General features: G+C 44.5%; 31 protein-coding genes, 2 long non-coding RNA genes and 3 other non-coding genes across 56 annotated transcripts; 13 read left to right on the top strand and 23 right to left on the bottom strand.

The window, feature by feature from the left end:
• The first annotated feature begins 5,620 nt into the window (after window positions 1-5,620).
• On the top strand, window positions 5,621-8,492 carry LOC9268836 (transcription factor WRKY19-like). Its single transcript, XM_026022102.2, has 3 exons — window positions 5,621-6,088; window positions 6,269-6,355; window positions 7,254-8,492. The coding sequence occupies exons 1-3, from the start codon at window positions 5,709-5,711 to the stop codon at window positions 7,861-7,863; spliced, it is 1,077 nt and encodes a 358-aa protein (XP_025877887.1). The 5' UTR covers window positions 5,621-5,708; the 3' UTR covers window positions 7,864-8,492.
• A 5,876-nt stretch (window positions 8,493-14,368) lies between these two features.
• Window positions 14,369-15,346, top strand: LOC107278019 (glutathione S-transferase T3). Its single transcript, XM_015784142.1, has 2 exons — window positions 14,369-14,506; window positions 14,585-15,346. Exons 1-2 carry the CDS (start codon window positions 14,369-14,371, stop codon window positions 15,344-15,346), a joined length of 900 nt encoding a protein of 299 aa, XP_015639628.1.
• Window positions 15,347-15,811: 465 nt separating this feature from the next.
• On the top strand, window positions 15,812-17,458 carry LOC136354972 (uncharacterized). The gene has a single exon (XM_066306888.1). The coding sequence runs from the start codon at window positions 15,849-15,851 to the stop codon at window positions 16,641-16,643; it is 795 nt and encodes a 264-aa protein (XP_066162985.1). The 5' UTR covers window positions 15,812-15,848; the 3' UTR covers window positions 16,644-17,458.
• Window positions 17,459-29,573: 12,115 nt separating this feature from the next.
• LOC112938270 (transcription factor WRKY45-1-like) lies at window positions 29,574-32,083 on the bottom strand. The gene is made up of 3 exons (XM_026024004.2): window positions 31,794-32,083; window positions 31,560-31,697; window positions 29,574-30,550 (listed from the first exon to the last, which is right to left on the bottom strand). The coding sequence occupies exons 1-3, from the start codon at window positions 32,081-32,083 to the stop codon at window positions 29,851-29,853; spliced, it is 1,128 nt and encodes a 375-aa protein (XP_025879789.2). The 3' UTR covers window positions 29,574-29,850.
• Window positions 32,084-35,333: 3,250 nt separating this feature from the next.
• On the top strand, window positions 35,334-37,120 carry LOC136356070 (uncharacterized). The gene is made up of 2 exons (XR_010740715.1): window positions 35,334-36,238; window positions 36,730-37,120. It is a non-coding gene; the product is annotated as an uncharacterized lncRNA (long non-coding RNA).
• Window positions 37,121-37,672: 552 nt separating this feature from the next.
• Window positions 37,673-44,294, bottom strand: LOC107276287 (transcription factor WRKY19-like). Its single transcript, XM_015788626.3, has 3 exons — window positions 43,993-44,294; window positions 39,052-39,156; window positions 37,673-38,304 (listed from the first exon to the last, which is right to left on the bottom strand). Exons 1-3 carry the CDS (start codon window positions 44,154-44,156, stop codon window positions 37,722-37,724), a joined length of 852 nt encoding a protein of 283 aa, XP_015644112.1. The 5' UTR covers window positions 44,157-44,294; the 3' UTR covers window positions 37,673-37,721.
• An 11,035-nt stretch (window positions 44,295-55,329) lies between these two features.
• Window positions 55,330-59,863, bottom strand: LOC107276640 (probable WRKY transcription factor 64). Of its 2 annotated transcripts, XM_066306207.1 has the most exons (4): window positions 59,779-59,863; window positions 59,372-59,604; window positions 58,988-59,095; window positions 55,330-56,081 (listed from the first exon to the last, which is right to left on the bottom strand). In XM_066306207.1, the coding sequence occupies exons 2-4, from the start codon at window positions 59,476-59,478 to the stop codon at window positions 55,499-55,501; spliced, it is 798 nt and encodes a 265-aa protein (XP_066162304.1). In that variant the 5' UTR covers window positions 59,479-59,604; window positions 59,779-59,863; the 3' UTR covers window positions 55,330-55,498. The 2 variants fall into 2 exon arrangements, with proteins under 2 accessions (XP_066162304.1, XP_015642042.1); XM_015786556.3 differs by lacking the exon at window positions 59,779-59,863 and having other exon boundaries at window positions 59,372-59,668.
• Window positions 59,864-64,929: 5,066 nt separating this feature from the next.
• LOC112937431 (uncharacterized) lies at window positions 64,930-70,145 on the bottom strand. Its single transcript, XM_026022095.2, has 2 exons — window positions 69,564-70,145; window positions 64,930-65,379 (listed from the first exon to the last, which is right to left on the bottom strand). Exons 1-2 carry the CDS (start codon window positions 69,862-69,864, stop codon window positions 65,201-65,203), a joined length of 480 nt encoding a protein of 159 aa, XP_025877880.1. The 5' UTR covers window positions 69,865-70,145; the 3' UTR covers window positions 64,930-65,200.
• Window positions 70,146-77,201: 7,056 nt separating this feature from the next.
• Window positions 77,202-78,994, top strand: LOC9270590 (trans-cinnamate 4-monooxygenase-like). The gene is given in 5 exon segments (XM_015779908.3): window positions 77,202-77,796; window positions 77,799-78,063; window positions 78,160-78,293; window positions 78,370-78,416; window positions 78,419-78,994. Coding segments are annotated over 5 exon segments (1,491 nt in total). The 5' UTR covers window positions 77,202-77,303; the 3' UTR covers window positions 78,971-78,994.
• Window positions 78,995-81,629: 2,635 nt separating this feature from the next.
• LOC4327606 (uncharacterized) lies at window positions 81,630-91,833 on the top strand. The gene is made up of 21 exons (XM_015764898.2): window positions 81,630-81,947; window positions 83,078-83,176; window positions 83,716-83,867; window positions 84,161-84,233; window positions 84,788-84,910; window positions 85,159-85,267; window positions 85,902-85,981; window positions 86,162-86,243; window positions 86,417-86,556; window positions 86,638-86,748; window positions 86,851-86,967; window positions 87,049-87,138; window positions 87,401-87,454; window positions 87,559-87,633; window positions 88,085-88,160; window positions 88,258-88,357; window positions 88,899-88,968; window positions 89,434-89,507; window positions 90,580-90,689; window positions 90,875-91,123; window positions 91,230-91,833. The coding sequence occupies exons 1-21, from the start codon at window positions 81,822-81,824 to the stop codon at window positions 91,595-91,597; spliced, it is 2,478 nt and encodes an 825-aa protein (XP_015620384.1). The 5' UTR covers window positions 81,630-81,821; the 3' UTR covers window positions 91,598-91,833.
• A 40-nt stretch (window positions 91,834-91,873) lies between these two features.
• LOC4327605 (putative pentatricopeptide repeat-containing protein At3g11460, mitochondrial) lies at window positions 91,874-94,342 on the bottom strand. Its single transcript, XM_015764911.3, has one exon. The coding sequence runs from the start codon at window positions 94,319-94,321 to the stop codon at window positions 92,381-92,383; it is 1,941 nt and encodes a 646-aa protein (XP_015620397.1). The 5' UTR covers window positions 94,322-94,342; the 3' UTR covers window positions 91,874-92,380.
• Window positions 94,343-94,713: 371 nt separating this feature from the next.
• Window positions 94,714-97,116, bottom strand: LOC4327604 (uncharacterized). The gene is made up of 3 exons (XM_015770991.3): window positions 96,827-97,116; window positions 96,350-96,540; window positions 94,714-96,246 (listed from the first exon to the last, which is right to left on the bottom strand). Exons 2-3 carry the CDS (start codon window positions 96,465-96,467, stop codon window positions 94,961-94,963), a joined length of 1,404 nt encoding a protein of 467 aa, XP_015626477.1. The 5' UTR covers window positions 96,468-96,540; window positions 96,827-97,116; the 3' UTR covers window positions 94,714-94,960.
• A 1,227-nt stretch (window positions 97,117-98,343) lies between these two features.
• TRNAI-AAU (transfer RNA isoleucine (anticodon AAU)) lies at window positions 98,344-98,417 on the bottom strand. Its single transcript has one exon. It is a non-coding gene; the product is annotated as a tRNA-Ile (tRNA).
• A 724-nt stretch (window positions 98,418-99,141) lies between these two features.
• Window positions 99,142-103,189, bottom strand: LOC4327451 (ubiquitin-conjugating enzyme E2-17 kDa). Of its 2 annotated transcripts, none has more exons than XM_015765749.3 (5): window positions 102,999-103,189; window positions 101,848-101,926; window positions 101,165-101,292; window positions 100,584-100,688; window positions 99,142-99,497 (listed from the first exon to the last, which is right to left on the bottom strand). In XM_015765749.3, the coding sequence occupies exons 2-5, from the start codon at window positions 101,915-101,917 to the stop codon at window positions 99,354-99,356; spliced, it is 447 nt and encodes a 148-aa protein (XP_015621235.1). In that variant the 5' UTR covers window positions 101,918-101,926; window positions 102,999-103,189; the 3' UTR covers window positions 99,142-99,353. The 2 variants fall into 2 exon arrangements, with proteins under 2 accessions (XP_015621235.1, XP_015621236.3); XM_015765750.3 differs by having other exon boundaries at window positions 103,127-103,189.
• A 4,734-nt stretch (window positions 103,190-107,923) lies between these two features.
• On the bottom strand, window positions 107,924-107,997 carry TRNAI-AAU (transfer RNA isoleucine (anticodon AAU)). Its single transcript has one exon. It is a non-coding gene; the product is annotated as a tRNA-Ile (tRNA).
• Window positions 107,998-109,396: 1,399 nt separating this feature from the next.
• LOC4327450 (ubiquitin-conjugating enzyme E2-17 kDa) lies at window positions 109,397-112,551 on the bottom strand. 4 transcript variants are annotated; one of them, XM_015778589.3, is made up of 5 exons: window positions 112,440-112,551; window positions 111,289-111,367; window positions 110,561-110,688; window positions 110,170-110,274; window positions 109,397-109,774 (listed from the first exon to the last, which is right to left on the bottom strand). In XM_015778589.3, exons 2-5 carry the CDS (start codon window positions 111,356-111,358, stop codon window positions 109,631-109,633), a joined length of 447 nt encoding a protein of 148 aa, XP_015634075.1. In that variant the 5' UTR covers window positions 111,359-111,367; window positions 112,440-112,551; the 3' UTR covers window positions 109,397-109,630. The 4 variants fall into 4 exon arrangements, with proteins under 4 accessions (XP_015634075.1, XP_015634083.1, XP_015634066.1 ...); XM_015778597.3 differs by lacking the exon at window positions 112,440-112,551 and adding an exon at window positions 112,320-112,393; XM_015778580.2 differs by lacking the exon at window positions 112,440-112,551 and adding an exon at window positions 112,239-112,261.
• Window positions 112,552-112,887: 336 nt separating this feature from the next.
• Window positions 112,888-114,959, bottom strand: LOC136356060 (uncharacterized). Its single transcript, XM_066309480.1, has 3 exons — window positions 114,670-114,959; window positions 114,193-114,383; window positions 112,888-114,089 (listed from the first exon to the last, which is right to left on the bottom strand). The coding sequence occupies exons 2-3, from the start codon at window positions 114,308-114,310 to the stop codon at window positions 113,059-113,061; spliced, it is 1,149 nt and encodes a 382-aa protein (XP_066165577.1). The 5' UTR covers window positions 114,311-114,383; window positions 114,670-114,959; the 3' UTR covers window positions 112,888-113,058.
• A 1,229-nt stretch (window positions 114,960-116,188) lies between these two features.
• TRNAI-AAU (transfer RNA isoleucine (anticodon AAU)) lies at window positions 116,189-116,262 on the bottom strand. Its single transcript has one exon. It is a non-coding gene; the product is annotated as a tRNA-Ile (tRNA).
• A 724-nt stretch (window positions 116,263-116,986) lies between these two features.
• On the bottom strand, window positions 116,987-121,033 carry LOC136356056 (ubiquitin-conjugating enzyme E2-17 kDa-like). Of its 2 annotated transcripts, none has more exons than XM_066309479.1 (5): window positions 120,843-121,033; window positions 119,693-119,771; window positions 119,010-119,137; window positions 118,429-118,533; window positions 116,987-117,342 (listed from the first exon to the last, which is right to left on the bottom strand). In XM_066309479.1, the coding sequence occupies exons 2-5, from the start codon at window positions 119,760-119,762 to the stop codon at window positions 117,199-117,201; spliced, it is 447 nt and encodes a 148-aa protein (XP_066165576.1). In that variant the 5' UTR covers window positions 119,763-119,771; window positions 120,843-121,033; the 3' UTR covers window positions 116,987-117,198. The 2 variants fall into 2 exon arrangements, with proteins under 2 accessions (XP_066165576.1, XP_066165572.1); XM_066309475.1 differs by having other exon boundaries at window positions 120,971-121,033.
• Window positions 121,034-139,151: 18,118 nt separating this feature from the next.
• Window positions 139,152-142,284, bottom strand: LOC136356049 (ubiquitin-conjugating enzyme E2-17 kDa-like). Of its 4 annotated transcripts, none has more exons than XM_066309467.1 (5): window positions 142,184-142,284; window positions 141,039-141,117; window positions 140,311-140,438; window positions 139,920-140,024; window positions 139,152-139,524 (listed from the first exon to the last, which is right to left on the bottom strand). In XM_066309467.1, the coding sequence occupies exons 2-5, from the start codon at window positions 141,106-141,108 to the stop codon at window positions 139,381-139,383; spliced, it is 447 nt and encodes a 148-aa protein (XP_066165564.1). In that variant the 5' UTR covers window positions 141,109-141,117; window positions 142,184-142,284; the 3' UTR covers window positions 139,152-139,380. The 4 variants fall into 4 exon arrangements, with proteins under 4 accessions (XP_066165564.1, XP_066165565.1, XP_066165569.1 ...); XM_066309468.1 differs by lacking the exon at window positions 142,184-142,284 and adding an exon at window positions 142,067-142,163; XM_066309472.1 differs by lacking the exon at window positions 142,184-142,284 and adding an exon at window positions 141,987-142,130.
• Window positions 142,285-145,016: 2,732 nt separating this feature from the next.
• On the top strand, window positions 145,017-150,970 carry LOC9268561 (synaptotagmin-2). 2 transcript variants are annotated; one of them, XM_015768055.3, is made up of 12 exons: window positions 145,017-145,313; window positions 146,808-146,906; window positions 147,023-147,073; window positions 147,174-147,297; window positions 147,929-148,047; window positions 148,149-148,250; window positions 148,334-148,408; window positions 149,265-149,341; window positions 149,430-149,676; window positions 149,759-150,109; window positions 150,211-150,342; window positions 150,583-150,970. In XM_015768055.3, exons 3-12 carry the CDS (start codon window positions 147,050-147,052, stop codon window positions 150,709-150,711), a joined length of 1,380 nt encoding a protein of 459 aa, XP_015623541.1. In that variant the 5' UTR covers window positions 145,017-145,313; window positions 146,808-146,906; window positions 147,023-147,049; the 3' UTR covers window positions 150,712-150,970. The 2 variants fall into 2 exon arrangements, with proteins under 2 accessions (XP_015623541.1, XP_025877857.1); XM_026022072.2 differs by lacking the exon at window positions 145,017-145,313 and adding an exon at window positions 145,982-146,298.
• Window positions 150,971-151,202: 232 nt separating this feature from the next.
• On the top strand, window positions 151,203-156,832 carry LOC4327448 (synaptotagmin-2). Of its 2 annotated transcripts, none has more exons than XM_026022077.2 (13): window positions 151,203-151,315; window positions 151,823-151,945; window positions 152,361-152,459; window positions 152,572-152,622; window positions 152,686-152,809; window positions 154,069-154,187; window positions 154,271-154,372; window positions 154,456-154,530; window positions 154,689-154,765; window positions 154,833-155,079; window positions 155,168-155,470; window positions 155,585-155,710; window positions 156,359-156,832. In XM_026022077.2, exons 2-13 carry the CDS (start codon window positions 151,835-151,837, stop codon window positions 156,485-156,487), a joined length of 1,563 nt encoding a protein of 520 aa, XP_025877862.1. In that variant the 5' UTR covers window positions 151,203-151,315; window positions 151,823-151,834; the 3' UTR covers window positions 156,488-156,832. The 2 variants fall into 2 exon arrangements, with proteins under 2 accessions (XP_025877862.1, XP_025877860.1); XM_026022075.2 differs by having other exon boundaries at window positions 151,204-151,315; window positions 151,795-151,945.
• Window positions 156,833-157,074: 242 nt separating this feature from the next.
• LOC4327447 (probable inactive receptor kinase At5g58300) lies at window positions 157,075-162,039 on the bottom strand. 3 transcript variants are annotated; one of them, XM_015770480.3, is made up of 3 exons: window positions 161,687-162,039; window positions 158,347-159,704; window positions 157,075-157,998 (listed from the first exon to the last, which is right to left on the bottom strand). In XM_015770480.3, the coding sequence occupies exons 2-3, from the start codon at window positions 159,632-159,634 to the stop codon at window positions 157,373-157,375; spliced, it is 1,914 nt and encodes a 637-aa protein (XP_015625966.1). In that variant the 5' UTR covers window positions 159,635-159,704; window positions 161,687-162,039; the 3' UTR covers window positions 157,075-157,372. The 3 variants fall into 3 exon arrangements, with proteins under 3 accessions (XP_015625966.1, XP_066165544.1, XP_066165546.1); XM_066309447.1 differs by lacking the exon at window positions 161,687-162,039 and adding an exon at window positions 160,825-161,072; XM_066309449.1 differs by lacking the exon at window positions 161,687-162,039 and adding an exon at window positions 160,463-160,672.
• A 3,987-nt stretch (window positions 162,040-166,026) lies between these two features.
• Window positions 166,027-170,300, bottom strand: LOC4327446 (uncharacterized serine-rich protein C215.13). 2 transcript variants are annotated; one of them, XM_015766721.3, is made up of 5 exons: window positions 170,207-170,300; window positions 170,016-170,125; window positions 168,997-169,117; window positions 166,916-168,070; window positions 166,027-166,798 (listed from the first exon to the last, which is right to left on the bottom strand). In XM_015766721.3, the coding sequence occupies exons 2-5, from the start codon at window positions 170,060-170,062 to the stop codon at window positions 166,382-166,384; spliced, it is 1,740 nt and encodes a 579-aa protein (XP_015622207.1). In that variant the 5' UTR covers window positions 170,063-170,125; window positions 170,207-170,300; the 3' UTR covers window positions 166,027-166,381. The 2 variants fall into 2 exon arrangements, with proteins under 2 accessions (XP_015622207.1, XP_015622205.1); XM_015766719.3 differs by having other exon boundaries at window positions 170,216-170,300.
• LOC136356048 (uncharacterized) lies at window positions 170,104-173,407 on the top strand. Its single transcript, XM_066309465.1, has 2 exons — window positions 170,104-170,297; window positions 173,165-173,407. Exons 1-2 carry the CDS (start codon window positions 170,144-170,146, stop codon window positions 173,272-173,274), a joined length of 264 nt encoding a protein of 87 aa, XP_066165562.1. The 5' UTR covers window positions 170,104-170,143; the 3' UTR covers window positions 173,275-173,407.
• A 948-nt stretch (window positions 173,408-174,355) lies between these two features.
• LOC4327444 (uncharacterized) lies at window positions 174,356-175,975 on the top strand. The gene is made up of 3 exons (XR_010738864.1): window positions 174,356-174,847; window positions 175,348-175,507; window positions 175,603-175,975. It is a non-coding gene; the product is annotated as an uncharacterized lncRNA (long non-coding RNA).
• Window positions 175,976-178,147: 2,172 nt separating this feature from the next.
• Window positions 178,148-190,342, top strand: LOC9267172 (probable LRR receptor-like serine/threonine-protein kinase At1g06840). Its single transcript, XM_015765439.3, has 21 exons — window positions 178,148-178,540; window positions 179,337-179,438; window positions 180,217-180,364; window positions 180,895-180,966; window positions 181,240-181,311; window positions 182,240-182,383; window positions 182,477-182,548; window positions 182,635-182,706; window positions 184,487-184,561; window positions 184,973-185,041; window positions 185,243-185,311; window positions 185,393-185,464; window positions 185,640-185,726; window positions 185,806-185,874; window positions 186,158-186,654; window positions 187,865-188,017; window positions 188,353-188,639; window positions 188,804-188,855; window positions 189,055-189,305; window positions 189,419-189,553; window positions 189,677-190,342. Exons 1-21 carry the CDS (start codon window positions 178,303-178,305, stop codon window positions 190,040-190,042), a joined length of 3,102 nt encoding a protein of 1,033 aa, XP_015620925.1. The 5' UTR covers window positions 178,148-178,302; the 3' UTR covers window positions 190,043-190,342.
• Window positions 190,343-192,708: 2,366 nt separating this feature from the next.
• On the bottom strand, window positions 192,709-196,290 carry LOC4327441 (WUSCHEL-related homeobox 8-like). The gene is given in 3 exon segments (NM_001406341.1): window positions 192,709-193,593; window positions 193,677-194,195; window positions 195,349-196,290. Coding segments are annotated over 3 exon segments (804 nt in total). The 5' UTR covers window positions 195,551-196,290; the 3' UTR covers window positions 192,709-193,510.
• A 6,710-nt stretch (window positions 196,291-203,000) lies between these two features.
• LOC4327440 (KH domain-containing protein SPIN1-like) lies at window positions 203,001-206,282 on the bottom strand. Its single transcript, XM_015769726.3, has 7 exons — window positions 206,115-206,282; window positions 205,848-205,936; window positions 205,360-205,511; window positions 204,463-204,573; window positions 204,228-204,344; window positions 203,890-204,033; window positions 203,001-203,483 (listed from the first exon to the last, which is right to left on the bottom strand). Exons 1-7 carry the CDS (start codon window positions 206,210-206,212, stop codon window positions 203,343-203,345), a joined length of 852 nt encoding a protein of 283 aa, XP_015625212.1. The 5' UTR covers window positions 206,213-206,282; the 3' UTR covers window positions 203,001-203,342.
• Window positions 206,283-213,167: 6,885 nt separating this feature from the next.
• On the top strand, window positions 213,168-217,245 carry LOC9266068 (pentatricopeptide repeat-containing protein At3g14730). 2 transcript variants are annotated; one of them, XM_066309437.1, is made up of 3 exons: window positions 213,168-215,712; window positions 216,198-216,395; window positions 216,501-217,245. In XM_066309437.1, the coding sequence occupies exon 1, from the start codon at window positions 213,275-213,277 to the stop codon at window positions 215,111-215,113; it is 1,839 nt and encodes a 612-aa protein (XP_066165534.1). In that variant the 5' UTR covers window positions 213,168-213,274; the 3' UTR covers window positions 215,114-215,712; window positions 216,198-216,395; window positions 216,501-217,245. The 2 variants fall into 2 exon arrangements, with proteins under 2 accessions (XP_066165534.1, XP_015621085.1); XM_015765599.3 differs by having other exon boundaries at window positions 216,198-217,245.
• Window positions 215,073-216,616, bottom strand: LOC107275876 (uncharacterized). The gene is made up of 2 exons (XM_015765603.3): window positions 216,163-216,616; window positions 215,073-215,669 (listed from the first exon to the last, which is right to left on the bottom strand). The coding sequence occupies exons 1-2, from the start codon at window positions 216,614-216,616 to the stop codon at window positions 215,191-215,193; spliced, it is 933 nt and encodes a 310-aa protein (XP_015621089.1). The 3' UTR covers window positions 215,073-215,190.
• A 1,691-nt stretch (window positions 217,246-218,936) lies between the features above and the next one.
• LOC4327495 (protein PIN-LIKES 6) lies at window positions 218,937-224,236 on the bottom strand. Of its 3 annotated transcripts, none has more exons than XR_003239989.2 (13): window positions 224,119-224,236; window positions 223,192-223,467; window positions 222,930-223,009; window positions 222,353-222,477; window positions 222,144-222,265; window positions 221,772-222,002; window positions 221,607-221,681; window positions 221,413-221,513; window positions 221,242-221,294; window positions 220,930-221,124; window positions 220,604-220,740; window positions 220,387-220,497; window positions 218,937-219,590 (listed from the first exon to the last, which is right to left on the bottom strand). XR_003239989.2 is itself a non-coding variant. In XM_015765602.2 (12 exons), exons 2-11 carry the CDS (start codon window positions 223,384-223,386, stop codon window positions 220,619-220,621), a joined length of 1,299 nt encoding a protein of 432 aa, XP_015621088.1. In that variant the 5' UTR covers window positions 223,387-223,467; window positions 224,119-224,236; the 3' UTR covers window positions 220,075-220,497; window positions 220,604-220,618. The 3 variants fall into 3 exon arrangements, 1 of the variants encoding a protein (XP_015621088.1); XR_010740692.1 differs by having other exon boundaries at window positions 218,937-219,342; XM_015765602.2 differs by lacking the exon at window positions 218,937-219,590 and having other exon boundaries at window positions 220,075-220,497.
• Window positions 224,237-246,626: 22,390 nt separating this feature from the next.
• On the top strand, window positions 246,627-250,556 carry LOC4327494 (uncharacterized). The gene is made up of 8 exons (XM_015757516.3): window positions 246,627-246,985; window positions 247,583-247,727; window positions 247,804-247,954; window positions 248,034-248,159; window positions 248,239-248,319; window positions 248,920-249,112; window positions 249,217-249,487; window positions 250,118-250,556. Exons 1-8 carry the CDS (start codon window positions 246,794-246,796, stop codon window positions 250,321-250,323), a joined length of 1,365 nt encoding a protein of 454 aa, XP_015613002.1. The 5' UTR covers window positions 246,627-246,793; the 3' UTR covers window positions 250,324-250,556.
• A 243-nt stretch (window positions 250,557-250,799) lies between these two features.
• Window positions 250,800-254,504, bottom strand: LOC4327493 (2,3-bisphosphoglycerate-independent phosphoglycerate mutase). Of its 4 annotated transcripts, none has more exons than XM_066309429.1 (10): window positions 254,328-254,504; window positions 253,937-254,117; window positions 253,493-253,620; window positions 253,251-253,401; window positions 252,950-253,153; window positions 252,371-252,799; window positions 251,790-251,978; window positions 251,615-251,710; window positions 251,370-251,525; window positions 250,800-251,216 (listed from the first exon to the last, which is right to left on the bottom strand). In XM_066309429.1, the coding sequence occupies exons 2-10, from the start codon at window positions 254,096-254,098 to the stop codon at window positions 251,052-251,054; spliced, it is 1,680 nt and encodes a 559-aa protein (XP_066165526.1). In that variant the 5' UTR covers window positions 254,099-254,117; window positions 254,328-254,504; the 3' UTR covers window positions 250,800-251,051. The 4 variants fall into 4 exon arrangements, with proteins under 4 accessions (XP_066165526.1, XP_066165529.1, XP_066165524.1 ...); XM_066309432.1 differs by having other exon boundaries at window positions 251,790-251,982; window positions 252,375-252,799; XM_066309427.1 differs by having other exon boundaries at window positions 254,433-254,504.
• A 2,046-nt stretch (window positions 254,505-256,550) lies between these two features.
• LOC9270853 (protein LURP-one-related 8) lies at window positions 256,551-257,770 on the bottom strand. The gene has a single exon (XM_015778371.3). It carries the CDS (start codon window positions 257,506-257,508, stop codon window positions 256,867-256,869), a length of 642 nt encoding a protein of 213 aa, XP_015633857.1. The 5' UTR covers window positions 257,509-257,770; the 3' UTR covers window positions 256,551-256,866.
• Window positions 257,771-267,214: 9,444 nt separating this feature from the next.
• LOC4327491 (cation/H(+) antiporter 15) lies at window positions 267,215-270,458 on the bottom strand. Its single transcript, XM_015785125.3, has 4 exons — window positions 270,001-270,458; window positions 268,906-269,904; window positions 268,409-268,820; window positions 267,215-268,345 (listed from the first exon to the last, which is right to left on the bottom strand). The coding sequence occupies exons 1-4, from the start codon at window positions 270,271-270,273 to the stop codon at window positions 267,402-267,404; spliced, it is 2,628 nt and encodes an 875-aa protein (XP_015640611.2). The 5' UTR covers window positions 270,274-270,458; the 3' UTR covers window positions 267,215-267,401.
• Window positions 270,459-277,123: the final 6,665 nt, after the last annotated feature.

Genomic DNA, 277,123 nt, shown 5'->3' with positions numbered 1-277,123 from the left:
GGAAGAAGAAAGGAAAAACTATTTAAGATTGGCGGGGGCCTGGGGGCTCACTTCGAGGCTCCCGGGTCGCCGGCCTCGTCGTCGCTGTCGTCCACACCACCGTCGCCGCCCTCCACGTCGGAGTCGAGGGCGAACGCGAGCCGAGGGGCCGTACCCTCGAAGCTGTGGACGATGTGATCGGCGGCGTCCCGGACCTGCGCGCGCGCGTCGTCCTCGGTTCCGGGAGGGAACTCGTCCAGCGCCGCCCACGGGGAGAAGTCCGGGTCCCTGGCCTGGTAGCTTGCCAGTACAAGCTCCACTGCCCCCCGGGCGAGGTCTCTCGAGGATGACTTGATCGTCTCCTCGAGCTCCTCGAGGAGCCGCTGGAGAGTCCCGGCCATCTCTGAGAGGCGCTGGGCGAGGACCCCATGGTTGGCGGCATATTTCGCGATCCGCCCGCCCCAGAGGCCCGCCTGCCGCCCAGCGCGGTCTAGACGGGAGACGGCGTCCCGAAGCATGCCGGGCCCTACCTCGCCTGCCAAGCGGAGGGCCTCGACCTCCCCGGCGGACGAGTCCAGCGCGCCCTGCAGCTCGGCGATGGTGTGTTCGGCAGCTGCGAGGCGGGCGGCTAGATCGCCGTCGCCCGTGGCCGCCCCGCCGCTACGCGCCCTCGCATCCAGCTCCCTTGCCCGTGCCTCGAGCTCAGCGGCCCGCTGATCCAGTGCGGCCCTCTCGGCGCGGGCACCTTCCAGATTGCGACACGTTTGTTTCTCCAGCGCTGCCTCACGAAGGGACAGGCTGTCCGCCAGCCTTTGCGCCGCGGCCTCGGCCTCCTCGAGAGCTCGCTCCCGCTCGGTGAGCGCATCCTCGCGGAGGCGGAGTGCGGACTCCTCTTCAGCACAGGCGGCTTCGTGCGCCGCCAGTGTAGCCTCCCGGATGGCAACGGCGGCCTCGCGGTCCGCCAGGTCCCTCTCCTTCACACAGGCGCGCTCTTCCAGCGCCGTGGCACGGGCCTCAAGGGCTTCTTCGCGCCACCGGGACGCCGCCTCGGTCTCCGCCGCCCGCCGTTTCCGGGCAGCAGCGGCTTCAAGGACCCCCCGGGCGGCGTCGAGCTTCTTTCCTAGCTCCGCCGCCCAGCTCCCGTATTGAAGGCGGAGGTCGTCCTGCGCCTCGTTCATCACTGCGGTGGCGATGAGGGCAGCCTCCCGCTCCTCCTCCACCTCCCTGGCGATCTCCGCCAGCTCCTTCCGACGGGCCTCGAGCTCCGAGGTGTGCCGGCGGTGTGCCTTGCGGCCCGCCTCCACCATGGCCTCCACCGAGCGTCGCCCCTCTTCGACACGTGCCCATGCAGCGTCGAGCTCCGCCCGCTCTGCCTGCAGGACCTCCATCTGGGCACTTAACCCGTCCAACACTGTCGTGTTCGCGGCGGCCAAGGCCTGCAGAAGGGCCTCTGCGCTCAGTGGGGCAGCGGAAGGCATGGGGGAGAGCCGCCTCGGTGAGGATGCCGCACGGCTCGGCCCGCCGATCGACGTACCGGACTCAGGGACGACCCCCGGACCTGGCTTGTCCTGAGCGTCGCCCGAGGGGTCGGGCCCGAGCGGTGCGCCCGCGGCCTCGTCGTGGGTGGCCTCGGAAGTCGTCGTCGCCTCGGGCGGAGTCGGGTCGGGGGCTTGGCAGGCCGCCTGGCGTGCGCGCGCCGCCTCCGCCTCCCGGGCGGACTCCTCGGCCCGGCGGAGTCTGGCCTCCTCCCGAGCGGCTTCCTCAGCCCGGCGAGCCCGGACGGCCTCCTGGGCAGCCTCCTCGGCTTCCCGAAGGCGATCCGCGGCTTCTCGCCGGTCAGTTTCCCGTCTCCGGGCCTCCGCGGTCGCCGTATCCTCGGCCTCAGACCGGCCGGACTTGGAATGGCGGGAGGGGCGCGACGGGATCTCGCTGAAGCAGAAGAAAAACCAGAAGACAAACAAAACGGGTGAGTGAAAACTTGCATTGGGAGAATGAATACAGCCACAGTGGGCGCAGGACGAACCTGCGAGGAGGTCGGTTGAACGACCACCTTGGGGGGGAGATAAGGTTTCCCCGGTATGATTCGGTCCCCCCCATCTTGCAGAGCCGTTTCTTCTTCCGCTCCCCCTCGGGCTGCGGCGTCGGCGCGGCCCCCTCCGGGCGCCTGCTGCTGACACGCGCCGCCCCGCCCCCTCGGGGAGGAGATGGGGAGGGGGTACCCTCTTGCTTCCTCTTCCCTCGGGCGTCGGCAGGGCGGCTGCCCCCCGGGCCCCTGTCACGGGGCCCAGAAGCACGACCCCCTCCTGGGGTAGATTGTTCTCCCCTGCGGCTCCCGCCCGCGCCATCGTGGCCTCGAGGAGCCCGCTCCTCCGACGCCCCGACCGCCATCATGATGGTCAGGATGTTGGCACGATCTGGATCGCTGCAGAGGGGGAGGACTCCTTGGGGGATGAGGGACGCCTCCACGGAGCTGAGATTCAGCACCCGTTGGACCACTATCTTGAAGTCCTCAGGGGCCTAGTCCCATCTGACCCCTTGGTGGGTCCTCATGTAGTCTTCGGACCCGGTGTACTCCCAGGCGCCCCGGGCGCGCCGCTGGAGCGGCGCAATCCGGCGACGAAGGTAGTCGCCGTACAGCATGGCCCCCGTGAGCCCCTGGGATCGCAGACCCGCCAGACGGTCAAGAACGGCGTCGTAGCCATCTCCCAGATCTAGCGGCGCCCGCCAACTGGAGGCCTGCGCTGGGGGCTGGCTCCGAAGTTGGAGGCGCGCTTCGTCGGCGAGGGGGGTGTAGAACCAGTCACTCTTCCAGTCGTCCCACTTCTTGCGGAGGACGCAGGGAATGTAGCGGCTCAGCGCCGGCCCCCGCGGCTGGAAGTAGCAGCCACCAACTACCGACGGCGGCGACACTGGCTGTACGGTGAAGAACCACCGAAACTGCCGAAGAGATGGGCGCACCCCGATAAACATCTCGCACAGGTGCGCGAAGATGGCCAACGTCATTATCGCGTTGGGGGTAAGGTGCGCCATCTGGAGGTCATAAAACTCCAGAACATCCATGAAGAAAGAAGAGAATGGCGGGACCAGCCCTGCCATTGCGAAAGGGAGGAAGAAGACGGACCGCCCCGGGTAGTGTGGTACCGGGCGTCCCTCGCCTAGCTCGACCACCTCCCGGCCGGTGGCAGATGCCGGCATGAATCGGCGCGGCAGCCCGGCCTGCCTCTCGCTCACGATGCGGGAAGACGGCAGCACGCTACCGTCGAGTGGTGCGGAGCCCCGTGCCATGACGCCGGCGGAGGAGGAGCTTGAAAACGAGTGAGTGCGGCGAGGGTAGGGCACAGGAAACAAGGAGTTAGGGCGCAAGCGGCGAAGGCAAGGGGAATAATGACGAGAGGAAGGAAGCGAATCTCTTCCTCGGCGTCTTTATACCCTTGCCAACGCTATGCCCGGCTCCTCGCTTCCCGCGCCCACTATCTCGCCCCCTCGTTTCTCGCGCCCACGTCTCCACTAATTCCGCTCGCCCGTTTGCGGCGCACGAGGCGGATGTGCGGCTGTGGCAGTTGAGATGGGACATATCGTGCGCGCGTTAACTACGCTCGCCGACCGAAGCGCCATCATCATATCTCCAGGCAAAACGAACCGGCTCGTCCCGATTCGCGTGCTACTCGAGTAATGTAGCGGTCTTGAAGAGACCGCTCATTATAGACAGTCGGTTTTCCGTTGCTGATGTGCGCGATTTGCGACCGCTGGGTTTCTGCCCGCCTGTAGAGACCGGCCCCACCTGTCACCAGGCCTAAGGAGTGGCGTCACGCCCGAGCGCTTCCTTCGAGGGGGGCGATCGCCCTGGCATAACGCCGGGGGCTACTGTCGGTGACATGGGACCGGGAGTATCATGACTAGAGGCTTGGGCAGCCGCGATCACCCACGTGGCCTGACCCCTCGGGGGGGGGGGGTCGGGCCCGAGGGTGATGTGGCCGCCCCTCCCTTTGTCTCCCCGAGGGGTCGGACTGCTCCCGTTTCGACCCCGAGGGCCGGGGCGCCCCGACCCCCTGTGGGTTTGGCGCCACGTATATGGGTTAGGTGAGCACAGCGGGGCTCACCTAACCGCATTTATTGCGGGTTGGACGAGCGCGTCACGCCGCATGTAATGCAGCGCAGCGCGCTCGCTTATCCGGTCCGTGACCGGGCGCAGCGTGTGACCGGTCACAGACCGGTCAGATCGCGGGTTAGGTGGTGGCAGGTGGCCTGTTACACGCCTCGCCCCGTCCCGTCGGATTGATGAGAGCCTCCAGGCACTTGTCCCTAGCCGGAGACGGCGTGCCAGCTCCTGAAGATGGCACGTCGGTCCCGGTCAGATATATGCCAGGCTTCATCCCAACCATTGCAAGGAAGTCATTGTATGAAGAAGGGCAGACATGCAGCTTGCTAAACTGACGCGTGGTGGACGAGAGTGACCGGTCTGTGACTGGTCTGACGCCTGTCATGTCATCGGCAAACAACCGTGCTTCCACGTTGCACCTGCTTCCGACGGAGTGGAGGTTGGTATGACCCATCCCATCGGAGGGTCATTCAAACAGCAGCCATTGCAAATCTCCGCCCATTAATGAGGGAGGACAGGGCTATCCCGGTGTCAGATAAAAGTACGAGCCAAATCTTGCTCAAAGTAGGATGGGTCCCCACCCAAAAGAAGGGTAGGTAGAAATGGTATATGTGGTATCCCCTTGAGATATAAAAGGAGGACCATGCCTACCAAGAAAAAGAGAGAAAAAAAAGAAGGAGAGAGGGGAGCTCGTAGAAAGGACGAGGGGAAAAAGAGTAGGGAGAGGGTCTCTAGAGTTCAAAGGCTCTTGCTCTTCAGCTCTTTGTAATTCCTTCAGAGACAGATCCGCCAGAACACAGGAGTAGGGTATTACGCTTCTCAGCGGCCCGAACCTGTCTACATCGCCCGTGTCTTGTGCGTTTGCTCTCTCGCGAACCATTCCACAGATCAAGGGCTTAGAACCTCACTTAGCGCCCCCGGCCGAACCGGCAAAGGGGGGCCCGCGCGGTCTCCCGGTGAGGAGCCCCACGCTCCGTCATATTTAATAAAACTTTTAAATTCTATTAATATAATCTTTTAAAGTAACTTCGTTTAGAATACTTTTACAAAAATTACCATTCAGCAGTTTAAAAAGCGTGCGCGTGGAAAATCAGAAAATAGAAGTTTGGAAGAGAACAAATCCTAAGTTACATTTGTAAATTTTTGGATGAGTTTTCTATGGAAGTTGTATATCTAGTCCTTATTTTCTAAGCCCAGTAATTATTGCAGCAGACATGAAATAATGCAATTGCCCCTGAAAAACAAACATTCTCTGGAAACTCAAGCTGAAGGCACATACTTGCGATTATGTTGGAGTCCAAAGTGCTTGGATGCAAAATTCCCTTTGTCTCTACTCGCTCACGTAGCGCTTGCTAGCATTAAGAAAGGACTCGCTGTACGGTCGTAGATAAGTCCACCATTCCGCGTTAAAGCGTTTTCCCGCACGGGCTGAGCTGGTGCACCTCCCACGAGCCTTCTCATCCCCTCCGGCCCATCCACCTCGCTTCGCTAGCTAGCTGCTCTCCCCACCTATATAACAGCGAGCCCGCCCAACACCCGCTCGCCCTCCTCTACTTCTGCCGCGCCACCAACCATCCATCGCTGACGCTTCCAACCCAACTGAATTCAAACGAAGCGAACAACACGAACCATGCAGGCGCAATCCCGCCTCGCTGCTGCCGCGAGCGGCGGCAGCGGCAGTGGAATTAGCGGGAGCGGTGGCATTAGCAGGTTGGGTGGTGGAGCGGGGGAGGAGCACGAGGCGGTGGTGAGGGAGCTGACGCGCGGGCACGAGCTGACGGCGCGGCTGCGGGCGGAGGCGCTGCGGGCGCTGCGCGGGCAGGGGCAGGCCGAGGCCACCGCTACATTCATCCTCGGGGAGGTCTCCCGCGCCTTCACCGTCTGCCTCTCCATCATGGCCAGCGCCTCCCCGTCCGCCTCGCCGCCACAACCGGACGAGACGCCGCCGGCCGACTCAGCCGTCTCGCCACCACCACCGCGCGCGGCGAGAGAGGACAACGTCCCGCGAAAGTGAGTTATTCTGCACGTGCTATACAGTTATACTGGAAGCATAAATAAATGCCTAGCTAGCTAGCTTCCAGCCGCAGAACTAGTAGCTAGCTAATCAATTAGTACAAGATCAGCTGGGTTAAATATGCTATAGGAATTGAGTACGAGTTTATCTGATTCATCCCGTGCATTGATCCACAGGAGATTATTGACAGCCTCTCCTTACGACGATGGGTACCAGTGGAGGAAGTACGGTCAAAAGAAGATCAACAACACCAACTTCCCAAGGTTTAAATTAATTTCTCAACCCCGTGCCTGCAGGCTAGATATATCATATACCTTAACCCATGGATTAATTAATCGACAACCCTGCTCATGTCAAAATGCTCAGATAATTAACCATCGCGACTACTCGTTTTGTTTTTAAATGTAACGAGATTATGGTTACGAATTTAGATACGCATGCATCTTCTCTTGTCCAGATTCATAGCCATAATTTTTATATTTAGAAACGGAAAAAGTATATATTTAGCAAAAATGGGTAATTTACCATGTCGTTGTAAATAAAAAACCAAGGTGAGTACTTTTGGACCATGACGGTTCTAGCTAGCTAGAGACAGCGTATAGGAGAAAAGGTATTATTCGTGATGTATTGATTGGACTTTGTTGGATAGCGAAGGCGTGGCACCGGGGACGGAAGAGACAAACGGAAAATGTCGCTTGACACGCACCCTACAACTTTATAGATTCTTTTGAGCAGCCAGGCGAATTAATTGATCGCCACATGTTTGAAACCATCCATAAAGTTAAGCCTTATCAGTTGGAGAAACCAAAGTTAAGCTGATTTTTTTTCTGTCATGTGGAAATTAAGCTGTTCTGTTTTCTTCACATGATCATTTTGTCCCTGGTGTCACGTTGTGTAGCGCGAGCAAATAACTGTGGTTTATCTGCGTGTATCACTGTGAGCTCTCTGCTAGTTTAAAGCTGGAGTTTGGGTTATATTATATCGGAAGCATCTTGTGACGTCATCACCTAATAATTATTTCTTGTGATGTGACCTCATCAGGCCAGCTTGCTAGCTAGCCGCCATGTTCTTGGATTAGGTTACCTAATTATGTATACAGTACACGAATCTTAATTAAATCTTAATCGTTTGTTATACTGATGATTCTTCCTAAACACGCAGGAGCTACTACAGGTGCAGTTACCACCGGGAGCGCAGATGCCCCGCGCAGAAGCACGTGCAGCAGCGCGACGGCGACGACGTCCCGGCGCTGCACGTCGTCGTCTACACCCACGAGCACACGTGCCTGCAGGGGGCGCCCGCCGAGCTTCCCGACGCGGCGACGAACGGTGGCGCCGCCGCCGCCGCGTCGCCGGACTACTTCCCCGCCGGCGGCGAGACGCCGTCGTCGCTGCGGCGGCTCCGGGGCGTCGGCGGCGGCGGCCTGCAGCCTCAGTTCGTGGACCACCGCGCCGCCATGGAGGAGCGCGAGCGCCAGGTGCTCGTCTCGTCCCTCGCCCGCGTGCTGCAGGGGCGGCAGTGCTACGACGACGACGACGACGACGACACCGACGTCGCCTCCCTCGGCGCCGTGCACGCGCGCGCGCCTGCGGCGGCGGCGCCGGTCGCCGCGTCGTCGTCGTCGTCCGGGCCCGTCGACGCTGCCGGCGAGGAGCTGGACGTCATGGACTACGACATGACGGACGCGCTGTTCTGGGGGCCTTTCGGCACGGACAGCAACTCGTACGACGGAAACCTGACGTCGACACGCTGTTTTGATCTAATTAATTAATCAGGCGCGCATCGATCCTACATGTGGTTCGGTCGATACATATGACGAGTCGCGGTGCGCATGTCCACGGCTATCGGTAGGCCGTTGGATTCGGATATACTACTACTACTACTACTACTACATTTTGCATGAATCGTATACTACGTACAAGCGTACTACTACTAATTTGCATTACGTATGTACCTTGTGTGTTGTAAAATTAAATCAACCCTGTGTTGTGCAACTATTATGATTGCACTAGGTTATATGGGTTGCGTAGTTGATTAAGTTTGGTCCGGTCGGTTGGAGTGGTTTTTGTATGCACACGTACCAATATGCTGTACGTCTCACTGTCTCGGTGATTCTCACACCAAATAGGCAAAGTGCAAAATTAGCAAAGGCTGTGTTTAGATTTAAAGTTTAGATCCAAACTTTAGTCCTTTTCCATCACATCAATCTATCATACACACACAACTTTTCAGTCACATCATCTCCAATTTCAACCAAAATCCAAACTTTGTACTGAGCTATACACAACCAAAATACACAATAGTGTTGTATGACGTGTGGCTTTCCCTATTTGTCAAGCAAATAGCAAATCTGATATACAGTATTGACTACTTGTACCACTACTGGTATAAAAGCGTTCTCTTTTCTCTAAAGAAAAAGTGATTTGGATCCAGACCTGTTTTTCATCAAAGTAGACATGTGTCTAATCAAAAGTACTACTCTGTATATGAATATAAGGCCCCCTTTGAATCAAAGGAAAAACCATAGGAATTCTAGAGGATTTTATCCTATGGGAAATAATCCTACAGAGTCCTTTAAAACAAAGGATTGTTTCCTATCAATTCCTTTGAAATTCCTATGGAATGAACCTTACTAGAGCAATTTTGGAGGAAAATAAGCATGAGATCTCACCTCATGTTTTCCTCTTCATGTGTCTAAGGTTCCTGCGTTTTTCCTGTATGCTAACCAAACGACAGTTTGAAGACTTTCCTGTGTTTCAAAATCCCATAGGAATCCAATAAGCGTGGTATTCAATTCCTACGTTTTTCCTATTAATATGTTTTCTCAATCTTGCGATTCAAAGAGGCCCTAAGAGATTATGAGCTTTTTTTTTTGTTAAATGATGATGGATGAGAGAATAAAATAGTATAAATTATGATGGGTGAGGAGGGTAATAAACCAATAAACCTTTCCTCCTAGAAAAAATCAATTTCGATTATGAGCTTCTTTTTAGAAGTTAACGAAGTAGTAAAAAAACAAAGCATGGTACAAATAATGATGGTTGAGAGAATAAAATACAAAATATGATGGGCGAGGGTAATACACCTACTCCCAGAAAAAATGATTTTCTTTTTTTCATAAATGCGTAAAAGAATTGTACGTCAATATATTAGAAGAAAGCAAGAGTTTTTATTACACAACACAATCAGCCAGACATGACTATGCCTGTGGAGGGAAAAAGAAAAAGAAAAAAAGGCTGCTGGGCAAAAGAAAAGAACTACTATTCAAACGCTACTCCAATAATGCGGGAAGTTGGTGGTAGAGCCACACTACACTGACAATAAACCCTCCAAAAGCAGCAGCTCCTGCAGAAGACCACAGACGACTTTCCAGATGGATTGACCCCATAACCACTAAGATCGAGGAGAGCGAAAGATCAAACACCCTAGAGTTCTGCTTCTTCTATAACTGCCAAGAGATCAAGAAGACTAGGAGCCGGAGCCTGCACGAAGATGCTCGAATAGGCATATCCTAGAAGACAGCCATCAGATCTAAAGCTAAAAAAATACTCTTTTTGAAAAAAAATGATAAATGAGAAGTAGTAAAAAAGATAATAGGTGAGGAGTAAAGCACGGGGTGAGTATGGAGTATGGAGTAGCAGTAAGCCAGTAACACAAGTACCCATCAAACCAGAGGCGTCGCCAAGATAGGTCAACGGGTCGGATTCTAACTACAGATTAGTGCATCATGACATGATAGCCTGAAGACAGAATTTCCTTTCTCTGATGATCGCGACGATTGCCACAGTGACCCTATCGGTTTGACCACCGCAAGGAATTTCGCTGCGCGGCACGCCTGCAGCAAAAGATGGTGGATGGCCGAAACGGGGACGAAAGGCGACACGGACAGGTGAGATCAATGTGCGTGTGAACCCACGCCTCAATCACACGCCCGGATGCCCGGAATCCCGTGGTAATTAAGCTCGATTAATTAATAACAATACTAACAGTAGACTACTACTCGTAGTACTTGGGGTAAGTACTATGGGCATCCAAGCACAAACCCCAAAATGCCACATAGGACTAAATAGTGAGGTGGAGGAGAGAATAAGGAAGAGAGAGAAATAGTCAACTCTCATGCAAGAGGCAACCTCTATACAAACTTCAATAAACATATGAGAGTGTTAGAGATATTGGGGATTGTGTGGTAGAGATAACCTATTATACGTATCACCTCTTAATTTAATTATCTATGTCATGCATGAAATTGGATGTGGTAGTCATCTCTACTATAAAACTTGCCCTTATTACGTTCTCCCTCCGTAAAAAAAAGACAAACCCTGAATTTTCGTGTCCAACGTTTGACTGTCCGTCTTATATAAAATTTTTTATAATTAGTATTTTCATTGTTGTTAGATGATAAAACATAATTAATATTTTATACGTGACTTATCTTTTTAATTTTTTTATAATTTTTTTAAATAAGACGGACGATCAACGAACGTTGGATACATAAACCTAATATTTGTTTTTTTTTTATGGAGGGAGTAACGGCTATCAGCCTATCAGCAAAAGAAACTACTGGAAGGCAATATATACACGGCAGATGCACGGATCTGATTAGCCGGCCGGGTAGTACGTGATTTGACCGTATTTCTGGCCTCTTCGGCCCCACCCCGCTCTCGCGCTAGCAGCCTGCCGCCTGCCGGCTGCGTGGCTGGCTGGGCTGGCTCGACGGTGACATCACGACGCGGGCGTCACGCTGCGCCGCTGTGGGCAACGTCACCCGTGTGGGCGTCGCCCCGAGTTCCCCACTTGCCGCCGTGCTTCGTCAGGCAGCGCTATAGCTGCCGATGGCGAAGTCCGCGGATCGTACCGCGCCCAAGTGAGCAGAGGAGGCGAGGCTTCGCGGGCCACGTGAAGTTGACGGATGAGAAGGCGATGTACGTTCCTCCGCTTCCGATTCCGCGCGCGCGCGCGCGCTCGTGCAAAGCATTGGGCATACTGGGCGGCCCGGTGCTTGACTGAAATCGACGTACTGTACGTCTTTTTTGGTACTGTACGTGCGGTGCTTGGCTGGCTGCAAGGCGATGTGTGCGGTGCGGCCTTGGCCGGGCGTCCTTTCTCTTTACGGTAAAGACGGGGAGACGTTGGCTGTGTTTAGTTTCTAAAAAAAAGTTGAAAGTTTAAAAAAAAGTTAATTTTTTTTAAAAAGTTTAAAGTTTATGTGTGTAGAAAAATTTTAGATGTGATGGAAAGTTGAAAGTTTAGGGTAGTTGGGGGTGAACTAAACACGGCCGCTATTGCTACAACCACCTCCATCAGCTCGAGGATGTGAAAACACACCTGAATAATTGCATATGAGCGATGATGGTAAATGCGTATGCTACTACATGGTGGATGCATGGATGTCAAAAAACGGGGGCGTTTTTTGTTCTATGTGTTTTTGGAAGGCCGAAAGGGTAGATATGAATGCTCTGCGGAAAAATGTACGGGAAGCAATATGATCCGTCGCCGCGGCGGCCAGCCGGCCGGCAAGTCATCCATCGGCTCATCGTCAGACAGTGATGAGTGATGGACTGCGAGGACGGATGGCACATCGCCGTCGAACAACTCTACATCCTGCGCCGTGGCGTTTCTTCCATTTGTGCTTGGGCTTTGATCTTGAACGGCGCGGTTCATACTTCATACCATACCATGCCGCAATGGTCGCCACGACACCGAGAAAACTGGGCCGGCGCGGAGCCGTCATATGTGTGCATGTGTGGACGTCATTCGGACTTTCTGAGTTTGTCCTTTGGCTTATCAGTCAGCCATCAATTGCTACCTCCTTACTTATATATTTTTATATCAAACGTTTGATCGTTTGTTTTATTTAAAAAATATTTTTTTAAAAAAAATAGTCACACATAAATTTTTATTTATGTTTTATTTTTATGTTTTATTATCGAATAACAATAAAAATACTAATAATAATTTTTTTCAAATAAAACGAACGATCAAATGCTGAATATAAGTAGTACAAAATTAGTATAGTTATTTAGCTTACCCGAGCCAAGTCAACCAACTGACCCAACCAAGCCAATTCATTGTTGTCAATGATAGAGCGTACACATCCTTAGGGTACCCACAATGGTTATCTATAGGCTCTCTATAAGAGATCCATGTCAGCATATTTTCCTACTTGGAAGAGATTAAATGAAGAGAGAGAGAGAGAGAGTAAAGCTATCTACTAACCTGGAGATAGTCTATAGAGAAAAAACGAGACAATGTATTAGAGAGCTATAGATACCCATATAGACATACTATTGAGATGGTTTACTATTAATTTAGTCTATTGTTGAGATGTACATGTTTTATAGATAGCACCTTACTTTACCATTGCGGGTGCTCTTATTTCTGAAGGCAATGGAAACAAGCTAGAAACCCCAAGGGAAACAACTAAATAAATTTTAGGATAACTTAACTAGTTAGATTTCTTATGGTGCAATCTAATCTACTTAAATTTAAGTTTTAGACTTAATACATATGCTCATATTTAGAATAATTATTCTTTCAGCAGTAGACGACATACCTGTTGAGAGTAGGACGTATCTTGATTTCGTTAGTCTCAAAATATGCATGTCCAGTTTTCGAAGGTACTCATCGTGATAGGGTGAAAGTGAGAGCACGCACATATATAAACACCTGATGTCTGTAGTGACTTCGCTATCTCAAAATATATATGCTGGCCTACTTTATTGAGGTGCATATAGGGATTAGGTGTGAGCGTGTATGCATTAATAACAGTGGCAGAGTGCGCGCGTGTAAATGAGGACTTGTGTTTTTACGGTATTGAAAAAAAAACCTCTTGTTAGGGTTGTGTAACTAAGGAACAGAAGGTGATTTTCTCAATGCCAACCTCTATATATACAGAGGTGAACTCTAGAAAGGGAAGAGACTCTCTCTCTTTTTTTTTTCCCACGTTGGTTGGTTCAACCATTTTCCCTTAGCTTAAGGGTACACGTACCTACTTGTTATTTATGCAACAACAATTGGCACCGTCTGTGGGAAAGATGTCAAGAAATGTTAGGTATAGATCAGCGAAGCTCAAAGGTTGTTATGTTGGACGAATGCCGAAATGTTCGACGAAGCTTAAAATATGACAAAAACCGATCGATATGATCGACAAAGCCGAAAATTTCCGACAAAGACCGGTATAAGATCGATGAAGACCACATATGGCCTCGAAAACCTATTCTCTAAGGCTTCCTCCAATGGTGCCATGTAAGCTATCTCATAACATGTCCACGTCATCATGTATCCTATGTGGAGGAAAGAGAAGGCAAAAAATCAATCCATCTATCTCCTATTCCCACGCCTATCTCGCTCAGTTACCGATGCCGTATGAGCCTGCGCAAGAGACAACAGTCGACTCTTCCACGCCAAAATCAGATCCCGTGCTCCCTTCCCCCAAATTGCCCCGCCGCACCTCCCGCCCACCCCCGCACGCTGCACCCCGTTCAAGCCCAATCCCGCGCGCTGCAATTCGCTCCCCCACCCCCTGGCGCGCCAATTTGCTCTCCTCCGCGCAAATCCTCCAGCCACCCGCGCGCCAATCTTTCCCTTGCACCCTCCCTCTTTTCTTCTCCAGTGTGTGAAATCTTCCTCGTCGGCGTCGACGTATCCGTTTCCACGAGCCCAACGACGAATCCACTCCTCTTGCCAACGACGACGAGCTGTAGAGCAGGATGAGCTGCCGGTCCAAACGACAAGTAGCTCCGCGGCCGCCGCCGTCGTCGTCGCCGCCGCCGCCGCCGTCGGGATCTGCGACTGCCTCTAGGTGCTTCGATGCTGCCTCGTCTGCCTTCTTTCAGGCCAGTACTGCAATGGCTCCTCCTCTAGGAGGCCAACCACGTACTGTACCGTACACTCAAACCTGATGGGGATTGTAGTGGCTCTGCCTTGCTTGCTTCCTGGATGTTGGAGTAGAACAATAAGCTGATGATGCTCTCAACTCCTTTGACCCTGCATCCTCAGATTGGTAAGAAACCAATTTGCTTGTGTGTTGTTTCTGCAAGAAACAAGCAAATTCCTTTTTGTTGAGACTATTTAGATTGTAGAATTAATAATGTTTTAGCACAGATAGGAAATGTGTTGTTTCTTCCTCGCTCATAGTCATGATTTTTGGCTCCTGATATTTCAGTGGTATGGATATACATCCACCTGGTGGTTTCCTAAGCATGTTACAAACTGGCCAACAGCCATTAGTCCCACCTCATGTTTTGTTCCCAGCAACATGGCCACCTATGCCACCTATGGCACCAGCAACTAATTCAGGCACTACGCATGCTAGATCAAGGTCAAAAGCCAAACCTGTCATCAACTTAGATGATGGTGACAATGTTAGGACTGCTAAGCGTCTTACATGGGCATCAGATGAGGACTTGCGGTTGGTGAGTAAAATTTTAGACAACTTGCAGGGATTTGTACCATCATTCTAAAACTTTACTAATACATAATGCTAAATGTAGGTGAGTGCATGGCTGTACCACTCTAATGATCCGATCAATGGAAATGGCAAGAAGAATGAGAGCTACCGGGGAGATGTAGTTGAATTATACAACAACACTACACCTATTAACCGGAAAAGGGAAGTAAAGCATCTCAAAGATCAATGGCAAAGGATTAAGAGATGGGTGGGATTTTTCTGCGCCTCCTGGAAGAAGGCTGCATTAGTTTATACTAGTGGATATTCAGATGATCAGTTGAGAGACTTTGCTAATCAGTTTTATGTGAATGACTATCCTAACGAAGGTCCATTCACAGTTTTGCACTATTGGAAGGTTCTTCATGATGAACCCAAGTGGCATGCTGTTTTGGAGGAGCTTGAAAAGCCACACAAGCGGAGCTTGGATGATGGAAGTGACACACTATCACAAAAAGATATCGGAGAAAAGGAGCGTCCAATGGGGAGGAATGAAGCTAAGAAACAACGCAATGGCAAAGGCAAAGGTAAAGGCAAGGATGATGATGACAGTTTACATGAAGATATGAAGAAGTACATGGATGTTCAAGCTGCAGCTAGCAAACGACATGAAGAGTTTTTAGGGACTCAGCACCGTATTTCAGATGCAAAAGTTGAAGTAGCAAGGCTTAGGAGAGAGGCTGTCTTGACGGAATCATATCAAAAATTGATGAGCATGGACACTAGTCAAATGACTAATGAGATGAAAGCTGAGCACGTGATGGGTCTCAAGATGTTGAGGGAGAAACTTCTTGGCGATATAATATAAGGTATTTTCTGTCAATCACCATGCACTTTATTTTTAGTCAATGTTCAACAAATGACCATGTATTGTAATATGTATTCTTAGTCAATGTACCACAAATAACCATGCATTGTAATCTGTATTATTAGTCAATGTACCACAAATAACCATGCATTGTAATATGTATTCTTAATCAATGTACCACAAATAACCATACATTGTAATCTGTATTCTTAGTTAATGCACCACAAATAACCATAAATTATAATTTGTATTCTTAGTCAATATACCACAAATTAATCTGTACCATGTGACTATATATTGCTCTGTTATATTCAGCCTAGCAAAACAATCCAGCACTGTCCTCCTCTGTTCCTTCTATCCAGTACTATTCTTCCTATTCTATTCTGCCTCATTTGTTCCTTCCATCTAGTCCAACACTGCCTCATCTGTTCCTTCCATCCAGTAAAACATGTCGGATGAGTTTGACAATTCCATAGACCCAGCCGAGATTTACACTACAGATATGTTCATGGCAGAGCATAGTGTCCTTAACTCTTTTGCCGGGCGGATCGACAAAAGGATTAAGGCCAGATTGGAAGGAGGTACATCTAGGCGTACAAGTGGTCCAAGGAAGTACATCAATAGGAACCATGAAGGAGCCCATGATCAACTATTTGCTGATTATTTTGCTGAAGATCCTCTCTACTCTGCTGCAACATTTCGTAGAAGGTTCCGGATGAGAAGGCATGTGTTCCTACACATTGTGGATGAACTAGGCAAGTGGTCTTCCTATTTTACACATAGAGTAGATTGTACTGGACGCCTTGGGCACTCACCATTGCAGAAGTGCACTGCAGCGATCCGTATGCTTGCATATGGGACTGCTGCTGACGCTCTTGATGAGTACTTGAAGGTTCCCCAGAGTACTGCTCTAGAGTGCTTAGAAAATTTTGTGGAAGGTGTCGTCGAGGTATTTAGTAGTAGGTACCTGCGTCGCCCCACGGCTGAGGATCTCGAGCGTTTGCTCCAAGTTGGAGAGTCTCGTGGATTCCCTGGGATGTTGGGAAGCATTGACTGCATGCACTGGCGATGGAAAAATTGCCCAAACGCATGGAAGGGACAATATACCCGAGGTGACCAAAAGTATCCAACTATTATCCTTGAGGCTATAGCTTCATATGACCTTCATATTTGGCATGCATTCTTTGGTATTCCTGGGTCCAACAATGACATTAATGTGCTCAATCAGTCCCCTCTGTTTATTGAAGCAATAAAAGGTGAAGCTCCCCAAATCCAATTTGCTGTCAATGGGACATAATACAACACGGGATATTATCTTGCTGATGGAATTTATCCGGAATGGGCAACCTTTGTAAAGTCTATAAGATCTCCTCAACTAGAGAAGCACAAGCTGTTTGCAAGGGAACAAGAAGGGAAACAGAAAGATATTGAGTGTGCTTTTGGGGTGTTGCAAGCTCGCTTCAACATCGTGCATCGTCCAGCACGATCATGGAGCCAAAAAGTTCTTCGAAAAATCATGCAAGCTTGTGTAATTCTCCACAACATGATAGTGGAAGACGAGGGAGAAATGGCAGAAGATCCTATTGACTTGAATGCTGCCCCAGGAACATCAATTGTTCTTCCACCAGAAGTTCATGCAGGGAGTAATGATCACCCAAGCTTCAGCGATGTGCGGCGAAGAAATGCTTATATCCGAGCCAAACCAATCCATAGTCAGCTTAAAAATGACTTAATTGAGTATATTTGGCAACGGTTTCAAACTAGGCAAAATAATTAGTCACTGTTATTTCAGTATAATGTAAGCTCTAGTGTACAATTTCATTGTAATTTTATCTTAGACTGACTGTATTTATCACTTTCACTTACTGTACATGTTTTTCTCTCTACCGGGGCGAACAGATTCGATGTCTTTTACTTGTTTTTGTGGCTGCGGTCCAGCTTTTGGTGATCTTGTTCAAGGAATGGGATAAGCACTTATGGTTGCTGTCCAGCTTTTGGTGTTTGTCGAACTCTTCTATCACTTCTGTGACGTGATGCAGTCTTTTTTTTCCCTTCAGTTTGCTCTTTTCCGCATTGTACTAAAGTGCCATGATATGGCTATGATGTTATCTGGTTGCTGTAGTGGACCGTGAGTTGGAAGAATTGCACTTCATTGTTATATACTCTAAGTCGATGTTGTGCTATTTATCTATATTCACACTATGCTGAGATGTTCATTTTTAATCGACAGATCTTTTGAATAGCATCACATGAAGGACCATAGAGATATTGTGTAGTTTATCACCATGTCATTTACTACCCATGCTGCCATAAAAGCAAGAAGAGATAACCTTAGAGACAGTTGTCACGCCCAGAAATTTAGCCCAAATTTCCAGACTATTTTGTGTATTAAATCCCTGTCCAGGACCAGCCAGGGTACACAAAACGACAAGTAATATACAGTTCCAAACGTAAATAAAGCGTAAAATACTTACAGAAGAGGCACTTAGTCCTCACACCGAAACAAAAGCAGCAGCAGCGGAAAAAGGCGATCCTAGCGGGCTTCAGCTCCACTCCACAGGCAAAACTCAACTGAGGTCTGAGCCTTGGTCTTCCAACTTCGTCTTCAGCTCAGAAGCACTACACTTCTGAAAAGGGGGAATAATAGCAAGGCTGAGTACAACCACCGTACTCAGCAAGCCACACCAATGATGCAGACGTGCAAAGGGATACAAGGACGGTTTGTGGCTATTTGCATAAAGGCGGTTGTAAAACATTTTATTGAGCAAAACAGTAAAACTGTTGAGTAATTAAAGTAACATTAAATCTCCACTGATCAACGCTACACCACGTTGAACAGGCCCAACCAACCCACCTAAACTACAGTGTATTGGGTCGATTTATTAAGTGTGAGACTAATCACGGTGAATCTGGTCGATCGCCCATAACCGCGGGCACGGCTATTCGAATAGTTTTACTCTGGCCAGAGGTGCACAACTGTACCCACAAGACACAACCCACCGACATGTCACCGCGTCATCATGTGCCCATGATGCACACGTCACCGTGTCGAGTGATTGTGACGAGACCCTTCGCATAACCCTCCCCTAACCATCCACACCACGCTAAGGTTTCACCCCCACCCCTCAAAAGGCAGTGGGCGGTCCCCTCTTGCGCCGCGGTGAATCCGGCAGCTGGACAACCGGACACCCCGGCCGACCCAACTCCATCACGCCCACCCTCGCCACCGGTGCCTAGGAAAGGGGCGAGCTATACTTCAGATCAAGCAGTTACCCACTCCCGCTTGTGGCAAGCGCTGTAAGTCTTCCAGGGTTTCCCGTGAACCGGTCCTTAATTGCCATGGGTGCGACTCACAAAACCACGCACCCACAGCCCACCATTCAGTCGCATTTTAGTTGGATAATTACGACCATAAAACATGGCCAGATGTCTCGAGCACGCGGCTCAACAAGATACTAGAATGTCTAATACTGCAATTATCCCATCGACTGAGCTAGTGGTAATTAAGCATGGCTAAGCATATAGTTCTAGCTAGGTCACATAAGTAACACAAGCTAGTCGATTTATTACCCAGGGTTGACAAAGGATAGATACCAAGTAAACATGGCACAAGCGAGCAGATAGGTAAACCCTGATCCCATGTAATTAGCAAAACATGCATATTTATTTGTAAACGGTAAAACATTTATAAATTGGGATCAACATGCTCAAGGGGAATGTGTGACTTGCCTTGCTTCTTCACTTGGATTTTCTGAACTCTTTTCCTCGCGACCGCGGACTTCCAAAACGACGGATTCTACACGCTGGCACGCAAAACGAGGAAAAACTCTAATAAAAACCAAGGAAACAGTACATAAAAAGTAAACAAACATGTAGAGCTCAATTTTAGATGAATTTTGCAAGTTGAACGGCTCAATTCGGAGTTCGAATGAATTAGATATGAATTTTAGAAGTTTTGAGCCATTTAAATGAATTTCTAGAATTAAACTCGATTTATTGCGCAATTATCATTTATTTTTACAAAGGAAATGGACCTCGCTGACGTCATCAAGGGGGAGGGGCGGCGCCGGCAAGCGGGCCCCACCGGTCAGCGGCACATGGGCGCCGGTCCACCGTGGACCGGGACCACCGAGGCTGTCCACCGCCGGTCCACGGGAACCGACGGCTCGGATCGGCACAAAGCCGATCGGACGGTCACGAGGCGGCGCGGCTGGGGCACGGGCACGGCATGAGACCGGCTCGGCCGAGCCAAGGCGCGGCGGCGGCATGCGGCCACCGGCGGCAGCAGCCGGCGACGAGGAACGGCGGTGGGCGGCCGGAGGACAGCGGCGCGCATGGGGACGGCGACGCACCCCAAGAGGCGGAGGTCGGCAAGAAAGGGGAACGGGAAAAAAAGGAAGGGAGGAGAGGTCCTCACCGAAAGCGGCGGCCGGCGCGGAGGAAGATGATGGCGACGACGATTGCCCGATGGCGGCTTGCGAGGACGGAGGGCGGACGGGGTCGCCCTTGACCTTCAGAAAGAGATGAGGGAGTTAGGGAGGGGAGGACCGATGCGGGGTGACCGGTAACGACGGCCGACCGCGACGATGTGAGAAGGATCTAACCGACGACCGAGGAAGGAGGAGCTCCGGCGGATTTTCGGCGAAGAGGGGCGGCGGCCGAGGTTCTCCTCGTCCTTGCGAAGCTGAGGGAGGCAATGGCGCGGGTCGGCGTCGACCGAAGCGGCGGCGCGACGCGGCTGGAGTCGGCAGCAAGCGGCGGAGAGAGGTTACACGGTGGGGAGGTGGTTCCGATGGCGGTTGAAGGAAACCGAGTGGCGACCGGCGTGCGGCGCGGGATGGCGAAGCTGGCGGTGGCGGCGGCTCGGCGCGGCAACGGCTGTGGCGGCGGGAAACGGCGACTGGAGTTCGCCGGAGTGTGGCAGCGCGTGGGTGCGGCGTGGGGAGAGCGAGGGAGAGTATGCCGGGCTCGGGAAAAATGGGGAAACGGACGAGGGGAGCACGGGGATGCTTTTTATGGGCTCGGGAAGGCGGGATCGAGGCCGGACGTGGCGGAATCGGCCGGCGAAGTGGGGCGCCGACGTGGGGTGGTGGAGGGGTTAACCGGCGCCGATTTTCGCGGGGAGAGTGGGGGAAATGGTGGAGGACGTGGAGGGGATCGTGCCCACGTCGTTGGATGCGAGCTCGGGTGCGGGAGGGCGCCGGATTTTGCGGCGACGTGAACGGCAATGGCGGTTGGGGTCGGCCGGCGAGAGGTAGGAGGAGGAGCTGACGGGTGGGACCGCCGGTCCCACCTGTCGGCGAAGGGAGAGAAGGAGGGACGCAAAACAGACTTTTGCGAGCGGGCCAAGTGAGAGGGGAGCCGGCCCGAGAGAGGGAGAAGGCGCGCGGGCCGCGGGAGAGGAAGGAAGACTTGGGCCGAAAGAGGCCCAAAGAGAGGAGAGAGGATTTTAATTGTTTTCTTTTTATTTTAATTGATTAAATGAACTTTGTGACTTTAAAACTATTTCTCGAGCTCCGAAAATTCGCGGAAAATTCCGGAGAGTATTTTAGGGCACAAAGAATATTGCAAAGTATTCCCGGCCAATGATTTTTAAGGGAAAATTTTAATTCTCCCATTATTTCACTTGATTAAATTGATTTAACTTTTATTTAATTTCTAGAAAATGTATTATTAATTGATTTTTAAACCCGAACGAAAATCGGGGCGTTACAAATCTACCCCCCTTACAGGAATCTCGTCCCGAGATTCTGGGATGGCTAGAAAGAAAGCTGGTGCTGGTCGGCGGTCTGACTGATCTGCACATTGAACTGCCACATCCTGCTTCGAACTGATTGATTGACTGGTTGATCAAACCTGCACGATTGAACTGGCTGGATTCGACCTTTCTGTTCCTTTGCTTTGCCAAAACTGGACCGACTGGTTCTGCTTGAACTGACCCAGACTAGGACTGCGGATGCTCCTGAAACTTACTTATCTTGGACTGAACTGTTGAGGTTGGCAATTTTGGTAACCTGAGAATTCACCACGCTGGCTATAAGAGGATGAAAATTGAATCTGGCATTTGTAAATCATTTACCCTATGTCCGCTTCGACTGGTCCCAACTCAAATGACAAGTAATTCCAGGAAACCTGCTTGACCTGTCTTTTGTCTGAACTGCAACCGTCCCTGATGCTGCTTCTCAAAGCTGAACTATTGACCTGGCCTCACCGGTGTACCTCAGAATTCAATCAGATAACTTGAGATCGGTGTAACTCTGCTGACACCTTGCAACTGGCTTCTTCAAGTACTACCCGGATTGTTGCACTGGGTTGAACCTTCAACTAAAACAGCGATGAGGTGAGCCAAAACTCATCTCCGAGACCTATCCACCTTACAGGGAGTAGTCTTACTTTCGCCTGACTGGGAACAATTAGACTATTGTCCTTGAAAAATAACCAACACTTCTCTTGCTTACAAGGACCCTCACTTTGAAAACTGAAACTTCACCGATTCATCAAAATAGAGCAATGACGACGCACTTTCATCCCAGCAAGATTTGGAACTTAATCCTCAGTTGCTGATGGGAGATTCCACATAAAGAAATTCTCGTTTAGCTCCTGATTGGTACAACTTTCTTGCTTCTGACTTGATTTTTGGTGTCATAAGCCTAAACAGATTGCATAGTTAACATTCCTTGAAACAAGCACTGATCACCCAACAGATCCAACTCAAGAGGTCCTTTCCATGGCATGACATTTCACTTCTTTGACCATCCTTTGCTAACTCTTCCTGGGTTAACAGACTATAGATCCTGTAATAGCTTTTCGAAAAATACTGCAATCTGATCAACTATCGGAAACTGACTTTGATGCTGCCGAGAGTTTCTGCACTTTGATCATAACAACTTCGCTTTCATATGTTCGGTAAAGATGGTTTGTTGAAAAGAGATTCTATGCCATATACCTTGTTGACTACACATTTCTATTTCTGGACCAAACTCTCGTATCTTCCTGACTCATGTATGGAACAATTTCTTTTTCAACTTCTGGGAAACATTGAGAGTTTTTTTTTTCTGGAACTTATAGCGGTTGCCTTGAACTATGGAAACCATTCTTGTTTCATAATCACACCACTAGGGTGTAATTGCCGCTTACCATTCTCTAACAGTTTCCAAGGATAGAGATTCCTTGTATGATGTTACTTCCGAATATATATTTTTTTTTCCGTTACTCCTTACACTTGAATACCCTTGGTACTGCCTTTGGAGAGATTTCATAGTGTCGAGCACCATGGATCCAACCATTGTCACTTTCAAATATTCCATCACTCTTTTCATTTGAGTACCACTGATGCTGCCTTTAGAAAGACCTCATCATGTCGAGGTGTTGAGGGTCTAACCATTTTCACTCCGTTGGTTAACCATTCCTCTATTGGCTCGCAAACAGGTTTTGGAGCTCAACAGAATTGCGATGAGTTAGAAGAGAAACTCTTGGTTTCTTGAGACACCGACAGATACACATTTTGATTTACTTTTGCATGCTGAAGATGAATCTTAAAAGGAGAGGAACTGGCTGACTCATATTTTATTCAATATTTCCTTTTCATTACATGGCTGCCATAAACATATACGTACAATGAGAAGTACTACAAAATCAAACAATTGTAGACTGCTGCTGATTAGAACTGCCCTTTTCACGACTGAACTTGAAAAATAGAAGTCTTGTCTAGAATTGCTATTGCTTCCATTATTCAAACCTGACTGACTTGTTCCTTTAGTTCCTACTACCAGAAGTCTCACCGGGAACGTTGCTCTGCTTGTTGATCTTCGATGGTGGAGGGGCAACTGTCTTGTCAGCTGTAACGGGTAGGATCTTCTTGCCCGTGGGGTTACCGAGCGGTGATTTGTCGATGGGCCTCCAGATTGGAGCAATACCAGGTGCATTGCTAGAACTGACAACAGTTGGACGACCTGGTGCTGACAACACTTGCCGCGGGTGCTGACGAAGGAGCGTACCACCTCTTTGTAGCTGTAGCGAGCTGTTGTTCTCCTGGCATTGCTTACCCTGCTGGCGTTGGTGCTGTAGGCTTGAAACGGTTGCCGGTGGAACAATGCGACCTTTGACGGTGCCCTTGACGATAATCCGTTGAGGCGGAGGTTGCACATTCAGGTGTCGATTGGTGTCATGGGCAATGCTGGTAACTTGTGAATCACGACGAACTGCCTTTGCTGCTCTTGGAAGAGGACAATCACTGAAACGATGTCCTGGCTTACGACAGTTACGGCAGAATCGACTTGCTTGGTCCCGAGGTGCAGGCTTCTGATTATGCACTTTGGCAGCTGAAACGGGAACAAGCAGAGACTTATGAACATCCTTGGTGACGTTGCTTCTTCCATGGTTGGCTTCCACTGGAGCTGGAGTTGGAGGAAGAGCAGAAGGATTGTGACCGCTGTTGTCGATTGTCATTGGTTGACGAATGGGTTGCACGGTTGTCCCTTGTTCTTTCTTGGTCTTAGCTATGACCGCGTTCAACTGACAGTCCTTAGGCACATGATCTGTTCCTTCACACAAGAAACATGTTACCTTCCTTAAAGGGCATGCATCTGAGTAATGGGTATATTCACCACAGCGGCAGGTGGGGAGGCATAAACTAGCAGTGTGTCCGACTATCCCACATCTAGCACATGCTTTGAACTCCAATCCTCTTTCCATGAAACTGTTAAGGGTCGTATCATCATCGTCATCAGTATCATCATCATCGTCATCAGCAGCAAACCGCTCTCCTGATTCATCATCTTCGGGTCTGGGCGGACCGTACTTTATGAGATGTCGGGTTAGCTGGCGTGCTCCACGGAAGGTATTTCTTCCTCTCTGACGCTTGGGTATCCTTGCTGCGTCTTCAGGAGTAAATTCTGAACTGGTGATGATCATGGTCCTGCCATTATCCATCTTCCATATCACCTTCCTGTTCGCTCCAAAGTTGTGCTGCAGAGTACCATCTTTCTTGTTAGTAGACTGACTTGGAGCTTGGTTACTTCCTGGGCACTGCTTCTCGTCCTTTTCAGGTGACCTGGCGAACACCTTCCATGGACAGTTCCTTATATAATGACCTTGCTCACCACAATCATAACAGGTAGCACTTACTTTCCTTTGGTCTGACATTGACTTGGCTGTCGTTATCTTCGGGGATCTGGACCGCATTTTGACAGGGGTCTTCGGTGCCGATATTGGGAACTCCTGACTCTGACTCGGATTCGGGTCCCGGGCTGGCATCTGATCTCGCACCTGTGGTGGGTGACATTGACGTGACTCCTGACATTGTCGTTGCATCTGTTGCATCTGGTATATTTGGTATCGACGTCGCATCTGTTGTAACAACTCTTCCACTGTCTGAGTTTGATTAGCCATGACTTGGGGTTGAGGCTGATCTTCAAGAGGCTGACGTGGAATATTATTAGAATTGCACTGAGTTGCCCCATGAAACTGACGGGGTCTTGATCCGGCGAAATTGTCCCTCTTGCAGACCATCTGCTGCAGGCACCAGAGAGAGGGGGAAACGGGAGGGGTTACTAGAGATGAGGTACTAAACCACTTGCCTATTGATCTGTTGTGAATGGATTTTATGATTCAAGTTGTTTAAGCAAACAACCTAGTATGGTCGCATCCCCACCAATGACGCAAACCATACCCCTACACACAAGCAAACAACACACGATCTAGAAGCTAACGAAACTACTCTTCTGGGACAGATTGGGTTTAGGTCAACTTCGGGAAAACTCTTCATGATCTTCGCGGAACGACGACTCTGAACTGATCTTCTCGCTCCTTGCACGAAGCTTGAGGCTCGACTTGGCTTGACTTCCGAACAGACATGAAGCTGACGGCTGGTCATCTAGGTGTGACAACTAAAAGAATTGGAGAGACTGGGAGGAGAATTTTGAAAAACCGTTTCGCAAAGAAAAGCCGAAGGGCGAGGGGAGACATTTTGCAAATAGGGTTTTCAGAAAGCTTGTCCTTAGGGTTTGCCCATTTGGCTCAACCTACAGTCGAGTTGGCTCTGATACCACTTTGTCACGCCCAGAAATTTAGCCCAAATTTCCAGACTATTTTGTGTATTAAATCCCTGTCCAGGACCAGCCAGGGTACACAAAACGACAAGTAATATACAGTTCCAAACGTAAATAAAGCGTAAAATACTTACAGAAGAGGCACTTAGTCCTCACACCGAAACAAAAGCAGCAGCAGCGGAAAAAGGCGATCCTAGCGGGCTTCAGCTCCACTCCACAGGCAAAACTCAACTGAGGTCTGAGCCTTGGTCTTCCAACTTCGTCTTCAGCTCAGAAGCACTACACTTCTGAAAAGGGGGAATAATAGCAAGGCTGAGTACAACCACCGTACTCAGCAAGCCACACCAATGATGCAGACGTGCAAAGGGATACAAGGACGGTTTGTGGCTATTTGCATAAAGGCGGTTGTAAAACATTTTATTGAGCAAAACAGTAAAACTGTTGAGTAATTAAAGTAACATTAAATCTCCACTGATCAACGCTACACCACGTTGAACAGGCCCAACCAACCCACCTAAACTACAGTGTATTGGGTCGATTTATTAAGTGTGAGACTAATCACGGTGAATCTGGTCGATCGCCCATAACCGCGGGCACGGCTATTCGAATAGTTTTACTCTGGCCAGAGGTGCACAACTGTACCCACAAGACACAACCCACCGACATGTCACCGCGTCATCATGTGCCCATGATGCACACGTCACCGTGTCGAGTGATTGTGACGAGACCCTTCGCATAACCCTCCCCTAACCATCCACACCACGCTAAGGTTTCACCCCCACCCCTCAAAAGGCAGTGGGCGGTCCCCTCTTGCGCCGCGGTGAATCCGGCAGCTGGACAACCGGACACCCCGGCCGACCCAACTCCATCACGCCCACCCTCGCCACCGGTGCCTAGGAAAGGGGCGAGCTATACTTCAGATCAAGCAGTTACCCACTCCCGCTTGTGGCAAGCGCTGTAAGTCTTCCAGGGTTTCCCGTGAACCGGTCCTTAATTGCCATGGGTGCGACTCACAAAACCACGCACCCACAGCCCACCATTCAGTCGCATTTTAGTTGGATAATTACGACCATAAAACATGGCCAGATGTCTCGAGCACGCGGCTCAACAAGATACTAGAATGTCTAATACTGCAATTATCCCATCGACTGAGCTAGTGGTAATTAAGCATGGCTAAGCATATAGTTCTAGCTAGGTCACATAAGTAACACAAGCTAGTCGATTTATTACCCAGGGTTGACAAAGGATAGATACCAAGTAAACATGGCACAAGCGAGCAGATAGGTAAACCCTGATCCCATGTAATTAGCAAAACATGCATATTTATTTGTAAACGGTAAAACATTTATAAATTGGGATCAACATGCTCAAGGGGAATGTGTGACTTGCCTTGCTTCTTCACTTGGATTTTCTGAACTCTTTTCCTCGCGACCGCGGACTTCCAAAACGACGGATTCTACACGCTGGCACGCAAAACGAGGAAAAACTCTAATAAAAACCAAGGAAACAGTACATAAAAAGTAAACAAACATGTAGAGCTCAATTTTAGATGAATTTTGCAAGTTGAACGGCTCAATTCGGAGTTCGAATGAATTAGATATGAATTTTAGAAGTTTTGAGCCATTTAAATGAATTTCTAGAATTAAACTCGATTTATTGCGCAATTATCATTTATTTTTACAAAGGAAATGGACCTCGCTGACGTCATCAAGGGGGAGGGGCGGCGCCGGCAAGCGGGCCCCACCAGTCAGCGGCACATGGGCGCCGGTCCACCGTGGACCGGGACCACCGAGGCTGTCCACCGCCGGTCCACGGGAACCGACGGCTCGGATCGGCACAAAGCCGATCGGACGGTCACGAGGCGGCGCGGCTGGGGCACGGGCACGGCATGAGACCGGCTCGGCCGAGCCAAGGCGCGGCGGCGGCATGCGGCCACCGGCGGCAGCAGCCGGCGACGAGGAACGGCGGCGGGCGGCGGGCGGCCGGAGGACAGCGGCGCGCACGGGGACGGCGACGCACCCCAAGAGGCGGAGGTCGGCAAGAAAGGGGAACGGGAAAAAAAGGAAGGGAGGAGAGGTCCTCACCGAAAGCGGCGGCCGGCGCGGAGGAAGATGACGGCGACGACGATTGCCCGATGGCGGCTTGCGAGGACGGAGGGCGGACGGGGTCGCCCTTGACCTTCAGAAAGAGAAGAGGGAGTTAGGGAGGGGAGGACCGATGCGGGGTGACCGGTAACGACGGCCGACCGCGACGATGTGAGAAGGATCTCACCGATGACCGAGGAAGGAGGAGCTCCGGCGGATTTTCGGCGAAGAGGGGCGGCGGCCGAGGTTCTCCTCGTCCTTGCGAAGCTGAGGGAGGCAATGGCGCGGGTCGGCGTCGACCGAAGCGGCGGCGCGACGCGGCTGGAGTCGGCAGCAAGCGGCGGAGAGAGGTTACACGGTGGGGAGGTGGTTCCGATGGCGGTTGAAGGAAACCGAGTGGCGACCGGCGTGCGGCGCGGGATGGCGAAGCTGGCGGTGGCGGCGGCTCGGCGCGGCAACGGCTGTGGCGGCGGGAAACGGCGACTGGAGTTCGCCGGAGTGTGGCAGCGCGTGGGTGCGGCGTGGGGAGAGCGAGGGAGAGTATGCCGGGCTCGGGAAAAATGGGGAAACGGACGAGGGGAGCACGGGGATGCTTTTTATGGGCTCGGGAAGGCGGGATCGAGGCCGGACGTGGCGGAATCGGCCGGCGAAGTGGGGCGCCGACGTGGGGTGGTGGAGGGGTTAACCGGCGCCGATTTTCGCGGGGAGAGTGGGGGAAATGGTGGAGGACGTGGAGGGGATCGTGCCCACGTCGTTGGATGCGAGCTCGGGTGCGGGAGGGCGCCGGATTTTGCGGCGACGTGAACGGCAATGGCGGTTGGGGTCGGCCGGCGAGAGGTAGGAGGAGGAGCTGACGGGTGGGACCGCCGGTTCCACCTGTCGGCGAAGGGAGAGAAGGAGGGACGCAAAACAGACTTTTGCGAGCGGGCCAAGTGAGAGGGGAGCCGGCCCGAGAGAGGGAGAAGGCGCGCGGGCCGCGGGAGAGGAAGGAAGACTTGGGCCGAAAGAGGCCCAAAGAGAGGAGAGAGGATTTTAATTGTTTTCTTTTTATTTTAATTGATTAAATGAACTTTGTGACTTTAAAACTATTTCTCGAGCTCCGAAAATTCGCGGAAAATTCCGGAGAGTATTTTAGGGCACAAAGAATATTGCAAAATATTCCCGGCCAATGATTTTTAAGGGAAAATTTTAATTCTCCCATTATTTCACTTGATTAAATTGATTTAACTTTTATTTAATTTCTAGAAAATGTATTATTAATTGATTTTTAAACCCGAACGAAAATCGGAGCGTTACAACAATTCATTAGAGAAACTATCTCTTGTTCTATCTCTTAGATGATGTGTACGATTTATGAGCTAGCAGTTGTCTTCAAAGGACCTTTGAAGGAGGCCTAACATGGGGAAGACTAGGGAGTAGTCTTGTCTAGTCAGTGACAATCCGATAATATCAAATGCGTAACAACAGCATGCCGCATGCGTGGCTGTCTACATCCCCGGGCCGCCGGCCGCACCACAGCGTTTCATCTGTGCGGTGTTTGGGCTTCGATCTTGAATACTAGCGGCATACCATGCCTCAATGGAACGAATCACGCTGCCTATATGTCCCATCCAATTAAAAGTTGCTATATTTTAATATGGAGGGAGTAGAATGGAGGAAGTGTCAAGTGTCAACCAGCTTTTCAAACTAATCGGGGTAGTCGTTTTCGTTGAGGACTAGCACAAACAACTAGAGTGGAAAATAACGGCGCATGAGACAAGCTATTACTGGGCCGTTTTCGAGAAAGGCTGCTGATACTTGTGCTCAAATCGGCCCATCAGGAATAGTGCGTTTGGCCGATGATGATTCGACAGTTCTTAAAAATAAGGAAGATGATGTGAGACTTTTTTTTTAACCAATAAAGATGATGTGAGTGAGACAGTTGCCAGTTGCCACGGATGAAGCTTGGGATTGGGAGTTTCCGAATTTGGTATCAATACCGAGCTCACATACGTACGTGGCGAGGGACCACAGTGTTGATACATACGTGCAGTCATTGCTAGTGCTAACACAACTCGCGATCCACGAGTCAACACACCCATACATGCACGAACTCAACCACAATCCCATACATGCACGAACTCAACCACAATGATTAAATTTCCTAGCTAATTAAGCCAGACAGCTACTGTGACGACCGGCTGCCTGCTCGTCCTGGTACGTACGTTCACGTCCAACCGGTCGGCCTGATGTCACAGTCCAGTACAGATGTCGGCCTGATGGAACGTCCTCTCGTACAATGCAACACAATTGCAAATGTACAGTGTTGCATTGCACGAGAGTTCGTTCCATGCACTGGTAATTCTTAAATTTGTACCATATATGCGTACGATCAATCGATCGATCCTCTCATCGACGACGTCCCAGCAGTCTCCCATGCACTCGTGTCGCGCGTGTACCGCGGCCACACCGTGTCCGCGATCCGCGCCGCGACGATGCGCTGCACGTCGCCGTCGTCACCGATCAACACACGGTGATCCGCTGCTGCTGCCGCCCCGAACGTTGACTGATCGTACTGGCCGAAACAGTAGTCCATGTCGGCCATCTGCGCCGCCGCCGCCTCGTCCGCCACGCTCTCGTCCGCGGCGCTCGGCGAGTGTCCCGCCGCGGACGCCACGAACGCCGCCTCTGGGGCCGATGTCGGCCAGATCAACGGCGGCGGAGCGGCTGCGGCGCCTCCTCCGCTGATGACCGCCGCGAGGCACGTGACGATGGCGGCCTCCTCTTCGGCGGCGCTGCCGCCGCCGCCGACGGCGTGGGGTAAAAGAAGACGGCTAAAGAGGCCGGCGCCGTTCATCGTCAGGTCCAACATTTCCGCCGGCGGGGAGGAGGACGACTGTCGTTGCCGGCTCGTCGTCGTCGGCGAGCTACCTGCAGTGTTGGGCGTGCCGGGAACAGCTTGCGGCTGCTGGCACGTGTGCTCGTTGAGGTAGGTGACAAGGAACATGGGCGGCTCGCCGGCGTCCCGCTGCTGCACTTGCTTCTTCGCCGCGCAACTCCGCTCGCGGCTGAACGTGCACTTGAAGTACAACCTGCATGCGTTAGGTGACACGACGGGATGAGAGTCCTCTATCATAAATGTTATTATCAGGATGTGGATTTTCATCTCTCGAGGAATATTACCTCGTTGTCTGCATGTCATCTAAATAGTTATCAAATTTTTTTAAAAAAAATAGTAAATATATTAATACGAAATATATCACTCCACAAACATATAAAATCAAATTTAACCTATACATGTTGCAACAAAAATAACAAGTTAGACTAAAAATAGTTATTGCACATTCGCAACTATATTTTTTTTATCTTTGTTACAACTTATAACAGTTGAATTTAAACTTGCATGTTTGTGAAGTGATATATTTTATATTAATCTATGCTGCTATTTTTTTATATTTTTTATGACCATTTAGGTGACATGCACTAAATGAGGGGTTATCCCTTCAAGGGATGAAATCACTTTTTCTTATTATTTTACACACATGTGTAATATCATTGTTACAGAGGACGTGAACCGGCACGACGAAGCATAGGTCAAGTTAAAGAATTAATTCAAGTGATTTGTTTTGGCAAGTGTATGGCTAAAACATGCCGCCTAAGTTTTTGTCTAGACTTTGAATTATTTGATCGAGGAGTACGTGTGTATGTACGTGTATGACGATTGACGACGAAGGTTAAGGTTGACCATGTTGACGGCAAAGTCAAGTCACTGGACTGGACATTGATATGCTGCATGCATGGATGCATTTCTGTAATATTGAACTTCCAGAAAGCATGTTCTGATCTGATGCTAGCTATCAACTGACTCAGTCTGTAGTCCAATGGACTAAAACAGCTAGGTTAATTACTCTGAAATTGACTTGGACATTGTGTGTGTTGCAGTGTATATTGGTTAATGCTTACCAAATCTGGAGGTTGACATAACAGTTCTTGGTAGTACTTTAGGAATCATGTGGTTTAAGTTGTGGTTAGTTAAAATTGGTAAAGTACCATGCATATTCTAGCGAAACAAGTAGAAAGTAGAAACTACACTCTACCCACCTTAGATAATTGCTGTCCTGAATGTTCTTTTGCCCGTATTTTCTCCACTGGTAGCCATCCTTGTACGGGGAAGGTGTAATAATCTCCGTCCTCGTAACCACCTCTTCTCTGCCATTTCTGACAAGAACCTCTTCACTCCTACAGTAGTATTCCATATATATCAATTTGTCATCAACAAAAGCAATTATCGATTCAGAACATATTGTAAACATCGATAAGAACTCTTCTGTTTACCTAACGCGTTTAACCCTCGCCGGAGTGTGCAAGCAAATGCTATCGTCAGTCCTCGTCTCCGGCGCCGTCCTGGTCACTCCTTCCGGTCGTCTGCTGCTGTTGCTGCAAGGCTTCAGCATGTAGAGAGACACCATGAACACTCGCCCGAGCTCTCTGCTAACATCGACGGCCTCCTTCTGGCCGCGGCTATCGAGGGGGCCTTCGAGCAGCGCCTGGAGCTTGGCGCTGAGGCGGCGGCCGCCGGCGAGCTCCCGGTACAGCTGCTCTATGGTATCTTGACCAAATGCCATCTTAATTTGAGCTGAAACTTGAGGCACCCTAGCTAGAGCTTTTGACAAAGTGAGAAACTGAGAATCCTTTCAATTTGCAACGCAGAGGAGTTGAGCTTGAGTAGCTGCAGTAGGCAGCTTTGAAGCTAGCTGCTACTCCAGTATTTATAGACAGGCCGACAGTCTGCATGCAGTGGTCATCAGCCTTGCAATTGTCAGTTTTCTTCAGGGATGCTCCACCAGTTTCAGCATATATAATTTGGGTCTGACTAGCTCAAACCCTGTTCATTAATTAATGTTGATCATTGATGTCAACGGCTGGGCGATTGATTTATTCTGGTCTTCTGACCGATGGATCAATCGATAGATTATCTTAGATGGGTTGACTGGTTAGGCTAAGCTTGTGCTCTCTCTCACGGTACATACATATTGAACTGGAAATTTCGGTCTCTTCATCTGGACGTCAGTTAAGTATAGTTGACATATGAAATGGTAGTAGTAATATAAACTACAATCCTGTTTATTTTATTAGTCTACTTTGAGCTTGCAATAAAGTATGTGGCGAGCGATGCAATTTTTTTCAAACGCTCGTGTCAGTTGATTTTCCAACTTCACTCCCAGAAGAGACGTCGGACAGTGACTCCCCTGTGCCATAAAAACTGGACAGCAACATTGCGATGTCGAATGCATAGTAGAATTCATAGAAAAACAAGGAGTAGGTCCAAAGGAGACCGGCCTTAATTATGTGCCTCAAAATCTACAGAAACATGGTACATGTCAAGTGATGTCCATGTGCCTATGAGGATGTGTTTAGTTCACGTCAAAATTGAAAGTTTGATTGAAATTGGAACGATGTGATGGAAAAGTTAAAAGTTTGTATATGTAGAAAAGTTTTGATGTGATGTAAAAGTTGAAAGTTCAAAGAAAAAGTTGGACACTAAACCATACCTGAATTCTGAACATACAGAAGGTCAAGTGATGCTCAGAAGGAGTTAATTTTTCACCAACTTGCCGATCGATCGTCTGATGGTCAAGGAGAGTGATCTGTGCCCTTGAATTGTAGACCTGGAGTCAACTACAGTGCCTCAATTTAGAAATAGTAGAGATAATTTAATTCAATCTCCACTCGCAATTAGAAACTTCTAACGACTCGATCTCAACTGATCTAAGCTCAAAGGTTAAATCTGACTGATCTAGCTTCTAAAGTTATATATGTGAGATGCTCCTAATCGTACCTACCAGAGTCAATGTCCAGTTATTTTCTTTAGCACAAGTCAATGCCCCAATCATAAGACAGAACTGTGTCCTAGTTTGCTACTATGATTACGATTCCTTGTTTTAAGTATGTACGATCCGTGTACATACTCCCTCCGTCCTAAAAAAAAAAGATAAACCCTGATTTTCATGTCCAACATTTGACTGTCAGTCTTATTTAAAAAAATTATGAAAAAAATTAAAAAGACAAGTCACGCATAAAATATTTATCATGTTTTATCATCTAACAACAATAAAAATACGAATTATAAAAAAAATTTATATAAGACGAACAGTCAAAATTGGACACGGAAACCCAGGGTTTGCCTTTTTTTTTTGGACGGAGGGAGTACAATACATTATTGATTTTGGCTGCAGTAGCTCAAGATTCAAGAGTCAAGATCATATGGTGTAGTGACCTCTAATAAGATAGCCTTTTTTTTTCTTTACGAGACCCACACCAATCAAAGGACTGGTCCTACCCTAACATATTTGGGTGTATTCCGGAGAGAACGTTAAGAACTTCTCCCCTCACACATAAAACTAGGTGACTTACATGATTAACTAAGTATTAGCTTAAATACTTGAAAATGGAATGATATGAATTTTTAAAGCAACTTTTCAATAGTTTTTATTTTTGCAAAACCATATCGTTTAGCACTCCGGAAAGCGTGAGAACATGTAGTATAACACACCCTTAAAATATCAAATTTGTTCATCCGCTTTCGGAGTGACTTGCTAAGGGCATGTACAAGGTGAGAGAGCATAGCACTAGTTTCTTTTTAACTCGTCGCCGCATAAGGGGGTGCTAAGTGTCTACAGTGGTGGGGACCGACTGAAAGTGAAGTGTGGCCTGTAATAAGTGCCAAGTAAATATACAATGATAAGAAATCAGAAAACAATTTTCTCTGAATGCCAAATATATATTTTTAAACGAACTATACCAAACAATGAGAGTTTTATATTAATATAATAGGAAAAAAGAATACAACACTACTATAGCACTAGAATAATCAGGAAAACAAAAACAAAAACCACCACTATACTATACGCTGACAGCACCTACACATCCTGAAGACCTAGCACATACCGCACCAACTGCCGCTAAGTAGGATCGAGCACCGCGGAACCAAGACAAGGAACCACCACTTAACTACCGACCAACACACCTCCAACCAGTTAAAACAACTAGACCATCTGGACAAAGCGATAAGGACTACAGAAGGAAAGCGCAATAGAGAAGAAAGACTCACTCGTCCCTCGTACACACCCGTCGCCGTCCAAAATGTTGGTAGGGTCCTGCCATCGTCAACCTCCACAAGCCACGGTCCCTCGTAAGGGCCTTCATCCCTCCACCAAACAGCTGAACTCCTCCTGGGGGAGCGAGCAATAACCACAAAAGCTGCCACACTTGGTGACTGATGTAGCCATATTCCTTCATGTCCCTATAGCACTAGTAGAACCCTAAGATGCGCCACCACCCTCCAGCCAGTGATCTCCTTCTACCACGCACACGTCGTGGTCATCGCTGCATTGCACTGGTATATTGCACGATGTGCTCCCCGGTCTTGTGCACGTTGTCTTGTGCTGCTAATGTGCACAAGACATTTAAATGGGTGTTGTTGCTTTCCAACTTCAGCAGCAACCCCTGAGATGGGACCCCAAGTGCACATCAGCGGCATAAGAGGGGAAACAATTTTGGAGCTTAGGAAATGGGCATAGCCCCATTTAGCTTCCGGTCTTAAAATGGGGACTATTTATTGAAGATGCTATAAAGGAGACAAAAAAAATAAATCATGAGCACTTCATTTCCTTTTTCAGCACGGGGAGCGTAAGCACCTTTTGTCATTTTGGATCTAAACACTAGGGTGGAAAAATGGCAACTTTGTATTTGGCATTTGGCAGTCTGGACTAGCAAATTTCGCCAAAAAGTGCATAGGGACACGGACCACCCCTCACGGACGCGCAATACCCCCACTCGCTCTCTCTCTCTTCCGTCGCACCCTCTCTCTCTCTCGCCCCCAAAAAAATCCCCATCCGCTTGCTCCGCCTCCTCCGCCGATCTCCCCCGCGGCTCCGCCTCTTTCTCCCTTGCTCCGCCTCCTCCTTCGCCGATCTCCCCCGCCGCAGGCGCTCACGCCCGCTCCGCCTCAGCCGTCGCTCACGCTCGCTTCCGACTCCCTTGCTCCGCCGTTGATTTCGCCCGCCGCACCAGGTCACGGCAGCCTCGACCTCTGCCGATCTCCCCCGCCGCACCAGTCCGGGGTGGAGATGGACGGCGACGGATACGGCGATGGCTCCGGCACAAGGGACTTCATGTCGCAGTCCGATTCACACGCCGACCACGACGAGCTCGACCCCTACACCGACTCCCTGTACTACACTGGATCCCGCAGCGGCAGTGCCTCCAGGATAGGCATGGCCGCCCTCGACCTCAACTCCGGCGGGGATGGGTGGCCGGATTTGGGGAGCTACGAGGGTCTTCTTTGATCCGGCTCGCAAGGAGGCGTCATCAGCGGAGGAGGGGGCCACCTTTGGGGCGGCGCACATGGACGCGGCGTCGGCGGATCTGGGAGCCACCATCGCTCCGCCTCGCAAGGAGGCGGCTCTGCTGATCTCCCTCCCGTGCGTGCTGTGAGTCGGACACTGGGCTTACGCTCGGCCCGCCCTGCTCCATGTGGCCGAGGCGCCACGGCAGCTCGCGCCAATTCCTCACCGTATGGAGGTGGCCGTTCGGCGCCCGCGGCCGGAGCCAGGGGCCGTGGTGGTGGTCGAGGCACGCAGGCGACCGGAGCCAGGGGCCGTGGTGGTCGTCGATCCACATCCACGGCTGCCACCGTCTCTGAAGTCAACTTGGACGTCGACTCCGACAACGTCGAAGATGCCGCCGAGCTCCAAGAAATTTTCCAAAATCATGGGAAGGTATGCCGACCAACCATTTCATCTTCGTGGCTGTGCTGCTGTGATGTCCTGTGATTCCCTTTGCTTCAATTTTACCATTTCCATTTCATAAACCTGTGCTGTGCTGTGGTGTAGTACGATGTAGTTGTGTGCTGTTGTGTGGTGCCCTTTGCTTCATCTGTGACCATATCATAAAGATGTGCTGTGGTGTGATTAGGTGTGATTAGTTTGGAGATTTTAGGAGTTATGTTGCCTTGTGATTTATATAACCGAGCAAAAAATTTGTGATTCAAAAGTTTATATAGGTGTGATATGTTTATGTCTTGCACTCTGATTCCTGTGATCCAGAAGCTATGTTGCATTGTGGTTTATGTCTCCTGGACTGTGATATGTTTAGGTTTAATATACTTGTGCTTTGTGATTTGCTCTATTAAGTTGTCATAACTGAAGATGTATTTGTTTCCCTTAAATCGTGTTAAATATTTTTTGCTTACCGTTATGGGTGGGTTTAGGTTAAACCTGACAGGGCCAATTGGACAGAGGACAATACCAGCTTGCTGTGTGAAATTTGGGTTGACCAGATCAATAAGGGAAACTGCGTGAATGGACTCATGCAGAAGACTGGGATGAGGGAGATTATCGCTGCTTATCATGCAGCAACCAACCTGCGGCATGGTAGATCCCAAATTACTAATAGGATTAGGCAACTGAAGGGATTGTGGCAATTCATTCAAACCCTACGCACAAACACTGGATTCAATAGAATATGACTACTGTAGTGTTGTAATATTTGTGTTGTATGGACTTTTAAAATTGTGCACTGGGACTTTTAATATGTATGTGGACATTTTAATGTTTCTATGCTATGGACTTTTAATAATTATTTGGACATTTTTTTGTTGATATGCTACGTACAATTTTGCGAGCTATTGATACATTTGAACTATCTGGAAATGGTCATTTGGGAACTGTTGATACATCTGTGCACTGTCAAATTGTGGCTTGTACCAGTAAGAGATGAATCTCTTGTTTTCAACTTAGCAGCAGCAGCATCATCATTTGCACTACCCTCACGGCCGCAGCGCGCATCAGCAATAGCGGCAGCAACGACAAGCAGCAGCAGCGGCAAGCAACAAGCAGTACAAGCATGAGAGAGAGAGAGAGCTACATGTTTTGTGGGGGGGGGGGGGGGGGAAGCAATTAATATGGGCAAATATGTCTTTATGGAAGAATGGTAAAACTTTTGTATGCCTCTAAACACCAACTTGCAAAAATGCAATGCCAAAACTTTTGCTACCAAAACTTTGCCATTTGCCATTTGCTATTCCAAATGCCTCTAAACATGGCCTTAATTATTCCCTGCTCAATTAGTGAGCAAGTAACCATTACGTCTCCCGCAAAGAATTAATATGTATTCCCCGTACTACTCAATTCCTGATCAAATAATGGTCACGGTTAATTTTAAGGTCGTGACCGTACGTGAATTTGCACTCGGTCCGTTACATCAGTAATTATCATCACCACCATTACAGTCATCAGGGAGATAAACATGGTTACCAAGGTGCCCGTGGTCATAGTCCAAACCATACCTGAGCGCGTCCCACGTCGAGAACAGGTCGCCTCCGTCGTTCATCGTCGTCGTGAGCGGCGGCGCCGCCAACGCCTCGGCTGCCGTGAACGACGACGGCGACGCGGCCGCGGCCGTGGCCGGCAGCTGGCCGTCGGGAGGGAACGCGTGCGGCTGCTCGTGCAGCTGATGGCTGCTACTAGAATCGAAGCTCAGCATCATGAATGGCCTTCTTCTCGCTGTATTTTGCTGCTGTCGTTCTCGCTCGGTCTGCTGCTGATGAGCGCCGCCGCCGCCGCCGCCAGCGGAGGAGCCGAACCTGAGGAGGTACGCGTCGCCGGCGGCGCCCGGCGGCGGCTGCTCGGCCACGACGTCGGGGGTCGGGACGGGCGTGGTGTTGCAGGTGTGCTCGTACGTGTAGGTGACCCTGTACAGTGGCGGGTCGTCGTCGTTCTCCTGCTGCACCAGCTTGGAGGCAAGGCACTGTCTGTCCTCACGGTAAGAGCATCTGTAATATAACCTGCGATTCCATTTACAGTACAGATGCATAAGATTTAAATGCATCTTAAGATTAGGATCTCGCCGCGCGGTTTTACCACAAATTAGGTTGATTTTGAACTCTGAACTTTTTTAAGTACTAGTACAGTTACTATTGTTAATAGTTTGTTGTAGCCAAGTAGCCTACTGCTGACCATGCATAATATTTCAATGGAAATCCCAATATGCAAGAAATAAATTGACTAAAAGCTACTTTTAGATGGGATTGCTACATTCACAACACACATATTTTTTTCCCAAAAACTTTTGTATGAGAACTTTTAGAAAAACGTCTACCAGGAAAACATTCATCCAGAAAGCTTTTATTTTGAAACTTTCATCAAGAAAACTTTCATATGAAAACTATCATCTGAAAATGTGTGTGCTAAATTAACCATAACTTTGCTAGATAGTAATTTCGAGTTTTTGTTGTTTGACTCCTGGTAGCTTAATATTCCCATCTGTCAATTTTACTCTTCACTTTTTTATAGTAATTCACAGCAAATGAAACATTCTAAAATATTATAACAATTTATTTCTATAATATATTCTCATAGTAAACAATAAAAGAACAACCTAGATGATTGAAACCAACAAGAGCACATATTATATCATTTCTTAATATGTCATTTCTCAATATGAACAGAATGCATGACTTAAAACTTTTTACAGCTGATAGTCAACAGATAAATAATTTAGGTTCTATTTAGATAATGACTAATTTAATTACCTAGGGAAAGCAGAGTCCTTGATGTTCTTCTGGCCATACTTCCTCCACAAATGACCATCAAAATGAGGTGTGAACGTATGTTTCACCAATGATGGTCTATCCTTCCTGCAGCAATACTCCGTGTATACAGTTCAAATAGAAAAAGTTAGCAAGTAATTTTACAATGTTATGAAAATAATAAAACCTGCTATATTAATTAGGATACATCAAAAGTGACAATATATACTTCCTCGGATCATAAATATTTATTTCATGCAATTGATTTGCCCATAAAATTTAACCATTCATCTTATTCAGAATTTTAGTACAAATATATAAAAATATATGTTACGTTTAAAGTAACTTTAATAATAAAACAAGTCACAAGAAAATAAAATATAATATATATTTTTTAAATAAGACAAATGATTAATGTCAAATGTGTCAAATATTTATGATCGGAGGAGGTAATATAGAAAAAAATGTTCCAATATACATGAATAATATGCAAAGAATCGCACATGACTGATAATATACAAGAAAAAGATACCTCGAGTACAGAAATAGTTCTACAGGACTAAATTAATAATGAACGATCGATGTTTACATGAAGTTAAAAACAAGCACCATTACATATATAATTGCTGGCCTAATTAATTATGTGGCCAGATATTGCAACATGCACGCTTATATATATTTGAAAAACATAACCTTGTCAGTTAGTTGTTGTACAACACTAATGACTACTTGCAAACAAAGTCGCATTATAAGTACAACATATAACAAATTAATTATGTGTACTATATATGTATATATATGTATGTAGTATCCAGGGTGTATTTACCACGTACTATATCTGAACTTAGCGAGATTGAAGTACTGTGTTAGTTGTTTCGTGTTAGCATGGCCTCTATATCAAAATCGACTCAGTGCAATCTTATGACGCAACGGTAGTACTACCACCGTTTCACAATGTAAGTCATTCTAGCATTTCCCGCATTCATATTGATGTTAATGAATTTAGATAGATATATATGTCTAGATTCATTAACATTAATATGAATGCATTTCCCGTATTCATATTGATGTTAATGAATCTAGATAGATATATATGTCTAGATTCATTAACATTAATATGAATGTTGGAAATGCTAAAATGACTTACGTTGTGAAACGAATGGAGTAAGTTCGAAGCTTAGTCTTTTAGTTTTTTTTTCTCTTGTTTCTTAGTTATGAGATTTAAAATTTAAGTATTCTTTATCCTTTAAGTACTGTGTATATCCCCGATTTTTTATCCATTGTTAAAAAGAAGCATGCATATGGGTGAGTTGGATGGCCTCCATCAGAGTAGGACATGTACACGAGACATGCATGTTGAAGGGGGCCTAGCTAGTAGTAGTTGCTTGATCTCCGTTATTTGCATGCATGCTTATGTCAATGTCTGGGTCATTAGCTTATTTAAAGGGAAATGGATCTGAATCTGTTGATAAGTTGGTAAATTAAATACGTACCCCTTCTAAATGGGTTACCACCTCCCCCGAACGCATGCCATATGAGACATGAAGAATCTAGAATAATTAAAGATTCTTTTTTCATCAGACAGATTCAGAAATGCTTCTCTAGCTTTTCATGTGATCCATAGTACTGTGGATCTATGGAAACTAGCTGGAATGTGAGTATATATATTAGTGGTGCCCACTTTTTATTGACATGTTGAGAATAGTGGATGAGCCAGGACCACAAAAATAATCTAATAAGAAGGGGCGCAAAGCAGTGCTAATTAACACTGTTCTTAACATTCCTAACAGTACACAAATTTATATGATTTTAAGATAGAATAATTTCAGCCAAATTCATGACTTGTATAATAATGGAGCCTAGACACGACCGAGGAACAATGAAATACATGCTCTCCCAACCTTTTTATCAACAGTTAAGTTGATATTCGAACTTGAATTTGTTTGGACAATAGGTTAATTAGCTAGATCAGCTGAAAATACACTTATATATGCATGGTAGTTTTACTGACGCTCTCGATTCTTTTATAAGGATGAAAGGCAACGGTTTCAAGTGTACTGTCAAAACGTTCAAATAATGGGGTATAACTTGTGAAAAATAGCGACTAATCTTTTGATGTTGTCCTTTAGAAATTTTTGGTCGGTTTTACTATGCAATGGCATGGCTATATATATCACCCTTTCTTTCTTTATTTTAATCTCAACAAATTCATCACATTGATCTTGATATTGCATGTTGCAAGCATCATTTTTTTTGTGGGAGTTGCTACAATAAGCTGGGCGGTTTGTTGTTTGAATAGAAATTTTGTGATCCTTAATATGGAAGCAAATTAATTAATTCATTATTTCTTACTTACATATGATTTTCAAGGCAACATATATATACTAGGCAAAATATAGGTTGCAACTGCTTAGAAATTAAAAGAGAGGGGCCGAGAGCTGAGGAACTGCTTAGAAGGTAATCATGCTTTTCCCCTACATATTCATGTGTTGGCGAAAGGTGGTCATGGTGTAGCCATGTAGTGATCTTGGAATTGCAGCTATGGAGTTGTTTGCAGGTTCGTCGGATGGAATTTTAGAAAAAAGAATTGTAGCTTGGTGTTAAGTTTGGTGTTTGAGAATCTGAACTTTTGTTAATTATGTTTAATGCTTCCTCGTGTGAGGGCTAGAGTCTAGAACTCGTTTTTATTTTGTTGCCGATGTACATCCTTCTTTGAAGGATGTAGAGACCGGGTTGATATATTCATTAATTATCTGAAAATATAAGAGTATGGTTCCTGTGTGTGTGTGTGTGTATGCTCTGATCTTCTGACAAATGTCACTGATATCTTGCTGTACTAATATCTAGATTTCAATCTATATATCAAGATCAAAATTTAATTGTTGGTGTGAATATATAGTGGCTAAACACTATTCATGAATCTTTGTGAAATAATGTGTGTGCAACGTACGCACTTCAGATTGTCACATGCAAAAATATTATGATCAATGAAGCAATGCCGTCAGAAATGCCCTTTTCTCATTCTTAAAATGAAAAATGGCCAGAATTGAATAAGCTCTAGTGTTCACTTACAAATAGGTGTAGTTCGAGACAGGATTAATCTGAGTGGATAGAGAAAGAGTTAAACGTCTCCCGTAAATAATAAATGGCTTAGTGTTCCACATAACTGATCAATATGTCCTTATCTAATACTATGAGTTAATTTGATCAAGTCTACGCACTAGTTCATACGTATGCGCTTGGTCTCTGACCGTGTACACTCCCCCCTGGAAGACTTGTAGTCAACTCACACTATGAAGGGTCCTAATTCCCGATTAATAATGTTCATGTCCAAAAAAGAAAGAAGTTTACCAGCATAGGAATATATATATAAATGAAGGATCAAAACATTTTGTTTAGAACTAAGGAGTTTCAATTTGCCATTGCATTAATTGAGGTTGAGGCTTGAGGACAACAGAAGAAAAACTGTATCAAGGATACATAGGTCAATAGTAAGAATAAGTCAAAACACTAACACACAATACTACACAAGTTGATCAGGATAACACTGTATAGTTAGGGGGATGGGAGTGTATGAGAATGAGAATCACAAGTATGAATAAGTTCATGGATATATCTTAAACTTAACTAGGAAGGAGAAATGGTTAGTGGAACTTTATGGATGCTGCATGCATGAAGTGATGAAGATGGACTGCCGACATGCATGTGCTTGTTACTTTCTTGTTTCCTTTAATTTTTACCTCTTTTAGAAGAAAAGTATATGCTTGTGAGTCATAAAATACTACTAATTGTGGACTATTACTGCTAAGGAAAGAAACAAAGGTTGGTTCGATCAGTTGGTAATTCGATATATATATATAACAAAGAAGATTCGAGACTTCTCTATGTGCATTCTTTGTTTTCTTGTTATAAGCTAGCATGCTTAAAATGTGCAGGAAGAGCTCCAATCTAGAACTAGTAGTAAGGTAGGGTTCTCAAGCAATTAATGGAGCCCTCCACTATGGCAAAGATGCATGGACATATGTTAAGAAAATGGAACAACATATGATCACTTCGGGTTCCTAAGTGTCAAAAAGAAATGGTCTTCATTCAAAGGAGGAGAATATGCATCTTCTTGGTGAATTATGAAGAATGCTGAAAATGGCTATTAGCATATATGTGATGTTTGATGATTTTAATTTATTAATGGCATGTCCTTTTACTGTAGTGCAGAATCTCAATCCAAACTTGAGCAAAACATTATGCCCCCCCCCCAAAAAAAAAAAGCGTATTAATTTTCCGCTTTCACCTCAGCTCATGAAATATAGCTAGCTCACTCAAAAGTAGGACAACTCAAAGGAAGAAATTAAGATCGATGGAGGAAAGAAAAACCTTGATAGTTGGGGTAGTATGCATCCATTTAATTGGTTTAATTTTTCAATCTGTTTGTTTTAATAGTGCAGACGAGCTAGCGTTATCACCCTCAATCGTACAAGGTTTCGTCATTCTTTTTAGTAGTAATTAAACCATTAAATTCAAGTTGCAATATAGTACATACTATCTACCAACCCCACATATAGATCCTAACATTGCCTGTTTATGACCATGTTAATGTTTCTTCCTCCTCCTTAATTTCCCCAAAAATTTCCCCATATTGGCATACCACACAGAAGCCAGAAACTATAATTCCCATTCTCCTTAATTTTGGCAGACTCAAGAAACGAAGAAAAAGAAAGGGCAAACAGGTACACACAACTCAAATCAGCAAAGCGCAGTTAGGATCAGCGGCTCCAGAAATTAATCCATTCAAGACAGCAAGAGAGGTAAACAAGAAGTGGTTGGAGAGAGGCAAAATATATGAACGAATCGACGAAATTAAACACGAAGCAATCAAGGAGATACAGGTACTAATTAACAAATTAACATCTGTGTGTGCTAGCTTAGCTAGCTCGTGTAGTATAGTACCTTCTCTTCCGGCCGTCGCGCGGCGAGGACTCCGGCGGCGAGATGCCAAAGACGCCGCCGCCCCCGGGAGGGCTGTACGACGCCGACGCGGATCCCACGGCTTCCTGCGCGCTCGCCTCCTCGAAGTCGAACGACTGCTCCCTCTTCAGCCGCGGCGACGCCATTGATTCTTCAGGCCAGCTCTCTCTCTCTCTCTCTCTCTCTCTCTCTCTCTCGTCAGCTAGAACAAGAGCTAATGCCTTGCAAGCTAGCTAGAAGCTGCAGGCAAGGGGAGTGGGAAATGGAGGAGGCAGCTGCGTCGCTTTCGAGCTGCTCGCCGGAGACTTTAACTTTGGGAGGGGAGCAGGGCTATGCCTACGCTTAATTAGCCACGGCGTGCGGTACAAGCACGGTCAATAGTTTATGGTTTGGTTTTGTTGTCAAGTCAAGAGGCGTTGCTGGGTCTTTTGATATGTTTAATGTTTACAGATATACATTAGATTCGAGAGGATGAATCTGCTGCCCCCTCAAACAATTAATCATGTGCCCTATTATATGGGCCTCAAGCATTGGCCCCCTCTTGATGACTTCTTTTTCCCCTTAAATTAACTTAATTTCTTGGTCAGTATGCAATTAGGTTGTGTGTATGTATGTATACATATATGTACATATATATGTATATGTATATGTATATGTATATATATGTATATATACATATATATATGTATGTATATGTATGTACATATATGTATATGTGTATATATATGTATATGTGTATATATATATGTATATGTATATGTATATATATGTATATGTATATGTATATATATGTATATGTATATATATATATGTATATATATATATATATGTATATATATATATATAGCAGATGCTAGCTAGCTTGCTCTCAATGCATGCACAATTTCTCATATCGTTTTTTTTTTAGTTTTGAGGATAGTTTCTCTAGTACTACTATGAGTGTATTATATATGTTTTGCCTCTTGTTTATTGCGACCTTGGTGAGGCTCTTGAACTGACGTAAGCGTCCGGGTGCGATGCGGGCATGCTTTTTTACTGGCAAATTGCAGCAACGGACACAAACAATGGGTGGCAGTGGATTAGATGTATTTGCAAGTTGGGATTACAATACTGGGGAACGCCATCGTTAGCCAGGATGGTGGAGGCTACCAATCCCGAGCCACTCTCACGTTTCGGTGCAGCCTGCATGCAGCTAAGCATTTTGCTGCAAGGTGCTGAAAGAAGGCTATTTTATCAGGAGAATTTGTGAGGAAGACGATTGTATATGATACATTTATATCTTGAGGGTTTGCTGATCTTGTTTAACACGGTTTAGTTGCATTGCCAGCGGAAGTCACTACCACAGAACACCTAATAGGTGCCGGTTGGGAATCCCACAAAGGTGCCGGATTTCCCAACCGGCACCACGAAGGCGGCACTGATGTGAAGAGAAACAGGTGCCGGTTCCTAAACCGGCACCTTTGTGGTTCCACGAGTAAAAAAAAGCCGGCTCGATGCATCGAGCATGCACCTTCTCCATCCATAGCAAGAAAAAATCATCATCCATCCATTCCATATCCATCCACAGCAAGAACAAATCGTTATTCAATTCAATCCACAACACAAATTACACGAACTATTTGCATGCATCAGAGGTAAAGCAAAAGAAAAAAAAAAACAAATCAAGCACAGCGCCTCGCCTGATCCGACCACCCCCGAGCACCGGTGGGAGTGGCGGCGCCGGATCCAGCCACCCTCGAGCGCCGGTGGCCGGTGGGAAGCACCGAATCTGGAGGAGGGCGGCCTGCCCCACGTCGTCATCGCCCCCCAGCTTGGATGTTTCGGTGACCGCCGCCGCTAGGTAGCACGCGTCGGCCTCCCCTTCCCTCGGATCTGATGGAGGGGAGGGTGCTGCCGCCGTGAGGAGGTGCTGCCGAGGGGAGGTGAGGGCGTGCCCACAGGAGAAGACTCCGCCGCCGCCGCCAACTCAGGAAAGGAGGAGGAGGAGGAGGAAGGGAGGAGAGGAGGATGGCGGAGAGGGGAGGAGGAGGGGGACGATGGAAAGTGGAGGAGAGGGAGTCGACGGAGAGGGTGCGAGAGAGAGAGAGAGAGGTATGGGAGAGAAGAGAGACGAGTGGAGGAGAGGATAAGGGTCACGCACTCGCGCACAATCTTATCCGAGAGGTCGGCTTGCCAGCTCGGCTCCGTTTGATATAGGTGTTAATTTTTAAATAAACCGACACCTATAATATTTTATAGTCGGTTTTTAATTAACCGATACCTATAGTGTATTAAAGGTTCTTATTTTTTTGAAAAACCGACACCTATAGTATATATAGGTGGCGGTTTTATTGTAGAACCAACACATATATTTTGGTAAAGGTGTTGGTTTTTTTATTTTCAGTCTATGGGTGGTGGAAAAAACACTATAGGTGCCGGTTTTAGCTGTTCCGGCACCTATAGTGCCGACTTGTATGTGACTTTTTGTATTAGTGATAGTCTTTTCTAACGAAATACAAGTGTGAGATCTCATATTGATATACCAGGAAAAAAACAAGACCATAGTATTAGCTAGAAGGCTATGATCGGGAAAGGAAACAAAAATAACAGTCACACCACACACCTGCGACAAAATTAATTCTTTGAGAAACAAACGTGAGCACAACGCCCCAACTACACCAGACTGTCTCCGTCCATGCCTTTGGGTTTGAGAGGGAGAGAACGAGAGACAAGATGGATCCATTCTCCCCCACGCAGACCCGCCAACATAGGCATCTTGTGGCAGTCAGAAGCACCACTGCAAGATAAACAAAAGTCTGAAGAAGAGATTGGCTTGGGAATGGTCCTTCGAAAACGAGCCTCTAGGAAGGTCGCGACATCAAGAACGTTCCCGTCGCCCACTCCGGTAAACCAGGATGTGGTTTTCACCTGAAGGAAAACACCATGCGAGAGCAAGGAGCCACAACAATGCCCCCAAGAGGTTTACGGTGCCCAAAAGCGTCGCCGCTGTCGACCTCGATTTAGGCCAGTATTTCGCCTATAAACATCCTTTCCTTGCATGTCGTTTTATCCTTGTTGATTCTGTCAACTGCCACCAAATGAACACCTTCAGCGCATGGTTATCGTATTGGCGCCCCACCGCGAGCCAACCCTTGGGAGGATCTATGACCCACCCGTTGTCTAACTCTGGCGAGTCTTTGACAAGTCGGCCACCAGGACCTCACCCGCACATCATCGGAGCAAAAGACCCATGAGCTCTACTGCTGCCAACCCACACCACTGCCCCGTGCCATCCCACCGTCTCCACGTCACCACCATCTCACGCCAGTCGTCGTTGTGAGGCTGGATCCACCGGGTACAGTCTCCTCGTCAACCTTCATCGCACGCGCCTCGCTCCAACTGTCTTCGTCGCCTCCACTGTTGCCTTCCCTCTTCCCTATTGTCAGGCCGCCACCCTCCCTTGCTGGCATGTGCCCGCCGTCGTCGCCTCGCCGGATCCGAGCAGTGGCGGTCTGGATCTAGGTGGCACAGAGCCACCACCACTTGAGACGCCCTGGTGTCCCACTCACGCCAGCCAGCGTCTTCGGGTTTCTGATCGACGGCCGCTGGAGGCTGGACGCTAGAGGCCGCCGGACCGAGCGGGCGCACCACGGTAGATCTGATCGACGGCTAGTTAATTACTGGTGTGGCGTGCGTGCACGCTCCATTCGGTAGTGATCAGCGGAGAAACCGAGTGAGAGAGTTGCGCGCGCGCGGTGGAAATCAATCAACGTCGTACGCCACCGGTGCGCCGTGCAGATGTAGTAGTAGCTAGCCCAGCGTACGTACTATATACCAGCCACATACGTCGCACGACACGGCAGGAAGCGCGCCCGTGGGCCAGGTGCGGTGCCTGGGGAATTTAGGGGGTTAATTGGAGGAGCCTACGCGTCGGGCGCCCGATTGGAGAGGGGAAAAATCGGGCGCTAACATCAGCATGACATATGCGTGCAAAACCACTTTAAACTATTTTTTCTCTTAAATTATTTATCCAAATCATGATCCGATTGCATCATTAAATTCATTGCAATTAATCTTTAAAACAAGACCACACATGGATATATTCCGATGAATTTTTTTTAGCTTATTCTTGAATTATTTTTAAATGTTGCACAATGTTTTAACAAGTATACCGGAATTGTTTCACTAAGTAGATCGAAAATGTTTCAATCGTTTAAATCGGGTGTTATTTCGCCTTATATCAAAACAATGTTTCAGCAAATAGCGAAATGATATTTCGGTTCACTGCAACATTTGATCCATACATAGTGAAACATTATAAGTACACTAGGTGAAACATTTTTGGTGGAACAAAAAATAAAACGAATTCCCTTAATAGAGGGTTTCCAAAATATGTGGATGATTTGTTGCAAAAAAATGTTTCAATTCATTGCAACATTAGATCTATACATAGTGAAACATTGTGAGTACACTAGGTAAAATATTTTTGATGGAACAAATAATGAAACGGATTTTCTTTATAGAGGGTTTCTAAAATATGTGGATGATTTGTTGCATAAGAATGTTTCAATTCACTGCAACATTAGATCTATACATAGTGAAACATTATGAGTACACTAGATGAAACATTTTTTGTAGAACAAGGGGAGGGATATGTGGGTGGGCCCGGGGGTGCACGCGTGGGAGGGAGGGGAAGCGACCGATTTTCTCCCTCCCCCCAGTTGACCGATTCTAAGCATTATCGGGGTTAATTAGTTAGGGATGATCGATGCGGGCATGGCGCAGCCGGGGTTGGCCGTGTACATACCACGGCCGATGCATCACAGGCGTACGGACTTTTTTGAGGATTTAATTGGTCTCTCTGGCAGAGTTGCATGGTGGTGCGCGGCTATGGTATCGATCGATCAATGATCAATCTATATCCCCGATTGACAGGACACGATCACACGATTGGTCGGAACGTACGTGGCTAGCTGTTTTAGTTTAGTGTCCTACCAAATTACCAATAATATACTACCTTTGTATTTTAATATATAACGTTGTCGACGTTCGATGTCGCGATTCCGGTATTTGCATAGTATGGGGATCGTTGGTACTAGAATATACGCGAGACTGAGGTAAAAGAGATGAGACAGTGATTTTTATACAGGTTCGGACCCCTGAATTGTCAGGTAATAACCCTACATCCTGTTGGCTGAAGCCGGTATTGCTCTTATTCACCATAATCACACCAGTACAATATTTGGGGTAGCCTATCTAACTGTTGTCGATATGGCGGTCTGAAGTTCTGACTCGTAGTCGACAACAGGGTAGTCTTCCTCCTCGAGTTCGTGCCCGGCGAGATCAAAGATAACGCTTTCGTCTCTCCTGACAGTATCCGGAGACACCGTAGGGGACTAGCCGTGCTTATCCCTAAAGTCGATATCCAGCGTCTTGTCTTGGCGTATGTTGGCTTGTATTGGCTTGTGGCGTCTATGTTGTCTGTGTCCCCTCTCCTCCTAGGGGGCCTTATATTTATACCCATAGGTGTCCCCTTATCTAAGTAGAACTAGGAAAACCAATATGGATACAATCCGAGTAGTACTTGTCGTTTCTATGTAGAACTCTGGTTGTCTTTCCTTATCCGGAACTCCTCCTATATCCGCAGGTTGTTTTCGTATAGGACATGGTATGTGGTGGGTCCTGCCGAGATTTAGTCAACTACTATTAGGTATGTGGTATCCATAACCCTGACAAACGTCGTTGAATTTTTAATAAATGTGTTTGACCATTCGTCTTATTTAATTTTATTTTGTAAATGTAAAAAAAATTAAGTCATGCTTAAGGAATATTTGATAATAAATCAAATCACACTAAAATAAATGGTAATTACATTTTTTTAATAAGATGAATGGTCAAACGTATTTTAAAAAATTAACCGCGTCATATATTAAACAACGGCGAGAATACGTCTTTGATAAATTTTAACACTACCAATACTCTTAATCGTGTACGAGCAAATGTTTTGGTTTTGGTAAATACTATTGTCAATCCAAACATCTAGGGTATATGGTATTTTTTAAGTTGTTAAATATTTATTTAGTAGGTTTATTAGGACATGTTTTGACATAAAAAACAGATTAAGACTTAAGTTGATTTTTTTTAAGGAATCGTCTCCTAAGTAGTACGAGTATCTTCCTATAACCAAGCGAGGACCGAACGACCCGGCCATATATACATTGATCAGTTTGTAATAATAAAAGTGTATAGTCATCGATTGATGCACTTGACCCTTATATAAAACATAGGCAAAACGTATCTGCAGTTCTGTATACAAGCGTACAATTATATATTCAAGGAAATTAATCCAACTTATTGTCAAAGGTGTGCGCATGCCCGCGAAAGGACCCAGGCGTTTAGTTCACACCAAACTTCCCCTAAACTCTTAACTTTCCATCGTATCACATCACATCTAAAATTTTTCTACTCACATAAACTCTTAACTTTTTTTTCAAACTACCAACTTTCCCCAAACTTCTTCCCAATTTCAAAAACTAAACACAGCCCTAATTAATTAAGATTAAATCTGAAGAGTGGACCTAGATTAAAATAGTACGGCTGCTGCAGATTTTAATATATTGGCACGCGGTTGCACGATCGATGTACTTACTTATGTACGTTGGCTGTTAGCCAGCTGCTTAGCTGTCCTGCTAGAAAATCATTTTCCGAAGATAATTTTGCTTATACGGAACACATCCTAGGTGAGAGGCAAGAAATACTAACATAACATGTGGATTCATTGAATATAGAGTACTCTTGAATATATAATGAATGCTCATTTTTCAGTTGACAAATGCAAACCTGCGACCTGCCGTATTAGGAGAGTTGGGTTAACATAAGCACCTTGTCAGGGCAATCACTCGTCTTATGCTCACGTCATGCTGATGTGTAAGACCCAGCTCGCGATCACCTGGCCACTTGATTAACACACTGCCTGATGGAATCAATCAGGTGGCCATAACCCATGAGCTAGCAGAGTATCATTTGGAGAACATGTACAGTTCCTAAGGAATGTCAAATCTATTGCGACCATCGATTGTTCAATTGTTTTACCGTATATATTTCAAAATATAAACAAACTTTTGTACGTGAATCTAAACGTAGTACATGTCTAAATTTATGTAAACGAATCTATGAATATACAAAAGTTAAGATAAAGCGAATACTTAGACCACATCGAATATGCTTTGGATTAAGATTAACTACGAGTATACAAAATGAGAAACCTATTAGTTTATGATTAATTGAACTTTAATTATTTTAAACTTAAAAAAGGTTTTATATGATATTTTAGAGCAACTTCTATATAAAAAGTTTTCGCACAAAATATATATATTTAGAAATTTAAAAAATGTGCTAACGAAAACCGAGGTGAAATATGTATCTCAGCGAAGAAAGAACGGGACCTTATTTATTTACCATTCGCTTTTGATTGTTTTTTTATTTTATTTTCTAACCGATGGCCGGATAGGAGCTCCAAAACTAATTATAAGTCGGCATACCGGATTTACATAACTCATCTGCTTACATACCGGATCATACTCCAACCTCTCAGCCATAAAAAATTTAGAACTTTTTTAGATAATGAACTTAAATAAAACCCCGGCATCTACATTCCAAGAGATTCAGAACTAATAAGACATACTGTTGTTAGGCCCTCGCGTCACCCTCCCCCTCGGGCGACACGGGAGGTGACTAGGCCGCCGTCGCCGGCCTCTCCCTCCCTCCTCCGCCTCGCTGCCGCCCGAGCGGCCGCAAGGACGGCGGTAGCGGGGCTTCGCTCTCACCACGCAAGGGCAGGGGGGCTACTCGGCGTTTGGGACGGCGGAACCGTCCAGATCCGTGCCGTCCGGCCGGATCTAGCGGGGAGGATGTCGGCGGCATCGGCGTGGTAGTGCGGTGTGGCGGCGACGTTTGGCAAAGGTGGCACCGGCGCTTGGAAGTGATGACAGTGGTAGAAGTGACCACCAGATCCGCGCCTGGATCTGGCAGGTAAGTGGCCGGTGGCGGGGTCTTCTGCTGGCGACGGACGGTGGCGCCCGGTGGCGCGGTGGCGGGTGAGGTCCGACTCTGCGACGGCTGGATCTGGCCGGACGACGAGCATCCAGCCGTCGCTATTGGCGACGGAGGCAGTGGCTGGCGGCGACGGTGCGACGGCGCGGAGGCTGGTGAAGGCACGTGCGATGGTGCGGAGGCCCCGGAAACCGTGACGGTGGCGGAGGGGCAAGAGGCCGCGCTCGCAGAGGAGGTGGCAACATGCGCGGGCGACGGCGTGCGGAGGCGCAGCAACTGGTGGTTGCGGTTGGCCGGTGAGGTCGGCTCGGCCGGCAGCCCGCGACGGCGGAGGTGGTGTCGGCTCGCTGAAGGAGTTGCGGCCGGCAACTGTCCAACGCGTGTAGGCTTGGCCGGCGACGTCGAGGACGGCCGGTGCGTGATGGCTGCGCAGCGAGAGGTGATGTCGGTGGAGGCAGAGCCCGGTGAGGTGGCTGCATGCGGAGACTGGCCGGCGGGGGCGCCGGTGCAGTGTACCCACACACCGGCAGAGGTTTTGATGGCGGTGGAGCAATGGAGCTGTGGTAGATTGGTAGGTGGTGGACGGTGGGTGAAAACCCAACCCGACCCCGGCCGGACCGACAACCGATGACCGATGATGCTCAAGTGTCATTCCCCTCCTGAGGGTGTTGTCGTGCCGTCTTACCCCTTAAGGGTGGTTGCTGGGCGAAAGCTTAGTCTCGGCTCTCTTGAGACCTTGGCGGACGGCGACGGTGGTGTTTCCGTCGTTCTCTCCTTGGAGACGTTGTCTAGACATCCCCTTATCAAAACCACCTGAACTTTTGGCGCAAACGTGCTCTAGATTTCTTCCTCTTGTGGCGGCATCCTAGTTTCTACAAGTTGGCCATGGCAGATGGCCTAGGGGGGAGAGGTGTTCCATCTTCTCTCTCACCCTCTCTCTCTCTCTCTAAATCCTGAAGACGTGGATAGAGTTGAGCTTTGTGTTGTTTGTAAGGGTAAGGTTTTGAGCGATCTCGGTTGTTTCCGTTGTTGGCTTAGCGGCAGTCGGTCTCACTTAGCGGCGGCCGGTCTGGTGCTAGTCTTCTCCAATACTTGTGGTTGAACGCTATCGATATGTGAGTGGTGGTATATTTATTTTTCCTGGTGTGTAATCTTGTTTTTTTTCCTGTTCTATTAATAGAATTTCGCACCGAGTCGTTCAAAAAATAAGACAGACTGGCAACACTTGCCGGGGAGCAATGCTGAGAGCTTGGCTGCTGGGATGGGGCCAAGAGGTTGGAGACACATCTAGTGACGACTGACGAGTACAAGCATCTACTAGTACTTTATTTGATCCAAGTTGCTAAGCTAATCTGATTGCTAACTTAGCTTATCGACTGGGGGCTGCAGAAAAAGAGCAAATATGATTAAAGCTCAAGTGGCAAGGTGTCGATGCCGACGAGGATTAGTTAATGGTCAGTGTGACAGCGCATTGGCAGGTGCTACTTTAAATCTAATTAAGGGAAAACCGCACGTGATTTTGGGAGCAGGGACAGGTTCCCCTGGAGAAAACGCCAGTGGCAAGTGGCAGCACGCATAAACAAAATTTGTTGCCCTTTCTCCAAATCCTGCCAAGGATAGTTCAGGCGCGGATCTAGCGGCCATTGCATCACTGGCCTTTGTGACCAGGACAAAGTCATGGCGGCTCAAAAACCAAGACAGCTAACAAAAAAGAAATATAGTAATGCTCACTTCTTCCCTTTAAAAAAATATTATACAAAATATATAATCTAATATGAAATGTGATACATTCTAACATTATAAATCTGAACAGATTCTAGGACTATGAATCTAGGTAGACCTCTTATCAAATTCGTAATAATAGGATGTCACATCCCGTATTATATTTATTTTTTATGAGACGAAGGGAGTTCTTGATATTCCTTTGTCTTCAAATATAACATTGTTACTCCCTCTGTTTTACGGATGAAAATGGAGCGGATACGGACGGATAATGCTCGTATCATATTCGTTTTCATATTTTTTGTCGGATACGGAAAAGAATACGGATAGCTCGAATACGGAAACAAATATGGACTATCTCGAATACGAATAAGAATCGAATATGATCGGACACGAATACGGAAACAAATTTTTCTCGGAACACGAAAACCAGTTCAACTTCTAATAGAAACAAATATCAACATATATAATTAGCTCATTTTATATAAAATATAGTATAATTTATAAATATTTTTAAAATTTTAAATAATATTAATAATGTGGACTAGTGTTAAGAGATGAACTACTATTAAAATCTAAAAAGGTACATTGAAGGTCATAGAGTTATAAAGAAATAGGGTATGTCTTGTGGCTTCTGTGCATATCCGAATAGCACTGTTCACCGGATATCTGAATTATTATCCGTATCCGACGGAAACCCTGATACCATATTCGTATTCATATCCGAGAGAAAATATCCGTATTCGTATCCATACTATCCGAGAATTATCCGATCCGAAAGGTATCCGTATTTGTTTTTATCCGAAGCGGACGGAAACTATCCGCTCCGTTTTCATCCCTACTCTATTTCAATATAAACAAATCCATACAAGATTTGTTTATTTTAAATCGGAGTGAGTAGATATTATGTTTAATTATTTATTTTATTTTAAAACTTAATATAAATATATGTAAAAATACAAGTCAGGTTTAAAATACCTTAAGTAATAAAATAACAAGAAATGATACTTAGTTTGTTTAGTAAGACGAATACTCGAATGCCATACATACGATACTTAGTTTGTTTAGTATTCACTCCATTTATATCCATTTTATATTATAAGTCGTTTTGATTTTTTTTTAATCAAACTTTTTTTAAGTTTGATCAAGCTCATAGAAATATTTGCCAACATTTATAACTCTATTAGTTTTATTAAAACTAATAGTTAATATATTTTAATAATATATATTTCTATTTTTTTCTATAAACTTAGTAAAACTAAAAAAAAAGTTGACTAGAAAAAATCAAAATCAAGGTGATTTATAGTATGATGAAACGGAGGGAGTAAGACGAATGCTCAAATTTCATATCTAGAAGTTAACCGCATCATATATTACTTTACAATACTGCTCATAATAAATGCTGATTGTGGCACCATAATTTTTTTTACTGAAGATTAACAAGTATGGTAATCAGGAATCTTAAATCAAAGAGCGATTTTAGGAGTATAAGAGAAAACTAAATCAAAACGTTGCTGCATATATGCAGCTATGCTTAAAGCTTACTGCACATACCCTCCTTTATCATTCATATGGTATATATAGTATATTAAATTTAGCTAAAAAAAGAGCTGTGCATATATACACTAGATCGACATGTATATTTTCTGCAAAAGTGGATATAATATACTTTCTTTTATGAAAAGCTAGACCAAAAGCAAAGACCCTTTTTAGTATGCCAATGAATTAATTCCACTCAACCAGTGTGCGTGGATTCTTTGAGCCAAGCCAAATCCAGAGGCTCGACCCAGTGGGGATCCAGTACTGAATCCAGCATGAAGTCCAGTGTCAGGTCGTCGGACGCCGGCAACAATTCAGGCGAAATCGCATAGCTGCAGCTGTAATGGTCGCTTCTGGCCACCGCCGGCGGCGGCCTGTTTACCGGCAAAGCAGCGGCGCTATTATTACCAGCTGATTCTGCAATGTGACAGCCTCTGATGACGGTGAGCAGCGAGGAGACGATCACATCCTTCTCTTCTTTCATCGCCATGTTGTAGCCGCCGCTGCAGCGAGGAGGAGGAGAATGCATCAGGCGAGGTGTTTCCACCTCTGCCTTTCTCAGTCTTTCCGCCGCCTGTGCCTTTCTCAAGGAGGCGTCGGCAATCTGCTGGATTTGCATGGAGGAAGCCATGTAATCGGAGGCAGAATTGCTGGTGCCGCATGTGTGCTCGTTGGTGTAGATCACCCGGAACAAAGGCGGGTCCTCCGAGTTGTGCTGCTCCACGTGCTTGCTCGCTGGACAGCCATGGTCCTGATGGTACGTGCACCTGTAGTAGCACCTGCATTTGCAAGCAATAATATATGATGCTTAATTAGTATTACAGTTGTTTAGTGCTCACTTTTGCATTCCTTGAAGGAAGAATGCTAAGAAAAGAGGGCCGTCGACATGCATGTGGTAGCCAGAAACTTTGACACATGACAATATTTGGCATTGTACAACACTTATCTCGTAATTGTTTAACCATGCCGACATGCATTATTAGCCCCAAAGGAGTATTCCCATGCAAGCATGCTTTGGGATAGCACAATGTGGGGGATGGTATCCCCAGGTATGGGATCGATACATACACCACATGCCCCCAACACCAAGGGGTCTAGTATATATCCTCATCAAATTGTATATATAGTAGTTCCAGTTAATTAATGATGGACTATTTACGTCTTAGTACATCATATTATGAATCAAAACGTTTAGCCTCAATTAGTGTATACAATATACCGTGGTCTACATTACATAATCGGCAGGGAGCCTGAGACATGCAAATCTAGTTTAGTTATCTTGTCAGACGGGAAACTGTTTTAACAGTTCGAGTGGACGTCCACCCGTTTACTGTATGTCATCTAAATGGCTATGAAAAAATTGAAAAAATATGAATAAGATAGATCAATATGTAATATATCAATTCACAAACATGCAAGTTAAAATTCAACTTCTACAAATTGTAACAAAAATAACAAACAAAACTCAAATTACTATATGTATATTTACAATTAAATTTGTTATTTTTGTTACAACTTGTAGAAGTTAAATTTGAACTTGCATGTTTGTGGAGTGATATATTACATATTGATCTATCTTGTCAATTTTTTTGAAAATTTTTCGTAACCATCTATTTGACATGCAATAAACGGGTAGATGTCCACTCGACCTACTAGAATCCATCTCCCAAACCGTGCAGTTTGCCCTTCATTGCACACCGTGTAGAGCATACAATGCTCTAGAAATAAAAAAAACTAAAAAAGAATGAGATTTGGAAGGAGAGATGTCCCTCCAAATATTTTTTTTAAGAATAAATTGTGAGCATGTTAGAGATTGAACACGAGGCTTTAGAGTTGAATCAACACACCCCTTGCCACTACACTATCAAGTGTATCTCTAAAATAAAAAAAAACTAATAAAGGAACAATTATTGTCTGATGGTAAGTGCATAGCGCGCCTGTGAATTGATATTTGCGTTGGGAGCATTCCTTCATTTCTCTCAGTTCAAGAGGTTTCAGTTAAAATTATATTGAATAATATCCCCAAATCAAAATGTGATTTGAAATATCATGCAAAAAGCTGAATTAATCCCATGATAAAACCCAAGTCTTCCCCAAAAAAAGATGAATTAATCCCATGCAAAAAGTGACCCCTATCAGAAATTGCGGCAGGGTGTAAACAAATTAAGCTGCTTCCCATAAATGAGTAATAGGCATCTATTATAAAGGAAAAGAAATTTAAACTAATATTCAGACAACATGGTCTACGGGGTAGGCACCGTTATCCAGTAACAACTTGAGGATTATTCGGAGCAAGAAATTATATATAAATTTGATTGTGTCGGGTTTAAATTAAAATCATAATATGATTTTCGCCAAGATTGAATTACTTAGGTTCTGATCGTTTGTGCTAACTACGGAAGCACAGCCGTAGTTCATTTTTTTTTAGTGTGGATATATACTGTTGCTGCAGCTGTAACGCAGCCACAAGTAGAACAAACATGTTCCTTATACAACATTGCAGGTACAATGAAACCTTCAACTATCCCTGAAAATTCCCATGGCATATATTGCTAGTACATGGATGTTGCACCAATTCCTTGTTCGATTCATAAGTATGGTACGTTAGAAAATCTATCATAGCAAACAAAACAAATCAAAAGCTTGGTGTAATCAAAGGCAAGTTGAGTTGGATCATTTAAATATCTAATCCTCAGTTCGTGCATGTTAATTATTAGGAAACTAATAGGCATCTTTTGGACTACTAAACAACCCCCAGTGGAGCACAGGAGAGCATGTACCATGACAATTCTGTCGACGTATTATAGTTCTTGGTTCTATTTTTCCCTATTTGGATTATTGTGCTTCTTAGAAGTTGCTCCCATTCAAGCATGTGATTTTTGGATACACGACAGCCTAAAGGCAAACAATACAATGTGATGCGAGGGTAGCTACTGGGAAGATGGACGGCACAATTTAATAAACTGCACATGAACAAGATATCTTTTTGCTTGAAACACACTTCCCATTAAACTATATATATGAATGCAACCAGAAAGCCAGCTTTCCGGATAGACACAATTATTAAGTTCCTTAAGCCTTCAAACGGGATTAATCACATGCACTTAACTAATATGGAAACCTTGCAATGAGATCAATCCAATGAACTTAACTGATAAGGGAAGCACCCTATTTACATACAGTGTGTGTTTCAATATTATTTTGTATTGGTATACATGTGGGTATGAGTTCGATCAGTTAAGAGTTAAACAACAACCTTTATAATAATTAAACACCCTCATCATGCTTATAATTAAGGAGCTTATATTATGTGAAATCCTGAACCAGAGTGTAAATTAAGGAGCTTATATATTATGTGAAATCCTGAACCAGAGTGTAGCCCAGCTGGGTCATCTACATGGATTAGTTCTACTGAGCCTACAAATATCTTTTTACTACATTTCACCTTTCATTCTTGCAATATAGAGAGTTCAGTACAAGCTGGTTTTCCAACCCATTTGAATTCCTTGCAAGTGCATAAGCTTACAATTCGTCTTTGCCATCAAGTCTGACACTGTATAAATTACACTAGTGGCATCTACTACCCCATTATCCAACATTTTGATTGTTCAAAATTTGGCCAATTATTCCCCATAACAGACAAATGTTGATTAAAGAACTACAGGTAATTGAGTAGTGCATGTACCTTGGGAAGGAGTTGCCCCGGATCATCTTTTGCCCGTATTTTCTCCACTGGTACCCATCATGATATGGTGCATATGTGTACTCAGTTCTTGTTCCGATGCAAACCTTTCTATTTGAGGAAATTAACGCTAATTACTTAAACATTTAAATAAATGCACCAAAAGATCGAAGAGGAATATTACATGCAATAGGAACTAACTACAAACATCGTTTGCAGCAAGCACCAACGACCAGACGAATTCATTAGCTCCATCAATCGCAACTCAATTACAATTTCATCGAAATACGCAACAATTAAGAATTAACTCAGTTTAAGCGCGTGCAAAACCAGTGAAATGAATGGCTAGCTATTGTTATACATATATATATGCATGGATTAACTTACTTCATAGCGTTCTCCTGGTCATAGCTCCTACTGTCCTGCAGAAGCCTTTTATGGGCTCCTCTAGAACATTCACTGGAGCTGTCCATGTTGTCGCTCCTCTTAACCATGGTGGTCTCTTGCAACCTTCTGAAACAGGTCGACGTGATATGCAAGTTGGTGCTTGCAAGATACCTTGAAGTTGCTGAACGTCGATCAGTCGGATTCCCACAGTAAGTGCTGAACTCCTCGCCGGCCTGAAATTAATGGGGATGATGAGTTTATTCTCCTTGTCTAGTGCTGCGGAGAAGTGTGCGACTGTGCGCTCATATAAATCCTCTGCACAACCTGGAGTAGGTGCGTGCTTTGCTTCCAGAATTTTAAATTTTAACTCACACAACGCGGTATCTGCACTTGCAAACTTCACTGACCTATGCAACGTGATACGCATGGACAATGTTCAAGTCTCCTGAGGTGACAAATCCAGTCAAAGAAACGATAGCCCTACCTGTCAGTGATACCAGTATCAAGGTTTAGCCATGTTCCGGAGATTCTGATATATATCGGTTTATATGTGCACACATATAGGGGGAAAGAACACTATATGTGTTTATATATTGGATTGATGGATTTGATATCCAAACAGTAACCTGTCAGTCTGCTGCAAACTTATATATGAAAATGCCTCCAGATTGGTTTGATTCAAAATTTCAATTTCAGGTTTGAGAACAAACAGGACCTGAAAGGTTGAGATGCAATTAGATTAGAGACATGAACAGGATCTAATTCTAACTTTATATCCAAAATTTATATGTAGGAGTACTACAAAATCTAAGTTTAACCTTCTCGGTTTCTTGGTTCTCATCATTGTTTCGGGAATATGGTTCTCATCATTGTGGGGACAACTTATTCTTCCTTTTTGCTTTTGAATAGTTAGGTGTTTGTTTGTCTAAAAAAAATAGTTAGGTGTTTGCTTTCCTTGTAGGTACACAAATAATTAACACCTATGTATATGTGTGCATATGACCACGTGAACACAGGGCCCCAAATACTGGGAATGTTTAGTTACAAAAGTAGTTCATTAATACGGAGGGAGCAAAGCTTCAGGCTTAAGGAAAACAATTGGTGATCTACACAACTTCAGTGGACTAGTAGTATTATGTCTCCTACAAATCAAGGCCGAATGGTTATTATTATAAGTTAATAGTCCAATTTATTCTAAAATATAACAACTTCACCACCAACATTCTCTTCCCAACTAATCATAATCCTCTACCATTCAATTTCCCCGCACACCTCCATTTCTCATCGGATCATAACTCTCCCTCATTTAATTCTACCTACTTTCTTAATAATTGTGTACACCCCTAAAAATCCTTATATTGGGACAGAGGTAGTATATATATATTATCTAGGCAAAAGTAATTTACTAATGCAAATGGAGCTAGCTTCAGGTGAAAAAGAATGGTACTGTGTACATACAACTACGATGAAGTAGTAGTCCTGTCCTGTCTCCTACCAATAAATCAAGGCTGAATGGCTATTATTATCAGTTATCAGTTTATTGCATAAAAACCCGTTTTAGCTAGCATGATTCAATCTAAATAAGTAGAAGGATAATACAATATTGTTGTCGATAGCATTGATCATATAGTTAATACTCCAATAAATAAAACGAATCATATTTTAGACACGACAGCTATCACAATACTAGATTTCAATTTTATAATGGAACTACACTGTCTGAACTCTTAGATCTTCCTTCTCATACGTTAGGTTTCATCACCCAAAATGACATTACAATATTTAGTATTAACGGTAGTAAGTACTTCCTCCGTTTCATATTATAAGACTTTCTAGCATTGTTCACATTCATATAGATGCTAATGAATCTAGACATATATGTGTATAGATTCATTAACATCTATATGAATGTGGGCAATGCTAGAAAGTCTTATAATATGAAATCGAGGGAGTATTTAACATCACATGGGAAAAATGTTACCAACACCCAAAGGTGAAATTTGCAACAGTGAAAAGTAAAGTGGCAAATTATTTATTTTGATATTTATCTACATAAGTGCACTGATGAGCATGAGCTGATTATCAATTAAAAACAGTGAGCCCACCCATATTGTTCGTTAACTAAAAATGTATATATTAAGTGAAATGTGATTCATATTGTATGGCTGGTGTGTGGAAATTTCTTGATGTGGGATCTATGACCTTTTGAAAACAGTATGCAAAGGTACCACTAATGAAACATATCCTGGGTAGCTGTCTTCTTCAATGTACCAGTCATAGTCAACTATACTCTATTTGACCATCTTTTGATCAATCAACAGTTAGTGTGAAGCTCAAGTAAAGGATTACTCATTTGTATTGTCAGCCTTTCGCTTAAATCAATCATAATAACACGGTTCACACTATTTCAATTATGTTTGAATCCCGAGTCAAAAATGCAAAGTAGTTAAAAATTGTCCTTTCAGGGATCAGGTGTTCATTGTATACAATAAATAGGTCCATTCGGATCTCAATTGATATTACAATCAGAATTTTTAATTTTTAAAAATGCAAAAGCAGAACAGAGGGTGACAGCATCCTTACATGTTTCAGGTGATGTGAGCACGGTGATGAAGCTAATACGAGAGTCCATTTCGAATAAGTCAAAAGTTGTACATCCTGATCATGCTTTCAGATAGCTTTTCTGAAAAGAGAGCCCCAGGAAGTGGGATTGCTGAATTTTGCCGTACAACTTTCATTGATGACCAACACGGTATCTCCAAAGTCCAGATTGCTACTCCACAATCAAAATACGAGAAACTTCCCAGCAAGCAGTACGGAGTAATCCTCTAGCACAAGTGACAAACCGACAGTTAGAAACTTTCATGGCACAGGGCAATCACACGATTTGAAATACAGTCAAGTGACACATCATTCCACGAGCTCATTGGTAAATCGTCATTGTTTATACCATGACAGTATTTGAGATGATAGCGATTCCATATATGATTTTCTTAATTTGAGAAGAAAGTGATTCTATGATTTTCTAAAGAAAAGAGGTACAGAAGACGCACCATTCCTAAAATAAGCTCCACAGTGCAACGCAGACCATGACTAACTAGATCAGCTCCAGGGTGCAGCATCTTGCGGGCTAATCTACATCTGTTTGGACATTGAAGGCATACTTCATCAAGAAGTTTTTGACAAAGCGACAATATTCTGAGTTCTGAGCATCGTAAAGTAGTACAACTGTAAACTGTTTGCAGTACAACTGTTTGGACATCATGAATTTGTATGACTAGTAAAGATTTCCATTAAAAATGCAGAAATTTCACAAGAAATTTCAGAGAAACAGTTGAATTCCCACGGAGAGATGAACATTTTCGCACCTCCAAAAACCCCTCACCACGGACGAAGCAGTAATAAAACACATAGTTCGTTATCCTCGATCTCCTGTTTCCTGGTGGCATAAGCATGACATGGAAATTCCATCTAGGTTTTCAGCATCAACCATCGATGCTGGCTAACAACAATCTCTGGGCTAAAATTTTGGGAATCGAAGTTGCTAAAGCGGGGCAAGCTTTGGGCCAGAACCGGCAAGGTCAGTGCTGGGCTAGGCTAAACAGAACTGGAACCGAGACGGAGGAGTAAGAACCTGCAACAAGGAACCCCCCCCCCCCCTCCTGCGGCGGCTGCATTGGCCGGTGCGCCGCGCCTGAACGATCCCCCTCGTCGCCGGCGCCGCATGGATTCCCCTCCTCCAGCCGCGTCCTCGCCATCGCCTTCCTCCCGACGACCCCGTCGGCGCCCCGCCGCCTCGCCGTCTTGCCCGCGTAGCGTATGTGGGAAGGATTCGATGGTTGGAGATCTCGTGGGCTCTCCTTGCGCTTTATTTTGGCCCACCCCGACGTGTGCCACGCCACGTCGCTTATGATCCAGATGGGCTGAATCTACTTAACCGGTTGGACCGTGAGCCCATATTTAGTTGGCATGGGCTATATGTTTCTTCTTGGTCATCGGGCAGTAACGTGTGCCACGTCATAAAAACGCCATGTTTTTTTTTAAAAAAAAGGAGTAGATTTGTAAAGGACGTAACTATACAGCTAGTGTTAGCTAAACCAGCTACCACTCCATCTAAGAGGCACCATCCACCTATACTTCAAATACAATTTTCTCTTAAACTACTCATCCGATCTACGATCGATTACACCGTTGTGTTCGTAACAATTAAATCTTTACAACAAGATCTCACATGATTATATTTTGATGAAAAATCACAAATTACTTTTATGATATGTCTAAATTACTTTTAGATTTCACTAAGTTACTTTTTAGATATATAAAAGTAAATTCAGTAAAACCTAAAAGTAATTTACATATATTATAGAAGTAACTTAGAACAAAACGAAGGTAACTTTAACATGTCATTTGAAGTAAATCCGTTGTAGAGATAAAAACATGACTCTATCTATAAATTAAAATAATCAACACAAATTATGGAATTAACTAAAATAATAATAAAAGTAATCACCTCAGAGCATTATGAATGTATAGGAAGTATTTGAAAAAGTAACTCATATATATATATGATAATTTGTTCAATGAAAAAAGACATTAATTAAAGTTACTTTCTTTTGTTATAAGTTACTGCTATAATATATGTAATTACTTTTAGGCTTTACTGAATTTACTTTTATATGTCTAAGAAGTAACTTAGTGAAATCTAAAAGTAATTTAGACATATCATAAAAGTAATTTGTGATTTTTCATCAAAATATAATCATGTGAGATCTTGTTGTAAAGATTTAATTATTACGAACACAACGGTGTAATCGGATTGTAAATCGGATGAGTAATTTAAGAGAAAACTTTATTTGAAGCATAGATGATAGGAATATTTCCCCTACTTGCTCAATCGATTAATAGCAACCAAAACTCCTAAAGTACTAGCACGTGGGTGTCTCTGGTTAAGACTAATTGGAGAGGCCTCTCCAATTAGATTTACCGATTTGGAAAACTTTGAAACCATATTTTTTTAAAAAAAATATTCTAATAAATAAAATTAAAAAAAATCCCATAATCTGCCGAATCGCAGGCGACCTTCGCTACGGAAAAAAATTATGTGCAGACCGGCTGCAAAACCCGCACCGTGTATACCCGACTTAGATGGGCGACGCGTGGACGGGCGAGCAATCCGACGGCGCCCTTGCGCGGCTCCATCCGCTCTAGGAGAAGGCTCAACTCGGCTCGCTCGTGTCGACTCCCACAACCAAAAGCGCATCGAGCCGAGCATGAGGAATGGACGGGCTCATCAGCGCCTCACTCCTGTCCTTTTCTTCCACTTTTCTTTCCCCCGCCGCCGCCGCCGCTGCGATTTCCTTCCCTATCTCGCCTCCATCTATCGGGATCGCCTCTTCTCGGTGCCGTCAGCTAGCCGATAATCCCCTCCGTTCAACAACCGATGACCTCTCTGTTAGGTTCTCTCGAATTCACTCAAAATAGCACAGGATTATGGCAATTATATTGGTTGTATTGCTCCATTTCAACAAAATTGAGCCTCCACCGCCTTCGCCTCCAAATTGCCAAAGCCGTTGTTCTTCGTATTCGTTTCAGTATTTAACGATACAAGCCAACTCCCACACGCAACTCTCTCTCACGGGTACAACTCACGCACGCCAGTTGTCACGCCACCCACTCTGCGCCATGGTACTTTGGGTTGGGCTTCTTGGGCCTTGCTAGACGTGTCTTCTGTGCGTCATCTTCCTTAGTCTGAGTATCCTCCTCGCGTGCCACCAGCTCGCCCTCTTCAGTTATCTGCTCTTCTTCTCCATCATCTTCAGTAAGCTTTTCCTACTCTTCTTCAGCCAGCTTCTCTTCTTCTTCTTCAGCGACATCATCGTCAGGTGGAACAGGTGGACACCTGACAATCCCCTCTCCTTGAGAAATGGCTTGTCCCCAAGCCATTGCTTTAGGGAACCTTGCCTTCAGCTCCTCCAGATCTTCCCAGGTGGCTTGTTCAGATGCAGTACCTGATCATTGAATTAGCACTTGCATAATGGTTGAATTATTCTTCCTGGTCAACCTGTGATCCAGGACATGTAAAGGATATTGAGGAGTAGAGGAGACATAAGATAAGTGAGTTTGCACTGGCTTGTCAAATCCCTTGGCTGGCTTTAGCAATGAGACATGAAAAACTGGGTGAACACTGCTTCCAACAGGGAGAAGAAGCTTGTAAGCAACTGTGCCAATTTTTGAGATGATCTGATATGGTCCATAGTACTTGAAAGCTAGTTTGTGATTAGAACGAGGGGCTACTGAGCTTTGCACATAAGGCTGTAGCTTGAGGTAAACCCAGTCACCCACTGCAAACTCCCTGAAACTTCTCTTTTTGTCAGCAAAGTATTTCATTTGTTGTTGTGCTCTATTGAGATGTTGCTGGGCCAGTTGTTGTATTGTGGCTCTGTCTTTGAGCCAAACAACCAAATCAGGAATGGCACAATCTCTGAACCCAATGTTAAAATGGCTTGGGGGGTAACCATAGAGGATCTCAAAAGGTGTCTTGTTCAGAGAAGAATGATAAGAGCAATTATACCAGAATTCAGTCAAATGTAGCCATGTGGACCATTTAGTGGGGGCAGAATGAGTGAAACATCTGAGATAAATTTCCAAATATTGATTGACTCTCTCAATTTGCCCATCTGACTGAGGATGATATGCAGAAGTAAAGTGTAGTTTTGTATCAGACCTGAGAAAAAGTTGTTCCCACAGAAGACTGGTGAAAATTTTGTCTCTGTCAGAGACAATAGTAGTAGGAAGACCATGCAACTTGAAGATATTAGTCATGAATGCTTTAGCTACCATAATAGCAGTAAAAGGATGGTGGAGTGGAATGAAATGGGCATATTTGGAATATCTATCCACTACCACCAGAATGCTGTTGTAAGAATATGATCTTGGTAGACCTTCAATAAAGTCCATGGAAATAACTTACCAGGCGCCTGAGGGTACAGGAAGTGGTTGCAACAAGCCAGGATACTTGGCCCTGTCCGGTTTTTCTTGCAAGCAGATTTGACACTTCTGCAATTCTTGTTTAATCATTTTCTTCATGCCTTGCCAAGCAAACAGCTGCTTAATCCTCCTGTAAGTAACTGGGAAACCAGAGTGGCCTCCCACTGGGCTGGAGTGCAATTCAGATATAATTTTAAGCTGCAAGGGATAGTTAGAACCAATCCAAATTCTGTTCTTGTATTTCAGGAGTCCATTCTGCAGAGAATAGTGTTGTTTGGCTGCAGGGTTAAGAGTTAGAGCAGCAATCAACTGAGAAGTAAAACTGTCTTGAGTATACCCTTGTTCTACCTCTTGCTGCCAACTGGGTACACAAGTTGATACAGCATTAATTTCTTCTTCAGTGTCCTGAAACTTCCTGGACAGGGCATTAGCTGCATTGTTGGAACTACCCTTTCTGTAGCAAATCTTGTAACTGAGGCCAAGCAATTTGGTCAATGCCCTGTGTTGCCATGGGGTGTGCAGTCTTTGATCTGATAAATGCATCAGGCTATGATGATCAATGAGAATGACAAACTCCCCATGCTGCAAATAGGATCTCCAGTGATCTACTGCTAAGAGTATAGCCATGCACTCCTTCTCATAAGTCGATAGCCCTCTAGTTCTTGGACCTAATGCCTTGCTTAGATAAGCTATGGGATGCCCATTTTGAGTCAGCACTGCACCAATACCAGAATCACTGGCGTCAGTCTCCACAGTGAAGGGTAATTGAAAATTTGGTAGGGCTAAAACAGGTGCAGAGGAGAGTGCCTTCTTGAGGTCTTGAAAAGCTTGTTCTGTCTCAGATGTCCACTTAAAAGAAACATGCTTCCTGAGTAGCTGAGTAAGGGGTTTAGAAATTAAACCAAAATTCTTCACAAATTTGCGGTAATATCCAGTGAGTCCAAGAAAACCTCTCAATTTCTTAGGAGTTGTAGGAACTGCCCAGTCTAGTATATCCTGAATTTTAGAGGGATCTGTAGAGACTCTTGTTTCTCCAATTATGTGGCCCAGATAGGAGAGCTGTTTCTGTGCAAAAGAGCACTTGCTCAACTTGACTTTCCATTGATGGTCATGTAAAAGCTGTAAAACTTGTCTTAAATGTTCCAGATGAGAGTTGAAATCAGGGCTGTAAATGAGAATATCATCAAAGAATACAAGAGCACATTTCCTGATAACTGTCTTGAGGGTATCATTCATAGCTTTCAGGAAGGTGGCTGGTGCTCTTGTGAGACCAAATGACATAACCCTATACTCAAAGTGACCATGGTGAGTTTGGAAAAGCTGTTTTATACTCATCCCCTTCTACCATTCTGATTTGGTGATATCCTGCCCTGAGATCAAGTTTACTGAACCACTTGGCACCAGTCAATTCATCTAGAAGCTCCTCAATAACTGGTACTGGGTAATTAGTTTTGGCAATGATGTCATTCAACTGCCTATAATCAATAACCATTCTCCAGGTTCCATCCTTCTTTCTTACTAGAATAGCAGGTGATGAAAATGGGCTGTGGCTAGGTTGGATTACACCAGATTTCAGCATGTCTGCCACCTATTTCTCTATCTCATCTTTTAATGCAGGGTTGTACCTATAAGGTCTGAGACTGACTGACTGACTGCAACAGTGTGATGTTATGATCACAGACTCTCCTGGGAGGAAGTTCAGTTGGTTCTTCAAAAAGATGCTTGAACTGTGTAATTACCTCTCTCACTGGATCTGGGATATTGGTCTTAGAACTAGATTCAATATTGTCCAGATGAACCATGTACAGCAGTGATCCCTGCCTAATCATGCCATTGAATTGTTCAGGAGTGATACTGGAACAGCTGGGATTCTATGGTAGCAGACCTTGCAACCTGACAGTTGTACCCTGATAGGGAAACTCCAACCATTTGTGTACCCAATCAATGTGCATGGGACTGTATGATTCTAGCCAGTCCATTCCCAGAATAATATCATAACCCCCCAAATACAGCAATCTGAAATTACTGCTGAAATTGTATCCTTGCATCCACCAGTTACAGTTAGGAATTTCCTGTGTACATTGCATAGTCCCTCCATCAGCAATCTTAACAGCAACAGGATTATCAAGTTGCTTGAGCCCAGATAACTTCTGTCCTATGCTAGCATCCACAAAGGAATGAGTGCTGCCAGAATCAATTAACATCAATAATTCAAAACCCTGAATCCACCCCCTTAATTTGATTGATTTACTGGATTCTATCCCCCACATAGCTTGCTGAGATATAGCCATAAGTGTCTCCTTGGTGTCATTTTCATCATCAGTTTCAAACACAGCTTCTACTGACACAGCTTCCAGAAGTTCTTCTACTACATGCAACTGAATGGTGGTGGCACATTTATGTTCTTTTCCCCATCTTTCACCACAAGTAAAACACAACCCCTTAGATCTCCTATATGCTTTAAGAGCTGCCAACTTGTCATCTCTTGCCCTAGCTGCATCAGTTCCTCTCCTATCTTCAGAATTGGTGATACTGAGTGTTCTATTGTTAGAAGAAGAGATTGGTCGTTGGGGTCTGGTTCCCACAATTAGGTCAGATTTCTTGTATGACAGAGACTTACAACCCTCTAATGCCTCCTCCAGAAGTAAGGCCACAGAACAGGCTGCATCTAAATCAGGGGGTTTCTGTACCATCACTACAGTTCTGATATCATCTCTTAACCCTTCAATAAATTTGGTCACAAAATAGTCTGGTATGTCAGAGTTGCCATAGGCCATCAGCTGGTGCATAAGATTATCAAATTTTTCCACATATTCACTAACAGTCCCAGTTTGATTCAAATGAATCCACTGCCTGATCAGTTCTCTTTTTCTGTCTCTAGCAAAGCGATTACACACTATCTCACATAGGTCCGGCCAGGAAATTCCCCCAAGTTGTGTTCTGACAGATTGTAACCAAAAAGCAGCGTTGCCCACAAAATTGAGAGTAGCAATTTTTACCCAATTGGCAGGCAAAATCCCATACAGATCAAAGTATTGCTCACAGTTAGCTCGCCACATTTGAGGACTATCACCACTAAATTGAGGGCACAACATTGGCGGCACAGCACCACTGAACCCCACAGCTCCAAGATCAACATCCAATTGCTTATGGCCAAGATCAAGGGAATAGTGGGCATGGGGAAAGAGATTGGAATCGGGCGTACCGGAGAACTTTGGAGATGATGGCCCCGAAGCGGTCCCAATCTTCCCATTGCCACCCGATGTCTTCTCAGTCTTGATTTGCCGCTGAAGAGTGCTCTCGATCAGATCCACTTTGGTATTCATCGCCTGGAAAGCTTCTCCGATATCCTCGACCTTCCTCTCCACGGCTGGAATTCTAGATTCCACCATCTTCTTGAGCTCCAGATACTCCGCCCTAGTGCGCTCATCCGCCACCACGCGCTTCTTCTCGTTCTCCTCCACCATTTTCAGCAGCAGATCCAGCTTGCTGCTATCCTGCGCCATCTCCGAGTCTCGGTGTTAGGGCTAGACCAAATTCCGCTAACCTAGGGGAGGCAAGTTGCCTTTTCGCGGGATTAATCCGAAGAAAAATCCCAATCCTCCCTCAGGATTTTGCAGCAGAATTCGGTAGAACTAGCACAACGGGGATGAGGCTCTGATACCAGATTGTTAGGTTCTCTCGAATTCACTCAAATAGCACAGGATTATGGCAATTATATTGGTTGTATTGCTCCAATTCAACAGAATTGAGCCTCCGCCGCCTTCGCCTCCAAATTGCCAAAGCCGTTGTTCTTCATGTTCGTTTCAGTATTTAACGATACAAGCCAACTCCCACACGCAACTCTCTCTCACGGGTACAACTCACGCACGCCAGTTGTCACGCCACCCACTTTGCGCCATGGTACTTTGGGTTGGGCTTCTTGGGCCTTGCTGGACGTGTCTTCTGTGTGTCATCTTCCTTAGTCTGAGTATCCTCCTCGCGTGCCACCAGCTCGCCCTCTTCAGTTATCTGCTCTTCTTCTCCATCATCTTCAGTAAGCTTTTCCTCCTCTTCTTCAGCCAGCTTCTCTTCTTCTTCTTCAGCGACATCATCGTCAGGTGGAACAGGTGGACACCTGACACTCTCTCGCCTGCTACCGTCGTCGCCGCCTCCCCTGTGTTCCCCTCCGCACGCCTCCCTCCTGACTACGGGCACTGTTGGTGACGGCGGTGGCGGCTGGGTCAGGTAAGGTGAGCACGAGGCGTGTGCCCTCTGCCTCCCTCCTGGCCACGGGCACCGGGCGTCTTCGGTGAAGGCCACAGCGGCTGGGTTGGCGAGGACGAGCAGAAGGCTCTGGAAGAACCGGCATCTGGACTGCAATGCAACGCGTCGCCGGAAATCGGGTCAATGCAAGTGGAGCACCATTCAAGCAACTAAGAAAAGTAGTAGTTGCTATGTCTGATCATTTGCCCGTGTCTTTCTGTCTTTCATCAAAATGTTGGGGTGTTGGTTTCTGCAATTCTGCTATTGTTTAACCAAATTAGTTCCTCGGACCTCAGTCTTGCTAAAAGTGATGGGGTGTATGATGTATCGCTCACACAGTCACACTGGGTAGACTGTTTGCAGCAATGACAAAGGCTTATGAATTAGTATACGGCATCTTTGGTGTTCTGAAATCTAGAATGTGATGAATTGATGTGTAAAAAAGATTGTGATTGTTTGTCTGAGGTTCATTTCTGCAAGATATATTGGGTACAGGGGTAGCAGCAATCCTGAAAGAACACAGCATTACCACAAGTGCAGTTGTGAGCAGCGATCATAGCAGACCATCTCTTTTATTTGGCTTTGTTCAATATCATCGTTTCTGGACGTTCACATTTATCATATTTCCATGTTCTAGAGAAAAAGACAAGCGTGCATGGAGTTTCTATGAAAAAAAAGGTAAAAAGACCGAATGAACGTACAGATCTTCAGAAATGTTCAGAAACGTGCAGTGCAAATGTTCAGAAATCAACACATTGTTTGCAGGTCTTGTTGAATTTGCACGCCAAGGCTTTGAATTATGTATGCGCTAGTGCGATCCATGGCCAAAAAGAAAGTCTAGCGGAATGTGTTTTTCGCCGGCAACAGGCTGTGAATTGCAATCAGCCAATCACTTCTATCTCTAGATAACCAAGCTCCTCTGGTCGCCGGCGTCTCCGGCAGAGATCTTCCCAGCCTTGATCGACGCCGACGAGGGGGCAGCTACAAGGGGAACGATGTGGATGAGGACGAGAGAGCTTAATTAGAAAGGCGGCGCCGCGGCGGCGACGGCAAATGCGGAAGGACCGCTGCTCTGCGGAGCCGATAGAGGCGTGCGAGCCGAACCGAGTTAGCCGACGTCTGTGTCCAAGTCACGCCGCCTGGAGCCCCGCGGGGAGCGCCGTCCGATCCAAATGTAATCCACGTGGCATTCATCCGGGCCAGGGCTCCACAGCCACCGGTTTGCATCCGGTCTCCACCAAAATTTTTTTCCTGCTACCCGCTGTGTCCCGGTTTCACGGCAGCATATCAAACTTATCCAGGCCACTGGTTTTCGGATCCAACGGTGGGTGTATCTCTAGTACACGTTACCGTGCATCGCAGTTGCAGGCTTGAAGTGCAAGCAGACAGGCAGAGCAATTCCCACATGGAGCAAAGGAACAGGAAAAATCATGGTGTACCGGCCGCCGCGGCCGGCTCTACTCCCTACGTATAAAAAACTACGGACCTATTTAGATTGTAGCCAAAATAAATCCTATCAAAATTTAGCAATTTAATAATATTGTTAAGTTTTGACAAAATTTCTTATGTATTTTTCAAAGTTTGATAAAAAAACTAAATGGATATATATATTTGACAACTTTATCAAAATTTGGTAAGGTTCAGTGGTGGATCTAGAACTTTTTTTTTTAGCCGAGGCAAACCTAACAATAGAAAACAAATTAACACGTAAACACAAATACATGTAGCATTTTATCATGGATAGAAGTAAAATTGAGCGATTAGTTAATGACTGAGTATGATAATTAGTGCTAATCTAATGGTGCAAGTACAGCTAGGCTAATGGCTAAGCACCATAGTTAGTTCTAATGCTTGAATGCATGCGGCGGAGCCCGGGCGTCTGCCTGTGCTGGCCGGACCTTGGCTCCGCCGCTGGTAAGGTTTATTTCGTATACAATCTAAACCGGCCCTACATCAACCTGATCGATGCATGCCGTGTGCCCATGTGCATCAGCGAGTTTGCGCGAGAAACCTCTAAAATGATTTTTTAGGGATAGGTAGGGAGCTCCTGCAATTTCAGTATAGAAGAAGAGAGTTGATCCAGTTTATAAGGAAAATCGAAAAAAAAAACTTAAACTCCATAATGTTTTCGTTTGCGTAACCCAATCGTACGTCTCACGTCCGTCAAGGTCAGGAGGAAACCGGCACGATCTTACGTGAAACAGCCAAACAGGCGGCTGTACGTGCTCGGCTTGTTCGTTCGGTTCGATGCAGCCAGCAGCCAGACCTGTGCGCGCAAGGTTCTCACGAAATCCTTTCGCGATGCTGCAGGAAGACAAGCAGTGCACTAGTGACCGTACGTGTGGCTGTTTCGCGTCGCCACTTGCTTGCTTTCCTAGCTACAACGTGAAGTTTTGTACGCTACCTATCTCCTGTTGGGAGACATACTTGCATACATGAGTTACACGCTCATACTAACGACACTATTGATATTTATAAACGAAAAATAATTTATAAATAAAATTTTTATATTTGTGTTCTTAGCGGTATAAAAGTAAATGCTGAAAAATAAACTTTGATAAAAAAACCCCCAAAATCAGCTCCAAATTTAAGGTTGAAAATTCAAGAATTGGCTGATAACCATAAGCATAAATGAAAAGATGACACGCTTGCTCTTCCACTTGCCATCAAAATTGTTCGACATATCCCCAACGAGCGATCGAGAAGACAAACTCCACCAAATACTTTCTTTGTTTTATATTATAAGTCATTTGACTATTTTTTAAGTCAAACTTAGCAAAGTTTGACTAAGGCCCAGTTCTTTTTCTCAACTCCTCGTTTTCCGTTAACATGCTTTTTAAATTATTAAATGGTGCTTTTTGACAAAATGTTTCTACGTAGAAGTTGTCTAAGGAATTCAAATAAACCCATTTTTCAATTTTATAATAATTAATACTTAATTAATCATATGCTAATGAGCTTTCTCGTTTTGCGTGCGCTGAAAATCTGTCTCTCAACTCAGAGATCGAAGGGGCTTAAGTTTATAGAAAAGTTTAGCAACATCTAAAATATCGATTTAGTTTCACTAAATCTAACATTAAATATGTGGGACTAGCTATTCAGCTGTCGACAGTTTTTAATAGTGAAAACTTTCGAATTTTTTGCACCTCACAATCTGCAATCAATGGGCCACACGAAACGGGTCTGAACCAACTGAAAGCACGAAACCAATCCGTTTAGAGCGTGCAGACCTGTTAAGAAACCCTGAACTAACTTGTCAGGGTTATGAATACCACATACCTAATAGTAGTTGACTAAATCTCGGCAGGACCCACCACATACCATGTCCTATACAGAAACAACTTGCGGATATAGGAGGAGCTCCGGATAAGAAAAGACAACCAGAGTTCTACGTGGAAACGACAAGGACTACTTGGATTGTATCCATATTGGTTTCCCTAGTTCTACTTGGACAAGGGGACACCTATGGGTATAAATACAAGACCCCCTAGGAGGAGAGGGGACACGGACAACATAGACGCCACAAAGCCACAAGCCAACATACGCCAAGACAAGCCGTCGGATATCGACATCAGAGATATGCCTGGATCGACCCTATCTGGTACCTACAGAGGCCGGCCGTAGGGATCTAGCGTTGTCTATGATCTCGCTGGGCACAAACTCGAGGAGGAAGGCTACCCTGTTGTCGACTACGAGTCAGACCTTCAGACCGCCATATCGACAACAGTTAGATAGGCTACCCCAAATATTGTACTGGTGTGATTATGGTGAATAAGAGCAATATTGGCTTCGGCCAACATGATATAGGGTTATTACCTGACAATTTAAGGGCCCGAACCTGTATAAAAACCCTCGTCCCCATCTCTTTTACTTCAGTCTTGCATATACCTTAATACCAACGATGTCCATACTATGCAAATACCAGAATCGCGACATCAAACGTCGACATAACCCATTTTAAATTAGCACACTGTAACTAGTCTATAAGTTCTATGTAACTGTAATATAATTAAACTTATTTTGCATAGCGCAATAAAAAATTAATGCTCTATGTGTAGATGATAATTGACGGTGACTGTGCAACCAAACAAATATATCACATATAAGCAACAGTGCAACCAAACAAATCTCTCACGAATCATGGCGCCAGATCGAACGGCCAGAAAATCGAATGTTTCCGGCATTCAAAACTGTTAACAGCTAGCTAGCAAAACCATGAATATATTTTGATAATATATTTGTTTTGTTGAAAATATTACTATATTTTTCTATAAACTTTGTTAAACTCTAAAAAGCTTAACTAAAATGTTAAACAATTTATAATATAAAACGGAAAAATTACTATCTTGGTCATAAAATGGTACTGATCGATAGAATATTTTTTAGCATAACAAATTCGGACAGTGAGTAATATTTTAGGACGAAGAAAATACTGACACAAGTCAAAATCCAACTCCCATCCCACCTACCCAGCCACCAACAAACCCTTTTTTTGCTTTTTTACCATGGTAGTATCACCTAAGAGCAGGTACAATAGTAGGCTATAAGCCAGCTATAAACATATTTTAAAAAGATAAAAAAAGAGAGAGAAAAGCAGCGGGCTACAGATCTGCAGCTGGCTGCAGTACGGACTCCAAGACATAATGTGTGTATGACAGATGGGACCAGGTACTAATAGTATAGTAAGCAATTATTGTATAAATTAGCTATTACATTGACTATAGATATTTTGGAGCTCATAGTGAGCTATACGAGCTCACTATGAGCTCTAAGGCTTCGTTCGTTCTTGGGCGATCTGGGGGATTGAGAGAGAAAAGCATCTCGTTTTCCGCGCGCACGCTTCCCAAACTACTAAACAGTGTGTTTTTTTTTAAAAAAAATTATATAGGAAAATTGCTTTAAAAAATCATATTAATCCATTTTTGAAGTTTAAAATAGTTAATACTCAATTAATCATATGCTAATGGCTCACCTCGTTTCGCGTATCTTCCCAATCTCCCCAATCCCTTTCTCCTCAAACACACCCTAAGAGCACCCACGATGGTTATCTATAGGCTCTCTACAAGATATCTATATCAGCATATTTTCCTACTTGAAAGAGATTAAATGAAGAAAGAGAGCAAAGCTATCTACTAACTTAGAGATAGTCTATAGAGAAAAACGAGGCAATGCATTAGAGAGCTATAGATACCCATATAGACATACTATTGAGGTGGTTTACTATTAATCTAATCTATTGCTGAGATGTACATGTTTTATAAAAAGCACATTCCTTTACCATTGCGAGTGCTCTAGAGGACCAACAACTCTAGCCAGAAATATGAAGAGGACTGGACAATGAAGCCTTGCAGGCCACAGGATTTCCACGCACTCGCACACCGTCCACCGTGCGTGTACTGCCGCGCGCTTGCACGCTGCAGCACCACCACCATGGCTCACTCACCTAACGCCGTCACAGTTCACGTCGTTTCTCAAGATCACCAAATGTTATTAGATCATTCATAATGCGCGGACGTGTCGTTGAGCGCTAGGAACGGAATATCCGACGTCACGTCCTCTGTCAGCGTTGCCCCGTAAAGAACACGGAGCCAAAACTGATCACCCATTCTTCGGCCTGACCGAGGGGAAAGGGGCACAGCTCCACGTTGTGGAGGTCGGAGCCTCGCCACTCGTGGCTTTGCGTAGGCGTCCACGCACCTTTTCCCCTCCCGTGCTTTCCTTTCTCTCGTGCAAGAGCGGTGGAAAGGAGAACGAGAACGGCAGGCTGGCAACACAAGATGGCAGTGGAAGCGAGAACAAGCATCGGGAGAGAAGAGGAGCCTACTAGGGTCTGTCTGCCGTCGCCCACCCGCCCGCCGCCGAGGCCACTCAACCACGTTGCCGGCAAGCCGCCAAACCGGTGTCGATTTCTCCGCCAAATCCGCCGCCAAGGCCACTCAACCACGAAAGTTGGCCAGGAGAGGAGGGCCGCCGGTTGGGGAGATGATGAGGAGCGCTGGCCGTGGGAGGAGACGGGGTTGCCGGGTGCACCGCCCCTTCGATCCGTGTCGGTCAAGCTCGCCGACCACGCCACCCGGAGCTCGCTAGCCGCCTGCCTCTCGCCGACCACGCTTGGACTGGTGTCGACATTGGTGGAGAGAGGAGGGGAGGGGGAGAGGGGCGCCGCCGGCGAGATAGCCGAAGCCGGACTGCCGGTGTAGGGAGAGGAAAAGGGAGAGAGGGGGGAGGTGAGGGGGGATTTTATATATTTGTTTTTTTAGATTTTTGGGGTGTTCAGTGTGAATTTTGGACCTCTACACAAATTACGAAAAATATTAGAACTAAAACAAAAAATTTAGGGACTGAAGTATAAAAATTAAAGTCACTTCTAAAGCCACTTACACTGTGACACTGTGAAGGATTAAGATTTTAGACCAGTGATCTTAATTTATGTGGCACTCTGAGCTCCTCAAATGAGAGGGACGCATGAATGGCCTTAGCAACCAACCAATCCTCCGCCACCAAACTCCCCTACCTACCCACAGCCGTCAACTCTTCAACGGCGACTCCCCTATATAACACGCACAGTCGCGTCGCGTCGCGTCGCTCCTCCAGCAACAACGAACCAACGGCTGAGAGTAGAGTACGTGAAGTTAAGTGAAGTGAAGAGACGCTTTGCATTGCAGTTGCCACCGCTTCCCACGCGGCCGTCGTCGTCGCCATGGACCTCCTCTTCGTGGAGAGGCTCCTCGTCGGCCTCCTCGCAGCCGCCGTGGTCGCGATCGCCGTGTCCAAGCTCCGCGGCCGGAAGCTCCGCCTGCCACCCGGCCCCACCCCGGTGCCCGTCTTCGGCAACTGGCTGCAGGTCGGCGACGACCTCAACCACCGCAACCTGGCGGCGCTGGCGCGGAGGTTCGGCGACATCTTCCTCCTCCGGATGGGGCAGCGCAACCTGGTGGTGGTCTCCTCGCCGCCGCTGGCGCGGGAGGTGCTCCACACGCAGGGGGTGGAGTTCGGGTCGCGCACCCGCAACGTGGTGTTCGACATCTTCACCGGCAAGGGGCAGGACATGGTGTTCACCGTGTACGGCGACCACTGGCGAAAGATGCGGCGGATCATGACGGTGCCGTTCTTCACCGGCAAGGTGGTGCAGCGGCACCGCGCCGGGTGGGAGGCCGAGGCCGCGGCCGTGGTGGACGGCCTCCGCGCCGACCCCGCCGCCGCCGCCTGCAGCTCATGATGTACAGCAACGTGTACCGCATCATGTTCGACCGCCGGTTCGAGAGCGCGGACGACCCGCTGTTCCTCCGCCTCAAGGCGCTCAACGGCGAGCGCAGCCGCCTCGCGCAGAGCTTCGAGTACAACTACGGCGACTTCATCCCCATCCTCCGCCCCTTCCTCCGCGGCTACCTCAGGATCTGCGAGGAGGTCAAGGAGACCCGCCTCAAGCTCTTCAAGGACTTCTTCCTCGAGGAGAGGAAGTGAGTACTCCTCCATGAGCGAGACTCCATCAATTAGCCACCAGAAATCCTCTGCTCACGTCGCATGGTGGGTGTTTCTTTCTTGTGTGTGTGCAGGAAGCTAGCGAGCACCAAGGCCATGGACAACAATGGGCTCAAATGCGCCATTGATCACATCCTGGAGGCGCAGCAGAAGGGGGAGATCAACGAGGACAACGTGCTCTACATTGTCGAGAACATCAATGTTGCCGGTACGCGTGCCTCGGTTCAGTTAACAGTTTCTTCTTCTTCTTTTTAATTTATTTTCGTTAACCATGTTGCTTGCAGCGATCGAGACGACGCTGTGGTCGATGGAGTGGGCGATCGCGGAGCTAGGGTGAACCACGGGGAGATCCAGGAGAAGCTGCGCCGGGAGCTGGACACGGTGCTCGGCCCGGGGCGTCAGATCACGGAGCCGGACACGCACAGGCTCCCCTACCTGCAGGCCGTGGTCAAGGAGACGCTCCGGCTGCGCATGGCCATCCCGCTGCTGGTGCCGCACATGAACCTCCGCGACGCCGAGCTCGCCGGGTACGGCATCCCCGCCGAGAGCAAGGTGCTCGTCAACGCGTGGTACCTCGCCAACGACCCCGGGCGGTGGCGGCGGCCGGAGGAGTTCCGGCCGGAGAGGTTCCTCGAGGAGGAGAGGAACGTCGAGGCCAACGGCAACGACTTCAGGTACCTGCCGTCCGGCGCCGGGCGGCGGAGCTGCCCCGGCATCGTCCTCGCGCTGCCCATCCTCGGCGTCACCATCGGCCGCCTCGTCCAGAACTTCGAGCTGCTGCCGCCGCCCGGGAAGGACAGGGTCGACACCACCGAGAAGGGTGGGCAGTTCAGCCTCCACATCCTGAAGCACTCCACCATTGTCGCCAAGCCGAGAGCGTTCTAGAGTGCACACTAACTAGACAGTGAACTGCATCGTCTTCTCTGTTCCTCTAGAAGTATCAACCCCATTGTTTGGTTTACTCGTCGAATAAGCCAAACGATATATATATTTGTAAACTAGAACTAATTTGTGAATAAAATTTTTATATATATGTTATTGGTGATCTAAAAGCAAAGGCTGAAAAATAAACTTCGATAAAAAAAACCCTAAAATCGACTTCAAATTTAAGGTTGAAAATTTAATTTTTGAGTGATAAACATAAACATAAACATAAGTGAAAAGATTATTGCATCGCTAGTTCTCTACAGAAGTTCCATTATCATGTTTCATGTATAAATCTTACCACCATCATCGTCATGTGCTTAATGCCGGGCTAAATTCTTGAAATGATCGTCAGTCAGAAACTTTGAAATGGCCAAACTGAAAAATGGTACTCGTAGAATTTCTTCCGCATAAAACACCTAACTCACTACTGTAATATTTTGTTTCAATTAGTACATTCCCCAACGTTGTAATGGGGGATAAAACGTTGGATCCGCTGGTTACGTACGTACGCTACGTGTGTGGACGCGCGATGGGTGAAAGTGACTGAAGGAGGATGACCCCGTTTTTAAATTACTAGAATTTCCTTCTGTCTTGGAATTCAAATTTCCACGGTCCGCAACACTGGTTTTTTTTTCAGATTCTAGCAAAGCAACTGTGGTTGTGGGCAGTCTGCTTTGGTTGTGATGTTTCAGTTTCTGCTAAACCACTTCTTCTCTTCTGGTTACCCTGACTTCTAAAATGCTTGTGATATGTACTAGTTGCTACATAGAATTTTCATCGATGCCTGACCACATCTGTTAATCATCACATTTCACTGGCCAAATACCCGTGCTTTGCTACATATTAAAACAAATTAATACTGAGGTTTTTGGGATAATTTTGTACCTATGGATGTTATACTGTACATCTGAAATATGATAGAATATATATTTACACGGATTATTTTATAACATTAAAGTACATATGTAATTGGTACTTTCTCCGTCTCTAAATATAAGAGATTTTGGGTAGATGTGACATATCCTAATACTACGAATCTGCACATGTATTCAAAATCCCTTATATTTAGGGACAAAGGGAGTAGATAACATGATGGAGCATGTGGTAAATAAAAAAAAAGTAAATTTCAGAAAACTGCAACTTTAGTGATAAAACTATCAATTTGTTGCAACATTAGCGACATGTTTCAGTTTGCTACAACAATAGCGTGTGAAATTATCACAAACTGTAACTTTTATGTTATATGATGCTACAGTACAAATAGGTGACAACTGAAGCATCATATAGATATTATAATGTACAAATATTGAATATGTAAATACCTGTGCACTTCTGATGTATTTTTAAACCACTTATTCTAAGTTATTTTCAGTTTATTTTTCAAAATATTTAATTATCACTGTAATGAACGCAGTTAATCCGATCATAAATCAATCTCTAGCATGGTCCGATCAAAAGTTTAGACCTTACTAAATTTTTAGATAACAAACCAAACATAATCTAAACATTATAACCATACCACAATATGATAACTCTCGGGAAAAAATATTTATTAAAAAGTTTACCAAAATGTAGTAAGGTCTCAATAAAAATGTATATCAACCTTCCCTAGTCCTTTAGTATTATCAAATTTTAGCAAGTTTTATTTGCCATAAACTAAACATGCCCAATAATTTATCAAGACAAATTGAGTTTTCTAGTAAAATTGTACTTTTACCAAGCTCAAGAGGGGGAGAAGGTTACATTGCAAATTGCAGTACACACAAACACATACTTGAATGTTTGACGTTTAGGATAAGATTCAATCAAAATTTTAAATTTTGATAATTTCTTGAATGTTCAAATGTTCAGGAAAAAAAGAAATAATATATGTGGATTTGCTTCAAACTGTACCATATCATAATATCATAAATCTGTATGTTAGAAATTTAAAGGTTTAATCACATGTTTTTTTTCTAGACATTAAATATTTCTGACAAAAAATACTCCACGATAAGTAATCGAGAGTGGCAGGGACCTAAGAGCAAAGGAAATAGTGGACTAAAAGTCAATTATAAAATTATTATATGAAGGAGAGAGATAAAGGAAAATATTGAGTGTGGGCTCTCAATGCAAGATATGCTGTAAAATAAAATGCATTAAATTCATGGTGAGAGAAAAGAAAAAGGAGAAAAATGAAACTAACCTTATAAATAACTTATTATACATGTTAGCTCTAATGTGAAGTTATAGTTAGTGTTAGCTCTAGTATTAAACTTGCTCTAAACAAGGTTTTCCCTAACTCTTGCACTACCTTTGGTATGCAGTAGCACTGGGATAGAAAAGTTTCCAATTTAATAAGGGCCTCAGACTCAGAGACCTTCATATGCACCCTGCACAGCAAGTTTCTTTGATCAATTTTTTACATCAGGGTGCCTCTATATGTGATACACACGTGCATGGTAAAGTGCAAACTTTGCAATTTGACATGTCAAAACACCCACACATAATCACTTCTTTGCATGCATGAGCTGCCAGCCTGTCCGTCCAATAATCATCAGAGGTAAAATAAAATCATCAGCCAACAAAGGGCAAAAACGCAAATTATTTTTCTCCCCCCGTCTTCCTCGCCTTTCCTGCAGGTAGGCCCCCGCCACCGAGCCCTCTGTTACCTCCCCCCTTCTCCTCCGCTTCACCCGACGCCTCCTCCTGCCCGCCCGGATCTACCTCGGCGCCGCGTCGGCGGGCGGAACCCACCGGCGGCCGCGCGGGGAGGAGGCGATCGAAAAAACCCGAGGGGGGAATCGCGCCGGGATAATCCTAGGGCAGAATGTTCAAGTTCCTCAAGGAGGTGGTCGCGGGATCCGGATCGGGCCTCAAGGACTTCCCCTACACCATCGGCGAGCCCTACGCCTCCGCGTGGGGCTCGTGGACGCACCACCGCGGCACCTCCAAGGTACGCTCTCCTCCCTTCCCCTCACCGCTCGATCGGGGGCGCGGATCGATTTGATAGATCCCCATGAGATGGGGCGGCGGAGATATGCGAGAGCGTGCCGCTGATTCGGTTCGGTGGTGGTAAGCTAGTGAGTGATCCGGGTCAAGCTAAGTTTGAGTTGGAGCTGATCGTGCGCTGATTCTAACGGCGAGTCTGAGTGGGTGCTCCCTGGGTACGGTTTGGAGCTCGTGTTAGGTCGATATTAGCTTGAGTAATACCTCAGGAAGTAGAATTGGTGGGCTCAGTGCTGAGTTTATTTGAGGCTGATCTGGTTTAAGGGAGCCTGTGATTTCTGCCAGATTACTGGGAGTTCGTCATTGCTCACTGCACAGTTGCATGCCATCTGGTAATAGTGAGGACCTTACTGATGTCAGCACTTAGTCATTAGATTTTTTTTTTTGGCTGTGGAATTAGATTATTCGTGAGGTTTCCTTCATGGTTAGTGATGTTATTGATTTCAGTTGGTGGTAATTGAGCATCCAAATAAAAGTTATTTTTGATGTTGTTGCATTGGGATGCTGGAGATTGTGTCAGGTTTTATCTTTTGTTGACTAGTGGGGGCATGCCTTGTGCATGCGTGTTCTGCAAATGGTGCTGTAGATTAGCACACTCTGATGATATATGTGACATTGGAGGCCTCATACTGATGCTTATGTCGATTGGAGATCATGGCTCATTCAACTAGGGATGATCAGATGTCTAATTATGCCTAATGTACCTGTGTTTGGGTGGCTGTTAATGGACTAAAAGACCAATAATCCATTTCTTTTTGGCAGTTATGGATGACCTTTCAGGGTGCAATGATCTAAGTCAAGATGGATTGTATGTAACTTATAGTGGCCTTTGTGTAGTTCAATATAGAGATGTGTAGAACATTCATGCGTCAATTTTACCACCCAGATGGTTGTGATGTGATGTTGATCAAAATTAGGAGGTCTGTTAAGTGTGTTATCTGGTTCCATTTCTTTTTCGCAAGCTTTGATTTATTTGCGCAGCATACTCTTTTCCCCCAAATGATTACATATTGCATTAATTTTACAACATATGTATATGATGCTATCAACATAATTGTTGCCTTGTCTTTTCTGCAGGATGATGGGTCGCCCGTGTCAATCTTTTCTCTGTCAGGGAGCAATCCTCAGGACAGGCACTTGGTTGCTGGTCGGAATGGTGTTAAGAGATTACGAACAGTAAGTTACTAATGTTGATCTTAAATATTTGTAATGTCTACTTGTACTGCAAGTGTCTTATTTTAACAGATGAGAATGGAGTCTATGGTGATATACTATTGAGTTCTAGAAGGGTACAACAAAAACAAGGAAAAAAATCTGCACAGAGAAGATTCAATAATGGTGGCATTATATCATGCCATATTGGCATTTTTTTAAAACCAAAGGCCCTTTGACCCAGCTTTATAAGAAAGCCAAAAGGTTCTTGCAACAATAGATTTTGGTTTTTGCTGGGATTTCCAGCTTACATTAAAGAGTAGGCAGGAAATTCCATCTGGGCATTAGCCATTAGGTACGAGGTTATGCATGCCGGTCCACTTTTTTGGCATCTCGCATTAAATTTTCTCAGTGACTTGCTTCTAGTGGACATCTTTACTTAAATATCACTTTGTAGTGCAATTGAGTTTTGCTTTTGTCATCGGTTTCATTGGACTTCTTTACTCTCAATATGACACCTGCTAAGTTAGTTCAGTGTTATTGACCTGCTGCACTTATTGCAGGTGCGTCATCCAAACATTTTATCCTTTCTTCACAGTACTGAAGCAGAAGTTCCTGATGGACCTGCCATGAAGCATACAATTTATATTGTAACAGAGCCTGTTACGCCACTTTCAGAAAAGCTTAAGGAACTGAACCTGGGAGGCACACAGAGGTATTATGAGCTTCCCCTATCCTTTGGTGTTTAACATTATGACATATATATTTGTGCAGATATGGAGTACGGTTGCTGCTTAATTTAGTGTGAGCAATATGTTTTTTTTGCTTAATAGTCTAGAACTATTGGGGCTAATCAATTCTAGTGCACTAGTCTTGTCAGAGTTGGCAGTTTGCATGTTTACTGCACCATATTGCCAGTAGCTATTTCTCGAGAGCAAAATTTCATATTGCTCAGTTTTTGTTTACAATCATATTTATTCTCACTATTGCTGATAAATTATGGGCCAGAGATGAGTACTTTGCTTGGGGTCTTCACCAGATATCAAAAGCTGTGAGCTTTCTCAACAACGACTGCAAGCTTGTAAGCCCTCCCCCCCCCTCTCTCTCTCTCTCACACACACACACACTCTCTCTCTCTCTCTCTCTCTCTCTCTCAAACGGAGTACAATCGCATAATGCAAGCTGTTGATGTGGCTACTACTTATCTCACAGAACTTTTCAATTTCCATCACAACAAAATTATTTCTGGTGGGCATAATTTGCTCATTTTTAAAATTTTAAAAATATCAATTTATATTTAGTATAAGTTACCCTTGGAATTAGATTGCACAACCAAATTATCGTCAGGATCTTCTTGTTTACATGCCAAATTCTTTTTTATCCAGATGAGAAAAGTATCACAATCAGCCAGCTTATACTGTGTCATTTCTTCTTGACCATTTGATTTCAGAATTTGTACTTGTATAACTTTGTTGATATGATGTTTTACTCTTATTTTGTTAATGGCGGATAATGAACAATAGTCAATATAAATGCATGTTCTTATTTGTGCAAAGTCATGTAATGACACACGAAAACAATGTATGTTGGAAGTTCTTTGGTCATAAAATTTGAAATTGTCATCATCAATTTCAGGTTCACGGGAATGTATGCGTGACGAGCGTAGTTGTTACTCAAACTCTAGATTGGAAGCTTCATGCTTTTGATGTTCTTTCTGAATTTGATGCTAACAACGAAGCCTCTAATAGCCCCATGTTGGTATGGTCTCTTAATCACAGTCCCGCACCTTTATATATAGATATAGAACTATTACAACTCTCTTTTGGACATGTTTGGTGAATGTACTGAAACAAATGCTTTTACACCGTGCTTGTCATGTTATCGTATGTCGAGTTTCCATTGTTTCTAGAAAGTAAGAATTGGTACTCTTTAATATCAGGGAAATTCAACATGATAGAGGGAGATATATACCATACTTCTTTTTACATACTTATGTTCCTTTGCAGCAATTTGAATGGTTAGTTGGAACACAATATAAGCCAATGGAGCTAACAAAGTCAGATTGGGTGTCAATTAGGAAATCACCTCCATGGGCAATTGATTCCTGGGGACTGGGTAAGCAGAGCTAACTCCTTTTCCTTCATTACATTCTTGTTTGATTGTTCTGTTTCCATAATTTTACAATTCGGAAACTGTTCAACAGTTCCTTGTCGGATGTGCACTCGGCATTATTGTACTTTAATTGCAAAAGTTGTTTATTTTCTTTAAATGGATATCTCTCTATGGGCCTGTATCGTAGTTTCAAATCTTTTATGGTAAATACTATAAAGTTTTGCACTATAGACCAGGTCAAGATCGACCAAGAAAAGACATGTCTAGAGTCAAATTAATAAACTATGGTTACCTGAATTCCTTTGTTATTTGCATTTTGCTTTTGTTTGCTTTGCTGCATATAGACTCTCTTTAATATTATTTCCAGAATGATGAAATATTGATAATAAATGGCACCCAGCGGAGGATATATTTTTCGAATTAGAGAATCCATTGTTTGTAATCAACAAGAAAAAAAATGGGAAAGTAAGACAATCTAAAGGCAAAACACACAGAGAATAGTCATATGTTACTAAGCTGAATCTCTTTCACATAATCACATTCAAGGAGCACCTGAAAGTTTCTTATAGCAGTATTTAACAGTAAAAATGGTTTTTAGACTCATCTCCAAAAATATTGATCTCTGGACTCATTGCAGGGTGTTTAATTTATGAGCTCTTTTCTGGTGCAAAGCTAACCAGGACAGAGGACCTTCGGAACACTGCTTCAATCCCAAAGGTTAGTTTGCACGATCATGGTCCTGAATCTGTCTCTATTTAGCTATTGATTTTTTTTGTTGGTAATTTTTGTATTGCTTCTCCACTGTTTGAAGTCTGTAATGTAGAGCATTATGCTGACTAATCTATACATTGTTCATGCGTATCATAAAGTTGTTGGTTTCCTTCTATTTTGCTGCAGTCTTTACTTCCAGATTACCAGAGGCTCTTGAGTTCTGCCCCTTCTCGTAGAATGAACCCTTCTAAACTTATTGACAACAGTGGTAAGTTCAACATATTTTTCTCTCATCATTTCAGGAATTACTTTTTGTATTTCGACACTTATTACATCGACGCCCATAACCTTCTACTTTTGCTCTTAATGCTGTAATTCTATGTCAATTATTTGGATTACTTTAAATAAGCTGCAGTGACAATTGTGGTTCTTCATTTTCAGAGTTTTTCCAGAACAAGTTAGTAGAGACCATACAGTTCATGGAAGTTCTTAACTTAAAGGACAGTGTTGAGAAAGATAGCTTTTTCCGTAAACTACCGAACATAGCTGAGCAGCTTCCTCGTGAGATAGTCCTGAAAAAGGTAATGTTCAAGTCATGAATAGAACCCATTATTCCCCCGGTTCTTGTTTATATGCTTATCGGTTGGTTACTCTGTCAATAGTTGCTCCCTGTGCTGGCATCTGCTCTTGAGTTTGGTTCAGCTGCTGCACCAGCCTTGGTTGTATTGTTGAAGATGGGTTCCTGGCTTCCAGCTGACCAATTTAGTGCAAAGGTTTGACTTCATTTCTTTCGTTTTCACCCAATATTCGTTAGTCATTCCAGTAAATGTGTGTTACGATGTTATAACACAAGTTAAAACCACTGGCATTTTCAGGTTTTGCCTACAATTGTGAAGCTTTTTGCCTCTAATGACCGAGCTATCCGAGTTAGCCTTTTGCAGCACATAGATCAGTTTGGGGAGTCATTGACAGCTCAAACTGTTGATGAGCAAGTATGCTATCATTTCCTGTATGGACATCTGCATGTGTTTCTGGAATGTTGATGCTTGACAGGATAAATATCTCTAATGCAGGTTTTCCCCCATGTTGCCACTGGGTTCTCTGATACTTCTGCTTTTCTTCGTGAACTGACCTTGAAGTCTATGCTTGTATTGGCACCCAAAGTAAGACCCTCCCAACCCTCTGCATGATCAACATTTGCACCCCGAACAAAATCCTTGTGGATGTCTTTCATTTTTACTGATTGTGCTGTGTTAACAGTTTTCTTTTTAAAAAGTGTTCTAAATTTATCTATCGCTCTCTCTGGTTGTGTGCACAGCGGGCTTTTAAAGAAAAAAAAATCCTGGGATTGCAAATTTCTGTGGTATTATTTTTTCAGGAAGATTATTGCTTCTTTATGACTAATTCACCAATCTGTTACTGTAGTTATCTCAGCGTACGATTTCAGGATCTCTCTTGAAGTATCTATCTAAGCTCCAGGTGATGTTCTGTTCTAACTGAAATGCCTCAGATGGACTCAGTTTGACATGTGAAGGTATACAATTTAGTTAAAAGTAAAAAAAATCATTGTTATCTGTGTTCAGGTTGATGAAGAACCTGCGATCAGGACAAACACTACAATTCTTCTTGGAAATATTGCAAACTACATGAATGATGGGGTATGTCCTTTTTATTGCTTTTTTACTAATTTTCCTTGAAATTTCACTGTAGCAAGCTGACTTTAAGATAGGTAGCCAGTATATCTGGATTTCTGACCAGCAAGTTTCTCAATTATTTAAAATCCACATGTTTTTTGTACCATTTATCTCCATGGTCTGTGATAAACTTTGTTAAAAACTGGCTGGTTACTGGAGATTACTGATCATAGTGATCCTGGCTAGTATAAGGCCAAGGAAATGCATAAATGCATGATAGTAAAGAAAGAAAGACAAGAGGAAATAATAATCACCTGAAAATTACTAGAAAATATGTTTTTGAGTTTTGACCCAAAGAAAGCAACACAAATATATCCTGGAGTTCTCCATTCCCTTGCCTAGATATCGAGTTCATTTTCTGTTTGTACTAAATAAGTAAATAGTCATTCCTAACAATGTTTGGCTATTTTGACAGACTAGGAAAAGGGTATTGATCAACGCATTTACTGTCCGTGCATTACGTGATACCTTCCCCCCTGCTCGAGCAGCTGGTACATTGCCCTGTAGAGTTGTTCTGTTTTACTACTTACAATGCTATATCGTACTAATTATTGACAAGTAAGTATTGCTTTACCATTTGTCTGGCAGGCATCATGGCGCTAAGTGTCACTAGTTCATACTATGAAATGACAGAGATTGCAACTCGTATTCTGCCTAACGTTGTTGTCCTCACATTTGATCCAGATAGGTATAACATACAGCATTTAGCTCTCAGTCTCTACTTTCTCATTGTTGCTTGTTGTAACAAGCAATTAAAGGCTCAGAGATCTGTTAGTTTGATAGAATAGATTATTGTCTCACTAACCACTAGTAGTTATATCCAAGTAAAATTCAAATGGTTGGTACCCTTTCCAACATGAATCATAGCACCATTGCTCAATGTTTTGCATATGCTAGTAGCTATCAGTCTGATTTGACTTTTTTTCTTAGAAGCAAGCTTTGCTTATTAACTTTCTGGCCTAACTGTCATTGCACGATTCATTAGCATATGGTTTCCAGAACTAAGACATCTTTGTGCATTAGATGTACCCATGCACAATTGATCGAAAAAATGTCCTGTATGGATATATTATAAAAGTTGATATGGATTGAAATATGAAGTTTAACAGACAAGACAGTTAAAACTAACATGGGAGATTTTTGCATTGACAATACTACTTTCTTTAAGTTATAACTGTACGATGCATCTTATTTTGGTCTTTCAACTAAGGCATCCAATGGTTTTGTAGTGATGTGAGGACCAAGGCTTTCCAGGCTACTGATCAATTCTTGCAAATAGCAAAACAACATCATGAAAAGGTATGCACATTTAGTCATACAGTTTATTTGCTTATAATATATCCACTATTCTGGACCGTTTGTTACACTACTGGTTTGCTCTAGATGGCATGCTAACACAATGCATGTGTGTTATGACCATAATATGTTGGTAGATAACTTACTGTCACTGTAAAATATCTTTTGTTTTTCATTTTCTTTTGCTACTAATTGTATCATAGGTTTTAGATATGCCATTACTTTTATCCGGTTGTCATTTCTCCACTAGTTTAGAAATGCCAGACGACTTCCAATGGTTTTGGCTGTTAGAACAATGTCAAAAGTCTGAAAAAATACCTCCTCTGGCACATAGAGCTATACCCCACATCCTTTTTGCAACACTAGTCTAAATACTCCAATCTGTGTTCATATATTTTTCATGGCTTTGGCACTGTACACTTGTTGCTTCAATTTATTGACATAGCTTCATACTTACACTTATTGTAGCTTACTATGGGAGACAACAGCGCAGCCGAAGCTACTGGTATCCAGTTAAAGCCTGGAAATGCTGGTTTACTTGGGTATGTTGCCTATGTTCCAATCACTATATGCTTGTTTCATTTCTTGATATTGGAGCCTCATAGATTTATAGGCTATCCTCTATCTTACATGTCAATAGAAATAAATATTTCTTTAAGTTGATTGTCTTGATTTGATCCAGTCGTTTTTCTAATTACTATTTGAATACTGGGACAATTATAGTGAAGTTTCTCATCCTATCACTAATACATTTGGCTGCCTCGTATAGGATGTGCATATGGCCAGCCTTATATAATAAATGGCTTGGTAACCTCTCTAATACTCCCTCCGTACTCGTAAAGGAAGTCGTTTTGGACAGCGACACGGTCTCCAAAACACAACTTTGACCTCTTGTTTCTATAAAAATATTTATTGAAAAGTGATATATGTATACTTCTATGAAAGTATTTTTCAAGACAAATCTATTCATATAATTTTTACATTTTCAAACTCAACAACTTGAGAGTTATTCATGATTTATATTCCCAAGGTTTGACTTAAACATTGTCCTAAACGACTTCCTTTACAAGTACGGAGGGAGCATTTGATAATAATAAATAGGAAGCTCCTTCTCTAAGAATATCCCTTCCTGCGTCATAGATTTGTATCTTTAGGTCACAGTACAACATTTTTTTATGCTTCTCTCTTACACATGCTGATGCTTTATAGACATTTATGCTACCTTCCTTTTTTATGACTATTTTTCATAATGTCTTGTCCTAAGTTCTGATGCTTCGTTTACAAGCAAATAGAATCTGTTATGTATGATCCTGAGGTCCATGGTTGTCACCGGCCATTGTTCTTGTTGAACACCAAGTTTTGGAGGGGCCAATTTGTCAAATATTCTGTGCTGTGCTGTGGGATCCCATTTCATGGGCCCTGTAATGTAGGTTTTTCTCTAGTCAGTATATACAAAAGAAGAAAAGAAAATTGTAGGTAAATTCGTTTCTAGTTAGCCATCAGCCAAAGGAATTCATAATTTGTTTACGTGTGTGGAAGTCATCTTATGCTTTTGCAGTTTATTATGATCCTGTATGCAATTGAATTACTTATTAGAAACATATCCATGTACAGGTGGGCTATGAGTTCTCTTACTCAGAAGGGAAAAGGTTCTGACCATGGTCCGGTTTCTAGTGCAAATGCTAGCAACTCTCAAATTTCAGCAACCTCCAGTGTCACATCAGGTATTAGACTTTTTTTCAAATTGCTCTAATCATGAGTATTAAGCTCAGTTTTCATCACTAGATAGGGATCACGGGCTATAAATGAAAGAGGAAAAATGTAAATATCTTAAAAGAGGATTAACAAAGTATATGACGTGTTACAGTTGAATGTGAGCTCTTATCATTTGTCAATTCTACTGTCACAGATAATAGATCTTCCACCGTAGCATATGCACCATCCACTTCTAGCTCTCTTGATCAAACTGCACCAGCATCAGCAAGGTCCTCGGTGGATGGGTGGGGTGAAATTGAAAACGATAATACTCAGGAAGAGAATGGTAGTGATAAAGAAGGATGGGATGATGTAGATCCGTTTGACGAGAAGCCTCCACCATCTCTTCTCTCTAACATACAGGCTGCTCAGAAACGTCCTGTGGCGCAACCAAAACAACCAGGTAGGCTTTGTTTTTGTTACTGTATCTGTTATATACACATATTTGCTAAAAGAGCTGAAAATAATGCCATTACTTTCTTTTATTTATTCAAATTTGTCAACTGTAGTATCAAATTCGTCAAGATTAAATCAACCAAAGGTGCCCAAACCAGAAGAGGATCCTCTATGGGGTTCTATAGCTGCTCCAGCACCCAAAAATGCATCGAAGTCTTCAGACATCAAACCTTCAACGTCGCACAATGATGACGATGACCTCTGGGGTTCGATAGCTGCACCTCCACCGAAATCAGCTGGGAAGCCCTTGAAGCCACCAGCAGCAGCAAACAGTGACGATTTATGGGGTGCCATCGCTGCACCCCCACCATCAACCAAAGCTAGACCTCTAGCTTCATCAGGTAGGGGTCGAGGAACAAAGCCAGCTCAGCCAAAGCTTGGCGCACAAAGAATAGGCAGGACGTCTTCAACTGGGATGTGAAGCGCCATCGTCATACAAGTGTTGTACAAGGATGAATTTTTCTTTTCTTTTTTTTTCTTTCGCTTTCTGTCGAGAATATTCCCATTTTGTAAACTAGCCCAATCATTTATATGGACATGATTATGCCCAATGTATTATTTCACAATTGTGTATTACGATAGCTTCAGGATATATGTACATCACAGGAGTGACCTTCAATTGTTTTCATCAATATATTGGTTTTGCCTTTTGTTCTATCTCCAGTTCGCTATCCCAGTTGTGTTGGGGCCTTGGGGGTGGAACAGATAAAGCAGTTTCTACAGTTCTCTCTGCTATTAAATTATCGAGCTTAAAGTCATTCTTTATCAAATGTTTATGCTATCGGCAGCCATGTGCCCATGTCCATCCTGCACAAAGAACCTGACAACACTTAGCTAACGGCACACGACTGCACGAGATCATTGTTAGATCAGGGGGCGTGTAAAAAATGCAAAATTTCAGGCCTTTGTTTTGATTTTTTTTTTTGTCTCCTCTACCGATCGGAATTGTTCCATCGGCTTGCGCTTCCAGCCTAAACTCCGGTTCTGAGTGACAGTTCGCCGAACGTCTTCCTGCTCACTCTCGAGATCGGACGGCACTGGTTCGACGGCTTCTCTGTCTTGCTGTTCAACGGTTTGCCGGTAGCCAACATCACGTTCCGCGGCAGATCTCAACCAGCTTGTATTCCCATTTGTCTTTCCTTCACCAGGCACACCAAAGTTTGAGTTCCCATTTGTGTTTCCTTCACCAGGCACACCAAATTCTTCACCAGTAGTCTCTGCAGGAGCAGGCCCCATTCTCGAAGCGATGGAACCGGCTCGCGTCCCTGACGAGAAACGCTCTATTTGTCAACTCCGAGATCGTCTTCAGAAACGAGTGGCAGTCCCCGCACACCCGCAGGTTCTTGATCACCACGATCTCACTTCCCGCCTCCGTGTTCAGCAACCCGAACGCCACCGCCAGCTTCTCGCTGTGGAACCCCACCAATGGCACGGCCGCCGCCTCCGCTACCGCCTTCTCAGCGCGCTCCTCAACCACATCGCCACCCGTCTTCTCCTTCACCATCCGCTCCAGCTCGACCACGAGCTCGTAGATCCTCCTCGCCTGCGGGTGCGAGTGGTCGTCGGCCATGAACAGGTGGACCTTCCCCTTGTGCTCGACGTAGCTACACCCGGGCTCCTTCCTGAGCCCGCGCCGCCTCATCGCCGCCCGCACCTTCGCCACGCCGTCGAGCTGCCCGGCGTCGGCGTAGATGTTCGCCATGAGCACGTAGTACCCCACGTTGGCCGGCTCGAGGCTGACGACGCGCTCGAAGGCCTCTTCTCCCATCTCCACGTTCTTGTGTATCTTGCAGGCTCCGAGCAGCGCGCCCCAGACCGCGCCGTCGGCCGCCATCGGCATCGACGCGATGAGCTCCCGTGCTTCGTCGAGACGGCCGGCTCGTCCGAGGAGGTCCACCATGCAGGTGTAGTGCTCCAGTTTGGGCCGGAGGCAGTAATCGCGCTCCATTGTTGAGAAGTACTTGCGCCCTTCGTCGTACATGCCGGCGTGGCTGCACGCCGACAGAAGGCCGACCATGGCCACGCTGTCCGGCGCGGTTGCTTCCGACACCATCGTCTCGAAGAGGTCGACGGCGATGTCGCCCTGTCCGTGCATGCCGTACCCGATGATCAGCGTCGTCCACGAGACGACGCTCCTCTCGGGCATTTCGTCGAACAGCTCCTGCGCCTGGGCCAAGCTGCCGCAGCGCGCGTGGAAGTTGATGAGCGCGTTGCAGAGCGGCAGGTTGTCGCGGAAGCCCGGGATTGTATCCCGCACGTACCGCTCGACGTCAAGGCCCACGCGGCGCGCGCCGGTGTGCGCGCAGGAGGAGAGGACGCCGACGAGCGTCACGGCGTCCGGTTCCACCCCGCCGCCTTCCGGGCCACGCATGCGCCGGTACAGCTCGACGGCCTCCACGGCGAGGCCGTTCTGCGCGTGGGCGGAGATCACCGCGTTCCACGACACGAGGTCGCGGGAGGCCCGCGGCATCTCCTCGAAAACCTGGCGGGCAAGGGAGGCGCCGCCGCCGCCGCCGCGCGCGTAGACAGACACGAGGCAGTTGGCCACGGAAGTGTTCGCGGCGAGCCCCGATCGCGCCGCGAGGGCGTGGAGCTGCGGCACGATGCCCAGGGGAGCAACGGGGACGAGCGCCAGCAGCGTGACGGCGTCGAAGCGGACGCCGGCGGCCACGCGCATGCGGCGGAAGAGGGAGAAGCAGCCGGCCGGGACCCCGTGGAGCGCGCACCCGGAGATGAGGGAGTTGAACGCGGTGCGCGCCGTGGCGGGCGGCGTGGACGCGAGGGGCAATTCGTCGAGGAGCTGGCGGGCGAGCGGGAGGAGGCGGAGGCGGGAGTAGGAGGAGAGCAGCGCGGAGAGGAGGTAGGCGTCGGAGGACGGGAGGAGGCCGCGCTTGGCCGCGAGCGCGTGTATCTGGGCGACGCCCGAGGCGAGATGCAGCTTGGCGCAGGAGATCACCGCCGCCGGGAGCGCCAGGGCGTGCGGCGGCGGCGAGGGGTCGCCGTGGCGGAGGAGGGCAAGGGCCTCCCTGTGCCGGCCGAGGCGCGTCAGGGTGCGCACCCGCGCGCTCCATGGCTCGAGGGAGTCGTCGCCGCCGGCGACGGCGGCGGGGGAGGCTGGTGCGGAGGTGGAAGGCTCGGTGGCCATTGCCGCCCAAGAGAGCGAGACGCAGACGCCACGGGTCCGCGACCTTGGAGAAGCAGGCGCGCTTGCGCGGGCCCAACGAATCACATTTCGGCCCAATTAAAATTACCGCAACCCCGTGCCTCACTTTCGTCAAATTCCTGGCCCATTTGGCAGAGAATGACACAACAACAACCCGATCCTTGATTGTTCTGAATAGATATGGTAGATTATCTGATTATTATGTGTGACATTGAAGTATAAGCAAATTAATTAAATACTATTACAAAGTAAAAAGCCTGTTTCAAAATGTTTTCTAAGAACTTATATATACACACGAACGTACTTTAGGTGATTTAGGAACTTGGGAAGCATATGCTCCTGATGATCTATAATAGTATGTACATGGTGAAATGTGATAGGGTTAACTGGATCTGCGCCAAATGTGATAGAGAGTACAGCTGTACATTTTGAACCAACACAAAAAATCGCCATGTTAACACCATACAATTGTATGAATCAAACAAACACACTGAAACACACACAAAAAGAATGAAGAATCGTTTACAATTTTTACAATGCAATTGTGTATCAAAATTGCAATGCCATCTGATAAAAAGGACAGGGAATTAAAAAAAAAATCAAATCAAAAGAATGCTCAGCTCAGTGTTGCTCTCCGTACCGCCGGCTCCGGAAAACCGAGCTCACCGTGCTGTACCCGAGCATGCGGTGGAGCGGCCCTTCGGCCGGCGACGCCGGCCATCGCTGGTCGCCGCTCAGGTTGCTCCTCGCGGACGCGTGCTCCTCCCCCGCGTCGTCGTCATCCAGCCGGCGAACGGCGGGCTGCGGCGCGGAGAATATCTTCTTGGGCCGGTCCGTCGAGCCGCTCGCCGCCGCCGCCGCCGCCGCCGGCAGCTTGATGGACAGCGTCTCCCCGCATCCGCCGCACTCCAGCCTGGCCGCCCTGTTCGCCGACACGGCGGCCGGCAGCTGCAGTATCTCCGAGCACTTGTCGCAGACGACGAACGGCGTGCCGCCCAGCACAGCGCGGCAGTGGTGCTTCCGCCCCGCCGCCCTGGCCCGGTCGCCGCCCGGGCGGCTGCTCGACGCCGACGAGGAGGAGGAGGTGCTCCTGTCCCGGCGCAGGCCGTCCCTGGGCAGCGCCTGCACGAGCTGCGACTCGAGGCGGCGCATGAGGCGGGAGTTGCGCCGCGTGACTGCTGCTGCGTACGCGCCGCCGCCGCCGCCGCTGCCGCCGGTGGCGGCGTCGTTGCAGGACGCGCTCTTCGGGGGCATTCCGGCTTGTTGCAGGTGCGCGTCGACGCCGTACGGCTGCTCGACGGCGGCGATGACCCTCCGGAGGTTGTCCAGCGCCTGCAGCAGGTCCCTCTGGAACGCCGGGTCCGTCAGCGGCGACCTCGCCGCGCCGGACGGTTCGTACACCGACGACGACCCCATCGACGACGACGACACGCCGGACGGTTGGTATCCCGACGACCCCATCGACGACGACGACGCCTCCAGTTCCTGGGAGGTCAGCGGCGACGCCCGGCGGCGGTAGCTCGCGGCGGCAGACGTCGGGACGTCGTTGTCCGAACCATAGCTCGATCCATCGTCCCTGAACGCACCCATGTCGCCGCTCATCGGCCGCCTGGTTCTCCGCGACGTCGGCCGGAGTTCGCTGACGCGGCTGTGCATCGGCGAGCCACCTCTCTCTTCCCCCGATTGCTCGCCGCTTCTTGAACCAGCCCTAACGCTGCCCCGATCAAATGCTGCGTAGGGAGCCGAGCTGGTCCGCACCGGAGGCTGCTCGCCGCCGCCGTATGCGACGGAGGACGTGCGGCTCAGCGTGTCCGGGTCGTCGGAGAACACGGAGGCGGTGTCGGCGGAGAGGATCTCGAGCTGGGAGAGCGCGTACTCGGCGTCGTCCGTCGGCTCCGGGTTCTTGCCTGCTCAAGCCAACGATCGAACACCTCGTCAGGTACTCAGGAACACACCCGCGCCGGCAATGGCCGACGGCGCCGGGAAGAATCGTGCGGCGTGCGTGCGTACCTCGGATGGGCGTGCGGCACTTGCTGCAGTAGTAGATGATGGCGTTGGGGTCCTGGTAGATCATGGCGCGGCAGTAGGGGCACCGCCCGAACCGCCTCTTCACCTGCTCGCTCTCCATGCTCGCCGGCGACCGGCGACGTCGCCGATGCTACGACGCCGTCGACGCGCCCGCGCCCACGCCCACGTTTGCCCTGCAAAGAGACGATAGCTTCAAGATTTGTCATCCATGAACTTAATCCCCATGCTTCTTCTGCGTTCTACAGTTTTGCAGCGCTATGTGTCCATGTTCGATTGGTGAATCTACTGAACTTATCAAACTCATTTGCATCTAGAATTCAAGATGGTTATCCCCTAATCTCCTCCCTAACCTACATTCCTACCTGGCTAATTCAAGAACATGAGCAAGAACTCCTAGGCAGAAATTGCAAAGAACCGAGTCATACAAGACCACAGAAACGAACAGATTAACTAACTTACCTAGATCAGATGCCAAAACTCTCAAAGCTCTTCCCGAATTCTTCACCTACTCATCAACACGATCACACGAATTCCCCCAAACCCAAGCTCTTCCGAAACGTGAAGCAACAGGCGAAAGCGAGCGAGGCGATCGATCCGTGGAAGAAGAACAAGAGCAGAAAAGGTCTCTTCCTTTCTGGAGACAGCAACGAGCCAAGCAAGCAAAAAGAATAGGATTTTAGTATGCGGAAGACGTGTGCCGAGCCGAGCGCTCAGCGCCTCAGCTGAGCACACATACACACCGCTTTTTCAGAGGAAGCGTTTGGTGATTATACTACGTAATAGAAATCCTTGGAATCAAAACGAGTCGGGAGCGTGTGGGTGTGCTCGGATTGCTGCTTCCAAACCGCCGTTGACTCGAGAGAAAACTGAAATGATGGAGAGTAGCGGCGGTTGGCTGCACGAGCATTGAAGGCCAAAGAGGAGACCCGGTCCTGCTTCCCCCTGTGCAGAGTTGCTTTTCTATTAATTTTCGTGTGTTTTTTCTCTGGCTGTCACTTCGCCTGAGACGCTGTCACGGTTAGCAAATTCGCCCACTCTGCTTACGACGTGAATTCTACGCGTTTGGGCTCAGGCTGTTCTAGAAGCTTCCAATCTTCACCTGTCGCTGGCCTTGTTATAAAGTCTGCACAGTAATTTTCTGCTGGGTGAACAATGCAGTGGCATGTGGTGAGATACGTGTGCCACTGGCAAAAACGAAAAAAAAAAGTTCAGGAATCAGCAGCTGAGCCGTCTCGATCTGAGCAAGAGCAAGGCGTTGACGTTGAGGGGGAGGAGGACCAGGCGATGCAGGTCGCCGTCGGGGTTTAACCAGCCCGAGCAGCCTGAGACCGCGTCGCTCGCGTCCCTGCTGCCATACGCGGTGCCATTGGTTTGGACGTTTTCTCTGCTCTTTTCTTGTAGGAGAGGAGAAACGCATGGGGAAGCGTTCAAACATCGTCGAAATTCGAAATTCGAGAGAAGAGGGTGTTGAGGATTTGGTACGTGAGAATGCACGTGTCTGGGGAGAATTTACTATTTGCCACCCTCTCAAAATGCCAGTGCCCAAATGCCACTCTCCCAAAATTTCATTCCCAAATACCACCCGGGCCCACATGTCAGCCTCACTCATCATTGGGTCCCGCATCACTTTTGTTTGAATATCATTGGGTCCCGCATCACTTTTGTTTGAATGGAGAGTGAGGCTGACATGTGGGCCCGGGTGGTATTTGGGAATGAAATTTTGGAAGAGTGGCATTTGGGCACTGGCATTTTGAGAGGGTGGCAAATAGTAAATTCTCCCTCCACTGTACGTACGGGGGGGGGGGGGGGGGATGGTCTCTGCTCGTGTAATCGTGTCAACTGCCTCGAGGTCAACTCGTGATCGAGCTCGACTGTTGCTTTTTGTATTGTCTAGTAGTTGGCTCGTCCTTTTGGCTGTTTGTGTTTCTGCTCATGATTAATGGCGCTGCTGAGTGAGTGAGTACAAAAGAAAAAGGTGGCCCATGCAGGTCTCGAACCTGCGACCTTCGCGTTATTAGCACGACGCTCTAACCAGCTGAGCTAATAGGCCACCAGGTTAAGATAACCTATTATTATATATTTGAACCTACAAGAGCAGCGGAGTACAACTTTCCAACGAAGGTTAGGGGCCCTTGAATCAAAGCAATTATGGAGAAATTTCATAGGATTAAAATCCTACAGGAAATTTTTCTATGTAGCTCTTTGATTTTAAGGATTGAAGTTTTCCAAATCCTACAAAATTCCTATAGAATGGCTTGTTGCATATAGGTTTTGGAGGAAACTTAACAAAAGGTCTGTAGTCCAATCAAACGATTATTCCTGTGTATTGCAATCATCTGTTTTATACTTACATTCCTGTCAGAATTATATGTTTTTCTTATTCCTTAATTTTTTTATTCCTACGATTCAAAAAGGCCCTAAATGGCTGACAAGGGCAGCAGCGCGGAGATACTGATGCTCACGTCGTCGCGACTAGCTTGGAACCAGAATCGACGGTCCGCAACGCGTCCCGGTCAGGACCGAGCACACGCTTGGTGAAACCGTGGACGTCAAAACGTGGATCAGAAGAGGCAACAACGAAATTACCTTTGATAAAGTCACACTGTTTTCTCTGTAATCGTTTGCATCAACGAGAACCCGTGCAGATACCTTCCTCACGAGTAACATTACATCATCCATCGGAGTACGAGGAATCCCAGTCCCCAGCTACGAGAAAGGCACAGCTAGGCGCTATTGTGGCACATGAGAGAAATAGCATCACCACCATACCATAATAATCACGGCAAGCATATGTTATCTCATTATCGACGGGCAATGATCATATGTTGATGTTGGGGCTACGAGACACGATGCTACATGGATCTGACACACACGACTGGCAGCAACAAATCGGAGGAAATAATGGCCCATAAACAGTTTCTTGGGACAATTACCACGACTGTCTGCATTTAAGCAGCAGGTTTGAATTCAGGGCTTGTGGGTTTCATCATCCCATGGCATACTTCTGGGTCCAGCTGCGGGCTGTCGTCTCATACTTTGGACGATCCGTCTTGTACATGTGGGCAATCTCAGGGACAAGAGGGTCGTCCGGGTTGGGGTCAGTGAGCAGCGAGCAGATCGAAAGCAACACCTGGTAAATGCAATCAAAATGTAAGATAGCCACATATGCAGTTACCGAATAAGCATTAAAATGTAATGAGTAAACTGCGCTCACGGTACATCAACTTGGGGCGGTGGGTGCAAATAGGTAAATTGCTCGTTTCGGTACAATAATTTGAGTAGTCCGTGCGAACCCAGGCAAAAACAATCCACACAAGCAAAATTGATTAAACGTGGTGCACCCTGATGACACCTTTGCAAGCTAGCAGTTGTTTTGTTTTGAAAAATAAAATGCTTGTTTTGAAAAATCAAATCGGTATTCCAGTAGTGCAAGCAGCCTACAAGAGGTTGCAACATAGTAATTATTATTGCTGACTGCTATATTCTGCAAATACGAAATTGAGCTAGTGTGTGCAGGCCTGCACAACTACAAGCAACTGCTAGCATGCATAGGTGCCGTCCTGGTACTACACATCAGATCAATTTTGCATGTGTGGATTGTTTTGGACTAGGTTAACACAGGCCGGGCAAGTTATTGTACCGGAATGAGCATTGTTGTGGTATCTATTTGCACCCACCTCACAAGTTCATGCACCATGAGTGTAATTTACTCAAATGTAATGTTCACACTTCAAAATGAAGGTGTCCACCTACCTTACTCTGTGATAGAAATGAATAATGCGCTAAACAGAACCTCGCTATTTCTTGACATATTTTACGGTTTCTAGAGAAATTTCAAAGAGTTTTGGACCGAACAGAGGCTTCACTTAACATTCTGCCAATTCCCCACTTCCACAATGAAATAAACAAGACCATTTGAATGCTATTATTGTCCTCCGGTATCATACTATGCATACAGAACACTAATAATTTAGAACCCTATAAAACTAATATTATTACATGAGGCGTAATTTAATACCAAGTAGAAAAAAAATAACAGCTCCAACTTTTGGAAAACAAAGATCAAAGAGTAGCAGTTGAGACTGTATGAGATGAACCAATGAAATAATAAGAGCCATACTTCATGAAGAAGATAAATGTGTTACCAGGCGTTTATGTTATTCATTACTATGTTATACATAATAAAAGAAAACTAGTGAAGTTTTCATATAAGCACCTTAGAAATTGTCAAAGCAGGGCTCCATTGCTCCTTAAGAATGTCAAGGCATATGCTTCCATTGCTATTGATGTTTGGATGGAAGACCTTTGTCTTGAAAGATACCTGAAAAAAAAGGACACAACTTAATGCGTAACAGCAGAGATAAAGAAAAATATACACAAAAGAATCCATCACAAGGCAGAATCAAAAGTGAACAAGTTTATTTTTCCTTTTTTTTGGAGGGAAATCAGGTAATTTTCATTACATGGCTTAGAAAGAAAGTCCAAAACAGGAACATACTCTAGTACACTAAAGGAAAAGAACTACAATGATTCTACTTGGAGTAAACATAAGGAAAACAAAGGTGCAGCTGGGGATTCCAGTTTATAGAGCTAAAAATTCACAAACATCGAAGATCATTTATGATATTGAGTGATGTAATCAGTAACAGGACAGTGAATTTAAGACAATTGCCCCTTAAGATCAATATACATTAAAAGAAGTAGTAGTGAGAATCCATGAGACGGAGAGAGGGTTCATCTTCAATAAAAGTAGCAAATATAGGAAAAGTTTGCCCCAGAATAAGACTAACTGCTAACCTTTGGAGGCTTGAAGGGGTAGTCCGGGGGGAAATGAATATTCACTAAGAAAACTCCACCAGCATAGGGACTATCTGGAGGACCCATAATGGTCGCCTGCCAATGGAACATATCCTCACCAGCAGGACCTAAATTTATAAGATCTCATCAATGCCAGAGCTTGTACAAGCCAAAGGGCAAAAAGGTAAGCAAGACCAAACTGACCAAAATAGTTCATTGATTACATAAGAACAGATGATCAATTGCAGTGGTTCATTGTTGTCGATAATTCATTAAGGTTTTCAGTTTAAAATGTAAGCACTTCACTCATTGGAAATTACAAACATAACAACTGCCTAACCAACAACACAAAGGCATCAAGACTGCAACTGACAAGATTGTGCATTCTCTTGTAAGAGTACTAGATAAACCCTATACATTCAGAACACTGATAGTTCAATTTCGGCATGAATCAAACATGGAATACAATACAATAAATTAAAGATTAATGTATGGACAACCACACCATTGGATGAGTTCGCAATATTCCAATAATAAGGAAACCCATTATAAACAACCTGTACAATTCCATCAGACATGAAAACATGGATTACTACCAACAGAGTCATTATCATATCAACGTTCAAGTTCACACTGTCTACCAGCCAATCAGCCATGGTTCCACTGATAAATCTTTCTCATACCTGCACTGCATGATGTTGGAGGATCTTTCTGCAGGTCCTTTAGTTCCTTGAGGATCCGCTTCGATGCCATGATATGCCCCTGCTTAAATTGCATTGTCATACTTGTGAGAATGAATTCTATATTATTAGTTCTACAGTTCTAAACATGCATTGGTACATACTTACATAAAATTGAATCGAATATAAGTAGATGAAAAGCAAAGCAGGGGGCTTCTTTTTAACAGGTCAAAAGAATTAAGCTCAGCACACCCAGAGTAACCTTGCTATCAACACATCCAAAGTAATTTATCCTAAATTTACAAATCTATGGACCCACTAATATCCATCCAAATTTGACCTCTCTCTTGTAAACCAGAAAGATAAACAAATGTTATTTGAGCCCATGGTCCTGACATCTACAGCAAAAATAAATGCTAAGGGCAAATTTAAGATAATTTAAGATAAAGTAGTAAATTCCCACGCATATCTACTCCACTAGACCAACACATGCAACTATTTCATAAGGTCACAAAATAACGCATACCACTATACCAGCAAACAAGTCGTTGATCACATATTAACACGGTTATCAAATTCTTCAAAAATTTGCATTACCCCCAAACGCGTGACATGATATACTAGGAATCAGATAAGGTGCAACTACGGCTAAACCACATCAACAAAACTACGGTTATCAAATTCTTCATAAATTTGCATTACCCCCAAACGCGTGACATGATCTGCCAGGAATCAGATAAGGTGCTACTACGGCTAAACCACATCAACAAAACTGAGGCATATCCGAGATCAATCAATCAATCACAACGTCTCAACGAATCCATTGTTCAACGCATACAAAATAAGTGAAACAAATAGCATACCCCAACTACATCCGAATACGAACAGCTCCAACTAGGTCGCGCAACAATCCGGTAAAAGTTCACACCACGTGACAGATCGACACTGCCGAACAAATGGATCGAACAAACAGGCACCAAAAATTCGACCAAAAACAAAACAAAAGGCAAAAAATCCGCCGCAGTGAGAACCGTCGGATCTACCCCAACCAAAACACGGGCCACGGAGAGGGATTCGATTCTGGGGGAAAACCACGCAGAGGTCGGGGGGGGGGGGGGGCGGCGGATCCAGATCGGGATGGAGCGGGGACTTACTCGCGCCGATCTGGTCGAATCGCGAGGGGGCGGATTGGTGCGGCGGAGAAGAGCAGAGAGGTGAGGGGGGAAAGGGGAAGGAGGCGAGGGGGATCGGGGGAGGAGGTGAGGTGAGGTGTGTGCTCAACCTTTTCTTCGCAGCGGACACGAGAGGTCGGGGGTGGGAGACTGGACGGAGAGAGCCCTCGCTCGGTTTCCGCTCCGGGTCCGGCTTGTTTTTGTGCGCAAGCGGGGGCGTCAAAACGGGTCGAATACATGTGATCCGTTTAGGAATGGAAAATTTTGCTACAAGATTTTTTTTTCAAACGCGCAAAAGGATTACACGTCAATATATTAGCAGTAAAACTACATGGCATTGTTATTATGTGGTTTTAGCTCTAAGGCACCGCAAAAACAAACTTTTTGAGGAAAACAATCTATAATCGTGGTATTTTGCCAGTGGACACCATACCGACTAAAATATCAATTTCCGGTTGAAGAGGAGAGAGAAATCAAATATCAAAAATGCTCTTGGGCCTACATGTCAGCTCTCCTATCTTATATATGTAGGGTCCATATGGCAGCAGCACGAAAGGTAAATGAAAAGAAAGAAGAAACCGAAGAAAAGAAAACGAAATAAAAATGAAAAAGGGAAGGGGAGTGGATGGCGATATTTTCAGCGTCGTTGCCGCTCGCCGCAAGCCAACCACGCCTGCGACCGCACGCCGGCACCGGCCGGCCGCCTCGCCGCGGATCTGGCCGGCTGCAGCGTTGCCAATCCGCTCGCGGGGCAACGTCGTCACACTGTGCCAAGCCGCTGCTTCGCCCAGCCTCCGGAAGGGCCACCTCCTCCTCCATGTCGTGCCACCACAGGCTGCTCCTCTGTAGGGTCGCGCCACCGTAGGCATTGGCCGCATCTTGTCCGCCGTGGCCGCCCGACCTCACCGCTCGACCACTGGCCGCCGCCGCTCGCCCGAGTCACAGCCATGTAGACCCCACATATACAAGATAGGAGAGCGAAAGAGCCTATAGCCTCAGTAGCACCTTAGGTCCTAAGTTCAACTTCCCATAGGAGCGAATTTTCTATGATTTAACGGCATTGTGCTTTCAGTGGTAGGCGACATACCCGTCGACAGCGATGCGCCTGTGACGACTTCTTCAATCTCCATGATTTGCCCGGCCTAGTTTTCGAAGATGCTCATAGGGGTAGTTTTTGCGTGCGTGCGTTCATAGGGGATTTGCCCGACCCAGTCTTCGAATATGCTCATAGGGATAGTGTTTGCGTGAGAGCGTTCATAGGGGATTTGCCCGACCCAGTCTTCAAATATGCTCATAGGGATAGTGTTTGCGTGCGTGCGTTCATAGGGGATCTGCCTGGCCCAGTCTTTGAAGATGCTCATAGGGGTGAGTGTGCGTGTGTTGTGAGTGTCTGCTTGTTTGCGTGCGTGCTTTCATAGGGGTGAGTGTGCGTGTGTTGTGAGTGTCTGCGTTGTACTATGTAATTCTAAAAAAAAAGATAGGAGAGCTGGTATGTGGGCCCAAGGGTATTTTTTGACATTTCACGCGATTTCTCTCTCCTCTTTAACCGGAAATTATTATTTTAGTCGGTGTGGTGTCTACTGGCAAAATACCACGATTATAAAATGTTTTCCTCAGCGGTGTCCTAAGGCTAAAAACACACAATAGCAGTATCTTATAGCAAAATTTCCCTTTAGGATATGGTAGTGGAAAATGTTAAAGCAGGTGTAGAAGATACTTCTATCGCTCCGCTTGTACTTATTCGTACGATTTATTAAAAGAAATAATAAGTATTGGTGAAACTTTTATACGCATATTTTGACGATTCAAAAGCAAATAATATAAATGAAGTATGATGAAAAAAACACCACAAAATAAACTCCAAAATCACATTGTCTTACAACTGGGGTTGTAATAAGTTTAACTTTGGACCATCATCTCGCCAATATTTTTTTACTTTGGGTTAGGTAATAACATAAACACATGTAATTTAGACCAATCATATTTTTCCTATTTGTCTCTAGCAACTCACCACAGTATTCTCGTTAGGTAGTACATACGTGAGCTCAAGCTCCTCTTTTCCCTCCAAAAAGCTTTTGCTTTTCCGATCTTCACCCACACCATCATGCTCACCATTAGCGCTCAAGCTTTATCTCCGTCGACACTATGCTCGTGTTAGAGCAAGGTTAATAGTATAGCCAACTAATAGCTCCAATTTATCTATAGTCAATCAATTCATACAATAGTTGTTTACTATACTATTAGTATATGGTCACACTGTCATACACACATTGCATCTTGGAGTCTGTGCTGCAGCTGGCTACAGATCTGTAGACTGCTGCTCTTCTCTATCATCTTTTATCTCATTAAAATATGTTTGTAGCTAGCTAATAGTCTACTATTGTAACTGCTCTTAGGGCTCTACCTCGGTAGATGTCATGTTTGCGCTCGAGTTTGAGCTTAGGTCCACGCTATCTAGCGAGTCTGAGCTTAAGTTTAATTATCCTCTTCGATGCATCTTCTAGCTCGAGCTCCACATGTTGGCCCCACTTAGAGTCATGCTGGCCACTTGGCTCCTTTAGCTATAACACCCACTGGTGGAGAAGTGCTTTTTAGTCCCGGTTCGTAACCCCCTTGTAGTCCCGGTTTTCTAACCGGGACTACGAATCCGGGACTAAAGATCGCTATCTTTAGTCCCGATTCAAATAACCGGGACTAAAAATCGATCTTTAGTCTCGGTTGGTAACAACAACAGGGACTAAAGATCTTCCTCTTATTAACCTTTTTCCTCCCGGTTTTTAATGGAACCGGAACTATTGTGGATTTGGGTCGACCGAAAAAGATGGTTTCTCTACCAGTGACCGTACCAATCCTTCGTATCATATAGTACACGTATTTCGAGTTCATTCATGCGTTATCGTGAATTCGTGATACATCGGTGATTATTCCTTAGGGACAATGACAATGGACTATAGGTGCTGTGCACCTGGGCCAAGCCATCGACAATGACGTGTCGCGCGGTGTCTACTGACTATTGGTCTAGAGAGTTGTCCATGGCTCAATGCTCGTCAGGAATAGCCACCATACATGTGATAGAGAAGGTGTCCCACTGTATAGCTAAGAATATCAAGTCCAAAGTAAAAAAATTAGCTATAATCTAGTTGAAAGTAAAACATTGGTAATATACATGGTCAAATATGTAACCTACTCCAAATGAAATTAGGACGATTTATTATTCATCATTAAAAAAATATATCATTGCTATTTTATGATAATACCATAAAAAAATAAATGAATAATAGCATAGCTCAAAAATAAAAATAAATAAAAATGGATAACAAATATCATATCTAAAAGGAATAATAACATATCTAAAAAGAGATAGGGGAACAAAACAAAGGAACAATAGCATAGCTAATAAATAAATAAATAAATAAATAACAAATAAAATAGCTCAAGAGAGAGAGAATGGAAATGAATAATAGCATAGCTGAAAATAAAAGCAGTGATAATAAATAGCATATCCAAAACAAAGAATATAACATAGCTAAAAAGTGAGTGAAAAAAGATAAAGGAATAGCTGAAAATAAAAAAGGATAATAAATAGCATATCTAAAACGCAGAATATAACATAGCTAAAAAGAGAGGGAAAAAAAGATCAAGGAATATGCTAGGAGTAGCTATATTTATGGCACCATATTTTTCATCGAAAAGTAGTCGGCATATATTTATACTGTAAATCCCTAAAAATTACATAGTGTATTTACAATATAAGTCTCAAAATTACATATATAAATCCTAAAATTACATATGCAAGACCCAAAATTACATAATTATATGTAAGTGGTGTGTAAATGGAGTGTAACTACTATTAATTTGTACTACTAATTACATTTGACATATTTTTACCTAAAAATTTGTCACCATATTTTTTAGCTGCTAACGTCTTGCATCATTGTTTGGTTTATATCCTGTAATTTGCCACAACACGAATCTAAGAGGAGATAAAATGATATAGAAATATGTCGACGGTGGATACTCGTAGACCGGATATAGAGGTTATTGGGGTCCGTTGGTACGAGGATCTACGTAGTACGACATCAAGCAAATAAAAGATAAGGATTATACTAGTTCAGGCCCCTTGGTAGGTAATAGCCCTAATCCAGTTGATATGAGATTATATGATGGAAACCATAGATTACACAGGGAATAACAGAACTCGTTGATACCGAGGAGACCGTAGTCGAGTTGGTCCGACTAGATCTCACAGCAACCTGGCTCCTACACGCTCAGACTCCGTAGGCTGTGGTGGTTGTGTTGGCAGTGATATTCGATGTCTTAGGTCCTGCCCAGGGGGTCCCTTATATACCGCGGGTCAGTTGATCTCCAAGTTGGACTCGGAGATATCGGACCCCTCACGATATGGTAAAGACCCAGTCTTTGTCCGAGTAGAACTCCTTCCATCCGTAGACACCATCCCTATCACGTGATAGATTTCCTTAATGTATACGGAAACTATCCGTATATGCGCGGGTATACCGCATTAGTATACTACGTACATTTAAGAATAGAGGGTATACCTTATCCGTAACCCTGACAAAATCGACTGTAAGCAAGCCAAAAATGTGGCGACAGTATTTTAGCAAAACCGTAGCAAAAAAAAAAGCACCAAAAAATATTTGCCACAGCATGAATCTAAGTGAAGATAAAATGATATAGAAATCGACTATAAGCAAGCCAAAAATGTGGCGACAGTATTTTAGCAAAACCGTAGAAAAAAAAGCACTGAAAAATAAAAAAATTTGCACAGCATGAATCTAAAAGGAGATAAAATGATATAGAAATCGAATGTAAGCAAGCAAAAAAATGTGGCGACAGTATTTTAACAAAACCGTAGCCAAAAAAAAAAAGCACCGAAAAATAAAAGGTGGCCCATGCAGGTCTCGAACCTGCGACCTTCGCGTTATTAGCACGACGCTCTAACCAGCTGAGCTAATAGGCCAGCTGGTTTGTAAAAACTATTTAAAATTTATATCGTTACTTATCTCCCCTGCGTACATGTACCTTAATGACCAGAGTCATCAGAAAGCTGCAACTTTCGCCAACGGTGAATTGGCCTCAAGGGCAGCAGCGCGGTCCAAGTCAGGACTGAGCACGCTTTCCGGAAAGATCGTGTACTACCGGCTGTTTGGTTGGTGGTCTCAGTTTGCCATGTGCAATAATTTTTTAGGCTAGTGTTTGGTTGTGTGCCGCAGTTGAGTCAAGTCACACTTTATTAGCATGTTGGCCCACGCGTCATACTCTTATTTGCTAGCCAAAATTTGCTATAGTTGTAGCCAACAAATTGTTGGCCACACTTTGTGTGGCTTACCATAGTTATGGCAAAGTTAGCCTCAATCCAAATAGCCCATTCGTGACAACATCGAGCGGAGGCTGCGACACCGAAATTACCTTTGATCAAGTCACACCCGTTTCTCTCATAAGGCTATTCACAATGCGCCACCAAATTTTACCATTCCTCACATGCTACGTAGACAATAAACCCTCATAAGCTTCACATTGAACAGTGCAAGTACCAATACAAGTATCAATAGTGGGTCTCATCGGTACATCTTTTTACTTTTTTTTAATCTCCCAATCTCTCTCATCTGTTTAGTAGTACTACTCTGTCTCTCAACAAGTAGTACTAGTGAGCTCTCTGAGCGGCGGTGGCGGGGTCGAGCGGCGGTGGCTGGCGGCGGAGCACAGCCGGCCAGGCGGAGAGGCGGCCGGCGCGCCGACGCTCGGATCCGGCCTCCGCGCCGTGAGCGGTGGCGGCGGGCGGGGGGGGGGGGGTCGAGCGGTGGCGGCGGCCGGCGGGGCAGCCCGGGCGGTGAGGCAGATCCCGCGGCGACTTCGCCGGCGGCACGAGGGGCCACGACGCCGGGCGGAGAGGCAGGGGGCGGTCGAGCGGCGGGACGGAGAGGCAGCCTTCCACCACGGCGTGGCACCCGGCGGAGAGGCGGCCGGGCGGATCTCGGCGCCGACGAGCGGACGACTTGGAGCGGCGCCGGCGTCGGGCGGCGGCGGCTCTCTCTCTCCTGTGATTTTTATTCCCAACACGCTCTCTCTCTCTCATCTCTCCTCTGCATTTGACAGGCTTTTCAGCCAAGAATGGGTGACCAACTTTGGTCACTCGGTCCTCGCTTGGCTACACACATAGATGACATGGCACTGAAAATGGCATTGCTTCCTTTGAGGCTGAACGCCACCTAGGAGCATTGTAAATGCCCTAACGTTACATCAACAAGCTCCTCCGTGCAGGCAGCTTCCTCGCATGAGCTACTCAACCTCCACTCCACCATTGGAATACGAGGAACCCCAGGTAAGAAAAAGGCACTAGGCGCCATATTGTGTGCGCATGACAGAAATAACATCACCACCACCATATCATAATTATCACGGGCAAGCATATGTTATCTCATTATCGACGGACGATGATCATATGTTGATGTCGGGGCTACGAGACACGATCCTAGATGGATCTGACACAACACGACTGGCAAGGAATCGGAGAAAATAATGGCCCATAAACAGTTTCTTGGGACAAATTTGTCTGCATTTAAGCAGTGGATTCGAATTCAGGACTTGGGGTTTCATCCCATGGCATACTTCTGGGTCCAGCTGCGGGCTGTCGTCTCATACTTTGGACGGTCCGTCTTGTACATGTGGGCAATCTCAGGGACAAGAGGGTCGTCCGGGTTGGGGTCAGTGAGCAGCGAGCAGATCGAAAGCAAGACCTAAAACAAACAAACCCAAATGTTAGCGCCACATATGCAGACACTTTGAACAGACAGCGCACTCTCTTGTTATCTAGATTGTGTATGAGATGAATCAATGCAATTCGCCAAAGTTCATAAAAAAGGAAAATATGCATTCATTTAGGGCGAGTTTGAGGAGAAGGGGATTGAGGAGATTGGGAAGATACGCAAAACGAGGTAAGTCATTAGCGTATGATTAATTGAGTATTAACTATTTTAAATTTCAAAAATGGATTAATATGATTTTTTAAAGCAACTTTCCTATAGAAAATTTTTGCAAAAAATACACCATTTAGTATTTTGGGAAGCGTGCATGCGGAATTCAATGTGCTTTCCTATAGGTAGTGAAGTTTAGTGAAGTTTCATCAAAGCACCTTAGATATTGTCAAAGCAGGGCTCCACTGTTCCTTAAGAATGTCGAGGCATATGCTTCCATTGCTATTGATGTTTGGATGGAAGACCTTTGTCTTAAAAGACACCTGAAAAAAAGGAGCTAACTTAATGCATAGCAGAAGGAATCCACCACTAGGTAGAAAGTAGACTTAGTGAACCAATCTATTGAGCTAAAGATTCACTAATATTGTAGATCATTTATGAATTATGATACTGAGTGAAGACAGTAAATGATTGTGAAATAAAGATCCATTAAAAGTAGTAGCAATTCATCCATGAGATAGGGAGAGGGAACAATAGCCACGTGATTCATCTTCAATAGAAGTGGCAAATATTGGAAAATTTTGCCCCAGAACAAGGCTCGCTGCTAACCTTTGGAGGTTTGAAGGGGTAGTCCGGGGGGAAATGAATATTCACCAAGAAAACACCACCAGCATAGGGACTATCTGGAGGGCCCATAATGGTTGCCTGCCAATGGAACATATCCTCACCAGCAGGACCTAAATTTATAAAAATCTATAGTTCATCAACACCAGAGCTTGTACAAGCAAAGGGCAAAAAGGTACGCAAGACCAAACTGACCAAAACAATTCATTGTTTACATGAGAATAGATGATCAATTGCACTGGTTAATAATTGTCCATATTTCATCAAGATTTTCAGTATAAAATGTAAATACATTAGGATGCTCTGTCTTATAAGCGTTTCTTCAAAATTATAAACATCACAGCTGTCTAGATGAAAACACAAGGGCATCATCATGACAACAACTGACAGAATTATGCATTTTCTTGTAGCAAGAATACTGGGTGAAATTGTTTACATGTAGGACACTGATAGTCCAATTTCAATGTGGACCAATTGAACAACATGGAATACAATCTGATAAACAACTCACCACCCAAAATATATTCATCAAAATTAATTTACGGATAACCACACCATTGGATGATTTCACTACTAAAGGATATAAACAGTTCGTACAATTCCATCCGACAAAAACATGAGGACTACCACCCACAGAGTACAATTATCATATCAACGCTCAAGTTTACACTGTGTCTAACAGCTATAGTTCGGCTGATAAATGTGGGTCATACCTGCACTGCATGATGTTGGAGGATCTTTCTGCAGGTCCTTTAGTTCCTTGAGGATCCGCTTCGACGCCATGATAAGCTCCTGCTTAAATTGCATTAACATACTTAAGAGAATGAAATATATATTATTAGTTCTACAGTTTTAAACATGTTTCGATCCATCCTTACATAACATGGAATCGGATATAAGTAGATATAAAGCAACGCAGTGGGACTTGTTTTTAACAAAAGTCAAAAGCATTAAGCTCACCACATAAGCAACTTCGCTATCAACACATTCAAAGTAAATTATCCTAAAATTACAAACCTATGGACCCACTAATATCCATACAAACTTGACCTTTCTCTTGTAAACCGGAAAGATAAACAAAGGTTATATGGGTCCATGGTCCTAACATCCATAGTCAAAATAAATGCCGTAAGCTAATGTAAGACAAAGTAGTAAATTCTCACGTATCTACTCCGCTATACCAACACATGCAACTATAATTTCACAAGTTCATAAAATAGTACTGCATACCAGCATACAAGCCGTTGATTACATACTAACGCGGTTATCAAATTCTTGATAAATTCGCATTGCTCCCAAATACGTAAAATGATCTGTTAGGAATCAAAGGACAACTACTGTGCCTAAACCACATCAACAATGGAGGCAAACATATCCGACATCAATCACAACGATTAACGAATCTATCGGTCAGCACAGACAAAACAAGTGAAACATGAGCATCTCCCATCGACATCCGAATAACTCGAACTAAGACACACACCGACCAGGGGGAAAAAATCACATCACACGACAGATCGACACCGCACAACAAATGGATCGAACAAACAGGCATCAAAATTCGGCCAGAAACCAAGCCGAATTCCCCCCCGCCGTCGCGCACCAGAATTTACCCAAACAATACAACCCCCCCCCCGCCCCACCACGCGTCGGATCTACGTACCCGACCAAAACACCGCCACGGAGAGGGAAATCACGCGGAGGTCGGGGGGTGGATCCAGATCGGGATGTAGCGGGGACTTACTCGCGCCGATCTGGTCGAATCGAGGGGCGGATTGCTGCGGCGGAGAGGAGCAAAGAGAGGGGGGGGGGAAAGGGGGGAGGCGAGGGGGATCGGGGAGAGGAGGGGGGGTGGTGTTCTAACCTTTTTTTCGCAGCGGACACAAAGAGTCGGGGTGGAGACTGGAGAGCCCCGCTCGCTCGCTCGTTTTCCGCTTCGGGTCCCGGTGTTTTGTGCGTTGTTTGCGATTAAAAAATCAGCTAATTCATATTTTCATGATGTTATTAATCCCTTCTTACTATAAAGTTGTGACTCACTAACAGTCATTCATTGTTATAAAGCTCAAATTCTATGAGGCCACACCATCAAGATTACCTTGCCTGTTAGATAATTATTTGTCTATGCAAGTCCACCGTTATATCAATTTCGCTCTCGTATTTTAGGCATGTACTCGCTCCTTCCCACATTGATCATCATATAAGTTTAGAAACTAAGACCAAATATAATTTAAATCACATCAATCAAGACATCATGCACACATTCTCCCACAATGCATGCATCGATTAAAACCCATGCCAATTACACCCTATCATGCACACATTCTCCCATACTGTATTAATTGTATTCTGATGAAATCTGTGTCCATGCAATTATATGACGATAATTTGAGAAATTTTAGATTCTATTACATGATGATCGATTTAGGAAAGACGGAGTAATAATAGAGTGCAAAGGCATGGCCCAGCCCAACCCAACCCAGCTCTCAAGCGCCCAGGACAACGCCCCCGCCGCACTCCAGCCTGGCCGCCCTGTTCGCCGACACGGCGGCCGGCAGCTGCAGTATCTCCGAGCACTTGTCGCAGACGACGAACGGCGTGCCGCCCAGCACAGCGCGGCAGTGGTGCTTCCGCCCCGCCGCCCTGGCCCGGTCGCCGCCCGGGCGGCTGCTCGACGCCGACGAGGAGGAGGAGGTGCTCCTGTCCCGGCGCAGGCCGTCCCTGGGCAGCGCCTGCACGAGCTGCGACTCGAGGCGGCGCATGAGGCGGGAGTTGCGCCGCGTGACTGCTGCTGCGTACGCGCCGCCGCCGCCGCCGCTGCCGCCGGTGGCGGCGTCGTTGCAGGACGCGCTCTTCGGGGGCATTCCGGCTTGTTGCAGGTGCGCGTCGACGCCGTACGGCTGCTCGACGGCGGCGATGACCCTCCGGAGGTTGTCCAGCGCCTGCAGCAGGTCCCTCTGGAACGCCGGGTCCGTCAGCGGCGACCTCGCCGCGCCGGACGGTTCGTACACCGACGACGACCCCATCGACGACGACGACACGCCGGACGGTTGGTATCCCGACGACCCCATCGACGACGACGACGCCTCCAGTTCCTGGGAGGTCAGCGGCGACGCCCGGCGGCGGTAGCTCGCGGCGGCAGACGTCGGGACGTCGTTGTCCGAACCATAGCTCGATCCATCGTCCCTGAACGCACCCATGTCGCCGCTCATCGGCCGCCTGGTTCTCCGCGACGTCGGCCGGAGTTCGCTGACGCGGCTGTGCATCGGCGAGCCACCTCTCTCTTCCCCCGATTGCTCGCCGCTTCTTGAACCAGCCCTAACGCTGCCCCGATCAAATGCTGCGTAGGGAGCCGAGCTGGTCCGCACCGGAGGCTGCTCGCCGCCGCCGTATGCGACGGAGGACGTGCGGCTCAGCGTGTCCGGGTCGTCGGAGAACACGGAGGCGGTGTCGGCGGAGAGGATCTCGAGCTGGGAGAGCGCGTACTCGGCGTCGTCCGTCGGCTCCGGGTTCTTGCCTGCTCAAGCCAACGATCGAACACCTCGTCAGGTACTCAGGAACACACCCGCGCCGGCAATGGCCGACGGCGCCGGGAAGAATCGTGCGGCGTGCGTGCGTACCTCGGATGGGCGTGCGGCACTTGCTGCAGTAGTAGATGATGGCGTTGGGGTCCTGGTAGATCATGGCGCGGCAGTAGGGGCACCGCCCGAACCGCCTCTTCACCTGCTCGCTCTCCATGCTCGCCGGCGACCGGCGACGTCGCCGATGCTACGACGCCGTCGACGCGCCCGCGCCCACGCCCACGTTTGCCCTGCAAAGAGACGATAGCTTCAAGATTTGTCATCCATGAACTTAATCCCCATGCTTCTTCTGCGTTCTACAGTTTTGCAGCGCTATGTGTCCATGTTCGATTGGTGAATCTACTGAACTTATCAAACTCATTTGCATCTAGAATTCAAGATGGTTATCCCCTAATCTCCTCCCTAACCTACATTCCTACCTGGCTAATTCAAGAACATGAGCAAGAACTCCTAGGCAGAAATTGCAAAGAACCGAGTCATACAAGACCACAGAAACGAACAGATTAACTAACTTACCTAGATCAGATGCCAAAACTCTCAAAGCTCTTCCCGAATTCTTCACCTACTCATCAACACGATCACACGAATTCCCCCAAACCCAAGCTCTTCCGAAACGTGAAGCAACAGGCGAAAGCGAGCGAGGCGATCGATCCGTGGAAGAAGAACAAGAGCAGAAAAGGTCTCTTCCTTTCTGGAGACAGCAACGAGCCAAGCAAGCAAAAAGAATAGGATTTTAGTATGCGGAAGACGTGTGCCGAGCCGAGCGCTCAGCGCCTCAGCTGAGCACACATACACACCGCTTTTTCAGAGGAAGCGTTTGGTGATTATACTACGTAATAGAAATCCTTGGAATCAAAACGAGTCGGGAGCGTGTGGGTGTGCTCGGATTGCTGCTTCCAAACCGCCGTTGACTCGAGAGAAAACTGAAATGATGGAGAGTAGCGGCGGTTGGCTGCACGAGCATTGAAGGCCAAAGAGGAGACCCGGTCCTGCTTCCCCCTGTGCAGAGTTGCTTTTCTATTAATTTTCGTGTGTTTTTTCTCTGGCTGTCACTTCGCCTGAGACGCTGTCACGGTTAGCAAATTCGCCCACTCTGCTTACGACGTGAATTCTACGCGTTTGGGCTCAGGCTGTTCTAGAAGCTTCCAATCTTCACCTGTCGCTGGCCTTGTTATAAAGTCTGCACAGTAATTTTCTGCTGGGTGAACAATGCAGTGGCATGTGGTGAGATACGTGTGCCACTGGCAAAAACGAAAAAAAAAAGTTCAGGAATCAGCAGCTGAGCCGTCTCGATCTGAGCAAGAGCAAGGCGTTGACGTTGAGGGGGAGGAGGACCAGGCGATGCAGGTCGCCGTCGGGGTTTAACCAGCCCGAGCAGCCTGAGACCGCGTCGCTCGCGTCCCTGCTGCCATACGCGGTGCCATTGGTTTGGACGTTTTCTCTGCTCTTTTCTTGTAGGAGAGGAGAAACGCATGGGGAAGCGTTCAAACATCGTCGAAATTCGAAATTCGAGAGAAGAGGGTGTTGAGGATTTGGTACGTGAGAATGCACGTGTCTGGGGAGAATTTACTATTTGCCACCCTCTCAAAATGCCAGTGCCCAAATGCCACTCTCCCAAAATTTCATTCCCAAATACCACCCGGGCCCACATGTCAGCCTCACTCATCATTGGGTCCCGCATCACTTTTGTTTGAATATCATTGGGTCCCGCATCACTTTTGTTTGAATGGAGAGTGAGGCTGACATGTGGGCCCGGGTGGTATTTGGGAATGAAATTTTGGAAGAGTGGCATTTGGGCACTGGCATTTTGAGAGGGTGGCAAATAGTAAATTCTCCCTCCACTGTACGTACGGGGGGGGGGGGGGGGGGGATGGTCTCTGCTCGTGTAATCGTGTCAACTGCCTCGAGGTCAACTCGTGATCGAGCTCGACTGTTGCTTTTTGTATTGTCTAGTAGTTGGCTCGTCCTTTTGGCTGTTTGTGTTTCTGCTCATGATTAATGGCGCTGCTGAGTGAGTGAGTACAAAAGAAAAAGGTGGCCCATGCAGGTCTCGAACCTGCGACCTTCGCGTTATTAGCACGACGCTCTAACCAGCTGAGCTAATAGGCCACCAGGTTAAGATAACCTATTATTATATATTTGAACCTACAAGAGCAGCGGAGTACAACTTTCCAACGAAGGTTAGGGGCCCTTGAATCAAAGCAATTATGGAGAAATTTCATAGGATTAAAATCCTACAGGAAATTTTTCTATGTAGCTCTTTGATTTTAAGGATTGAAGTTTTCCAAATCCTACAAAATTCCTATAGAATGGCTTGTTGCATATAGGTTTTGGAGGAAACTTAACAAAAGGTCTGTAGTCCAATCAAACGATTATTCCTGTGTATTGCAATCATCTGTTTTATACTTACATTCCTGTCAGAATTATATGTTTTTCTTATTCCTTAATTTTTTTATTCCTACGATTCAAAAAGGCCCTAAATGGCTGACAAGGGCAGCAGCGCGGAGATACTGATGCTCACGTCGTCGCGACTAGCTTGGAACCAGAATCGACGGTCCGCAACGCGTCCCGGTCAGGACCGAGCACACGCTTGGTGAAACCGTGGACGTCAAAACGTGGATCAGAAGAGGCAACAACGAAATTACCTTTGATAAAGTCACACTGTTTTCTCTGTAATCGTTTGCATCAACGAGAACCCGTGCAGATACCTTCCTCACGAGTAACATTACATCATCCATCGGAGTACGAGGAATCCCAGTCCCCAGCTACGAGAAAGGCACAGCTAGGCGCTATTGTGGCACATGAGAGAAATAGCATCACCACCATACCATAATAATCACGGCAAGCATATGTTATCTCATTATCGACGGGCAATGATCATATGTTGATGTTGGGGCTACGAGACACGATGCTACATGGATCTGACACACACGACTGGCAGCAACAAATCGGAGGAAATAATGGCCCATAAACAGTTTCTTGGGACAATTACCACGACTGTCTGCATTTAAGCAGCAGGTTTGAATTCAGGGCTTGTGGGTTTCATCATCCCATGGCATACTTCTGGGTCCAGCTGCGGGCTGTCGTCTCATACTTTGGACGATCCGTCTTGTACATGTGGGCAATCTCAGGGACAAGAGGGTCGTCCGGGTTGGGGTCAGTGAGCAGCGAGCAGATCGAAAGCAACACCTGGTAAATGCAATCAAAATGTAAGATAGCCACATATGCAGTTACCGAATAAGCATTAAAATGTAATGAGTAAACTGCGCTCACGGTACATCAACTTGGGGCGGTGGGTGCAAATAGGTAAATTGCTCGTTTCGGTACAATAATTTGAGTAGTCCGTGCGAACCCAGGCAAAAACAATCCACACAAGCAAAATTGATTAAACGTGGTGCACCCTGATGACACCTTTGCAAGCTAGCAGTTGTTTTGTTTTGAAAAATAAAATGCTTGTTTTGAAAAATCAAATCGGTATTCCAGTAGTGCAAGCAGCCTACAAGAGGTTGCAACATAGTAATTATTATTGCTGACTGCTATATTCTGCAAATACGAAATTGAGCTAGTGTGTGCAGGCCTGCACAACTACAAGCAACTGCTAGCATGCATAGGTGCCGTCCTGGTACTACACATCAGATCAATTTTGCATGTGTGGATTGTTTTGGACTAGGTTAACACAGGCCGGGCAAGTTATTGTACCGGAATGAGCATTGTTGTGGTATCTATTTGCACCCACCTCACAAGTTCATGCACCATGAGTGTAATTTACTCAAATGTAATGTTCACACTTCAAAATGAAGGTGTCCACCTACCTTACTCTGTGATAGAAATGAATAATGCGCTAAACAGAACCTCGCTATTTCTTGACATATTTTACGGTTTCTAGAGAAATTTCAAAGAGTTTTGGACCGAACAGAGGCTTCACTTAACATTCTGCCAATTCCCCACTTCCACAATGAAATAAACAAGACCATTTGAATGCTATTATTGTCCTCCGGTATCATACTATGCATACAGAACACTAATAATTTAGAACCCTATAAAACTAATATTATTACATGAGGCGTAATTTAATACCAAGTAGAAAAAAAATAACAGCTCCAACTTTTGGAAAACAAAGATCAAAGAGTAGCAGTTGAGACTGTATGAGATGAACCAATGAAATAATAAGAGCCATACTTCATGAAGAAGATAAATGTGTTACCAGGCGTTTATGTTATTCATTACTATGTTATACATAATAAAAGAAAACTAGTGAAGTTTTCATATAAGCACCTTAGAAATTGTCAAAGCAGGGCTCCATTGCTCCTTAAGAATGTCAAGGCATATGCTTCCATTGCTATTGATGTTTGGATGGAAGACCTTTGTCTTGAAAGATACCTGAAAAAAAAGGACACAACTTAATGCGTAACAGCAGAGATAAAGAAAAATATACACAAAAGAATCCATCACAAGGCAGAATCAAAAGTGAACAAGTTTATTTTTCCTTTTTTTTGGAGGGAAATCAGGTAATTTTCATTACATGGCTTAGAAAGAAAGTCCAAAACAGGAACATACTCTAGTACACTAAAGGAAAAGAACTACAATGATTCTACTTGGAGTAAACATAAGGAAAACAAAGGTGCAGCTGGGGATTCCAGTTTATAGAGCTAAAAATTCACAAACATCGAAGATCATTTATGATATTGAGTGATGTAATCAGTAACAGGACAGTGAATTTAAGACAATTGCCCCTTAAGATCAATATACATTAAAAGAAGTAGTAGTGAGAATCCATGAGACGGAGAGAGGGTTCATCTTCAATAAAAGTAGCAAATATAGGAAAAGTTTGCCCCAGAATAAGACTAACTGCTAACCTTTGGAGGCTTGAAGGGGTAGTCCGGGGGGAAATGAATATTCACTAAGAAAACTCCACCAGCATAGGGACTATCTGGAGGACCCATAATGGTCGCCTGCCAATGGAACATATCCTCACCAGCAGGACCTAAATTTATAAGATCTCATCAATGCCAGAGCTTGTACAAGCCAAAGGGCAAAAAGGTAAGCAAGACCAAACTGACCAAAATAGTTCATTGATTACATAAGAACAGATGATCAATTGCAGTGGTTCATTGTTGTCGATAATTCATTAAGGTTTTCAGTTTAAAATGTAAGCACTTCACTCATTGGAAATTACAAACATAACAACTGCCTAACCAACAACACAAAGGCATCAAGACTGCAACTGACAAGATTGTGCATTCTCTTGTAAGAGTACTAGATAAACCCTATACATTCAGAACACTGATAGTTCAATTTCGGCATGAATCAAACATGGAATACAATACAATAAATTAAAGATTAATGTATGGACAACCACACCATTGGATGAGTTCGCAATATTCCAATAATAAGGAAACCCATTATAAACAACCTGTACAATTCCATCAGACATGAAAACATGGATTACTACCAACAGAGTCATTATCATATCAACGTTCAAGTTCACACTGTCTACCAGCCAATCAGCCATGGTTCCACTGATAAATCTTTCTCATACCTGCACTGCATGATGTTGGAGGATCTTTCTGCAGGTCCTTTAGTTCCTTGAGGATCCGCTTCGATGCCATGATATGCCCCTGCTTAAATTGCATTGTCATACTTGTGAGAATGAATTCTATATTATTAGTTCTACAGTTCTAAACATGCATTGGTACATACTTACATAAAATTGAATCGAATATAAGTAGATGAAAAGCAAAGCAGGGGGCTTCTTTTTAACAGGTCAAAAGAATTAAGCTCAGCACACCCAGAGTAACCTTGCTATCAACACATCCAAAGTAATTTATCCTAAATTTACAAATCTATGGACCCACTAATATCCATCCAAATTTGACCTCTCTCTTGTAAACCAGAAAGATAAACAAATGTTATTTGAGCCCATGGTCCTGACATCTACAGCAAAAATAAATGCTAAGGGCAAATTTAAGATAATTTAAGATAAAGTAGTAAATTCCCACGCATATCTACTCCACTAGACCAACACATGCAACTATTTCATAAGGTCACAAAATAACGCATACCACTATACCAGCAAACAAGTCGTTGATCACATATTAACACGGTTATCAAATTCTTCAAAAATTTGCATTACCCCCAAACGCGTGACATGATATACTAGGAATCAGATAAGGTGCAACTACGGCTAAACCACATCAACAAAACTACGGTTATCAAATTCTTCATAAATTTGCATTACCCCCAAACGCGTGACATGATCTGCCAGGAATCAGATAAGGTGCTACTACGGCTAAACCACATCAACAAAACTGAGGCATATCCGAGATCAATCAATCAATCACAACGTCTCAACGAATCCATTGTTCAACGCATACAAAATAAGTGAAACAAATAGCATACCCCAACTACATCCGAATACGAACAGCTCCAACTAGGTCGCGCAACAATCCGGTAAAAGTTCACACCACGTGACAGATCGACACTGCCGAACAAATGGATCGAACAAACAGGCACCAAAAATTCGACCAAAAACAAAACAAAAGGCAAAAAATCCGCCGCAGTGAGAACCGTCGGATCTACCCCAACCAAAACACGGGCCACGGAGAGGGATTCGATTCTGGGGGAAAACCACGCAGAGGTCGGGGGGGGGGGGGGCGGCGGATCCAGATCGGGATGGAGCGGGGACTTACTCGCGCCGATCTGGTCGAATCGCGAGGGGGCGGATTGGTGCGGCGGAGAAGAGCAGAGAGGTGAGGGGGGAAAGGGGAAGGAGGCGAGGGGGATCGGGGGAGGAGGTGAGGTGAGGTGTGTGCTCAACCTTTTCTTCGCAGCGGACACGAGAGGTCGGGGGTGGGAGACTGGACGGAGAGAGCCCTCGCTCGGTTTCCGCTCCGGGTCCGGCTTGTTTTTGTGCGCAAGCGGGGGCGTCAAAACGGGTCGAATACATGTGATCCGTTTAGGAATGGAAAATTTTGCTACAAGATTTTTTTTTCAAACGCGCAAAAGGATTACACGTCAATATATTAGCAGTAAAACTACATGGCATTGTTATTATGTGGTTTTAGCTCTAAGGCACCGCAAAAACAAACTTTTTGAGGAAAACAATCTATAATCGTGGTATTTTGCCAGTGGACACCATACCGACTAAAATATCAATTTCCGGTTGAAGAGGAGAGAGAAATCAAATATCAAAAATGCTCTTGGGCCTACATGTCAGCTCTCCTATCTTATATATGTAGGGTCCATATGGCAGCAGCACGAAAGGTAAATGAAAAGAAAGAAGAAACCGAAGAAAAGAAAACGAAATAAAAATGAAAAAGGGAAGGGGAGTGGATGGCGATATTTTCAGCGTCGTTGCCGCTCGCCGCAAGCCAACCACGCCTGCGACCGCACGCCGGCACCGGCCGGCCGCCTCGCCGCGGATCTGGCCGGCTGCAGCGTTGCCAATCCGCTCGCGGGGCAACGTCGTCACACTGTGCCAAGCCGCTGCTTCGCCCAGCCTCCGGAAGGGCCACCTCCTCCTCCATGTCGTGCCACCACAGGCTGCTCCTCTGTAGGGTCGCGCCACCGTAGGCATTGGCCGCATCTTGTCCGCCGTGGCCGCCCGACCTCACCGCTCGACCACTGGCCGCCGCCGCTCGCCCGAGTCACAGCCATGTAGACCCCACATATACAAGATAGGAGAGCGAAAGAGCCTATAGCCTCAGTAGCACCTTAGGTCCTAAGTTCAACTTCCCATAGGAGCGAATTTTCTATGATTTAACGGCATTGTGCTTTCAGTGGTAGGCGACATACCCGTCGACAGCGATGCGCCTGTGACGACTTCTTCAATCTCCATGATTTGCCCGGCCTAGTTTTCGAAGATGCTCATAGGGGTAGTTTTTGCGTGCGTGCGTTCATAGGGGATTTGCCCGACCCAGTCTTCGAATATGCTCATAGGGATAGTGTTTGCGTGAGAGCGTTCATAGGGGATTTGCCCGACCCAGTCTTCAAATATGCTCATAGGGATAGTGTTTGCGTGCGTGCGTTCATAGGGGATCTGCCTGGCCCAGTCTTTGAAGATGCTCATAGGGGTGAGTGTGCGTGTGTTGTGAGTGTCTGCTTGTTTGCGTGCGTGCTTTCATAGGGGTGAGTGTGCGTGTGTTGTGAGTGTCTGCGTTGTACTATGTAATTCTAAAAAAAAAGATAGGAGAGCTGGTATGTGGGCCCAAGGGTATTTTTTGACATTTCACGCGATTTCTCTCTCCTCTTTAACCGGAAATTATTATTTTAGTCGGTGTGGTGTCTACTGGCAAAATACCACGATTATAAAATGTTTTCCTCAGCGGTGTCCTAAGGCTAAAAACACACAATAGCAGTATCTTATAGCAAAATTTCCCTTTAGGATATGGTAGTGGAAAATGTTAAAGCAGGTGTAGAAGATACTTCTATCGCTCCGCTTGTACTTATTCGTACGATTTATTAAAAGAAATAATAAGTATTGGTGAAACTTTTATACGCATATTTTGACGATTCAAAAGCAAATAATATAAATGAAGTATGATGAAAAAAACACCACAAAATAAACTCCAAAATCACATTGTCTTACAACTGGGGTTGTAATAAGTTTAACTTTGGACCATCATCTCGCCAATATTTTTTTACTTTGGGTTAGGTAATAACATAAACACATGTAATTTAGACCAATCATATTTTTCCTATTTGTCTCTAGCAACTCACCACAGTATTCTCGTTAGGTAGTACATACGTGAGCTCAAGCTCCTCTTTTCCCTCCAAAAAGCTTTTGCTTTTCCGATCTTCACCCACACCATCATGCTCACCATTAGCGCTCAAGCTTTATCTCCGTCGACACTATGCTCGTGTTAGAGCAAGGTTAATAGTATAGCCAACTAATAGCTCCAATTTATCTATAGTCAATCAATTCATACAATAGTTGTTTACTATACTATTAGTATATGGTCACACTGTCATACACACATTGCATCTTGGAGTCTGTGCTGCAGCTGGCTACAGATCTGTAGACTGCTGCTCTTCTCTATCATCTTTTATCTCATTAAAATATGTTTGTAGCTAGCTAATAGTCTACTATTGTAACTGCTCTTAGGGCTCTACCTCGGTAGATGTCATGTTTGCGCTCGAGTTTGAGCTTAGGTCCACGCTATCTAGCGAGTCTGAGCTTAAGTTTAATTATCCTCTTCGATGCATCTTCTAGCTCGAGCTCCACATGTTGGCCCCACTTAGAGTCATGCTGGCCACTTGGCTCCTTTAGCTATAACACCCACTGGTGGAGAAGTGCTTTTTAGTCCCGGTTCGTAACCCCCTTGTAGTCCCGGTTTTCTAACCGGGACTACGAATCCGGGACTAAAGATCGCTATCTTTAGTCCCGATTCAAATAACCGGGACTAAAAATCGATCTTTAGTCTCGGTTGGTAACAACAACAGGGACTAAAGATCTTCCTCTTATTAACCTTTTTCCTCCCGGTTTTTAATGGAACCGGAACTATTGTGGATTTGGGTCGACCGAAAAAGATGGTTTCTCTACCAGTGACCGTACCAATCCTTCGTATCATATAGTACACGTATTTCGAGTTCATTCATGCGTTATCGTGAATTCGTGATACATCGGTGATTATTCCTTAGGGACAATGACAATGGACTATAGGTGCTGTGCACCTGGGCCAAGCCATCGACAATGACGTGTCGCGCGGTGTCTACTGACTATTGGTCTAGAGAGTTGTCCATGGCTCAATGCTCGTCAGGAATAGCCACCATACATGTGATAGAGAAGGTGTCCCACTGTACATGCTATAATCTAGTTGAAAGTAAAACATTGGTAATATACATGGTCAAATATGTAACCTACTCCAAATGAAATTAGGACGATTTATTATTCATCATTAAAAAAATATATCATTGCTATTTTATGATAATACCATAAAAAAATAAATGAATAATAGCATAGCTCAAAAATAAAAATAAATAAAAATGGATAACAAATATCATATCTAAAAGGAATAATAACATATCTAAAAAGAGATAGGGGAACAAAACAAAGGAACAATAGCATAGCTAATAAATAAATAAATAAATAAATAAATAACAAATAAAATAGCTCAAGAGAGAGAGAATGGAAATGAATAATAGCATAGCTGAAAATAAAAGCAGTGATAATAAATAGCATATCCAAAACAAAGAATATAACATAACGAGCAAGATGATTGAACTCGTGCAGATACTCCGTAACAGAGCGAGATCCCTGAGTAAGCGACCTGAACTCCTTCTTCTTGAGAGACACTACTCCTGATGGTATATGCGTCTTTCGGAAAGCAGCGGCGAATTCAAGCCAAGTGATAGGTTCAGCAGTAATCCTATTCAGGCGGAAGTGATCCCACCATTCAGAGGCAGGGCCATGCAACTGATGCGATGCAAATGAAACCTTCTCCTGATCAGTGCACTGAAGTAAATCCAACTTCTTCTCTATGGCATGCAGCCAATCACCAGCTTCAACAGGATTAGTGGTACTAGAGAAAACAGGCGGCCTCACACGAAGAAATTCTGCTAACTTATTCTGAGGAGGTACATGGTTATTTCCTTGGTTCTGCTGATTCTGAAGTTGTTGCATCATCATGTTCATAAGCTGAGTCTGTTGAGCAAGAACTTGAGCAAGAGTGGGGTTCTCTCCATTGTTATTATTGGGATTGTTGGGACCATTCCCGTTGCTGCGAGTATTCACCATCTGGCATGGACAGGGCACAAGAAGAGAAACCAGGGGAAACTACTTAGGACAGAGAATTACTTTAACTTTTATTGATCTTAACTGAGTTTTATTATTACAAACTGAAGACTCTCACACCACTAAACTCTCCAACTTCCTAACACTCAAAAGCAAACAAACGCATGCACTTACATCCCACCACTGATGTAAATCACACGCGAGACACACACAAGCAAACTTAAAACAAGCAAACTAACACAACGATCTAAGACTACGACTTAACAAGTCACTCTAGTTCTTCCGAGCATCGGAGGTCGATTGAAGGCTCATTCGGCTCGTCTTCATCATCTTGAGTTGCTACCCACTCAATCTTGGAACGGGTGCGCTTGGATCCTTCTTCTTCATCATCACTTATGATGATGACCGGAGGATCTGCTAGGGTTGGGGCAACTTCTTTTTCCACCACACGAACCTTTGGCGCCAATTGATAGCGAGGGACAAATAGAGCTCTCTTCCTTGCGGTGAGACGAACCCTGGCCTTCTGCGGCGGTGCTTCTCCCTTCAACGCAGCTAATTCCTTCTCCAAACGATCCACCTTGTCTTCTAACTTGCAAATCTTACCACGATTCCGGTCTTCACGATCTTGAGCCGCTAACACAGTCTCCGCACGACTTTCATCCATAGCCCACAGCATCTCAACCAAATGCCTTGTGGTAGCATCATTCTCAATTCCTTCAGTCTCAAGGTAGCTGCCACGGTCACTTCCCTGAGGTTGACGAGGATGGTAGCGATACTCAGTGTCGGCCAACTGATCACTGTAGCGATCACGGAGCTCTCCTATGGCGATCCTTGCCACCTCCTGACATGCATGGATGTAATTTCTTCCTCCAGCTTCGAACATCACTGAGGGGACCTCTTCACTATTGCTGTTCAAGGTGACTTTGACTCGGCACTTCTCTTCATGACGATAATGAGGAATCTGGGTATAAAAAGGGGCATTCCCAAATCCAATGACAAAGGACATCGTACGCAACTCCTGGACAAAACCCTCAACACCAAACAAGTACTCAGGCTTGTAGCGCGGCATCTAAAGACAAGTGAAAGGAGGGAGTTAAGACATCTATCCAATTAACAGCACAAGTTTTTGGATTAATTTGAATAAAGTTAGAAAATCAAGATAAAAAGTAAGTAAATAAAGTAAACCAAGCTTGCAAGATGAGTTGAAATAGTTGAAAACAAGGTCACAAGTTTTGTACTTTTGAATAACAGGTTCCAAAAGAAATAAAATCAAGTTATAAAATCGTCATGCTAAATTTATTTTATTGCAACAAGATTAAATAAAACAACATTGTAAAACTTTTGCTGATAAATAAGCCATTAGTACAGTAATAGATGTACAGTACTAATAACACTGGAATAAATTTTGAATGAGAACCATTAAAAGAGATTTATGAAGTGCATGTGCCATTAGTTTGGTTTAATTAAAAGAGAAAGGGAGGAGAACAGTTCTACTTTTCCAATATTTTTAGAAGGCTTCTATGGGTAACCATTTGGCATAACCTAGGGTCAAGGGAGCTCTGATACCAACTTGTCACGCCCGGAATTTCTATCCAAAATTCCAAACGCTTACATGTGTGTGAACCCTCGTCCAGGAATCAGCCGAGGCACACAATAACAAATTGATAATAGAGTACAATTATTACTCTAATTAATAAGCGTATAAAATGTCATTACAGAGGTAGATAGTTCCTCTCAAACAATAAAAATCTAAGCAGCGGAAAATAAGATAAACGGCGCAGACGGCTCCACTCCACAGGCAGCTTGACCAAGGCTACACCTAATCCTCCACACCATCAGCCTCATTGTAGAACTCTTCCTCTGATGAATGATTGCAAGGTGAGTATATGACATACTCAGCAAGCCACGCAGCAAATATGCAAGTGCACAGGATAACAAAGGATGGCATAATAGGGTTTCATTTGCAAAAGCAGCATTTAGCAAACATTTGAGAATTTAGTAAAACAGTTAAGTATTAAACAATATTAATCCAACGCTATACAACATACCCTGTTGTATAGGCCCAACCATTCTGAACAACCACCCCGGCTGCACAGTTCTATCTCCAAACCAGGAATATACCATTCCAAACCAGGAGCTAATCACATTATTACCAGTTATAGCATCATTTATTATGGTGAGAAGGGTGAGACTAATCACGAAAGACATTGTTAGACCCGCCCATAACCGCGGGCACGGCTATTCGAATAGTTTTACTCTGATCAGAGGTGTACCACTGTACCCACAAGACACAACCCCACATCATGTCACCATGTGCCTCAATACCACCACGGTACCTCGGAAAGGAGTTGTGACAGTATCCCTCATACAACATAATCCACTGCAGCACACCTTCCTGGATCATAATCACCCCCTTATAAACAAGGCATGGACTCCCCAGCGACCCCCGTGGGCTTATCTCCGCCACTTCTCAGTCTGGTGCCCCGCAATGAACTATGCTATACAAAAGATAAAGCCGTTGCCCATGCTGGCTTGTGGTTGGCACGATTAATGTTTCACAACCGAAACTCGTGAACCGGTCCTTAATTGTCATGAGCACGACCATCAAAATCATGTGCTCATAACCCACCATTATCAGGTTTTAGTTGGCACATTAATTAATTAACTAATCACGATTGACCATCGTGAACTATCAATAAGCCATCATGAAATAATAGTGAGTCATTAGTTATCCCATAAGTGTGCTAATGTTTCTAAGCAGGGCTAAGCAATTATTTCTAATATCTAGTTGAACCAATATAAATAAAGCTCAACTAGTCAAATTATAATAACCCAAGGTATCAAGGAATAAGGTAAACAAGAACAAAAGGGCTATAACAAACAATAGGTTAATTCCACCCAATGACATTCGAAAATAAATGCAATAGTTGAAAAGAAACAATAGCTTTAAATAGGATCAACATGCTCAAAGGGTTGTTTGGGATCTGTGTGACTTGCCTTGCTGGCCTTGGAACTCTTCAAACTCTTCTCCGGCGAAAACGGACTCTCCGGAAACGACGGAATCTAAACAAAAAGAAGCAAAATCACCAAAACAGCACATAAACAAGCATGAACAGTACATGTGGATATTTTTAATGTGTAGATCTCAATTTTAGAAAAATTTAGAGACTTGAACCAACTAAATCGGAGCTAAGATGAATTAGTTATGAATTTTTGAAGATTAAATCGGATTAAAACACTTAAATCGGTTTAAATTGAATTATGACGCAATAATGAATTATTTTTGAAAAGGAAAAGGAGGATTATTGCGTCAGCGGGCTAGGGTTTCGGTGGACCGGGTGCACGGGCGACGGTTCACGCGAACGGACGGCCGAGATCAACCCATCCAAATCGGACGGCCAAGATCGATCGGTCCACGACCGGCTCACAGCGAACGGCCCCGATGACGTCAGCGATGACGTCACCACTGGCGGCGGCGGCTCGGCGGCTCGGGCTTGCATGCTCGCCGGCGAACGACGGCACGGCGGCGCGAACGGAAGGCACCAACGGGTAGCGGACGGCACGGCGAACTCACCGGCGACCAAAGCGACGGCGGAGGAACAACGAACGACGACGGCGACGAGAAGGAAACGGCGGAAACCTTCGGGTTGTCGACGGCGACGAAGCTCCGGCGATCTCCGACGGCAGCGAAGAGGCGGACGAGGACGGCGGCGACTTGGCGACCACGACGGCGGTCTTCCCGAGCGACGGCGACGGCTGGAGCGACGGCGGCGCACGGCTGGAGCGACGGCGGCGACGGCGAAGCTAGGGCACACGGCGCTAGGGCTCTTCCGACGACGAGAGGCGAACGCGAAGGTGGCGACGGGTAGAGGAGACACCGGGGAGCCTTTTAAAGGGGCTCGGAGGCGGCGGCAAAGGCCCACGGCTGTGGCAACGGCAAAGGAAAGCTCAGGCTTGGAGAGAGGAAAGCCGATCCGATTCGAACTCGAATCAAACTCATTCCAAACCGATTTAGCCGAAGTTTCCAAAGGAGAAAAGGTAGAGGAGATCCCGAGGATCATTTCCCCTCTTTTGATTCGGCCGGAGAAGGAAAGGAGCGGCCGGATTGGAAAGCGGCGGCGGCGGCGACGAAACTAGGGTTTCGGCCGGAGGAGGACGACGATCCCGACAGGTGGGACCCACCTGTCAGCGACCGAACGCGCGCGCGCGCGGCTGCGGACTGGGCCGGCTGGGCCGAGGAGAGAGAGAAAGGTTTTGGGCCGACTTTCGGCCCAAAGCCAAAAGAAGACTTTTTAAAACCTTTTTCAATTTAAATTATTTCTTAAATGCAATTCCATTTATTAAAAATACTTTCTTAGCTCAAATAAATCCCAGAAAAATCTAGGAATTATAGAATTAAGCAAAGTATTTAATGAAATTTTATCTGGCCCCATTTTATATTGGAATTTATTAATTAAACTTAGATCTTCTCTTCAAGACTTTTAAAATAAATTCTAGAAATTCCAATTAAACAACAATTTATATATTTTGAATTTTCAGGGTGTGACAAACCTACCCCCTTAAACAGAATCTCGTCCTCGAGATTCGGAAGAACTGGCGAACAGATGCGGATGAGCTGACTTCAATTCATCTTCTCGTTCCCAAGTTGACTCTTCTTCCGAGTGATTACTCCACTGGACTTTGCAAAAACGGAAAACTCGATTCCTGGTTCTTCTCTCATTTGTTTCCAAGATACGGATTGGTTTTTCAACATAGGTCAGATCCTCTTGGACTTCTATCTGTTCAAGATTAGCTTCTTCGGTAGGTACCCTTAAACACTTCTTCAATTGCGACACATGGAACACATTATGGACTCCTGCCAAAGATTGAGGTAACTCCAACTGATAAGCAACCTCTCCTCTTCTACTGACAATCTTATAAGGTCCCACAAAACGCGGTGCCAATTTTCCTTTGGTGTGGAAACGATGAACACCTCGAAAAGGCGTGACACGAAGATACACGTAATCTCCTTCTTCAAAACTCAAATCTCTACGGCGATTATCGGCATAACTCTTATGACGAGATTGAGCCACTCGCAATCTTTCTTGAATGATCTTTACCTTTTCTTCTGCTTCCCTTAGGATATCCGTCCCGAAAATCTGACGTTCTCCCGTTTGATCCCACAAAAGCGGAGTGCGGCACTTCCGACCATACAGTGCTTCGTAAGGAGCCATCTGAAGACTAGCTTGATAACTGTTATTGTACGAAAATTCTGCATAGGGTAAATTCTTATCCCAACTTCCACCGAAGTCTAAAGCACAAGCTCTCAACATGTCTTCCAAAATCTGATTCACCCTTTCGGTTTGTCCGTCTATCTGCGGATGATAAGCAGTACTAAAATTCAGCTTAGAACCCATCTCTTCCTGAAGTTTCTTCCAAAAATTTGAAGTAAACTAACTGCCTCGATCAGACACTATCTTCTTAGGAACGCCATGCAAACACACAATCCTTGCCATATACAATTCCGCCAAGCGACTTCCAGAATAGGTTGTTTTTACCGGAATAAAATGAGCCACTTTGGTAAGTCTGTCGACTATCACCCAAATAGAATCATGGCCTGATGATGTTCTGGGTAAACCAGTGATAAAATCCATACCAATTTCTTCCCATTTCCATTCAGGAATCTTCAAAGGCTGCAACAAACCGGCAGGTTTCTGATGTTCTGCCTTGACTCGCTGACAAACATCACATACTGCTACGTATTCTGCGATTTCACGCTTCATACTTGCCCACCAAAATCTTTCCTTGAGATCCTGGTACATCTTAGTACTACCAGGGTGAATGGAGTATAAAGTATCATGAGCTTCTTTCAGAATTGCATCTTTTAAATCTTTGTTGTCGGGGACACAAATTCTCTCACCCAACCATACAGTTCCTTGCTCATCTTCCAAGAAACCGATAGCTTTTCCTCTTCTCATATTCTTCTTGATCTATTGAATATCAGGATCATTAATTTGGGCTTCTCTAACTTGATCAATTAGAGTGGGCTTCGCTTCTAAGGCTGCAACGAAACCTCTACTGACAATTCCCAAATTTAATCTTTCAAATTCCTTGCATAATTCCAATGGCAACTGTCGTCCGTCTGTAGCATTGCAATAGCCTTTTCTGCTAAGAGCGTCTGCTACAACATTAGCCTTTCCTGGGTGATAATGAATTCCCATGTCATAATCCTTAATTAATTCCAACCATCTCCGTTGTCTCATGTTCAGATCCGGCTGAGTAAAGATATACTTTAAACTCTTGTGATCGGTGTACACCTCTGTACGAGTACCGAAAAGATAATGACGCCAAATTTTCAACGCATGAACTACTGCAGCTAACTCAAGATCATGAGTAGGGTAGTTCTTCTCATGCGGACGTAACTGACGAGATGCATAGGCAACCACCTTCCCATCTTGCATCAGAACACAACCTAACCCAAGTTTGGATGCATCGCAATACACCTGGAAACCCTTCTTTGGATCAGGTAAAATCAAAATAGGAGCTGATATTAAGCGACTCTTCAACTCTTGAAAACTCTGCTCACATTCTTCCGACCACTTGTACTTCACATCTTTCTGAAGCAATCGTGTCATGGGCTTAGCAATCTTAGAGAAATTCTCTATAAACCTTCGATAATATCCTGCGAGGCCTAGGAAACTGCGAATCTCTGAAACTGTCTTTGGTTGCTTCCAATTAGTTACGGATTCCACATTACTAGGATCGACGGCAACTCCTCCTGCTGAGATGACGTGACCAAGGAATTTCACTTCAGACAACCAAAATTCACACTTGCTAAACTTAGCATACAGTTGATGTTCTCGTAGCTTCTCCAATGCAAGGCGAAGATGTTCTTCATGCTCTTCTTTGGTTCGAGAGTAGATAAGAATATCATCAATAAAGACCACCACAAACTTGTCTAGGTATTCCATAAACACCTTATTCATCAAATTCATGAAGAAAGCAGGGGCATTGGTAAGTCCAAAAGACATAACAGTACATTCGAACAACCCATACCTAGTGGTAAAAGCTGTCTTAGATATATCTTCCTCTTTGATTCTCAACTGGTGATACCCTGATCGAAGATCTATCTTGGAGAAAACAGTGGCACCTTTAAGCTGATCAAACAAATCATCAATTCTGGGTAGCGGATACTTATTCTTGATAGTCACATCATTTAATGCACGATAATCCACACACATTCTCTGGGTATGGTCTTTCTTTTCCACAAAAATAACTGGAGCTCCCCATGGTGACGAACTTGGTCTGATGTATCCTTTCTGTAGCAAATCATCTACTTGCCTCTTGACTTCTGCCAACTCATTGGCTGCCATTCTATAAGGTCTCTTATGGATCGGAGTTGTTCCAGGTACCAAATCTATTCTGAACTCTATATCCCTTTTAGGCGGCATACCAGGTAAATCATCTGGGAACACATCAGGATACTCCCGGACTATAGGAATCTCTTCCAAAGTTATCTGGTTCAGTCTTGACCTTAAAGACTCAGATGACAATGCATGAACAGTTACAACTCGACCATCATTGCTGGTGAGAGTTACTTTTCTGTTGGCACAGTCTATCACACCTTTATGTCTGGCTAACCAGTCCATCCCTAGGATGACATCAAGGTCTTTGGATTCTAACAGGATAAGATTGGCCAGAAATGGTACTCCCTTAATTTCTATTCTGACAGAGGGGCTACGTTGCAAAGAGAGTGCTTGATTACTTGGGGTACTAACCATCAAAGGACGTCTAAGATCTTCTACTTCCATCCCATGATTTCCCGCAAAACTCATAGATAAGAATGAATGTGTAGCACCAGAATCGAAAAGTACTGTTGCAGGAACTGAGTTAACAGGGAACGTACCCAAAATCACATCTGGAGCATCTTGAGCTTCTGCAGCAGCGACATGATTGACACGAGCCTTTGATGCTGGTACAGTAGAGTTGTTCTGGGCAGGGACAACCTTCACACGTCGAGGCTTCGGACACTTGTCAGCATAATGTCCTGGGTCTCCACAGTTGAAACACACCACAAGCTTGCTGCCTTGCTCCCTCTTGGCAGGCTGTTGCTGTGTTGAAGCTGCAACAGGGCGTGGAGCTTGATTGCGGATGTTGTTGCCAGCATTGTTGTTGAAGAACTGACGTTGCGGATGAACAACAGACGAAGAACCTCCCTGTGGCATAGGCTGGGGTCCTAAAGTAAGACGCGGCTTCTGATTACTCCCCTGTTGTGCCTTGAAGTGAGCAATCCGGCGTTTCTTCTGCTCCATGCGATTGTACTTGTCCTCCTGACGAATAGCCTTATCCACTAACTTCTGGAAATCAGGATAATCTCCAGTCATGAGTGGGTAAGAAAGCTCATCATTAAGTCCTTCCAAGAACTTCTCCTGGCGCTCTTCATCATTGCGCACATCTTCCGGAGCATAACGAGCAAGACGATTGAACTCGTGCAGATACTCCGTAACAGAGCGAGATCCCTGAGTAAGCGACCTGAACTCCTTCTTCTTGAGAGACACTACTCCTGATGGTATATGCGTCTTTCGGAAAGCAGCGGCGAATTCAAGCCAAGTGATAGGTTCAGCAGTAATCCTATTCAGGCGGAAGTGATCCCACCATTCAGAGGCAGGGCCATGCAACTGATGCGATGCAAATGAAACCTTCTCCTGATCAGTGCACTGAAGTAAATCCAACTTCTTCTCTATGGCATGCAGCCAATCACCAGCTTCAACAGGATTAGTGGTACTAGAGAAAACAGGCGGCCTCACACGAAGAAATTCTGCTAACTTATTCTGAGGAGGTACATGGTTATTTCCTTGGTTCTGCTGATTCTGAAGTTGTTGCATCATCATGTTCATAAGCTGAGTCTGTTGAGCAAGAACTTGAGCAAGAGTGGGGTTCTCTCCATTGTTATTATTGGGATTGTTGGGACCATTCCCGTTGCTGCGAGTATTCACCATCTGGCATGGACAGGGCACAAGAAGAGAAACCAGGGGAAACTACTTAGGACAGAGAATTACTTTAACTTTTATTGATCTTAACTGAGTTTTATTATTACAAACTGAAGACTCTCACACCACTAAACTCTCCAACTTCCTAACACTCAAAAGCAAACAAACGCATGCACTTACATCCCACCACTGATGTAAATCACACGCGAGACACACACAAGCAAACTTAAAACAAGCAAACTAACACAACGATCTAAGACTACGACTTAACAAGTCACTCTAGTTCTTCCGAGCATCGGAGGTCGATTGAAGGCTCATTCGGCTCGTCTTCATCATCTTGAGTTGCTACCCACTCAATCTTGGAACGGGTGCGCTTGGATCCTTCTTCTTCATCATCACTTATGATGATGACCGGAGGATCTGCTAGGGTTGGGGCAACTTCTTTTTCCACCACACGAACCTTTGGCGCCAATTGATAGCGAGGGACAAATAGAGCTCTCTTCCTTGCGGTGAGACGAACCCTGGCCTTCTGCGGCGGTGCTTCTCCCTTCAACGCAGCTAATTCCTTCTCCAAACGATCCACCTTGTCTTCTAACTTGCAAATCTTACCACGATTCCGGTCTTCACGATCTTGAGCCGCTAACACAGTCTCCGCACGACTTTCATCCATAGCCCACAGCATCTCAACCAAATGCCTTGTGGTAGCATCATTCTCAATTCCTTCAGTCTCAAGGTAGCTGCCACGGTCACTTCCCTGAGGTTGACGAGGATGGTAGCGATACTCAGTGTCGGCCAACTGATCACTGTAGCGATCACGGAGCTCTCCTATGGCGATCCTTGCCACCTCCTGACATGCATGGATGTAATTTCTTCCTCCAGCTTCGAACATCACTGAGGGGACCTCTTCACTATTGCTGTTCAAGGTGACTTTGACTCGGCACTTCTCTTCATGACGATAATGAGGAATCTGGGTATAAAAAGGGGCATTCCCAAATCCAATGACAAAGGACATCGTACGCAACTCCTGGACAAAACCCTCAACACCAAACAAGTACTCAGGCTTGTAGCGCGGCATCTAAAGACAAGTGAAAGGAGGGAGTTAAGACATCTATCCAATTAACAGCACAAGTTTTTGGATTAATTTGAATAAAGTTAGAAAATCAAGATAAAAAGTAAGTAAATAAAGTAAACCAAGCTTGCAAGATGAGTTGAAATAGTTGAAAACAAGGTCACAAGTTTTGTACTTTTGAATAACAGGTTCCAAAAGAAATAAAATCAAGTTATAAAATCGTCATGCTAAATTTATTTTATTGCAACAAGATTAAATAAAACAACATTGTAAAACTTTTGCTGATAAATAAGCCATTAGTACAGTAATAGATGTACAGTACTAATAACACTGGAATAAATTTTGAATGAGAACCATTAAAAGAGATTTATGAAGTGCATGTGCCATTAGTTTGGTTTAATTAAAAGAGAAAGGGAGGAGAACAGTTCTACTTTTCCAATATTTTTAGAAGGCTTCTATGGGTAACCATTTGGCATAACCTAGGGTCAAGGGAGCTCTGATACCAACTTGTCACGCCCGGAATTTCTATCCAAAATTCCAAACGCTTACATGTGTGTGAACCCTCGTCCAGGAATCAGCCGAGGCACACAATAACAAATTGATAATAGAGTACAATTATTACTCTAATTAATAAGCGTATAAAATGTCATTACAGAGGTAGATAGTTCCTCTCAAACAATAAAAATCTAAGCAGCGGAAAATAAGATAAACGGCGCAGACGGCTCCACTCCACAGGCAGCTTGACCAAGGCTACACCTAATCCTCCACACCATCAGCCTCATTGTAGAACTCTTCCTCTGATGAATGATTGCAAGGTGAGTATATGACATACTCAGCAAGCCACGCAGCAAATATGCAAGTGCACAGGATAACAAAGGATGGCATAATAGGGTTTCATTTGCAAAAGCAGCATTTAGCAAACATTTGAGAATTTAGTAAAACAGTTAAGTATTAAACAATATTAATCCAACGCTATACAACATACCCTGTTGTATAGGCCCAACCATTCTGAACAACCACCCCGGCTGCACAGTTCTATCTCCAAACCAGGAATATACCATTCCAAACCAGGAGCTAATCACATTATTACCAGTTATAGCATCATTTATTATGGTGAGAAGGGTGAGACTAATCACGAAAGACATTGTTAGACCCGCCCATAACCGCGGGCACGGCTATTCGAATAGTTTTACTCTGATCAGAGGTGTACCACTGTACCCACAAGACACAACCCCACATCATGTCACCATGTGCCTCAATACCACCACGGTACCTCGGAAAGGAGTTGTGACAGTATCCCTCATACAACATAATCCACTGCAGCACACCTTCCTGGATCATAATCACCCCCTTATAAACAAGGCATGGACTCCCCAGCGACCCCCGTGGGCTTATCTCCGCCACTTCTCAGTCTGGTGCCCCGCAATGAACTATGCTATACAAAAGATAAAGCCGTTGCCCATGCTGGCTTGTGGTTGGCACGATTAATGTTTCACAACCGAAACTCGTGAACCGGTCCTTAATTGTCATGAGCACGACCATCAAAATCATGTGCTCATAACCCACCATTATCAGGTTTTAGTTGGCACATTAATTAATTAACTAATCACGATTGACCATCGTGAACTATCAATAAGCCATCATGAAATAATAGTGAGTCATTAGTTATCCCATAAGTGTGCTAATGTTTCTAAGCAGGGCTAAGCAATTATTTCTAATATCTAGTTGAACCAATATAAATAAAGCTCAACTAGTCAAATTATAATAACCCAAGGTATCAAGGAATAAGGTAAACAAGAACAAAAGGGCTATAACAAACAATAGGTTAATTCCACCCAATGACATTCGAAAATAAATGCAATAGTTGAAAAGAAACAATAGCTTTAAATAGGATCAACATGCTCAAAGGGTTGTTTGGGATCTGTGTGACTTGCCTTGCTGGCCTTGGAACTCTTCAAACTCTTCTCCGGCGAAAACGGACTCTCCGGAAACGACGGAATCTAAACAAAAAGAAGCAAAATCACCAAAACAGCACATAAACAAGCATGAACAGTACATGTGGATATTTTTAATGTGTAGATCTCAATTTTAGAAAAATTTAGAGACTTGAACCAACTAAATCGGAGCTAAGATGAATTAGTTATGAATTTTTGAAGATTAAATCGGATTAAAACACTTAAATCGGTTTAAATTGAATTATGACGCAATAATGAATTATTTTTGAAAAGGAAAAGGAGGATTATTGCGTCAGCGGGCTAGGGTTTCGGTGGACCGGGTGCACGGGCGACGGTTCACGCGAACGGACGGCCGAGATCAACCCATCCAAATCGGACGGCCAAGATCGATCGGTCCACGACCGGCTCACAGCGAACGGCCCCGATGACGTCAGCGATGACGTCACCACTGGCGGCGGCGGCTCGGCGGCTCGGGCTTGCATGCTCGCCGGCGAACGACGGCACGGCGGCGCGAATGGAAGGCACCAACGGGTAGCGGACGGCACGGCGAACTCACCGGCGACCAAAGCGACGGCGGAGGAACAACGAACGACGACGGCGACGAGGAGGAAACGGCGGAAACCTTCGGGTTGTCGACGGCGATGAAGCTCCGGCGATCTCCGACGGCAGCGAAGAGGCGGACGAGGACGGCGGCGACTTGGCGACCACGACGGCGGTCTTCCCGAGCGACGGCGACGGCTGGAGCGACGGCGGCGCACGGCTGGAGCGACGGCGGCGACGGCGAAGCTAGGGCACACAGCGCTAGGGCTCTTCCGACGACGAGAGGCGAAGGCGAAGGTGGCGACGGGTAGAGGAGACACCGGGGAGCCTTTTAAAGGGGCTCGGAGGCGGCGGCAAAGGCCCACGGCTGCGGCAACGGCAAAGGAAAGCTCGGGCTTGGAGAGAGGAAAGCCGATCCGATTCGAACTCGAATCAAACTCATTCCAAACCGATTTAGCCGAAGTTTCCAAAGGAGAAAAGGTAGAGGAGATCCCGAGGATCATTTCCCCTCTTTTGATTCGGCCGGAGAAGGAAAGGAGCGGCCGGATTGGAAAGCGGCGGCGGCGGCGACGAAACTAGGGTTTCGGCCGGAGGAGGACGACGATCCCGACAGGTGGGACCCACCTGTCAGCGACCGAACGCGCGCGCGCGCGGCTGCGGACTGGGCCGGCTGGGCCGAGGAGAGAGAGAAGGGTTTTGGGCCGACTTTCGGCCCAAAGCCAAAAGAAGACTTTTTAAAACCTTTTTCAATTTAAATTATTTCTTAAATGCAATTCCATTTATTAAAAATACTTTCTTAGCTCAAATAAATCCCAGAAAAATCTAGGAATTATAGAATTAAGCAAAGTATTTAATGAAATTTTATCTGGCCCCATTTTATATTGGAATTTATTAATTAAACTTAGATCTTCTCTTCAAGACTTTTAAAATAAATTCTAGAAATTCCAATTAAACAACAATTTATATATTTTGAATTTTCAGGGTGTGACAACTACTCTGTCTCTCAACAAGTGGTACTAGTGAGCTCTCTGAGCGGCGATGGCGGGGTCGAGCGGCGGTGGCTGGCGGCGGAGCACAGCCGGCCAGGCGGAGAGGCGGCCGGCGCGCCGACGCTCGGATCCGGCCTCCGCGTCGTGAGCGGTGGCGGCGGGCGGGGTGGTCGAGCAGTGGCGGCGGCCGGCGGGGCAGCCCGGGCGGTGAGGCAGATCCCGCGGCGACTTCGCCGGCGGCACGAGGGGCCACGACGCCGGGCGGAGAGGCAGGGGGCGGTCGAGCGGCGGGACGGAGAGGCAGCCTTCCACCACGGCGTGGCACCCGGCGGAGAGGCGGCCGGGCGGATCTCGGCGCCGACGAGCGGACGACTTGGAGCGGCGCCGGCGTCGGGCGGCGGCGGCTCTCTCTCTCCTGTGATTTTTATTCCCAACACGCTCTCTCTCTCTCCTCTCCTCTCCTCTGCATTTGACAGGCTTTTCAGCCAAGAACGGGTGACCAACTTTGGTCACTCGGTCCTCGCTTGGCTACACACATAGATGACATGGCACTGAAAATGGCATTGCTTCCTTTGAGGCTGAACGCCACCTAGGAGCATTGTAAATGCCCTAACGTTACATCAACAAGCTCCTCCGTGCAGGCAGCTTCCTCGCATGAGCTACTCAACCTCCACTCCACCATTGGAATACGAGGAACCCCAGGTAAGAAAAAGGCACTAGGCGCCATATTGTGTGCGCATGACAGAAATAACATCACCACCACCATATCATAATTATCACGGGCAAGCATATGTTATCTCATTATCGACGGACGATGATCATATGTTGATGTCGGGGCTACGAGACACGATCCTAGATGGATCTGACACAACACGACTGGCAAGGAATCGGAGAAAATAATGGCCCATAAACAGTTTCTTGGGACAAATTTGTCTGCATTTAAGCAGTGGATTCGAATTCAGGACTTGGGGTTTCATCCCATGGCATACTTCTGGGTCCAGCTGCGGGCTGTCGTCTCATACTTTGGACGGTCCGTCTTGTACATGTGGGCAATCTCAGGGACAAGAGGGTCGTCCGGGTTGGGGTCAGTGAGCAGCGAGCAGATCGAAAGCAAGACCTAAAACAAACAAACCCAAATGTTAGCGCCACATATGCAGTCACTTTGAACAGACAGCGCACTCTCTTGTTATCTAGATTGTGTATGAGATGAATCAATGCAATTCGCCAAAGTTCATAAAGAAGGAAAATATGCATTCATTTAGGGCGAGTTTGAGGAGAAGGGGATTGAGGAGATTGGGAAGATACGCAAAACGAGATAAGTCATTAGCGTATGATTAATTGAGTATTAACTATTTTAAATTTCAAAAATGGATTAATATGATTTTTTAAAGCAACTTTCCTATAGAAAATTTTTGCAAAAAATACACCATTTAGTATTTTGGGAAGCGTGCATGCGGAATTCAATGTGCTTTCCTATAGGTAGTGAAGTTTAGTGAAGTTTCATCAAAGCACCTTAGATATTGTCAAAGCAGGGCTCCACTGTTCCTTAAGAATGTCGAGGCATATGCTTCCATTGCTATTGATGTTTGGATGGAAGACCTTTGTCTTAAAAGACACCTGAAAAAAAGGAGCTAACTTAATGCATAGCAGAAGGAATCCACCACTAGGTAGACAGTAGACTTAGTGAACCAATCTATTGAGCTAAAGATTCACTAATATTGTAGATCATTTATGAATTATGATACTGAGTGAAGACAGTAAATGATTGTGAAATAAAGATCCATTAAAAGTAGTAGCAATCCATCCATGAGATAGGGAGAGGGAACAATAGCCACATGATTCATCTTCAATAGAAGTGGCAAATATTGGAAAATTTTGCCCCAGAATAAGGCTCGCTGCTAACCTTTGGAGGTTTGAAGGGGTAGTCCGGGGGGAAATGAATATTCACCAAGAAAACACCACCAGCATAGGGACTATCTGGAGGGCCCATAATGGTTGCCTGCCAATGGAACATATCCTCACCAGCAGGACCTAAATTTATAAAAATCTATAGTTCATCAACACCAGAGCTTGTACAAGCAAAGGGCAAAAAGGTACGCAAGACCAAACTGACCAAAACAATTCATTGTTTACATGAGAATAGATGATCAATTGCACTGGTTAATAATTGTCCATATTTCATCAAGATTTTCAATATAAAATGTAAATACATTAGGATGCTCTGTCTTAGAAGCGTTTCTTCAAAATTATAAACATCACAGCTGTCTAGATGAAAACACAAGGGCATCATCATGACAACAACTGACAGAATTATGCATTTTCTTGTAGCAAGAATACTGGGTGAAATTGTTTACATGTAGGACACCGATAGTCCACTTTCAATGTGGACCAATTGAACAACATGGAATACAATCTGACAAACAACTCACCACCCAAAATATATTCATCAAAATTAATTTACGGATAACCACACCATTGGATGATTTCACTACTAAAGGATACAAACAGTTCGTACAATTCCATCCGACAAGAACATGAGGACTACCACCCACAGAGTACAATTATCATATCAACGCTCAAGTTTACACTGTGTCTAACAGCTATAGTTCGGCTGATAAATCTGGGTCATACCTGCACTGCATGATGTTGGAGGATCTTTCTGCAGGTCCTTTAGTTCCTTGAGGATCCGCTTCGACGCCATGATAAGCTCCTGCTTAAATTGCATTAGCATACTTAAGAGAATGAAATATATATTATTAGTTCTACAGTTTTAAACATGTTTCGATCCATCCTTACATAACATGGAATCGGATATAAGTAGATATAAAGCAACGCAGTGGGACTTGTTTTTAACAAAAGTCAAAAGCATTAAGCTCACCACATAAGCAACTTCGCTATCAACACATTCAGAGTAAATTATCCTAAAATTACAAACCTATGGACCCACTAATATCCATACAAACTTGACCTTTCTCTTGTAAACCAGAAAGATAAACAAAGGTTATATGGGTCCATGGTCCTAACCTCCATAGTCAAAATAAATGCCGTAAGCTAATGTAAGACAAAGTAGTAAATTCTCACGTATCTACTCCACTATACCAACACATGCAACTATAATTTCACAAGTTCATAAAATACTACTGCATACCAGCATACAAGCCGTTGATTACATACTAACGCGGTTATCAAATTCTTGATAAATTCGCATTGCTCCCAAATACGTAAAATGATCTGTTAGGAATCAAACGACAACTACTGCGCCTAAACCACATCAACAATGGTGGCAAACATATCCGACATCAATCACAACGATTAACGAATCTATCGGTCAGCACAGACAAAACAAGTAAAACATGAGCATCTCCCATCGACATCCGAATAACTCGAACTAAGACACACACCGACCAGGGGGAAAAAAATCACATCACACGATAGATCGACACTGCACAACAAATGGATCGAACAAACAGGCATCAAAATTCGGTCAGAAACCAACCCGAATTCCCCCCCGCCGTCGCGCACCAGAATTTACCCAAACAATACAACCCCCCCGCCCCACCACGCGTCGGATCTACGTACCCGACCAAAACACCGCCACGGAGAGGGAAATCACGCGGAGGTCGGGGGCGGATCCAGATCGGGATGTAGCGGGGACTTACTCGCGCCGATCTGGTCGAATCGAGGGGCGGATTGCTGCGGCGGAGAGGAGCAAAGAGAGGGGGGGAAAGGGGGGAGGCGAGGGGGATCAGGGAGAGGAGGGGGGGTGGTGTTCTAACCTTTTTTTCGCAGCGGACACGAAGAGTCGGGGTGGAGACTGGAGAGCCCCGCTCGCTCGCTCGTTTTCCGCTTCGCGTCCCGGTGTTTTGTGCGTAGGGGGGGTGGGGTGGGCCGGTGGCTCAAAACGGGTTGCGGTATAGGAGTATGTGATTGTGATCCATTTAGGATCGGTAGGGTGGAAAAATTATATAGGAGTTGCAAACCACAATTCCTTGTTTGCGATTAAAAAAAATCAGCTAATTCATATTTTCATGATGTTATTAATCCCTCCTTACTATAAAATTGTGACTCACTAATAGTCATTCATTGTTATAAAGCTCAAATTCTATGAGGCCACACCATCAAGATTACCTTGCCTGTTAGATCATTATTTGTCTCTGCAAGTCCACCATTATATCAATTTCGCTCTCGTATTTTAGGCATGTACTCGCTCCTTCCCACATTGATCATCATATAAGTTTAGAAACTAAAACCAAATACAATTTAAATCACATCAATCAAGACATCATGCACACATTCTCCCACAATGCATGCATCGATTAAAACCCATGCCAATTACACCCTATCATGCACACATTCTCCCATAATGTATTAATTGTATTCTGATGAAATCTGTGTCCATGCAATTATATGACGATAATTTGAGAAATTTTGGATTCTATTACATGATGATCGATTTGGGAAAGACGGAGTAATAATAGAGTGCAAAGGCATGGCCCAGCCCAACCCAACCCAGCTCTCAAGTGCCTAGGACAACGCCCCCGCGCATAGGGCTCTTCTCTTGACGTATTTCATCCTCATTTAGTTAATATTATTTCTTTATTCTCTCATTAAACATATCACATCAATTGTTTTTTAAGTTCTTAGATGATTAATCTATGGACCAAATTATCTCCTTCCTTTTCTTCTCTTATAAAGCTATATCACCTTGCTTTTACATTTGAATCATCATTCCATATACTTTTTAAATTATCATAAACCATTTCAATTTATTTAAGCTATGTCGTCTAGCTATCTTACGAAACTTTGGCAACAACGCGCGGGATTTCACCCAGTAACATGTATCTATGACCTCACATGTCATTGTCTAAAAAAATATGCGAGAAAAAATAAATGGGCTGACAATGATATTCATCCTATAAAACTCCAATAAAAAAGAACCGTACGTCCGCTTTGTATGTACATGACTCTATCTCTCAAGTCTCTGCTTTAAAGTTTTAAACAATTTTTCCTCCTATATTATTTATCTCATCTACAATCATACTACACCATTGTATTCGTTGCAACTAAAATTTTACAAATGATTATATTTTGATAAAAGAAATTTATATGTTTCACATGTTGAAATTCAATGTTTTATGCACAATAGCAAAATGTTTCAACCGGTACTTTTTTCCATGCATTTCATATTTCTCTAAGATGTTTCATGGGCTTTTTTTAAAAAAAATGCCACAGACAGTAATTTTTAAGGGCAGAGAGAGATTTATATCAATGTCGCGTGTGTTCGCAAGATAGTGTTACCAACTTTTCCCTCTCGATTTCCGCGTGCACGCTTTTCAAACCCCTAAACGGTGTGTTTTTTTTAAAAAAGTTTCTATACAAAAGTTGCTTAAAAAATCATATTGATCTATTTTTTAAAAAAATAGCTAAAACTTAATTAAGCACACGATAATGGATCGCTCTGTTTTCCGTGCGGAAGGAATGAGTTCCCAACCGCCAGAAACGAACGCACCCTAACAAGGGATTACTCTCCTAGTAGTTCAATAGCTCAGGAAATCCTAAGCTCCTGATGCACACAAGCTACTTTATTTAGATCTCTCTTGTGCAGATGCACATGCTATAAGCAGTACTTTGCTCTCTTCACTTCTGAATTTCTGATATTGTCCATTCCTACGATGATCCGGATGGGCTATTCTTCCCTAGGCTAGCCACCACCTCGCATATTTGTGAAGAATACTTCATGAATATTATGGTTTTAATCCTCCCCCCGTTTGCAAATTGATGACATTTTATACCATTCAAAGTTTCAAACCTCTAAAACATAACATACTAACAAATAAAAGGAAACATTAGGATTCAATGTGAAAATGGCATAAGCAAATTTTTCATGAAAATATAGTATCATATATTAGTACTCTAAATCATTTTGATGACTATATTTTTTGGAAAAATAATGATTAAATATATACAGTGGAGATTGTTTCAGTGCCCTAAACATCATTAAAAAAGAACAAACACAATACTACTATTTTATCATGACGATGACTGGAACTCCAAGCCTCCAACTAGTTATTTTTCTTTGAATTTGGCTAGATCTGTACCTCTAAAAGCGTTTGAATTTGAAGTTGGCGTAGATCAAGTACGAACACATAAAACAAAAAGTCATTGGCATATAATCAATTGAGTTCTAATTATTTTAAACTTAAAAATGGTTTATCTAATTTTTACAATAACTTATATATATAAAGTTTTCGCACGAAGGGCCTGTTTGGCACAGCTCCAGCTCCATTGTCCTGGACTTAAAGCTCAACTAAACAGTTTCATCTCCACCTAAAATAGGAGCGGAGCTAGGTGAAGCACTTTCTCATAATGAACTATAGAGACGTGGAGTTGGGTTTAGACTACTCCACAACTCAACTCCAGACCTAACTTTTAGAGCTAAATTTAGGAGTTGATGCTCTATCAAATAGGTTTGAAATATATCATTTAACAATTTAGAAAGATACTAATAAAAACCAAGATAAAATCCATATCTTAATTAAAACCATATAATAAATAGTAATATTTTAAGACGGAGAAAAGTACTATGGTACCAACACCAAGCAGTCCCCTGTGTTCATCTTCTGAAGTCTGATTGTCTGGAGTGCGACCTCGCGCTGTCGCGCATGGCGTAGTGGCGGCGTTCCTCCCTCCCTCTCGTCTCGACTTGCCGCCGCGTCGGCGCCCCGTGCATATGGCCCGCCGTCGCTGGCCCTCGCTCGCTGAGAGCGCCATCCGCCGACGGCGTACGGACCACCCTCTCCTCGCCGGCGCCTTTCTTTTCCCCGCCGCATCCCCGGTTTCGGTTTCCCGTCGGCAAGAGATGAATCCCACGGACACCACGCCATCGGCGGCCGATTCGAGACGGAGGTAAATCCACTCGGTTTCAAACTCATCGCCCATCTGCTACTCGATCTTGCAATCGTTTTTGATCGATCTCGCGATCGAGGAATCGCATCTGTGCTTTGCTGATGGCTTTGTTCCGGCATCTATTGATCAATCTTGTTGGTTTAATCGGGCATTGTGAGTAGATTTGATTGGACCGAGTTAATCCGAAACGATGATATTGAAATATCTAATAGCAATACTCTATTTCAGTTTACAGGGACAGAATTAATCCATTCTGAAACCCACATAAAAAAGAACCAACCGGACCACCAACCAAAGTATTCGTAGTTAGCACATTACAACTTGACTGATGACCACCCTATATTACATTCTTCTGAATTCCGTGTGGCCATTTCGAATGTTACATGTATTCTCCTCTCCAGAAGCTCTTGCATCTTCGTGTTGCCAAGCCATTAGGGCATTGCTAAGCTTTGTTCTCACAGTTCCTTTAGTGTCGTTTTCACTGTATTTTCTGAAACTTTAAGCATGTTTGTTTGCTTGTTTCTTTGTGTCTACGTGTCTGAAGCATTACATTCGTGCCGTGGGGGAAAGTCTTGATAGATGGACCCCCTACAGTTTCTAAAGTGGGGAATTGCTTCATGATGATCGGCGGAATTAGTTTAATACCTGTTTGCAGATGTTAGGGCATTGTCATGCTCTGAATAGGATACTTGCAGAAAAAAAAGGGGAGGTACTAGCTAGTTCTAGTAGGTTAGCTTACTCAGGTTGTCCCCTTGTAATTTAGCAGGGTGACGTGGTTCGGTTGATTAACTTATCTGAGTAATGCCTTTTTGTTTCATCTTCTTATGTGCTTGGCTATGAGAGTTCTGGTAGAAAGCTGGTGTAGGAATCTGAGATGGGCATAGTCAGCATGTTGATTGATTTCTCTGGGTTTTGTTTTGGATTCTCAGCTGGTATTGTTATTGGGTACTTCCTCTTCATCTACTTCCAGCCAACCGAGGTGAAGGTGGGCATATGCTTGTTTGATCTTCCTCTTTATTTATTACTGTATGCCATTTCATTTTGTTGCCGTGTAGCGAATACTTGTGTTATGTGGTAACTGCTCTGTCAATAGATCTCTAATCATTTAACCAAAATAGTTTGGGAACAGTCTGAGGTTGTTGTTAAGAAGAAACACTTTGGTCATAAACTCGTCAAGAGCTGATTCAATTTTTTTTTCATATCAGAACCTTCTTCATTTCTTATTGGCCACACATTATTTACATTAGATCTGTGTGGTATGAGTATCCTTCTGTTTTTTGGTGGGTTTGTAATGTTCTTTCATCTGATGTTTGATACTTATTTAAGATTTATATATGCATATATCTGGGTACTGGGTAACACGTTTTTTGTGTTCTCCCATGCGGTGTCACTTGGACTAGTTGCATCTCCAAGAAAGGGTTCTCTCATGCAGGATATACATGAAACATAATTGTGAATACTGTTACACTAATGTATCCCCTGATTTCCTTTCAGGACGTCAAAGTTTGCCCACTGGTGGAATATGACTCAAATTCTTTGGATGGCATCCTTCATGAAATTCCTTTGTGGGTCAAGAATCCTGACTGTGATAGAGTATGCTTCTATATCTTTTAAGTTTTCAACTACTTGGTGAAGAAACCTCATGGACTCGATCAATAGTAATTGCAGTACTTTTAATGCCCTTTTTTTTTTGTCCTCTCTGTTGCTAGATTGATTGGGTGAGCAGATTTCTGGAGATGATGTGGCCTTACCTCAACAAGGTACGCTTATGTTGAAGATTACTTCTGGTTGACAATAAAAATTAATACTCTTAAGTTGTAGATTACTTCTGGTTGACGATAAAAGTTGTGTAACCTGTAGGCTATCTGCAAAACTGCACAGGATATTGCAAATCCAATTATTGCAGAGAATAAAGAAAAATATAAAATAGATTCTATTGAGTTTGAAACACTTACTCTGGGTAGTTTACCACCAACCTTTCAAGGTAAGCTGTGTTGCACTCTCATGTTATTACACACATGCTCAGTCTTTTACATTATTTTTGGTGTTCTCTTGGAACTAGAATATTCATTTGAAACAAATCATGTTTCAACATTTCTGCAAGCAGCTATGCTTATCTTGTATAGTTTGTGCGTCACCGGTAGTCATATCACTCCATTACTAGATGTTGATAGAAGTTCTGTGAAGGACCTTTATGATTGCTTGCTTCTTGAAATCTGACGAACAGTATTTATTGATGGCCCATGTTTTGCCACCAACATGAGTAGGCCCTTTTTGCAAGAAAGCTCTTAGCTTTCACTATATTAGATTAGATTTCTGAAGTAGTTCTGGGCCTTAATACAGCTGCCTGCAGATATATATTATGAATGCATTGCTGCTACTTGCTTCCAGCTAAGCTGCTATGTAATGTCTAGTAATTGGACATTGCAGTCGCTAGTGATAGGGTTGTGCATCATCATGTTATTGCTTATGCATAATTAATGGCCGCTATACATCGCCATACCCATGTATAGCTAATAATGTCCTATTAATTGTTTCATATTTATTCTTTATGGGTCTACTGTTTTTACAAGATGTTGCAAACATGTAAAAAAATCTCATGGTTTCTTTCTCAGGAATGAAAGCATATGTTACAGAAGAGCAGGAGTTGATAATGGAGCCATCTCTTAAGTGGGCAGCAAATCCGAATGTCACTGTTGTCGTAAAGGCTTATGGATTGAAAGCAACTATCCAGGTCTTAAAATTTTCTGTGATGAGCTTAAATAGAATTGTTGCTTACTTTAGGATATAGAATTCAGCCATGTGAAATCTTCATTTGTTCACGATCTATTTCAGGTTGTGGATCTACAAGTCTTTGCTTCACCTCGTATTACTCTAAAACCTTTGGTGGCTACAATCCCGTGCTTTGCAAAAATCCTTGTATCTCTCATGGAGAAGGTTTGGCAATATAATACTTGTCATTAGCAGCCCCTGTTGATCCACTCCTTTTTTTAAAACTATTTTTAATGTTGGTCTTGCAGCCACATGTCGATTTTGGGCTAAAACTTCTTGGAGCAGATGTAATGGCTATTCCTATTCTTTACAGTTTTGTTCAGGTATTCCTGACTACTAATTTGAATCTTGTCATGTGAAAATATTTTTATACCATTGGAATGTTCATTGAACTTGCTAAACACAGCCGCATAGGTATAGGTTAAGTACCCCTATCATGAAAGTACTACAACTCTGTTTAAGCATAGTTATACAATGCCAGATCAGACCATCAGTTAAACCCAAAAAACACAAGAAACCAATGCACACACTTGAGCCATTGAACCTGACAGTTTCCAGAGAAAACAGAAGAAAACCGTGCAGGTTCAGGCGTGAGAGACAAGCTTCTGCCAAAACAGTGTTGGGGTGACAATCAAACCTGAGCCTTATGGAGATGTGCCCCAAACCAATGGGGCCTGTGATCCCACACTATTCTACTTTAGTTCATAAGGCAATACCATACTCTGTTTACACTTTCGATCCACCATCACCACCGTCCTAACCATTAACCGCTGGTTGGACCACTGAACAGTGAGCCAGATGTGGTGCCAAGTTGACCACCAAAAAAGCTTTGCTAACTACGCTTTTAAATTGCACAGCAAACTGGTAATATGTTAGTAGTTCACTGTGAGACCAACTGGTCGAACAGAGATGAAAGTCCGCCATGGTGATCCGGGAATCCTGAAGCAAATTTGTAATATGTTACTACATCTTCCTCCTTTTCAGAGCATTCTTGTGTACCTCAAGCAAAGACTTTTCTGTGTAGTAATAGTTTGATGGCTTAAGCCTAGGTCTGATGTATCTAGCTCACTCACTGTTGTAACTGTGCCACTTAACGAACTTGTTGTGTGGTATCTATCTGACTCCATTCAGTAAAAATACTTATGTTGTGACCACCTTTTTTTGTGTGTGTATCTGCAGGAGACCATCAAGAAGCAAGTTGCGAGCATGTATTTGTGGCCAAAGACACTTGAAGTGCCTATAATGGATCCCTCGAAGTGAAATCTTTTATCACTGACTCTGTTATGGTTTATGTACTGTTCTTTTTTTAAATGACTCTTGCTAATAGTTTCCATATATTTACAGAGCTTCTAAAAGGCCTGTCGGTATTCTACTTGTGAAAGTTTTAAGAGCTCAAAATCTGCAAAAGAAGGATCTGCTGGGTAAATCAGACCCATATGTGAAACTTACAATGTCAGATGACAAGCTTCCATCCAAGAAAACAACAGTGAAGCGCGGTAATCTTAATCCAGAGTGGAACGAAGATTTCAAATTTGTTGTGACAGATCCTGAAACTCAAGAACTGGAAATTAAAGTCTTCGACTGGGAACAGGCATGGAATAGCTTTGTTTTACTATTCTTCTCTTGTGCCATGTTACCAAAGACTGCAGATTTAGTTCTTTTTGTATATCCAGGTTGGAAAGCACGACAAGATGGGCATGAACAAGATTCTGTTGAAAGAACTTCCCCCAGAGGAAACTAAAGTTACAACCTATAACTTGCTTAAGACCATGGATCCAAATGACATACATAATGAGAAGTCTCGTGGTCAAATTACTCTGGAGATGACATATAAACCTTTCAAGGAAGACGATATAGAGAAAGATGTCCAAGGTACAGACGTAGTAGGGAAAGCTCCTGATGGTACTCCAGCTGGTGGTGGGCTGCTTTATGTTGTTGTTCATGAAGCTCAAGATCTTGAAGGCAAGCATCACACTAACCCATATGCAAGAATAATTTTCAAAGGAAACGAGAAGAAAACGAAGGTATTTTATCTTCAGAATGTTATGAGCTTCAATATCACTACTGAAAATGATAATGATATGATTTCATGCCCCTTAACCTCCACAAACTTCTTCTCTTTCAGGTGATCAAGAAAAACAGGGATCCGCGATGGGAGGAGGAGATTGAGTTTGTTTGTGAGGATCCCCCTGCAAATGACAAACTACATGTTGAAGTCCTAAGTAAACCCCCCAAAAAATGGTTGATACATGGCAAGGTACAATTTTTTACATGAAATTTCTGCCCTTTATCGTTCTGACCTAGCATTGCCTCTACTCGGAATAAATGTTAACTTGCTGCATTGGTTTGTTTTGGAATATCAACTTTAATGAGCATATTCATATGGTTGGGAATATTACAGTCATTTTCAAGATTTACTTGCTTGAATTCTGCACGGAATTGAAGACTACTGAAAATATATTATACTGATGCATTTGTTTTTTTTTTCCTTTTTCAGGAAACTTTAGGCTACATTGATATAAACCTCGCAGACGTGATCAGTAATAAGCGGATTAATGAAACGTACCATCTCATCGACTCAAAAACCGGTCAGATTCAAATCGAGTTGCAGTGGAGAACTTCATAGAAACTGCGAGGAAGCACCAACACAGGCGAATGCTTGAACAATGCGAGGTACAGGAGGATACGTACGAATGTTGGCTGTTGCCACAAAACAGTTTGCCAATAAATGTGGTTAAAAGGCCTGTATATATTTCCTTTGCTCCAAAACATGTTTTTTTAGATGTCTTAAACATCTGTTTGGTCCTGTAATGTTTTGTTAGTTGTCTACACTGTGTTGAGATCAACTTTCTCTCAGTTCCATCGCCTACTGCTTGATCTTGTAATCTTTGATCGAGCTCTTGAGTGATCACATCTGACGAGAGTAAATTAATTGGACCGAATTAATCTGAAACGATGATTTCAAATCCAACAAGAGCAAATTCTGCCACCCTGTAAGAAAATTCTGTCCTATCTCGAAATTTTGTCCTATATGAACAAAGATTAAAGCATCAGGTGGACCATCAAGCAATAAACAACACGCAAAGTTGCCACCATTGAGGTTCTTTGCTTCCACCATTCGAAACACCCTCTTTTCTATTCTCGCTTAGCTATTTAAATAGCACATCGCAACTTGAGTGGTGCCACCCTATACTATTCTGAAATCTGTGTGCTATGTTCGAAATTTGCAAGTATTGTCCTCTTCATAAACTCTTACATCTTTGTCTTGCCAAACCATTCGGCATTCGCTTTGCTAGCCTTTGTTTTCTATATTTTCTAAAACTTTAAACATATTTCTTTACCTGTTCTTTTTTTGTGAGGATTTTTTACTTGTGTTGTGTTGTGTACTTGAATGAAGCATTTCTTTCATTCTGTGGGGGAAAAAATCTTGATTGATGGCACATTAGCTCCCTACAGCTTGTAGAGTAGGAAATTGCTTCATGATAACGGGATAATTAGTTCAAATCTATTTGCAAAAGTTGGGGATATTTTCATGATCTGAATAGTATATTAGCACAAAAAAGAGGGACTAGCTAGTTCTATGGGTTTAGCTCATTCTGGTTGTACCCTCATAATTTATTGGGGTGACGTGTATCGGTCGATTAATTTACTTGAGTAATGCCTTTTAGCCTCATCTTCTTATGTTCTTTGTCTGTGCAACTTTTGATAGAAATATGGTATATATTTGGAGGTTTTAGAAGAAATCCGAGATGGGCATAGTCAGCATGGTGCTTAGTTTCATTGGATTTTGCATTGGATTCTCAGTTGGTATTGTTATCGGTTACTTCCTCTTCATCTACTTCCAGCCAACCGATGTGAAGGTGATCATGTTTATCTCATTCTTGCTATGTAGTTATTGTATCATTTCATTTTGTTGCTATGTGGTGATACTTTTGTTATTTAATAACTGCTCTGTCAGTAGATGTCTACTCATTTAACCAAAAATAATCTGGGAACAATCTGAAAGCGCTGTTAAGAAGAAACACTTGGGGTCACTGAGTCATCAAGGATTGATTTCCTTCTTTGCATATCACATTCCTAATTCAATTCTTATATTCTGGTTCTGGATATCACACTTGTATCACAAGTTGGTGTTGTCACTTGGATTAGTTGCATCTCTAATGAAATAGTTCTTTCACATAGTATGTAAATGGGACATCATTGCAAATACTATTGCTACTAATTTAATATGTTTTATGAATCACATGGTTTTTTATTATCCTGACTACCTCTCAGAATGTCAAAGTTCGCCCACTGGTGGAATATGACTCAGATTCTTTGGATGACACCCTTCCTGAAATTCCTTTGTGGCTCAAGAATCCTGACTATGATAGAGTATGCTTCGTTCTTTTAAGCTATTAACTGTTTGCTGAAGAAAACTCATGCACTTGAATAATAGTAACTGTAACTATTCTGATATCCTTATTTTTCTCCGCTTTGTTGTTAGCTTGATTGGCTGAACAGGTTTTTGGAGTTGATGTGGCCTTACCTCAACAAGGTACTCTTCTGCTGTAGATTGTTTCTGGTTGACAATAGGACTAACTTTGTGTTCAACCTGTAGGCTATCTGCAGAATTGCACAGGATGTTGCAAATCCAATCATTGCAAAGAACAAAGAGAAGTATAAAATAGACTATATTAAGTTTGAAACATTTACTTTGGGTAGCTTACCACCAACCTTCCAAGGTAACTGGTGTTGCGCTTTTATATTCTGTTTGCATACATGTACTATCTCTTACATCATTTCTAGTGTTAGATTTGAACTAGAATATACATTAGAAGCAAACCTTGTTGCATGACGATTCTACAAGCAGTTATGCTTATCTAGAGTAGCATGTGAGATTTACATAGAGCCAAAACTTTTTTAAAAAGTAGATTAATATGATTTTTTAAAAAGCAACTTTCCTATAGAATTTTTTTTATAAAAAACACACCATTTAGCAGGTTAGGAAGCGTGCGCGTAGAAAACAAGGGAGTGAAGGTTGAGAACCTCATTATACGAACTCAACCAAGTTGCATGTAGATATATTTATACTAATGTATTTACCAAATTTGGCAACAAACTAAACACAGATATTTTTTAGCAACTTTGCCAAAAAATGGTATGGTTGAAAATGGCATCAATCTGAACAGCTCCTTTATAAAGTGGTGGTGGTGGTTCTGTCATCACCCCACCACCAACTCCCCAATTTTTTTAAGAGAAAAAAGGAGAGGATAAAGGCCCACATGTCAATTACTCCCAACAACTTTCTGCTTCTTGTGAGAATGAAAAAAAAAGAACATAATGGGATCAAATGGTCCACATGTCAGTAACAAATATGTACGATAATTTAAGAGACGATAATGATGGGTTAATGATAATTTTCTTTAATTAAAATTCCGTTGTAACGTATGGGCAATTTGCTAGTATTATTAAGATATTGCTACTACTTGGTTTCTGGCTAATTTGCTATGCATTATGTTTAGCAATTGGACATATTCACTAGTGATAGGGTTGTACCTCTTGTTATTGTTTATGAATAACTAGTACTCCCTCCGTTTCAGATTATAAGACGTTTTGATTTAACTCAAACTACTCTAAGTTTGATTAATTTTGTAGAAAAAGTAGTAATATTTTTAACCCAAGACAAATATATTATGAAAATTTATTCAATTATAGATTTAATGAATCTATGCTGGTGTTGTAAATATTACTATTTTTTCCTACAGAGTTAGTCAAACTAAGAGTAGTTTGACTTTAACCAAAGTCAAAACGTCTTATAACCCGAAACGGAGGGAGTATAATTCATTAGCGGTATATATCACCATACACATATGTAGCTAACTATGGCCTATTAGTTGTCTCATACCCTGACGTTACTGTAAATTGATCATATGCGATTCTAGTTGTTTTACAAGATGTTGCCAAAAAAAAAAGGTAAAACAGTTCATGGTTTGTACCCCAGGAGTGAAAGTCCAAGTTACAAATGAGCAGGAGTTGGTTATGGAACCCTCTCTTAAATGGGCAGGAAATCCCAATACCACTGTTGTTGTAAAGGCTTACGGGTTGAAAGCAACTATCCAGGTCTTGAATTTTTCCGGTCATGTGCTTAAAAAGTACAGATTTCAGCCAAGTGAAACCTTCATTTTTCTTACGAGATTTTTCAGGTTGTGGATATGCAAGTCTTTGTTTTGCCTCGTATTACTCTAAAGCCTTTGGTGTCTTCATTTCCTTGCTTTGCAAATATCCTTGTTTCTCTCATGGAGAAGGTTTGGCAACATATTACTTGTTTTTTTCTATTATCAGCGTCTGCTGATCTCACTCCTTTTCATTAGTTATGTTGGTGTTGCAGCCACATGTTGACTTTGGCCTAAAACTTCTTGGAGCAGATGTAATGGCTATTCCTGTTCTTTACAAATTTGTTCAGGTATTCCTCACTATTGATTTGAAACTTTTTGTGTGAAAATATGGTAATAGCACTGAAATTTTCATTAAACTTGCTAAACATTCCCGCTGGTTGGACCAGTGAACCAATTCAGTAAAAATACTAAAGGTTGTGACCACTTTTTTTTTTGGCTTTTGCAGGAGACCATCATGGATCAAGTTGCTAGCATGTTTTTATGGCCAAAGACCCTTGAAGTGCCTATAATGGATCCCTCAAAGTAAAGTCTTTATCACTGACTGTTTTCTTGAAATAACTGTTACTGATTTATCTCCATATATTCGCAGGGCTTCTAAAAAGCCTGTTGGTATTCTATTAGTGAAAGTTTTAAGAGCTCAAAATCTTCGAGAGAAGGGTCCGTTGGGTAAACGAGATCCGTATGTGAAGCTCAAGATGTCAGGTAGCAAGCTTCCATCCAAGAAAACAGCAGTGAAGCACAGTAACCTTAATCCAGAGTGGAATCAAGAGTTCAAGTTTGTCATCAGAGACCCTGAAACTCAGGAACTGGATATTAATGTCTTCGACTGGGAACAGGCATGGAATACTTAGCATTTCCTGTGTTATTCTTCTCTTGTTCCATGTTACTAAATACTGCAGATTTATTTCCTTTTTATATGGCCAGTTTGGAAAGGATGAAAAATTGGGCATGTGCAAGATTTCGCTGAAAAAACTTACCCCAGGGACTGAAGTTATAACTGATAACTTGATTAAGACCATGGAACCGAATGGTATACAGAATGAGAAGTCTGCTGGTGAAATTACTCTGGAGCTGACATATAAGCCTTTCAAGGAAGGCAATATACAGAAAGAAGATCCTGGAGGGCTGCTTTATGTTGTTGTTCATGAAGCTAAAGAACTTGAAGGAAAATGTAACACGAATCCATATGTAAAACTAACTTTCAAAGGAGTAGAGAAGAAAACAAAGGTATTAATCTTTAAAATATTATGCACTTCAGTACAATATCACCACTGGACTATGATATTATCCCATGCCCCACAAAAAAAATAAAAACCCACAAAATTCTTCCTCTCTTTGTAGGTGGTCAAAGAGAACAGGAATCCACGATGGAAGGAAGAATTTGAGTTTGAGTGTGAGGAAACCCCTGCAAATGATAAGCTACATGTTGAAGTCCTAGGTACCAAAAAAGCGTTGATACGCAATAAGGTATAGTTTTGTTCATGAAATTCTGCCAGTTAGGCCCCATTCATTTTAGATGATAGATTATAACAATTATTTAGTGGCAGTAACTACCGAAATAATTATTTAAAAGTTAAAAAATGGATTTAGAAAAGCATTTTAAGAAATATCTATATAGAAAGTTCTTCCAAAAATCGCACCTATAAGAGCTTAGGGAACACGCCTACGATAATCTAGTACTCCCTCTATCAAAAAAAACCAAACCCTAGCATCCCAAGAAACTATGTTGGAAAGAAATAAAAGATCATAATACCTTTAATTAATGTAAAAGTTATATTGATTGATAGGTAGGTGAGGGGTATTGAAGTAATAAAATTTCTCGATTTGCAGATTGGTGGTAGGTAAGAAGTTAGAAGTTGGTTTATTTTAGGACAAATTTCAAACTCTACGAGTTGATTTATTTTGGAACGGAGGAAGTATTCTCGTAGCTGAACTAGCATTGTCTCTACTCGAAATATGTTGCTGCGTTGTCTTCTTGTGGATTATCTACTTCAATGAGTGTATCCATATGGTTGGAAACATTACTGTAATTGTCAAGATTTACTTGCTTGAATTCTGCCAAATAAATTGAAGACTACTGCAAATGTATTACACTGATGCGTTTCTTTTTATCAGGAAAGTTTAGGCCACATTGATATTAGCCTCGCAGATGTGATCATCAACAAACGGATCATTGAAATGTACGATCTCATCAACTCAAAGCGTGGCCAGATTCAGATTGAGTTCCAGTGGAAATCTTCGTAGAAACTGCAAGGAAACAGGCGAATGCTTGACCAATGCGAGCTACAGGAGGATACGCCTAGAGGTGCCTGTTGCTAAAAAACAATTTGCCGATACCTGTGATCAAGTCCTGTAGATATTACCTTTGCTCATATATATATATATATATATATATATATATATATATCTGTTTTGATTCTGTTGAATATTTTCTTAATTGCCTTCAGAACAATGTTGTCATGCTATTGACATCGAAAATGGAACTGGAACTGAAAAGTAATGCCAGGTCGTTATCCTTCTAAACAGATATAAAAACAGCATTCTAACATATTGAAATTACAAAACATGCTCCAGAAGAGATTTGTTTTTTGTTCTGGAATTTACATGCATTGGGCGCGTAAAATCTTTTACTAAAAAACCAGAGATTACACCAGCTGTGGATTTCACCAACTTGTAATGTTTTACAAGTTGGGATGTTTTATGGTGTTTGAACTTTGAAAAGTACCAGGTTAAGGAATATGAACAGCGGAGATGCTTTGCAAGATAATACATGTACTAGATAGCCTGAATATACACAGGTCCAATTGGTCCAATTTCTGACAAAGCCGAAATCGCAAGGAAAACTCAATTCATTAATCACACTGGAAAAAAAGGCATGTCAAATTACAGAACACTGAACATCACCCTATGAAAAATCAGAAGAGCTACTGATTTAACTGGAATGGAACAATGGTAATGACCAACAGATCACTACTGTGAGAATTAAATCCCAAAAAAAATTATCTAAAGAAGATCAGAAATCAGCAGAAAAACCTCACTAAAGCAAGCGGCTATCAACTTTGCTGAAGCTCTCTATAAGCCAGTAACTATGCAGCCTAGCTAGCAGCTACCTTTGCTAAACAATGGCGCTCATGGCGCTGCAGATTCATCCTTCTGCTTCTCCTCCGGTGGTGTTCTTGACCCGGAGTAGGAATTCCGGATCTCAACGATCCTCCTGATCACCTCGTCCATTTTTGGCCGTTGATCAGGGGGGGCGGCAACACATGCCATTGCAACCTGGAGCATCTGAACCATCTCATCCTCAATGTTGGGATGCCTTAACAAGTCGACGTCAAAAACCTCCGCGGTCCATTCTTCCCGGACCACAGACTGCACCCACCTTGGCAAGTGCTCAATGGAGTCCTCTCGTCCAGGAGATCTCAGAGGCGCTTTTCCTGTCAGCATTTCGAGGACCAACACACCGAAGCTGTAGACATCAGACTTCTGGGTTGGCTTTTTAGTCTCGAGGACTTCTGGTGCACGATATCCGACAAGGCGTGCTGGAGCTGGTGGAATGGTCATAAGCTGTGCCAGCCCAAACTCAGAGACACAGCCGTCGAGGTTCTGTGACAGAAGGATGTTTGATGACTTGAGGTTGCCATGGATGAACTTCCCGCCTCCCTCAGCATGAAGATGAGCAATTCCACGAGCCACACCAAGAGATATCTTTACCCTCGTCTCCCAATCCAATGGAGCTTTTCCAGTAGCTTTATTCCCTACAAGTATTTATCATCAACCATGTCATTTCACTTCAGCGGTTTGGCTTATGCTTATGCAAAAGCTAGCATGGATCAAAGCGGACTGTTTAAGTCTAAATTCACTGCTTACAGTGAGTACTATTGATGGATGTATTTCCAAACCTATGGTTACGACTTATGAATGGAAAAATGAGAGAATAACCCGGAGGAGAAACAGGTTTCCTTGGTTCCTTCTAAATGGCATGATTTTACAAGAATGTTATACATCATCTAAGAATAAAAGCAGGAGCCCTCCATAGTCTAAATGTTCAGATTTCAGAAATAGATAGGTAAATAGTTCAAATGTAAAAGAGGAAAAATGCATACCATGCAAAACAACAGCAAGGCTACCAGATGGGATATAGTCATACACCAGTAGCTTCTCATCCTTGGAGTAATAGTAGGCACGCAATGGGACAACATTCTGGTGCTGGCCAACCCTGCCAACTATCTCCATCTGCTGTTCAAAATCCTTCTTCCCCACGACCACCTCCTTCAATCTCTTGACCACAACTGTGGTGCCATCCTCAAGAACAGCTTTATAAGTAGTTCCGTAACTCCCTTTTCCAAGGACTTCAGCTGAAGCTCTCAGCAAATCCTCTAGGTCAAAATTATATGAACAGCCCTCAAAGAAAACCAATTTATTCCTCTCAGCTTCCTGAACACCACTGCTGTACTCCTCCTTAGGATTTTCTCCCCTTCCACCAGCAACAGTTTTTCCTTTTGACGAAGAAGCTGTAGTAGGTTCTGTGCTTTTCTTTCTCTTGAAAATACATATCAAGAGTAAAACAATCAAGATTAGCAACAATACCCCTCCTGCGGCAGCAAGTGCAATTATAACACCAGTTCTGATCCTTTTCCAGAAGCCCTTCTTGGCCTTGCCGGGTGATGGTGATGTTGGAGAAGGAGAAGGTGAAGGTGCAGTCCCAGGGCAAGGTTGTAAAGGAAACCCACATAGAAAAGCATTCCCCAAGAAGGAATTGGCTGGGAATCTTTGCAAGGAAGGTGGTATTGGCCCACTGAGGTTATTGTTGCTCAAATTCAAATGCCTCAATTTTGGGAGTTGGAGGTCAGGGATGGGTCCAGAAAGAGAGTTATTCTGGAGAAGCAATGCAGTAAGTTGAGTGAGATTTTGCACTCTCAATGGGATTTCTCCATCAAAAGTGTTGTATGACAGATCTAGAAATGTTAAAGTGGAAGTAAGGGAAGTCGGTATGATCCCGGATAGGTTATTATGCTGAAGATATAGGGAATGGAGAGAAGGAATGGATCCTACTTCAGGAGGGAGATCAACAGTGATGCGATTGGACCTAAGGCTCAATACCTCCAGGGCATCAAGCTTGCCAAGCGTGTCTGAGGGTAGCGGGCCAAAGAGCCCTACTGCTGGTAGGCGTAGTGTTTGCACGCGGCTATTGTCTGGTGTGCAAGTCACCCCAACCCATGAAGTGCAGACTGGGGCTGCAGAGCTCCAGTTGAGCTTCCTGCCATGTGGCAGTGAGGCAGCAAATGCAAGAAGAGCCTGCTTGTCGGAGTTCAGATCAGCACTCTTGGCAGGAGGAATGCATGCAAAGAGGAGAGAAACAACCAGAAAAGCTGTAAGTATATGATCTTGCATGGTTGATGCTTGTTGGAAACAAACTGGTCCAACACTAGAAACCAATCTTTCCCATCAGCTCTTCACTCCTCTAGCATGAGAAAAAGAAAAAGAAAGTAAATCAATGTGGTGCGTAACAGCAAGAATATAGTAAAGTGCAAGTAGAAAGAAGGAATAAAAGGTTAGGAAACATGAAGCATAAACTCTGCCCTTAGATATACTTTCAGCACCAATTGCCAAATTTAAAAAATAAATATGCTAAAATCTTGAAGATGAGGAGCGACTGTTTTGCACAGAAAATAATCTAACACTACTAGAGTTGAATGAACAAGATGCTTGCTACTATTAACATCTAGAAGTAGTGTTTCCGTGTTGATACTTTTCATATTGGGATTGTCTTAGATAATTTCAAGGACAAATTCCTAGGCCAGCTAACCACAGCAAATATTTATAATATATACAAGTATAACTGATATGACCTGACAGGGGTTTGACACATCAAATTACACAAATGGCTAAATACCAGCAGTATTAGGTCCAATAAACAACGTGGATTTGTACAATACTACAAGAATTGCTTTAGAGTTTCAGAACAGAGTTTAACAGCTCTCTAGTTTGTAGCTAGCCATCACCTCAGAATAACCGCTAATAATTCCCATGATCAACACTTGATGCTGATGCAACCTCTTTCTCAGGATAAAAGAAAAAAAAAAGGAGAAATGCTCACAGAGTGAGTCAACTCTATGCAGGGCACATCACATTTCTCAACTGCTACATGGTAATCTCCCGTCCCAAATAAAATACACGTGGCTCATGTTCTCTTCCTCTAGTCAAAGCCGTAGGACTCACCATCAGGCTAATCTGCTTTAGTTTATTTTCTAAACGGGGCAGTTGGGATCATCTGCATATGACAAAAGCAACCACCCAAATCACATCACAAGGCAGCTATCACCACTCCTCTCCCCTGTTTTAATAAAAGCACACACCCAATTATCTTAACAAGAACTTCTACTACCCTTTGCCACTGTGCCCTAAGCACCGCACTTACACTTAGGACTGACAAACCATCATAAAGAAAAACAGTTGTCAGACAACTCCAAGAAACTGTTTCAACAAGAACTGCCAACGGGAGATGGCAAGATTCCCTTGCAGCCGGGCGATCTCCTTAAATGCTCCAGCGCATGGCACCGCATCATAGATAGATATCTCACCTAACATTACATCTGCAGTTCTGCACCCCTCATGCGGCTGCCTTCGAAAAGAAACCAAATATGCTCACCAGCAGCGCAGATACTGATGATGGTTAAGGCCATGGCACAAAAGCAAAAGCTGCGATGCACAATGCGAGACAACCACCACCAGGGAAGAGAAGGAAAGGAAAGAAAGACGATGCCTTTGGACTTTTGGGGGGGGCGAGGTGGGCGCGGGGATATTCATGGGTTTCATGAGCTTACCCTGCTCATGGCACGGCCTACACTAGTATAGCAGCAGTACACCAATTCATACCGCGCAGTACAATGGACTGACTGTGAACTAGGTGGAGATGCCACCCCAAGTCCCAAAATTCAGGAGAAAAACATTTAGTGCTGCAAAAGTAGACATTTTTACTGAACAAAAAAAATAAACTATTAACACATCTAGAAAAGGGGTGTTAATTGTAATAAATTAGCCGCTGTAGAGAGCACTTAGTACCAGGCACACCAAGGTAGTCCTTTAATTTAATTCTGATGCCATTAATTAACTCCGACCACCCAACTCCTCGGACATTAAAAGGGGGGAAATTTTTTTTTTTAGAAACGCTTTTTTCCCCTTTATTTCGAACAAGAAAATTGAGGAGAAACTGACGAGACACTCACTGTCTACGAACGAGCGCGGCACATACTACATTGCACAAATCTACGACCATCTCCTTCAATTCTGGGTCCTAAATCAGGGTGCCAGATCAAACCCAGGTAATCAGGTTCCAATCTCGCCCCCAAATTCCAACCCCATTTGCATACAAGAACGCAATGGTGGAGAGAGAAAACCAAAAAAAAAAAAAAAAACGGAGAGACAGAGAGTCGAGTCCCCAACCTTTCGCCAGGCAGAAGAAATCCGGTAACCCCCCCTCCTCCTCCCCTCCACCACCATTCGCCTCAAGAATCAAAGATCCAGCCTTCCGGCCGCCGAAATCCCGCCGCGCGGGGGAGGTCAGGTCACCGATCTGCTTCCGAACACGCCGGCATTTCGTCCCCCGCGACCCCGGCGGCGGCGCGGGGAGAGCGCGCCGGGCCGCCTCGTCGTCCTGCCGCGTACAACCTCGCGCTGGCCTGGCGACTGGTGATCCCAGCACTGCGGCGCGGGCGACTGAGCTGGCGTCGCCGTGCGGGGTGTCGGGGCGCGGAAGCCGTGGACGCGAGGAGAGAGAGTGTGTAGGTGGGCGCTTCACTGTGGGCGAACTTGTGGGTGTATTTAAGAGGAGTGTGGTGTACTCCCTCCAAAAAAAAAACAAAAAAAAAACAAATCCTGAGTTTCCGTATGCAACATTTCACTATCCGTCTTATATAATCTTTTTTATAATTAGTATTTTTATTATTGTTAGATGATAAAACATAACTAATACTTTATGTTTTATTTGTCTTTTTAATTTTTTTCATAATTTTTTTAAATAAGGCGGACGGTCGAACGTTGAACACAAAAAATTTAGGGTTTGTCTTTTTTTTTAAGGAAGTAGGGGTGTCCGTTTCTCGGGATTTGTGGAGGGTTGACGGATCTGCCCCTGAGGTGAGGAGGCTGAGAGTGACCGACCGACGTCGACGTCGACGACGACGACGAGATCAGCCGCTGCTGCCCCTGCCTGGCTGGTGGTGGTGCCCTGCAGGGCATTGACTCAGATACATATGGGTCCCACTTGCCGGTGAAGTGGTGTATGGTACGAACATCGTTGACCAAGCATTACGTGATATTAGTCCCTCGAACGCTAACTGAAAACGAAAACGCAGTGCATACGACTTGCTCCCTCCGTGAACTGTATTAAGATCTAAGTGTGATTGCTAACTAATGGTGAGTTGGGTCTGGAGTGGAGTTGTGGAGTAGCCTAAACCCAGCCACATCTCTCTAGTTTATTTTGTGAGCTTCACCCAGTTCCGCTTCTATTTTAGGTGGTGTTGGAACTCTTTTACTAGGCTTCGCTACAGGAAAGATGAAACTAGAGTTAGAGCCATTCCAAATAGGCCTCTAGTTATTAGATCCAATACTTACGGGATGCCATGTCTAACATCATATGTACCCATGGTAACATCAGCATGATATCTAAATACTAGATCTAATATCTACGGGGTATTATATCTATTATTGTGTTGAGTTGTGATCCAAATTCATTTGCATATAATAAAGGCCAGCTTCTGTTGGAGCGAAACGGAGGCCCGTCGTTGCCGTAGACTTGGACCGAAGCGAAGCGGAGGCTGAAGCTGGCCCATTGGGTTAACCAAATAACGTTATGCACCTGGGGACACCCGGGGGTGTGGGAGCGGAGCCTCCGCGGTACAGATCGTTATCCTTTTAAGGTTTCACCTTCATATAGACCTCTTGTAAGTCGCCGTTCAGCGTTGTAATCTCACCCTGATACAGTGAAGATATTTTGCTGGCTAGCGCACGTGGTTTTTTCTCTCCTGTTGTGGGAGGGTTTTCCACGTAAAATCTTGTCTTCTGTTATTGATTTATTGTTTTTTATCATTTATTTGCCTATCGTTTCTTAACATTATTAAAGGTAATATAGGACCTGTTCACTTTGATATCATTTTTAACCATACCATTTTTTAGATTAGATGCCAAAAAATATCTACGTTTAGTTTGTTGCCAAATTTATTAAATACATAAGAAATCCTGCCAAAAATTTTGGTATTATCAAAATTTGGTAAGGCTTATTTTAGCTACATTCTGAACATGCCCATAGTATTTGTGACCCGTTCTAACGCACTGGCACATGCTTGGAGAGTGGCGGAATCAACTTCTGATTCTTGGCTAGCTCACCGTTCATGAACACTTCAGCAATGGTTTATCAGCCGCAATAATTGAAACATCAGCAGTAATTGAGCAATGGCTTTTTTTTTATATTCCATTATCTAAAAAAAAATCTAATCAGCCATTGTACTGGCCTCCGGTCTGCATTACATATGCCGGCCAGTACATATTGTACATTTTTGTACCGTCGGACAATTCAAGCCACTGTACACTGGTACGTCATTCCTGTTGCACAAATCGCGTTTGATCAATGCAACACAACGACACACGCATTGCTCGTTTGCTCCTACCGCCTTTTGGATCTGTAGCTGAGCTCCTACCGAGTGAGCTTAATTTCAGCCATTTGAGCACGGCAGAATAAAACGCATCCACTAGGGCCGTGCTTAGTTTTCCCCATATTTCCAACTTTCCATCATATCATATCACATCAAAAACTTTCCTACACACATAAATTTTTAATTTTGTTTTCAAACTCCTAACTTTCTTCAAACTTCCGGCTTTTTTTCAAGAACTAAACACACCTAGACAAAGCGGCAGAGCCTGCGCCCGAGTTGGTCGGGCAACCACTCAGGCTTAGCTAGTAGCAGATCAGAATCCTTTGCTCAACCCAAAGATTATCAGGTTCACATGTCAGTGATGAAGGCACGATGCAGTTCACTATAGAGGATCTCAATCCACTAGTAGCCTAGCTAATACTGATATTTATTGTCAATTTTCGAAAATCCTTATGAAATGTTGCTGAGATTCGGAAATAGTCTTTTATCATCTGAACTCAGTTGTCGTTGGTTCTGCCGGCCACTTACAGGTGTTCATCCTTTTCGGGTGGTTTGTGTATCAACCGCAGTGATTTTTTTTTCACTGACAGTCTTGCTGAGGTTCTCGTGTGAACCAGCTGGGTTCCATGCCATATTGTCAATTTGTCACCTGCTACCGTATTGACCGTCTAGCCAGAGAACAGCGTACCAATTGGCGCATTCTTTGATTTCTTCCCCCTTTTCATCTTGAGCACAGTTATTGCTGGGAATCCTAGAAGCCTACTTCAACAAATCAAGTGATTTACCATCACTTGTCTTGTGGATAGTACTAGTAGTACGTTGGAACTCTGATGGTTGGTGAACTCGTGAGAGCAACGCAAGACAGTGTTTATTGGTGCAGCTACCCGTCTTACTGACAGGGGTACATACGGAAATTAGGCAGCGGTAAATTGTAACAAGATGGAAATGACGAGGAGGTGACAATATAAGTATAAAACCAGTGCAGTTGCTAAAAATGTAAGGCCGCTTTGAATTGTAGAGAAAACATAGAAATTTTAAATTTCTAAGAAAACCTTTTAAGCAAATGATTCAATATATCCTTCCTTTTAAAATTTCTATAAAATGAAAAATGAACATGGCATCTTGAGACGTGTAATCAGACGATGGAAAGGCTATGCTATGACATAAAAGGACATGGCAAAGTTTGCACCCCGTGGTCCGTAGATTGGTGGTTAGAGCTAGCCTACAGATTATATCAAATAATCTACTTTTTCTATCATCTTGCCTATGTAGGCTATTCTACACTCTAATATATGATCAGTTGCAACTTGCAAACTTCGATCTAACCAAAAAAAAAAAAGGGAGTTCTGCCTTTTACCTTCTCTAAAAGGTAATCATCCTGTATGTCTATTTATCGGCAGGCCTTCTCGAGAACCTCAACATAATAAGAAGATTATAGACATTCCTAAATTAAGTGCCAATGGTTACAGTCGACGATGTAATTTAGCACGGGCTCAAATCATGTACTGCGGACAAAAATGTCATTTTACTGTTCACGGTAACTTCGACCTTTTGACTCTAGCAGGTGCCAACAGAAATCATTTTCTCAGATTAGAAGAAAAACTGACATCGTTGGCCTACCTTCTGCTGACAACGACATGAAATTTACGTGTTTATCTAACTTTGCCGCTATGTCTCTCCAAAAATGGCAAAACGAATCAATTCGCCAACTAACGCATACTCCTACCTGAAACCTGAAATCTATATGAGGAAAAAACAAACAAATCATAGCTTAATCAGGTGAATACCCAAAGCTTTTAGCAAGAGGCTATTGGTTTAGGACAGAAGTAAACTCCAATGAGAAGAAGCCCCTACCCTAGTAAACTATTCCTCGAGCAAACAAAAAGAATTCCAGATTTTGGGAACTGTTCTAACTCGAAAGATATTGTACACACATACAGATTAGAAAAGCACAATTTGCAGTTACTAATTTTACAGCGACCAGTAGAGTTTCTCATAGGGTCCACCAGCTGCCTCAGAGTACAGACCCTCATATGCTCCTGCAGAGGACCACTAGTTGACCTGACTGGATCCCAAGCAAAACATTTGCATTAGATAAATCACATATACAGTTGCTTCAAAGAGGGCAGTAACCAGTAAGCATCCAAGTGAAACACATACTGTATTCCTCAAATAAAAGAAGAACATGGTACAGCCCAGTCAAGATGTTTGAAAATCGCGTATGGTAATCCTCACAATAACCGTAGAGGGATAAAAAGAGAAACTATATCGTGCTCTGACACTTGGATTTCAGTACAGCGATAACTCAAAATCGAATCTCCAGGTATTTATGGAGTACTACTTCAAAACATAAACCCCACAATCTTATCTTTCAGAAGATTCATGAAAAGATGGGGGAAATGGACAACCACACAGAAAGATATAACCGCATACAACTTGCAACTACTAATTGTAAACATAACGAGGAACGAGATTTTACAGCTAATAACCATCATAGTGGACCAAATGGCTCTGGGAGCGGCTCAAACCGGTGATCAAACACTGGGCTCTGGTCAGATTTGTCATCAACGTTGTGCAACCAGTTCGTGTTCGTTATGTCCTCCCTCAACAACAATGCCTCATACCGTGCAGTGGTATACAGATCTAGTTCACTCAGTGTCTCCTTAGTTCCAATGCTTTCCCTGTCTGGAGAACCAGTTGAGCTGCCACCGTTGTTTGAAAGAGTTCCGTTCGAATCTCCAGAGAAGTGTCCATTGATGCTGCCATTGTCAGTAAAATGACAATCGCCATTTAAACTGAGATGAGCGGGATCAGACATTCGAGCTGACCGGACCTTCGCACCGGCAGAGCGAATGCTAGGCGGGAATAGAGATGCACCACGAATACCACCCAGGTTTTGTCGAATGTCCTATTTATAGACAAGAACTGTTCAGTTTCTTCTGGAGATGTTACAGTAACTAAAATACATCAAATAAAAGTAAGCAGGTCATGTTTACTGTCACGTAAAATGAGGAATGTAACATACCATATGCTTGATTGCCATGTCAAGTGACTTCCTTGATATTGTCCTACCAAAGCCATTATCTGTGCCCGTGATAGACCGTAATGGTTTAGTATGTTGGCCTTCCACAGCAGACCCCTCGGACTGTCTGCTTTGGTGTCCATTTGTAAGAGAAGATACCCTAGATGGTGCATCAGGAAATTTACTTCGCGTAATAGCAGGCACAGTCATCTTTTTTACAGGAGCTGAGCGAACTTGTTCAGCATTTGGGGCTGACTTGGGTCCCAAACCCACTCCTGGGCGTGCTCTACCAGCAGATAGTGGTCGTTGTGGTAGCTTAGTCCTTAGGTTTGGTGGAGTTTCACTTGGAAAATCAGGAATATCTAACGGCCTGACTGGAGCTCGTGCACGTGAATTTGGGGAACTTGGACGAGATGATGGTGCAGAAGAAGGTGCTGAACTTCGACCATTACTGGTTACAGGCCGCCCGATGGATGTTATGTTATTGCTGCCAAATATCCTCCCAACAGAAGGTGAGTGGCCAGCCAGTGGGGCTGATGAACGTGTGATAGGCTGACGCGTAGGTGTAGATGAACGAGAGCTAGAGCGGCTGACTGAAGGAACTGTACTTGTGGAAGAGGAGGTGCGACTAATTGTACTAGTTCTTCCAGAGGATGAACTAGGACGACTTGCTGCAGAACTTGTACTTGAAGATGAATTGGACATGATACGAGGCCGAGAGGTTGGAGTTGATGGTCTCGAGTTTTGTGCAGATGTTGTTTTGGCAATAGTTGAGGTGGACATAGTGTTGGGTACAGAAGATCTAGTTTTGACTGGAGTAGAAGGCCGAGTTTTATTTGGAGTAGATGGCCGAGGTTTGACTGGAGTAGATGGCCGAGGTTTCACTGGAGTACATGGACGGGTTTTAGTTGGAGTAGAGGGCCGTGTTGGTACTTGACGTGAAGCTGGAACTGATGGCTTTGATGAAGAAAGAGTGCTAGTCCTCTTGCTTGGAGTTGTAGGTGGCGAACAGACAGAGGAAATGCTTGCATTGACAACTGATGACCTGTTGTTGCTGGAAATAAGAGTAGATTGGATTGAAGGGCGAGAGACAGAGTTACTCCGTGCTGGCCTAGTTGGTACTGTGGAATGCCCATTCTCTGTTTCAGGAATGGAAAGCTGCAATAAACATGCAGCACATTTCTGTTAATTATGAGCATCAACACATGCCTGGCTGAGCAAATAGTAGATTTGAAGAAACAGGTCATACAGCTAAAGCATGTATCAATGGTTATATGATAAGTGGTGCAATATTATTACAATATTATATTGCTAACTAGATGGAACTTGATTGCTTCCCAAAAACAAATTACAATTCATTGTAGACGAAAATGTATTACTGACTACTGCAGATTGTACACTTTGCACTATATGAATATGAGCAAACATGTAATAACGTGAAATACTCCAAATTTACATGATTACAACCCAATAATACAGCAAATCACGGTAGCATTGGTGACTATCTGTTTTCAACATCCTATGATGGTATTGACAGATCACCTGGTTCATCAAGCCTTTTTCTTATAACTCCTTTTGCATGAAACGTAAGATTGGCATTCAGTTGTCAATAAAAAGGCAAGTTAAAGGATTACCATGCCTTTCTACTATTGTTGCCTAAACAGAATTCAAACAAGTATTGTTCTTAGCGCTAGTTGCAGCACCTAACAACCTACCAATGCAGGCGATGTGCACTGAAACAGTTATTGCAATTATAATGTGACTAGGTGCATTCTAAAATTTGGAAAATCACTCTGGCGAACATAATTTTCTTTCAACTAGTTTATTTTGGTGGGCAATGCATGGTAGGGTTTTCAAACATCAAAAATCATTTCCACTTTCCAGTTCAGAGTTATATTACTTCATTATCCTCTTATGCAAGAAAACCGACCCGGATGGCTGAATTCAAATGCCAATGAGGCATTGAATACAATACAAGGAAAAAAACATCTACTATGCTCTTGGAACAAATATCCTGACTGCTTGAATAAAAAGAATCTCGAAACACTTGCATGTAAAAAAAATTTGAAGAAAATAGCACCAACCCTTGATGCTCTAGTGGTTGAGGATGATCTAGTAGTAATGCGTTTAGGGACATCTGAGGATGGAGCTTTCTCCACAACCTCCAGTATAGGAGCATGAGGTGATCCTGGGGGAGTCAGAAGCCTGAAGAAATATTCCAATGTTATGCAAGTCATAGAAGATCAGACCAATAAAAATTAGATAACTTGGTCATAGAACAGATGACACATAAATAATGGAAAGGCATATCCTTTGGTGACACGAAGCACTCCCGTTTTGTGGCAAGCCCATAGACGTGACATCCAAATCGGCCTTATCACCACAATAGTGGAATGTGATGAAAGTCAACTAAAGTGTAGCAGTAGTTATTTCAACTAAACTTGCAATTAAAATGTCTGGTCATTGTAATTCCCAGTGGGTGGCTGGGTGCTGGTGTAATTCAGTTTCAGAAATTTCACAAAAGAGTTATAGAATTCATTTGAACTATTGAAATTATCCTATAATACGAGCCAGTATAAAACATCCTAAAGTTAGCAATGCTATTTGCCTGCCGAATTTTTTTCCCTTTCCAATATAGAGAAGACATTACTTGAGATCCAACGCTTTGCTCTTCAAGCTAGGAAGGAGCCCACAGACCAAACAATACAGTCACCTACTTGTCTTTGCTGTCAACGAAACTAATTCCCTAACTAAACCAAGTAGCATCCGTACATGGCCAATCTTAAAACCGGAAACAATCGCAGTCAGCAGAACTCAACCTAAATACACCAAATCATGATTTCCCTGGGATGACACCACTGATTCCTCGGATAAACAAGCACCATTCATTCACCTAACCACAAGCACGATAAGTATAACGTCGTCCAAGTTTAACCAATAAAACGCCCCCAAAATAAATTTCAAACGCGGCATTGCCACCAGCTACTCCAAATTAGAGAAACGGCTTACCCAACTTAGCACAACGGGTTCACCAATTGCAGCAAACATGAAATCGACGCAAAATTCAGAAAACCAAATAAGTAAGGAGAAACCAGTCAATTACCAGTCGTAGTCATGCTTCCCGATCTCCGTGTCCAGCAAGTCCTCCATCTCAAACCCACCACTTCAGACTCCCAAAACCCCCCAAACCAGATCGATGCGATACGACGATGCCTGCAACCGCAAAACCGGATGAGACCGATAACAACCGCAAGCCACCCGAACTCGACATCACTCTGTTGCTCTTGCTCCTACCCTCCCTACCTCCCGTCGAAGCGGCGCGCCGCGAGAGGGGATGGGAATCCCCGGCGGCGCGGGACTTGGAACGACCGCGGTGAGGGAGTAGGTCAGTCCCCCTCCCCTCCCCTCCGCCTCCTTCCTCACGCCAACGCGGAAGCTTCCAGAAGCTTCCGTGCCCGAGCCCTCCTGGACTTTGCTTGTGGCGGTAGGCTGCGCGCGCGAGAGAGAGAGGCAGACACCGCGAGGAGGCGGGGAGAGAAGAGGAGGGAAGAAGAGGAATGCGTGTGAGCCGCGGCGTGAAATTTTCTCCTCTTTCTTTCTTTCTTTCTTTTTTTTTCCCAATTTTGTCCCTTTCGCTTTCGAAACGCTGGGCGGTAAAAACACCGGGCCCCCCGTGACCTTCACGCGATTTTTTCTTACACGTGGGCCCACCGCCCGTGTGGGCCCGGCCGTCAGTGGGCGAGAGGTGGGAGGTGTGGGGGATTAGAATAGGCGGTAAGTCTGGAAAAGTCGGCGGCGTCGTTGCTCGGATAGAGGAGACGTGTCGGGCTCGACGTGTCGCATCGCGAGGGGGAGTGGTGAAGGAGATAACGTCATGGTGGGGCCCACTTGTCAGTGGGTGGGCCCACGTGCCGTAGCATCGAGGCCCGGTCAAAGTTGGGATGTTGGGGTAGATTAGGGCATGTTCAATGGTAGAGACGGGTATGGTCTCTTAAATAATACAAGATTTTAGAGACCATGTTTTTATAATAGTTGAGACGATAAAGGCTCTAATCATTAACTCAAAAAATATTTCTTTTATTAATATTCTTTTTATATTTATATCCTCATGCAACCATATTTCTATATTATAGTGACTAAGAGTCGTTGTTAAGCTGTTGTCATGCATAACAACGATGTTTTGTCTCTCCTTTTTCTCTTTCCTCCATATCAACAAGTATTTATAATTAACAACGCTAAAAAACCCACTATTAACAACCATTGTATAGATCAGATCGCTGGTCCGAGCGGCCGGGCTCAGGTGTTCTCACGGTCAAAAACTCCCAAAATCTAAAGATTCAAGGTTTGCCATTATCTGGTGGCGATGATTAGTCAAAGATGATTCGCTCGGTTGTTTAGGTTAGCAGTATCTCCGTACTCACGAAGAAAATCGTTTAGGACAATATTTAATTCAAATCTTAAAAATATAAATCATAAATAACTTTTAAGTTGTTGAGTTTGAAAATATATGTAAAAGTTATATGAATAGATTTATCTTAAAAGATATTTTTATAAAAGCATATATATATATATATATATATATATATATCACTTTTCAATAAATATTTTTATAGAAACAAGAAGTTAAAAGTTATGTTTTAGAGACGTGTCGTTGTCCAGAACGATTTCCTTCGTGAGTATGGATGATTACGCCCTAAAGCATTGGTCCCCACGCAACAAAAATGTACTAAGTTCGGTTGCTTTGCATGACTTGATTGTTCAACTAATTAAACGAACACAGGTTCTCATGTCGTAAATTTTGCATTTGGTAGGCTTGCGCTTTACTCCGTAAAAAAAAAAGCAAACCCTGAATTTCCGTGTCCAACTTTGACTGTCCATCTGATATAATTTTATTTTATAATTCGTGTTTTTATTGTTGTTACATGATAAAACATAATTAATATTTTATGCGTGACTTGTTTTTTTAATTTTTTATAATTTTTTTAAATAAGACGTACGGTTAAATATTGGGCACGGAAACTTTTTTTTTTTTTAGGAGGGAGTACGTGTTTGTACATCAGCGCATCTGGTTGGATAGCCGCATGGCCGCGTGTCCACGGCTGAACCGAAGCGAGCGAGTCGGCAGGGCACGTATACGCATTGCACGCACCGACGCACGGTAGTTGGCCGGTGGCGATCGATCGAAATCGGTAGCTGCCGCGTCACGAGACACGTACTAGTACTCAGTTAGCTTATGATGGGTCGTCGTCGTCGTATCCCGCATGCGTCGGCGTCGCCCAGCGTCGCGGCGAGTTTTCATGTACACGGAGGCGAACGTTATCGTACAGCGCTTAATTAGCCCGAAGAACTAAACGAGAAAATATTGGACGTATATATATGCATGCGGCTGTTTATCTATCGCGCACACATGTACAGGACGGGGACGCTACAGTTTTGTGCGTACGTTCGTAAGTTCGTTGGGGTTAGTTAGTTAATCAATTAAGGCTTTTATTAAGAGCAGGGCAGGTAAGAGCAACGACCGGTTGTAATGGTTAGTAATGGCGGGATCGATCGATCGGGCTTTCATTTACTAGGGCTCAGCGCCCTCTCGTGAAGCACGGATATGTAGCTATAGCTCGATCGAGTTGACACGCATTGATGCATTCGAGCAATCCGCTAGTGGCACACATGAACATTCGTCGTGGTCGCAGCACGCATACGCTGTCACATGCATGCCGTTGCATCTTATGATCGATATACATCTTATCGCGAGTTTACATGCGTGCCACCCGGCCCGGGGCCCGGTGGTCCGACCCTAGTTACTCTTACTCCCGGGATGAACCCATGCCATGCGTGGCCACTGGCCAGCTAGCGTTTCCCTCTGCCTGAGGGTGACAAGGTAACGGCAGCTGCGTTTCCCTCTGCCCAGCTCGTCGTACGTTTGGACTGTGGACCTTCCGTTCGGATGAACCGGGAATCATTATTTCGCTTATAGCCGTTTATTAGTAACATTAATCACTTTTATATAGTAATAGTACTGTTTTTTAAAAAAATAATAAAATCGACTCCAAAATTAAGTTTACAAATACAAAATTTGTAAGCATATGTATAACAAAAACCATAGACTCTTCGAATTGCACCATTACCAACCATGCTAAGTTTCTTGCTATATTGAGCTGGTGAATAGAATTTTATTCAATCAGGTCATATTTTTCTTTTTGAGGGAAATTTATCAGGTCATAATTATTGCTTAAATCACATTCCTTTCAACAGAGATAAGCATGGTGTTAAGTACTCCACAAAGGTTGCAGATTGGGCCGGTACGGCATCCCACCAAAAGCTTTTGGCCCAAGGGAGTTCAGGTGGAGGAACAAGAGTTGTAGTTCCAGGAGTTTATCGTACAAAAACATCTTCCTCTTCTACATCTTCATTCCCTAACATGTAGTAACTTCTAGAACGTGTATCCTCCTTTTTCTCAAGCTCCCCTCAAACATCTGATTGTGTTGAAACACTATTGCTCCATTGTGAACTGTGAAGTGATTGGCGTCCTAGAATGTTGGTCATGGATTGTCAAAATCTCATCTGTTTTGGTGGAAAGGTCTGTTTGCGGTGCTTCAGGTAACAAAAGCTACCTCAAACAAACGATTTATTTGTTTTCATTCAGATTATACAGAATAAATAAAATAAAATAAAAACTAGAAGTCAAAAGCTAAGTTTCCTAGCTTCTCCAAAATTTTTGAAGCTAGCTACTTACTGTTTCTTGAAATGCTTCCCAAAAATCACTTTATATCTCATCTGTCTCGGTCTCTCAGACCAGAGGTAAAGATCATGTGCTTGTGTAATGTAGCACATGCTATAGGGTTTTCTGTTTACTTAACTGTTTAAAGGCCTAATTATTCCTAAAATAGTAAAAGGTGAAAGGTACAGTTATCGACTTACAAATTATAGTATATGCCAGTGTGAACAATATGGGATACCATTCCAAGCTACTTCTTCTGTCCACAAATATAAATGTTAAATTGTAATTAAATCAACACTTTGACTGTCAGCAAAATCATAAAGATTGATGACTAGATTTACCGTAAAACAAACTATCATAATTACTAATATATAACTATTCATGCTTCTTAAAAAAGAATATACAACTCATTCTATGAGAGAGTAGAACTGTATAAAAAGAAGGCAAACCATATAATGGTAGTGCTTTGCAAAAAAAAAGTGCCCACCTACACCACATCCAATTCCCCCTCAATCATATCCGCTCAACATTGATCTAACGGTCTAGAATCGCTACCCTTGGTAGCAATCCAAGACTCGAAATGTACTTCGTTTTTCTGTTTTCTATTTGAAACAAGGATGTACTTGATATAGCGAACAATACGAGGGGTCTTCTTGCAAAACGGTATCTGGAAACCACATGAATTCCGCCTCTATCATAACCGCCCAATGCTAATCGAACGGCTCGTGATCGCGACCACTGGTTGCGACCTAGCCGGCCGCGCCGCCCTCTGAGCCGCCGCCGGTCTCGTCGCCGCCTCGCCGGCGCACTGTCCCCCTCCCCCCTGGCCGCCGGCGGCTGCGATTATGGCTTAGATTTGCACCTCGCCGCCGCTTCCAATAGTGACCTCAGCAAGAAGAACCGAAGAGCAGCCGCCGTGCAAGAAGACGACCTGAAGCTCCGTCTAGTCCGAGTACACGCTGGGATGGGGCAATGCAACCTCGTACCATCCTTTTCATCATTTTTCTCACTGAACTTCTGCGTTGTGTTCTTGATTGAAACTCATAGGGCGATATTAGAAAGGTGATTATTATTATTTCTTTGAGGGGAAGAAAGGTGATTATTTTGTAGAGTGAACTTGGAAGAGCTCCAGAACCAGGGGCCTGTCAGAGCACTCGTTTCAGGCTTCGATTCAGAGAGGCATTGGCGACATTACGTTGTCTCTGCTGACAGCTAAGGTGCAATCCTTAAACTCACTGATATCATCAGATATTTGTAAAGGCAAACCTTAGACTTGTGATTAATGGAATCCTATTCATTCCGGTTCTTCTTTTTTTTTTTTGGCCTGTTGACATGTTCATCTCAATTGGCTTTGCGATAGGTGGCCATATCAGAACTTGTGATTATCTTAGAGAGAAGCATGTCCATGTAGCATTTAACCTCTGAAAACAGAACACTTGCTCTGTGTTACAAAGTAGAGAGAGAATCCAATGCAAAACCCATTGCCACATATATCTGAATACTTTGTCCTAATGTGCACGTACTGTGTTGATGAACATCTGAATATCCCAGCTGTCCGTGTCAGATCTTTTTTTTTTTGACGCATCCGTGTCAGATCATCAGAAGTACAAAATCCTATGCCTGTGTAAACTAGCACTTGGTTTGCCGTTTAAATCAAGCATTTAAAAGGTTATAATATGATTCCTCTTAACTGAAAGCTACAGCTACTAACTTGCAGATTGCAATGGGCATGGCAAGTGTGAACTGCTGTTGCACTGGGATGATCCCATTCAGCTATATACCAGCGGTTTAGCAGTAACTGCTCTATTATGATAATGCCAGCAAAAATATGAGCAGAACATCAGCATCAGACCCACCGGTGTCGTCGACGTTTAAAAGTAATCCAGCCACAATCTTCCTCTGTTCCCTACCTTCAATTTCCTAGCTACTTTCTAATGGTGACATTGATCTGACCATATCATCACCACATCAGGATTAGTATAATCATCTTCAGAACCGTTTCCTCTTGGCTGTATCACCCAATTTGGAGGACAAGTGTTATATTTTACTGCCTTTTTTCTGTTGCTGAGAATATGCAAGATCATCGCGTATCTCACTACAAGAAAAGGTGAAGAGGCGAAAGATAGATGCCCCAAATCCACTTACAAAACTGGTAAAGTCTGCACTTTTTACCGTCGTCGGTGTGAAGCTGCAATCTGCAGTCAAACTCGCGTGCTCTTTGACAGATTTAAAGTGATTAAGCACTCCAATCTTATGTTAGTCGCAGGTTAGTCGCGTTGTGTTGGTTGTATGTACCAATCAGTGAAGATACCGTGCCATGGATCATAGGCAAGTGAACAATTTTTTTTCTCTAAAGAAGCTTCGCAAGTGAAAAATGGAATAGCTAATCTCTGAAGAACAGTTGGGTTTCAGAAGCATATCAGTTTCCCCGAAGATATTAAGCAGTTGAGGTAAGTTAACCAACCCGGGCCATCCAGAAGCAGCTGCGAAACACAGACGTATCCATCTTGAGTATTAATAAAAAATTGACTTATAATCTTGGTTTTATTCTACACGGTTGTTATCAAATCTGCACCATGAAAACGAAATGAAACATCTGTCTGAGGGAGATGAAACATCTACACGGTTGAAATATCTTCCAAGCTACTCTTCTTCTGAACATTTGTTGTACTCTAGTTGCAGCGTATCCAACACTTCAGCTGTAATGTCATTTCAACACAAGATGTTACTAGCCCATATAAGTGTAATACAGAACCAAATTTAAACACTACAAACATGTCATAATTTCTGTGCACGGAACTAGAACACTTCAACCAGTCTTGTTTTCTGAAAACCATGGGAGCCTCACAACAAGACCACATCATCAGTTCGTCATCATATGGTCACACTGTTCACAGCCTCCGTAGATTGAAAAAGACTGGTCTAATAGTATATTAATGGTATGTCAATGTTCCTAATTTTTTTGGTTATAGGAGGGGAACAGTTTTAGTGTGCAGCCTCAACATCTGTCAAAGTGTCATCCCTGCAGACACAAGTGTCATTATCTTGGACTGATCAATGCGACCCGTACTAGAAAGCAACTCGATATGGCTCCCAGAAAAAAATATCAGCCGAACAGATCATGGCCGGCAATTTCTTTTTCTCTGGTCACGTTCAACTGGAGCTGAAAACTACAGCTTGTGTTTGTCTCTCTGACTTTTTGTTAGTCGACCCCTGTTTTTTGGGGGTTACTAATGAGCCGCGTGGACATTGTTATCATATCCTCTAGATCATCTTGTTACCAACTTGGTATTTTTCGAAACGAATTAACAAGTTGCTATGAAATTATGGACTTTTGTCAGCTAAGTCCCAAGTTGTTCGGTATGAAATCATAGGTAGTGTTCTTAGTGAAGTCGTTCCACAGGTTGTTGGAGAAGCAGTCTGCTCGTTTATTTTTCACTTGGATAGTGTCAAATACTACAGATGAACAGTGTCAAATCGAGCACAGCTTGGTAAACACACAGTAATTTATGAGATAGTGAAAGTAGGTAAAGGAGTAGGTCTCCGGTCAAATTATTTGACCTCTTAATTTGTTTGGGTAATTTTAATTCCAAATAAACTCAACTAGTGCAGAAGGGCACTGGCTACATTTGAAACTGTCAGGAAAATTCAGAATTAGGACGTTTTCAGCTCAACTCTAGACTTAGCTAGAGAGTTGATCAAGTGCTTCTGTCAAGCTAATCTCATAATCTTGTACTTTATGCTTGTTCTTGATTCCATTTGTCTGTGCCACCGTACGATGCTACGAACAAATTATTGCGATGCTGCTACGGGATAGTGACGGCTGTTTACAATCAATCATTTTATATTCATGATCTTAAATGACAATTCTCTTGTGCGATTTTTAGACAATTGCTACTAAATTACAAAATAATCACTATGCATCCGTCAACACCCCCCAAAGCACAGAACAATCGAAACTACCACCAGAAAAGTACCAACCATCAGTTGCATCATCTCACCGTATAATAAACATGATAAGCAACCAAGCCAGGTCACTCTCCTCTACTACATCCGTCAAAAAAAAAATCAACCTAAAATAAAATGGGATATAATTTAGTACAACGGATATGAACTGAATTTTAATGGAAGCTCTGTTTAGATTCGTTGTACTTAGATTATGTTACATCTCATTCTAGATGAAAATTTTAGGATGTATTGAATACATTTATTTTCTCATAAAAATAAAAAATAATAAGACCTGACCTGTGGGCCCGGTTTGTCAGAGGAGGAGATCACCGGACTCAGTCCGGCCGCACGAGGCGAATGCGGTCGCCGATGGTTGAACCGCGGCGGACTCCTTCCCAACTCTACTTTCCTCCTCGCTTCCTTCTTTCACACGAGCACGGGGACCTATTCGCGTAAATACTCTATCCTCCGAGGTCCTGGATGCAATTTTGACTGAATAAAATATGGCGCCAAGGGGGGGCTCTCCTACTAATCCAAAGTATTTTAGCGCGCCGCATGAAGCAGAAGCCGCCATTAATAACTCCCCGAATTCGCCAAAGCACAACCTTCCCCCACCAACCCACCGCACCCAGAGCTTCGCCTCGACCTCGCCTTCGCCTTCGTCGCTGTAGCTGCCGCGATCCAGGAGGAAAGGGAGTGGGGTGCGGATGGGATTGGGGGAGGAATGCGACAGCTGCACGGGCTGAAAAGTTGCAGCAGCAGTAGTAGTATATGTCCCCCCGCGCCGCGGGGGTTGTCGCTGTGGGTGAAGGTGCGGTGCTCGCTCTCGCCTGCCTTTCCCGAGTTCGTTGGTGAGGGCAATCTCCGGCCGGGCGCCTCGTCGGCTGGTGCTCCCCGATCGGGGGGCTGCTGCAAATCGCTGTTCGGATTGGAGCGGCCGGTCGGTCTGCGTTTGATTGCAGGTTCGCTTCTTCGATTCCTCGAGGATTGTGCGGTTGGTTTGTTCAGGATTTGTTTCTAGTGTGAGTTCGATCTTGTTGTTTTCTTTTCTTGGATTGAAATTTCACTTCAGATTACAGTTTTCTCGCTATTTGCCAAAAAAAAAAGAAGGCTTGGATTTTTTTTTTTATCCCTATTCGTTGTTCTCCTAGCTTCTTGGTCTTCTTCGGCTCCTCGCTTCTCTTCTTTGTATCTGTACCTTTGAAGCTATAAAAGTTTGGTACTTTTGGTGAAAATATTCGACGGAGAAGGTATGCGGAAAAGGGCATATTTGTCGCCATAAAAATTTACCTAACGTTGACAACCATTAGTAGCTCGAAGTCCTGAACCTTGTGTACTGTGCTCTTGTGCCGTACAGTCTGCAGGCTTAGTTGGGAAGTCCCAGTTGCTGGTTGTGATGTGGCTCTTGCTGTCAGTGTTAATAGGTTGTTTTCACCTTATGTGGAGGAGCTTAAGTAACTTGCAAGCTCGCTTACTTTTCTTTAGTCAAGAGGAGAGTTGATTTTGATTGTGCCCGGGCCATATTTTTTCCATGGTTGTTGGTTTGAACACACCATGGTTAGGTCAGGCGCGTTAAGCATCATATGGAGTTGACACGCTTTCACACCTTAGATACTGGATGCTAGTCTTCTGTGGGTAGGATAAGCGCCTCCATTTTGGACTAATCGATCATTTAGAATGGTAGCAAGCGTGCTGGATGTCTGGATCGTGCAGGGATGACTAAGTTGCTGATCACTTGCTCCTGATTCTCTTGTACAGACATGGCGAACTTCAGAGGTTTTCGGCGCGCAGTGATCGTGGTTGTTCTGTGCATTTGTCATGTGAATGTCGTAAGGGGACAGAGCACTGACCCTGCTGAAGGTAATATACAGTAATCTCTAGTAGGACATGTGCTGTACTGCATTTGCTTGCTTGCTTTCTGTTATACTTTTGAGCCAGGCAGTTTGAATTGCCGGAGCTCAGAATAGCTACTAGTTCTATAGTTCAGGAAGACAGAATTGGGCTTTAAGCTTTCAAAGTTTCAATTATGCATATCCCATCTGTGCGGATTTAAGCATATCTTTTTGTAAGTAGTGCTATGTTTTGAAAGTATCTCGAAGATCCCGTCCCCCCCATCTGAACCTGTTGTGAATTGTCCGTTTCTACAATGTTCATGCCATCAATTGCCGCACACTCAATTGTTGTCACACCAGTAATCAGTTATATTCATGTGGTAATTTAAAAAGTTCATGATATAACATGTTTTTAATTCAGAGTTAAAGAAGTTCATAATATTACAGATTTTAAATTAAAGAAGTTCACAATATTGTAAGTAAACTTACAATATTACATAACATTATATTGCCTGGCAATTACATAACATTATGTTAGTTAATCTGGTATGAACAACTTTGTTAGAGAAGTAGAATAATAACTATTTGAAAGGGTTGCTTCCCAGTAGTTCTTCCAAAGAAATATCTGAAGAATAGTTTTTTAATAGATAATCTGAAGATAGCTGTGCAATCAAAGTAAGAATAATCATTATTAGTTTTTTTGTTGTTGCTGAGATGTGTGATGCTTAGTTTAAACAGTAATATTGACTCAGATACTTAAAATTTTAAAACTGCTGTGAATTGAACTGTTTCCCTCTTATGTGCAGTAAATGCTCTCAGAGCTATCAAAGGAAGATTAATTGATCCGATGAATAATCTTAAGAATTGGAATAGTGGAGATCCATGCACATCAAGTTGGAAAGGAGTCTTCTGTGACAATATACCAATAAATAATTATCTTCATGTAACAGAATTGTATGATAATCTTTCAACCTTATTATTTTATACGCTTACTCTTCTCCCTCTTTTTTTAGTGGTAACGGTGGTTTGTTCTTTCCCAAGTACTTGTTGAGTGAGCCCTCTGCAATTGTTGTTTGTATAATTGTCTTAGCTCCAGCCAGAGGTTCTGGCTTTCTCTCTTTTTCTTTAAGCAGGTTCATCACCTGTACTATGAGTTTTCTACCTCTTAATGCAAAATGCGCAGCCCTCGTGCGTCTTTCTGAAAAAAAAAAGAATACCTCAGCCTTGACTGGGTAAAATAATTCAAGTTCCCATTGTGTTCGCTATCATCAATGACACATACCTCTAGTTACTTTTAGCCTAAGTTGCTATTTTCATGTTTTGGTCAAAGCCGTGATCATTCTCTAATGAAATCCATTTTGCATTCTGATATCTGTTTATTATCTACTTCTGTCCATTCTGTATGATGTGCAATATGATAATTGGATTGCCAATATCATGCTATTTTTTTTCTCTTGAAATTGCATACTTTTTTCTGGATGCAGGCAGTTATTTAAGATGAATCTTTCTGGGACTTTGGCACCAGAGATCGGTCTTCTATCTCAATTGAAAACATTGTAAGTACCAACTTGATAGAAAGCTGGAATAGTTAACTGAATTTAAAGATAATATTGTATCTCATGGGGTACTACATTTAGTATATTTTAAGCAAAAAAACATAATTCTGACTCACAAGAAAGAAGAAACTTACATAATATAATAACTGGGACATAAAGGAATTGTTTCTTGCATGGTTGACTCTTATTGTGCATTTAGTCTCGTGAAGCCTTTTCTTTTGTTACATTTCCAAAATTTTGGTACCTAACTGCTATATTTTGTTCTTTTGAAAGGGATTTCATGTGGAACAACTTGACTGGTAACATACCGAAAGAGATAGGGAATATCCACACACTCAGGCTTATGTAAGTTTCATCTGTGCAATCCAATTTTTGTGCTCTCTTTTCAGTGTGCACATTATCCACAGGCCGCAGCATCTTACAGTTTATCTTGCAAAACCACATAAGCTTAGGAATCTAAAGGTTTCTTCATTGTCAGCAAGTATTTTATATACATATGGACAAAGTCCGGATTGCCCTTCTTAACCCAAAGGTACTGTGATGGGGCTAATAGTACTAAGCTTTGGACATATAGGATCCTTACAATAATATACTAGCTATAGCTTAAAGATATTTCATTTTGGTAGGTTCGTTTTGGTTCTAAATAGTTGTTTTGGGTTTTCAGTGGAACATTTTCTATTAAATATCCCAATCAGTTGCTAATTGACAGTACTATCAGAGAGATGTGCAGACAGTTAATAGTGGTTGCATATTTCCACGGGTAAAACATTAGGATAAATTTTTCGCCGGGCTGGCGTAAGAGAGCCAGCCGAAATTTATGAAGAGGAAAGGGAGAAAATGTTACAAGCTACAGCAGAGTTACATGCCAGCAAAGCCGGCAACACACTTTTACAAGGATAAATTGATCCCCTTTTTGTGTAAAATGATATCTCAATGAGACCACAGAGAGTTTATTCCAACCGCTTAATTTCAGTAAAATTTGTAAAGGAAAAGTATGCACTGTAAAGTATTCTATATAAATTGCCATGAATTAATAGCTGAATATTGACATATCTTAGTTTAATGCAGTATATCTTAGAACTTTTATACACCATGCGACACTATTTTATTTTGAGGATTACTTTTATTACCTGTTTCCCAAGCATTAAACATGCAGTAAATGTTGTAGTTCTCTTTGCAGAAATTCTGTAAATTTCTTTATATGAATTGCATCCAGGATAATAGGTGCTCGTATATAACAAAATGTTGACTGTTGTCGCAATAACTTTTGCAGAACTTTGAACGGTAATCAGCTATCTGGTTCTTTACCAGATGAGATTGGCTATCTCCAAAACTTGAACAGATTACAGATAGACCAAAATGAAATATCAGGACCCATACCTAAATCATTTGCTAATTTAACAAGCATGAGACATCTGTAAGTATAAATATTTAAATTTTGATCTTTCCTCCCCATGTTGCCCCCATATTTTAAACTTAATTATAATCTTGACTCTTCTTCTACCATCAGTCACATGAACAATAACTCATTAAGTGGGCAAATCCCATCTGAATTGTCAAGATTGCCTGAACTCCTCCATCTGTAAGTGGGACTTCACTTGTGTTTTTTTTTACCTTTTTTAGCATGAGCTGTGTAATTAATTTTATCTTATACCACAAACTTGACAGCCTTGTGGACAGTAACAATTTGTCTGGACCTCTTCCTCCAGAACTAGCAGAGACTCGCAGTTTACAAATACTGTAAGTGTATTTTTCTTTCTACCCGAATGTTGCTTTTAAAAATTTACCTACAGCGCATCAGAATGTGTCTCCTGTTTTCTTTGGACTGATATCTATCACTTCATTTAATTAAGAGTATCATGGGTTTATAGTTGCTTGAAGCTGACTGATGATAACTTCAATTTCAAATTTAGAAATATTAAATGGTACCAATTGGGTCTTGAGCGCTATACCTATATATCTCTTGGTCGCTATTGACGCCCCTAAGTGGGTAATCAAGGGCATCGACAAAATTCGTCGCGGCTTCTTATGGGCTGGCAAAGTGCAGGCCAAGGGAGGTTGTTGTCGGGTCGCATGGGCAAAAGTTTGCTCGCCAAAGGAGTATGGTGGGCTGGGGGTACCAAATCTTGAGCTCATGGGCATCGCCCTTCGATCCCGTTGGACATGGCTGCAACGAGTTTCCTCCGGAAAACCTTGGCAAGGTTTAACCATCCCGGGCTCGCAGAAGGAGAAGAATTTTGTGGCCGCTTCAACGATATGCCTCGTTGGCAATGGCACTTCCATTCTATTCTAGGAGGATTGCTGGTTAAAGGAAGGGGCGGTCCGCTCCATTGCGCCATCCCTCTTCAACCAGATTCCAGTGCGCATTCGGAAGAGAAGAACGGTTGCCGAGGCATTGCTCAACCGAACCTGGATATCAGATATCCGAGGTGGCCTCGGCATTCAAGCCATCCTTGAATATCTGAATCTCTGGTCGATAATCCAAGCGGTTGATCGAACGGCCACAGAACCGGACACACTGCTTTGGAGATGGGAGAATTCTGGCAACTACTCCAAATCAGCCTATCAGGCCCTCTTCTTTGGTCGCATCCAATTCCAATCGGCACCGATATGGAATTCCCTCGCACCACCACGCTGCCGATACTTCCTTTGGTTGGTAGCGCTGAATAGATGTTGGACTGCCGATCGCCTCCGCAGCCGCGGGCTCCCACATCCTCTGTGATGCGTGCTTTGTGACCAACACGAAGAAACCATCGATCACATCTTGGTCGCTTGTCCAGAATCAAGGCAACTTGGTGGTGGGCGCTGCGCGCGATAAGGCTGCAGGATTGCCTGCCAATAAACGAAGCATCCTTCCATACCTGGTTATGCAGCGCAAGGGAGAAGGTCCACAAACCACATCGTCGGGGATTCGACACAATAGCGACTCTGATTGCTTGGACAATTTGGAAGGAACGGAACAATCGAGTGTTCAACAATGAGAGCAGGACATGGGTCGACATTGCGAAAGGAATGGCCGAAGAAGCAGCGCTCTGGCGGGCGGCAAACTCGGTGATTCCATCCCTCACTTCGCAGCTCCCAGGAGGTCGTGGTAGCACAATAGTTTTGCGAGATTAGCTCTTATTGTTTATATTCCAGTATCGGTCCCGTGCTGTTTTTAAATTTGTTACTTGTAAATAAACTTTATTCCTCTTAATGAAAAAATGTGCGCCTCACGTATTCCTGAAAAAAAAATTAAATGGTACTGCAAATTTGTTGAGCATGTGATATCAAGTCCAGAAATTTATTTAAGGTGTGGTTTTCTGCATCTTCTGATGCAGTGGCCAGGATGCTATATTCCATTATCTAAAACTAAGGCAATTTTATTGTTTGCTAGACAGATAGAGCATTTTTTTATTCCTTTACTTTTATGTATATGTGGGTTTACATGACTTTTTATGAGCACAGAGCTTTCCACTTGGGTAGCGTTTTGATACTCTGTTAGCTTGTGACACTCAATTCTTATATGTGCTACTTAAAGTCAGGCTGATAACAATAACTTCAGCGGAAGTTCCATCCCTGCTGCATACGAAAACATACCAACACTTCTAAAGCTGTGAGTCCAACCTTCTTTCTTTCACAAGTTCATGTTGTACTTTTGTTCTTCTTACTACTTGTAGATGCAGGGGACTCGATTATTTTAGAAAGTACATAGGCCACCTTTAAGTTTGGATGGAGAAGATTAACATGGTACATAATATAATTGATTAATGTAAGCAGATTCCATTCGAAGTTTGATATGTTGAGGCTCACGATGAGTAGAGATTCCTCACTGGAAAAGACAAAAAGAAAACAAAAGGAGTAAAAATCAATCTTCTTACCTTAACAACCTAAGGTTTAGTAGATATGGTTGTTGTAGACTTATATCAGAAGTCCAGGAAATACAAAACAACAGAATCCAATCTCTATCATTCTTAAACTCAGACAAAGATATGTGCTCAGTAGATATTCCTTTTCACTTTACCAGGAGTCTTAGGAATTGCAATTTGCAAGGAGGTATTCCAGATATAAGTGGCATTCCTCAATTTGGCTATTTGTAAGTACAGATCAAATATATCACTCATTTCATTTTATTAGGGGGGAAGCGCACCATTGGTGTGGTGGTTTAGTCATGGGTTCATGACTCCACCCAGCAAGGTTCAAATCCTAAGATTGGCCATTCACTTCATGAATGAGAATAATCCAGGAGGTTATTGTGTACACACCTTTACTAACTAACTCTGTCAAGTACTTTCAGGGATCTTAGCTGGAACCAACTGACAGGATCTATACCAACTAATAAACTTGCTTCAAACGTCACTACAATGTACATCGTCGTTTATAAGAGCAATGATTTTTTACTTGTATTTTTCCCTTTAAAGAAAAGCTAATTTCTAGTTTTTGACAGTGACTTGTCACATAACTCTCTTAATGGAACTATTCCATCAAGCTTTTCGGGGCTGCCTAATCTTCAATTCCTGTAAGTAAATATTTAACTTGCTACATGTTTCTTTCGTGTCAACAATGCTTTTATATACTACACAGCCAACCTGCCCTGGCATCGTAAATTAATGCTTTATCTGTTGAACTTGTGTTGTTTGTTGGCCAGTACTGTTCTGTTACTTATTTGTTAGAGGTATATGATTATTTTTCAGATCGATTGAAGGAAATCACATAGATGGTGCTGTTCCATCGACAATTTGGAGTAACATCACTTTTGTGGGAAATCGAAGCCTTGTTGTGTATGATACTTGCAACTGTACTTTCTGCTTTCTATTAGAGATATATGCATTTGTAACGTATATTACTTAAATAATGCAGGGACTTCCAAAATAATTCTCTTGGAAATATTCCGGCTGCATTTGAGCCTCCAGAAGAAGTCACTATTCTGTATGTTTCTTTACCATGGAGATGTGTCTTTATCAGTTTGCCTTCTTGCGCACACATGAACAGCCCTTATTCAGCTGTATATTTGTTTGCAATATGAAATTATCATACTGAAGATTTGAAACAATTTGCTGACTACTAGCATTTGTCTAATTATAGCTGGTTTAGCAGATGTTAATGCTATTCGTATTCAAGATTATATGTCAAAAGAATCACACTTGTTTTTCAATTGAATCTTTACTGGCCTGACAAACAATCAATTACCATCATCATCTTCTTTTTTCAGGCTTTATGGGAACCCTGTATGCACAAACTCTACTCCAGCTCGAGCTGCTCGTCTTTGCCAACCCACATCTGTAACTGAAGCTCCATCTGGACAGGGATCACAAGTTAGCATAAACTGTTCTCCTTGCCCAACGGATAAAAATTATGAATACAATCCATCATCACCCCTACCTTGTTTCTGTGCTGTGCCTCTGGGAGTTGGATTTCGGTTGAAGAGTCCAGGGATCTCAGATTTCCGTCCCTATAAGGAAGACTTTCAGAAAAACTTAGCCCATCTGTTGGTCCTGGCTGATTACCAAATATACATGGAACGGTACATATGGGAGGTCGGTCCAAGGCTGAATATGCATTTGAAGTTATTTCCAAACAATACAAATTTATTCAATACGTCCGAGGTTGTGCGGCTCAGACATCTACTTGCTGGATGGGAGATTACTCTATCAAATGTGTTTGGTCCGTATGAACTTCTCAACTTCACGCTTGGTTCCTATGAAGATGGTATGTACAATTTACTTTTCCACCAAAGGATGCCATTATGAACTAACAGTTGAAATGTGTCACACCATATGTGTAAATCTTTTGCCAAGACAAAAGGATACATAGTTTTCATTTTTAACCTGATTTTTCTGCCCTATGGTATTCATAGAGAACATGATACATAGTACTCCATCTGTTCCATATTATAAGTCATTTGACTTTTTTCCTAGTCAAACTTCTTTAGGTTTGACTAAATTTATAGAAAAATATAATAGTATTTTCAATACAAAACAAACATATTATCAAACTATATTCAATATTAGATTTAATAAAACTAATTTCATATTTTAGATGCTAAAATTTTCTATAAACTTAGTCAAACTTAATAAAGTTTGACTAAAAAAAAGTCAAACGACTTATAATATGAAACTGAGGGAGTAGTAGATAATGATCTCATGCAACATAATCAGTCTTGGTTACTACTTTTCATCTTACGACATATTTGTCATCATGGTTAGTTTCTAGATGACAATTTGTCACAATATTTCAAGAGAGGATAGATGAATGGAAATATATATTTTTTTAGAGAAGGGTATTTTTTACCCTGCCACAATATTTCAAGAGAGGATAGATGAATGGAAATATATATTTTTTTAGAGAAGGGTATTTTTTACCCGGTCTCTATATCCAACCGAATATATGCAGCTATTTTAATTTAGGAACTTGGCCTATCAAATAGGGAACTTAGCCATCAAATAACCCAATCCGAAATTCGCTCCTATGGAGATTTGAACTCAGGACCTTAGGGTACTACTCAGGTCATTGCAACCACTAGGCTACATGCCCTTTCACACCCATACCCCGATATGCATTTCCTCAAGGTCTTCAACGGGTGAAACACTGCCCAAGAATTAAAAAAAAAATGATTATGAAGGTTTTGAACCAAGGAATTAAGAATATATAACTTCTTGGCTTATAGTTCACCACTACACATTTCAGATTGCTCAACAAAATATTCTACCCATTTTAGTAACCCACTATATTGCGGCTTTATTTTTAGAGAAATTTTACGGTTCTTGAGAAAGTACCTTGAGGTACCTAAATTTTACACTAATTTTTTTTGATATCTGAAGATACCAAATTTTACACTAAAAAATATGGTACCTCTAGTTACCTTTTTAAGGATGGTAAAATTACCCTTATTTTTATATCTTTTTAATTTATTTTGCAGAATTCCCAACTGTGGCGTCATCAGGTCTAAAGAGGGGCGCATTAGCTGGTATTTTGGCAGGGACAATCACTGCTTCCATTGCAGCGTCTGTGTTTACTACAATATTTATAATGAGAAGACGTTCCAAACGTCGAACTACATCTAGGCGGTCATGTAAGACATCATGTTTTTTATGCAGACAGCTTTCCATGTGCTACATAGGTAGCAGTGGCTACCTTAGGAACAGAAACCTAAGCTGAAAAAGAAATATCAGAACCAATCATGTGTAGGAGCATCATTTAGTAGTTTCTAATACTTTGCAATATTGGAAGTAGTAACTGAGCTGTGTTTCTTCTTTCCATGACCTCATTTGAATAAATTAGATTGGGATTTTTTATAGGTGAAAGAAAATCTAAAATGTTGCAGTGCTGTAGCAAGTAATTTTTTAGGCTTGTAGTAGACAGTTCAAACTACAGCATCTAAAGACATATCAATATATCATCGTGCAGTACTCTCAAGGTATTCTGTCAAGGTTGATGGTGTGAGATGCTTCACATTTGATGAAATGGCTGCAGCGACAAATGATTTTACTGATTCAGCTCAAGTTGGTCAAGGGGGTTATGGAAAAGTTTATAAAGGAAATCTAACTGATGGAACAGCTGTTGCAATCAAACGGGCACACGAAGGTTCTCTTCAAGGTTCAAAGGAGTTCTGCACAGAAATAGAATTGCTATCAAGACTACATCATCGTAATTTAGTTTCTCTGGTTGGCTATTGTGATGAAGAAGATGAACAGGTGCCTCTCAATCTTTGAGTTACTTAATTTGCTCTATAAACTGTGATGTTGTGATAAACGTTCTTAAAAATGAGAGTTCCACAGCTGCCCAAATCTGCTAAATTAGCCATATATACAAAAGAGATCTGTAATAATCGTTGCTCACATAGAACTATGTTTCACAGATGCTGGTGTATGAGTTCATGCCGAATGGTACTCTGCGTGATCACCTTTCTGGTAAGTGACCATTGACACGTTTAAATGCATCTGAATTTTTCTCCATACATCCATTGCGCACTTTTACATATTGACTATGATTCCAGACCATCTGCTAAAATTTATATGTTGTATATTTTGCTTTTTCTTTATAAAAAATACATAGTTTTAAACTTGCGTTGGATGCCAAGCACCTTATATGTATTGCGCTTTTTCACAGCCAAGTCAAGAAGACCTCTGAACTTTAGCCAGAGGATACATATTGCCCTGGGTGCTGCAAAGGGAATCCTCTATCTACACACCGAAGCAGATCCTCCTATATTTCACCGTGATGTTAAGGCCAGCAACATCCTCCTGGACTCCAAATTTGTAGCGAAAGTCGCAGACTTTGGTCTTTCAAGGCTTGCGCCAGTACCGGATGTCGATGGAACCATGCCAGCTCATATCTCCACCGTTGTTAAGGGGACCCCAGTAAGTGCCACTACACCTGGCAACACTGAAACTCACCATGATCCCACATTTGTGTTCCTCGTCAGACAACACGAAACTCTACAATAACTATCCATTGTTCCTTTTGGTGGCAGGGCTACCTTGATCCAGAGTACTTCCTAACTCACAAACTGACAGACAAGAGCGACGTGTACAGCCTCGGCGTCGTGCTTCTAGAGCTATTGACTGGGATGAAGCCAATCCAGCATGGCAAGAACATTGTCAGAGAGGTAAGGAAATGTTTCCAACCTGATCCTTCATCTTTGTGCAAAAACTAATCCATCTGAACAATGTCATATTGTCATCAAGAAGCCATAAACTTATAACTGAACACCTTATTTTTTTTGTCGCAGGTGAACACGGCATACCAATCAGGCGAGATCGCCGGAGTGATCGACGAGCGGATATCCTCCTCCAGCTCGCCGGAGTGCGTGGCGAGGTTGGCCTCGCTGGCCGTCAAGTGCTGCAAGGACGAGACCGACGCGAGGCCGTCCATGGCCGACGTCGTCAGGGAGCTGGACGCCATCCGGAGCGCGCTGCCGGAGGGAGAGGAGCTCCTGCCGGAGTACGGCGATCAGTCGGCCACCTCCACCTCCCTGACGGCGACCGGGCCGCTGTCGTCGTCGTCGACCACGGGGGCCCTCTTCATCTCCTCCGGCAGCGGCGGCCACGCCAACTCCAAGAGCGGCATCCCCTCCGGCACGGTGGCTCCCCGGTAGCGTTGCGTGCCGGGCTAACGTAACGTTTTTTTTTCTCCTTTTCGCGTCGTCGGGTGTAAAATGGAAGGGAATTTTCTTCCGGTGTAAATTAGCTGTATGGTAGTAGCACGTACTCCTGAGTGAGTGAGTGAGTGAGTGGTCTTGCTGCTGTTCCAGGTGATTTCTTGGTCTTTACAGTGGGTGATTTGGCCGCTGTTGTAATTAACCCATAGATGAATCATGAATCATGAATGCTTGCAACCAACGTTTAGATCCTGTTTGGCGAGTTTAAATTTTAAGAAGCGGTTGTTTGGTGGTCAACTTTTTGAGAACCTATAAGAGTGAAGTTACTCTGCTTCTAACTTGTAATTATTTTGTACTCTATAGTTGCAGATTCTGACAGTTTGATTGATAATCTCAACTATTTGGGACGTGAGTTGATGATCCTAAAAAGAAAATACAGCTTCTTAGGCTAAGTTCGTTTTCTACTGTTACTAACTTATCTCTCTCGTTTTACGTGTGCACACTTTTCAAACTAGTACACGATGTGTATTTTATAAAAAAAAAATCTATAGAAAAGTTGTTTTAAAAAATCATATTAATTTATTTTTTTAAGTTTTTTAACTAATACTTAATTAATCAAGTGCTAATAAATTGCTCTGCTTTTCGTGCGAGGGGAGCGTTTTCAACCATCAGAAACAAACACAGCCTAAAAGCTCTTGTTAAACAGGACTAATTACAATGGCCTTAGCTACTAACGCAAGCACGTCTCTATGATTGGTTCGAAATCTGCCGCGTGTCGTTGGTTCCTCGGTGGCCCACCGTTGTTCAGACCGGCGGCATGCCGGCCGGCATCGGCACGTACGCGGCCTTACCCATTTGTTCAGACCAGGATTAATTATAATAATGGCTAACGCAAGCACGTCCGTATTAGAGCACCCGCAATGATAAAGTAAGGTGCTCTCTATAAAACATAAAACATGTACATCTCAGCAATAGACTCGATTAATAGTAAACAACCTTAATAGTATGTCTATATTAGTATCTATAGCTCTCTTATGCATTGTCTCGTTTTTCTCTATAGACTATCTCTAAGTTAGTAGATAGTTTTGCTCTCTCTCTCCATTTATACCTTCCAAGTAGAAAAATATACTGATATGGATTTCTTGTAGAGAGTCTATGAATAACCATTATGGGTGCCCTTATTGGTTCCGAATCTGCCGCGTGTCGTTGCTGCCTCGGTGGCCCACCGTTGTTCAGACCGGCGGCAAATGCCGGCCGGCAATGCAGAGATCGTTTCGTGTCGGCGAGAGCCCCCCACCATTTGTTCAGACCAGCGGCAATGCAGGCCGGGCCACGGTAGCCAACCCCCCGCCGCGCGCGCGAGGTAGACCGGGTCGAGACGTCGAGTGGCCCCGTACGTTCGCGCGTCGCCGCTACCGCTACGGACGTGCATGGGACGGACGGCCGCGACGCACAGCGACAGCGGCGAGGCGAGCCGCGCGGGCGCGGCAGCAGCAGCAGCAGTCGGGCACGGCAACGCCTCGATCGGCTGCGTGCGGAGGCAACAGCGACGTTGTACGTGGGTGGGGGGCTCGCGCGCGGGGCTGCCTGATGAAGCGGCGCGTACAGCGGGTGAGCGGGGGGTTGTGGCCGTGTGAGGCACATGCTTTGCATGGCACATGGGCAGGAAGGCAGCCACCAGGCACCAGCGCACGCACACCACACCACCACCACGGCCAGCCCCGCGGATTCGGACTCTCCTGACTGATTTGTCATGAATTGAAGAAGATGTGAAGTTGATCCTGGCATGGCACCAGGCAAATTAAGACACTGCTAAGATATTTTTCTTCTTTCCTTACTACGTTTCATATGTGCCACCTGACAAATATTTTTGGTAGCACTAATTTCCTCAAGGAGTGCCTAGACACATGAAAAAAATGTTTTTATTTGGTGGACTAGAGTACCTATGTTCGTTAATTTGGAGTTGTTGAAATAATAAGGTTTTTCTTAATTATCTTTCTCCAACCCTACGAAAGTATTTCCGTGTCCTCCATGTGGCTCCAATATCAATATACTCCCTCCGTCCCAAATTATAAGACATATTTCTTATACATGGTCTTCAATGATATACTTTGACCATTAATTTATCACATGTTATGTGCCAAACAAATATAAAATTAGTATCACATGAAAGTACTTTAAAATATGAATATAGTGATATAACATGCATAATAATTGGCATATATATAATTAGTGTGATTATTAGTTAAAAGTTATCGAGTTTAATTTTTCTTAAAAAGGGGGCACCTCTAACTGAGACGGAGGAAGTACTATACTTGTTAGTGCTACATTCCTAATCTCAGTTGTCAAGGATCTCTTATTCTACATATATAAACATATTTGTTAGAATATTTGTGATTATTTTAAACCTTTCAGCTTGTAAGTGATAAGTGTAGATAAGGATTTGTATTACCACCTTCTGTCTTTTTATTAAAAACTCATTACACGTGTGACCCATGGCAGAGGCCTTAGGTGAAAAATATTTTCATTATCTAAATAATAATTATGATGATGGAATATTCAAAAAATAGTAACAAAACATAAAAGAATTTAAAAGATACATAATCCAGAAAATCTAATTAAAGAGAAACCAACAAGTTTGTGAAAATAAGACAGGATGACATGCAAAATATCTAAGCTCAATACATAACAGAAGGCTAATGAACCTAAATAAATACAATGGTTCAAAGGCTAATGAATACAGTACCGGTTTCATGATTCCATTTGCCCATCTAAACGATACGATGCATTCCGAGAATTTGTATAGCTAGTAGATCATAGTCCTTTCAAACTATAGTGTAAGGCAAATCCTATGAGGACAACATAGGGAAAACTGCTCATTGAAGCTATAGAGGATTGTACATAGTCAAGAAGCAACATTTGGTTTAGTCAAAATCTGGCAAACCATGCCACTTGCCAACATGCCCATAGTATCATCAACAAGCATTGTCTAATCTCCAACTCAATGATCTTCACAATCGAAGAAACTCCAATTTTCTGGCAGATGGCAACGCGATCATGAGACTTTATCAGACCAAAAGCTTTACCATGGACAAGAGCAACCTTTAAAACTACTAACTCATTTGTAGCGCTGATCGATTCAGCCTTCAGGACAAAGTGAAAGAAGATCGTTACAAACTCACCATCAAGAAATATCCACACAATCACCTAACACCTAAGTGTGCAGAGTGCTATTTATCGGCTTCTTGCAGCTAATTCAGCAACAGAACAGGTTTACACTAGAACTAGCTATTCTCCGTAGAATGTCGACAAGACCATGATAACCAACGTGTGGACGTAAGGCAAACTTCGCAATTTCAGTAAGCAAAATGAACGGCAAGTTACCAGCTTCACTTTTTACAGGGGAAAACAGTATGGTGTCTAATGCAACGAACCTAGTAACCAGAATCCAGAATTGCCGCGTCATCAATACATATCAAAGCTTTCACCGGATCGCATGTGGGGGAAGCTCCCGGGGCTCTCCACCTTACCAAGGAAATGATCGATTCCTGCAAAATTAAACCAAACTTTTTCAGTAACTTCTTTGCGGTTTTACAGTGTCAAATGAAGCAAGGGTGTTTGTAGGAGGTACTTGGATTTGACATAACATTGTCGTAGAAGGACATCTGGCCCAAACTGCCTGACGATCGCGAGCTACTGTCATTGGATGCATACATCATACGACGGATTTGCTCATGCTCCGTGTCAAAGTGGTGCATCTCCGAGATCCTTTCGCTATTGTGATCTCTCATGGCTATGTTCTGGTGAAGCGGCCTATCTGATTTGGGTTTTTTGTCAGTTGGGGACTCCTCATCCGCTTCAGCTTCAGATTCTGCATTATTATTTGGTAAAGCAGCTTGCTTCCGTTTCGATCGTGCCCGCCTGTTCTGGAACCAGTTATAGACATTTGTCTCTGAGATCTGGCCATGCTGTGAGAGCTCTGCTGTTATGTCCTTTATCTTTTGCTTGCTTGGTGTTCCATTGCCTTGGTCAAAGATGTTCTCAAGAATCTGCAACTGCATTGGGGTTGGTGTCCATCGCTGCCTTGCTGTGATCTTGTGACCTCCGGGAACCATTAGAGGATCACAGTACAGATTACCAAGCCTCATTCCTGAAGAAGAAACCAACTCTCAGTTGACAGCAAAGAAACTGTCCTATTAAAACGTATACAGCAGATTGATCAAAGAAAAGTTTTAAAAAAAAAAGAAAGAGAGAATGGGCAAATGCCTAGAGCCCTAGATAAACAAACTATGTTTTGGAGTCTTTTCTGAAAGAAGGGTAATGCACAATGACTACACATAATTTTCGAGGACAAAAATATTAATAAGCTTCAAAGAAAACTAGCTAAGTACTTGATATAAATTGATAAGTACGAAAAAAACGTACAAGTGTGATGAAATGATTAAAATTGCATCAGAAGCATTAGTGTTTGACCAAGTGAAAGACAAGTAACATGTTATGAGATTCCTGCATGTCAAGCTCAAATTCTGCAGATAGCAGAAGATTGCGGAGGTGCACATGTCACAAAATGGTAAATGGTCCCACATGACAATTCTGAGTCACTAGCTAGTGATACTATACTAAATTTCTTTTGTTGCATTCGAACTGCTCTTTGGACACAAATACTAGTATAAATCTAAATGGGATAAAATTTTAAAAAAGCATAACCGTGCCTATGCTGAGTAGTGTCTAATACAGTATACCAGATAAATTTTACAGCTAACATAAATAAATGTAATAGAGTAGCAATGAAATATGACCTACAGCAAATAAATCAAACATAATAAGCATAATGGATAAAAAAACGATGCATTTAGGATTTCAATATTCAATGTGGACCCAACCTATTGTCAACTTCCTATCAATGCATCAAATTGATGTTCTGGCACTTTCTATGGTTTTCAGTTTAATTACCAAGCAATGTAACATAATAATCGGAAGAGCAATTGCAATGTATAGGGATCAGTTCATGAAGTAGCAAACTGCTAAAAACACCTGAAACAAAAACTTGATCCCTGTTATTTTTGCAAAATAGTTAAACAGGTCCCAGCCAAATTGCCTCCAACTTTAAAAGCAAACTAACTACTACTACTACAGATCTGACAATTTCTTTTTCTGAGGGACCATCTGAAACTCGACTCAATGATGCATCCCTAAACAAACTTAGTACTAGTACACGACATAAACAGAGTACCTTTCCCCCCCTTTCTGCAGAAAGAGTAAATGCAACCCTTACACCAAGCTACTCGGTGAACTGTACTGACCTGCAATGGAGTCCTGCTGCGCGGTGAGGGCGCGGTGCATCTCGACGAGCTGCTCGCAGATGGTGGCGTAGATGGAGATCTGCTTCCGGAGCACCTCCATCTGCTCGTCCGTCATCACCTTCACGTACCCGAGCCCTCCTTCCCCTCCGCCCCTGTCGTCCACCGCCTCGCCGGAGGACGCCTTGGCCTTGTCCCACTCCATGCCTCTACAGGGAGGCGAAAAGGAATTGGGAAAGTTGTGTTCTTTGGCGCAGCAGCGAAATGGAAGGAACCCTCTCTCTCTCTCTCTCTCTCTCTCTCTCTCTCTCTCTCTCTCTCTCTCTCAGGAAAATAATAAAAAGAAATCGAAACGCAAGAAAATCTGGCGAAACAGATATTCCGCCAGACAGCAACAGCGGCCGGAATCCGGATGGAAAGAATGCGGAAAAGATGGCGCCTTCCAATTGGCGAAAGGCCCGAGGATGGTTTTAACGACCAGGAGGCGGTGCCGATTGGGGCGTCGATGACGAGGAGGACGAGGAGGAGGAGCCCCGGCGGCCGGCGGCGACGCAGGGGCTCGAGGACGACAAGGGGGACGGCACACGGCAGCGCGGTGGCTCGAGGAGGAGGCGATGGGCCTCTGCCCTCTGCACGCGGTGGCACGGGGCCCTCGGACCACGCGGCGACGGCGCCGCGCGGCACAAGCTCGAAGACGACGACGCTCTCGGGCGAGCGATGTCGCAAGCCGGCCAGACGGCGCGACGCGATTGCTCGAGATTTTGGCACCGGCCGCCGCCTTAGCCACCGGCCGTCGCGCCGCCGCCTGGCTCGATGGGTGGGAGGGCTACGGGGTTGGGGGAGAGAAGAAGAGGAGGAAGCGGAACAGCTGATCAGATAGAGAGAGAGAGAGAGACAGTATGCAGGAGGAAGGAGAAGGAATGTGGCAGTGTCTTTGTAGGAGCAGTATTGGGCACTGCTACCCCCAGGTTTGGTCATTATTATTCAGTTCAGTTTTCTGTCACTCCTTTTTTTTTTCTGTCACTCTTTTTATCCCTAGAGAGAGACCAGCATATACAGAGCTTGGACCATTCAAGCAAAACAGAGAAATCAGTAGGACTCCCTCAGTTCAAAAACAAGTTTATTTTTTCATATTCATTGGCTTAAGTCGTATACAGTACTATCTTATCCCATATTTGCTTCTTTGGAGGGAGTAGGATATGCTCCGAATTCGTTTAGGCTGAGAAAACATAAGCTTTGATGGTGGAGTCGTTGATATATGACTTGGTTGGTATCTTTGCTATAATGAAACTACCATCATAGACACTGACGTGCGAGATAATATGAGAGTAAGTTCGATTATAATGATAGTAATATTATGGTATAGAATCATCCTCTGTATAATTTCATCCACCAAGATTTAAATCCTATGCACATGTAAGTGAACTTTCAATATGAATATAAAGAGATCTCCGTCTCTTGTGTTTGCGCGTATGCATTTGCCGTATAAACACAAAATTAAATAAATAAATTATTTGTTTAGGCTGTTATTCGTATTACATCATTGGATGTAACTGGAGGAAATTAACTATCTCATCTGATCATAAATCTTTAGCATTTAACATGAGATTCTACTATTAAATTTTTTAGGTTTCGATCAACGATGATTTCTCGAATGATTCGTTTAAAAAAATATATATAGATTCGTCCTGAAAAGAATCATTATATTATAAACTTATTCTAACACAAAATGGATTGTTAGTTTTTTAAAAGTTCAATAAAATCTTATACTACACATCAAATATTTGAATGGGGAGTATTTCCACACCCGCCTTTTATAAGCCTAATTAGTGAATAATCTCACATTCCATATTCTAAAATTGGAATCGTGATAAATATCATTTATGCTCACATGGGTGTGCGCGTGTGGACATGTGAGTATGATGTGCGTACACGGGTCAGGCTAGCTTGTACGACTCTTAAAAAAAAAGAACATCATTTGTATTTGCATCATAATTTGAGCTAGGATCCGGATCCTCTGCAGTCAAAGTCACGTGACTTTATCACTGATTCCTGAATCCACATGTCAGTGATAAAGACATCATAAATTTGGCTGCAAAGGATATCAATTCAGCTGCATCATATACTCACAATTTCGTGTGGGCGTGAGTTTGGATGCATTTATCAACAACAACTCAACCCCAGGCGTGGTGTAGGTGGAATCGTGGATCGGTTTTGATCAAGGAGTGGAGTAGGAGTAGAGTGGAAGTGCGTGAAGAAAAGAAAGGTGTAGCGCGTCCGTAAAGGGAGGGGAAGAATGATTGTGGCGTGGCCATGTGAGGCCTGAGGACGACCCACACAAATCGTGATTGGTTGCGCGTACCCGGCCGGAAGGCATCGTACTCTACTCATGGTTAAATTAGCTGTTGGGCAATTAGCTCGTAGGAGTACATCAGACAACCAGAGTCTAAGATAGTAGAATACGGTATTATTGGCAGCAACAATCCCCCCATTTGGCCATTTATGCTCTCAGCCCCATCACTGCGAGAGCATAAGCAGTAGTAGTAGATAGTTCTCCATAAGTCCCATTTTAAATATAGTTATAAGTTTATATCCAATGTTTAACTGTCTGTCTTATTTAAAAAAATATTAAAAAATTAAGAAAATAAGTTACGCGTATAATGCTGCTCATGTTTTATCATCTAATAACAATAAAAGTACTAATAAAAAAATACAAATAAAACGAGCAGTCAAACGTTAGATATAAAAACTCACAACTACACTTAAAATGAGACAGAGGGAGTAGTATAGTTTTCGAGCCAAAAACCGTGGTTGGCTGTTTTCTGGTTTCACAGAAATCGTTGAGTCCTAAGAAAATTTGGTTAATTTTTATCAAATATAAAATTTAATGTGAAAGTTACTTCTATTTAAACTTAAACAAGAAATCGAGTAGTTTGTATTGCGGAGGTAACCGAGGAAAACCAATCAGTTTTTGTTTTTTTAGAAAGTTCAAAAATACTATTGATAAACGTCCTATTAAAAAATTACCATCGACGAAAGTACCTTTAAGAAAATGTCATGGTATGAGTCGATTTATCTTATAAATACCATCATTAACGGTGATGGTATTTTTAGGACAAATCGGCTCACATGGTAGCATTTGCTATAAGTTACTACTCCTATATTCATTGATAGATTTTTCTCTTGTTTTTGTCGCAGGTAGTAATAGCACTTGACTAGCTCTTGGACTTGCACAGCATCACGCTGCAGAGGAGAGATTCCAAAGTGCGCGGTTGAATGGGTAGGCACTCGATTGGCTACAAGTGTAGCCCCCCCCCCCCCCCCCCCCCCCCACACACACACACACACACACTAGCCGTAGTATAGACAGACCGAGAGGAAAAGCGAAGGCGTGTCAAGTGTCAACAAAGAGAGAGAGAGGTGTCATTTGATCCCCGGCCGGCATGAGTTGAAAGGTTTTTGAGAGGCCGATGTGATGGCGACGCCTCCCTCTTTTGGACTACTCCGCATGTAGCTCCATGCATGTGCACCGCACCTAAAAAAAACTCCCCCTCTTTTCCACCACTAATCCAGCCGCGTCCGGCGTCTATTGGCGTATGTTTGGGTAGCTATAAATTCTGACAAAAATTAAACGGCCCATGAAAATCCAACTAATAAAAATCTTGAAACACTTGTTCTACCTTACTCCATCCGTCCAAAAAAAGGCAAACCTTATATTTCCGTGTCCAATTTTGATTGTCCATCTTATATGAATTTTTTTTATAATTCGTATTTTCATTGTTGTTAGATGATAAAACATGATTAATATTTTATGCGTGACTTGTCTTTTTAATTTTTTTCATAATTTTTTCAAATAAGACGGACGGTCAAACGTTTAACACGGAAACCATGTTTTGTCTTTTTTTTGACGGAGGGAGTATAGTTCTAAGATTATTATTTTTATTTTATAATTACAGTTTCTCGGAATTAAAATGAAAAGTTAAACTGTTTGATAGAGCTTTTCAATTTTGTTTAAAAGATTACTGTGATAGAAGCTATGCGGCTGCTAAAAACTCCCTGAAGCAGCCCCAATCTCCTCTCTGCATATTCGGCTCCATCGTTTGGCAAACTACATATTTATAGAAATGAAATATAATTTATGAATAAAAATTTTATATACATGTCACTAGTAGAGAAATGCTCTTTACTCCTGGTTGGAAACCCCTCTATAATCCCGGTTTTCCAACCGGGAGTAACAATCTGGGACTAAAGAGAAGAATCTCACCAACCGGGACTAAAGAGTTAGTCCCTGTTTTTTTTTTCCATTGTTCTTTTGAATATTGATTTCACACCAATCTCTCCAAAATCACAAAATCAATCAGAAATTCCAAATCGAAATCGAGATGCTCCTTACATCCCCAGATCAAATAGTAACATCACAAATCATAATATTCACATCACAATTTGTCAGAAAAAAACATCACAAATTCTAAAAAAAATTACATCACAATCATAATCACATATACATCACAGATCAAATAACACAGATCCAGATCCAATGAATCACAAGTTATTAAAAAAAAGAAAAAAAAAGGAAAAATCCGGCTACCGCCGCCGCTGCCTCCTACCGCGGGCGGCCACCGCCGCGGGCCGCCGCCACCTCCTCCTGCGCGGGCGGCCGTTGCCGCCGCCTCTCGCCGCGGGCGACCGCCGCCGCCTCCTCCTGCCGCGGGCGGCCGCCACCGTGGGCCGCCGCCGCCGCCTCCTGCCGTGGACGACCCCCACCGCCTCCTCCTCAAGGGCCACCGACCGCGCCCGGGTCCCCGCTGCCGCACTCCGGGGCTGAGCTCCTCGCCGGAGTCTGAAGTGTTGAGAGAGAAGTCTGAGAAGAGGATAAGGATAGGTGTGACCGTGTGAGAGAGAGGAGGAGGAATAGGAGATAAAAAATTTTGAGGATAGCAGCAATGGATTATATACGGTATATTTGATCTTTAGTCCCGGTTGGTAACAGGCTAAAGTTAGGATTTTAGTCCCGGTTGGTAACATCAACCGGGACTAAAGATCTCTAGGGGACTGACAGCCTCTGACATGACATGAACCGGGACTAAAGATCATCTTTAGTCAACCGGGACTAAAGATGATATAGTCCTCTTACAGTTATAAACCGGGACTAAAAATGATTTTTAGTCCCGGTTTTTAATGGAACCAAGACTATTGTGGATTTGGGTGGACCGACCAAAGATGGTTTCTCTACCAGTGTGTTCCTAGCGATCTATAGTCAAAGGCTGAAAAAAACTATGATAAAAAAAATCCCAAAATTAACTGTAAATTTATGGTTGAAAATTTAAATTCTAATTTATAAGTATAAGTGAAAAGATAAGATTGATTGTGGGGGATTCCAATCGCCTATGAGGCTGGCTACAATTAACATAGAGCTTTGTACTTATTTAAAGTTCCAGTTTTTTAAGTTTAGTGTTGTGCCCCTAACCCTGGATTTTATTAAGAGATTCGGACAAGTGTTTACCTAGCTAGGAACGCACATGGTTTCTCTAATCTCTGTCAAGGAAAAGAGGGACACCGGAATTTGGCGCCATCCGTGTCTGCGCGTCACGGTTCTTTTTTTTTTCCTTCCTCTTCTGAATTTTGTAACCACTTTTTCCCCTCTCCCCCGTACCTGCTTTTGTCCTTTGTGCAGTGTTTTTCAACACAAAGGAAAAATCAGGTACAGCTCGGCCGTATATAGGCGGGTATAGCCACGTAGGACGAATAGAAGACTGTAGCAGACCTCTATCTCTGAACTTCTGACGACTGTGTACAGAGTCACATATTAAAGAAGAAGATTAAGTTTTTTAACGTAAAACGAGGTGATATTAACGTATAATTAGTTGAGTTTTAATTATTGCAAACTTGAAAAATAGATATCATTTAGCAGTTTAAAAAGCATGCCACGAAAATCTTAATCTTAATTTAACTTTTATCGGAGAAAAAAGAACGGAGCCACAGAGAGAGAGACTGTACACGACGATGCAGATGCAGATGCAGGTGAGGCCGCGGGCCGCGAGGTCCCGGTTGATTTTAGCCGGCCTAGTACGGCTAGTCGGTGAGTGGGCCGCCGCTTGAGCCAAGTTGGGTGGGTCAAACAGGTGGAAGCCCACACGCGGCGGGACGCCGCGCGAGAAACGGCGCGGCCGACTGATGGTGGGCCGCACGAAGGTTGGTAGGCCGTAGCCCGTAGGGGCGAGGCGAGGCAAGCGCGGCCGGCACGTGCACATCGCCCACCGCGCCGGTGATTTGATTTCCCTGCGGCCACAAGTACCCTCTGTATCCAAAAATAAACAAATCTTAATTATATATATTCGTTTTCACAAGAGATGAAGATAAAATTAAGACACAAGAACTAGAAAGTCATCAGCATATAAAGTTTTTCACGAAATACACCACTTAGTAGTTTGAAATGCGTATAAAATCTATTCCATCTGTATCAATATATAGCAGCCTAAAAACTGGATGGGACACGACACATCCTATTATAACGAATCTAACCACTATTATAATGAATCTGACCATACATCTATCCAGATTCGTTGCATTAGTACGGCTCTGTTTGGAAGATATGGTTCCCAACTCCCTACTCTTGTTTTCCGCGCGCACGCTTTTCAACCTGCTAAACGATACGTTTTTTATTAAAAAGTTTCTATACGAAAGTTGCTTTAAAAATCATATTGATCCATTTTTTTTAAAAAAATTAGGAAATACTTAATTAATCACGTGTTAATGGACCGCTCCGTTTTCCGTGTTCACTATTTGGGTTGGGAACATGTTCCTGCAAACACACCCTATGTGCTTTATCTAGTTATATGTTACATATTTTGGGACGGGGGGAGTAATATGTCTCAATCAGAAAAAAACGGGGGCCTAATACATTAATCAGAAAATCGGGCTCTAATACATGATGTGATATATTCTGATACTAACATGAGGTATGTGGATGTGAGGTTTGTCCAGATTCAATATATTATGATGTATCACATTTTGTATTAGATTTGCTTATTTTTGGACCAATGGAGTATCGGGGAATGCTATTTAACCCACGCGTATTTTTTTAAAAAAAAGTTTATGATCCTTAAATTTGTCACTATTCATACTTTTGGTGCTAGAAATTGCTCAAACTATATATGGGTAAATACTGTACCGTTCCTGTAATAATAAGTAGGAATTTTAAAGGATTCTAAACATGCACTCTAATTTCATTTTTTTCACTATCTGCCATAGCATAGATTCCATACCATATGCCGTCCCCATAGAGTCGTATGTTCCAAACAATATATTTTATAAAATTTCTCTATTTTTTACGTGTGATCCTATTCTATTTATACGGTTTTTCTAGTGTGTTCTTTTTACCCTCCGTTCCAAAGGAGCCTAAAAAATTCATCAACTTTTCATATGAAAACTTCCACATGACAAAGTGTGCGCCGGAACAAACATGTGCTAAACAGCAACTCCGCCACCCATCTCACCGTTTGCTGACCTCAACTCAACAAATTCAAAGTTCATAAGATAAAGACCGAAACGCAAAACCAGAAGTACAAGGCAGATGAAACAGGACATAAGTAGCAGATCAGACCTGCAGGAGATATATGTGATCAAGAACACGAAATATATGTTGCACAGGCATAGGTTGAAAATTCTGGTATTCTTCTACTACCTTAGGTAAAACTTTGGCAACTCAGTGCACTGTCACCATAGTCATCAGAACTAACAGTCGATGGTAAAGAAACAAATGAACATTCTCATTTTACAGCCATGGAGATTCAACTAGTCACCTCAGCCACGAGCTAATGTCATCAAGGGGGAGTATCAAAATTCAGCAGCTAGCAATAGCAAAATTCCAACATCATAGTCTCACAGAAGCTTCATCATCATCATCAAATCTATGCAATGTAAAGCAGGATTCTATGTCATGAAAGCAAGTTGATTAGAGCGCCTTTGGAGGGATCAAGGGGGTTGGAATCACAAAGTCATTGCTTCCCGAGTTTTGTGCTACCATTGCTGAAGGGAGAGGCACTGCCATTTTGATGGGGGCTATCCTCTCGATATGTGGAGTTCAGCACAGCAAGCTCTCTAAGCTGTTGCCTCTTGAGAAAGTCTTGTGACTCCTCCTACATAAGAAACCATGAAAGAATTAGGATTTAGGCGTGTAGAAAAGAAAATCTATTGTACTTGACTTTGCTTCTCTTCCATTTCTTTCACTGGGGTAGTAATCAATGGAATTATTTACTAATTTGCACAATTGCTATCAATGGAATAATTTACAAGTTAGCACAATTGCTCCAGAAAATAAAATGTTTATGACTTGCTATGATTGACATAGGAAAACAAAACACTAAGCTGAACATGGAACAGACAACCAGAGGAACCATTAACTATGATTGACATGTCTAAGCCATAAATAGTTCTTTCCAAAATAATTCCATCTCTTTCAAATGTTTTGGTTTACCCAAGAGTTGCAGACTGAAATACTGGAAACGAAGTAAGGCTAAGACAGTCGCAATATCATATACGCACCACTGGTTTCAACAAGTCCTCTAGTATTTCTTGAGCTTGTGCTAGTCTTGTGTCAATGACATCAGCAGGTAATTCAGCTTCAATCAAGATATGTGTCGGATCACTCAAATGTTCATAGCCAGGCCTTCCCTTCAATTGTTCCTCCTTGAATGTAACAAAAAGACTTGCCTGTCAGCATTATACGCTTGCCAGAAGCCAAAAGTTGGATACAAGATAACTGCCTAAGATCTAACTTGGAACAATGGTTACTTGTTCAGTATGACATGTTACCATACAAACACTTCATCCGTATAATTCCGGAATAGTTCATGCATGCGAGCTCAGAATTCATTATTTACCTTGATGGGATCTTTTATGGAGCCCTTCCCTCTGATGAAAACCCGGCAACCTGTTGAGGCTTCAACTCTCTTCAGTGAGTTTCCCCTTGGCCCAAGCAGACGGCCAATAAAATTGAACTGAATAAGAAGTAGGATAGAGAGAGTAAATAAAGGTTGAACTGAATAAGAAGTAGGATAAAGAAAGAGTAAATAAAGGTTTTGTATCAATGTCCATTGTGGTTGTGAAACATCATACATGAGGATAAGCATCTGTTGGAACTTCCAGCCGCACGATCTTCTTCACAATGTAAGATGGGTCATGTGCTGCACCTTCCCAACCCATAGTTCCCCGAGGAAAGCCATTTTTCTGCCGATCAACTCTTAGTATATGAGTACTTCAGTAATACACTTCTTTGGAGGTAAACAAATAATCAAGCAACATGAGAATCAGAATCTACGAACACAGGAAAAATACAATTCTAGTGCCCTTTCAACATGCTTGTAAAAAAACTAAGATTTGTATTGTTCATCTTCGCACTATTCATAAGCTAATCCAATGACGAAGCATCCAAATGTTCAGAGATCATTTGATATGCATGTATTGTTTTAATCAACCAAGAACTTACAACAGTAGAATTGAAAGATGTACCAAGAGAATCGCTGTCCACTTTGACAACTAAATCCTATCCTGTATTCCATATGCCCTCTAAACCTGTCACTTTTTTTTCTAGAGTTTATGTATGTATCATACTGCCAATATGTCATGTTCAAACTGTACATAGCTGCTGTATATTAGTTGTTCTGATCAAATTAGGAGTTATCACGATTGCTTCAGATGGAGCTGCTGTCAGTACTGGAAATGTCCTTATTTTATCGAATTCCAGGGTAAATTAATTTGTCACTCACAGCGCAATTCTATGTCCAAACGCAATTAAGACAACTTCATATGAATTTGGAGTATATCTTAATGAAACCATCAACAAGGTCCTGATTAAATTCCCTAACTTTCCCCGCGCACAAGTTGTAATTGCAACTACTTGTATATTCTTTACTTTCCTATTTCTGTATAGACTTGCTAGCACATAATGCAGAGATAGCAAATAATATAAAATAACTGAACATCACAAAATAATGTAGCAATCAACACAAATACCTCTGGGAGCGTCCCAGTCCATGGATTGAATCCATTCCCGCAAAAATTAGGCACCTGCGGCAACGGATGCATCTGGTTTGGACTTGCAATGGGCAGCCTATCATGTTCCCTTACTCCAAGGTGCGAAACAATAGCAGACATTCTCATTATCTCTGCACAGAACGTTTCCCAGAGCACGAATCAATGATCAGCATTACTGTTAGTACATGTCAAATTATATATCATCGAAAAGGCTACCCTTTTTACAGAGCTACACAATTTCATAACGTTAAAAAAAAACTTTAATCTTATGCACAAACACATGAGGTGAGGAACTATGAAGTTCAAAGTACAAGTCACCCATACATCAGTTCAACGTGACATAATCAACAAACACATATGAAAAGATTGTCCTTTTAACACAAAGACGGCGCTCATAAAGTATCATAACTAATAAACTGTGAATCTAAGCAAGATCGGTACTAAAATTCCTGAATAAAATCTCTCACCTTGATTCAACAGCCTGCCGCAGATTGGGAGCACCTGCACAAAGGGACCAATCTTCTGCTGTTCCTGCAGCAACTCTGCCAGGTACTGACTGCGCCGCCCAATCAAATCCAGGTATCCAACCCGTACAGATAAAGAAACACGATTTCAGACGACGATCCAGAAACATCAAGAACAAAAGATGGCATCGCGATTCCAACAAAACAACCAAAAAAAGCAAAAAGGAAGTAAAAACTCCCAAGAATCCAATCTCGGTAGCAATATCTTACCCGGCAGCGCCCGGTGATGGCGGCGGCCTCACCAGCGGCAGCGGGGACATCGCCCTGGCAGGGGAGAAGCATTTCTCCGCGTTCGTCAACGCCTCCATGGCGATGGCGGCGGCGGCGGATTGGATTGGGGGAAGGATTAGCTGCTAGCAATGGAGAGGAAAACAAGATGGGGGAACCGAAAAGATGTGATTTTGCCTTTTTATTCTTTTTTTCTTCCGTTTTTATTGCGTTTTTATCTCCTATTTTGTGCGGCGCGGTAACAATCAGCGCTGGGAGATTGCGGCGAAATCCTGCACGCGAGGTGTCAAAAATGGATCCTTTTGGAGGTTCTTCCGCTGGCTCTCAAATCTTTTTACCCCCGGTAGGGTTTATAGCTGCTGCGGTCAGGTAGGTTTTTAGAGCCGCCACCGGCTCTGGTTGGTGTCTTGGCGATCCCCCTGATTTTTTTTTCTTTTCTTTTCCCCGATAGAGAGGTAGGGTTTTAGTGTTGCCAGCCTGACACTGAGGGGGTGTTTGGTTGATTGCTTCGCTTTGTCACGTCACACTTCAGTCATGCCACGGTTTTTAGGCGTGTGTTTGTTTCAATGTCACAGTTGTGTCATGCCACACTTTCTTACTCTTAGGTCCCACATGTCATACTCAGATAACTAGAGCTAATATTGCCACACTTGTGGCTAACTATTTCTTGGCCATACTTTTGCCACATGCCACAACTTGCCTAAGCTTAGTTATGGCAAGCTTAGGCATCAACCAAACAACCCATAAAACCTGTGTGACAGGTTGGAAATAGGTAGATATATACGGAACATAATGAAATACAACTCATGAATTAATGAAAATAATAATGTGAAACCCAGGAATCACCATACATTACAGCAGGATAATTTAAGGCATTAAATATCCATTCAAATTGAAAAGTTGTATTTTTTTTAACTAGCAAAAATATCTATGCGTTTCAACAAGTGAAGATATTTTTTTACGGTTGATAAAAACTCTATCAATTTAAACGACAAACCGAAACAACATAAACAAAATAAAGTAAAAAATTGTATATGACATTGAATCCGGATACGCTCACTTCATCCATTATCACACAAGAATCCCTTACGTACATCTTTCCATAGCCTCACAAATCAATCGGTTGGCTATTTTATAAGTTGATGCTTATGTATTTTATTATACCTCATGTGTCGAAAGATTGAGATTTTAATTATTTAATTAGTAAAAAATTATTATTGAAAAATATTTGCAAAGTAACAAACTTGTTGCATACACCTTAAACAATAAAAAAAATATGTATGAGGAGAGAAATTTAGAAGTAAAAAAGGAGAAAAAAAGAGAAAGGGAGGAGAAAAGAAAGGGGATTGGAAGGAGGAGAAGAGTATAGGATTTCGGGAGAAATAAAAGGAGAAAAAAGAAAAAAAAACCCGATTGGGGGAGGGGCGCGCGGCGCCTAGTGAAGACGCGTGGTATTGGGGGGGGGGGGAGGGGGGATGGTGCGAGCTGGTTGGATTTGGCTGGGAGAGAGAGGGGGGTTGCTGTGATAGGGGTGTAAAATTGTTATTCTAGACAACATCAAATTATATATGAGCGACATATAACTAATTCAAATACGGATGACATATCAAAATTCTGACGAAAATATCTTCGATTTTTATAATAGTAGAGATTTTCTAACTAAATGTGATACAGATAATTCCCGTTGCCAAGATAATCTTTGGATTTCTTTGTTGGCAAATATGGTGATTAAAACCTTTGGATTTCTTTATCGAGGTATTAACACTCGCAAGTTAATGCTACGCGCACTGATCTATGCTTTTGATTCCAGTGTCTCTACTCTCTAGCACTGTTAATCTCTATGTGTTGAATAGACTTTTTCCATGATAGTTATATACCGTTAGCGAGAAATGTAATGATAATTCACGTTCAATTATCGTATATATAAATTGACGAAACCAGTAAGGTGATTGAGGGAAGATTCATGTAAATATATTTTTATACATAGCGCAATGCTATAAACCCTAATATCGTGATTAAAACATATTGGCAATCTCTACTATTTTTTTTGACCGGGTTGGCAATCTCTACTATTATAAAAAAAGATGTTTTTGCTGATACTTTGGTACATCATTCGTATATGAGTCGGTTTTTAAGTTCGTTCACTTTTGGAAATACTTATCTGTATTTGAGTCGGGTTTTAAATTCGTTTGCTTTTAGAAATACAGAAGGAGTCATATAAGAAATCTCTTTAAAAAACTTGCATGCTAACTTGAGATGATCGGACTTCTAATTGCGGTTCATGATTTTCTAGATAAATATATATTCAAGCGAATTCTCACAGTAAAACTACTATGAAGATTGAAGATGTTTTTGCCGGTACTTTGTTACATCATCCGTGTTTGAGTTGGTTTTTAAGTTCGTTCGCTTTTAGAAATACGGATATGTATTTGAGTCAAGTTTTAAGTTCGTCCACTTTTGGAAATACAGGAACGGTCATATAAGAAATCTCTTTAAAAAATTAACTTACATGCTAACTTGAGATGATCGGACTCCTAACCGCAACTCATGATTTTCTAGAAAAAATATATATCCAAGCGAATTCTCACAGTGAATAACACATTAACTAAACCGTATAACAATAATAAATTAAAATAGTCTTCACTTGTTGCAACGCATGGTCATTTTTTCTAGGTAATGTATACTTATATCCAATCCATAAACCCGCATTTGGCATGCCTTTTTAAACATGCCGACTTTTATTATTTTCAACACATAAAAATATATCTCGAATATTTATACCTACTAAAAAAATACACATGCGTTACAATGGGTGAATACTATTTTAATTTTATTATTGCTATACGGTTTTGTTGAGGTGAAATTCACTTTGAGAATTCGCTTGGATATATATGTTTTCTAGAAAATCATGAGCTGCAATTAGGAGTCCGATCATCTTAAGTTAGCATGTAAGTTAATTTTTTAAAGAATTTTCTTATACCATTGCTCCTGTATTTTCCAAAAGCGAACGAACTTAAAAACCGATTCATACACGGATGACGTACTAAAGTACCGGAAAAACATCTCCAATCTTTACCATAGTTTCATTATGAGAATTCGCTTGAATATATATTTTTCTAGAAAATCATGAGCTGTAATTAGAAGTCCGATCATCTCAAGTTACTATGCAAGTTTTTTTTAAAGAGATTTCTTATATGACCCTTCCTGTATTTCCAAAAACGAACAAACTTAAAAACCAACTTATACACAGACAACGTACCAAAGTATCAGTAAAAACATATTCAATTTTTATAATAGTAGAGAAATGTCTCATCCATGACACAATACATATGGTTTGACAAAATTCTAGCATTTGAATAGAGAGATGTACGTTTGGGACTGGGGTATTTTTCAAAGACTCCAACATGTACTCTTATTTCTATTTTAAAAAAAACTCCAACTTTTATGAATCTTTTATATTAAAAACCAGAGCCTAAACATTTTGCATGACAAACATCAGTAGTTACACGCATGAGAGTAGTAGTTAACTAGTTAGGAGTACACACGTAATAACTGAGACGATCCCGAGGTTTCTCTCACACGCGTGCTTTCTCACTACCGCTGCCGGCTGCACACAGCTAGCTAGTCGCGGAGGTGAGGCTTCTTGGTCTAACTCCTCACCGGAGGTGCCAACATCTCGTGATATGGCGCCAAGTTGGCAGCCGTACGTGAAGCTACTGTCTCATTGTCATTTTGTTGTATCATATTGCCATGGTCACCGAGTTGAACAATGCATGGAGCGGTGTTGTTGTGCCTGCAAGTCGCGCATTTGGGGGTGACCTTTTTGTCGATGCCGCTAGCAGCACTGGAATGACAACGAGCTGCAGTCTTTGGTGCGGCGTCCTAGCGGACCAGCTTTGACAGTAGTGGTGGTGGCAAATCGGGGTGAATGATTGAATTACAACTTAGTTACTTTCGGATGTTATCTTCCACTTTGGTTTGATGTCCGCCACATGAGATGATGTGGGTGAATGCGATCATCACAGTGATCGGATGCTGAAGTTATAAGAAAAACACGATAGAAACTGTCGAGATCAGAAGTGCACCAAAGTGCACGTCCAAGAAAACACGTTCTAACCGCACAAAAACCATTGAGAATGGAGCCTAGCACCAAAACGACCCCCCCCCCCTCGGCTATGTGTGGTCAATAGTCGCCGAACCTATGACAACACTACAAAGACGAGGCTCTGAAAACAATGCCACCACGGAGGTCATGACGCCAAGGACGCCTCCATTGCCAATCTAAGAAAGATGTAGTTTTCACCTACAGAAAGTCGCCAAGAAAGCAAGAGTGTTACCTTCGACAGCGTCCCAGGGGTGCTGCTTATTTCGAAGATTTTGTTTCCTAATTTAAGAAGGGCAAAGACTACATACAAATAGCAAACCATCGAGTAGAAACAACGGTTATGCATATTCTCATCAACCATACATAGATGTTTAGAAATATGTGTTATCTTTGTTTTTTACTTGAGTTCTAAGTAATTATCTTGTCTATAATCAAAATTGTGATTTGTAATTTGTGGAGATTATAGGTACCACATACCCATATGGCATGAATATCCGACTGGTTATAAGGATACTTTATGCAGATATAATATATTTAGTAAATGACACAGTTGTTATGTTAACTTATATATCAAGGATTTACTCGATAGTCCTAATCGGTTATGATCGTAATTTATCTTTACATGCCTAGTCCGTAAGGAACATGAGCTGTATGTTATAATCTCGGCTCCTCCCCTAAATAAGAAGGGGTCCGGTGCTCTTAGAGGCATAACTTTTCTCCCATATCATACGATTAATAATACACTCGGCGGATCAATCTTCCAACAGAAGTAGGGTATTACTTCTCATCGAGAAGACCTGAACCTATATAAATATTGTGTCTCCTAACCTATCCATTTTTTCAGCTTGATTTGTGTCTCCTAACCTATCCATTTTTTCAGCTTGATTGCCACCCTTTTAGTATTGCCAAAATCTTGTTTCGACATAATTGCCAGTCTTTTAACATGTAAATCATGTAGTAATAATTTGATCGTAGCCTCTTTAAAGCGAATACCGGAATGAATTCTACTGTATTAAAAAAATACACATGAAAGTTGTAAAACGTGGAGGAAGGAGCACTTTGGAAACAGGGGAAGGAAGGGCGCACATGGAAATCAATCCCCGATCGTGCACTCGTACGTCCACTCCGATGGCTGCCCAATGACAAAGCCGTGAGCTTGCCCTTGGTGAGAACCCGGCACAACGTTTTGGTTCAGGACCAATACTCGATCGCCTGTCAGCTAGCCCATGTGTGATCCTCCCATTGCTCCTTGTCATCTTGTAGAACAGATACAAATCCGCGCATATGCTCCCTTGTTTCCTCTCTCCTGTTTCTACGCTGGTACTACTAGTAGTGGCAGTAATGTTTTTTTTTAAAAAAAAATTATTTTGAGAAGCTAAATGGCGCCGAGCATTGGATGCCTGCCTGCCTGCCTCTCTGATGGATAGATCGGTTTTGATGCGTACTCCCTCCGTAAAAAAAAAACCTGTGTTTCATTGTTCAATGATTGACCATCCGTCTTATTTAAATTTTTTTTAAAAAAAATAAGTCATGCATAAAGTATTAATCATGTTTTATCATCTAACAACAATGGAAATATTAATTATAAAAAAATTTCATATAAGACGGACAATTAAACGTTGGATACGGAAAACTAGGTTTTTTTTTTTTCACGGATGGAGTACTCCACGTTTTACTGCAGACACCGTCCACGGGCACGGCATGCATGCAGGCCCCCTGCGGCCGCGGCGTACGCTGCACTGACGCAGCAGAGCCCCTCTGCCGCTGCCCTTCCTTCACATGTGCATTTTAGCATGGAACACCCACACGTCCCTCCCACGCGCGCCACACACCGCATCGCGCACGCCGCACGGTACGCGAGAGGGCGTTGGCGACTTGGAACCTTGGTGTTGCTGTCCCCAGCGGATTGGGGAAAGGAAAGAGGGGGGGGGGGGGGGGGGGGGGGGCCCGGGGCGTTCTCCGGACGGTGACAGACAAGCGGGGGTCGAGGCCATCTGCGGATGATCTGACCCATACCACGGTGCCGTGGCTTATTTTACCTTTTGATGATGCTGTTCCTGTTCTCTCTCCAAGTAAACAAAACAATAAAGCGGCGGTAGTAGTACTGGAGTACTCTCTCCGTCCCAAAAAAAAAGACAAACCTGGTTTCAGTATTCAACATTTAACCGTTCGTCTTATTTAAAAAAATTATGAAAAAATTAAAATGATAAGTCACGTATAAAGTATTAATCATGTTTTACCATCTAACAACAATGAAAATACTAATTATAAAAAAAATTATATAAGACGGACAGTTTGCTTTTTTATTTAGGATGGAGGGAGTACTTATCTGACCTCAGAATCCAGGCGCTCTGTGTGTGTAGATCCCCACCACCGCAACCCTTTCGGTCAGCTTCACCGTGCCCACTGCCCCCACACGTGTGAGTTGTGACGTGTCTGCACAAAAGGAAACGGCCCGGCCCATAGAAAGTGCAGATCCACTGTCTGCTCATTGGGCTTATTCATGGCTGTTGTGAACTCAGGCCTTGTTTATGGGAAAATTTGTGGGTTTCGCTGTCACATCAGATACACAGACACACATTTAAAGTATTAAACATAGTCTAATAACAAAACAAATTACAGATTCCGTTAGAAAACTACGAGATGAATTTATTGAGCCTAATAAATCCGTCATTAACAAATGTTTACTGTATCACGACATTGTCAAATCATAGCACAATTAGGTTTAAAAGATTCTTCACGCTATTTACACATAATTTGTGTAATTATTTTTTTACCTACATTTAATAATCTTTACATGTGTTTAAACATTTAATGTGACAACGTAAAAATTTTTGTTTTGGGAACTAAACAGGGCCTCAGTTGGGCCTGACTTGCTGAGCAGCCCACACGCAGCGCATCCAAAAGCCCAAAACGAACTGGTTCCGGTTGGCGCCTCAGATTCGCGAGTTCTCCGGCTCGCCGCGATCACACGACTCCACGGCCGCGCGGCGGCGGCGTCGCCGGCTGATCCGCCCCCGCGAGCGAAGCGGAAAGGATGGCGGCGCTGCGCGTCCCGCTCCGCGCGATCCTCGCCACCCCGCGCGCGGCGGGGCCGCGCCTCCTCCTCCCGCTCCACGCCCACCTCCTCGTCTCCGGCCGCCTCGCCGCCTCCCCGGCCGCGCTCACCTCCCTCGTCTCGCTCTACGCGCGCGCCGCCGCCCCGGCGCTCCACCGCCACGTCGCCCCGCTCCTCCTGGACCGACCGTCGCCCCCGCCGCTTCCCTGCTTCAACGCGGGGCTCTCCCTGCCCCACCCGCTCGCGCTCGCGGTGTTCCGCGGCCTCCGCCACGCGTACTCCCCGGACGCCTTCTCCTTCCCGCCCCTCGTCTCCTCCGCGCCCTCGCCGCCACACCTCCTCGCGCTCCACGCCCTCGCGCTCCGCTGCGGCCTCGCGCACGACCTCTTCTGCGCCAGCGCGATGCTCCGCTCGTGCCTCAGGTTTGGACTCGCGGACCACGCTCGCCGCCTGTTCGGCGAATTGCCGCGCCGGGACGTGGTGGTGTGGAACGCGATGGTCAATGGGTTTGCCAGGCTCGGGTGCTTCGGCCACGCCGTGGAGTGCTTCCGGATGATGAGGGAGGACGGTGAGGTCGAGATCAGCAGCTTCACCGTCACCGGCATCCTGTCGGTCTGTACCGCCACAGCGGATTTGGGGCACGGGGCTGCGGTTCATGGGCTAGTGGTGAAGTCCGCGTTTGAACAGGAGGTGTCTGTGTGCAATGCGTTGGTGGATCTTTACGGGAAGTGCCACAAGGTGGATGATGCAGCAATGGTGTTTGAGGGGATGGCGGACATAGTCAAGGATCTGTTCAGCTGGAACTCAATGCTGTCAGCGCTGCATTACTCCGCTGACCATGCTGGGACAATGAAGCTGTTTTCAAGGATGAGACGCGTTGCTGTGTGGCCAGATGCAGTGACCGTTGCGGCTGTTCTTCCTGCATGCGCGCAGACTGCAGCATTGCAGGTGGGAAGGGAAGTGCATGGGTACATTGTAACTAGTGGACTGGCTTGCCATGGCGCGTTGGACTCGTTTGCTTGTAATGCACTGGTGGACATGTATGCCAAGAGTGGGGCTTTGGATGAGGCTCGTCGCATATTTGATCGGATGCAACAGCGGGATGTGGCATCATGGAATATTATGATTGATGGATATGCATCGCACGGGCATGGGAAGGAAGCACTGGAGTTGTTCTGCCAGATGACAGAGGTGGAACGGCTTCTTCCAGATGAGATAACACTGTTGGGGGCATTGTCGGCTTGCAGCCATTCCGGGCTTGTTGAAGAAGGGAAGAATTTTCTGAAGAGAATGAAAGAGGAATTTTCTTTGGAGCCACAGTTAGAGCACTACGCATGTGTGACTGACATGCTTGGGCGTGCAGGGAGGCTGGAGGAGGCTAGAAAGGTAGTAGAGGATGCAGGGGATGTGGGGGTTGGTGCTTGGAGGACATACCTTGCAGCATGCCGGATGCATGGTGATAAGGAGAGAGCCCAAGAGGCAGCTAGGATGCTGATGACGACAGAGCAGTCTGAGAGTGGTGGGTGGGTGCTGCTAGCGAATACATATGGCTGGGAGGGAAACTTTGACGAACTGGAAGAGGTGAGGGGCGAGATGAAACGGCGAGGAGTACAGAAAGCTGCACCAGGCTGCAGCTGGGTTGAGGTGGGTGGAGATGATAGGGGGAGTGGAGCAGTGATGCATGCTTTTGTCAGTGGGGATAGGGGACACCCTGAGGCTGACATGATCTACGAAATGTTACATGCGCTGATAAGTTGGATGAGGGATTGCAGCCACCTGAGTAATACGACCCCATTATATTCAGTAGAACACTCATGACTATTCATATAATCATATTTTGTTACAGAAGTCATAACAATCTTGCACAGAGCCGTGGACATGAAGTTTCTCAGAGATCAGAATGGTGCATCGTTGGATATTGATAGGCTCGCTCCATCAAGACCAGTATTTAAACTTTGACCAGACAAGAGGTTTTCACCAAATATCATAGTTCCTGCAGCCAGTGCTCCTGCTCCAAGCCCCATTCCAAAATTCGGTGTGCTGTTTTGACCTCCCATTCTTGGTGGCACATTTATGTAGGTCTGTGGCACTGGCCCCCTTGTTGGATACTGTGGTGTAAAGAAACTGGGGTTTGAAGTTGGATGTGGCAGGATTGGTGGAACCATTGTGGGTTGGTAACTGTAGTTGCTTCCTGGTGGTGATTGTCCTGGGCGAGTGGCAGCGGTCACTGGCATGGAGTTGCTGTAATGATCAACATCTTGGGTGTACCCCTTAAAATGACTGGAAGGCATTGGTGGATAATTGTAAACTGGACCATCTTCTATAGCTAATGTGATGCCAACCTGATCTGGGTACTTCAATCCTTCCTGTGATCCTGCAAAATTATAAATGGACTGCATAAGTTTGATAAACTATAGGTCAGTCCTGTTAAAATCATAAAATAAATAGTTTTGAAGCATATCTTGTTTCTAGTCATATTTGCACTATTGGCTAAATACCTTTTTAGTAACAAAAAATTGACCCACAAATCCTGTAACGGCTTCTACTTTTCCTGTTATTTCCTTCTAACCTATGATTCTTAGTAGTTAGTACTCCAGAAACCTTATTAACTTCAAATGCTGTTGTCAATCATGATTGTAACTTTGTAAGGCATGTTGGAAAAGAGTTGGTTATTTCCTTGTTCTTCTGTTGTCAGCATGATAGTTAGGTGTGTCTGGTAACTGGATAATCTAAATTCTTGCTATATTTATCCTCTTTTCATAAAATTGGCTCGCAAAAACATTCTAATGTTTCGTGCAAATAAGTATATCGGATGCAAAATCATAGTGTCTTCTTTATATATAGAAAAGAGAGAAATATCTCTTTACCTGAGAACGTAGCACGATTGTTTTCTTCCTTGCAGATACGGATGGAGATATCAACAAATCCATGGGGTTTGTCTGACTTCTTCCTCCTAAGCTGAAAACTTGAAGTCTCCTCAGTTACTCCCGAAGGATCCTTGCCCTGTGAAAATTTATCAAAGTACTCCTTCATCTGGATGACTGCAGTTCCCTGGAGATGCTCCCTTAGAAATACGGGCTCTCTCCTGTAAACTTCAACTGTTAGTTCCATCTGCTGCATGCTCATATCATGTTCATCAACAGAAAGAGAGAACTTAGTTCCCCAATTCACATCAGAGTTCCCTGATGCGTCAATCTTGGTGCAGTACTTGCTGTTTGGATCAATCCATGCAACTGAAAACCACTGTGGATTCAACAATGTTGATCTGCGGCCTAAACCACGCGCGGAGATTATGCAGAACTCGACTGATATTTTCGTCATTTCTGTGAAGAGGAAAGTTGGGGTGGTATCAGAATTGTGATCCCGACCCAGGGAAATGTTGCGGGATTTGTCATCCCATAGGTAACTTTTAGGGCTTTACCTTGCTACAAAGTTATTCGCGAACTTGCTTCGTGTTTACTCTATTGCTTCAGGGTCATGGAATCAATTCTAAAGTTAGGCACTATGAGGGAGAAAAGGATAGTTGATAGATGATGACGACAGAATCATTTTACGCTCTGCTACTAGTGATAATTTCTGGGATGCCGTTATGCTTCAACGTCTAGAGGTGCTTCAGAGTTCAGATTGCCAATCCGTTCAACCTAAGGAGAAGACTGTTTTCGTTCTCTGTTTAGTTTTCTCGTGTCAATTTTTATGTGTTGTAAAATTTTAGAGGTTCGGTTCCTGTTTATGTCCCTGCATCTCATCTGGTTGGCAGGTAGATTAATGCGCCTAGAAGGAATCATGTCTTAAGTTTGGGTAAGAAACAGCAAGTAAAAGGCATATTTTTCTTATGTAATGTGAGGAAGAATCGGGGAACCATCTGTTCCTTTCTTTACTGTGTTTGCCCAAAAGCATTCGGGCTTTCTTTCCTGGCCTGTTTGACAATGAAATTGATAGTGATTTCAAAAGGCATTTTGGTCCCAAATGTGGTTTGTGCTGCATCTCTGTGACTCAGGAATTTGATTGCCTAGCAAAACTGGGAAGACGCAATCTCACTATTTTGGTCCGGGCACAGAAAAAAGAAACAGCCTGACCATGCAGAGCACCCCAGCCCGAAAGCGAAGTTCAGAAGTCAAAAGGGCCACGAGTGAAATGGGGCCACACGGCCGAGCGCATCCCTGATTCCGTTCCGGCTAACTCTTATGGACCGAACATCAGGGGCAATCCCGTTCCGTCTAAAATAATAAGTTCACTCACACTCCCTCAGCTATAGCTCCAATCTGATTCGTATCCTGAACCGCAATAACGGATATCTCAACCCCCAACTATTAAAACCGGTGCAGCTTGACTCCCTAATGGTTTTGGAGAGCGGTTTCGCTGACTTGCGCTTTAACTTAGCTTGACCAGCTAACTCAACGTGTGGGGCCCACATGGCAGGGACTTCTTTTTCCCTTCTCTCTCCCCCACTCCTCTCTTCGTCGGCGACATAGGCAGAAGGCGTTGGTGCCGATGCGCCGTTGCTCCGCCTTAAGGTAGGTCGCAGCCACTCTGCTCAAGGCTAGCCCACTGCCGCGCATCGGGGCCACACAGCTGTGGCTCTGCCTGGGTAGTCCCTCCGCGGCGCCTAGCTCACTCCTATCTCCTCCCCATCTCGCTCCCTTCCGGCCGCGGCCACAGCCCGTGGCAGCTGCCCGTCACGCGTGCCTCCCATCTTCCCCGACGCCTTTTGTCGCGCCATCATCGTCTGCTGCCGGAATTGTCCCGCGTAGGAGGCAGGCGTCATTGCGACACCCGGCTTACTCCCCCATTGCTGCCTGCCGCCCACCTCGTCGCCGGAATTGTCCCGCTGGCCGTCGGTCGCTTCGCCGTGCACACCCTGCTCTGCCGTCGAGAAAACAAGAGGTAGAGAGAGCGGGGTAGAGAAGGGAGAGAGGGAGGAGGAAAAAGGGAAGGAGAAGAAGATATGTGGGCCAATATGTCAATAGGTCTCACAATATTTTTTTTTGTGTGAATAACAAATGGATCCCACATACTTTTTATTCTAATATCATATAAGCGCTACATCAACACGACGTTCAACGAAGACCAGGTCAAACACCACCATATAGGCGCCACGTAAGCGAAACTGACCTCCAAAACCGTCGAAAGAGTTAAATTGCATCCATTTCAATAGATGAGGATTGAGATATTAGTATTGCGATTCAAGGATATGAATCAGATTCGGCCACTACTTAATAGAGTTGAAGAGAACTTGTTCCTCTAAAGTACAATGGATCTCACGCCGGCCCCAATCCCGTTCTGTTTACCAGCTGAAGTCTACAGGAGATATCCTAAAGCGATTGACAGATTTTGAGATTTTCTTTTTCGGATGTACTAAAAATATGTCGTCATATTTTGCGCCCAGACATTTTTTAGGCAGATGTCGAGATTTTTCTTCTTGCGAAGGCAGGTGGGTAGTCTGGATCAAATGATGGCACCATTAAGCTTAAAACGGAGATTTGAGGGATGGGTCGGATCGGGAGACTACAAGTGTCTCGCGACAGGCCTAATTACGCAAGCTTTGAATCCTGCGAAAAAATGATGAACTCTACGGACCCCAAATTACAAGCAGAAACGAAACGAAAAGGCATCTGCTCGTTTCGCTCGTAGGATATTCTTCTGGGTGCGAAGCGAATACATGCAGCCATTTCTGCTGATGAGAGACGGCTCATACGTATCCTTGCGTTATTATCTGCTCGCCATATCGATACGGTACTGTTCTGTACACTGATTTATTGTCAATACATGTTTTTTTGTTCTATTTCCGATGAACGAATATTGGCAGTATCTGTTTTTTGTCCGACCCTAGCGTGTCTGAATGTCAGTACCTGTCTGACTCCATGCTGAGTGCTGACGCGATACGTATCTTCCAAGTATATTCCGTTTGACGGATTTGCATCTGATTTTGAGACCCCAACCAATACGCACACCAAGAGGCATATTGAGCTGTCTGCTTGGTTAAAGTTCACTATAGAAATCTCTCACCTTTTTTTTTGGTACGGTGATGAATCATGAATCTCCCTCTCCTTCAGATTCAAAAGATTAAAAGTGAATGAAAACTGTGGGTTCAGAACTTCAGATCTGCAGGTTCCCAGATCTATAAGCACATGGAGAGATCACATATGTACTCTGATATCACTGGATCTGGAAGTACCAATGCTAGTTAAGGCTACATGACCCACATGCATACTAGGAACCGCTGGCATGAGCTTGCAGGCAAATATTTTGATTTTGGCATTCATGTATGTGCGTGGGTGGATGTCGGGCACCCATCCTGCATGATGCGAATCATGTGATCACATAAACATTATGCATGTGCACGCATCAGTTCATGCATGAGAGATTGTATCCATATAATCAAGATATATAATCAAAGTTTCAACCGAAGTTCATGCTTTGGGCCACCTTTTATAATCAAAGTTTCGGTTTGGGCTTGCCTTTTAACCAATATTTTCACTTTGGACTAGATAATTTTTTATTTGTGTCACTTGGACAACTCTCAACTCTTATCCATTTACATCCAACTCATTCTGTGCCAAAGGTGTGGTCTACATACAATTTCACGAGTTCATCGGCATGCAAAAGCCGGTATAATCGAGATTATTGATGTACTTAACATAAGAGTTAGGGGTGATCCAAAGTGACACAAGTATAATTATCTAGTCCAAAGTGAAAACATTGGTTAAAGGGAGGCCCAAAGCAAAACTTTGCCAATAAACAGTGGTCCAATTTGTAGTTTACTCTTACTCTTTCAAATATAACTGCACCACAAAAACACACTTGAAGCTTGTAGTTCATTCAATGAAGATCATTGTGGGGGGGGGGGGGGGGGGTGGGGGGGTGGGGGGGGCTACATTAATAAAGGAAAGAGGCTTATATAGGAAACCGACCTAAAGGTCATGAGGACCTGATGATCTGGGCATCGGCAATACCGCTATGCCCTCATTTTCTCATTGCTCAGTTGCTTGTAGCAGCGAGCGATTAGCAAAATTAACATAGCAGTGGCGCTTAAGCGATTGGGCACTGGGCAGGAGAACCATATCTATACTGAATACTGATACAACTCGTACCTTCAGGCTGTCGCCATGGTTTACTGGCTAATGTACATGTCATGGTACTATCTTTTTCTGGTATATCTGGTGATATTTTGATCTTATGGACGTTCCTGTGCAGTATAGCATCTGCAAATCAAATCAGAGAGTGGCTCTAAGTATTCAAGGACTCGTATAGTAGTTAATCTGTAGAGCTGCAACTTGAGCACAAATGCCACAGATTAACTGCCATTACCAGGGTATGACGTACTTAGAAGAGTAAGCTCAAATACAAAATAATCCATCCTGCCATGGAGAACACAGCAAAGATGTGCACCCAGAACAAGATAGCAGCAGATTCTTTTCCACAGCCCCTCAGGTTTGCAACAGCACCTGCCAAAAAAAAAAAAAAAACTCAGATCATATTCCATTATTTGGTCGCTAACATAAAGCACATGGTGTTCCACCACCAATGCCTTACAGATCTCAACCAACACATAAAACTATTAGAAGGAATCTATCTTTGAACATGCTCACATGATAATAAGTGATAAGTAGTGTCCCTTATTCATTTCTTAGTACCTGACAGCACAGATGTGGGCATAGAATGCTGCAGTAGCAAGACAAACTTGAACATTTTGTCATCTTTAGGAATGAAACCAAGTTTATCAACCAACACAATGATGCCAACCCCAGCAAGAGGAACCAAGATGAGCCGTGCAAAAATAATAGCAACGGTTGTCCGCACACCAAGCCTGTTACTTCCTTCACCAGGACCTGATGCAATAAACATGGTTACATGAGCTAGGATAAGATCTGGAGATGCATCCTAGGCTCCTAGTACTATAGAATGGTAGGAGCCGCGCAATAGTTTCAACAGAACTAGGTGCTTACCATCGACAAGATTGCCCCCCACTGCAAGCAAAATGCAAGGGATCATTGCTTCCCTGAAAAAGGAATGACAGAATTAGAAACTAGGAACCAAGGTGGCTCATCGTGCTTTTGTAATTTTATAGGAAAGTGTACTTTATTTTACAAAAAGGGAACTGAAAGTCATGTAAATACCCTAGAATGAGACAGCTGTCTGTGAAGAAGAACAGAGGTGCATCATCAGTGAGGACAAAATTCTTCAAGACTGGAACAACACCAATGGCAATTGCAAAAACCTGTGCATAGTGTAAAATAGTTGCTGTCAAACCACAGTATACAGAAATGTTCTGTGTTTATTGCTAGCATAATATTGTAGTGTAGATACATACAGAGGCAATAATTGGTGGCTGAAGAAGCTGCTTGTCTTTTAGGAACTTAACCATGCTTCTAACAATGCCCATTATCTGCATCAACAGAGCATGATTTTTAGCTCATGTTAGAAATCAAATTGATATAAGAAGTAAACATACCAAATTTCTGATGGTATTTCTCACCTTCGATCCTAGAGAAGTAGAAACATTTTTATCACCTTCAGAAGATAACAAAGGCTCATTTTCAGGTACAGTACTAGTGCGAGTGCTTGTTGGATATTTCCCTTTTTCAGGCACCACATTATCTCCAGATGCCTTAATTGGAAGAATATCTTCTTCAGCGCTATCAAAGGATTCACCAGGTGGTGGAGCAAGCATCTTGAACACATATGTGTAAACAATAATTGCACCAACCTGAAACATTTAAAGGATTCACTGAGTGAATGATCTCAATGCATACCTAACCTAAATTCAACCTGTTACATTTATTTTGCATAGTAGAGGTCCTGAATAAAGCATGAACTCATGCAACTTCAGAAAAGAAAAGACATGTACCCATTGACCAAATGAGATATACGCATTCCCATCTTCATTACATTTATCAGAGTCACCAAAAGGATTGGTGGGATCTCGACATAATGCTGCAATGAGAACCAGAGGTATATTTCCAATATTCCCTGAATCGAAATAAGGGATCGGATCAATATAAAATAGAAGAATGATAAATGAGAAGGCAACTTTATTTAATAAAGAAAACCAGGTACCTATTCCAATGTGAATCACAGTGAACTTGAAGTATGGATAAGGTGGTCGGATGATAGAAGCCACCACAAAGCCAATCAAAGAGCCTGACACTGCACCTACAACAATATTTACTGGAATATACCACCTGCAAACAACAAAATATTGCTACTGTAAGAATGTTAAAAACAGTAAAAGCAAAACATAGGCACAATGCGATTATCTTTTGCAAAGAAAAAGGCCTTATGTCATCATAAATAATAACAAGGATTGGATGGCCTTATAGATGAAGTCCAACCAATTCCAACCAGATGGATTTTGCCAGTAACAAACAATATGGTAATTTAAGTATTTTGACGTCTTAAATTAGTCCTGAAACTTTCAGATAATGCAACACTTCCTTCGCTTTCGATTGGTACACTTAAGATCTTTTTGCAGAAAATTCTGGGAGCTAATTTACTCCATTTGGATGATGACTTAAAATTCCCGCAACCAGAACGATCTAGTTATGGTAAGAACCATGATCAATAGACTACACAATGAAATGCGAAAAGCATGCAGCAAACTTAACAAAGCATATTAACTAGAATCTGTCATTACCATTGCAGCATCTTTTCGATTGTGATTGCTCTACCCAGTTGGGAAAATATAAGGCAAGGAAGTAGAAGCGAGAACACAAGCTGCACCAAACGACCAAAATGTAAGCATAATCGAGAACATCAGGAATGCAAGTAAGCACAAGCAACTGCCCCCACATCTTCCTATTCTAGACAGCAGCCAACTTACCATTCTCCATAGTCACAGCAAAAACTCATAAATCTTACAGATAAAATTATATTGCAAGAGAATGAACAAGGCTCACCCCATTGAGAAGCTTGCGGCCGTTCGGCTGGAGGATATTGACATACTTAGAGGCCATGAGGAACCCCATGAAACAGACGGTAAACACCTTGGCAATGGGCAGCACGGCGTACTTGAGCATGTCGAAAACCGACGTCCCCACGGTGCCTCCCTGCGCCGCCGTAGCCAGCGCCTCCATCAGCGACCTCTCCATCATGGCTTGCCCCAGGCTTCACTAGTTCACTTCTTCTTCTTCTTCTTCACTTCCTGACTTCCACAACCAGGACCCACGCAATTCCTGCCAACATGAGTGACTTAGAAGGCAAAATATACAAGCAACAGCAGGAAAAAAATCAGGAGCCGCTTTTGAAGTCGGTTGTCCAGAGAGCGCCAAAGCGGAACAGAGATCGCCTCCCCCGCAGGCCTAGCCAACTGGAGCGCAGCGTGAGCGCGCACAACTCAGCAAGCGCGCCGAATTAAACGGAACAATCCCCAAAGCTTCCGTGCTAACCAACTCTCATGCGTGGGGAGAAGACCATCAAATCCAATCGGGAAACCCGGATTAGGACAGAACAAAAACCTAGCTAGATTCCGAGCAGCAGCAGCAGCTTGACCGCTACAAAACGCCGACGGTGCCGCCGTTGTTCGCTAGCACCGGAATCCGCACGGCTCCGGCGAGCGATCGCGACTCCGCTTGATCCGTCACGCCACCTCCAACTCCAACTTCTCCGCTTCCAAATCCGCACTAGAGTAGACCACTCCAGCGGGAGCTCCGGATGCAACCGACCTCGAAACTTCCCCCGCGTACTCGTACTCCACAAACCAAAAAAAAAAACCACAAATCCCCATTTCACAGCACACACAGCGACACCCATCGTCTCCAAATCCCGCTGCAGAGAAAACTAAAAAAAAACGCAACCAAAACGGCGAGGTCGGCGCGAGGACTCACCGCGTGGCCGAGGACGAGGCGGCGGCGGCGGCGACTCCGCGCGCGCGAGGAGGGAGACAATGCCCTCGTCGTCCCCTTCACGAGAGATCGAACTCGAAGCGCTCGAGATTAAGCTATCGGATTAGGAGTGTGATCAAGGAGGCTTGGTTAAAGTGGCGGCGATTCGTGGACGGAGGGAGGCGGCCAAGGCAAGGCGGGTGGGACCGTGGGATACTGTGGGGGATCTGGCTTGGTGGCTCCGGAGCCTGGAGAGAAGACGACCAGCCGAGTCGCTCGAGCCGAGCTGAGCCGAGCCGGGATGGATCGATTGAGTCGGGTCGAGTCGAGCCGGATGGGTGGGTCGATGCACGCTGATTTATACGCGTTTTGGAGTCCGCAGCGGAAGGCCGACGATGGCGTCCCGTCCCGTGCGTGTTGAGACGTGCTCGGCTGCCAATGGTGGATCATATTCTCCTGATTTCTTTTTATTTTCTACTACTCCGTATTTCTTCGAGGTCAAAGATCAGCGAATATTCAGCAGCATAGAAAAACAGCGATTTTTTTCTAGATAAAATCTCGGCCTCTGCTCATATAGTTAGAACCAATTATTATCGAATTTGAGACCAAACCAATCACATCACAACGAAATATGAAGGACATAACCAAATTGATTGAGGGACACACCAACATAAAAACCACGACTTATTGAATTCTATTCATGAAAATAGGAACTTGGACTTTATGTTACAGGTTTTCTCAAACGCGGTACGAACGCTTACGCAGGTTACATGCATATCCATATGAACTACCATGCTACATGTAACATCTCTATTTCTTTTTTAACAATATTTTAAATAAAATTTTGAACTATTTTTATTTTAAATTACTTATCCTATCAATGATTTGATTTCACCATTATATTTTATAATTAAATCCTTATAACAAGACCTTACTCAATTATATTTACTATAAATATACAGATATGATTATACTACTTATTGCAATATTTTAATATTATAAATGAAACAACAAGCTGTAATTGATGACACGTCACAAAATACTTGCTAAAACATCTAGATAACACCGTGTGAAACAAGTGTAAATAAATCAGTAAAACATCATAAAAATACTTATTGAAATAGCCTAATAACACTACATGCAACATTTTTCAGATGAATTAGTGAAACATCATAAAATATTTATTAAAACATACGAATAACATCATGTGCAAACACTTAAAAAACAATCAATTGCAACACAAAACTTAAATGTGCAACATAATCAAATTTCAATTGAAACACTTATTTTTGACATATGAAACATTAAATTTTCACAACCTAAAACATATTTTTTTATTTTTTTGTTAGAATATAATCGACTAAGATCTTATTGTAAAGATTTAATTACAACAAATATAATGGTACAATTATATCGTAAATTGGATAAGTAGTTTTGAGGGAAAGATATTTAAAGCTTACGTTTATAGTCTCATGCATACATAAAATTAGCAGATATTGTATGCATCATAGGTACTGTATACTCACGGATGAGAGGAGAGAGAAATACATGCACATGCACATGGGGAGATGTCTCTGCGTTCATTTTATTTGTCTACATCGGACGACAGATCACAAGCATTTTCCACATCCTACCTTCTTATAGAATTACAATCGACTAGATTCTAAAACTTAACATACAAAGATACCACATTATTATTCGCTAACAATTATTAAATCTCAAACATGATGCAAGCATATTATATTATCTATAATTCTATAATATATTAAATTTTAGAGTTTTAAAATATAAAGATGTTAAATCATCATCCCACATAATTCAAATAATATTTAAATACATCTCTCAATCATATTTTATAATATCCTATATACATATATAGTTCATCATCACTTAGTTAATGTTATTACTTTCTTATCTCATTAAGGCATATCACATCAAATTAGATCATTAATTTATGGACCAAGTTATTTTCTCATTTTCTTCTCTCATTAGACCATATCATCCCATTTTTTATCCCATAGATGATTAAGCTATGGTCCAAATTACCTGATCTTCTTTTCTTCTCTTATAAAGGCACATCACCTTATCATCATTCTATATACTACTTAAATTATCATAAATCATATCAATTTATGTAAGCTCATGTTGTCTACCTATCTTACACATTATTTCCACTTATTACTATCATACTAAACTCTTACAGTAATGCACGGGGTTTCACCTAGTTTACTGTATAAACACACACATACACGGATACACCATGTCCCATGGATACCTTCAAAAGCTGAGCAGTGAGCACAATGCATGCATACCCTACTTCTTTGAACAATTTGAAGACTGAACGAGCATATTTGAGATTGTTGACATTGATACAGGCGCCTAGCACTAAAATTAATTAACCGTTAATGCAGGTACTCGTGGCAAGTTTAAGAACTAGCAGGTGGCCAAATTTCACCACAAGGAGCATTACCAATTGATTGTTTGCATGACGGGGATTTTTTTTCTCAAAACATAGTACATATGCAAGCGCTCATATTACAAATTTTATGCATGTACGCTCAACTCCTATCAACACAGATGCACACCTTACCCGTACTAGCACATCCGAAAACGACATCGACATGTCTTCAGGTTGATGAAGTTAATTACCACAAACGTCTTTTGTTGTTGACCAGGACATCGTCCACCACCAAAAAGAATAAGTAGCCGAAAATATGAGCAATGCTTTGTTCTTGAATGCAACTTTTTAAATTATCGAATATTGACAAACAAAAATTTGTATTGTTGAATTTAGAACGTGATTTACTTGATCCCTCAATACCAAAATATGGCTAAAATTAGGATCTAGATACATAAATAAAATTAGCTACATATTTTTTTCTAGAAACACGGTACATATACAGACGATCGCAACACGCACATACTTATCAATATGAACCCATATAGGGGTGAAAACGGTCAGAAACTATCGGAATCGGTAGCATCTCTTCAGAAACGATGTTTGGTTAGTCGGTAAATGACTATATTTATCATTTAAACTACTCAGTATCGACATTAATATAATGCATAAAGAATTGTGATAAAAAAAATTAAAAAAACCCAAAAATGGTATGGTCGGAAACGGTACCACTTATACGGAAACGGCGCTCGGTCGATCGGAAATTTCTGTGGCCGTTTTCACCCCTAAACCCATATATCCATATCCTATCCATATGAGCACCACACACCCTACTCTTATGAGCCCGTACCACTTATACGGAAACGGCGCTAAGTCGATCGGGAATTTCTGTGGCCGTTTTCACCCCTAAACCCATATATGCATATCCTATCCATATGAGCACCACACACCCTACTCTTATGAGCACCTCCGGATGACTAGGTCAGTATATTTTGAGATTGATGAAGTCGCTACGGGCGTCTCGTTGTCCACGGTGTCGGTGATATGGGACCGGGAGTATCATGACCAGAGGCTTGAGGCAGACATAATCGCCCACGTGGCCTGGCACCTTCGGGGGCGTCGGGCCCGAGGGTGAGGTGTCCGCCCTCCTCTTGATTTCCCCCGAGGGGGGGTCGGGTTGCGCTTGCCCCGGCCCCGAGGGCCGAGGCACCCCGACCCCTTAAGGAAGTCTGCGCCACATATATGGGATAAGTGAGCACAGCTGTGCTCACCTAACAGCATTTATTGCAGTCTGGTCAAGCGTGTCACGCTGCATGCAACGCAGCACAGCGCATTCCTTTATCCGGTCTGTGACCAGTCACAGACCGGTCAGATCACGGGTTAGGTGGCGACTGGCGGTCTGACGCACGCCTTGCCCCATCCCGTCAAGACGAAAGCCTCTAGGCACTCGTCTCAAGCCGGAGCTAGCGTGTTATCTCTTAAAAGATGGCACGTTAGCCCTGGTCAGATTTATACCAGGCTTCATCCTAACCATTACAGGCAAGGTGTTACACGAAGAAGGGCAAACATGCACGTTGTTAAACTGACACGTGGTGGACAAGAATGACCGGTCTGACACTGGTCGCATCAGCAACGGGCAGCCACGATCCCACGTTGCGCCTGTCTCCGCCGGGAGTGGAGGTAGGTGTGGGCTGTCCCATCAGAAGGGCTCCCGGATGGAAGCCATACCGATCTCCGCCCATTAAAGAGAAAAAGAACAGTCCAGTTTGGAAAGAGAAGGGTGCATGTGGTATCCCCTTGAAGTATAAAAGGAGGACCTTGCCCTTAGAGTGGGGGGTTGGTTGATTCTTTTCCGGATTGAGAGCCTAGAACGGGGGGGGAAGCCGGCTCACACTTTGTAGCTCTTTCATCCACAGATACACCAAAACACAGGAGTAGGGTATTACGCTTCTCAGCGGCCCGAACCTGTATACATCGCCGGTGTCTCGCGTTTTCTTGCGGGCAGATGATCTTTCCACACACCGAGAGAGCTTGAGATTTCACCCTAAGCCCCCGGCCGAACTGGCAAAGGGGGGCCTGCGCGGTCTCCCGGTGAGGAGCTACGAGCTCCGTCATCTGGCGCGCCAGGTAGGGGACTCAGTGTGTGTTTTCTGAGCTCTCAGACTCTTCCGTGTGCGCCAAGTTTTTCTTGTTCAGCCTAATGGCCGAGCAAGGAAAAGCGCACGACCTCTCTCCGAGTGTGAGCGGCGACGACGGGGAGCCGAATCCACGCCGTCGAGCTCGTACTCCCCCACCTCCTCCGCGCCAAAGCCCAAAGCAGGGGGAGGCGCTTGAGAGGGTCGACAAATCCGTGGCATCACCAGTCGCAGGTGATGCAGGAGAACGGCGAGATGGGGAGCGTCGCCTCCTCGTCTACGGCGACGGCAGCACGCCTCAGGGTGCGCTTCAGGCTGCTGGCGCGCTCCTACGACACCCGCCTGTCGTCCATGACCCGGAGTCTCCAGCCCAACGATGGCTGGAAGACGTGGCCAACTTGGTCATGACGGCACAGCAGCGCCTGGGTGCTGGTGGACGGTCCGCCACCACCAAGACCTCCGGCGCCGCTACCACCGGCTCCGTGTCGTCAAGGCGGAGGGCACGGCGAGCGGCGGCTGCTGCGCGCCATTCGGCCGCCACTCCCTCGTCGACACCTCCAACTCGGGAGGATCAGCGTGGAGAGCCGGATGCCCGCATCGACATCGAGCGCCGGCGTAATAACCGGCGTACTCCCCGCGCAACGGAGGGCGCCTCTTCGTCCAGAGTGTCACCTCGACATGGACGTGAGGATCAGCCCTCCGTGCCCCCGGCCGGTGGTGTTGGCTGTAGAGCCTTTGTGGCGAGTCTTCGGAATGTCCGTTGGCCCCCAAGGTTCCGGCCCACCATCACCGAGAAGTACGATGGGAGCGTCAACCCCACCGAGTTTCTCCAGGTCTATACGACCGGGATCGAGGCCGCTGGGGGTGACGACAGGGTCATGGCGAACTTCTTTCCCATGGCCCTAAAAGGACAGGCGCGGGTTTGGCTAATGAACCTGCCACCCGCGTCGGTCCACTCCTGGGAAGATTTGTGCCAACAGTTCACCATGAACTTCCAAGGCACATATCCGCGCCCAGGCGAAGAAGCGGACTTGCATGCAGTACAGCGAGGCGATGATGAGTCGCTTCGCTCGTACATTCAGCGGTTTTGCCAAGTCCGCAATACTATACCATGCATCCCTGCACACGCGGTGATCTACGCGTTCAGGGGGGGCGTGCGGCACAACCGCATGCTCGAAAAGATCGCTTCCAAAGAGCCCCAGACTACCGCGGAGCTTTTTCAGCTCGCGGACCGAGTGGCTCGTAAGGAGGAAGCGTGGACATGGAACTCCTCCGGTTCCGGAGTGGCAGCTTCGGCCGCCCCCGGATCCGCCGCTCAGACAGGGCGGCGTGACAGGAGGAGGAAGAAGAGGTCGGACCGTTCCGGCGACGAGGGCCATGTCCTCGCCGTCGAGGGCGCTCCGCGGGCCACTCGAAAGGGGAGGCCTGCGAGCGACAAAAAGAAAGAGGCTGGTACTCCCAGTAGGGAGCGCCCCGCCGGCAGGTGGTGCTCCGTCCACAACACCTCCCTCCACGATCTCGCGGACTGTCGTGCAGTCAAAAACCTGGCTGAGCGAACGAGGAAGTGGGAGGAGGACAGGAGGCAGGAACGCCGTGAGGGCAAGTCCCCGGCGGTTCCTTCTGGCAAACGGCGAAGTGAGGCCAAGCAGAAGGCCCCCGCTGTTGACATCGATGACGGCGATGATGACCTAGGTTTCCAAGAACCTGGGGCCACCATTGCCACCGTCGATGGAGGAGCATGTGCTCACGTCTCTCGCCGGAGCTTCAAGGCTATGAAGCGAGAGCTTCTGGCCATGGCCCCTACTCATGAGGCGATGCGTCGGGCGCGGTGGTCGGAGGTTGCTCTCACTTTCGACCAGACCGACCACCCACCGTGTGTTGCCCGGGGAGGGCAGATTGCGATGGTGGTTTCTCCCACCATCTGCAATGTGAAGTTGGGGCGTGTCCTCATAGATGGAGGAGCGGCTCTCAACATCCTTTCCCCCGCGGCCTTTGATGCTATCAAGGCCCCGGGGATGGTGCTCCAACCGTCCCAGCCGATTATCGGTGTGACGCCGGGGCACACGTGGCCATTAGGTCACATCGACCTACCGGTCACCTTCGGTGGACCCGCCAACTTCCGCACGGAGCGGGTGAGCTTCGATGTGGCGGACCTCGGTCTGCCCTACAACGCGGTCCTAGGGAGGCCCGCGTTGGTGAAGTTCATGGCGGCGGTCCACTACGCCTACCTCCAGATGAAGATGCCGGGCCCCGGTGGCCCCATCTCTGTCCATGGCGATCTTAAAGTCGCGCTTGCTTGCATGGAGCAGCGCGCCGACCGCCTCGCTGCAGCGTCCAAGCCCGAGGGTGGTGACGAGAGGCTTGGCCCTTCTGCCCCCACCGCCCCGAGGCAGCGGATTGCCACATGCGACGAGGTCCCGGTCAAGGAGGTTGCCTTGGGCGACGGCCCGTCCAAGACCACACGGATCGGTGGTCTTCTGGATGGCAAATAGGAAGACGCGCTCGTCTCCTTCCTGCGGGCAAACGCTGACGTCTTTGCATGGAGACCAGCGGACATGCCCGGGGTCCCCAGGGAGGTGATTGAGCACCGTCTCGCCGTGCGGCCGGGCGCAAGGCCGGTCCGGCAGAAAGTGCGGCGGCAGGCCCCGGAACGTCAAGCCTTCATCCGCGAGGAGGTGGCAAGACTTCTGGAGGCCGGATTCATCCGTGAAGTCATCCATCCGGAGTGGCTGGCGAACCCGGTGGTCGTTCCCAAGGCGAACGGCAAGCTTCGGATGTGCATCGACTACACCGACCTTAACAAGGCATGTCCTAAGGATCCTTACCCCCTGCCTCGCATAGATCAGATTGTCGACTCCACTGCGGGGTGCGACCTTTTGTGTTTTCTAGACGCATACTCTGGTTACCATCAGATTCGCATGGCTAGGGAGGATGAGGAAAAAACTGCGTTCATTACCCCCGTAGGAACCTATTGTTATACATCAATGCCCTTTGGGTTAAAGAATGCAGGTCCTACTTTTCAGCGTACTACTCGAATTTCTTTGGGTAGCCAAATAGGACGTAATGTTGAGGCGTATGTCGATGACTTGGTTGTAAAAACGCGCAGCCAAGAGACCTTACTCTCAGATCTAGCGGAAACTTTTGAAAATCTCCGCTCCGCCCGCATAAAACTGAACCCCGATAAGTGCGTGTTTGGTGTGCCTGCGGGCAAGCTTCTCGGGTTCTTGGTCTCTGCCCGAGGCATTGAGGCCAACCCCGAGAAGATACGAGCTATAGAGCGGATGCGCCCCCCCAGCAAACTTAGGGATGTGCAGTGCGTCACTGGTTGCATGGCCGCCCTAAGTCGTTTTAAATCGAGGCTGGGAGAGAAGGCGCTACCCTTATTTAAGCTCCTCAAGCGCTCGGGGCCGTTTACTCGGACGGAGGAAGCTGAAAATGCCCTCGCCCAGTTGAAGGCGTATCTCAGCTCTCCTCCAGTTCTAGTCGCCCCGGAGCCAAATGAGCCCCTGCTACTTTACTTAGCGGCGACCCCCCAAGTAGTTAGTGCAGCGTTGGTTGTGGAGCGCGATGAGGACAATCCTCATTCTGCGCACCCCCACTCTGTGCCGACTTGGCCCGGGAGCAGGCAGGGAGGAGAGGCCCCCGAGTCGAACGGTGGCCTAAGGCCCCCGACGACCGGAGTCGGCCCTCTGCCCGCTTGTCAGACGGTGCTGGATGCCCCCGACCCTCAGGAAGGCCCCGAGGCCACTGCGGGAAGGCCGCACCTACCACCCTTTGACCCTGAGGCTAGCCCTGTGCTGATTCGACCCGGGAAAGAGCAGGGAGAAGAGGCCCCCGAGCCGAACGGAGGCCAGAGGCCCCTGACGACCGGAGTTGGCCCTTTGCCCGCTTGTCCGACGATGCCAGGAGCCCCCAACCCCCAGGACGGCCCCGAGGCCACTGTGGGAAGGCCGCTCCTGTCGTCCTCCGACCCCGAGGTCATCGGCACAGAAGACGAGTGCGACCCGAGGGGCCACTTGGACGAAGAACGCCCCGGGGGTACGGCCCCTAGCGAAGAGGATCGGCCCCGCCGAAAGGTGCAGCGGCCTGTCTACTTTGTTAGTGAGGCCCTCCGGGACGCCAAGACCCGATACCCACAGGCCCAGAAGATGCTTTACGCTATTCTGATGGCCTCGAGGAAACTGCGCCATTATTTCCAGGCGCATCGGGTCACTGTGGTTACGTCTTACCCCCTCGGTCAAATCTTGCATAATCGAGAGGGTACAGGACGAGTGGTAAAATGGGCAATCGAGCTTTCTGAGTTCGATCTGCACTTTGAACCACGCCACGCTATCAAGAGCCAGGCCCTCGCCGATTTTGTGGCAGAGTGGACCCCGGCTCCAGAGACCGTCTCAATAACCGAGGCCAGCACGAACCCCTCTCAGCTGCTTCACACCGCCCACTGGGTGATGCAGTTCGACGGTTCTCTGTCTCTCCAGGGCGCCGGTGCAGGGGTCACGTTGACCTCTCCGAACGGAGACGTCCTCAGATACTTGGTCCGTCTCGACTTTCGAGCGACTAACAATATGGCAGAATACGAGGGACTCCTTGCCGGACTCAGAGTGGCAGCTGGACTGGGGATCCGCCGCCTCTTGGTATTAGGCGACTCCCAACTAGTCGTTAACCAGGTCTGTAAGGAGTACCGGTGCTCTGACCCACAGATGGACGCCTACGTACGCCAAGTGCGGCGTATGGAACGCCATTTCGATGGGATAGAACTTCGGCATGTACCCAGAAGGGATAACATAGTTGCCGATGAACTCTCAAGGCTCGCGTCCTCGCGAGCCCAGACCCCACCGGGCGCCTTTGAAGAAAGGCTTACCCAGCCGTCGGCGCGACCCGATCCCTTAGGGGAGACGGATGCGCCTGACCGGCCCCCGAGGCCCGTCGGAGTCCAGGCCTCGGGACCCGAAGGGAGCGCTTCAAGCTCCCTTAGATTGATTGCTTGGATCTCTGAGATCCAAACATACCTCACAGATAAGACTCTACCTGAGGACCGCGAAGGGAGTGAACGCGTACAACGCATTTCCAAACGCTACGTGTTGGTAGAAGGGACCCTCTATCGGCGCGCGGCTAACGGAATTCTCCTGAAGTGCATTCCTCAGGAACAAGGCGTTGAGCTTCTTGCTGACATCCATGAGGGCGAGTGCGGAGCCCATTCCGCCTCGCGCACCCTGGTTGGCAAGGCCTTTCGTCAAGGATTTTATTGGCCGACAGCTCTCAATGATGCAGTCGATCTGGTCCGGCGATGCAGAGCGTGTCAGTTCCACGCCAAGCAAATCCATCAGCCGGCCCAGGCCCTGCAGATCATACCACTGTCATGGCCATTTGCTGTCTGGGGGCTTGATATCCTGGGACCGTTCAAACGGGCCCCGGGCGGGTTTGAGTATCTGTATGTTGCGATCGACAAGTTCACTAAGTGGCCCGAGGCTTATCCGGTTGTCAAGATCGATAAGCACTCTGCTCTTAAATTCATTAAGGGCATCACGGCCCGTTTTGGAGTGCCTAACCGTATTATTACGGATAATGGCACCCAATTCACTAGTGAACTCTTCGGCGACTACTGCGAAGACATGGGCATCAAGCTCTGCTTCGCCTCACCTGCTCACCCCAGAAGCAATGGCCAAGTGGAGCGCGCCAATGCAGAAATCCTCAAAGGCCTTAAAACCAAGACCTTCAATATTCTCAAGAAGCACGGCGATTCATGGATCGAGGAGTTGCCAGCGGTGCTCTGGGCAAACCGAACCACACCAAGCCGAGCGACCGGGGAAACGCCTTTCTTCCTCGTCTACGGCGCAGAAGCGGTTCTCCCATCCGAGCTCACCCTGAGGTCTCCTCGGGCCACCATGTACTGCGAGGCTGATCAAGATCAGCTTCACAGAGATGACCTCGACTATTTAGAAGAACGAAGGCGGCGCGCGGCCCTCCGAGCCGCGCGCTACCAGCAGAGCTTGCGGCGCTACCATCAGCGCCACGTCCGGGCCCGATCACTCTGCGTCGACGACCTCGTCTTACGCCGCGTCCAAACGCGTGCTGGATTGAGCAAACTCTCACCAATGTGGGAGGGTCCGTATCGAGTGATCGGCGTCCCCCGGCCGGGCTCCGTACGGCTGGCCACGGGCGACGGCACTGAACTGCCGAACCCGTGGAACATCGAACACCTTCGTCGCTTCTACCCCTGAGGGGAAGGGGGGGTCGGGTGTCAGGTTTCGGGCTCGGGCTAACCCCGCACCCCCCTCGGGTGTGCAGGGTTAGCCGGGGGCTACCACACATGCACAGTCTTACTTTTCTTATTTCAGCATTTCAATAAAAGCAGTTTCAAAGAGGTTGTGTCTGTGCCGTTTTTCCTTCTGAAGAATCTTAACTTAAAATAAGGTCACTCGTATTCAACCTTGCCCTCGGGGGGTTCGGTTCGGTCAGCTAAAATCGCCAAACGGGGCCCAGAACCGAGCCGTGCCCCGGGGCGTGGTGAACTCCGGGGGGGAATCGGCAAAAACCCACAATCGGGTCACCCATACCCCTCGGTCACCACGTTCCCGGCCTGGCCAGTCTCGACATGTGGATCTCCCCAGGCACTAGCCCCGACCCGAGCCATTCGAGGACTGGGACTTGGGCACGAGCCCTTATTTCAAGCTAAGGCGCAAAAGGACCATGGCGCAGATCATCCTCATCGTGTATATATAGCAAAATAAAACTAACACAAAAATTTTTTCGTCATTTCTGATTGCAGATTAAGTTAATTTGTACACAAAAGAGGCATGAAGGCCTTAGAAGAAAGAAAAAGAAAAAAGTAAAGATTGGCGGGGGCTCGGGGGCTCATCCCGACGCGCCCGAGTCGCCGGCCTCGTTGCCACCATCGCTTGCACTGCCGGCGTTCCCCTCCTCGTCGGAGTCGGGGGCGAACGCGAGCCGAGGGGCCGAGCCCTCGAAGCCGTTGACGATGTGGTCGGCGGCATCCCGGACGCGCGCGCGCGCGTCGTCCTCGGTCCCGGGAGGGAACTCCTCCAGCGCCATCCATGGAGAGAAGTTGGGGTCCCGGGCCTGGTAACTCGCCAGCACGAGTTCGACCGCTCCCCGCGCGAGGTCCCTCGAGGATGACTTGATGGTCTTCTCAAGCTCCTCGGGGAGTTGTTCGAGAACCCAGGCCATCCTGTTGAGGTGCGGAGCGAGGCCTTCCAGGTTGGTGGGGGGCACCGTCGTCTGGCCTTTCCAGAGGCCCGCTTGCCGACCGAAGCGGCGTTACCGTATCTCCGGGCGAGATAAATCTGCTCACCCAGATTCGCGCGCTGCTCAAGTGGTGTGGCAGTCTTGAATAGACCGCCCATTATGGACAACCAAAGTTACCAATACCGATGTGCATGGATTGAGACCGTTGGGTATTTTGCCCAACTACGGAGACCGGTCCCACCTGTCACCAGGCTTTAGGGGTGGCGTCACACCTGACCGCTTCCCTTGGGAAAGGAAATTGCTCTGGCATAACGCCGGGGGCTACTGTCGGTGATATGGGACCGGGAGTATCATGACCAGAGGCTTGAGGCAGACATAATCGCCCACGTGGCCTGGCACCTTCGGGGGCGTCGGGCCCGAGGGTGAGGTGTCCGCCCTCCTCTTGATTTCCCCCGAGGGGGGGTCGGGTTGCGCTTGCCCCGGCCCCGAGGGCCGAGGCACCCCGACCCCTTAAGGAAGTCTGCGCCACATATATGGGATAAGTGAGCACAGCTGTGCTCACCTAACAGCATTTATTGCAGTCTGGTCAAGCGTGTCACGCTGCATGCAACGCAGCACAGCGCATTCCTTTATCCGGTCTGTGACCAGTCACAGACCGGTCAGATCACGGGTTAGGTGGCGACTGGCGGTCTGACGCACGCCTTGCCCCATCCCGTCAAGACGAAAGCCTCTAGGCACTCGTCTCAAGCCGGAGCTAGCGTGTTATCTCTTAAAAGATGGCACGTTAGCCCTGGTCAGATTTATACCAGGCTTCATCCTAACCATTACAGGCAAGGTGTTACACGAAGAAGGGCAAACATGCACGTTGTTAAACTGACACGTGGTGGACAAGAATGACCGGTCTGACACTGGTCGCATCAGCAACGGGCAGCCACGATCCCACGTTGCGCCTGTCTCCGCCGGGAGTGGAGGTAGGTGTGGGCTGTCCCATCAGAAGGGCTCCCGGATGGAAGCCATACCGATCTCCGCCCATTAAAGAGAAAAAGAACAGTCCAGTTTGGAAAGAGAAGGGTGCATGTGGTATCCCCTTGAAGTATAAAAGGAGGACCTTGCCCTTAGAGTGGGGGGTTGGTTGATTCTTTTCCGGATTGAGAGCCTAGAACGGGGGGGGAAGCCGGCTCACACTTTGTAGCTCTTTCATCCACAGATACACCAAAACACAGGAGTAGGGTATTACGCTTCTCAGCGGCCCGAACCTGTATACATCGCCGGTGTCTCGCGTTTTCTTGCGGGCAGATGATCTTTCCACACACCGAGAGAGCTTGAGATTTCACCCTAAGCCCCCGGCCGAACTGGCAAAGGGGGGCCTGCGCGGTCTCCCGGTGAGGAGCTACGAGCTCCGTCACACGGGTACGTCATTTACCACCAAAAGAATAATTAGCCGTAAATGCGAACACTCATGTTTAAGTATAGGACTTAAATCAGATGGTTTGATTCCATCTCGAGAAATCTAATCAGTTGAGCTACGCCCACTTCATAAAATTAGCTAATTAGCTACATTTTGAAGTTCTTAAAATAAATTAGAGGTTTGAATAGTACCCGATGATAACATGAGCATTTAAGATCAGAGAGAGTGATTAATATGGCACTTTGACAATTAGGCCCCTTTTGATTCAAAGGAAATTCATAGGAATTTTAGAGGATTTCATTCCTATAGGAATTTTTCCTACAAAGCCCTTTGAATTAAAGGAATGAACCCTATGGAATCCTATAAAATTCCTATGGAATGCCTTTTCCCATACAAGTTTTGGAGGAATTTTAACAAGAGGTAGAACCTCATAGAAAAAATCCTTTTAAGTCTTTATCTCTCCTCAAATTCCTATATTTTTCCTGTGGTCCAATCAAACGGTCATTCCTACGTTATTCCTATGTTTTGCAATCCTCTGTTTTACACTTACATTTCTGTCAGAATCCGTGGGCAATAACCGTGGAACAAGTAGAAGCAGAAGTCAAAGATATTTTGGACAAAGAACGGAAGCAAATGATAAATTAGTTGTTTCTATCTGGACAGACGAGGAAATATGGCACAGTAAGAAAATTGTACGTGGTGGAAAATAAATGACAATAGGAAGAGAGATCTTGATGAGCTAGAGTCTGCCTAGCTAGAGTACTCCCTCCATCCCAAAATGTTTGATGCCGTTGACTTTTTAAAAAATGTTTGACCGTTCGTCTTATTCAAAAAATTTAAGTAATTATTAATTCTTTTCCTATCATTTGATTTATTGTTAAATATACTTTTATGTATACATATAGTTTTACACATTTTACAAAAGTTTTTGAATAAGACGAATGGTCAAACATGTTTAAAAAAAGTCAATAGTGTTAAACATTTAGAGAAGGAGGGAGTAGTATCGACTGAAGTACTAGTTTCCGTTTCCGTAGATTACACTTTGCACCAATCCTAGCAAATAGACCCAACATTTTTCCATTTTAGCCGAATCTAAAAGGAAATCGTTGTTCTTGGATTGTTTGAATTGGTTTTTTTCTATAAAAGTACATTCTTTTTTTACCACTTGATCTACTTCGTATTATAAAAACCACTACATATCCATCTTAAAGTTGTCACCTTATTTTCTTACCTCTTCCAGGAATGTGATATATTTATATTTTAAATGCAAATAATGTAATGTGTTTCCAAATAATAACCTTTGATTGTTCGATCAAAATCCTGAGCAAGGACAATCGCATAAGGCCATTTCCAATGGGTGGTATCGTTTTTATGTTTCAAAATGTGGTTTTATTTTTCTTGTTTTATAGACAATACATGAAAGAGATAAATTGTATGGGAAACAATATAGGCATGGTTTCATCTAAATGAAACTCATTTTCTCTTTAACTTTTTAAATTCCTTGTCACGTTATAAAGAACAAGAGTTGATGGATCTACAATTACCACTTAATGCTATTGCTGAACATATTATCAGGAAAAGAAAAGGAGAAATGAAAACAAAATTAGAAAAATGCAGGGTAGCGCGAGTCAACACATGGTGGGTGGACGAAGTGCCTTGGGGGGTAGATAGGTCCTTTTGTGTTTTTCAGTCATATTTCTTTCTTTTTCTTTACCTCACTTAATTTAGGTCTATCTCACAGAATTTTGAAGTAGGGGTAAATCGGAGCTTCAATTTTAAAAAGAAAGGACAAAGACACATAATTAGAAAATTAGGTGTAAAAGTATAATTGCAGTTGAAAATATAATTACCCCAGAGGAAAAGGAGAGGAAAAAAAAGAGAGGGAAGCTTCGCAGGAATGCTTCTCCCGCCACCATCCTTTCTTCCAAGGCTCCCTTGCACAAAACCGAGAAAATCAAAAGAGGCTTCTGGTGTGGTGACTGTGAACAAGCGGCTGGTCGCTTTCACCTTCATCTAGCGAACGCTCGTCAAGTTCTCTTCCTGCCGAATTAAGTTCACTGTGAATTATATCGATGTGCTAACGTGTGACGGTGTGAGAACAACGATTGGGGGTCTCTTGGGTCTCGATCGATCGTGCTGCAGCCATCACAATAATTTTATTTCTGACTAAGCCATCGCAATGGGAACAAACGGGGGTAGTACTAATTACTAATCCAGATTCCCGTTTTGATTGGGATAGTTGATGGGAACTAAATGGTCGTAATACTGATTGATTTTTCACCTATCACGTCAGTACCTGAACATAGGATTCTACGGATTGAGATCAGGTGCAGTTATACCTGTACATGCAAGATACGAACACAATTTTAACCATCCGTTTGCATGATAAACGGTTTATATCAAATGCTACAGTAATTACGCTCCGTAAATCTAGACTGTCTGATTTGCATCCATTCACATGCACTGCTACTACTCCGTCCGAATCCGATCTTGACAGTGGCGAACCCAGAAAAAAATTACCGGGGGTTTAATGCGTACTAATTATCTAATTTTTACTTATATAATAGTTATCATCATATAATTTAATTAGAATTGAATAATTTACCTAGGGTCCGAGTCCGAGGACACTGGGAAAATGTACCTAGGATCGCCATTGGATCTTGGCCAATGGCTGATAGCCTACATATATACTTTCTTTGTCCTTAAAAAAATAAACTTAGAATTAGATGAGATATATTGTAGTACAGTAAATCTGGAAAGATCGTTGTTCAGATTTACTTTATTAAGATATGTCACATCCAATTTTATATTTATTTTTTTAGACGGTGGAGTATGCGCGTGAGTGTCTCCGACAACGTCACTATACAAAGGCATGGTTTAGTTCCCAACTTTTTATTCAAACTTCCAACTTTTCCATCACATTAAAACTTTCCTACACACACAAACTACCAACTTTTCTGTTACATCGTTCTAATTTCAATCAAACTTCTAATTTTAGTGTGAACTAAACACACCCAAAGCAATAAAATCTCAAAGTTATGTTCCAGTTGACTATAGCGCGCGATTGGTAATTTTTGGTAAATGGTGATGAGATAGTTGGTTGTTTTCTCCATTCGTACGGATTTATGGAACTCGAGCCATCTTGCTATCTAATTTTTTATAAGGTTTTCTCTAAAACTATCCAACCTAATATTACTAACTCCGTCCTAAAATAAGAACAGCCGTGGATATCCGTGTCCAACATTTGACCGTCCGTCTTATTTGAAAATTTTATGAAAAAATAAAAAAAAATTAGTCACACATAAAGTACTATTCATATTTTATCATCTAATACCAATAAAAATACTAATTATAAAAAAATTTTCAAATAAGACGAATGATCAAATGTTGAACGTGAATAATGCAAAACTGTACTTATTATGAGACGGAGGGAGTAGTATATAAAGATATATGGGATGCAGGGGTCATCTGCTCACTTATATCTGAGCCCCCACAAACTCGGATACTGCTACATATCGGACGTCCGATATTTAGCAAAAGATTGGACATTGTTCACCCACATGTCTAACTGCGTAAAAAAAAACCATCCTAGTTAAGCTACTATGATGCAAGGCTATACCCTACTCTCGTGCATGCATGCATGAAATCTCTCTCTTCATCTTCTCTACCAATAGAGCTTTAAACTATTTTTTCTTCTAAATTACTTATCCGATCTACCATCCGATTTCACCCATTGTGTTCGTTATAATTAAATCTTTACAATAAGATCTCACTTGGTTATATTTCTGATAAAATTTATAAATATGATTATATTACTAATTGAAACATTTATATATTATACGTGAAACAACGAGTTATAATTATCGAAACATTAGAAAATATTCATTGCAACATCCCAAACAACATGTGCAAACATTTATAAACGAATTAGTGAAACATTAGAAAATACTTACTGAAATATCCAATAATATAACGTGCAATATTCACAAATAAACTAGTGAAACATCAGAAAAATATTTATTGAAACTTCAAATGGCATGGAACATTTTGTAAGATTCATGGCAACATAAAACTTAAAATGTGCAACATAGCCAAACTCTGATTAAAACATTTATTTCTTACACGTGAAACATCCAAGTTTATCGGTTGAAACATATGTATGTTTTAATCGGAATATAATCATGTGATATCTTGTTATAGAGATTTAATTGCAACGAATACAACTGTGCAATCGGATAGTAAATTGGATAAATAGTTTTCAAGAAAAATTCATTTAAAGCTTACAACTAGAACTTCGTGCATGTATATACTCATAGACTATAAGAAACAAAATAGATGCTAGCTACATGCAAGAAGGAGACATTGAGAGAGAAAAGGAATTGTGCAGATGTAAAGTTAGAGTTATGGAAAAGGTGAATCAAACCAAGTCCAGAGGAGACTAGTACAAAGGAGAAAGTTGGTGTTCGATGTTTGTCTTCCGATCAGACGCACGACATGAAGCATTTTCCCACAAACCCTCAGAACCATATACCAGTGTGTAATACTCTAGAGGATCTCTAGCAATAAGTGTAGCTAGGTGGCACAATTTAGCAAAATTAATTGACTATATATAACAAGGATATACATATCACAGGTATTAACGCTTAGTTTCGTTTGAAGCCTACATCTTGTCATACTAAAATATTGATAATGCCGAAACAAAACATTAGTAGATTTGTGTATATACTATGGGTAAAATTTGGCATTAAACCAAGGGTCTGTTCACTTTGATGTTATTTTCAACCATACTATTTTTGGGTAAAGTTACCAAAAAAAAAGTATACGTTTAGTTTGTTCTCAAATTTAGTCAATACATAAGAAATCCTGTCAAAATTTTGGTAGTATTGCCATCTTGCTAAAATTTTAGCATTGTCAAAAGTTGGTGAGATTTATTTTGGCTACAATTTAAACATGCCCCAAATATACAAACAATACTATTACAGCTATTAAAATTTTGGCAGGTTATAAATTGGTTTCAATAAAAAAACCTTAAGTGTAATTAGGTGGCACAATTTAGCGAAAGCAATCGTCGTATATATAACATAGTAACAAGTATACGTAGCACAGATCATCACAGCATAGGGCGCAGCTACGAGAACGGGACGCGCGTACAGGCGGTTTGGCTATAATTAAACTACCTGGCTCCCCCAAGCCGGCTCGAGCAGATCGTGAGAATGTCTTTATATTTTCTTCGCTGAAAGGGATGCATGGCTGTGACGAAGGTCCAAGATGGCAAAAGATGTCGCCGTCGCCGCAACGAAAGCGCCAGGAAAGGAACGATTCACCTCGGTTGCTTAAAGAGGGGGGTCAAAAATAAGAAATTGCTTCGGGAGGGTGTAGTTAACTATTCTATCCCAAGCTCCCAAAAGGAGATTGTTTATGCCATGCCATATGCAAGCATGATTCATGCTATACCAATGAAAATTATACTATCCCAATAGCAAATTGTTATGCTATGATACCATGATTATTCTTGCTATATACTTCCTCCGTACTTATAAAGGAATTCGTTTAGAACAATGTTTAAGTCAAACCTTGGGAATATAAATCATGAATAACTCTCAAGTTATTGAGTTTGAAAATGTAAAAATTATATGAATAGATTTGTCTTAAAAAATAATTTCATAAAAGTATACATATATCATTTTTTAATAAATATTTTTTATAGAAACAAGAAGTTAAAGTTGTGTTTTGGAGACCGTGTCGCTGTCCTAAACGATTTTCTTTATACGGAGAGAGTATACCAATAAAGACCAACCAGCGGTTTGGCTGGAATTTTTGTAAATATTACAAACTTAAAGATATTTGATCTTTTTTTAGAGAAGCGTATGTATAGAATAAGAAACTAGCATCGTTTGTTATATATAAAGAAAACAATGTAATATCTTGCATATTAGTCTACCTGTCAAACACAGTCGTCAGGCAAGCTGAATTAAGAACAAGTGCGACACAGTACAGCCTTCGGGAAGACGGACAGATAGTCAGTTAGTCACCCAAATCAGCAGCATATCGCCTTAAAAAAAGTTGTCATCTTCTCGATCGATACAGGAGGTATGAAAAAGATCAAGACTCTCACAGGTGGTCATCAGGTATGGCCAATTATTAAGCTCCACCGAGTTCTGGTTTTAGCTGGCCGCGTCTTAACCAACTCTCACGCGCAGTTTTAACCATGCGATGCACGCGCATCCGGCGCCGAGTAGTAGCATCCTGATCCTGCAGCTAGCAACTTCTTACACTTGGCCAAAAAGATCAGAAAAAGAAACTTTGACATGTACTCTCTCGGTCCAAAAATAAACCAACATCGATCGAGTTTAGTTCCAAATTTTTTCTTTAAACTTTTAACTTTTTCATCACATCAAAACTTTTGTACACACACAAACTTTCAACTTTTCCGTCACATCATTCCAATTTCAACCAAACTTTTAATTTTAGCGTGAACTAAACACACCCATCGTAGTAGAATGTGATACTACATCTTAATATAATAGATCTGGATATAGAGTATGTCTAGATTTGTTGTCCTAGTACAATGTTAACTTATTTTGAGATGGATGATGTACTTTGACACCTGGGAGTCAGTAACATTGACACAAGGAGATCAACGAAAGCAGCATGTAGTAATAAGTATCTCTAGTAACATTGACTGTTGTAGGCTTCTAGCATCCTGATCCAGGTAGCTACTTTAATTTAATTTTGACATGCAAGAGAGTTTAGTAACGCTGACGAAGTAGTACAAATTAAAGAGGTTAGTTAGGTGATCCTAGAAAAGGACTTTGGATTACTGTTTCCTAAGAAGTAGTGGTTTAGGTACGTAGCTTGTGCAATCTCGCAGAGAGTTTAGCTTAGTTCAGCAGTAGCAGCTTCTAAATTGGCACTTGAGGCGTCCAGGGGTCAATTCATCTAACTGGCCTTTCGAAGAAAATGGCAATTTGGTTACTGGAACTTTTTCGCTGTTTCAGTCAACGAAATGGGAAATTTGCAGTGACCTGGTTATCAGTCAGACATCAAGCAGCTAACTATTAGCAGTAGAAATTATTCAGATTTATCACCATTTATATAGCTTACTACCTCGATCCATTCCAAAAAGAGACTATATATGTTCATAGAAAAAAGGCTAAAAGTCTTTTGGAAAAAAAAATTTATGTTCCACCTGCACTCTACCTACCGTTCTTAGCCTTAGAAATCGTTAACTGTATACCTAATCTATATACTTACAAAATGTGCGCTGTGGCATAGGAGGATTTGCAACTAAGCTCTGTGCAGCTGCAGTGTTGTCTGTAGCAAAAATGCCATCACTGTCTCGTAATTTGTCCTGGAGCTACATCGAATTATCGATCCCTCCAGAAAACAGTACACCTATCGAAGCTTTTGTAAGTTACAACCGGGCTGGTTGAAGGCTGCCGACGATGAACCGGGCTAGGTAAATGCTGTGTTTGTTGAGTAAAATATACTGCTAATAAAGCAGGATTAATAAGCAGTAAAGTAAAATATAGAGTCTGTGGTCAGCACGGTTGGTTAGGACTTAGGCAGGATTAAAGCATTTTAAGCTTGCACCACCAAATCAGACGTAGTACGTGGCGTTGAAGGAATGTGAAAATTTTTTGTGGTGGTAATTATATGATGTAAACAACATGAGAATTGTCGCTCTCTTTTTTTTTCTCTATCAAAGATTCAGAGGGTTACTGTGACTGTACTGGTAGCAATACTGAAGTTAAGTGAACTTTTGACAAATAGGATTTGCTCTATTGAATATTAACCCCTTTTGTGCTAGCCTATAAGTAGGTAGGCCCCAGGCCTCCAGCCTCCTCCAAGGTCCAGTCAAAGCCCAGCAAATTGTTAGGCCTTCGATGTGTTTGGATCTTATTGGCCCTTTTAAGTCCAATTGGCAGGAAGGTCCCATTTTGTGGACTCTGAAAGCAATAAGGCCTTCAGCCTCAATGACTACTGAAGACGCATTGAATTTTTTATTAAACAATATTTACAAAAATAATTTTGTGTTTACAAAATTACAGATCTGTACCCTTCCCGCCCTTTGGGAGGGCATTTTTTCTAAAAAAAAATCGCCCTCTAGAAGAGCGGCAAGTGGCTTAAATGTAAAATTTACCGCATATGTTGTTAACTTGTATTTCTATAATTTGAAAATAGGTCATATGAAATCGGATGAAATTAAAATTTATATCAAAATTGCATAGTTGAGGATATCTACAGCTTTGTGGTTCACAACTTTTTCATTTAAGATCGTTTAGAGTCCAAATATTCGTTATAAAATCTAAAGTTTGTTTTAGAAAATCTCAAATATATACTTCAAATGACCTTTGATGAAGACAAGTTTTATATAAAAGCTGTAGATCTAAATGAGATCTAAAACTTTGTTGTTTATAATTTTTGTCATTTAAAATTATTTAGTGTATAAAATGAGTATTAATATTTATATTGATTAAAAGCAACGATAATTGTATAAAAGCAAACAAAAAATTTACATTTAAGATCCTTCTCGCGGTAAGCCTTTTGTTTTAAAAGGAACTAATCTTCTCTAGTAGGTTAGTCCACAAAACAACAGAATCCAAACACAAATCATCTAAATGAGGCTATATTTGGAGAGCTGATAATCAACCGGTCGGTAACCAGATTATTAGAATATAGAGAAATTGGTTTTCCGGTTTCTAGCTTCTAGTTTGTTTTATAGATTCTTTAGCTTTTGATTCTTTGGAATATGGATGATATTATGCATTGTTTAAGAGCTGAAGATTTTGTAATAAGTTACAACTGCTAACCTCCTCCAGGTAGGCCTGAGTTAGATATAAGGCTACATCATTTACATGGCAAGTTAAGAAGGACCTCATCTTTTCGTTTATGCTTATACTTATCAGTCAAAATTTAAATTTCCATCCTTAAATTTGAAGGTGATTTTGAGGTTTTTTCCATCGAAGTTTATTTTTCAGCCTTTGCCTTTAGATCGTTAAAAACACATTTATAAAAATTTTATTCACAAATTATTTTTCATTTATAAATATGTCGTTTCGCTTATTCTACAAAGATGTTCAACAGTGCAAAAGGTTTCTATTCCTTCAACTTGCAAGTATTCCTGATGGCTAACATTGTCCGTCAGACGAACGATATGCGGCTAAGATCGAGGCATGACACGAGTTTTCGGAAAAAGACCTTACATTTCATTTTATTTATCTCACCCATCGAAAAAGCCCTTCCATGGTATGGAATCCATACCGTCGGACGGACATTGTACGGCGAAGGTAATTTTCCATTTAGGCTCTCGGTTTCACTGTACTCCAAATTAAAAGAAGCACACCTACTACTCCACTTCGATGGCAACCACAGTGTAGCACGAGACCGAGGAGGCGCCAGCTCGACTCCGCGCGAGCCGAGGCCTCGAACCCTAACCCCCATTCGATTTCCGGCGAGATGCCCACCCGCGTCTGAGCCTTGCTCGTCGGCGGCGAGGTGGGGTGGGGCGGGGGGCGGGGGCGGCGAGGGATGGAGGCGAGGCGGGTCTCCGCGAACCCTCGGCCGTCCTGCGTGCGGAGGGTGCTCGCGCGGAAGCGGCGGAGGCCCGAGGCGACGGCGAACAGCGCGCGGAAGCTGCAGCGGCGGGAGATCTCCGCGCTGCCGTGCCGCGCGTTCTCCGCGAGCACCACGCGGGAGCGGTTCCGCAACATCCAGCTCCAGGTCAGCCGGCCCGCTCGGCGCGTCCCCCCTCCCCACACCCTGTCTCCCAGCATTTAGGTCTGGATCGATATGGCGTAGAGGGCAGGAGTGGGTCGGTAGGTTAGGGCTTGGAGAGAGGATAATTGTTTTTTTAAAAAATGATTATTTGAATGAATCAATTGCGGGAAGAGTTGGAGCCCGAGAGCATATAGGTAGTGTGGGTGTTGTGAGGAGGAACTTTCGCCTACGGTCAAAGAATTCACGAGGCGTAAATATTCCCCAATGATGGTGATAGCTTTGGCTGTTTGCGGAGAGTTTCTCCATCGGATATCGGAATCCCTGGATTAGTACAGCTGTTTTAGCATTATGGACGATGATAGGAAGAGGGGAAAGGTGTGTTTGGTGCTATATTTTGAGATGTGGTCGCTCTCTTTGGTATTTACTGTGATAAAAGTATACTCTGGAGCATAACTCGGTTGGAAAAGGTTGAAACTTCAGTGCCCTTCATATCATAGAACAGCCGATCTTCACCAAAATTTTGTTTCTAACTTTTAGTTAGCATGACCTGTTCTTTTTACGATTATAACACATCTTCAAATTCTTTTCACTTACAATTAGGAAGAGTTTGATACTCATGATCCCAAGGAGATGGGTTCACTACTACCTTACTTGATGAAAAGGTCTGAGATTATTGAGATAGTTGGAGCCAGTGATATCATCTTTGCTTTATCACAGTCAGGAGTATGTGCTGCATTCAGCAGAGGTACAACTTTCGATAATGATTGGTCATGTACTGATGTTATAAATTACCATTGAATTCTGAGATGTATTTGTTTTAGTCTCAAACCAGCGGATTTGCTTTCTGAATGGAAGACCAGATGAAGTCATTCGCAGTTTGTTTTACAACAAGAACAATGACTCACTCATTACTGTATCAGTTTATGGTTCTGAAAACTTCAGTGCCTTAAGATGCAGGACAACTCGAATAGAGTAAGCTTGTCTTCCTGTGATTCTGCTACGGTAGTGTTATATTGTTTATATGAATCTTTTTATTATTTTGTCTTTTAAGGTATATACGACGGGGGAAGCCAGATGCTGGTTTCCCTCTTTTCGAGACAGAGTCCTTGAAATGGCCAGGTTTTGTGGAATTTGATGATGTTAACGGGAAGGTGCTGACTTATTCTGCCCAAGACAGGTATTCTAGCTCTAATTTCTTTGAAGGCGAGAAGATTAACCTCATTCGAATTGTGACATTCCTTTCTCATTCCAACCAGTACTTACAAGGTGTTTGACTTGAAAAACTACACTTTGTTGTATACAATATCTGATAAGAATGTTCAAGAAATAAAGATCAGGTAAGGGAATCTTTCTTGCTTGCTGATCATGATTAAGTTTCACATTTGTACAACCTAAATTATGCTTTGCCTTTTTATTCATTGGAAGAGATTTTTTTAAAAAAATTGATTTGAAGTGCTATGCCCCCAAAACTTCGAATATATTTGGTCAATGGTTAGGAGAGCTGCATGTTTTCTATACACCTTGCCTGTGTTTGATGGGAAACTAATGGTGAGCAGTTCATAGGCTTTTCTTCAATGCACTTTGTGAAATGCTTCCCTATAGGTGAACAGAAGTTCTGCTAAAATGCAAAAGCTGAATAGCATACTTTCAAAACAAACCTTTCGGCCTGATTGGCAACTGTTGATTACTAAACCGACAACTTTACTGATTGAACATTTATGTAATTTAGCTTTGTGGAGAGCATAGAAATACTATTGCCAATTGAGCTATCATGGGTTTATTCTTGGTGACCTCCTATATATGGTGAATTGATTGCTTTTTGTCAAGTGAGATGTGGCTGGATTGATTGAAATTTTTGTATGTGTAACTTATGGAGGTCATTTCCATTTTCGAGCTTCCAAATTTATACCTTTTTGCTTATTGCTACCTTCCAACAGCCCTGGCATAATGCTATTGATATACTCAAGAAAAAAGGGCTGTATTCCCCTTGACATTCTTTCTATTGAAGATGGTAAACGCTTGAAGTCATTCAAACACCTTCTTCATCGCAATAAAAAAGTTGATTTCATTGAGCAATTCAATGAAAAACTTCTGATCAAACAGGAAGGGGAGAACCTTCAAATTCTTGATGTAAGTTTTTTTCTTGGTATAGATTATGGATAACAGCAAATGAAACAACACAGTTTCCTCTCTTTATTTGTAGAATTGTAGTTAATTTTTGTGCAATGCTGCAGGTAAGAAACTTCCAATCAATTGAAGTAAGCAGAAGTGAATTTGTGACTCCTTCTGCGTTTATCTTTCTGTATGAGATGCAGCTGTTCCTGACCTTCCGTAGTAGATCAGTATCCGTTTGGAATTTCCGTGGTGAATTAGTCACATCTTTTGAGGACCATATGTTGTGGCACCCTGATTGCAATACCAACAGTATTTACATCACCAGCAACCAAGATCTTATTATTTCTTACTGCAAGGCTGATCCAAATGATCCTTCTTCAGAAGAAAATGGTAATAATCAAACTTGTGTTGCCCGTGTGTTTATTTATTAGTGAAGTGATGATAGATCTACTGCCTCTTATATTTGGCTGGTTTTTGGTTGTTGCCATTTCTTGTTATTGCATTCCTCTTTGTCATTCTGATATACTCCCTCCATACTCATAAAGGAAGTCGTTTAGAACAGCGACACGGTCTCCAAAACACAACTTTGACTTCTTGTTTCTATAAAAATATTTATTGAAAAGTGATATATGTATACTTTTATGAAAGTATTTTTCAAGACAAATCTATTCATATAATTTTTACATTTTCAAACTCAACAACTTAAGAGTTATTTATGATTTATATTCCCAAGGTTTGACTTAAAAATTTGTCCTAAACGACTTCCTTTATGAGTACGGAGTGAGTATATCAGCTTTGAATATCAATAAAATATAAGAGGCCTCAAAAGGTTGACATACTGATGCACTTATTATATACTGTATCGTTTTAATTATTTTTTATGCTCGTAAAATGTATGCTTTTCAGACTTGCTGCAGTTGATAAGAAATTTGTCCTTTTCAGACCTACTGCAGTAGGTAATTGAGGCTGATGCATCTATTGTCCCCACATAACATGATCTTCACTTTGGTTCTTTTGCAGCTTGCTCCATAAATATCAGTGAGATCTTAACCGGAAAATGCTTGGCCAAAATAAAGGCAGGGAACCTTAACAAGCAAAGGGTGTCTAAGTTCCAAAGTACACCTTCCGAGGCACTGGGGGACATCACAGCTCTGTACTACGATGAAGAGCGTGAGGAGATATACACCGGCAACCGACTAGGCCTTGTCCATGTGTGGTCAAATTGATAGTTGCTCAGGCAGTCAAGCTTTCCTTCGGGCAACAGCAATCCTCACCTAGCGTGGCATAATCGGGGAGATACTAGCTACAACCGTAGTTCATCATCGGGGAGATACTAGCGTGCCTGATCGGTGTAGCTCCAAGGGTGTTTACTGTTTACCATATGTATCGTTTTGGAAGGTTTGTCACTGTTAGCGTGCCATCTTACCCCCCGAGCTATATATATCTGATTCCAATCTGAGATTCATTGTCTGTTCTGAATTCTGATGGCGAAGCGTACAACTTCGGGATCAGAGATGTCGTTTTGTGTTCTGAATTCTGATGGCGAAGCGTACAGATGGGCGATGCGTCAAAATGATGCATAAACAAGCGAAAGGTCATCAAATGATGCAGCTCCGGTTTTGCTGCTTTCTTGGAGCAAAGCGAGGCAACCAAGCACATTGCACATAACATTACGCGATTTTAACACGATCCAAACTTTAAATACTGGACAAGAGCATGTTTGACGCCTCGCATTATCGCATATAGCGGATGAAAAAACGTCAGGCCAGCCTGCGCGACAACGTCTAGTTACAGATAAGAGCAGAACTGCAAGTCAAATACACTCTTTTCTCTCCATAGTAGAGTTTGAGCAGCGAGCGGGCAAACATAAATTATTCAATTATTAAATGATATGATCACTCTTGATCATCTCAACACTATAGGAACAAAACTTCGCTACCGCGATTTTACTATTTTAGTTGTCCACAACTTCAATGAGGGTTGGTTCGTAGTCAGCAGGAGCCTCGAAACCATGGAAGTTCATTACGGTTGCAGCAACATTGGCGAGCCCAGGGGTCTGAATGTCAGACCGGAATTTCACACCAGGGTGAAGACCGGGACCTCCAATAGCAACCGGGACCTGCAAGTTTTATATAGGCATTAAAAACTCAAATCAACAACAACAAAAAAAAAGCACTCTACTTGGTATTACAGGGCGAATATGTAAGGTGCATCGCAGTAATCAACAAACACACAACATAAAACATAGCATTATATGAACATTTGCACGTACCGGCTGAAGAGTATGTGAGGTAAGAATCTGGATACCACCGTTCTTGTCGAGAAGTGGCTGGCCAGATTTGTTTCTTTTCACCATATCCTCAGCATTTCCATGATCAGCGGTGACAAGATAAATACCACCGACTTGTTCAATCGCGTCCAAAATAATCTGTTCCAGGAGGGGAGGGATTACCATTACGGTACATGACGACTTGCAGAAATAACTGTCTGCATATATTTTGTCTTGTTTGTGCTCACCTTAACGGCTTCGTCAGCTGCCTTGCAAGCAACTACCGTGGCTTCAATATCACCAGTGTGACCAACCATGTCACCATTCGGCAGGTTGACACGTACCTAAAAGAGTAATAAAAATTTTAAGCAACATTTTATATAGGCAAACAGTCATCTGAGCACCGACGAAACAATTACCTACCTGATCAAACTTTCCACTAAGAATGGCATCCCTGGCTTTCTCTGCAATTTCAAGTGCCTTCATGTTGGGTTTAACATTGAATGTGATTCCAATATCACTAGGAATTTCAACGTACTCTTCCTTAGTTTCATCAAAGTATCCAGATCGGTTTCCGTTCCAGAAAAATGTGACATGGCCAAACTTCACTGTCTCACTGTAAAAAAACAAATCAATGAGTTACAGCATAAATACAAATGGACTAAGACAGAATATTATTTTATATAAGCACAATAGACAACTATAAACTCCACAATTAAGGACCGAAATAGCATCATGGAAAGGTCTAATAGGCAACCAGAGGTAATTCCCTCAGTTCTTCTGCACCCAAGCAGTCGTTTTATATCAAATGAGTTGTTTTATTACTACAATTAAAGCAAAAAATACTATATCACTGCTAAACTTGGTACCAAAATTAGCACAGAAAGTAAAACTCAGTATAGAGGATTTGAATCAACTCCCTTATGGCCTAAGTACCTCAAAAATTACTAAGTCACCAGTCAATATTTTTAGTATCAGAGGAAAGAGAGTGGGAAGCCAGGTACTTGCCTGCAAGCGAAGGTGCGGACGCCATTCTTTACCAAGTATTCACCAGATGTTCTCTCTATCTCTGGTGGGGAGACAAGGTAATGGCTCGGAAGCTTCAACTCACCATCATACTGAAGCATCCCAGCGTACCGGATTTTTGGTACACGAACACGATCAAATTTGTCAAAGTCTGCATACTCTAGTGCTTTGGCAAGCATAACCATACGATCCGCTCGGAAATTGAAAGTCACAACTGCATCACCATCTACAACAGGCCCAACAGATTTGCCACTCTCATCCACGATCACAAATGGAGGCAAATACTGATCACTAGCCTTGGTCTCTGCTCTTAGAGTTTTCACTGCTTCGACTGCATTTTGGAATTTGTAGGGTGCTTCGCCAAGCACCTGGGCATCCCACCCACGTTTGACCACATCCCAGTCATTCTGTGCATTTTTAAGACTTAAACTTCAGCATGGATATAACATGTTATTAAATTCAGAAATAATGAAATCAAACAACTTAAAAATAGCGATCTGCACAGTTAAATATTAAAAGTTGATGGTTTAACTCGTATAACTAAATGAAGATTTTACCTCATAGCGGTCCATGGTAACATACATCCTTCCACCACCAGATGCAATCCGTGCATCAATACCCTTGTCACGAAGCTGAGAAAGATCACTCTCTAGTGTCTCTACAAAACCAACACTGCTGCCATCCAAAACATCGCGTCCATCAGTAAGAATGTGAACACGAATTCTTTTTGCTCCCCTCTCACTGGCACCTTTCAGAAGCAGCTGAAATAGAGTGAAACAGAACACACCAATTTAAAAATTGACAGTAAATAAACAACACATTGCAATATAAGGCGCCATTCATCAGAGCTTAACAAACCTGCACTTGATCAAGACGGGAGTGAACGCCTCCATCACTCAACAAACCAATAAGGTGCAGGGTACCCTTGTCAAAACATTCTTTGATGTAATTGAACCCCTCTCCATCATAAATTTTCCCAGAGGCAAGAGCAAGGTCCACAAGCTTAGCACTACAGTGAGAATGAAACACGCTTGTCACAAAACATGCAGAGTGATCCAACCTATAGTTCCCAAATGAATCAAAACTCAACAACAGCTTACCCCTGAGCAAAAATGCGACCAGCACCAAGAGCATTGTGACCCACTTCGCTGTTGCCCATGTCATCTTCGCTAGGAAGACCAACAGCTGTTCCATGAGCCTTCACTAATCTCCACCTCTCGGGAGCACCCTTTTAATGTACAAAAAAAATAGAGTTAACTGCTGAAACTAGAGTGCAGGCAAAGGCGTAAATTCATAGCACAAGGGCAACCCAACACAACATGGAATCATGGATGCAACTTCATTAAATATATGTCCAGGCTAAACCTACGACTTAATCATCTTAGCCAAACTGTCTGTTGTCAATGGGATAACCAAACAGTTACAAGCAGGATGCCTAATCTACAGAAAATAAAACAAGAAAAGCAATTTGCAATCACTAACAACATTAAAGGCAGAAAAAATTGCATGACCCCAAATCATAATCATGTGGCAAGGAAGCATACATTCTTGAGCGAATCCATGACGGGCGTCTGGGCGACATGGATGCAGTTGTACTTGTCGGCGTTGGCCTCGCCCCATCCGTCAAGCACGACGAGGGCTACCGTCTTCCCCTTGGGGAGCTTGGGGTGGTCGGGCAGCGTCCATGAGAAACCGGAGCTCGCCATCGCCTACTAGATGCTATACCTACCAAATCACACCAACGCAAAGCTCAGATACAACAGTTAGGTGCAGCAAATCCTCAGATCCGTACAGAAACTACACATAATTAAGTCAACTAATATCAGGGTTAGCAATCCGAACCAACTCGTGGCCTAATCGAGCATAATTAACACTAAGCAACGCTGTAAATCTCGCCAATTTTATCAGATTTCGAGCCTCAGATCAGATTCGCACAGGCGGATCTACCGATCGATCGGCGAACAACCGAACCACAAACAAGCTACCGCGCTCAAAACCAACGACGCATCCATCGATGAGGAAGATCAGAGAGGCCCTTACCTTCGCTTTGCCCTCGCGCTTTTGCCCACCGAGACGAAAGCCTTTCTTTTCTTTTTCGAGAGCGGAGTACGCGAGGAGGATGACGAAGTGGGCGGCGCGATATTAATAAGCAGCGCGACGGCGACGTGTAGGGTCCACGCGAATACCTTGTTTAGGATGGTCGCGTTACCATCGGACGGTCCTCTCGACGCCACGTGGAGAGAAATGGAGAGATCTGACGGCGCGGATAGGTGGCTCCGTCTGATTTGGTGGATCCAAAGTTCCAAACGGGGGACGGGATCCACCAATTTTGTTTTTTTTATTACTACGGCCGCTGCTGGTATTGGACGGCCGCGATGGCGGCGGCGGCGGTCACGTGGGAGCGACGAGACTCCATCGTGACCGTCCAGTCCGGTCCCAGTCCAATTCCGTCGCTGGGTTTGGATATTCCATCGAGATATTCCCAGCGGCGACGGGATTTTTCGCCGGGTTTCTCCAGATTTTCCAATGGGAAAAGCCCTCCTCGCCGAACGAATGCTCCTCTCCGGTGTTGTGTTGGCCGCGCCGCCACGGGCCCCGGCGTCCTGGGGGCTAAACCATTAGAGTTGGAATGTGCGATACGCCCGAAGGCGCTCTCGCTTTCTTCTCGCACATCGACATCTGTGTACTTTCTTCTCGCTCTCCATGAGACGGGTACTCCAGTGTTCATCACGGGCGGCACGGTGGCAGTCGGTCAGATTTGGCGCTTGGGCTCTGGCCAGCCTACCTTGCTACTACTTTGGGCCGGCCGGTACATCCTGGGCCTGGTAGGGAGCAATGTCGGCCATGCGGCCCATGTCTGGTTGGCTGGGATGGAAATAAGTTTACTTGTTGTCCTTATGCTTTACGTCGAGTATAATCGACATCCCTAACCCACAATACTACAAATCTTATGCGCCCTTTGGTTAAAAAACGAGGTGCAGGCTACTACGACGATGACGAGCGGGGATGGCAGTTGCTCCGAGGTGCAAACGACGACGGCGACGAGTGCTCGTCTGCTCGAAGGCAGAAGTGGCGGTGGGTGTTTGGGGGCTGCAAACACTCAGGCTCAGCGGCCGGTGCACTCGATGAGGAAAGGAGGGAAAGAAAGAGGTTGAGGAGGAGGAGGAGAGAATGAGGATGGCATGTTGGACCTACTTTTTTTAGCCACGTAATCACCTAGTCGGTACAAAGTGGACCGAATCAACTTGCTACGTCAGCCAAAACTATCAGCTATACCATCGGAACTCGGAAGATCTAATTTAAGCCGGTTTTGTGACTAAAGGTTTAAAATTTCTGGTATTGCGATTAAGGATGCCGATTAAACTTTGACGTATTCTGGCTGGGACGTGTTGCTGGACATATGGCCCATCTGTTCTAGCCCAACAAAACGTAGTGTAAACTATCGTTCTCGTCTTTTTACGATGTTACAAGCCATTTTTCTGGCGATCCCATCCCTCCAAAGACGAAGATGAACTAGGAGTACTTCATCCAGACGGCCAGACCTCGCAAGAACCTCTGATTTCTGTAAGCTGTCAACGGTGAGATGCTACTGATGATAACCAATTGGCAGACGCCTCACACGCAGTGACGCAAAAGACCCAGCTCGCAAGCACATGCAAAGAACAAAAGAAAGCAAGGGCGGCACACACACGACCTCATTTGCAGGCTGCATTGGATCTGGCACATTGCCACCTGGGATTTTTACCTAGCGGGGCTGACTCGCCCCGATACCTGGAACGCACCAAAGCAGCAGCAACTTTCTCTCCTTCCCTTCTCATAATAACTGAAATCTTCAGATAGGCGAGCGAAAAGACTGAAAAAAAACAGCGAGTTCGTTTCTCCAGGATGGCGATGTGCATGGCAAATGGTCCCCCGAGCTTAGCTAGACAAGGAGTCACGATCCTGACAGTCCACATGCAGATGCAAACAACACTGACTCATCAAGTGCGCTATTCCCATCTCCATCTTCCCCCATTCAGAGCTGGGGCTAATAAGGCTACTACAAGACGACGCAAACTCCCCATCCCTGGATGGATCGCGAACGATGGTTACGCGTTGAGATGATTAACATGGCACTGTAGCGTTAATGGATAAGATGACATTTCAAGAACCCAAGAATTGTATGGGGAAAAAATAACTGCCCATTGTTAATTCTTGATATTTCTCTTTTTTTTTTGTACATATATACATACACACCTGTAAAACATCTTTACAGAGGTCTTGGTCAAGTTGATTAGTACTACTGCCAAAAAAGCCATAGACAAGGCCGGATCTGGGACTTCATGTTAACCATGTATATAGAAAAAAAAATAAGATCATTTGTAGGAATCAAGAACACTCATGTATATTCATTAACCCCAAGAAATAGGGGCAAAAAAAATTCAGACAGAAAGAAACTAGCTACTAAATTTAAGTAAAAACTGAGAGGAGAGGTCTACGAGGACCAGCTCCTCAGGAGAGACGGCCTCCCGAACATCTGGTCGAGCGCCACCACGACGGCCATGGCGAGCGACACGCCGACGCCGGGCTGCACAACAAGCCGGAACACGTCAGTGCCGACCGCCTCCTTGGGCCGGACCTCCGCCACCGCCCGCCTCTCGCCGTCGTACACCACGCAGCACCGCCGCGCGTACGATCCCTCCACCTCGTACGCCGCCGACGCGCCGGCCGCGGCCGCGCCCGCGCACGGCGTCACGCGCGCCAGCGACTTGCCGCCGCCGCGGCCCGTCCGCCTGACCGCGTACACGGGCGGCCGCCGGCCGTCCGCCTCGCCGGCGAACACGAGCCACTGCTCCCCCTGCAGGCTGAGCTGCCTCTTCCTGCGGACGGTGAAGGCCGGGGCGCCGGCGGCGTCCATGAGGACGACCTCGTCGCCGCTCTCCGTGTCGTAGCTGTCGACGCGGTACGCCAGGTTCCCCTTGGCGTCGAACACCGTGAACCCCTTGCAGTTGAACAGCAGCGACTTCCGCCACACCGTCAGCGCCGCCGCCTCCTCCTCCTCCTCCCCCCGCCGCTCGCCGCCGGCCGGCCCTGCCGCCGCCGCCACGGGCACCACGTTAGGATGTACCTTCGCCATGCGCGCGCGCGCCCACAAATCAACCAAATCAATCAGGTGATTGCAGTCAGGCTAGCTAGCTAGGCGAAGCTAAGCTGATGAGCTCAGGAGGCTAGCTAGGTGTTTGTGTTTGGGATTTGACAAGTGAAGTAGCTGGAGGTAGGAGAGATATATATACACACACACCTTCTGAATTGTGATAAGCAAAAAGAGAGGGGCTGTACACTTGTACACCTAGGAAGAAAAGAGGCGAGAAATTGAATTAATTAAAACCAAGGAAGCAAATGCATGTTGCTCTGACATGTGTGGGGGCAGGGGGTGACATGGGATGCTACTTAACGACCCTCCCCTGCCTGGCTGGCTTCTAATCAATTCCATCACGTACATATACTACGCTTCAGCTCAAAGAAACCCATATAGCAACGTTACATGCACGCTAATTATGGGCTCGTTCGGATTATACCTAGATAGAAAAAAAGTAAAATATACTGCCGGTCCTTAAAGTTGAACGCGGGTGTTATTTAGGTCCATAATCTTGTAAATTGCTACCTCCTCCTCCGCTCCGCCGACGGCCGCCCAAGCAACTTCCGCCTCTGCCGCCGCCGTCAGCGCCAGAGCGTCGTCCTCGTCGTCGTCCTCCACTCCTCCATCGCCATTCTCAATGCCGTCGTGCTGGTGAGCTGGTGAGGGGCGGCGCGGCAGCAGGATTCCGACGTTGCCGTGACGCCGCCGTTCGCCGCACGCCCCCATGCGCTCGCCCACCGCTGCTCTACCCGCCGCCGCCCTCAGCCATGGTGCGCGATGAGGAGGGGGTGGCCAGTGGCGAGCGCGCGCGGAGAAGGAGGATTTGGGGATTTTTGTGTTGTTCATGGCGCTACTGTTGCGGAGGGGCTTATTTGCAAAATTGGTGCTTGTGTGGCATGCCACGTCTGCGGTCAGAGCCGGTCAAGTGAGGTTTGGACCTCAACGAGTCACTTAAACAAGATGGTATGTCTAGATGTGCAATTTACAAGATTATGGATGTAAGTGACACCCACGCTCAACTTTAAGGACCGGCCATGTATTTTACTTAAAAAATATATGATATAAAATGTATATGAATAGAAAAGGAATTTAAGCGTAAAGTAGAAGAATGAAAAACAAAGAAATACCAAAGTTGAGGTATTTGGATCACATGAAGTTGATCGACTAGTATTTGCATGCAGGAAGCAAAAACTAAAAAAGAGCTTGAGTTGATGGATTTTTCCTATACTTCTGCTGTGAAATCAGCACCGGAGGAAATTTTCCTTTGAATTTTCTACAAATAATTTTCATGATCCGGACGATAGGAAAGGAAAAAAAATCATATGAACAACATTAATATTCCTCCAAAAATCATGTGAAGATCCTCTAATCCAAATATATGTTCGGAAGCAGGGGTTAAAAACCTCTCCTATATGCAAGAAAAAAGAGGAATGGTTTATTAGTATATGATTAATTAAATGTTAGCTAAAAGACTTTAAAATATATTAATATGTCTGTAGAGCAACTTTTATGTTTTTTTTTGCACCGTTTAGTAGTCTGGGAAGCGTATACCCGAAAAAAGAGGAAGTAGAAGATAAGAATATGTAGATTCAAACTCACGCTAAAGTAAATTTTATAAAACTCTGATATTGTGACTCGAGTTACACAAAATCACAGTTGTTTTAGCATGTGGCATAGGTATTATGATTTTAGAGTTTCACAAAACTATACTGCTTACCAATTATAATGTGATCCACTGCATACGAAAGTTCTAAAATCAAATCTCAAATTTACAAAATCTTTGATCTCCAAGCATACATGCTTTAGCTATCCAAGTAATAAATCATTTCTTATTTTTTGGTAAGGTAGTAAGCCAAATTGGTCAATGGCATGGTTTTGCAAAGCTATGTTACCGTCAATGATGTGCCATATGTTAAAGTCGTTGTGATTTTGTGTAACTTAGATAATATAATATCGGTGGTTTTATATATGGAGCATTACCACTCTGCATATCAAGCAGGATAGCTCTATGTCATACGTAATGCAGTATACCGTTCAATCCACCGATCATGTATATATCCACAGATTACAAACCAAAACGTTTTGTGCGTGCTACACATGTGTGATCGACGAGACCGAACATATACCTGTTTATTTAGCGTTTTTTTGTTGGGTTTATCTCCTTGGGCGATAAGGCGGGCTACGCATCAAACGTAGACGCATTACCGGTCCGGGATTAAGACCCTAATAATTCTCGCTATTTATGTTATCCATGCATACGTAACGCACCGCCGTAGAAATATGAACGGGTGGGGCCCGGATCTGTGACACGCGGCGAGACGCGAGGCTTTGGGTGGGTAGATTTTGAGTAGAAGCAGAGCCTTGAAGGGTAAGGTCGGCGAAAGATTATTAAGATTATTGCAGATTGAAGGAGTTCTATTGGTGCAGAGCTAAGCAGCACGATGATTAGTGGGGTGAACTGATCACATATGGAACGCGTGTGAATGTGTGATTGATGATGGATAAATTAGGTCATGTTAATTATCTTTGGTGATTAATTAACTGGTGGACTAGACACAAATCGATTGGTTGAGGATGAGCCAGCCTCTGCTATAGCTAGCTAGCTAGCTATACAATTCTTTTGTTTGCATTCGAGACGACGTTGATCATTTCAGTTGTTTGATTGTAGACCGGGTTTTGGGAGTTGACTGTGCACGTCGTATTTGTTCTTGATTTTTCTTTCATGTGGAGGGGGGCAAAAAAGTCAGAGTTTGAGACTGACTAGTACGGTGTAGTAAATCAGAGCCATCTGTATGTCCTTCATTGGCTGCCTTGGTCTCCTCAAACTAAACTAATATAGAGATTTAGAGCAATCATACAATAACTACTAGTATAGCCCTCCAATTTATCTGTAGCCAATCTAATAGCCAATTCATACAATAACTATTTACTATATTATTAGTATATGGTCTCACCTGTCATACACATACTATGTCTTGGAGTCCGTGCTGCAGCTGACTACAGATTTGTAGCCCGCTGCTCTTCTCTCTCATCTTTTATCTTATTAAAATATATTTATAGCCAGCTAATAGTCTACTATTGTACATGCTATTAGGATCACTATTAATTGTACGTTCGTAATTTAGCCAATCATTAGAAATTCCTGGCATTTGAGTATTAGCGATAATAGCTGCAGATATAGTGCCATAAATAAATAAACTAACAAGCTGGTGTGAGCTTACGTGAGCACGGCCATGTTCAGCACAAAAAATGGAGTTGAGCGCAACTAAGAAGATTATATATGTTAATATTTCGACTCAACATATTTAAGAAGGTTAACGTGTGATATGAATCTTTAGGGCTCTGATTGTTTCTCTACGGCTGAAGAGATGTGGAAAATTAGACTAAACAACCCGCAAAAAATATATACGGGCAAAACAAATCCATCTTTTTAGCAGTTTAAAAACAAAATTTTAAAAATAAACAACGACAAAAAATTCATCACATTTACTTTAAATTAAGTGTTAAAATTTTAATTTAAAGTTAAGTTGAATAAGACAACAAGTACTCCCTCCGTCCCAAAAAAAAAAGACAAACGCTGGTTTCCGTGTCCAATGTTTGACCGTCCGTCTTATTTAGAAAAAAATATGAAAAAAATTAAAAAGACAAGTCACGCATAAAATATTAATCATGTTTTATCATCTAACAATAATAAAAATACGAATTATAAAAAAAAATTTCATATAAGACGGACAGTCAAAGTTGGACACGGAAACCCAGGGTTTGTCTTTTTTTGGACGGAGGGAGTATACGAGAGCGGGTTTATACTTGCAATTCACCCCAGGCACCAAGACACCTAGGGTTTTTAATTAGCCAATACAAACCTTGCCAAGAAAATAGAAAGGTAAAGTTTTGGTCATTAATTTTGGTAAGTGTGGGTATTTTAGTTTGTGGCCATAATTTGAGAAACTACGTATACTGATTGACTTCATCAAATTGTTCGCAACATTACTTTGCCATTTTCTTGTGTGATTTGTCCTAGCTGTAACCAATCAAGTGTGCACCCACGCTTGTGTGCAGTCGATTTTGATACACGTTAGCTAAGCTTGTATTACTAATACGAAGTTTATTCTTCTTTTCTATGCTACCTAATTTCTGTAGATAATACAAACAGTGTACATCTCCGGGTTTTATCACTAGGCCACACAGTCAGTTAATCTGGTCTGAAGATTTTTTTTTGAACGACTTGTACGAGACGGTGCGAAGTTCTATTGATAGAGTAGGAAAATATTACAAGATTACAATTCTGGAGGGTCGTAACCAGGAAAAAAAAATATACCACCACCCACACACCGACAGTGCCAACACACAAGCCCGGGAGAAGGCTAGCACCGGACCGGCTGCCGCTAAGCGTGACCGACCGCTGCTAGACCAACAATCCACCACCACTCAACCTCTGCCGCCATGTGGGATCACTGCACCGGCGCCCCCCCGCCGGCCAGCCTTCGAGCGACAAAGACCACCCACATCCACTGGCAGCTCCTCCCTCGCGCCGAGGTCGCCTCCTCCACCGCCGGCCGTGCCTCTCGCGCCAAGCCGGCCTCCATCTCCGCCGCTCGCGCCCCTCACGCCGAGCCGGCCTCTGCTGCCATCGGTTGTGCCTCTCTACGCCAAGCCGGCCTCCAACCCCTCCTCCAAACACTGCCGCGCCGGCCGGATGCGGCCGTCTGCCACGCCCCCGGCTAGCCACCCGAGATTGCCATGCCTCCCCCTACCGTGGTGACGGTCGCCACCACCGCAGCCACTGCTGCCCTTCCATTCCGCCGCCATCTCACCATCCTCTCGCCCTTTCTCGCCGTCGTCGAGCTCCGATGGCACACGGCGCAGACTGCCCATCGTGGTAGCCCGCGCCGCCGTCGCCGCGAACTCGTCACCACCATCGCCGCGACCACCAGACTCCTCCGGCGCTGGATCCGCCGCCGTCGCGGCCAGGTTCACCTCACCGACGCCATCCCCTTGCCACCTCCGCCGCCACCACAATAGCCGTTGTTGCCCTTCCATCCCCGCCGCCATCTCGTCATCCTCCCACACCTTGTCGCCGTCGTCGAGCTCCGACGACACACGGCGCAGACGGCCCGCCGTGGTAGCCCGCGCCGCTGTCGCCGCGAACTCGTCGCCACCACCGTCGCGACCGCCAGACCTCCAGGCGCTGGATCCGCCGCCGGCGCGGCCAGGTTCACCTCACCGACGCCATCCCCTCGCCGCCCTTGCCGCCGTCACTATCCTCGCCGCCGGCCGCCGTCCTGCCAGATCCAGGCGCGGATCTGGCAGTTTCCTCCGCTGCCGCCAACGCCTTGACGCCGCTGCCACCACCACCAGACACCGCCGCCACACCGCTCAGCCCCGCCGCCGGCTGCTCCACCGCCAGATCCTACCGGGCGGCACGGATCTGGCCGGTTCCGCCGCCCCCGAGCAGGTCCCCCTCCCATGCCTGAGCGCGAGGATAAAGCCCCGTCGCCGCCGTCCTTGTGGCCGCGTGGCTTTGCCGGCGGCTGCTCGGGCGGCGGCGAGGCAGAGGAGGAGGGAAGGGGAGACGAGCGCCGGTGAGGTCGTCGCCTCCCAGTCGCCCGTGGGGGAGGGGCGGCACGAGAGGTCGGAAAGCCTGACTTACAGTAGTTGTACTTAATACTCCTTGGTCTGAAGATTTAATAGTAGTTCCGTTTGAATATGGTCTAAGGGGTATTTACATTCTTCAAATTAAACTACCCACTTAATTCCTCCTATGTTAATAATACTATCAATGAGATTTAATTATACATATACAAGTACATTCTACAGAAGTAGTACATCGGTTTAGGTGGGGCATCAGAGTCTGCAGCAGTATATGTACATACATGCTGATGAGGCGTCCATCAAACCGGTGAGCAATCAGGCCCTCTGTCCCTCGGCCGTTGGTAGCTCGGTGAGATGCTCGATTAGGATTGGGAACAGTACTGGGGGAGACCGGTGCTTATGGCACAATGATTTTGTCCATAATTCCCGGCCTAATCAATCAACTTCTAAAGGACCGTATAATAGTGTAGTGTAATCGATAAGGGGGGTACGTGTATTGAAGAATCTAAGCAAAATATCATGGATTTGAAGTAAGGTTGCTACATTTTCTTTTGACAAGAAAAATAAGCTGGAAATCCAAACAACAACTAGCATACAGTAGCAAAAATCTATATCTGTTAGGGTGCTAATTACGTTATTCCATTTGCAATAATTAGTGGACTCCAGCATTGCATTGCTCAAGAAAGGTACGCACTGCTTAACCTCGGCAAAGCTTGTACTATATGTATTTTGAAACATTTTTTTTTGTTTGGATACAATATTCATGCCGTTATTTTAACCCAAATAAATTAATTAGCTAGGCACGCACACTTACCCACTGATAAATTAATGATTAGTCTTGTTTTTTCATGGAGAAAGACGATGGCTAAAGGACAGACACAATCAACAAACGGGGTAAGAAATTAAGCCCTTGCTCGCCGTTATCGATACCAGCGGACCCTTCGCTCGAGAAGTTCTATGAGTGGCAGCACTCCCTTTTTTTCATCTTTGGATTTTAGAATGGTGTTTGTAGTTTTCAAACTGACACTTTTTAGGTTGCATGACTCAGTGCACACATCACCCCACTTGCTTCTGCTCTCAACTGCTAGTAATGCGTGCAAACATCTTTCGATCACCTGCAGACCTGCTCATCATAATCTAGAAAAAGGAAAAGAAAATACTTTATCGTGAAAGTACTAAGATCAAAGATAGTCCTTTCTTGCAAAAAAAAAAAAAGAAAAGGAGAAGAAAGATAGTCCTACCTTTATTTCCACCGTAGCATCTGTAGGAAAATCTAAACATCTAATTAGTAGCAGGTTTTATTCATAAAACAGGGGGAAAAGAAATACTTTATCAATTATCATCAAACCTACTAGACGAAAGATATATCTTTATTTCGACAGTGGCCTCTATATAGTAAAATATATAACTAATTAGCAGGGTCTTTTGCTCAGATTCTCATGTTGATGAGTTGATCATATTTTACCAAGCATAGATATATAATACTAGCACACATTGAAACAGAAAATGTGACCATTGTGAAGTACGCAAATGGCAGGCCGCAGGCGTCTCCAGCAGGTAAACTAGCCCAAACAGCTGGGAACTCTGCAGTGCTGGGGGAGACATCTATGGTACGTCCCGGCCAGCACGGCAGGGGTCCTATGCTTGCATGGTTAAGACAAATGATGCATGGTCCAAAACACGGTCGTACCGCGAGAAATGCGAGATCGATCACATTCACACTCCGATAGGGGCGAGGGCGATCGCCTGCAAGTGCAAACATGGTGGGAGGGCGGCAGGGGACAGGCGGGTTAATGCGGGCAACCAAATTGCAGGACCCCAACTAAGCAAAAAATCCCATCATTGTGTCTTCTTGTCGTCTCTCTTAATCCCTCTCCTTAATTCGATGTCCCAGTGGCGTTCGAGCGAGCCCAGCCGCGATTAAATCAAAACGAGTGTGGGTCGGATCGATCGATCGATCAGCAGTGCGGTACGCTTTCGTTTCGCTTTCGGATTACCCCCGTCGAACCAGGCAGCCTGTCCCCCAACCCCCACAAAGCCATGGCCACAGCCTCCGTCCCCCGACACCGTCGCTCTCCGTCACTCACACGCCCAACCCATCGCTCGATCGCATGCATGCACCGCGCCGCACACCGCGAACCGGACGACGGGACGGCGACTCGCGGTGGATGGGGGTACGCGCGCGCAACTGTGCAGTGTGTGCGCGGGTGCCGGGTGGTGGTAGGGGAGCTGTACGCCTGTACAGCGTAGCGTACAGGGGATTCCCGTGATGCGAGGGCACTTGGCCGGGCCGGGGGGCGGTTGATTGCATTGGCCACGGGCGGCGTGGCGCGGTGCGCGTCCACGAACGAGTTCGGTGCGCAGAGGCCCCAGGGCGTGCGGCGGCCGGTCGAACGATCAACCGAACCGATGGGCTCGAGGAGAGGAGACGGGAACGGACAGCGGTGGGGCGTTGCAAAAGCGCATGGCTGCTGCCTGTGGCGTGTGGGATCCCCATATGCCGCGCGGGACACGCCATGTGGGGAGATAAATTTTGTACTGGAGTTGGTGATCCGAGAAAGCGTTTGTGTTCATTAAGAAAAAGAAAAAGGGGGGGGGGGGGGGGGCGAAAAAAGAAGAGAGTTTTGTGTTAGTGCCGCGCCGGATAGACGGATGGGATCATGGGATCTCCTGTACTGTGCGTGTCCTCTAGTTTGTGGTAGCGATCGAGCTGCTGATGACGGCAGATGGCCCAGTAGTGCTTGCAAAGTTGCAATATAATTTTGTTGGCTCGACCTGCTTTGCTTCCCTGATCAGATCTTCGGCGTGTTTGGCATGCACATATTTGGACAGTTATCATGCAAGAAAATGATAGTGTATTGTACTACTCCATATCGGGTCAGCACGAAGCCAAAATAGGGTCGAGCTAGCGTCAGGGTGGGCAGCAGGGGCCTCTGGTATTGGAGTTAGCATGCGACGCATTGTGGGATCGGCATGTGCTTTGTAGTCTTGCGTACATAAATGTTTTTGGATGCATGCATATGGTATACACTCCATATTTTGCTATTATTATGTTATTTTCAAAATGTTACTATAACTTAATTAATTCAGCGGGCAATGTCTAATCCGCTGATGTAACGCTGAGGGCTTGTTCACTTTGATGAAAAAAAAACCTTACCAAAGGCATGTTCACTTTGGTGCCATTTTCAACCTTACCAAATTTTGGTAAAGTTGTCAAAAAAAAAAGTGGCTACATTTAGTTTGCCGCCAAATTTTGATAACTATATAAGAAATCATGCCAAAGTTTTGGTATAGTTGCCATTGCCAAAATTTAGTAAGGTTTTTTTGGCAGCAAAGTGAGCAGGCCCCAAATTTTACCAAAATTTTGGTATAGTTGCCAAAATTTTGACAAACTTGCCAAAAATTTGGCAGGATTTCTTATATAGTTACTAAAATTTGGTAGCAAACTAAATATAGCCACTTTTTTGACAACATTATCAAAATTTGGTAAGGTTGAAAATGGCAATCAAAGTGAACATGCACTGAGCTTGGCCAAACTTGCTTCCTAATTACTATAGCTAAACAGCAATGAATAATGTTACGCCGAGCAAGGCTGTGATGTTGGTCAGTAAACATTATATATGCTTGTATGACATGATAATCGATAGCTTAACAGCTCCGAGCCATTCACAAACACACGTTAGCCCGGTATGCGATCGATTTTGCTAAGCTAGTCCCATAGGCGATAGCTGATGGATGAGCCGATAGTGGTGGGCTTGCAAGTGGTCCGGAAAAACTTCACCGGGCCCTAAAAATATTCGAGCATATGGGTTTCATGATTTTCTGACTTTATTTGGGCCATCTTGGCCCATCTATGTTAATGGGCCGGGATTTTAGTTCGAAATATTGATCACACATGGATGTGGGATTGAGGCTTACCCGAATTTACTTTGTTTCATAATGCGGCTTCGTCAGATTCCGAGCAAACCAAGAGCATATACGGTCCTTGTGAATTATGTAAAACACGAACAAATCGTGTCTCTTCCGGAAACATTAGATTTCAAAATTTTTTGACCATGTCTGTTTCCTGGTGATACTCTGTGCAAGACGGACTCCAATAATATCTGACTGGTTTGTTTTGTTCTGAACTTGATAATCGAATTAAAAAACTTGTTCCCTTTGAAATTGAGTAACTGGCAGTATGCTATCTGATCGATAAGACAACAAAATAAACTCCTCCTCCACGTTCCGTGGAGGAGTAACAAGCAGCTACTACAATCACACAGCTTAAGCTATAGGAACGTACACATATCAAATCATCAGAAGCCTACGGTGCCACCACCGGACCATCTGCTGTTGGCCGTCGACGCTGCCGAGGTCCGGTACGCCGCGGACGGCCGCTGGTTTGCGTTGCTCACGTACTGGCGCACCGGATCGGCGTTCCCGGCAGGCGCGGTGGTGGCAGGCGCGGGCGCCGCCGCGGCCACCACGTACTGCTGCACCACCAGCACCGACACCGACATCGAGAAGTCCGACGACACGAGCATGTCGCCGATGGGCCCCAGCTCCGGGCACTCCATCCAGTCCTCCAGCGACGCCGTCATCGGCGAGCCGGCCTCCCCGGGGCGCCTCCCGACGATGTACAGCTCGTGGAGGCTGTCGTCCATGTTCCGGATGGCCGACACCGTCTCCTCGCTGTTGGCCACCACCTTGTCGGAGTACGAGATGGCGTCGTTGCCGATGTTGCGCGTCCTGAAGTCGCCGAGGTACTCCTCGTCCATCTGCAGCTCGGTCTTGCCTTCCGTGTCTATGCCGATCGAGCGCGGGTCGGCGTCGGAGGCGACCGACCGGTAGTTGGTGTTGGAGTAGGACCTTACCCGGTAATCCGGCGGGACGAACCGTACGACGGTGAGGGCGACGCCCGGGTGCTCGACCATCCTCCACGCGTACGCGAGCGCCTCGCGGTCGTCGGGGCCGCCGAAGAAGAAGAGCGCCACGCGGTGCAGCGCCGCCATGCGCGCCGCGGCGGCGCTGAGGCCGCGGTCGACGAGGATGGCGACGGAGCACGGCGAGGTGGAGAGGAGGCTCTCGTTGAACCCGCGGATGGACGGGTTGATCGGCTCCATGGCGCCGTCCACCGTCTGCTGCTTGTGGAACGGGACCACGATCAGCGAGACGTGCTTGTCCTCGGCGAGCACGGACACGTCGTCGTGCATGGTCTGGTACGGCGACACCGCCGCGAGCGTCTGGATGGAAATGCCTCCTGCGTCACACAAGCACCCCGTGTCAGCTCAAGCAACCGCGCGGCGTGCGTTGCGATGCTCACCGGTGTGCCTCTCGTAGTTCTCGAAGGCGTTGAAGATGTGCTCCGTGACGGGGGGCAGGGTGGAGGATGAGCTGCTCCGGTTCTGCTTCGAGGCCGACGCGGCGGCGGCGGCGAGCATGTTGGAGGCGCGGCCGGTGAGCTCGACGAGGTGGAGCGCGTAGATGAAGATCGGGGAGCGCTTGGTGGGGTTGGAGAGCTCCAGCAGCGAGAGCACCGACGGCACGTTGCGGGTGGTGTGCACGCAGATCAGCATGCGGAGCTCGCTGTCGTGCCTGATGCGCTGCAGGTTCCGCCGCTTGTACCCGACCAGCCGCCGCGACGGCCGGTACACCCCCGTCACCACCGGCGTCACCAGCGTCGTCATCGCCACCGACACCAGCACCATCACCGCGAACGACTCGTCGTCCAACACCTACAACGAACGCCATTGGCGGCCATTACGGAGCTTAGAAGAGGAGGAGATCAACGTGTGTCAAATACTAGTATGTGTTTTGTACCTCCTTGTCACGTCCGATGTTGAGCACGATCATCTCGACGAGACCCCTGGTGTTCATGAGGAAGCCGAGCGCGATGCCCTCGCGGAACGGCATGGTGTAGAGCGCGGCGATGATGATGGTGCCCATGATCTTGGCAAAGCTGGCCATGGTGAACACGAGGACGAGCAGGCCGACGGTGATGGGGTCGCGTATCTTGGAGATGTTGGTGCGGAGGCCACTGATGGCGAAGAAGAGCGGGAGGAGGAGACCCGTGACGAAGTCCTCGAGCTTCTCGATGAGCGCCACGCCGAGCTGCCCGCCCGGGATGACAAGCCCGTAGACGAAGGCGCCGAAGACCGAGTGGATGCCAATGGCGTCGGTGCACACGCCGGCGAGCATGACGCCGGTGAGGATGAGGGAGACCTGCATGTCGCTGACGACCTCGCCCTCGGGGATGCGGCGGATGAGCCACCACATCCCGGGGCGCACGACGTAGAAGCAGAAGAGCACGAAGAGCACGCCGGCGAGGAGCACCCACAGCGACGACAGCGCGGTGCTGTTCACCTCCGAGATGGCGATGGCGAGCGCGAGCAGGATCCACGCGCACATGTCGTTGACGATGGCGGCCGACATGGCGATCCGCCCGAGCTCCGTGTTGAGCAGCTTGATCTCGGCGAGGATGCGGGCGAGCACCGGGAACGCCGTGACGGAGAGCGCGACGCCGAGGAAGAGCAGGAAGGAGGTCTGGTGCACGTTCCGGGACACCTGGTGCCGGAAGATGAAGGACGTGGCGATGCCGATGCAGAAGGGCAGCGCCATGCCGGCCACGGCGACGAACAGCGCCTTCTTCCCCGACCGCCGGATCACGTCCAGGTCCATCTCCAGCCCGACCAGGAACAGGAAGTAGAGCAGCCCGAGGTGCGCCACCGTCTCCAGCGTCAGCAGGCTGCGCTGCGGGAACACCATGGTCGCCCAGACTTCCACCTGCCCCATCACCGACGGCCCGAGCACCACCCCGGCCTACGCTGACAACGCCGGTGAATTCATCGCCATCGCATGCACGCCGTGAATCTGATGGACGAGAGGGATTGATGGGCACGTTAATCTTTTACTTACGAGGATTTCAGCGATGACGCGGGGTTGGCGGAAGGGCTTGAGGAGGACGACGAGGAGGCGGGTGGTGACGACGATGACGGCGACCTGGAGGATGAAGAGAGGGAGGGAGAACTCGAGCGGGTTGACGCCCTGCCAGATGCCGTTGGTGGTGATCATCATCGGGGAGTAGCAGACCACCGAGCTGGTGGTCTTGGGGCGCGCCGCATCGGTGATCTGCGACGTCACGTTCGTCGGCAGGTCGTCGGCGATCAGGGCCGGTACCGTCGAGGCCATCTTGGCGCATGGCACGTCCGCACGCACGCACGGGGGCCCCTCACCGGCTCCCCTGCTTTGTGTTTTGCCGGTGTTGGTTTCAGGGGAGATGGTGGTTGTGGCGACGAGGTCGAGAGATGGCCCGAATGGAGGGAGGAACAGGTCAGAGGGGGGGTCGATTTCGACGTCGTGCTGCTTTCTTGGCCGGTCGCCCGGGGACTTTGGAGTTGTGGAGGGTCTCCGATTTTTCATGTCCGCGTTGCGTGGTGCTCGTTGAGGCCGGAAATTGCATTTGAAGCCCAAATCTCGTGTTATATTTTGGCCCATGCAGCCCACGCGTTCTGTACAAGGCCCATACCATGCATGCATGGATTGAAGACGTGCCACATGGCCCAAAAACAACCCTTTGGGCCGTGGTCTTAGGGACACGGAAAATGCTGCGAATATGTTCACTTTAGGTCCTATGTAGGCCGGGTTTAAATTGCTGGATTTTTCACATTTTGGTCCTTTTGAAAAACTTATTTCGCAAGTAGACCCCTAGAAAAACTTATCCCAAAAATGGTCCTTTTGGGGGCGCCAGAGTGGCTGGCGCCGTCGTTCAACAGGACGGCGCCAGCCTCTTTGGCGCCGTCCCCCTGCCGACGTGGCGGGGCGATGCTGAGGTGGCTAGGGGGAGTGCGCCAGAGTGGCTGGCGCCCCCCCCGAAATTTTTTATTTTTGTTTTATTTGTTTGATATTTTTTTCACGCTTAGGGACACACAAGAACCATAGAAAAATTGAACTCAAATGGACGTAATATGTGACATGTAGAATTTTTCCTCTCCTCTCCTCTCTCCGAACTAGTGCAGAGGAGAGAGATGTGCAACTTTTTTATTTTTATTTTATTTTTTTGATATTTTCTTCACACTTAGGAACTCACAGGAACCAACTATGTAAAAAATAAACTCAAATGAACGAAATATGTGGCACGTGGAATTTTCCAAAGCTCCACCGAAAAACTTCTCTCCTCGAAAACACAATCTTGCAAGCGGAATTTGTCGGTTTTAATATCGCCGAACCCGGCAAAGCGGGGGAGAATCGGATGTAACTTTTTCTGTAGATGTCCGTGCATATATTATTTGCCTGATTCCGAGTCCGTATGAGAAAGTTACGCCTATTTTAATAGATGACATATTTTGTCCGTTTCGGTAGAGTTTTGGAAAATTCTGCATGTCACATATTTTGTCCGTTTGAGTTTATTTTTTATACGGTTGGTTCCTATGTTCTCCTAAGTGTGAAAAAAATATCAAAAAAATGAAATAAAAATAAAAAAATTGCATCTCTATGTATTGTTTAACTTATATATGTCATTTCATGTGGTTATATTTTGAATTAGATTAAGTAATTTCATATAGTGGTAGAGTGCATTATGTTTAACATGCTGATCAAAGGGTTTTACTAAAGGAGTTATGGTCTAATTTTAGTGAAGGTGCAAAGTAGACTAAGTGGTATGCTAGATATTTTCAGACTTAGCTAAGTGGTAGTTCGAGTTTAAATTTTTTTTGTGGTTGTATCGTGATCCTGAGTGTGAAAAAACATCAAAAAAATAAAATAAAAATGACACCGTTGCAACTCCATACAGAGAAACAGGAATGGAGGCGGCGGCGCCAGCCATGCTGGCGCCGTCCTCCCTGGGGCGGCGCCAGCATGGCTGGCGCCCTCCTCCTGCCACGTCGGTTCGCGTGTGCCACGGTGGCAGGAGGACGGCGCCAGAGAGGCTGGCGCCGTCCCGTTGGATGACGGCGCCAGCCACTCTGGCGCCCCAAAAAGGACCATTTCTAGGATAAGTTTTTTCAGGGGTCTATTTGCGAAATAAGTTTTTCAAAAGGACAAAAATGTGAAAAATCCAGTTTAAATTGTGTCCTTTGACCGCGATACTAGATAAAATGTGTCTCTCAACTTACAAAATCGGTATACATGAGGTCCCAGGATAGTGTAGTTTTTGATTTTGCAGCCAACCCAGTTGAGTCAGCGTGGGACCACGTGCGCCCCACATGTCAGCAGCCTCTTCTTCCTCCTCTTCCCTCCTTCCCCTCTTTTCCCAACTCTATCCATAAATCCAGGATGAGAGGCGTGGATAGAGACGATGGCCGAAGAGGAAAGGGGCGGCGATGGCAGTGAGTGGGAAGCTCGAGCTAGAGTTGGAGTAGTGGTTCCGGTGAAGGGCGGCAGCAACAAGTGAGGAGCTTGAGCTAGAGCGATGGTTCCGTTGGAGGGTGGCAGCTGGCCCTTCCCCTTCCCCTTCTCCTTGCTGTGCTGATTGCTTCCATTCACTGCCATCTGATTACATCCACGAGGGGAACAAAAAGCTATTCACTTCCTCTACTCTCACGTCTCGCGCTCCATGGCCTACAGAGCTCATCCGTCTCCTTATTGACCTCCTCTTCGTGTTGACCAGCAAGCCGAGGAGGCGGCAACACCAGATGGGATGATGACGAAGCTGGAGATGGGACCCGAAGAAGAAGCAATAGGTTGGGTGAGAGATGGTCGAATGAGAAATGGGGTAGAGAGGGGATAGGGGGAAGAAGAGTTGGCCACTGACATATGGAGCCCATGCTGACTCAGCTGTGTTGGTTGTTGTCAACTCACCATGCCAATTAAAAGTTTTAAATCAACTAGGATCTCAAATACATTGGGTTAATGATGTAATTTAAATCCGACATCAAAATATGATAGACACTTAAGGTGAAGTTATTCCAAAGGCAAAATTTGCTATAGGACACTTAAAAGATGTGTAATTGGCCGTGAGACACTGCAAATAAGTGAATTAGCTATAGGACACTGCAAAAACCTGTTAATTAGCTACTGGACACCAAACACCTTATTTTATTATATCCAGTGTGGATTGAGTGAGAAACAACAAGAAAAGTACTATTTTGCCCCTATCTCAATTAATCGACGGACGCTACCCCATGGCGAGCGAGCGCTCCAGTTGGCACGCACCACCATCTCCGGCATCGCCGCCCTCCGCGATATGACGTGTGAGCGCTGCAACAGCTCCAATGGCCATGGCGATCTCTCCTCGCTCTTCGCCGGCTCCAACGACAACGGCCCAGTGCCTCCGATGGTGGCTTCATCGGCACTCGGCACCATCCGTCATGCCCGGCCACAAGAGGGTTAGGTCCGGTATGGATGGGTTCATTAACCACCACCCGGAGCAGCTAGAGCACGACCACTTGCTGCTGTTGCCTTTTCTTGCATCTATTTATTTGGAGTGGTACATATTGCAATCTGAATGCAAGCTAGTACATATTGAGTACCAAGGCAACGGTGGAAAAATCAAAGCTCTACTACACCGACACACCGCGTTGCCGCTGTAGTTCTCGAGCACGAGGTTGCCGGAGTCATGGAGCCGAGCTCGCCTGGGCGTCCTAGTGCCACCGGTGGTGAGGGTTCTAGACCACCTTTCCACCGTAGTCGGTGAGGATGCGCTGCGGCACGCGCACGCTGGGATCCACCCACGTTGCAGACTTGCAGCTCAGAATCCAACGACGACCGGCGGAGTGCACGCGAATCAAACCGAGAAGGAGAAGACGGTGGAATATAGAATATGGCGGCGAGCAGACAAGAGTGACGGCCGTGCAGCAGATTAGAGAGGGGATTGAGCCGAACGGAGCGAGCCGCGTGCGGTCTCGCCTCACACGCTGGAGCCAAGCCGGGGGAGCCGAAGGGTAATCTGGTCTTTTTTCGTTGTTTCTCTCTCCGTTTTGTTTGGAAATAATAAAATAACGGCTTCAGTGTTTTTCAGCAAATTACATGTTTTTTAAGTGTCTTGTAGTCAATTCATGATTTTACGATGTCATATAGCTAATTACACATTTTTTGAGTGTCCTATAGAAAATTTTGTCTATTTCAAATGCCACACCAATAGCTCGTGCGAAGGTAGCCTAGTGGTTGCAGCGATCTAAGTAGTACCTTAAGGTCTTGAGTACATAGGAGCAAATTTCAGATTGGATTGTTTGCGGGGCTAAGTTCCTAATTTAATTGGTCGCATATTTCCGATTGGATGTAGAGGCCGAATAAAAAATATACAATAAATAAATAAATAAATAAATAAAAAGCTCGCGCGAAGCAACCAGCCAAACCACACACATGACACACCTCCGCTACACATGCACCCCTGGCCCGTGGGACAGGTGCCTGCGATCTCTCACCCAACGCCGGTCCGTCGCCTCGGCAGCGCTCCCGCCTCCGCACGCGCAGGCGCGCAGCGCACCAGCGCTCCCGCCTCCGAGTCCTCGTCGCCCCTCGGCCCGTCGAACGGTGCGGTTGCCCAGTTGCCCACGCGAAACGCCGGAGTGGCCCCGGGGGCGCAGGCGCGCAGCCACACGCCATCGGAGCGAGCAGTGGAAGGGAAGCGCGTGTGGTGCGACCGTGCGTCGCATCGCACCGGCCGTTCGTTTCTCCCGTGGCGTGTGGCGTGTGGCGCGCGCGTGCGTGGAACGGAGGGCGGGTTGGTTGGGTGCGTCGGTTCGTGTGTTGCCCCAACTCTGTCCCGGGCTCCCGGCGTGCCTGACTAATCAATGCGTACTTGCGTAATTCCGGGGAGCGTTTAGCGTTATGATGTGTTGCTGCGCAGTCGTCCTAGCGTGTGACTAACCAAGATTATGACGCACGATGTCGCGTCTGTGCCTTGCTTAATTTTCTCTTTGAATGACAATGACAAAGTCCCGTATACTTTGATCTACTAATTAAGCCGGAGATAAATGCACCGACCGTATATGAGTTACTCTCTCTATCTACTTTTGACAGTTATATTTTCAAATTTAAAAAATTTATTTTTGATAGGCATATTTCAATCCAACAACCTATCCTCTTAATGACTTTCTCGGATTTAATACGTGACTCTCCATTTCTCTACACAAGATTGGCTACCTGGGCATCGAGAAATGTAAATATTTATGAATCGCTTGTTTACGAGGAATGACTAATACTCCCTCCATCTACTTTTGATAGTCATACTTCCAAATCTGAAAATTTTATTTTTGATAGGCATATTTCAATCCAACAACTTATTATCTTAATGACTTTCTTGGATTTAATGCATGGCTCTTCATTCTTCCACACAAGATTGGTTGCATGAGCATCGAGAAATGTAAATATTAATGAATCGCTTGTTTACGAGGAATGACTAGTAGCATATTTAAATGGATGATAAGTAGAATCACTTATCCTTGGTCTGTGTGTCAAGATGAAATATGACTATCAAAAGTATATGGAGGGAGTAATATGTTTAAATGGATGATAAGTAGAATTACTTATCATTGGTGTGTGTGCCAAGATAAAATATAACTATCAAAATTAAATGGAGGGAGACTCAGTGGCGAACCCAGAAGAAAAGTTACCAGGGGTCCAATACATACTAATTATCTAATTATTGACTAACATATTAATTAATATAGTGTAATTTATATAGGATTTGAATAATCTATCCGGTGTACTGTGACACCGGGTAGTATAACCTAGGCACGCCCCTGGAGGGAGTACTACGAATAAAACTCGGGCTGAGTGGGATCTCTTAGCTCCGTTGGGACGTCATATATCCTTATGCGTGTTCACGATTGATTAGGAAATTTCAATGTCAATGCAAGTAGCTTGACATTATGTGGAAAGGGACTGGTTAGAGCAAGTACAATAGGATGACTCAGCAGACTCTAAAATATGCCACGTCATTTAATCTCTAGGTGAAAGGAAGAGAAACAAGCAAAGAGAATAAAGCCGGCGACTAATCTACGGCCTGGCGCCAGCACAAGTTTTTATGCGCGAGTAGCACAGGTGACAATAAAATAATGTTTTACGTGGGGCCAAAATCGACTGAGCAGGGAAACTGTGATTAAAAAAATAGGAAAACTGTCATTGGAAGCTGTGTAGAGATGGAGTGCAGCTCACTACTGTACGAGCTAGTTTTGAATATTAACTGCAACATGCTGACATGGTATTTTTGCCGCCGGTAGCGAGCACTACTATTGACCTTGCTCCTAGAGCACCCGCAATGGTAAAGTAAGATGCTATCTATAAAACATGTACACCTCAACAATAGACTAGATTAATAGTAAACCACTTCAATGGTATGTCTACATGGGTATCTATAGCTCTCTAATCCATTGCCTCGTTTTTCTCTATAGACTATCTCCATGTTAGTAGATAGCTTTGCTCTCTCTCTTCATTTAATCTCTTCCAAGTAGGAAAATATGCTGACATGGATCTCTTGTAGAGAGCTTATAGATAACCATTGTGGGTGCCCTTATGATACAATGTAGTAGATGGCAGATGTAGGGATGATTATTCAGTTAGTTGGCTGGTTTTCGAGAAAATGAAGTATATGTATCGGTTGTACGTTGTCTCCAACCACATTATAAACAACTTTAAAAACGGGTTGATTAGGCTTGCTATTTTACATGACATAATCGACTAAATATATTATTGTCCTTGTCATATATAAATTATATATGCACTTGGATATCGCAGTATGTTAGTTAAAGAAAAAAATAACTGTTGTAGAGATACACGAGTTGTAAAAAACCACCCTACGTTGTTATTAACATCGTTCTCAGCTTGCTTATGTTCATTTGTTTTTTCCCCTGGAAAGATCTGTGTTCTTGGCTTCTACTATTTTTCTATTGACATAGCAAACTAATAAGTTGTGCAGAAACATAATTGTGCTACAAATGTAGCCTTTTTTTCGAGTAGATTGGTTGGATTATACTACTATATGTTCTAGAGAAAAAAAATCCATTGGAACAGCTTTTCTTCACGGAGTTAGACACGTTTTTTTTCAGTTACTCATTGGAATGGCCCTTTTTTTTCTGTGAATCTTGTAGTCTGTACGGCT

This window comes from Oryza sativa, chromosome 1 (genome assembly GCF_034140825.1).
Source record: "Oryza sativa Japonica Group chromosome 1, ASM3414082v1".
NCBI lineage: Eukaryota > Viridiplantae > Streptophyta > Magnoliopsida > Poales > Poaceae > Oryza > Oryza sativa.
This window is presented reverse-complemented; position numbering and strand designations above follow the sequence as displayed.

What these genes read in the sequence shown, in the direction of transcription:
- LOC9268836 (XM_026022102.2), top strand. Translation starts at nt 5,709, where the DNA reads ATGCAGGCGCAATCCCGCCTCGCTGCTGCCGCGAGCGGCGGCAGCGGC. An exon ending in GAGGACAACGTCCCGCGAAA is followed by an intron (nt 6,089 to 6,268) that starts GTGAGTTATTCT and finishes ATTGATCCACAG; the next exon opens with GAGATTATTGACAGCCTCTC. An exon ending in AACAACACCAACTTCCCAAG is followed by an intron (nt 6,356 to 7,253) that starts GTTTAAATTAAT and finishes CTAAACACGCAG; the next exon opens with GAGCTACTACAGGTGCAGTT.
- LOC107278019 (XM_015784142.1), top strand. Translation starts at nt 14,369, where the DNA reads ATGGCACCAGCAACTAATTCAGGCACTACGCATGCTAGATCAAGGTCA. An exon ending in CAGATGAGGACTTGCGGTTG is followed by an intron (nt 14,507 to 14,584) that starts GTGAGTAAAATT and finishes TGCTAAATGTAG; the next exon opens with GTGAGTGCATGGCTGTACCA.
- LOC136354972 (XM_066306888.1), top strand. Translation starts at nt 15,849, where the DNA reads ATGTTCATGGCAGAGCATAGTGTCCTTAACTCTTTTGCCGGGCGGATC.
- LOC112938270 (XM_026024004.2), bottom strand. Translation starts at nt 32,083, where the DNA reads ATGGCATTTGGTCAAGATACCATAGAGCAGCTGTACCGGGAGCTCGCC. An exon ending in GCGAGGGTTAAACGCGTTAG is followed by an intron (nt 31,698 to 31,793) that starts GTAAACAGAAGA and finishes ATACTACTGTAG; the next exon opens with GAGTGAAGAGGTTCTTGTCA. An exon ending in CAGGACAGCAATTATCTAAG is followed by an intron (nt 30,551 to 31,559) that starts GTGGGTAGAGTG and finishes TAACGCATGCAG; the next exon opens with GTTGTACTTCAAGTGCACGT.
- LOC107276287 (XM_015788626.3), bottom strand. Translation starts at nt 44,156, where the DNA reads ATGGCGTCGCCGCGGCTGAAGAGGGAGCAGTCGTTCGACTTCGAGGAG. An exon ending in CGCGACGGCCGGAAGAGAAG is followed by an intron (nt 39,157 to 43,992) that starts GTACTATACTAC and finishes GTATTGCTGCAG; the next exon opens with GAAGGATAGACCATCATTGG. An exon ending in AAGGACTCTGCTTTCCCTAG is followed by an intron (nt 38,305 to 39,051) that starts GTAATTAAATTA and finishes ATGGAATCGCAG; the next exon opens with GTTATATTACAGATGCTCTT.
- LOC107276640 (XM_066306207.1), bottom strand. Translation starts at nt 59,478, where the DNA reads ATGGTTAAGAGGAGCGACAACATGGACAGCTCCAGTGAATGTTCTAGA. An exon ending in GACCAGGAGAACGCTATGAA is followed by an intron (nt 59,096 to 59,371) that starts GTAAGTTAATCC and finishes TTCCTCAAATAG; the next exon opens with AAAGGTTTGCATCGGAACAA. An exon ending in CGGGGCAACTCCTTCCCAAG is followed by an intron (nt 56,082 to 58,987) that starts GTACATGCACTA and finishes TTGCAAATGCAG; the next exon opens with GTGCTACTACAGGTGCACGT.
- LOC112937431 (XM_026022095.2), bottom strand. Translation starts at nt 69,864, where the DNA reads ATGGCGCAGGATAGCAGCAAGCTGGATCTGCTGCTGAAAATGGTGGAG. An exon ending in ATCATCTCCAAAGTTCTCCG is followed by an intron (nt 65,380 to 69,563) that starts GTACGCCCGATT and finishes TTCAATGATCAG; the next exon opens with GTACTGCATCTGAACAAGCC.
- LOC4327606 (XM_015764898.2), top strand. Translation starts at nt 81,822, where the DNA reads ATGTTCAAGTTCCTCAAGGAGGTGGTCGCGGGATCCGGATCGGGCCTC. An exon ending in CAAACTACATGAATGATGGG is followed by an intron (nt 87,634 to 88,084) that starts GTATGTCCTTTT and finishes CTATTTTGACAG; the next exon opens with ACTAGGAAAAGGGTATTGAT. An exon ending in CTCACATTTGATCCAGATAG is followed by an intron (nt 88,358 to 88,898) that starts GTATAACATACA and finishes ATGGTTTTGTAG; the next exon opens with TGATGTGAGGACCAAGGCTT.
- LOC4327605 (XM_015764911.3), bottom strand. Translation starts at nt 94,321, where the DNA reads ATGGCCACCGAGCCTTCCACCTCCGCACCAGCCTCCCCCGCCGCCGTC.
- LOC4327604 (XM_015770991.3), bottom strand. Translation starts at nt 96,467, where the DNA reads ATGGAGAGCGAGCAGGTGAAGAGGCGGTTCGGGCGGTGCCCCTACTGC. An exon ending in GTGCCGCACGCCCATCCGAG is followed by an intron (nt 96,247 to 96,349) that starts GTACGCACGCAC and finishes TGGCTTGAGCAG; the next exon opens with GCAAGAACCCGGAGCCGACG.
- LOC4327451 (XM_015765749.3), bottom strand. Translation starts at nt 101,917, where the DNA reads ATGGCATCGAAGCGGATCCTCAAGGAACTAAAGGACCTGCAGAAAGAT. An exon ending in ACCCCTTCAAGCCTCCAAAG is followed by an intron (nt 100,689 to 101,164) that starts GTTAGCAGTTAG and finishes CTTTTTTTTCAG; the next exon opens with GTATCTTTCAAGACAAAGGT. An exon ending in CTGCTTTGACAATTTCTAAG is followed by an intron (nt 99,498 to 100,583) that starts GTGCTTATATGA and finishes TGCATTTACCAG; the next exon opens with GTGTTGCTTTCGATCTGCTC.
- LOC4327450 (XM_015778575.3), bottom strand. Translation starts at nt 111,388, where the DNA reads ATGTTAATGCAATTTAAGCAGGAGCTTATCATGGCGTCGAAGCGGATC. An exon ending in TCCAACATCATGCAGTGCAG is followed by an intron (nt 110,689 to 111,288) that starts GTATGACCCACA and finishes TTATAAATTTAG; the next exon opens with GTCCTGCTGGTGAGGATATG. An exon ending in ACCCCTTCAAACCTCCAAAG is followed by an intron (nt 110,275 to 110,560) that starts GTTAGCAGCGAG and finishes CCTTTTTTTCAG; the next exon opens with GTGTCTTTTAAGACAAAGGT.
- LOC136356060 (XM_066309480.1), bottom strand. Translation starts at nt 114,310, where the DNA reads ATGGAGAGCGAGCAGGTGAAGAGGCGGTTCGGGCGGTGCCCCTACTGC. An exon ending in GTGCCGCACGCCCATCCGAG is followed by an intron (nt 114,090 to 114,192) that starts GTACGCACGCAC and finishes TGGCTTGAGCAG; the next exon opens with GCAAGAACCCGGAGCCGACG.
- LOC136356056 (XM_066309479.1), bottom strand. Translation starts at nt 119,762, where the DNA reads ATGGCATCGAAGCGGATCCTCAAGGAACTAAAGGACCTGCAGAAAGAT. An exon ending in TCCAACATCATGCAGTGCAG is followed by an intron (nt 119,138 to 119,692) that starts GTATGAGAAAGA and finishes TTATAAATTTAG; the next exon opens with GTCCTGCTGGTGAGGATATG. An exon ending in CTGCTTTGACAATTTCTAAG is followed by an intron (nt 117,343 to 118,428) that starts GTGCTTATATGA and finishes TGCATTTACCAG; the next exon opens with GTGTTGCTTTCGATCTGCTC.
- LOC136356049 (XM_066309466.1), bottom strand. Translation starts at nt 141,132, where the DNA reads ATGCAATTTAAGCAGGAGCTTATCATGGCGTCGAAGCGGATCCTCAAG. An exon ending in TCCAACATCATGCAGTGCAG is followed by an intron (nt 140,439 to 141,038) that starts GTATGACCCAGA and finishes TTATAAATTTAG; the next exon opens with GTCCTGCTGGTGAGGATATG. An exon ending in ACCCCTTCAAACCTCCAAAG is followed by an intron (nt 140,025 to 140,310) that starts GTTAGCAGCGAG and finishes CCTTTTTTTCAG; the next exon opens with GTGTCTTTTAAGACAAAGGT.
- LOC9268561 (XM_026022072.2), top strand. Translation starts at nt 146,188, where the DNA reads ATGGGCATAGTCAGCATGTTGATTGATTTCTCTGGGTTTTGTTTTGGA. An exon ending in TTTACCACCAACCTTTCAAG is followed by an intron (nt 147,298 to 147,928) that starts GTAAGCTGTGTT and finishes TTTCTTTCTCAG; the next exon opens with GAATGAAAGCATATGTTACA. An exon ending in AATGGTTGATACATGGCAAG is followed by an intron (nt 150,343 to 150,582) that starts GTACAATTTTTT and finishes TTCCTTTTTCAG; the next exon opens with GAAACTTTAGGCTACATTGA.
- LOC4327448 (XM_026022077.2), top strand. Translation starts at nt 151,835, where the DNA reads ATGGGCATAGTCAGCATGGTGCTTAGTTTCATTGGATTTTGCATTGGA. An exon ending in TGTGGCCTTACCTCAACAAG is followed by an intron (nt 152,623 to 152,685) that starts GTACTCTTCTGC and finishes TTCAACCTGTAG; the next exon opens with GCTATCTGCAGAATTGCACA. An exon ending in CTTACCACCAACCTTCCAAG is followed by an intron (nt 152,810 to 154,068) that starts GTAACTGGTGTT and finishes TTTGTACCCCAG; the next exon opens with GAGTGAAAGTCCAAGTTACA.
- LOC4327447 (XM_015770480.3), bottom strand. Translation starts at nt 159,634, where the DNA reads ATGCAAGATCATATACTTACAGCTTTTCTGGTTGTTTCTCTCCTCTTT. An exon ending in CCTTGCTGTTGTTTTGCATG is followed by an intron (nt 157,999 to 158,346) that starts GTATGCATTTTT and finishes AAATACTTGTAG; the next exon opens with GGAATAAAGCTACTGGAAAA.
- LOC4327446 (XM_015766721.3), bottom strand. Translation starts at nt 170,062, where the DNA reads ATGGAGGACTTGCTGGACACGGAGATCGGGAAGCATGACTACGACTG. An exon ending in GGGAAGCATGACTACGACTG is followed by an intron (nt 169,118 to 170,015) that starts GTAATTGACTGG and finishes ATATTTCTTCAG; the next exon opens with GCTTCTGACTCCCCCAGGAT. An exon ending in CAACCACTAGAGCATCAAGG is followed by an intron (nt 168,071 to 168,996) that starts GTTGGTGCTATT and finishes TGTTTATTGCAG; the next exon opens with CTTTCCATTCCTGAAACAGA.
- LOC136356048 (XM_066309465.1), top strand. Translation starts at nt 170,144, where the DNA reads ATGAGACCGATAACAACCGCAAGCCACCCGAACTCGACATCACTCTGT. An exon ending in CGACCGCGGTGAGGGAGTAG is followed by an intron (nt 170,298 to 173,164) that starts GTCAGTCCCCCT and finishes TCCTTTCAACAG; the next exon opens with AGATAAGCATGGTGTTAAGT.
- LOC9267172 (XM_015765439.3), top strand. Translation starts at nt 178,303, where the DNA reads ATGCGACAGCTGCACGGGCTGAAAAGTTGCAGCAGCAGTAGTAGTATA. An exon ending in GAGCACTGACCCTGCTGAAG is followed by an intron (nt 179,439 to 180,216) that starts GTAATATACAGT and finishes TCTTATGTGCAG; the next exon opens with TAAATGCTCTCAGAGCTATC. An exon ending in ACTCGCAGTTTACAAATACT is followed by an intron (nt 182,707 to 184,486) that starts GTAAGTGTATTT and finishes TGCTACTTAAAG; the next exon opens with TCAGGCTGATAACAATAACT.
- LOC4327440 (XM_015769726.3), bottom strand. Translation starts at nt 206,212, where the DNA reads ATGGAGGCGTTGACGAACGCGGAGAAATGCTTCTCCCCTGCCAGGGCG. An exon ending in CAACAGATGCTTATCCTCAT is followed by an intron (nt 204,345 to 204,462) that starts GTATGATGTTTC and finishes CTTCTTATTCAG; the next exon opens with TTCAATTTTATTGGCCGTCT. An exon ending in AGGACTTGTTGAAACCAGTG is followed by an intron (nt 203,484 to 203,889) that starts GTGCGTATATGA and finishes TTTCTTATGTAG; the next exon opens with GAGGAGTCACAAGACTTTCT.
- LOC9266068 (XM_066309437.1), top strand. Translation starts at nt 213,275, where the DNA reads ATGGCGGCGCTGCGCGTCCCGCTCCGCGCGATCCTCGCCACCCCGCGC.
- LOC107275876 (XM_015765603.3), bottom strand. Translation starts at nt 216,616, where the DNA reads ATGACGAAAATATCAGTCGAGTTCTGCATAATCTCCGCGCGTGGTTTA. An exon ending in CAATCGTGCTACGTTCTCAG is followed by an intron (nt 215,670 to 216,162) that starts GTAAAGAGATAT and finishes ATAATTTTGCAG; the next exon opens with GATCACAGGAAGGATTGAAG.
- LOC4327495 (XM_015765602.2), bottom strand. Translation starts at nt 223,386, where the DNA reads ATGATGGAGAGGTCGCTGATGGAGGCGCTGGCTACGGCGGCGCAGGGA. An exon ending in CTACTTCTCTAGGATCGAAG is followed by an intron (nt 221,682 to 221,771) that starts GTGAGAAATACC and finishes CTGTTGATGCAG; the next exon opens with ATAATGGGCATTGTTAGAAG. An exon ending in AGCCACCAATTATTGCCTCT is followed by an intron (nt 221,514 to 221,606) that starts GTATGTATCTAC and finishes CACTATGCACAG; the next exon opens with GTTTTTGCAATTGCCATTGG.
- LOC4327494 (XM_015757516.3), top strand. Translation starts at nt 246,794, where the DNA reads ATGGAGGCGAGGCGGGTCTCCGCGAACCCTCGGCCGTCCTGCGTGCGG. An exon ending in ACTTATTCTGCCCAAGACAG is followed by an intron (nt 248,160 to 248,238) that starts GTATTCTAGCTC and finishes CATTCCAACCAG; the next exon opens with TACTTACAAGGTGTTTGACT. An exon ending in AGAACCTTCAAATTCTTGAT is followed by an intron (nt 249,113 to 249,216) that starts GTAAGTTTTTTT and finishes GCAATGCTGCAG; the next exon opens with GTAAGAAACTTCCAATCAAT.
- LOC4327493 (XM_066309429.1), bottom strand. Translation starts at nt 254,098, where the DNA reads ATGGCGAGCTCCGGTTTCTCATGGACGCTGCCCGACCACCCCAAGCTC. An exon ending in TCATGGATTCGCTCAAGAAT is followed by an intron (nt 253,621 to 253,936) that starts GTATGCTTCCTT and finishes GTACATTAAAAG; the next exon opens with GGTGCTCCCGAGAGGTGGAG. An exon ending in TTACCATGGACCGCTATGAG is followed by an intron (nt 252,800 to 252,949) that starts GTAAAATCTTCA and finishes AAAAATGCACAG; the next exon opens with AATGACTGGGATGTGGTCAA.
- LOC9270853 (XM_015778371.3), bottom strand. Translation starts at nt 257,508, where the DNA reads ATGGCGAAGGTACATCCTAACGTGGTGCCCGTGGCGGCGGCGGCAGGG.
- LOC4327491 (XM_015785125.3), bottom strand. Translation starts at nt 270,273, where the DNA reads ATGGCCTCGACGGTACCGGCCCTGATCGCCGACGACCTGCCGACGAAC. An exon ending in GCGTCATCGCTGAAATCCTC is followed by an intron (nt 269,905 to 270,000) that starts GTAAGTAAAAGA and finishes TTGTCAGCGTAG; the next exon opens with GCCGGGGTGGTGCTCGGGCC. An exon ending in ACATCGGACGTGACAAGGAG is followed by an intron (nt 268,821 to 268,905) that starts GTACAAAACACA and finishes CGTTCGTTGTAG; the next exon opens with GTGTTGGACGACGAGTCGTT.